This window comes from Erpetoichthys calabaricus, chromosome 2, assembly GCF_900747795.2.
Source record: "Erpetoichthys calabaricus chromosome 2, fErpCal1.3, whole genome shotgun sequence".
Taxonomy (NCBI): Eukaryota; Metazoa; Chordata; class Cladistia; order Polypteriformes; family Polypteridae; genus Erpetoichthys; species Erpetoichthys calabaricus.
In genome coordinates, this window is record NC_041395.2 from 243,331,606 (window position 1) to 243,619,963 (window position 288,358).

The following is a 288,358-nucleotide window of genomic DNA, read 5'->3' on the forward strand; positions in this document are numbered from 1 at the left end:
TGATATTAAATAGAGTTGGCTGGTTCCGAGCTTCAACTAGATGATAACATACATAAGACCGCAAGACAAACACATTAACGAGTCTTCATTGTTTGTTAATTTATTTTTATTTTTAAAGTTGTGTTTTTTTAATTATATTTTTCTCAAACAATTACAAAAAAAAAACAAACTTTATTTTCCTCCTGGGCAACCCTGGGTATTTCAGCTAGTAAACAAATACAAGTCAAAACCAGTTTTCAATGGATGTTGATATGCTTTGACACCAAGCATGTTGTACAAAGAGACAGATTTATTTCATGATTATTTCACATTACCTAATTAAGTACACTTTTTACAATATTGTGGTATGGGGGCGTTGCCCCAGCACCCTGCATTACAAATCACCACTGTCAGGCATCAATAATTGGCACAAACACAAGAAGAATGTGAAGACAGATGTGTGCACAATTTGTTGGTTCAATATTAAAGTGCAGTTTTGTTCATTAAAAAAAAATCACTTTTTAATTAAAAAGATGGATACAGTTGCACTGCACTATTGGCTAAGTGTTTGTTTTTCTTTATGTGTGTTTGTTTCTCTTTATGTGTTTCATGGTTTAGGAAGAACATTCTTCAAAAAATGTGACCTATGTACAGTTTTAACTAAAATTACAGCCAGAATTGTGCTTCCAGTTTCTGGACAGCATCTACTTTTTCACTTTTTTCTGTTAATTTAGAGCAGGTTTTTAATGCAATAATGTGTAGCATTGCTGCTGTAATGATGTTCCTTTTCCTATAAAGTTAACAACCCTCTATGTGAGTATGTTCCTCTATTTCTCATGCTTGAATTTTCTCTTTCTGAGGTTAACCCTTTTAGTTATGAAATTATTACTGAAGGAAATCTCTCACTCATAAGCAGCTAATCTTACACTTTTTAAGAATTTCAGTATCTGTAACAAGAAGTATTTGCTCACATTTATTTCTGGAATGTATCTTTTCCACGTCTATGACTTTTGTCATTAAGTCTGTTTAAATAAGTATGACTAAATGCACCTTGTCAAAATGTCAATACTTTTACAAAGCAAATAATATGTCTGAGTGTGACTCATGTAGATAAAAGCTTTCTCTGTTGTTTTAGTGCTTTTTGTTTTTAAATTGGTCAATTAAAGAAGAAAGAAACATTTAAATTTGTGGGTCATCCCCTATCATTAATACCAAACAAGTCTTTATCTGTCGTTAATCCACTGTTTGATTTTTACAAATAAATTCAACGCTATCCTTTAATTTGAAATTATAATAATCATAAATAAATAAACAATCCAGAAATCTAGGAATCAAAAAAATATGCAGCATAGGAATGCAAAACTGACACAAAATGACATAATATTATAACAATGAACAGTACTGTTTTTTTGCTATTATTTTTCACCTGCACCCTTACCTTCTTACGCGTCTGGAGTTGAAGGATGGGAATATTAAAAGGATAATTGGGATAATTAATCAGGTAAGAGACAGGTTTAACATGTATTAATTATTTTTTTCAAGGTTACTTAGTAAACCAGTGAACTGTGGCTCTTGCTGAACGTCAAAATATGCTTCATGCCCAATGAATTAAACTGTCAAAATGTGTTTTTAATATAAAATTCAAATAAATCACATTCAATTTGCAGAACAAGCTTTCTGAATCTGAAGGATATGCAGGTTAGTGTCAAATTAATGAAGGAATAATTTCCTTTTTATTTAAATGTTTGCATCTTAATTAGAAAACATGAGGTAAATGATCATTTTATTAAAGAAGATGGCTTGTAATTCAAATGCATTTTTTTTTCTTTTTCCAGACAGTACCAGATATACTATATTATCTATCTATCCATCCATACATCCATTCAAAGTTGTAGGGGCCAGTGCCTATCCCAGCAACAATGGCTCTAAAGAAGGAATGTGTGGACATGGCATGCCCTATATTGTAAAACCATGTTCATATTTGTGCTAATATTCTTTTTAAAAGAGGGAAATAATATGAAAGTTATATATACGTAAAAAAAATTTTCACATATTTCTATTAATATCGATAATTTGTTATGGTCCGAGTTTGTTTCTGTGTCCAACAGAATGTCTGTTGCAGCATCTGTCTTCTTCACTCACAGCAGTATTCAACCGCATTGCCAAATATTTCACGTTAAATTATTTGGTAAAGGCTACATGGACGCTACAAATGTGCACTAATCAATTGAGCTGTTTTCTCTTAATAATTGCAAATCAGAAAACATCTAAGGTTTCAGCACTTGTGGTTGCTTTCTAATCAGGTTGCTTATTAAAATATTCCAGTAAGCAATTTGAGGCTGATCTAACTTGAAGAGGCCAATAAAGAAATCACTGCACTGCCAAACAGAGGCATATTTAGTGCACTTCTTGCAAAAAGTAATGGATGTCATTTCTGTACTGTTCCCAGTGTAGAAGCTCCAAAATCAGTTAATGTATTCCAATGTTTGCAGAGCAGTACATGTATAGAGAGGCTAAGTTACAATGCAAGATCACCCATATTGACTTGCAGTAAAATAGTGTGATGGTGCAGGTTGACACTTCACTACCGGTTGCATCCCGGGAGCCTCTTGATCTTGCATCGCCTGTAACGTACGCAAGGATGAGCCTAGCAGATGAGGACACAACACACAAAGCAAAGGGTTAGTGCAAAAGTGTTCCGGTGCTTTTAATAAAAACAATCAAAAATCAAAACAGTGTTCAATAAGTGCAGTGCTCAAACAGTCAATAAATAAATAATTCCTAAAAATAAAGTGAAAGTGAATGTTAGTATCCTATAATTATCCATTAAAAACCAGAGACAGTCCCCAATTCCTTAAAACTCACATGTACTAATGCTGCCTTCTAAAAGCCAACGTCTCCTTAGCTTACCTCTGCACAAGATCTAGCAACTGAGGAGACGCCCAACCGACAGGTGCAGTCAACCATCATGTCTAAGCCCCATTCCCTGCCACCCTTCCATCTGCATGTACAGGGCAACCTGGTGAGCCACACACGCCTCTGCCGCCGCTCACACTCGCCCGATGCAGTAGACTCCGTCAATCAGGCTGCTCGTGCACCCTGGCATTCATTCCTTGAGCCTCTGGATCCTCAACCTGAGGCTCCGCTCGTGACCACCTGCCTGCATTCTATCCTGCATGACCTCTCTGTTTCTCTCTCTCTCTCTCTCTCTGTCTCTCCTGTCTCTCCACATTTTATCTTTCCATTTTTTTAACCTCTGTTCTTTTTTTTTTCACTCGCTTTATTGCTTGTTGTCCAGTCTATTTTCTTCCTTTTGTCCCTTTCTTATGTTTCACCCAAATTTGTTTTTTTTCCTCTCACGTTGGCACAGAGTACTGCAGGAAGCCAATCAAGCAACAGAGACAGACTGCACTCTCACGAGCAGGTGCACCTCACCCCAATTAAACTTTTACAATTACAGAAACAATTACTCCGCCAACCTCCTACAGCTGCGTGAGAATACACTTACACGAAGATCGAGCCACCCAATTAATTAATTATTTATTACAATGGGCTCCTGATTGTTAATCTGCAGACCTGCCATTCCACAAATAACTCTAAGGAGCTAAGGGTTTATGTTGAGAAAACATCACCCAAAAAATATGATAAGGGTTTTCATAATTTTGCATTTGCAGAAATATTTTCCAAAAACTATAGCATGGCACAAAACAGGAAATCCCCCTTTAAAATTCTAAAATGCAACATTTTCTTTCTCTTTCTGAAACAAACAACTACAACATTTCTTTCTATAGCAAACATTCATAAAAAATATAACTCAAAGTGCTTTACAAAAACAAATTAGAAATAAATAAGTATATGAAATATCAAAATAATAAATAAGAATAAATCACTATGCACATACATAATACAGATAAACAAATAACAGCTAAATGAGTCTCCTGATTTATGGATTTAATTGTTAAATTCATTTTGTAATTCTGTAATGATTATAACAATAAGTCTGGTGCTATAGTTAAATAGCCAGAAAGAACAGAAAATAAAAACTCCAGCTGGTGAGATGCTGAAGGAAATAAATCTGCCATGGTTCCAAAGCCAAAATACCTCCCTGCCCACAATGGATGTTCTGCCAAGCATCAGTGTGCTTAAGTAGTTCCTTGTTGTGTTTATGGTTGGTCCTAGAAGATTTGATGCAGTGTGTTTCATTGAAAGTTGGAGTATCCACATGATTTTCAACGTCACAGGAAACTTTAGTTTAATTTGATTAGATGGCTGTATTGCAAAATGGTAACACAGAAAACTGGAAAAGAAAACAGAGAATTGTACAGGTTAATAATCATTGCAAAACTATCAAATGTGTGATACTGCATAAAGTACAGTATGTAATCTATAAGAAGTGGTGCTAAAAAGCAGCTATGAAATAGTCAAATTGAGTGATTTTATTTCTTGTTTCTCCCAATTTTGTGGAAACAACATTAAACCCCTTTATATTGGTTTCTGGTCTTGTTATTAGCCTGGTAAATGCTTATTGGTAAGGCATTCCAGATTTTGGGTGCATAGCTGCAAAAAGCTGCCTCACCACTTATTTTATGCTTAGCACTTGGAATAATAAGCAAGCCAGTATTTTAGGATCTAAGATTATGACTGGGAATATAAGGGAACAGGCATTCCAAAATGTTAGAAGAAACAAGATTATTTAGAACTTTATATACAACTAGCTGTGCTACCCATCTAAGACAGGTTGAAATCTAAGTAATCAACATAGACCTCAATGTATTTAGTGTTTGCAGTGCACATTTTTTGGAATGTGGTTTGTAATGCATGTAGTAATAAAATGCATTACATTTGTAATTCCAATAGGTGGAGCATCACAAATATTTGTAGTAATAAAATGCATTAGTACAAATTTTTGTGATTTGCCATCAGTTGAAAGAACAAATGCAATGCATGTCTCTGCTTTATGCTATTTAATATGTGAGTTGTAAAAGCAGTGTTATTGTTTGTGATGCACCATCTGTTGGAATGAAAGAAACATAGCAAACAGTTGGACACACAGATATACTTACATTCAGACACTTGTCCTTTTATTAAGGTGGATTAAGAGTTTTTGAAATTGATTCTAAATTAATCAAGTTAACACTCCAGTTGAACAGAAAGTACTTTAATCCAGTGTCAATGTCATCAACATACATTCTGTTAACCTGTATTACATTTAAAGAAATATTTGCCAAACCAGCTGAATGCAAAAGCAAGACTTTCAGGAAAGGAGTATTTACTGCAAGCATACATATTCAGCAGGTTTGTAGAACATATTTTTTATGGTCAAATTATCTACTTATAGTTAAAATATATAATTATATGTTTGTCAGCATTCTCTAATCCTAAATTATAAAGTTCTTTTTTATTATTTTCATTAATTACTTGTTATTATCTATAAAAGCAGCATAATGTATGTGCTCATTTTGATTTTCTAAAATATTTCTGTTTACATTTGTCACATCCATGTGATCTTCAGCTATTTCTTCTATATCCGCTCTTCACATGTTTTGATGCCAAGGACTTCTTAAGGACTCAGAGGAATGAAGGGTGTAAGACAGACAGAAACAACAAACTACTAAATTTGGATGCCAAGGAATCTAGTGGTTGTGTTTATTTCTTGTTTCAAGTAGTTTTTAACAATGTTAAAAATTAAATGTGCTCTCCTGTGGTGCCATCTTGTTTTTTTCCCTTATGGGTGCCTTCTGGTTAAACAGTTGCTGTGCCATTGCTAGGCAAGGTAAACAGGAAACTGTGTGGGATGTGACATCACCAGGTCAAAGGTGTAAAGGTCAATGTTGTGCACTTCCTACTTCTCTAAGTTTGTAGATACAATTTAAAACCCTCCCTTGATTTTTTTTCTTTTGAGTTTTATTTTGATTTCTGGTTACAAACCTTTTCAATGTCGTGAATCTGGCCTTTTGGTTAATGTCATGTCTGTATTCTCAAAGTATTTAATTGGTTTTCAACTTATTTTATACAGTATGTTCCTGAAATACAGTTTTGTTTTTTTATTCAGAAATTGTTTCCTTGAGTCTTAGTCAACTATTTTGACCTTGGTTAGTTTGTATTATCAGCTCCTGTCTCCTGATTCCATTCTTGTTTCAGACATGCACCCATAAGCATCTCATTATATATACAGCATTTTAATACATTTTGTACTGTATGTATAATTTGCATGTGGCAATAAAATTCCATTTGATTTGATTTGAATTTCATTTAGTGTAGTCAGTACAGCACTATATGTTGTGTATTCTGCAATTAACATTCAAAGTCTTTATGCCCGCAAATGTCAGAATTTATATCATTTTGAAAGTGTTTTTGCATGGTAGGTGTATTCTGCCATATATTTTTCTTGTTTGTCACAATGATCTGTCTGCACATGCGAAGGTCTTTGATGCCATGGTAGACATTTTTGCTAAAAGGCAGTGTTTGAAGTGGGTGTGCATGGTCCTTCATTTCTCATCACTCATCTCTTTACCTCATAACCACTGAAGATATGTTGAATGCTGCAATTTTAAGATTAACATTTTTTTCTTGTGTGTCAAGTCATGGAGGCTATGTAAGAAGAAAATAATACTTTTAGTACCACATTCATTCAGAGACTGATAAATTTGGATACTGTGACAGCCCGAGGAACTCATATTGGTCCATTTGAAAATGACAGGGGTTAATTGTTTGCTGCATAGAACTGTTTCATATGCATGAATGTGGCTGGGTGCTGTGAGTTTCTACAGTATGTCAGAAACATGCTTACATGGTGGAAAAAATGAAAGAGAGTAGAAGAAGCATAGTCAAACTGAAATATAACCAAAAACCCCAGAGATCCCCATATATGAATGCAGAAAATTTTGAAAGCCACCATAAAGAAGACAAAGGAGGTATACATTCATAACAGTAGACTGGGATGTGTAAGTCACTGAATTTGCTTTGCCCATTTATAAGCCTGTAGCAGTGCAGATGGAGCTAGTCAGCAAACATCACTGAGAAATAAGATAAATATTTGATTATATGCTATATTTATTTTTGGGTGCGTTTGCGTATAATGCACAAAGCTCCTATTGCAAAAGCCCATGTCTGTCTACTAGTCAATTTACTACTCATGTAATTGCATTCCATTATCGCTATTTGTTACAAAACCATTCAATAAATAAAAATGTAATAACTGACTCTTGAATGAAGTAAATAAAAAATATGAAATGCTCCAACTTTGATATCAGAATGCACCTGGATGTTGCACCATGCATACATTATCTAACTTGTTTCATACTTGACCTACAGGACTGGTTCTCATTGTTTTTATTCCATTTTAGATAACCTGTTTTGGGTGTGTACATAAATTGAAGCGTCCTGTTACTTGTGTTTTTCCACTTGAAACACTGTAAAAAGGGACTGCATGGTCACATTAAGATCTGTATTTTTTGTGATGAAGGGAATCAGATGCAGTTAACCTGATGTTTCTGATATTTCACTATTAATAGAAGCAGTCTTCTTTTGGGTTTATTTCACACCAGTCGAAAGACTCTGTTTACTTGGAAATTAATGTTAAGCATTTATGAATTTAAATTTATACTTAAGGGTATGACTTCATATTTAAAACTATAAAAGGAATTGAAAATGTTTATAACATCATTTATAACATTTCCAAACCAAAAGTCATTCTTTCAAAACCTATTTTCTTCTATGTGAACACTGAAAGCATTTACAAAGGAATATACTAGTCAGTACATAAAAGGACGTCACACACATTTTATAGTATACATTTATAACATTAAAATTTTTAATATTTGATGTAATGAAAGACCCAATATGACTTAATACCATTCTTTTCTGACTGCTATATAAACTATATTGTTTCAAATGTTAGATACGTTGAAGAATTTATAAAATTTGAAAGTTTTGCTTCTGTAATGACACGTCCCCATTTTTCTTGTTCACAGTCCACTTCATTATACTTTAGTGGAATCTTGAGTCAAAATGTTTTCAGGAAGCCACCGTAGCAAGTAGTTTTTCTCCTGATTAAGTAGAGAAGAAGGTGTCATATTATTGTACATGTCAGCATAGTCTGTGAAACACAAACAAGTGTGGAAACGGGATGAATTGTGTAAGACACACTCTAGTCTTCATTTTGGTATTTGGTGGTCATTCATCGCTAGGTTTTCATAAACGCCAGCATTGCTCAAGGCTCTCCTGGACTTCTCCTTCCAGAGCATTCCTATATTACAGTATATTTACAGCCTAATTGAATGATGATAATAATAAAAATAATAAAGTAGTTACACTATAAGGTAGTGTATCTAAGAGAATGACAGTATGCCTAGAATCTATTGATATTATTATTAATGTTATTAGCCTACTGTTATTGTCCATTATGGCCTGTTCACTGAATGACACAAAATGGAAAACAGACTTTTAAAGGGTATCTGTGAAAAATATATTAATATATATTAGCACATATTAACTACCTACATATGGGTTATTAATGTGTTTTCTATGCCTGCAGTGCCATAGACTTTACATTTTTTTATTGTTTGACCTGGACTGATGGACAGACTGCTTAAAATGTATATGTATGGCCTGTTCTTTTTTAAACAGAATAATGTTTTTTTTTTCTCCTGTTAAAAGCAAAATTTTACAACTTGCTGGAAGTCTATACAAAATATTATTGAAAAGTTAACAAACCCAACGTCAGCAACTGGATTTTTAATAACTGCTGACTAGCATGCACAGCCACTCTCTTGGTCAGATATCATTTTAGAGGCTATGAACTTGGCTTTCAAGGCAATAATGAATTTCACAGCTGTCTTTTCAGGACACCATTATGTCACAGTGTCATCAGTTGTGGCAGAAAGTGAATGCACAACAGATGCTCAATTAACAAAGGACATTAAACATAGTATCCTTGGAGTCCTAGGCTGTAAGTATGACAAAGCGTCAAATCAGTTACTACAGACTGCTGGGTTGGATGATTCCTGAATTTGATGCAAACACAGCGGTGAATATAGAGCAGCCATCATGGGGGGGATTGTCAGGTATTGAGGTTGTAGGTTATTTATAATAAGTTTATTTTAAACAATATGTATGTAGCTAAGTTTAATATATATACATACTCCCAAGGTGGTATAACATAGATGGTATTGCTGAAAGGGACTTGCAGTTTAGTTAGAGGACCATACCTGCGTGTGAGGTTGGAAACACTGGAGCTCTATGGGTAAAATAAAATTGTTGACTAAAATCTGTTTTTTCAAATGTAGAAAAATAAAGCTAAAATGGTGAGATCATTCCAATTTCTCAGTCTGATCTCTGCAACTATGAATGTAATTAAACTTTGGGTTCAATAAAATACAAAGACCAGCTTTTGAATAAGACATAGGTTATAGTGGAAACCTGCCACACTGCAGCCCTACAAGGACTGTGCAGAGTAAGGAGTGTGTATTGTATTCTACAGATTCATCTCTATATATATATATATATATATATATGTAAAATCCAATGTTTATCTCTATGTCTGTCCGCTTTTCACAAGAGACCTATTTAATGGATTTAGATTGGGTTTTTATCTATAATTTGCTTGAACATTCCGGTTGATTTTTTCGTCTTCTCTCATTGTGCTAAGTATCCTAGTTCACTTTATTTGCTTTATATCACGCATCATAGATTGCTTGCAGGAGCGATACATTTGAGCTAATCCAAGACAGGGGCTGTGGGCCAAGAGAAGGGGGAACCATGACATCAGAAGTGGGGAGCCAGGCAGGACCCTTCTCACTCATGTGCCAGCCTCCGTTCGAGTTGGTGTACTTGTGCGTTTTAGAGTGTACCTTGCCTCCGCTTAGCTAGTGATACCTGTTTGTTTATTGATTTTAAAATTTGTACTGTTTCACTACTACGCGGGCGGAGCCGCGGGGGACAGCTAGTATTATTAATAAAACTCAATGTAGCTGCGTTTTCCCAAAGTTTTCAAAATTCAGCAGCTCCAACTTAAAAAAAATGGGATTCAACAAAAGCCTGACGCGCAGAAATGATTCCACAGAGAGAAAATCTTCGTTTTTAAAAGTTTAGTTAAGTTTGAAAGTAAAACAGTTCACACAAAAAAGAAATTAAAAATTATAATAAGAAAAAATTTAGTTAAGCTTAATCTTGTTACATCTTAAATCGTTACTAGTCACTTATAATTTCTGAACCATATCAAAACGGTCAGAAAACTGTATGCTTATCCCATTTCTAAACTTAAAATGGGTTTATCAAGTCCCTCTTTACTGGGACCTGTTCTAAACACAACTGAGTTTATTATCACACAGTTTCTCAGTTACAGCAAGAAGATTCTATCTCTTACTAACTTATAGGGGGAAAAAGACTATACCATTGTCTATGACTACAGAAGAAATTATGTTCTATTCAAATAAAGCAAACATTAATATGAGTTTAACTCAAAACTTTAACTTTCTAAAATTGGTTCTTACACTCAATATAAAGAAGTGTATTGCATCACTAGCACAAGTGTGTAAGTGGATAAAAATATGTGTTATTATATGTGTTTATATTTTTTTTTTAATTTATTGATTTTATTGAAATCACACAACATTCCATACAAATAAATCAATTTTTACAAACAATAAGATCGAAAACAAATCAACCCCCACCCCTGAGAAAGAGAGCTAAGCCAGCAGAGTAAAACTTAAAGCTAGTAAAAATAAGTAAGTAGATGAATTAATAAGTGAATAATGATAAATGGAGAAAAAAAAGGGGAGAGAATCTGCTTCCTCAGTGCTTTAAACGCTTATTTTAAAATGTTATTGGTCAGATCCTGCCAGGTTTTGAAAAAGTTCTGCACAGATCCTCTAAGGGAGACTTTGATTTCTTCCAGTTTCCAGCCTTATGAAAAATTAAGCATATTTCTTTCAGTTCTTTGGTTTTACATATTGGGACATAACTAACAATCATCTGCTCCTTACCAGGTCTTAGACTGGATAAATCTCACCACTGGTAACAAGCAATACATAATATGATTTATTTTGTCACTATTTATTTTACAGAAAACATGTGAAGTCATGTGTGAAAAAGAAAGTACACTGCGTGTGTATATAAAAATCACGTATGTGTGCCTGGGTAACACTCTATTACGAAGGGGGGTGTTCATGCTAATAGTTTCTCCTTTTCCACCTGCAACTCTGAGAACTTTTCAGTGAGGGCAACTTACCCTGGCCACGGCCCTTCCAGTTCGAGGCACTAGAATATCAGACAGTCCTGGAAAATGGCATCTCTTTCAAGACCCATAACCCAAATTGGCCAGAGCTCCTGAAAGCTTCCAGTTCCTCCCTGATTTGGAAAATGTTGCTTATTAATCTGTCTCAATATGTCTTTTTCAATGTGCCACCGTGCAGGGCTTTTGTTTATTAAGCGGGGTCATCTGGCTGGTGCCCCAGCAGTCAAAGTGAATCTCCTGTAATGTGAACCAGGAGATTTTATACAAACACACACATGGTGTATTTATATGTTCCTAAATAGAACATGGAACAGACAAATAATAAGGAAAAACCTTTATGTCTTAAGATTAAGACACTAAAAAACATTTTAACTTTTACAAATTCATACTTCCCAATTATTTTTATTCTCCCTAATGTTTTGGCTACATAAGCTTTCTTCCAAGGAATCCAAAAAAACTGGAAAAATCAAAAATGAAAACCAAAAAAGATAAACTACAACAAAAATAAACTTGACTAAAACAAAAGATTAGGTAGATGTCTTCCGATTCTGATTCTGGGTTTTGGTGCTATTGCAATAAAAAACAGTTAGATAAATATATTACCATAAATATTACCAAAGACTTAAAAGAATAGAATTTGATGATTGGAGAATATCACTGAAGCGCTGTGTAAATGTACAAGGGGATGTTTACAGCCAAGGCTCAGATTAGTGAGATGCAATACATTTATAAGGACCAACAATAAACAAAATAACAATAATCAAACATGAATAAAATATAACATGAAAATAAAAAACATGAAGGTAAAAAATAAATACACTAATTCTTAGATTTTTGGAATAAGCAAAAAAGAAAAAATGGAGAAAAAACTGCATACCTTATTGAAGAAAATTATATCAAACCATGCTTCTCATTAGACCCACTTATCGTTAATATGACATCATTAAGAAGATTCAAGTTTTAGAAAGACATATGAAATAAAATTATTTTTAAAAAACAAGTGTAAAGAGAGAGAGAAAAAAGATTTTCCTCTGATTCAAAGTCTGTGAACTATAAATATCTTAGCTAAGGTAGACTAGACAACACACATTGCTAAATTCAGACCCCTGGCAGGACGTAAAGCTTAACATTGGAACAATCAATATGATAAAAATGAAATTAAGGAAATTTCCTTACTGTGTCATGCTTAACATTTTCACTTTTTTTTTTCTTTTTTTTCATAAAAATGGTATTTGAACTCTAATGAAGCTACTTTATTAAAATGTGTTACTGTGGCAAAATGCATCTTAACTTCCCCCAAATCAGTTGTTTGTATACTGTATCTTTGTATATAATTAATTTACAATATATCTTTTGTTGTTTGGTGTTCATTAATGTTGCACCCCCAGGGTCACACACATTTGTTTTCTTCAGGAGTGCTGTTGACTGGAGTTTTTATTTTTCACTCCATTGTCAACTGGTGTGTGATGGCCTGATTACTTTCTTTCTTTTTTTTTTTTTTTTTTAAGGAATAAACTGACAAATCCAATGTGAATGCTGTTTGCCTTTTCATTTAACATCAAAACATAATGCGGAGGGCAAGCAGAATGCAAACAACATGCAACCAACTATATAACCATAATCTACCAGCAACAAGCTTAGTTTTCTAAATACCTGAGTCTCAGTGCGCTAGTAATATTGCTTACATACAGAAAAGACTAACCTCACTCTGCATAATAAAATTTTATCTCAGTTAATGAGAACCTCTGTGCACAATATGTGATCCTTCAAATGTTAATTTCTTAGGTATTAGACAGACACATGAATGGTAAAATTGCACATTGCGATCTAACGGGTGCATTCTGAACACAGAATAAAATCAAAATCTAGTTGTAAAACAAATTCAGTTGCAGATTAATAAATATGTATTTTGCAAAAGAGGTATGTGATATAAAATACACAATATATAATAAAATCTGTTTATTGTTATCTTAAAATACAATAAATGTTTAATTTACAAATGCAACATTAAACATATAGCAGAAGCAAAAAAATAAACTCAGAAGTAAGTAGTTTTATACTTTGTTTGCTTGTAACAGTATAGTGTACTGTAAAGTACATTATATGACAAAATGTGTTACAGCAGATAAGCCTTTCAAGCTGACTTCCTTCAGAGGCTCCCAGATTCATTTGCAAACCTTACCTAATTATGTATGACATTTTTCCAGACCAGTTAGATTACACCAATTATTCCTTTGCATGTAGGAATAAATGCACACCAATTTGGTGCCTCAGCAGTGAAACACCTCTCAAAGGAATGAGAATGGTAGTAGCTCTGAGTCTCCTAGATTCATTATATCCTGACAAAGATCACAGATGGATTGAGGCTATGAACAGGAGGAGGCTTTTACACTTCACTGAAAAAAGTGGTTTATTACTTTTAGGAAACACGGCAACAATACAAGTCAAACTCTTGGGGTAAGTAAGAATAGAATCATAGTGCATTTTAAAAGAACAATAAAATTGGCTGTTAACTGTGTAATTCAAACAGATGCCGAGCAGCTTTCTTATTTCTCATTTTCTCATGTCGGAGCTGCATCAGTGGATGTTAAAAGCTACATTGATAGCAATAATAAGATTTAATGAGTGATGCCAATGTAAAATGTCTAAAAATGATTGAAATCAAAGATCCAAAGTGATTTGCTTTTTATTCAATTTAATTATTTGCATACATTTGGCAAAAATAAAACAGCAATTTTAATGTCAGTTATTTTAACATAAATACAGTATCTGACAATAATAACGGGTGAATATTCTTACAAAGTATGTTGATAGAGAATAATGTACGCTTTTCACTCTAGTTTCCTTAACAAGCTTTTTTTCACCAAGCAAGATTACTAGTATGGTAAGAAACTGGTGTAGAGGGCTGTATGAGAAGTTGTCAAGCTGAAGAAAGATGCTTTCAATGCCTTGGTGGCAATAAGGTCTACAGATCTAACTAAGAGATACCAGTAGGCAAACAAAAAACACAACAAAAGCCTGTGTGTGGATACAGTTTGGTAAACCATAGGATTTTTTTTCACATGGCCCTGAAGAGGCTCTACCAAATCATTTGATGGGTATCTGGCCTATATTGTTATCCACAAAGGTGGGGAAACATTAAACTCAACTGATGAAATTGTGGAGAAATGAAGAGAGAAACTGAAGGAACTCCAAAACCTTATGGATAATCCACAAGTGTTTGTAAGGACTGGGTCTGTCTCAGTGGCTGAAGTATCCGCATTGATTAAAAAAGGATTTTGGTCCATTGTCAGGAAGGCTGAAGTAACCTCACCTTTGATGGTAGCTCCATAATTAGATTGTTTAACTCAGTTCCTACTCATATCCTACGCTTAATATTGTTGCTAAACCTCCTAAGTGCATTGTCACAGTTCCCTGTGGTCAGATATGTTTTTGCAGAAGATCTATTTACTGTAAATAGTACAAATTAATTTATGCTCAAAAGACAGTGAATTGCTGAAGTGTTTTACTCCAACTATATTAAGAAGACTTATGTCATGAATCCAGATAGTAATTAATTTTTTATGAGGAATATTAATTTTTCAAAGAGAAAAGTATCCTTCCAAATTTATTAGCTTAGACCAGAGGTCACCAACACGTCGCTCGCGAGCTACCAGTAGCTCGCAACCCCTTTTCAAGTAGCTCGCCAAAGGGTTAATGAATCCTACATAAATTTGAAAACCTGATTAATCAAATTAGGGGTGGGCGATCTTTCCAAAAAATCATATCACGATCCTTTTAACACAAAATCACGATCCACAATCTGAATTGCAATCTCTTTTCAGTGTGGCATACACTTAAGAGAATATACGGACTCAAACTCTTCAAGACCTAAGTGACACTTTATTTTAAATATCAAACAAAGTTGAATTCAATTGTTCTCTCGTTTGGTAGCTAAGCGGAGTTAAGGAACAAACCCCGAAGTTGGCAAGTGAGTGAGGAAGGCCCCTCCCCTCGGCTCGCTGCGTGTTTCTTGGATTCGCGCAAAGAAATCGGTACCACAAGTGAACTATGATACATAGCGAAATGAGAGAAGTCGCAAAATCAACTGGAATGGTCAAGCAAATTATAGAAAAAAACCCGATCTAAATCCGTTAATCAGTTCTCTTGTGAAAAGCGGACAGACAGACAGACATTGGATTTTATATATTATATATTAATAAACCTTCAAAATAATGTGCAGTTAAAGTCTCAATAGCATACTCAGCATTTCTGGAGCTTAGTAGAGCCAGATAACTATAAGAATCTTCACCAAGCAGCTCTAAAAACGTCTGTTTTGTTTGGGTCTACATACCTCAGTGAGTCTGTCTTTTCTGATATGAATGTCATGAAGTCAAAGTTCAGAACAAGATTGACAGATGAATGTTTAAATGACTTCATAAGAGTGAACCTAAGTGGCTACACTCCACCATACACCTCTCTTGTTGACTCCATGCAGTGCCAGTCATCTCACTAACTAAAAAACACATCACACATGCAACTGGACATGTGAATACTCTTGTGAAGCGATACAGTGACATGTAACAAAATGACAAATGAATACATAATATCTGTGTATTTGTAATTGCATTGTTTTGTTTTGACAGCATTCACGTTTTAATTCAATACTGTGAGATATACTAGAAAACGCATACAGACATGCAAAATGTACTTGCAGGTGAACTAAATATTTTTTGTGATGTTTTAATGCAACATGTGAGTTGTGGACACCAACATTTTGTAAATGTTCAGGCAAAACAAGCTTATTCAGTTTGTTTGGGTTTAAATAAGCATGAGAATAAACATAAGAAAACATGAGTAGCTCTCGGCCATTGTCATTTTGTAAAAATAGCTCTCAGAGGAAAAAATGTTGGAGACCCCTGGCTTAGACAATCTTTTGGTAGAGATTACTGCCTCCTAGGAGGCTGCATTAAAAAGTTTTGTATTGAAATGTAGTTATTTTTAAAACTGGGGGTACTGCATATACAACAGGACATGGTTCCTTACTATAATAGGGAAGAAACCAGAATTTAAAAAAGAAGATGTGATATGGCTCGAACCAAATGATCATTCAATAAAAAAGCAGATGTCCCCTGTAAGGAAGCAGTCAAACAGGGTGGGGACAAGATACCTGACATCAGGTTGGGAGTTGAACAGAAGAAAAGACAGCAGCAGTAGGAGAAAAAAACACACATAAGATCTACAACCTCCTAGAACTCTGACTGATTGGTCAAAAAAACTATTTAAGATATTTGCCCATAGATTTTAATTGTTAAACTGCACAAACAAGACAAAGAGGAAACCGCCAGTTCGCATTGTCCAACACACCAAACAGCAACCCTAACGGAAGTAAAAAAACAGTTTGAAGCCACTAAAAAGGCAGTTCAGTAGAACATGAAAGCAGTCAGACTAATAGACAGCATTAAAAAAAAGGAGCCAGAAAATATTTTTTAGCAGGTGTTTTAAATATCATTAAAGAAACGTTCCAAAAATTAAAATTTTTTTAAATTTTTAAACCCAAAAATAATAATAAACCACCAGTGAGAGTGGACACGCATATGTGGGACGGCAGTGAAACTGCAGCATCAAACTGTGTAACTGAAATACAACAAGACCCAAACCAAGCAAGGGGAAGAAGTCACTAAAGTTTAAACACTACAAAAAAAATGCCAAACTATATTAAAAAAATATCAAATTACTCTGATCCATGTAAATAAAGAAAATATGCATGATAACTGAGACCCTCTGATGCCAGCTTTGTAAGATTTGCAGTATATTGTGGTGCATTTTCTTAGCCAAATTAAAGTCCACATGAATTATTGCAGCACATATACAAACAATTAGTATAACATTTTCTGGTATACCGCTGCACAGCAAACACTTGCTAAATGTTAATTTCTTATAATGTTATAAAATATTATTCTAAAGGTATGTATGACCAAGTAAGATAAATTATTAGAGTCCTAGAACCTTCAAATTCACAACATTGAAGGTTTAGAATTGATTAAATCTTTATATCTTGTAAACTAAAGGAAGCAGCCACTGGAAGGAAAGATTGATTCTGCTTCATAAGCACTGTGGCAAACTAAGTTATTGAACAGTAAATTGAATCGTGGAAAACGGCATTAATAATACTAGGAAAGGATGGCTGTACACAATTCTAGCTTTGCCAGCTAACTACATCAGAGAAGTGACTGATGAGTTCATCTGTAGTAAGAGATATGGTAGCAAGCATAGGACCTGACATAGAATCATCTACAGGTAGTTCATTCTATAGCCCACCTAAACTGAAAAATGCAAGGTTTGCTGGACAAGTAGGTTAACTAATTTGGTGTTCTGTAATAGAATTGTACAAAAAACACTTCAGTTGTCTTCTGACGAATGTCATTTGAATCAACAATGCAGTTTTCAGCACTTCTTGCTCAGAACTAAAATGATGTAACAGACCCCAATCAAAAGGTCTTCTGTATCTGTTTTATAATCACTTTGGACAATTACAAAAAATGTGAATACATATGAATTAAAAATGCATGTTTTATACTTAACCTCTGTAAAATGAATAGACTCGACACACTTAAAAAGGTTTGGGGCAGCCACCCGTATATTATTCCTGGCTACAAAAGAGTCTTTTTAAATACAGAGATGTTCTCTACACCGAGTCCAAAACAGAACTGTCGATGGTTTGTCAAGATGGCGGTTTTAAGGGATAGGACAGGAAGTGATGTAAGGGAACCGGAAGTGATGTTCTTCATTAGTCAGAGTAGGTGCCAGAAGTGATCATCTTCTAGGCGCCGGAACCAGAAGTGATATTTTTCTGGGTGCCGGAACCGGACGTGATGTCTTCTGTTCTAAATCAGACAGGTTCAAATCAGGTTTTCCCACGGCTGGTCTGCAGAGATAACAGGAGAAGGTTTAGTGCACCCCGCCACCCCCTGGCCTGGCGTGGAATTACCTTTGCTTGGTCCATACAACGTCTTCCTAGTAGCACGTGTGTGATACCTCCTTAGTATTATGTTTACCCCCAGAAAAATAAGCAAAAAACTGAATTTTATTCAACAAGAAAAAAATATTATTATGTGTAACAGAAACATATATAGTACCAAAATGTTGGCATAAATACAGTAGGAAAGGTATGTCCAGTTTTCACAACTGATGAAGATTTAGTCGTGACTTATCTGTTTATCATGTGATATATTTTTAAACACATTGTAATCCGGATAGTAGAAGCATGTTTCTTTGCACACTATTTTTTTAAATATTTTTTTCTTTTGCTTACGCATGAGATGATACAATATCAGTCCTTATTCCACACAATTAACAAGCCCATTCGTTTATTTTAGGCTACCATTGCACAAGACTTTGTGGCTTCCACATTTCCCCTGACATGAACATTGACAATTGCTGCACTGTGAACAGTGCTTAGGGACTAACATCTTTCTTGTTTTTGCACTAGATTGTAATCATTTTGTGTTATTGCCTCGCAGCTACCGTCACACCAAGGTGAAGCTTATCATAACCAAATTCACCAAGCATACCATAGTAGTTTGTTCATACAGTGCTATACCATGCCTCAGTTTTATTATCTATGTTAACGTCTGATGGCCAATTCACATTGACATCACTATAGCTTGATTAGAGCAATGGTTCAGTTTCAGTTTGTTGACAATTTCTCACCACTCATCAGTATTGATGAGTTACTTTAGAGTTAGCATAAAGTGGTAGAATGAATTCGAGGAGTCTGGGTGCAGACACTGTAAGCTGTGGAGCTCCATGCTATGCAAGAAACGTGACCATCACGCAAGCTCGTTTTTGTTGCTTTGAGTCAGATAAGTCTTCCCCAACCCTAATGTTAATGGTAGATTACCCACATGTATTATTTGAGTCAGCCACCCCAATACACACCCAAATCTTTAATCTTAACCAACAGCCTAAGCAGGTGCATCGCGGAACATCACAATTTCAAGCATGGATGTCGCTTGTTTCCTGTTTATTTTTGAGCTCCATTACTTCCAGTAGCTGCAGCCAGATAATCTTTAAACGCAAAGAAATACTCATGATTCTTTGCAGCATGATATTATATTTATCCACTAGATGGCAGCAGAATACTGCCCCAAGAGTTAATCATGCTTAACATTGTAAAGTGGATCATTTACCGTCACCTTGAGTCTGACTTTACCTTAACCATAGTAACATAGAATTCCAAGCCTGAATCATGCTTGGAGTTAACACCAAGGAGGTTAAGTATTTTTTTATTATTAAGTGCACATATTTTCATGATGTATTATCTGAGACAGACTATCCCTTTCCCATGTTTTACTTTAGTTATTTATATATGGGTTTACTAATAGTTTCATTTTGTTATTCTGACCCTGTCAATTATCAATTCATAATCATACATAAATTTTGTTTGTATGATTGTAAATATTATTACATTAGCATGAGATGTTCCAATAATTTCATTTTACTTTATTTTTAGTTTTTATTAAAATATAATAGAAACCTTTGAAATGTTTCACATCTACAGTAAAGTATCTACAGCATCTGATTCATCTGGGCTTTTCAAGCCTATTCAAAAGATGAAAAACAGAAATATACTCCTTTAGGAAGTAAAACAGATTGTGATTGAAAAACAATTTTGAAAAATGTATACCCCAGTAGACTTCATTTATAGGTAAATTTAAAAGAATTAATAACATTTAGAGAAAAATAATGTATCATTTGCAAGCATTTTTATACGGGTCAGGATATGAATTAATTCAACCTCAAGTTCTGCACTGTGCAAATTAGTGAAAGAAATGTACATTTAATGAGTGCAGGTGTCAAATTGTCATCATTTTGATTTCAGAACAGATTTGCAAGTTTTTATTTTTGAACATCAGGTCATACTATTTTCTGCTGTGTACGTATTCATTTCTTTTTAGTGATTCTCACATGGCAGGAATAAAGCGTACACCTGGCACTGAGAGCTGATTGACATTCTTGGTTTGTGAGGTATAATCAGAACTACTGAAGTATACTGAAAAGCTCCACACTTTAAAAGTAAGTTATCACTGTTTCAGTAGAAAAGCAGTCAGTATAAAATCGGGCACATCTTTTATATTACTTACTAATGAACACACCAACAGTTTAAACGTTCATATTTGTTTACCTAATATGTCTGCTTTTTATTTCTCATTATGCACTATTACAAAATTAGGACACATGCAGAAGCAAATAATGTAAGTGGCTATAAATGTATATACAAGAATCTGTTATTTTCTGTGGAAAACCTTCCTTTTTGATTGTTATTTATATTTACTGTTTGTGGTTTTTCGTTTTCTGAAAATTAGAAAAGGAAAGACACATTTTTACAGAAAAAAAAGCAAAAAAAAATTGACCTGAAGGACATTTTGTTTTTTTAGCATAGGACTCTGTACTTATTAGAAATTCTAGAAGAAGGATCTAGGACTTTTCTTTTGTTATAGTTCCAGTCACCCAGTCAATGTTAATAGAATTTCTCTTACTGAGAAGTATCTGCAGTCTGTTCATATTGTTCCAAGAAACTTTCAGTTTCTTACAGAGCAGTTACTGTTCAGTCCCAATACACAAATCTGGCCAGGGAGCAGCTATGTTCTGCTTTATGTTGTTGTTGGATGTAGTCTGCATGTTACTGAGATGCCATCCATGTCACTGTGAATGGCAGATGCTTTTGGTCCAGTTGCTCCTCCAGTGAAAAAAAATTCTGTTCCTGTCTTCACAACAATAAAGGTGATTTTTTCGGAAACCTGGACTCACCTCCTTGTCTCTAGTGCAAGTCTGTGACCCACACACCACAAGTGGTACCAGGAGTGGGGTCTTGCACTGATGGATCCCCAAACAGCTTCAGTGCAAGGGGTCTGCAGGGGCTCCTTTTGATGAACCAGAGTCTTTCCTCTTTTGTTTTGAATGTACGGCCACATTGATGTGCTGGTACAGGCAAGACTTGGCTGCCATCCTGATCCCCTTTTTTGACCGGGGTTACTCTGCAAGTTGTGTGAAACCTCCCTCTTCAGAGACTTGACGATTATGATTTCCTGAAGCAGCAAGTTCGTCTTCGTAATGGTATGAGCTCCTTGGCTTGGGGGCACAAGTTCCAGTTGTGGCAAGTATATTCTGATCATGCTATCTGGGAACAGGTGCAGGACTTATTAGACCTTAAACAAACCTGGCACTGTGGAGACACCTTTGAGTGATTTGTAGAAAAGCTTGCCATCATGTTTCTGAGCCGGAAATTGCTTCTTAGGGAGCATCATTACTCGACTATCGAGAAGGAATGTCTAGTAATAAAGTGGGCAGTGGAGGCACTCTGCTAATACAAACTCACTGGACCTCACTAGGTGGTTCAGTAGCTTGCAGCAGTTTGATTTTGATGTCCACTATCATCCCAGATCTGCACACATCAATGCTGATGTCCTCTCATGGCTGGCCAAGACCATGCTTCACACTGGTGTGAATAAAGCTGAGGTGTAGTGTGAGACTCTGGCATCGCCCCAACTGTACTGTGTGCTATAAACTCTTAAAACAGGCAGGAGTTGGTTGTCCGCTCCTGGGTCAACTACAAGATCGTAGGCCCACTGCGTAATGTGTCTGTCGCCTGATGGTTGATGCGGGGAACATTTAAAAACGACACCTTACATGGTCTTGTGCTGACTTTCTGTCTTTTCTCCGAGGAAGGCTATCTGTTCTTTTAATCTAAAGAAGGGAGCTAAAGCAGAATAACGTCAACGTCACTGCTTGCTTGCTATGTGTGAGTGCTGAAATGACAGCTCCCATTTGAAAATGCTTACAATTGTTCTTGTCTTCACAACAATAAAGCTGATTTTTTCAGAAACCTGGACTTACTTCCTTCTCTTTTGTGCAAGTCTGTGACCCATATATAAATACAGTATATATTTATTTATATGTATATATATATGCATGCATATTTGTTTTAATAAAAACATCAAATGAATACAAAGTGAAGGAGCATTAAGGTACGTGGCATAAATTTAAACTACCTTAGTAACAACAGCGTGATGAACTTTAATGTGAGAAACCTACTTAAGAATCTGGAGTAGTACTTTGCTGATGAAAAACTACAAATAATATCACTGGTTGCTGAAAGCTACAGAGAATGTGTACTCTTTGTCCATATAAAAAAATAATGATACATGATAACTCTTTTGGCAATTCTGTATTCTTGGAAATTGCCTTAAGGCTTTCTTTTCTTTCAGACTTGGCATTTAGCAATTTACTTCCAAATTACATGATCATTTTCTTCCCCAGCATAAACCTGATTTCTAAAAATGTATATTTTTCATGATTACATTTATTACTCTCTTACCCAATGACATGTAATAGTCACATTTTCTCTTATTAAAATATCGTGTTATAGCCACAGCCTAAATATATTTAAGTAAAATATGAGAATGACTGCTCTCAGGTGAGAGACACCAAAATACCCCTTGTATGCTTGAAAGTGTCTGTCTGCTAAGTGCATTACAGTACTGCATATCAGAGATTGTGTATCCAACACATTACAAACTGTATTTTCATCTTTATGGAACCTCATGCTTCAATTGTGCCATTACACCATCTTTGCTAACACAAAAGTGCTTTGCATTTTTAAAAGCTGCTTGGCAAGGAATTCATCAAAATTTAAAGAGAAGTTAAAAAGAAATCTGTGCACAAAATAAAATTTAAAAAGTACGCAACGAAACAAAGAGCCACTTCAATAATCACAGTAAAATACTTTAGGCATGAGCTGTGCTGTAATGAGTTTGAATGATAACAAATTATGATTACTCACTGCAGGTCAGTGGTGGCTTAAAATGTTCAAAGCTTTGTAATATTTTAAGAAAATCAGATGTACACCATCATGTTATTCTAAAAAGCTATCACAGTCATTTAGCAAAGTGTTTTAATTGCTACATTGAAAATAAATATGGTATTTTGTTTATCAATGCAAGTATAAGAAAAATGTATAATACAATATTTGAATATATGCATCTTGTCTTTGATTCACAATGTAGAGCTTTGTAGAAATACAAATTGAATTGAACAAATTTTCACTTGTGAGGCCAGTATACTATACAACAACTATAAATATAGTATGGTGAAACATATAACATTAAACACACATATATAGAGGATGGCTTTGTGTCCAGTTTCCATCTGTGGCAGGTTAGCCACATTCTCTAAAGGATCATTAAAGAGGCAAACAGCAACAGGTTTGCTTAAACCGAAAATATATGAAAACATCTCCATCATTTATGAAAGGCAGAGCAGGTGCACCACTGACAACAAGAGGTGAAGGGATAATGGAAACAAAATAGTAATGATAAAATGAAAACAATAAGTTGTTAACCATAATACGTGTGAGTAGGGTTTAAAGAAAAAATACAGTGTGGCAAGCGGCTGGGGGTGGTACCCAGCCAGGATGCCCAGAAGGACCGGAAGAGGGATTACGCCTCCTCCAGACCACGATGGGGCGATTGCCCTGGTGGCTTTGGGGACCACGGGAACAGAGCTTAGAAGCGCAACCCTACAGTGGCCTGTGGTCACCGCCAGGGAGCGCTCAGATGCCTGAGGAGCCCTGGCCCTCAGCACTTCCGCCACACCTGGAAGTGCTGGGGGGAAGAAGACCAGGGACACCAGGAGTGCTTCTGGGTGCACAGCCGGCACTTCCACCACACCAGAGAGTGCCGGCAATCGCTCATTGGGAGGCACCTGGAGCACGTCCGGGTGGGTTTAAAAGGGGCCGCCACCATCCATTCGATGGCTGGAGTTGGGTGGAAGAGGACAGAACTCGAAGGAGAGGAGAGGAGTGGAGGCGGACCAGAAGAGAGAGAGAGGCATTGGAAAGGCCTGGACTAAAGGGTGATTGGTGCTGGGGCACTGGGTTGTGTGCTGTTTATTTGTGATAAAATGTATAATAAACGTGTGCTGGTTTTGGAACCATCAGTGTCCGCCTGTCTGTGTTCGGGCTGTACCCCACAACAGTAAAATACATGCTTCCTATAATAAAATAACTGTACTGCAAATTGAATTACATTTATTACATGGACAGACTACTGACCATTAACAAAAAAATTTGGAACCTAATATAAAAAGGTAAATATTTATAAAAAATAAATAAAAGTACACCTTAAGCACACAAATCATGTAAAGCAAAAGGTAGCATTAGTGTTATAAACCTTTGACTTTTCATTTTTAAGGATTTAAAATTTCTACATGGTATTATATAAAGCACCTTGGTGTTTCATAAATATTGTTCAGTTCATTAGTAATACTGTATATATGGAACCTCATTTTTGTTGAAGCTTGGTGATACATATACATATGATTATTCAAATCATATTATAATTTCTCTTTCAGATTCCATTACTTTACACTAAAATGTGTATACAGGTCAACAGCCCTCCAGAGATCCTATATGCGCAAACATCCACACTGATTTATACAGAGCCAATTCAGAGTCAACAGTCAGTATGACTTGTTTGTCATGAACATGTGGAGAAAAATGGGAGCACCAGAGAAAGCAAACATTAAAATCAGAGCGGGTCAAAATCTAAACTCAGAAATCTGTGAATATGATGTAGCAGGGTTATCCAACTTTCTACCTTCCACCCATTGTCACTTTTGTTTGTAGCAATATTATTATATAGCTTTCGAAGTTATACAAACTATGAATATATGTATATATATGTGTGTGTGTGTGTTTTATTTTAGCTTTTATATTTTATATATATTTTAGCTTTTTCAACTTTACTACATTTTGCTATAGTAATTCTTCCTACTTTAACCTAGTAAAGAGTCCACACTAAATAAAAACAACCATCCATCGAGATAAAGTCAAAACAATGTAATAAACCTTCTTATGTGCTTTAGCTAGAAAACCTAGCCATATATTATTTTGACTCATAAACATAGTATAAGAGATTGTACAATACTGGTCAAATTGCTATTTATGATTTCATCAGAAAAATCCATTTTAACCACAGCCACTATTATTTTCAGGTTTTCATTTTATGTCTTTAACTGTCAATAAAGTTAATTCTTAGCTGTGTATTTAAAAATTAAAAATGTAAAAAGCCTGTAGATGTGTAATTCAAACATTGGTAGCTGTCGAAAAAGGAAGCCATCAACACATCATCCATCCATCCTCTCAGACATCCATTTTCTAAACTTGCTTTAATCTTGAGCAGAGTTCAGTCCTAGCAAGCATTTTTCAAGGCATGAACAGGGCGTCTGGACAGGATGCCAGTCCATCACGTGGTGTACACACAGTCACACACACACTAGGGCCAATATGGCATTGCTAATCCACCTATGCTGCATGGCTTTGGAAACAGGAGCACATGCAAACTCTATGCAGGGAGCACCAGGTGCATCAACCCTGGTTTCCTTACTGTGAGGCTGCAGTGCTACAACTGTGCCACCAGTCTGCCCTCAAAACATACTTACCTATAAATATCTTATGCAAATGCCAAATATATTACTGAAGAATGTGCTGTCATTGCAAAAATTAGACAAGCTGAACCTAGATGGAAATGGCTGTTTTTTTCCATTTTTAGAGTCTTTTTTATTCAAATGTCATGTGTTTGATCAATGCTGTTGCTCAACAATACAGTGAAGTGTTGTAAGAAAACACATTTAGCTATATTGTCAGTCGATCATTTGTTAACCTGCTTTATCCTGAACAGGGTTGTGGGGATGCCGGAGCCTATGCCATATAGCAAAGGGCACAAGGCAGGAACCAGCCCTGGACAGGGTGGCCCCCTATGAAAAAGTACCACCCTGTTGGCTCTTCAACAACTTCATTGAACTATCCTGAGATTGAGATTATGTAAATAAGTTCTAAAACAAATAATTTAATGAAAAAAGTATCTGTAAGTACAAGAATTATATGAATAAAAAAATGAAAAGATATTTTAACAACACAGTGACTTCACATTTTTTGGCCCAGCATACTCATACTAAACGAAACACTTTTTTCACAGACCTTTAGTTGTAATCCATCCAAGCAGTAATTTATACAAAGTCACTCTAATATCAATGTATTTAATCTACCTTTTTTTTTAGACTTTATGATTTTTGTTAATTTGCATTAAAGTAAATCAGTGTCATTTTTTAACATCAGCATGTGCAGTACATACAAGTTAACTTCTTGTTGCTTGTAGATAACATTAATTTAAAAAGATACTGCTGAATTCCACAAAGGTTTCCTCCAGGTGCTCTGGTTCTTCACTAAAGAAACAACAAAACAATCAAAAGCACTTAAGCGATCATCTTTTGGTGCCTCAACAGGTTAATCTTTTAAAAGGTAGCTTAAGTTTAGAGCATGTCATGTTTGGAGCTCTGTCCTGCAGCAGGCTTGAGACCAAATGTGACTCCTCTCCCCTGAGACATTTGTTTTTATAAGGCTCTGACCGGAAGGGTTTTGCCATCTCTGGGCATGTCATATGCCCTCATTGGGCATCTTCTCAAAGCTGCAGAGGAAAGAGTTTAGATAGTTCATGACAGCACCCCCTCTTGTCGTGGAGTAGTATTGCATGCCTTGAATGAGCTATGAATGTGTCTTCATGCATGACAGTACTTTGAATAAGACAATTATTCAAAGGTAGTGTATGGTAATTTGTTTAAACAAATTACTATGTTTACTTTATAAATCATCAAATAGATTATTCTTCTTTGTAATTATTAAATCTTAAATTGAGCAAATTAGCCTTTGTTTTCAGAGGTCATCAGTGCTATAACTGATGGTTTGGACAAGAACTTTTTATAATCAGAGAAGTAGTAGCAACACCTAAATAAAAGAATCAGTGCATCCATGGTGATAGTTACTCTGTTTTATAACAAGTCATATTGAGTTTTATTGACAACTGTAATATTAAACCAATGTTAAGTTAACACAAATAATTTGTGGTACTGTAAATGGTAAAGTATGAAAAATAAAATAATAATATTTTTCAGATGTGAATTCATTTTTGTTTTTCCTTGGACTAATAATGTAGTAGTCATTCATTCATGACCACCATTGAAAACAAACACATAATTAGCTTGAAAGAATATGGGATTAATGAATGGGTGATTTAGATAATATACCCTGTATAATTTACAATTTTGTTTATAAATGTCACAGCAGGAATAGTGTGTATTTTAACATTAAAACACTATGCTCTTTGCCCCGTTTGCTTAATTGACAGGAATATAAATGATTTAGTGAAGAATAAGAAACTGAAACCAATGTAATTGTGCTTTTTATCTGTGCCTTTTATTCTAAATGCATCATTCTACATGCCCCATAAATTCATGCCTTCAAATGTCATTGTCCTTGTTCTACACCACATCAATCATGTCCTCATAAATACATGGCAAGATGGCATTTGTTTCAATGATGATGGTGATGATGAATCAAATCACTTTCCTCCATGTGATTTAGTTAATGGCACTTGTTTCAAACAAGAAAGGACTGTTTCATATACAGATTGTGAGTGCAGTGGATGCAAATAACGAATAAATTTCAACTGACTTTTCTTAGATGATTTATAAAATGAAAATATAAACATTTCCCTATGTAGCATTCACATAGTAATACACAGTATGTTTCACACTTCAAGCATGTTGTAGTATGGACGTTATACTCTACAAATGACTTATGGGTTAACGTACTGATGCGTTAAAATCCTTTCTGACAGTGCAAATTACATGAATTGGCGACAATTTATTACAAGTGCATAGAAAATGATGTTATTTCTGGCTATCGTTGCCATGTGTCATTTGTCTCTAGCAACTGGAATTATCTTGCAGTTACCTGAAACTACTTTGCAGTTTGTTTCTTTATTTAAACTGACTATTAACCTTCGCTATTTGCTTGCGTTCTCTATCCATTTACTGAATATCTTCTTGAGTGTTGCAAAAATGTGAATCTACCTGAAATACAACCAGGTCCTCCATGTTCATATATAGACCATAATAAATAAAAGTTAAACTATTCATGGCAAAGAGGAAGTGGATATTTTCGACTTGGCTGTAACTATGCTGGCAAAGTAGTTCTGTAAATTAAATACTGCTGTAAAATAACATGACATTCTAAAAATTTTTGAAAGACAATAAGTGTATTTTGACAAGAGTTTGTACATGTTGGATGGACAAGATAATGTTGATGTTAGCAATAAGATAATCCAATTATAAACATTTTGGGGAGTATGGAATACTAAGAACAAAGAAATTTGTTCACTATAAATTACATGATGGTAGTACAGTAGCAGAGTGGTAGTGTTGCTGCTGCTTTTCGGGTTTCACGTCTCGGGTGATCCCTGCATAAGGTCTGCATGATCATCCTGTGTCCACTTGGGTTTCCACCAGGTGCTCTGATTCCCTCCTACAGTCCAAAGACATTCAGGTTAGGTGGATTGATACTGCTAAAGTGGCCTTAATGTGTGTGTGTGTTCGCCCTATGATAAATTGTTGCCATGTTTATTTGTTGTTCCTGATTTGTTCCCAATGACTTCTGGGATAGGGCTACAGCTGCTGCACAACAATACCCTGGATAAATGAGTTAAGAAGGTGGATGGATATATGAGTAAATTACCCAAGAAAAGCTAGAAAGCTACTATTTGGGTATTCTTTGTCTAAACTACTCCTACTGAAAAAAATATCACAGCATAAACATTACATTGCTGTTGGGTTACATTCACAAAAACATAAGAGAAAATTACAAAGCCAAGGTGTTTTTAGACATTTGACTTTGTTCAGTTGAGTGCACCTTCCATGAGGACCGAAATGTAAAGACCATGGTCTTCCGACCAAATTGCCTACTCCTTCTGCTGGACAGACAGCTTAAATCAAAGTGGTATGAAACAGTCAAGCATCAATGTCTGAATTACACAGCCAACAGAGAGGGTTAAATACTAACTGTGGCAGAAAAACTACGCACAGGCAAACACAGACTTACTTACAACTTCACAAACTTCAGATGACTGCAATACCCTTTTCTAATGGTTAATTACTTCAAGCCTAGCCTCGTGGGGGATAGACGTGGTTCTCAGAATGAAACTACATGGATAGAGGTTAAATCTGCCAATGAAAGGGCTAAGAACACAGTTCTTTCTAAAAATCCGCTCACAATTTCCTCTGGTCTGTGCACAACCAAAACACAAGTGAAGCATCCTGTTGATAACTTGCAAAATTTATTGAAGTTGTTAAGGCAAAATTAACAATAATGTTTCACAATACATGTCTCAAGAATAATGCTCAATTAAGTATTGTGATCTATATACATTGTGGTATGGAATGTTAGCCATTTACAATTAGATTGCATTTTATGTTGCTTTAATTACATGTTTAATGTACAAACTTAGATACTATGCAGCCTCGTCCATGGTTTGTGCTTCTGCTGATATCAGAGTCAATAGCTCATTTATTATTTATGGTGTCTTGACTACAGAAACCTGCATCTCCTGTTGGTTTTATGTTAACAACAGCAAAAAACATCAATTAGAGGGATTTCTTTTCACTTCCTTAATACTGGGTGTGATGAAAACACTGTTCGGCTCAAATGTACAATTTGGGAGTCCATCGTTTTGTATACACAGCTGCCAGCTCTTTCAACCTCATATTTATTCCTACTGTATCTTTTATAACTGTGACAGAGACCACCTACAGTGGGCAGCAATGCACAGTTCATTTTTACCACTAGTCCAGAGTAATCTTTAAATTCCAAAGTATAATTTGGTTTTAGATGTTTTTAACCTTGCAACAGGTTATGTTTATTTTTAAGCAACGTAATATGTTTGTATGGAAGGAAAAATTTATATGTCATAGCATATTAGCATATATAACCATAATAGTAATTAAAAGCTTCTGAAGCATTAGATTAAGCATAAATTAGAATGTTAAGCAAATAAGATAGGTCAAGCAAATGGTTAACTAAAAAATCAGTCATATTGCATTATTTTTTAAGCTTGAAGCAGAATTGCTAGTGTGGGAAAGGAAGAACAGGATAGGAAGAGAATGACGCACAGAAACTATCGAGGACAGAAGAAGGGGGAGCATGTACACCTGTGTTCGAAAATCAGAAAGCTGAGAAACGATATCAGTAAAAAATAGGCCCTGGTAGGCACGCAAGAAGCCAGCTGGAATAGTGAATCAGCAGAGATGCCAAAAAGGCATTGCTGCCAAGGTCAGAGATGATGGAATGTATGGAAAATAAAATATATTCTAGCATAAATAAGTTTAGAAAATTATACTAGCATTTATTCTTAGTGCAGAAATTAAATGCAAATCAAGCATGCTAAGCAAATGATTAAATAAAGGCACATGCCATATTTCTTTTTAAATTGAAGCTTAGCTTTGACCACCAAATAGTTTGAAAAGCCTAGGAAAGGAAATGACACAAGAGTGCCCAAATATGGAAAAAGGAAAACATCTGCCCAGCCGAAGACCATTCAAAAATAAGCAAAACAGAAACTAGAAATGAACAATTGACAGTGAAAATACCGGGAGCCAGCTGCAGGGAAAGTCAGGAGATAATAACGGTTCCCATGGGAACTCAAGGTATCGGCCAGACAGGAGCAGAGGGGAGTCAGAGAAAAAGAGCAAATGAGCTAATATGAGCGAGGTCGGAATGATAAGAAATTACTATAAAAGTTTTGAGTCCGGAACTGTTCAGGGCTCAGCTCAATTTGGCCGTATTGGGTTGAGTCCGTGTTATTATTATGGTTATATTTATTGCAATAAAACTATAGACTCTGTTTGCCTATCCTGAATCCTAATAGCCTTCATTTCAGGTAAAAAGCCTTCTGGTGACAATTTTTCGCCACGACATTTGCCATACACACAAAACACATTTAGAAGTTGAATGGGTGTTTTTCAGAGACTTTTTAGCCATAGACAGTTTATCCATCGTAATCACAGACTTGGTATAAGTTGGATGACGTCGACAAGATTAACACTGCTCTGTGCTGTTTAAATCACCAGCCCGACTTTGTGTCCTAACTTCATGAGGCATTGGATTGGTTACGTCTAATTGTTCCCTCCAACATTTAAACCAAATTCATTTGTTATATCTGGCCCTACAAATCTTTCTAAAACTGAACCACATCTCTATAATAAATATCAATTTAGAATAACAGAAGATGTTGAGACCAGCTAAAGCAGCCCTGCTCTGAGTAAATGAGTTTAGAAGGTGGACAGATGGAAAACGTAACTCACAGTGAGTTTATTCAGTTCATTCATTATATTATTTCATAAACTGTTTGAATGCTGTTGCTGTTTGCACCCCTATTACATTATCTCCACTCAGGATAAGTCTTACTGAAAATGGGCAAGATGTATAAAAGCCTGTTTGCACTTCTGGTACTTTTGAATTTCATGTTAATCAACTAGAAGAACCAAAGAGGCAAATGGCATTTCATTCTGTGTTTGATCAGTTCAGATTTCCTGATAATGTAAATATATGTGTTAGCCCAAAAGAGGTGCACAACCCACATCAAAGTCACGTTAGGTAGTGCATCACTGTTAGCAAATAAGCTAAGGTTCTGCCAAGATTGTCTCTGCCCTAAGAGAAAAAAATTCTGAATTATTGTTAGAAATGATAAACTGCCACTGATCTCTCAGGAGTCATCTGCTGCAGCTACTAAAGAGCTCAGCTTTGTTCATATGAGATACCCTAAACAAGGCAGATGTCTCTTTTTTTCTAAAACTAAGGCTTGGAATATAGGTCACTGTTCTGCTCTCACTATTATGTGGTAATAGATATTCAGGCAGCTAAACTCCTCCCTTCATCAATATGACAACCCTTAGACTGACTTGACACAAGTTGTACAAATCTCCAGTTTATTAATAAAGAGCAGGTGTGAAACTACAAGTAAAGAAATTATAATATTTAGCAAACAAATAACAAACAGTTTGATAACAGATTTAAACTATAAGTAGCAGTACAGAACGGTAACATTTTACAAATATAAATTTACCGGCTATGCTACCATAGGATTAAACAGGCAGGATGAACTTCGCTGTAAGTGTTTGTGGCAGATACATTACCTACACCGGGAACGCCCCTCTCTAAGGCGGCTCAGGAAGGACAAACATTACAAAGCATGCATATCTGAACACAACAACAGCCCACAAATGGAAATGGTCAATAATTAAACACTTTACCCATTCCAACAAACATGACACTCCCTGCCTGATATCGAAGATATCATCTTTAACAACTATGATGAAATAAGAAGAACAAGTTCAGATATAGGCCTATTGTAAAGTCTGGTCTCATTATCTCTACAAACTTTAACCTCTACTTTACGAACTCTACCATACTCACTAGGAAACACTTTAGTCACCAGTTCAAGAGGCCAATCATTCCTTTTAGATTGACAATTCTGTACTAGAACCACATCTCCAGATTTTAGGTTTGACCTTCCAGATTGCCATTTACTGCGCGGCTGCAGAGTGGAGAGTGGGTACTGTTTCCTCCATTTGTCCCAAAAGACATTAGCCATACACTGCACTTGTCTCCAATGGCGCTTGTACAAGTGTTTCGTATTAAAGTCACCAGGAGGAGCCTTAATCAAGCCAATCTTTTGGGTGAGCAGTGTGGAAGGAGTTAGAGGCTGTGGATTCTCTGGGTCTTCAGTCATTAATGTCAAGGGTCTGGCATTCATAAAAGCCATTACTTCAGCCATGAAAGTTACAAGAGAATCATGAGTGAGTCTTGCCATCCTTGCTTGTAAAAATATGGAATTGAGTATTCTCCGGGCCATACCTATCATGTGCTCCCACACCCCTCCCATGTGTGAAGAATGTGGAGGGTTAAATGTCCGGGTACAACCTTGCTCAGACAAGTATCTCTCAGTGCAGTCAATGTCGAGGTTTGATGGAATTCTTAGCTCTTTACAAGCTCCAATAAAATTAGTCCCTCTATCAGAGCGGATTCTTTTAACTGGGCCCCTAACAGATATGAACCGTCGGAAAGCATTGATGAAGCTTGAGGTGTCCATGGATTCAACCACCTCTATGTGGACAGCCCTGATACTCATTCAAGTAAATATGACTGCCCAGCATTTATTGTTCACCGGACCTCCTCTAGTGTGACATGAGGCAACAATCTAAGGACCAAATACACCGGTTAGAAGGTAAGTCAGCCATCTTCTGAGTCTGGAAAACTCCTTGAAGTTTTTTGCAGATGACACATTTAAATATGATGCCACTTATAACTCTTTTTGCACCTATGATCCATATACCAGTAACACGTAGAGCTCCTTCTGTAAACAGACGCCCTTGATGTTTAGTCTGCTCATGGTAATGGTACACTAACAAAGGAGCAATGTGATGACTTCCAGGGATTAAAAGAGGGTTCTTTTCTTCAAGAGTAAACTTGGCTTCCTTAATACGACCTCCAACTCTGAGCATTTCTTTCTCATCTAGGAAAGGATCGAGTTTTCTTACAGCACTGAATTTGGAAATGGCTTCTCCGTTTCTGAGACACTGCAACTCTTTAGCATACATCTCTTGCTGCACAGTGTGGATGATAATATCCCTTGACTGTTTAAGCTCTTGTACTGTGTGTGCTGTCTTACAGTAATGCCATCCCTTACAGCTGCTCTTACGTGCAGCAGAAGCTTTGAAGAGCTGAACTATATGAAGAAGGCTGGCAACAGCATGGGCCAAGGATTTCCAAGTTGAGAATTTTTCAAAACAATGTGACCCGAGAGTCTGGGTTGAGGTGGTGGTATTGAATACTGATATCTCGGGGCAGATTTCTATATCAGAGCCCGGGTCGACTAGCTCAAATGTTTCATGTGTTGCAGTGTACTGCTCCACCTTTGCCAATGAAGCAGGTCCAGTAAGCCGAGTGGTATCTTTCAACTGACTAGCTAAGACTGTTTTTGTGGCATGGTCAGCTGGGTTTAAGTCAGTAGGTACATAATGCCACTGCTTTGGGTGTGTGGACTTCCAAATCCGTAAAACCCTATTATTAACATAAACATAGGCTACATTCACAATGAGACAAGGAGATTCTAACACTACCTTGCTGTCTGTGTAAAATTCAGTCTCTTCAAGTTCAACATCAATTTCTGATGAAATGAGCTCTGCCATTTCTACTGCTAACACTGCAGCACAGAGCTCTAGTCTTGGTACAGTGATTTCAGGACGTGGAGCTAACTTTGCTTTTCCCATAACAAACCCAATGTTACATTGTCCTTTAAGGTTTATGGTTTTAATGTAGGCTACAGCAGCTATTGAATTAATGGAAGCATCAGAGAAGACACAGAGTTTCCTAGTTTGTATTTCCTCTTGGGGAATAAAGGAATATGAACGCGAGACTTAGAGGTCTGACAGAGCTTTCAGAGAGTTTCTCCACACCTGCCACAAGCTTTGTTTGTCTGCAGAAAGTGGACAATCCCAATCACCTGGCTCTGTAGTCAGTTCCCGGAGTATTGCTTTGCCCCGAATAGTGACTGGAGCAGCAAAACCTAGGGGGTCGTATAAACTATTGCTGGTAGACAAAACACCTTGGCGAGTAAAGGGTTTCTCCTCATTATTGACTTTAAATTCAAAGGTGTCAGTTTTTAAATTCCAGATCAGACCAAGACTACAATGTATTGGCAATGTGTCTGCTCCTAGGTCTAAATCCTTCAGGTTGCTTGCATAGTCTCTGGATGGAAAGGCCTTAATAACCTCCAAACTGTTAGAAGCAATCTTGTGCAACCTAAGGTTTGAACAAGCAAACATGTCTTGTGTTCTTTTCAGCAAGCTGACAGCAGCTTCAACAGAAGGCAAACACTTCAGTCCATCATCCATATAAAAATCTCTCTCTACAAATTGCTTAACGTCCTTTCCATATTGTGTTCCAACCTTCTTGTGCACACTGATTGAGGCCATAAATTGCAATTGCAGGTGAAGGACTGTTTCCAAATATATGTACCATCATTCAATATTCGATTATCCTTAAACCAGAAGAACCTTAAGAAGTTCTTGTCTTCTTCTCTGACAAGGAAACAATGGAACATTTGCTGAATATCGGCTATAAAGGCGATAGAATCTTTGTGAAATCGTATAAGCACCCTGAGAAGTTTATTGTTCAAGTCTGGACCAGTAAGGAGGACATCATTTAAAAAAACCCCTGTGTATTTAGAGCTGGAGTCAAACACTACTCTAATCTTCCCTGGCTTCTTTTGGTGATACACCCCAAATATTGGAAGGTACCAACACTCTTCCTTTTCTTTAAGACTAGGTGCAATCTCTGCATGCTTATTTTCAAATATTTTCTCCATAAAGGAAAAGAAGTGCTCTTTCATCTCTGGTTTCTTTTGAAACGCACGTCTGAGTGAACAGAAACAATTTAAGGCTTCCTCCCTGTTGTTAGGGAGACATTGTCTCTGAGATTTAAAAGGGAGTGGAGCCACCCAGCTGTTTGAGGCATGCTTAAACAGTCCTGCTCTTCATGATTTTTAGGAAGGCTTTATCTTCAATAGAAAGGGCGATTTTGTTGTCTTCTTTTGTCCTCAGGAAAACTGTGCACCCTAAATGATTCTCATCCCCGTCACAGAGTGAGTAAACATTGTAAGGGCACTGGAGCTGACTGGATTGTTTGGTAGAGTTGTAAGTTTCTTTCACAGACAGACGATTAGAGCATGGCTGAAAAAGGGATGGACGACCATTTCCCAATTTACAGTATTTGTAAACAGAGTACTAACACTTGAAGGCTTGTGCACATCTCCCAAGCAAGCATCACCTACTATGACCCATCCTAGGTCCAATTTCTGGGCATAAGGAGAATTGTGTGAGCCATTTACTTGTTTTCTAATTTTATGAACCCTTATAATGTCTCTCCCAAGGAGCAATAGTATCTGAGCCTACGGATCAAGTTCAGGGATCTGGGAAGCTAGATGTTTTAAGTGTGCATGATGAAGGGCTACCTCTGGTGTGGGAATTTCTGATCTGTTATCAGGAATCTGATTGCATTCGATCAGTGTTGGCAGGGGCATGCAAAGCTGTCCATCAAGTGACTCAATCTGATAACCAGATGCCCTCCTTCCAGCTGTCTCCACTACTTCTGCACAGGTTTTATGAGTGTAAGGAGTACATGGGCCTTTTATTTTAAAAAGGCTGAAAAATGTTGGACTTGCTAGGGACTTATTACTTTGTTCATCGAGGATAGCATAAAGTCTTATCGTTTCACTTGGATGGCCTGCAGGGTATACTTTCACAAGGCATATCTTAGAACAAGATCTGCCTTTAGTACCCTCTCTACAAACGTCAGTACAGTGAGTATTTACCTCTTGTTGAGGTGCAGCATTTTGGTATCCCCGCCATGCTCTCTGACCTGGTTTCTATCTTGTGCAGTCCACAGTGCTGGGCCAGGGTGCAAAGCTGTATTATGACTGTCACTGTCGCACTCTGAGCATTTCACACTGGCATTACAGTTCTTTGCAAGATGGAATGTTGAAGAGCAACACTTAAGCATATATTCTTGATCTTGAGAAAGGTCTTACGGTCTTCCAATGACTTTTCCCTAAAGGCACGACATTTCTGAAGCAGATGAGGTTTCCTGTGTATAGGGCATTGTCTACTTGGGTCCTTTACTTTGGACCTTTAATCTTCATCTGCAGAACTGGACATAGAGACTTTGCATAGTGACTCCGAGGAGGCTATATTTGTTTTGTGGGCTGCTACAGCCGTGCTCCGGTAAGTGTGTGAGGTAGAAGACTTCTCAGATTTGGGGCAAGCAATATTAGATAACCCTAAAACAAAGCTAGGGTTGTTCTTAGCCTTTGCTTGCTCACAAATAAAGTCCACAAAAAAAGAAAATGGGGGGAAGGAGACTCTGTATTGCTGTTTATACTCGTTTTGAATGCTCAGCTGATTCATTTCCAAGCCACTTAACTAAAAGGTCTATCTCCTCATTGGCTGACAGGTCTAAGTCTCTGACTGCACTCCGAAATGACGATCGCCAGGTTCAAAAACTTTCAGGACGGTCATCAAATTTTGTGAGACCCTTATTGACAAGTTCACGCCGAGCAAAGAATTTAGCAAAGTCTGAAGGAGTCTGATTAACATTTAAACAAGTGTCAGGAGTGCTATTGTACCCTGGAGCATAGTTATATCTGTTGGTTGTCCCTTCCAAAGCACCACCTCCATCACACTTTTTACTTGTGAATGGAGTTTCTTCCATATTTCTGCCTGAAGGTCTTCGCATTTGCTGTATGAAGGGGTTGCTGTGGGAAATTCTGCCTTGAGAAGCATCTTCTTCTTTAAGATGTAAGACTAGGTCACCACCTTGAGGCTGTAGTTGGTTGTGTGTACAGATCAATCCAGTGGTTGGAATATGCTTTACGTTTTGAATCGGGTGAGGGTTGCAGTGTATGTCGCTGTGTTCAAGTACGTACAAAGAATTATTATTATTATTATTACTCTGATGTGCATTGGGCGGTGCTGTGGAGACCGAGCTCTGCATCAAGAGTTAAGTTCTGTTTTCCATTTTCATATTCTGCCTCCGTACGTTCTGCTTCCGCAATGGCCGCTGCTTCTAGCGCTTCAGCTTCGGCCACAGCCGCTTCTCTTTTTCTCGCTAGCTTTTCCAAAGTGGCCTCTTTACGCTCTTTCCCTATTTATATCTGCATTTCTTCGTCAGTAAACGCCGCCCATGCCTTTGCTGCTTCACTTTTGCGCGCGCCGCATCAGCCACTGCGCTGCTGGATGACTTCTTTGAGCATTTCGTGGAGCATGACACGCGGGACCTGGTCTCAAAGACAGACGACCATTTCTCCGACACTGTTTAGAGAGCTCGTCCGCGTAACCTCTGTATCACTCTATAGCGGCACAGATGCAGTATCCGGTCTGTTTAGTATGATCCGTAACCTGTTATAATGCCTGCCAGGAAGCAGCCGTTTCACTGTTCCGATCTCACTATTACGTGGTAATAGATATTCAGGCAGGTAAACTCCTCCCTTCATCAATATGACGACTCAGAGACTGACTTGACACGAGTAGTACAAATCTCCAGTTTATTAATAAAGAGCAGGTGTAAAATGGCTATGGTACCATAGGATTAAACAGGCAGGATGAACTTCGCTGTATGTGTTTGTGGCAGATACATTACATACATCGGGAATGCCCCTCTCTAAGGCGGCTCAGGAAGGACAAACATTACAAAGCATGCATATCTGAACACAACAACAGCCCACAAATGGAAATGGTCAATAATTAAACACTTTAACCATCCCAACAAACATGACAGTCACGTTATTTATTGCTTTCAAAAAGAACGTTGATCTTCTGAAAGAAATGCTTCAAATAACAATGTTTGGTTTTACTGAACATTTAAGTGTTACTTCGGGCAAGATCAATATAATGTTTTAGTCTTCAGCAGTTCAACACTCTGCTTAAATGCAGTCTCTTAATGGAGTGCTCCACTTTAAATAAGATTTCTACATTAAGCACTGCTTTAGAACTGAGTTTTACTTTCAAAATACTGGCTAATGCAACTTCACATTGTTTTCATTTCAGAAAGCACACTTTGCTTTTGGAGGCGATGTTTACTTTTAAATTAATGCTAGGGTCTGTCAGCTAGTGATGCTCATCAAACATTTTGTATGGTAGGCCTTGAGAGTGGGAGTCACTTCCTATGACCTTCTCAAGTTTTGTGATCTTGGCTCAACTGGGTGTAGAGAACTTGACTCAGGACACAAGAAGTTTTTTTCGTTTTTGTGAGCATATTTGTTATTCTAATGAACAATGAAGAATTGGGATGTCTGGATCCTGACAGGTGTGTGTGTATGTGTGCCCTGCGGTGGGTTGGTGCCCTGCCCAGGATTTGTTTCCTGTGTTAGCTGGGATTGGCTCCAGCAGACCCCCGTTACCCTGTAATTAGGATATAGCAGGTTGGATAATGGATGGATGGATTTTTAAAACTGTTTCTTAGCGAGCACCGAGAGGGCAAGGGTAACCTAGTCCCAAGTCCTCATGGTTCGGGAGATTTTGTGATGATTGAGTCAGTGGTATTTGGCTTTTATATATATATAGATTAGGAAAAAGGATAATTTTCTTTGCAATATAATGTAAGGCAATATACTGTATACATTGAGAAAAGTTTTTGTTCAACGATGTTGTTATAGCAAAAGATCATTTTCTTTCAATTCAGCTATCTATCTTAAATCTCCATTAAGCAATGTCATCAAATGTCACATAATATGGTGTCTTTTCTTTTGAAAGTAGATTAGATGTTTAACATTTATGATATTTATTTAGTCAACAAGCCATGGCATGTATCAACTCATTTACATCTGTAGAGAAAATAAAAAATAAAAAACACATAGAAATATTACGATAAATATTCAAAAGAAGTTTTGTATTATTTTAATGGCCGCATTTTAAAAGCAATTCTTTGATAAGTACTTTTACCAATTTCTTGACATATGCTTTGTCCTTATGAAACACTCTCTATACTGCACATTTTAATACTGATGTTATTTGTTAAAAAGTTTTATGGCTGAAAAGAATTCTGGAACAGTTTGTGTTGGCTTTTAGTGCAGCTGTCCTCACTGACCTACTGAATGTCAGTGCTGCATGTAACAATGACTTTGATCAGCTGAAATAATTGTCAGTTTCTTTGACATCACTGCTGACAAATGCTTTCCATGTTATCCAAAGCAGTTTGAATATTTTTCTCTTCCTATCTGGTAAAAGTTTTCAAAAAATAAAAAGTGAAAAGAAAAACATTCATACATACAATTTAGTTAATTGCAAAAATAACTCAGTCAAATTTTTATTTATTTAATTTAATAACACTGTAAATATGTGGTTTTAAGTTTTTGACATTTCAGCTACTTGTCCCAAGTGTGCTTGGTTGTGCACTTGATGATACACTGTGAAAGTCTAACTTCTGAGAGCAAATGTTCCTAAGGAGTTGGATGTGATTGGGCATGTAGTTCACTGACAGGCAATTATAATAATAATAATAATAATAATAATACACTCTAATTATATAGCACCTTTTTCATGATCTAAGTGCTTAGGAAATTGTGTCACAGCTGATGTGTATGTGACATGGTTAATTTGCCTATCTCACTACTACTCTCAGAAGAAATTCAGTTACTTTATGCATAAATTTAATTCAGTAAGGAAAATCACTCTATGTGTCTATTTAAACTCTCTAATCACATGTCTTCAGACACCGAAAGATAAAAAATGTCTCCAGTTCCATGCAAACTCAACATTAACACACTACTAATGTCCTGTTCTACTCAATTCTTTGGAGTTTTTAGTGGTCTTTTCCTATTTAATAATAATAATTCATTACATTTATATAGCACTTTTCTCAGTACTCAAAGCGCTATCCACACAGGGAGGAACCGAACCCACAATCTTCCAAAGTCTCCTTACTGCAAAGCAGCAGCACTACCACTGCGCCACCTGTGAGGATTTAGTCATTTCAGTTTGAATTGCTCTGTTTATTCATTTTTTAATCTGACATTTCAGGCATGTAACATTTCTTGTGGGTCTGACTCAACTTCCTAAGATGTTGGTTAGGACTGTGGAAGCATAGCACAGATGAACAGTTAATGTGCCTCCGCTGGAAGTGGGGATGCATGTGATGTGCTTCATGCACCATTCTCATTATTACTCTCAGGAGTTTAATAACTTTATTTAGAAACTGAATACAGTAAAACTAATACTGCTCGCAATGCAAATGAATATTCACTTTTTATGGCAGAAGGCGTGGTTTAATGGTTGGAGCACTGAACTACAAACTACAAGGTTGAGGGACAATCACTACCTCTGCCTCCCTGTGTGACTACAAGAAAGTCACCTAAGTTATCCTTGCTCCAGCTCTCAAAATTTAAAACATAAATGTTAATAATTGTAGAGCATACTAAGCTCTTGTACTAGTGAATAAAACATACAGGACTCTGAATGAGACTCCACGTTGCTCAAAAAGTTAAGACTCCTTGTTGCTGGTGCAAATTTTCATATTTAAAACCCTTTTAATAGATTCTTCTTCAATAACAAATTCCTTCTTCCTTGGTTTAAAAATGACATGAAGAATAATATTGAAGATGGAAGCAGTCAGACACATTCAACTTTGGGACGGACACCAGTGTGCACCTGGTGTCAAATTGGGGTGCATAGCAGCTCCATCAAAGGTATGTGAACAAGTTCCTCCAGTTTTCTATTGCTATACAAGTTACTGATCTCCAGTTTTTTGGCTTTTGTCAGAGGTTTTTGTCATGATGGTATGAAAAAACCAAACAATCTGAGAATCATGGTTATGATAACACTTTGTTCATCTTTTTGTGACAATGTATCTGGATCATTCTACAAAGAGCCATTTGGGTAAAGGAAACTAGTACAATTTCTAATATTAGATTTTGTTTTCTTTCCCACAAGTTTGCATTTTACTTGTCTTAGACAGTATATTTGTAAACCTTTCAAGTTTTAGTTGGATATGAGGCCCAGCAGGCCAATTTTATCAGTCTATCAGTGTTACCTGTTTTATCAGTCTATCCATTATCGAACATATTTCATGCTTTTCATGGTCATTTTGGATTATTTTAGAGTGTCACAATATATTTTTAAATGCAGTATTGTAAAATAGTTTCCTCAGAATTCACAGAAAGCAGATGCTTGTCTTATTGAACAGAATACCATTAGCTTTCTATGTAAGCAATGTTTAGTTCCACACTGAGAACAAAGAAATCAATATAAAAATGGGTTTGAAGTAATAAAAAAATCTAATACAAGGAATGTACTGGAAGTGACTTTCAAATGCAACTTGTGGAAAACCCCTAGCATACTCCATTTATTATTTGAAACATACAATAAATGGGTTTTCAAAATGCCTCTTTGGCTATTCAGTAGTGATGGCAGAAAAGGTTCCATGCATAATGACAACTGGGAAATGTTTCAATTTAATAATCATATTGATTACCTACACAGGTAATTTCTTTGTTATCTATTTAGTTTGGGAAATCCTAGCTGCTTTCATTTTAAATGTCAAATTGGAAATTACAAATTAAATATAAACTGAAATATTTTAATTTTGTTCATCCAATTTCTTAACCTACTTAATCTAGTTCAGGTTTATCATGGAAGCATGGCAGGAATCAGTCCTGGTTAGGACATCAGTCCATTTATAGTAGGACATACCCACAGTTACAACAGGCCAGTTTTGGCTTCCTTATCACCCTAACTACATGTCTTCCGTGGAAGCAAAATGGAGCCACCAGAGGAACCCCCTGCACACTCAGGGCTAACATGCTGGTTGCTACATTGTCCTGCCCAATTCTTTAATTTTTTATTTGTTTTTACATATTTTTTCCTATTTGGTTACTTTAGTTTTACTTATTATCTACATTAAAAACCATTTTAGTCTGAGTGTTCAGGTATATAGTGTATCTGAAGAAAAGTAAACACCTTACAGAGAAATCAAACCATTCTACAATGAAATGTCCTATCTAAAAACAGCAAATGACATTTTGGGTAAAGAATTTTAACAGAGCTTGACTTTAGAATTGTGCATATATAAAGATAGTGTCCTTTTCTGCTCTGCTGCCTTTTATAGCTTACTATTTCTGGTAGGTTAGTTTGCTATTTGATTCTGTGCCCAGCTTTTACTTAATAGGATTTGTCCTGACTCTCAGTTGGATGATAGAATTCCAATATATTTCACACTGAGTAGGAAGTGACATTGGGAAGGAAGCCACAAGGCTGTGTGTGTATGATTTTAAATGAGATGTTAAACTAAATGCCCATCTGTTTTGCGTGTTTTTTGAAAAACCATTGCAATTTTTGTGCTGAATAAAAAGCAATGTCTTCCCAATTATCAAACATCTGACTCTCCAGGATTAACAACTCCTTTAGTTCAGCATTCAGATCTTAAATGTAGCCATCTAGCACTTTCACATGCACTCTTCATTGCCACTATTGTAAATACACATATGCCAAGTCTAGATGAACTGAAGCCTATCACCAGCACAACTGGGAGAAAGGTCAGATCAGAAGTCTCTAACCTGTTCTAGTATGAAAGCCACAACTCAAATGTCATAAAGCAGAGGCTCTCCATTTTAAATACATTAAACATTGAACTAGGCATTTTAAATAACATTATATTCTATTTAATTGTTATTTCCTCTACTACGGAAATTATAATTTGGTGTTAATCCTGAAGGAGTCATCTAGCAGCCAGGGTTCGGAAGAGGTAGACTCAACAACAACAACAACAACATTTATTTATATAGCACATTTGCATACAAAAAGTAGCTCAAAGTGCTTTACATAATGAAGAAAAGAAAAATAAAAGACAAAATAAGAAATTAAAAAAAGGCAACATTAGTTAATATAGAAAAGGAGTAAGGTCCGATGGCCAGGGTGGACAGAAAAAACAAAATAAAAACTCCAGAAAGCTGGAGAAAAAAATAAAATCTGTAGGGGTTCCAGGCCACGAGACCGCCCAGTCCCCTCTGGGCATTCTAGCTAACATAAATGAAATAGTCCTCTTTGTAGTTAGGGTTCTCATGGAGTCACTTGATGCTGATTGTCATACAGACTTATGGCTTTTAATCCATCCATCATTTTTGGAACATCATGGTACTTAGAGTAGATGGTGGTGGCACAAGCCACCACCAAAAGGACACCGGAAAAGGAAACAGAAGAGAGAGTAGGGGTTAGTAAAGATTTTAGAGCCACCATGAATAGTTATTATAATGAATTGGATATACAGAGTATCAGGATTAAATTACAGTGAAGTTATGAAAAGGCCATGTTAAAGTAATGTGTTTTCAGCAGTTTTTTAAAGTGCTCCACTGTATTAGCCTGGCGAATTCCTACTGGCAGGCTATTCCAGATTTTAGGTGCATAACAGCAGAAGGCCGCCTCACCACTTCTTTTAAGTTTTGCTCTTGGAATTATAAGGAGACACTCAGTTGAGGATCTGAGGTTGCGATTTGGAATATAAGACGTCAGACATTCCGATATATAGGATGGGGCGAGATTATTTAAGGCTTTATAAACCATAAGCAAAATTTTAAAGTCAATCCTGAATGACACAGGTAACCAGTGTAGTGACATCAAAACTGGAGAGATGTGCTCGGATTTTCTTTTCATAGTTAGGATTCTAGCAGCTGCGTTCTGCACTAGTTGCAAACAATTTATGTCTTTTTTGGGTAGTCCTGAGAGGAGTGCGTTACAGTAATCTAGACGACTGAAAACAAAACGCATGAACTAATTTCTCAGCATCTTTCAATGATATAAGAGGTCTAACTTTTGCTATGTTTTTTAAGTGAAAAAATGCTGTCCTAGTGATCTGATTAATATGCGATTTAAAATTTAGATTACAGTCAACAGTTACCCCTAAGCCTTTTACCTCCGTTTTGACTTTTAATCCTAATGCTTCCAGTTTATTTCTAATAGCCTCATTGTATCCATTATTGCCAATCACTAAGATTTCAGTTTTCTCTTTATTTAACATGAGGAAGTTACTATTCATCCATTCTGAAATACAAGTCAGAAATTGTGTTAGTGAATCAAGAGATTTGGGGTCATCAGGTGCAATTGATAAATACAGTTGTGTGTCATCAGCATAGCTGTGGTAGCTCACGTTGTGCCCTGAGATAATCTGACCTAATGGAAGCATGTAGATTGAGAAGAGCAGCAGACCCAGGATAGAGCCTTGTGGAACACCATATAGGATATCATGTGTCTTTGAGTTGTAATTACCACAACTAACAAAGAATTTTCTCCGTGCCAGGTAGGATTCAAACCAATTTAAGACACTGTCAGAGAGGCCCACCCACTGACTAAGGTGATTTTTAAGAATATTATGATCAATGGTGTCAAATGCGGAACTCAGATCTAAGAGGATGAGAACAGTTAAATGGCCTCTGTCTGCATTTACCCGCAAGTCATTTACTACTTTAACAAGTGCAGTTTCTGTGCTGTGATTTGTTCTAAAACCTGACTGAAATTTATCAAGAATAGCATGTTTATTAAGGTGCTCACTTAACTGCATAATGACTGCCTTCTCTAGAATTTTACTTAAGAAAGGCAGGTTAGAGATGGGTCTAAAATTTTCAAGGGCAGAGGGGTCGAGATTATTTTTCTTAAGTAGGGGTTTAACTACAGCAGTCTTAAGACAGTCTGGGAAGACCCCTGTATCTAATGATGAATTTACTATGTCAAGAACATTATCAATTAGCACGCCCGATACTTCTTTGAAAGAATTTGTTGGTATTGGGTCAAGGATGCAGGTGGAGGGTTTCAGTTGAGAAATTATTTTATGTAAATCAGGTAAATCTATCCTAGTGAAAGAGGTTGGGGTTTAGGAGGATCCTTAGTGTTGGGGAGATATACTATTTCTAATATCATTAATTTTTTGATTGAAAAATACAGCGATAGCCTCACAGGTTTTACTTGAAGTACTTAGGATGCATTCCTTTGAGTTACTTGGGTTTAACAGACGATCAATCGTCAAGAATAAGACTCTGGGATTACTAGCATTGTTATTTATAATCTTAGAGAAATAGCAGCGCCTCTCAAGACGGACTGTGTTATTGTATTCTGTTATTTTAACCTTTACTATTTCATAGTAGATAGTTAGTTTAGTTTTCCACCATTTACGCTCAGCTCTACGGCATGCCCTCTTAAAATCAGACACTCTTTGGGTCTTCCATGGTATAACAATGCTAGAAGATTTTTTAACTGTCTTTTCAGGTGCAACTATGTCAACAGCAGCTCTCACCTTAGTATTAAATCTTTCCATCTTATTATTTACATTATCCTTGCTATTATAGTTGGCACTATAAACGGACTGATTGCTTAGAATGTTTGTAAGTTTTAAAGCTACTGATGAGTCAAAGAAACGTTTTTTAACAATATGCTTCTCATGAGTATTTTCTATCATTATTTCTATGTTAAAAAGTAGAAGAAAATGGTCTGATAGACCCGTATCAATGACCTGTTTTATATCAACTTTTAGTCCTTTAGTAATCACTAAGTCTAATGTATGACCTGCTTTATGTGTAGGCTGATTAACGAGCTGTCTCAAATCAAAAGAGTCCAGGAGGTTCATAAATTATTTTACTTTTTGGTCACACTGATTATCTATATGAAAATTAAAGTTGCCGACTATTAAGAGTGTGTCATAGTTCGTAATTAAAATTGACATTACGTCAGAGAATTCCTCAAAAAAAGACGTGTTGAATTTTGGAGGTCTATACATGGATAATACTAGCACGTGACAATCTCCATGGATAACAACGGCGAGATACTCAAAGGACTTGAATTTACCAAAACTGACATCTTTACATTTTAACCGGCTTGAGTAAATGTTTGCTAGTCCGCCGCCTCTCTTTCCTTGGCGATCTGCACGAGTAAAACTGTAATCCGGAGGCGCAGATTCGATTAAAACAGCTGCGCCATCTGAGCTAAGCCACGTTTCACAAGGTGCAATAAAATCTATTTTTTTATCACTAATAAGATCGTTGATAAAAAACGTCTTGTTAGTTAAAGCTCTAATATTTAATAGTGCCATATTTAATGTTTCGGAGGGGCAGAGATGAGTACTATGTGCGTTATTGATATTTGGAACAGGAACTAAGTTATTTTTATTAGCGCCGTTCTGTGTGTATTTTTTGTTTAATCTATAATCTGTTTTTATAGTTTTAATACATTGTTCATCAGCCATTGTCAGGGCTGTCTTAAGGTCACTGGATGCTCGTTCTGCTTCACTATCCCATACCACATATAAAGGAGCCCTTTTCTTTGTTAAATTAGTCAAGGGTGCTGCTCTCTCGAAGAAACGGGGCACAAACCAGTGGTAGTAACCCACTAACCCCAAGAAGGCTTGCACCTGTCTCTTGGTATTCGAACGGGGCCATTCCAGGATGTCTTTGATTTTAGAACATTGTGGCTTCACCAGTCCTCCCCACACCAGGTAGCCTAAATATTTGGCCTCCGTCAAGCCAAAAAAGCATTTGCGTGGATTGATACAGAGGCCGGCCTTCGCTTGCGTTAAGAGGACGGTGTAAACCTGCAAGATGTGTTCCTCCCAGGTGCTGGAATAGATGACTACGTCATCCAAGTAGGTGGCACAATAGGACTGGAGGGGCCGAAGCACTCTGTCTACTAAATGTTGGAAGGTCACTGGTGCCCTGTGCAGTCCGAATGGGAGAACCGTATATTGCCAATGTCCACTAGGGGTACTAAAGGCTGTTTTCTCTTTGGCGGATGCCGCTAAAGGAATTTGCCAGTATCCCTTTGTCATGTCAAGAGTAGTCAAGTACCGAGCCATACCCAGACACTCAATGAGATCATCCACCCGGGGCATAGGGTAGGCATCGAATTTGGAGACCTGGTTAAGACGTCTAAAGTTGTTGCAGAATCTCCAGGAGCCATCAGGTTTAGACACGAGGACGATAGGACTGCACCAAGGACTGTGGCTTTCCTCAATTATGTTCATGTCCAACATCCATTGGATCTCTAGTTCCACCTCCGCGTGTTTTGCCTCTGGGAGACGATAGGGGCGTTCCCTGACCACTACCCTAGGGACCGTTACTTTGTCGTGCTCAATCAGGGAGGTGCGGCCGGGTGTCTCGCTGACCACCTCTGGGACAGACAGGATCACTTGTTCTAGCTCCTGCCGTTGGTGGGACTTCAAATTGGGACCAAGGTTAAGGGTCGGTCTTTCTGAAAAAAGAGAGAGGGTTGTACCGGAGTCAGGGTGGACCTCCCGTTCTCTCCATGGCTTTAATAAGTTCATATGGTAAACCCTCTCGCTCGGGTGATGATTCAGTTGCTTCACCAAATAATCGACGAGCCCTTTTCTCTCCTTAACCTCATAAGGGCCCTGCCAATGGGCTAGTAATTTGGAATGGGAGGAGGGTACGAGCACCATTATTCGGTCCCCAAATTGTAATTCCCTGAGGACCGAGTTCAGGTTATAACACCGCGCCTGCGCTGCCTGAGCACGTGACATGTGATCTTTTAGGAGGGGTCAGATTCTATTTAATCTGTCTCACAGTTGCGTGATATATTCCAATATATTAATGGAGGGAAGAGCCTCCTCTTCCCAACCTTCTTGTAGAATGTCCAGAAGGTCCCGGGGTTGGCGACCATACAAAAGTTCAAATGGGGAAAATCCCATGGAGGCTTGTGGCACCTCCTGGTAAGCAAAATGCACGAGTGGTAAAAGTTGGTCCCAGTTCCTACTGTCAGCGCTGCCAACCTTGCGCAGCATCTGCTTAAGCGTCTCATTAAAATGCTCTACCAACCCGTCGGTCTGCGACTGGTAGACAGACGTCTTTAGATGCTTAACACTAGAATTACCAGAGTCTACGAAAAACCTCGTAGATCCGGCCCACCTTAAATCGCTTCTTAAATCCGTTCACACCTCTCCGCCAGCGTCTTTTGTCCTCTAAATGTGCTGATAAAAGATAAGCTGCCAGCAGCCGGCTATTCCATCCCCCCTCTGACTTAGAACGTGAACGCACTTTTCCCAGCTCATGCCTTGATTGATTGTCTGGGAGTGAACTGGAGTTTTAGAGTTGAAATAATAGATCGTTATTTGGAACACACGCATTCCATGTGTGTACCGTTTCTACAGTAATCTGTGTAAACACATTGTTAAAACAGAAACTTTTTCATATTTTAGTAATAAATGTTACAAAATGTAGGCATAAACTATAGAATGTGTAAAGCCTGAGTTCCAAAGATCAAATAAACACTTTCACAAAAGCTTCATAGATGAAACAACAGTTTCTGTGGCGTAGCACGTTAAGAGTTGCCTCTCAGAACGAGTAGCTTTTCTCTGCCTCAAAAACATGAGTTCAGTTCCACGCTGGGGATAAAGTGTTACTTCTTTTTTTCTTTTTAACCTCAAACGGACATAAAATTTGTAAATTGGTATGCACTGTCAGTTAATGCGATCGTTAGATTTTCCTTTGGGATGCACCTTTTAAAATATTTTTTTAACAATTGAGACTGCAATTAACATGAACAACTGTCCTTATAACTTATTTTTTTCAAGATCCATAACACACAGACAGACAGAGCACTGCATAATACAGAGACAGACAGGCAGAGATATACAAATAAACAGGGAAGGCACATGTACTGAAAGAAAAAAAAAATCAACATGTGCGTTGTTCCTGCAGCACTGAATAAGCTCACGCGCTCTAACATCACCCCTTCCCCGATCTGACTCTCTAAGTAACAGCGCAAGTACAGACACAAATCAAGTGCATGTGTGTACTGTATAATATTAACAAAAAGAGCAGCTTACTACTGAAAACGGCAAATATAGGAGTGAGTGGGGATCGAACCGGGACTCTTGATTACACTTGGTTTGCGTCTGTACTTGTGCTGTTACTTAGAGAGCCAGATCGGGGGGGAGGGGTGATGTTAGAGCGCGTGAGCTTATTCAGTGCTGCAGGAACAACGCACATGTTGATTTTTTTTTCTTTCAGTACATGTGCCTTCCCTGTTTATTTGTATATCTCTGCCTGTCTGTCTCTGTATTACGCAGTGCTCCTCTGTCTGTCTGTGTGTTATGGATCTTGAAATAAATAAGTTATAAGGACAATTGTTCATGTTAATTGCAGTCTCAATTGTTAAAAAAATATTTTAAAAGGAGCATCCCACATGAAAATATAACGATCTCATTAACTGACAGTGCATACCAATTTACAAATTTTATGTCCGTTTGAGGTTAAAAAGAAAAAAAAGAAGTAACATTTTATCCCCAGCGGGGAATTGAACTCATGTTTGTGAGGCAGAGAAAAGCTACGGTAAATCTTAGCATGCTACGCCACGGAAATTGTTCTATGGTATGGGAAGCTTTTGTGGAAGTGTTTATTTGATCATATGAACTCGGGCTTTACACATTCTATAGTTTATGCCTACATTTTGTAACATTTATTACTAAAATATGAAAAAGTTTCTGTTTTAACAATGTGTTTACACAGATTACTGTAGAAACGGTACACACATGGAATGCGTGTGTTCCAAATAACGATCTATTATTTCAACTCTAAAACTCCAGTTCACTCCCAGACAATCAATCAAGGCATGAGCTGGGAAAAGTGCGTTCACGTTCTAAGTCGGAGGGGGGATGGAATAGCCGGCTGCTGGCAGCTTGTCTTTTATCAGCACATTTAGAGGACAAAAGACGCTGGCGGAGAGGTGTGAACGGATTTAAGAAGCGATTTAAGGTGGGCCGGATCTACGAGTTTTTTCGTAGACTCTGGTAATTCTAGTGTTAATACGGAGTAACTTGGCAACCTCCCTGAACGTACCCGAAGTAAAAGGAGTACCTTGGTCCGTGAGGACTTCTTTAGGTATTCCTACTCTGGAAAAAAGGCTTACCAATTCCTTACCAATATACTTATGTCCACGGTTCGAAGGCTCTAAGGGTCCTACTAGATCGACTCCAATCCTTTCAAAGGGAATATCAACGAGGGGAATCGGAATGAGAGGAGCACAGACCCTCCTTGGTATCTGACGTAACTGACAATCCGGGCAGGACTGGCAGAAACGTTGGACCTCCTCGTTTATTCCGGGCCAATAAAAATGGAGTTTTATTCTCTCGAGAGTTTTCTCGGCCCCTAGGTGGGCGCCTAGGAGGTGGGCGTGAGCCAGTTCACAGACCTCCCGCCGGTAGGTCCATGGTACTAGCAACAACTTCTGTACCTCACCTTCATGACTCGCAACTCGATACAACAGATCATTCTCCAGTACAAAGTAGGGTTCCGGTGGCATGGTATTGTCTAGCAAACTGCCATCAACGGAAATGATAGCATTCCGAGCAAACTTTAGGGAATCATTGTTCCACTGTTCCCTTTTAAATGACGCTGGCGTGGACCTAAATTGGTAGTCCATGCTATCTAAGGGATCTAGCAGCGCCGGGGGGTTTTCGTCCACTTGGCTCGGGCCCTCATCTGGTGCTGCTTCTGGGTCAGAGTCTGTCGCCATAGAATCTTCCCCCCGCCTGCTTACGTCATCATTGTGTACTGAAATGCATGGCGTGGGAACCGCGGGGATGGCGCCCTGTCCACCCATAATAAGACCCAACTTGGCTATAGGAGTGGTTCCGGTTGTACCGCTTTTGGTTTTCGACCAGTCATGTCCCAAAATTACTGGAAAGGGGGGTTCAGGTAACACGGCCACAAGCAGTTGACTTACTTCCCCCTTCCAGGTAATATAACATTTCGCGGACCGATAAGACTTGGCCACTACATGCACACAAATAACCTTCATATGTTGGTTTGCCCACTGTCACATAAGAAGAACATAGAACATAACGGCGAGCCACAATGGTTGTGTTGCTCCCAGTATCACCGACTGTCCATTTACCAATACCACTCCCATGTTCGGGACTGCCAGGGGATTAGACAGAGCACTGTACCACGTTCTGTGGACAGGCTGGTAGGATGTGCCCAACCTCGCCGTACTTGAAACAGCGCGGCAGGGCTGGCAGCTTCTCTCTTGGCTTCATTGGTGCCTCCGTAGTACGACGGGTGGGCTCAGGGTTTGCGACATGTCCCTGTCGGGCTCCGCGAGCAGGCTTCTCTGACCCCCCGGTTCGGTGTACTGCAAGCTGACACTCCAAGACCTCGAGGAGACCCTTCATGTCTTTATAGGGGTGTCGCCGGACCTGCTGGGTGAGATAATCTGGCATGGCATTGACTAAGCCCTCACACGCCACCTGTTTGACTACCTGACGCACTTGTGTACCTTCTGGCCTTAACCAGTGGCCCATCTTGCCCCAGAATTCAAAAGCCTGGGCTCGGGCGGGGTGATCAGGATCGAACTGCCACTGCCTCCACTCACTCGCCTGCTGGCCCGACGTAATGCTGTAGCGACTTAATATCTCCACTTTCAGGAGGTCATAACTCGTGGCTTCCTCCTTCGGGGAGGTAATGATAGGCCCGCTGCACGATGCCTTTTGAATACGGTACCATTATGGACGCCCATTCCGTCCACGGCCATTGATTCCGAGAGGCAGTCCTCTCAAAAATTCCCAGATATGACTAAATATCGTCCGCCTCAGAGAGTGGGATGATCGGAAGGGAAGGAGGCCGTGCGGGCTCCGGTCTTACCGCTTTAGCTGCAGCCAGGCGAACTTTGGTTTCTTCGAGCTTGCGCTTCGTCGCGGCCTGCTCGAGCTGCAGGGTCTGGAGCTGAATCACCAGACTGGTCAACACGACGTTCAGGTCCTGTCCTTCAGTCATTTCAGACAATTAGTATCCTGCCGACTACACCACTGTAAAATAAATCAGAACACAGCATGAAGGTTTGGGGTTTGTCCAGCCCCGTATACTGCACAGTTTGCAAATAAACAGGTCAGAGATATTTTTTCCAAAATACATCAGACAGTCAAGATGGAGGAGTGGGGAACATTTATGGAGTGGGTCCGGAATTGACACAGAGGAATGCTGGGAAGGAACCGAAGTGGTGGTTGGGAGCCATGATGTCATCAGAGGTAGACAGAAGGAAGGGAATGAACACTGAAGTTGCAGTACGTGGTTAGGGAATCTGGGTATATTCATGGTGGTGTTGCTTCTTTCTTTCTGTAGGAAACAAAGAGAGAGAGGTTAGAACCCCGCTTTTCGGCTCCCTATGCGCGCATGCGTAACAATAGTCTATTTTTTGCTATGTGACAACTTTGAACTACTGCAGTTATTTTCAAATTCTGTTCTGTGTTTTGTCAATTCTGAGAGATCTTTCCTTGTTTATGTTAACATGAAAAACTCTTAACAACTTCAAGGAAGGAGTGATTATATTTTACTACGACATTATTGGGAAAGAATGGGTCTAAGTGAGAGTAAGTAGAATATCTGACATGTATGTATGTGCTCCAATAAAATATTTTCAAATTCCACTTCAATAAACTTCTAATAACTTGGTGCCCCTTAACTTTTTTGAAAAAAAAAGATCCCTTCAGCTGTTTCAGGGGTTTTCCCAAGGGCGTCTGTGTCCTCTGAGGGTGTGATCAGCGCTCCAGCTTACAATATATATATATTTACAATGCAACTGTTACATACTGTACATATCAATATGTTTATATACTGTATATATGCTTCAATGTTAAATAGAATGAATAAGAATTTAAAAGCACTTGCTGAAAATCGCCAATAAGAACAAATTCATCTTTAAAAGTACATACGATAGCACTATCATTCCAAATCCAAATTAGCCAGCTCCATTTTCCAGTTTATCTGTGGAGGGTAGCAAGAGTCTAAGTTATCTTAATGCACAACCTGGAACCAAAGATTGTCCAGAATCTTGACTCAAATATGGAACTCTCTTTGAAAGCCTATGTAGCTTAAATGCATACAAGACAAAAAAAATGTCTACTGGAGTCTTGGCAGATAAAACTGTGTTTAAAGAGAAAGTAATCAATTTGAATTATCCACCACCAAAAAAAACCATTTTGAAGTCCTAGAATGGTAGCAAATTTGTCATTAAGTCCATGAAAGAATGGTCCTATTATCGACTGGCACTAGCAAAGAGTAGGAAGTCCAATAGGGCAGCAGTGAACTACCATATTTTGATTAAAGGTCACACATGCCTTTTAATACAGTTGCATTGCCTAGTATGGACAAGGCTAATGAAACTTAGTGAAAAGGGAACAATCAGCAAAATTATACCTTTAAAAACATGCATGTTGCCTCTATACCCTTTATTTGCTGTTTGCTATGTCCACCCGAGTGAATGACTCTCTAGGTGTATTGCTTCTTGAAACCCTATCTAGACCTGCAATGTGAACTGAAACACTGTGAAACAGAGTTTACTACTCCAAGTGCAGCATAGAAGTGTCAAGAATTAAGTAACTGTGCTCCTTTAATTTGTTTTGTTTTTACCATTTTTAGGGATTCCCTCAGTGATGTCACCACTTGTGGCACTTTGTATATTTGTTGCTGCAAAGCCAACAGGTCTTAGAGTAGGTTGTGTATCCATACGTGTGATGTCACAGCAATCTTCTTAAAACTACGAACACATTCATTGTTCAGTGCCTGGATTTGATTAATGAAAGACAAGGCCTGTCAGTGCATGAAGACTGGCTTTGTGAACAGTTTCTTCTGCTTTCAGGTTTTCTTTGTTTTTTTTTTTTGGACTTGCTTCTAGTGTTTCTGATTTATGTTTACTTTTTTGGTTTTGGTTGTTGTTTTTTGTGTTTCCAGCTCTGCCTAAGTATTCTTTTGGATTGACCCTTGAAACCCTCCTGCCACTTAAAACCAAATAATTCTATGTTCCAATTATTTGCAAAGGTCATCGCACATCATATATCATATCATCACCACTGTGATCTCATCTATAATTGTCTGGTTTGTCACTGTCTCTGTTCAGGCTAAGGCCAATCTGCAACGCATCATCGGAACCTTTAAAAATATTGCAAGCTGTAACTTACCTCACATTCAAGTCCTATATGAGTCCAGGGAAAAGAAGAGGGCCACATTGACCATTGCTGACCTGACTCACCCAGGATGTCACCTGTTCCAAAAACCTCTCTCCGGCAAATGCCTTTGTGCAGTGAAAGCTAAAGCAATACGTCACCTAAACAGTTCTTTCCATATGCAGTAGTTATTCTGACTAATCAAGTCTGTCTTTTACTCCGTATCTATGTATACCTGCACACTAGACAGCCTGGACAGTTTAATCCTACTATCTAACTATCTTTTTTGTACTTTTCTTGTATGCTGCCTCATATTTTATCATTTTTATATTTAACTTTTGTACTCTGTGTTGTACTTTTATGTTGCACCTATACTATGAAGACAAATTCCTACTGCACATTAGTGTGCCTGCCCAATAAAGTTGAATTCTGATTCCGATTATATTAGCAGAGTGCCACAAAGTGAGTTACATTTTTCCTTATTTCTTCAGAATACAAGCAAACAGTCCACAAGCTAAAGCAAGCTGAAAAGGATAGACTGTAATGTACAATGGACCATAAGGCATAAAAAAATAAGTGCCCTACACTGCCATCAAGCTTTTTGTGAAGCCCAGATCAAAGCACAAAATCAGTCCACAGATTGTTAAACTCGATATTAAAGCTTTAGTCTCACTGAACTGCTTCATCTGTACAGAGATAAATCAGAACTTTAAATATCTAGTAAGCAGCCAGCCAAAATATTGCTTTTACATGTTTAACTGTTAGTAATATCTGCATGAAGTTAATTCTTATACTGCTCTCTCACTCAAGAAAGTGCATTTGAGCAAAACAGTCCTAGTGGCTTTTCATTTGAGACATCATTTGAAATATATCATAAAAAGAAAAAGTGTGTAAAATCTACAAACTGAAATATTGTTTTATAATAAAATTAGAATACCTCTAAAGAACAGAGATGAGCTGATTCTTTGTTACAGGTTTGCTTGACTCATCTGTCTTGATTCCCATCATGTCAGTGCATTAGCAATCATTGTATTTCTATAATTCCTACATTTATCAATAATTCATAGTTATGCTACCTAAAACAAGTGTGGATCAGATGACTTCAGAGCTGTAGGTTGTGCTTTTCTTGTAGTTTCAGCAGTTCTCACATGATAAGGGCAGATCACATTATAAAAAGTGAAATGTAGCTGCATGAATTTAAGACTAATACATAAAATATACATAAAGTAACAGAGTATATCATGAAAGTGTATATTTATCCAATGTTTACTCACTTTACACAAATCCTTGTATAAGTGCACATAATTGCTTTCCTTGTATATTGAGTTTCTGTCCTGATTAATAACGTACAAGATAAATTGAGCTTGAAGTGATTTTTAACCAATTTTGGGGAACACAGCATGTGTTGCTGAGCTATGAAACCATGTGAATCGAAATCACTTATTGTTAGGGAGGAAAACGTGTTTTCTGAAAAGCTTCAAATTTACTATATATTTGTTAGAACTGTTATAAAAATGGCTTTCAGGAAAATGTTTGATGTAATAATATATCTAATTAGAACTGAATCTGCAAATTTGACTGCAAAGTGATAACTCCAAAACTAAATTCTCTTGAGATTACTTTAGCAGAAGAGGACAGAAAACTTAACAAAAGGCAGAAAATCTCTAAGATCCTAACAGATTCTGAAAGTTTTACCTGCTTGAATGAACATTTTTAGTTGTGACTCTGACACATTTCTTGATTGCCATTCTCATTTCAATTTTTATTTAAATAAATCCTAAATGTTGATGTGAAGGTTTAGTCTTTCATAATCTGAATCCAAGAGGTGAATTGTTATATATTTTCTGTGCAATTAACTTTGTAAATGACTCTAATAACTACATAAAAAACTTACCACTGTGTGGCAAGATTGTCATGCCAAGGTGGAAAAACAGCAGAAAAAAAAGCCAGATCAGAATGCAAGCAGTTCAATTGGTATGCAGCACAGGCAAAGCCCACCTGATTTTTTAAAGCCAAACATAACTGCTACAAAAATAAACTGACAAAAAGAAATAAGGAGATTGAAAAAACTTTCAACATAACAAATCCAAAAGCAGAAGCTAAAGAAAAACAGATAGCAAAACCAAACCAAACTCATAATCAAAATCCTCACTATAATTCTTGACCAGAAATCATGAAAAAAGTCAAACACATTGAAAATTACACAACACCAATTACAGATGTCAGTGAACGTATGGTGTTGGCTTTTAAAGCTTTGTTTTGATGACGTTATATAAAATGACTTCTGAGGGCGTGACCTAGAAACCAGAGCCCATATCATAGTAACAGCAAATTAAAACAGTGGGGCCCATGCATAAGCAAAATTTTGTTGGAGTAAAACAAACATATCATATTATATTTATTAACATATTAGATATCTAGAGGCTATAATTATTAAAAATAACCATGCAGAAGGCTTCCCTGATGTCAAACATCTTCCAAAATGCCACAAGACCTTGTAACAAAATTTTAAACAGAGTAGGGAAAAAATGTACTTTTGTCTAATTCAACTATTAAGAGTTTTCTTCATTTACATTTTCCATGTCTTTTTTTGTGAGTTGGGAGTTTTTCCCCATCAAGGATACTGGTGGTGAATTTACTTTCTCACTGTGTGGTTTAGTCTTGTTTTTATTATATTATATTATATTATATTATATTATATTATATTATATTATATTATATTATATTATATTAGAAAAGCGCTATATAAATGCAAAGAATTATTATTATTATGTTATTTTGGCTGTTTTAGCTGCCATTTTGATTATTTACTGGTGGTGTCATTTTTAGCTTCCATTATCAGGGCAGCCCACATGACTCTGTAGTTAGGATATAGCGGGTTGGATAATGGATGGATGGATGTCAGGGCAGCACCTGTGTTGTTGGGCAAGAGCTGTGAAAATAGTTCTGAAGACCGTATCATTGAATTTTACTGAATGAGACAATACTTCAGGAGAGTCTCCTGGAATTTCAAACCTGTCTTTTACACTTTTATGTGGAGACTATGTAGTTCTTGTACTGAGTGTCAAATGTAGTGTGATCACCAAAGATCCCCGTTTTGGGGTTATCTGTGTAGCACAGAACTCCAAAACACAATAAGAAGTATGAGAATGCTCATAATTTTTTGCATCATTGAAGCAGGCACATTGTGTGTGTAGCATTGGAGAAATAAAGGTATTTTAGCTTCGAAACTAGAGATCTTAATGGAAATTATTATAATAAACTTTTACACAGCTATCCCTATTCTTCTTAAAATTTATTTACATGAAAAGTTTATTTACTTCATGACAGATTGTGACAATGTATTTAAAAATAAATAAATGAATTTGATAGTAGTGCCAGTTTGAGATATACTTAAATTATTTAGCATTAAATGCTTTTTAATCATATTTAAATAATATGGTTCCCTACTGAAATATTCCTTATGCATAAATTAGCATTGTATTTTTCTTTATTAGCACATATAAAAATAATATCTGCAAGTCAACAGGGAAACAATATAGCTATTTTTCTATGTACATATTAAAAAACACTATATTTTCAGATGTAGATTAACAATAGGTATATTAAATCAATGTCCTAAAAACTGAAAAAGCAAGCACTGCTGTGTTGAATTTCTCACTTTATTATTATTACATACTTATTTTAAAAAGTGTTTTCAATTAAATAATATTTCCATCAACAGCTGCTGCATTAAAATATGCAGACAAGCAAGTGCACATTTCTTTGAAGTTGACTTGTCACAGTCCCAAACTTGGGTGCCACCCAGCATCCTGCATAGTTTTGGTAGCACGCCAACAAAAGCACAAAATATGAGTTTTTTTACAAGTAAGTATGAAATAGCCTGAACATGGAGGGAAAGCTTACCAAATAATTCTTGTTAACAGGTTTTGTAGGTTGGCTTATCCTGCTTGGCCATTAAATCACTGTTGAGAAACAAGTATGAAAACAAATAAAGCCAAACTAAGAAAACAAAAAGTCCCAGCCAAAGACGTGTTAGCCATACCACCTCTCTTGAGCCCAGCTAAGGTTTTCCTCAAAAGTTTTTATTAAGCTGAGGCTCCTACTCAATCCAGAACTCTGAGTTCCCAAACAAAGAACAAAACGCAAATATTTCTTTGATTTATTATAAAAAAAATGACCTTTATTTTTGTTTTTAATTTTCTTTTTAAATTTGTTCTCAGATGAGCTTCATCCTTTTCAGTTTCCTGTATGCAAAGCAAATGCATCATGGAATGTTAAGCCTGAGATGAGTCTTTATACCAGTTGTGCTCAAGGCATTATGTGTTATTGTGCTGTATGGCAATACTTTATTCAGTTTGCCTGATGATGTCCTTAACACATGGGAATGTGGATTCCAAAATATTCCAACATTTTGACAAAAACAAAGAAAAAAAAGATGCAAAAAAGTTATAGGCATGAAAATACCAGAGAATGATCAAGATCCTTAAATATGCCATTTCTGACCTTCCTAAGTAATATATGACTAGTTACTTATGGGCAGGGAGCAGTATTCATTCAAGGGAGCAAGGTAGACTAAATGAGAAGAAGATTAAACATTAATACCTCGGATTAGTGCAGTTTATTAGTCATCATTTTTCTAAAAGCAGAAAGTATGTTATGAGTTAAATAATACAGTAGATTAGACTTGTTGGTGTTTTTAAAAGGGTGTGTTAATGTTAACTAAATTCAAAAGCTAATTCTGGCATTTTCAAAAGGTCAGGTTTGATATTTAATTGTGTTCTAAGCAAAAAAAAGCTGGTGCAGTTTGACTTGAGTTATGTTTACGAGAAACCTTTTATGATATTTTTAAAGGAAGAACATAGCATTCTTTATTCTACCCAATCTTGCTCTCACTTTGTGAATTCAGCAGACTCAGATTGTTTTTAAAGTATGGTACGTTGTATCACTTATCAACGGCAATGATTAAATGCATAATAATACATGTATTCATTCTTTATTTTACATTAGATTTAACACTCATACAGTGAGTTATAATTGTGTGGCCAATGTGGAATGTTCTAAAACTTGGGTTTGAGATTTGTAAGCTAGTAAACATATAAATACATAAAATTATTATATAGAAGTTTAGTGACTAGTTAGTCACTCAGTAAAAAGGAAGTATTTTAAGCTGTAAAGTCCATTTAAAATCAGCCACCTTTGATCTGTAACAGAACTTTGCCTTATAATATAGACTAGATTTTTATACCACCACTTATATTGAGCAGTTTTACAAAGCACATCTTTAAATATTAGATACTAACTGCATAATTTACCAGTATTCAGTATTCTTCCATAAGTACTTCAAACATTGCAGTGCTGATTACCATAATGCAAGGGAAGTTAATCAGCATATGAAACATCATTTTTAGCTGATTTAATTCTCTTCAAACAGTTATGTAGGTCAGTCTAGAGTTTACCTCCTACATGACAGGAAAGAACGATGATTCTCTTCTGTGATCAAGCCAAAAATAAACGTTCCTGTGTACACAGGGTGTGCATTAATTAGCTAAAGAGGAGCCTCAAGTATGAAAACATTTTAAAATATCTCTTAATCTACCACAAGTCTAACTACCGTTGTGATTTTGTCATTGTGTATGTGTGTTTGGATTTTCTTATTCTTGTAAACACCCTGTGTTATTTTGTATATAAATAATTAGTCTGTTTTTGTATTCATAACCTTGCTCGTTTAAAATAAAATTGCATTTTACCAATTTGTTCTGGCTTGTTTTATTTTGATTGAGCGAGTGTGGGTGTGTGTGGGAAAGATCTCCATGATGAACTGGTGCTCCATATTGCCTTGTGCCTAATGCTTTCAGAATAGCTCCCCCAAAGGATCACAATAATTGGTTTAAGCAGCTTTGAAGATGGATGGATAGATTATGATACATTTTATGTACTCCTTAAGGATGTATGTGAAATAAAAAACAAATGCAAGCTTTTCAATACCTTGAACTGCTTTAGAACAATTGTCAGTTGAACAAAAAAATACAAAGAAGTCAAAGAAATAAAAGATATTCAAAAAAAAAACAACTACAATCTGCTTCTGATACCTACAGTATATCCTATAGAAACAAAGAAATATGTGTTTTCTCCTTTCACTGTACCATTCTATTTGAAAAACATTTTAATCTGCAAAATTGTGCCAGTAGTGAATTATGTTTTAGCCAGTTAAATTTTTATGTATGCATACACTGGCATTTTATAGCATTATTATTATGAGGTCTAATTGGATAAGGTTTAATGTAATACAATTAAAACTGTAAATGACAGGTATAAAAATCTTTTAAAAAGGTGAATAAGCTGAATGAGTAATACAAAGACTGGTTATTTACACTGTTATCTTCTTATCAGAATTGGGCCCTGCTTTCAGAGATATTTATAGACTTAGGCCTTATGAGCAAAACCATGAGAAGTAAAACTCTCAAACACCTTATTTTAAATTATTTAATTTTTTGCTTTTATTTTTTCCTTTCATGATGTAAAATGTTAGACTAAAAGCAATGTATGGAACTGTTTCATTTGAATAAACAGTTGTTTTCTAAACCTTAGGTTATAATTAATGTGGCTTTTGAGGTGAAACAGCATACTTTTACCTTTTTTGTGCCATGCATTTGTAAATCTGAATTTTCTTTACTTCTTTTAAGAAATAATTGTATCTCTAAATCTTTTTTAACTGTATTATTAGAATGAAATTAGAATCACTAAATTACTAAGAACACCTCAGATTTCTCTTGAGTGTCTTTATTAATTCACAGTATGTTCCTGGTCTGAACAGTTTATCAGAAAATAGATTCACCTACTAATAAAAAAGTGAAGTTTATAGAGCAATACATGATCACCTATAAAAACAATCAGTACGGAATGGTCTATACAGTACTTCTGTTTAAATTTCACTTTAGTGATACCGAAGGAACTCATCCAACGGAAGATTATACAATTTAATAAAACTGATTGTACCGTACAATAAGTGCTAAAAAGTAAGCCGTCTAGGTGGGGGCCTGCATACCCAAAGGGCCCTCTTATCAGACCTCCACAAATCCATCCTCAAGAATATATATTTAATTTTCTAAAACAAAACAAATGTGCATTTTTAAGTTAAACAAAACAGTGAGAAGCTGCTATGTTGCATCACGTGATGTTACTGGCAACAAACAGGTTGACAGGTGGCCACGGTGATACTTGAAAAATCAGCAAAATTTAGCAAGTAGACATCAAAGAGTTGCATCCTCATAAGAAAAATAAAAAAAAACTAAGTACTGCTCAATGCAAGCAATTGACACGACAAGCCATTGTTGAACTGTGTCTAAGACAACATCTGTTTGTAAATCATCAGTGGAAGACAGAATTGGTGAAAATATGCCACCAAGTGTCATAACCAGAGATTAGTTTATGTCAGGTGAATCGAACATCAATGCGAGAATGACACAAGAGGCTTTTCATCCAGTCCTCCTTACCTAACTTTGCCCATTGTAGATGACCATGAGCCTATTAATAAAGACTTGCAGAGCAACCCAACATGTCCACACACAGGTAGAAATAGAAATATTCAGTATTTAAACAAAAATAAGTAAATATTAATATTGGGATCTCAAAATGTTTCATAAAAGATGAGCAGAGCAACCTGACAGCCTTGAACATTGTGCATTGAATCTCATTTTAACATTCCAGTTCTAATGCAGTACCGAATATATCCATCTGTAAGCTGAGAAATATTGAGTCTTTTCCATTAGTATGGAATAAACTTTTACATAGACCTGTCCATTTCAGTAGATTTTTTCAATGAAACTGTATTTCTTAAACAAACCGTTGTCACAAATGCTAGGGGTGTTACATCATGGCCATTTCTGACCTATTTGGTGCTCCAGGCAAGAAAATCAGTCTCTCCCCCTAAACACTCTCCCCCCAATCACACACATACAACATGCCACTAACACAGGTTAATCACGTATTTAATTAAAAATAAATGTATAGAACACTAAAAAATAATATAACAATAGAACTCTTTTGCATATAAACTATGTATGTACCAAAACATACAAAAGTTATACAGAACAATAAAATAACAAAATAGAACCACTCTGCATGTATATAATCTATTTAACAGACGCCTGAAATAGCGGCACCAGTGTAACACATAATGACAACTCAGCGGCTGGCTGCTGACGGTGACAACTGTACAAAGATAGCTCAGTAACTGGTCAGCTGCGCATTCCTGCTGGCCGCCGAGTTGGCCCCACACAATCACCACTGCTGCCGGAAATGGTGAAAAGCTGGCGACAGCTGCTACAGAATGCAGCAACAGACACTTGAAATAGTAGCACCAATGTAGTACATGCTGCAAGCAGTGTAATGTGGCAGTGCACACCACTGGCTGTTTGGAACGTTGAAATACCTTGCAGGACTATGCTATGTAATAGGTATGTGAATTCACATAGTGTACAAGCTCATGGAACATAAAACACAGTGACATTTGTCATTCATAAATATTTTATGTTAATTTATGTGTGAAACCATTCCTTCGTGTGCTTTTCAGAAAACTGAGTTTTTTGGAAAAAATATTCAGCCTTGAGCCAAAATGAAAAAAAAATAATTAGACCTCAAAATTTAAACAAGTTAAATACAGGGAACAGCATAAACCTACTGAATTAAAAAAAAGTGTTTCCTTGGACTGCACAAATATATGCACAAGTGCTCAATGGAGTCTGGACTGCAGCCGGGTTGGACGTCATTCACCTTGTAGCATCGTGCTTGAAGAGGAGGAGGAGGGACAGCGACCCAGCTGTGTGTCCGTTTGGCAGGCTGCCCATCACGTTGGAAGACCGGGGATTGAGTGCTGACTCCTGGTCCTGACAGCAGCCAACTGCCAAAGTTCAAGTGGCTCTGCCTCACAGTCACATGCATGGCACACATTTAGCAAGGAGGCTGGAGGTTGTTCGCAATTCCTGGCAGTCTACCTGCACTAGTGTATGCAACAACACACAGATTTTGCTGTGCATAGTGCAGCACTACATAAACATTTCTTTGTGCTCAGCTCTGCTGCGGGCAATTGTTTTCTAAACAAAATAAAGATATTCTCTATAGAGGGCAGCAGTAATGCACCTTGACACTCTTGCCTAGACAGTCTATGCCCAGAAACTGCCCAGATTATAGCCGTTTGTGATTGTTATTGTATGTATGATAGACAGTTTTGTTTGGGGGTAGGGATGGATTTTTAGTAGCATGCCCACTGTTGTTATTGTTTGTTGCTCTTTAACATACTGCAATCAGTAATCAAAAGTTCTACTTTTCAGAAACATTCCTTTTTCAGTTCAACTGGAAAATAGATAAATGACATGTAGGGTATATGTGATGAGTATATTTTTTTAATTAGTTAGATTTATGCTGTGTTCTTTAATTCAATTATGTGTAAATAAAAAAAAGTCTATGGAAATACTTTCCTTCTTATTGATCACTATTTCTCATATGTATTGGCACATGCTGAGCTGATTTGTTATGCTTATCCACAGGTGGAAGCCCTCATCACACTGGCTCATCTACTTCTGTCTATTATGTATAATAAACACACTGAGGTCTGTGTATCTCAATCAATTTGGTCAGTTTGACGCTAAGGTCTGTGATTGATCAGTTTGGATTGGCTGCTCAATGGTAAGGGTGAAAACAGGATAGTTTGATGGTGTAAATTTCAATTCCTCAATCCGACAATTTTATGAAGAATTTCAACAACAACAAATCAAATAACACACATGTTTTTGCATCTCTCAACTGAAGTCGTCTCAATGAAAAGTATGTGAAAATGCGCATATTGTTTTCACAGTGGGGCCTCGTCGACGTCCTGTAGTCAAAAACTGAACAGTAAGTGAGCAAGGCAATGCGAATTGCACGACAGGAATTTCACACAATCAAGATAAACAAAGGAAACGCTGGGCAAGACATGCTGAGACACTAAAGGATACAGAGGAGAGACACGGGTGTAAAGGTGCATGTACAAGGTTGACAAGGCAATCTGAGCATCAGCAATGTCCTACAAAGAAGGAATTTTCCACACAGGCTGGCAATTGCCATGACAATAAACAAGTCTCTGGGACAGATATTAGAAAATGTGGGTATATACTTTATCTCTCTCACATGACTATCTACATTCACCAGCCAATTTATTAGGTGACGGTGCAGGTCCTGCTTCATGTTCCCTCTACACTTGTGGGATCCTCCTGAAACCCGACAGTGTTGATAACATAACCGAATGAGCTGACAGGTTGGGACAAAAACACTCCAAGCAACGGGATGGTGCAAAGTGCAAAAGTGTTTTTATCAACCATAAAAATCAAAACAGTTTGTGTCCAAAAGTGCAGATCTCTAAGTTCCTTAATAATCCGTGAAAACAATGAAAAATCCAAATGTTTAAAATTAGGCTAAAAAACTAAACTAAAAACCACCAGACACTGGGTCATATGAGCTGAGCCCAACTCCTTCCAAGTCTTCCAGCTCACCCATTGCTCATACAGCTGGAGAGACTTCAGGGGCCGCGGTCCTCTCATTCCTGACCCCCGTATTGGCTGCCTGCATATTCGTCTGCCAGACTGCTTGAGGTTGGTTGTCTTCTCATCATCATTCACACCCATGCAGTCGTCCCTCGGATCCCTGGAGAGGACACCACCTCGATCGCACCCACTTTTTAGTACAATCAGTGGGTACGATCCGTTCCTAGAGCGCCGATCCCTACCTCCGTCTTGGGACCCCTGACTACACTGCTTTCTCTCTTTCTCTAGCTGGCTGGCACGTCCTCTTTCTCTGCCCCAATACCGCACTCTCATTCCACAAGCCTTTCTCTCACTTTCATTTTTTCCTCTTTCCTTCATTTTTTTCTCTTTTGCTTTCTTTCCATCTCCTGTGTTGGCCCGTACTTATACGTCTCCGTGGGCGCCATGTCTCAATCACACACCGCAGGAAGCCAATAAAACAATTGAGAAAGATCACACCTTCATGTGCAGGTGCGTCTTGCTCCAATTACCTCATCAACTCCCTGCGGTTGCACAGAGCGCCCACATAGACTGACATGGCCAAATGGATTATTTATAAAAAAACTGGCCATTCGTTTGGAGCCATGGACCCACTATATTACAGGTACACCTTGCTAGTACTGGGTTGGGACCCCTTTTGCCTTCAGAACTGCCATAATTCTTTGTGCTGGAAACATTCCTCAGGGATTTTAGTCAATTTTGTTACAATAGCGTCTATGATGCAGATCTCCCGTTCGACCACATCCCAAAGGTGCTCTATTGGATTGAGATCTGGGGACTGTGGAGGCCATTTGAGTATGGTGAACTCTTTCTCATGTTCAAGAAACCAGTTTGAGATGATTTGAGCTTTGTAACATGGTGCATTATCCTGCTGAAGTAGCTTGGTACATTGATGTCTTAAAGGGATGGACACGGTCAACAACAATACTGAAGTAGGATGTGGCATTTAAATGATGCTCAATTGGTACTAAGGGGTCCTATACCTTTACACCACCACCAGCAGCCTGAACCTTTGAATTAATGGATCCATGCTTTCATGATATTGAAGCCAAATTCTGACCCTACCACCTGAAAGTCACAGCAGAAAATGAGACTCATCAGACAAGGCAATGTTTTTTCCATTCTGCTGTTGTCCAGTTTTTTTTATTCAGCTTGCGTGAATTGTACTCTTAGTTGCCTGTTCTTACCTGACAGGAATGACACCCAGTGTGGTCTCCTGCTGTTGTGGACTGTTTGCTTTAAGGTTCGACTTGTTGTGCATTTAGAGATGATTCTGCATACTTTGGTTGTAACGAGTGGTTATTTGAGTTACTGTTGCCTTTCTATAAGCTCAAAACAGTCTAGCCATCAACAAGACATTTTGCCCAGAGAACTGCCTCTCACTGGATACTTTTGCTTTTTTGGACCATTCTCTGTAAGCCCAAGAGATGGGTGTGTGTGAAAATCCCAGTAGATCAGCAGTTTCTGAAATACTCAGACCAGCCCTTCTGGTACCAACAACCAAGGCACGTTCAAAGTCACTTAAATCACCTTTCTTCCCTATTCTGATGCTTGGGTTGAACTTCATCAGATTGTCTTGACAATGTCTACATACTTAAATGTATTGAGTTGCTGCCTTGAGATTGGCTGATTAGATATTTGCATTAACAAGCAGTTGAACAGGTGTACCTAATAAAGTGGCCAGTGAGCGTATATGTGGCTGTATCAAGGGTTAAGATAAGATTTTAAGATAATGGTAGCTGGTGAGAACTGTAATAGTCATACAAAAAACACTGCAGTACACAATACTACTGTTTGATAAAAACCACATTAATAAAAATAGAATTATTTACTTTTTTATTATTTACACTCAACATTTTTCATGTTATTCACTACAAGACATTTTTAATAACTATCCATGTCAATCATTTATATATATATATATTGTGAAGGATTGTCGGCTTTTTACTCCGGCCCTCACCCCCAGGCCGCCAGGAGGAGCTCTCCCAGCAGCGTGGACGTGCCCCGAGTTCCAGCAGGCCTCATGGACTATGTAGTTTTTATACACAGCCCTGCTGGATACCTTGGGGGCCACCGGGAGTCGCTGTAAGGGGGCTCGTGGACTCTTATGTGCCCTATAACCCGGGAGTACGTCACGTGACAGGAAGGAACGACGTGCTCCCGGGGTGAAGAAAAGGAGTGTTTACCCTGACCCGGAAGGGAAAAAGAACGGTGGACTGATTGGACAGAAACACTTCCGGGTCAGGGGATATAAAAGGACGATGGGAAATCCCAGACACTGAGCTGAGCTGGGTGGAAGGGTGGCAACGTGTCTGGGAGTGGAGGATTGGTTATTGTTTATTGAAAATATTATTATTTGAGTATTGCGGAGTGGAGGGTGCTTTGTGCACATTTATTATTATTATTAATAATAATAAATTATTTGGACTTTTATCTGGTGTCTGACGTCTAGTCTGAGGGTTCAAGGGGTCACGGAGACCTTAAATCTGTCACAATATATATATATATATATATATATATATATATATATATATATATATATATATATGTTAGTCATATCATGTCAAATAGTTTTGAAATTCATTCTATAACCTGTCTTAGGCTTCCTTTTCTAGTTCCTAATAAAGCATTTTCAGAGCCAGCGACATGCTGAGATCTCCTTTTTACTTATTCTTAATTTTCTATATATATAAATAGTTACTTCCGTTTTTAAGGCAACACAATTAACCTTATATGTATATTGTACACATTTTAGAAAGCATTTTGAAACTTCCAACTTATATCTTGGATTGTTGTATTAGTAATGTACAACATAAAAATGGATGTCTTGTGTTTCACATTTCACTCTAGTGTGAAACACATGAGATACCTGTGTAGTGTATGTTTGCTTGCTAGCTTTTCTTATGTTACTTACTGAATGTAGCTGTAACTGTTTAGGTTTTATTATCCTGTTTTAGTATCATTTGTCTTGAGGTAATGAAAATGAGATTGCTGTTAATGTAGTTGAATCTAGTTAATGTAACAGACGCTGGAAAACTTATTGCAGCCAGATGATGTAATAGCATACTGAAATTTGTCGAATTCATTGTTATTGAGTTTGTTGTAATTGTAAACGAGAAAATTAACATGTTAATTTGTTGAACTGAAATAATAGTATAGTTACTGTGTAACTATAAAAGAGACCACAATATTAATATTGATACATACTTTATACTGATATAATGTGAAATATATGTGCATATAAAATATAAATTTATTTTAATATTAAAGTAAAAAGAATTCACAATAGCATATGTATTGCATGTGGTATTGTATATGGTTATGTATACATATTCTATCTGATTGCTTGTAAAGCATCATCAAAACGATCTGAGTGTTGGGATTTCTGTATATTTATTCCTTGTTTTTCAGACAATGAAGGATGTAACGTACACAGAACAATTCTATATAGTTTAAATGTACAGCTTGTTTACATTGCCCTATAGTACAAACCCTGTCATTGTCTGCTGCAGTATCAACAGCACTGTAGTTAAAAGAACTGTATTAAAATGTTTCCAAAATAACCACTGGTAATCAATCTGAAGGATGAAATAATAACAAATTAAAACAATTAACCATGAGCTGTTTCATGCTAATCTTGCAAATCAGTTGAAACAAGGGCACTTACAGTAAAATAAAAAGATTATTTTTCCTTTATTTTCATTGTCAAACAATAATATCAGACTCTCTCTTATTTAATCTGATTGTTTTGCGGTTGCAGAGTTTATTTTAAATAAAAGGAAAAGAGTGTCTTTTTTAGTATCTTTTCAATTATCCACTCACTTACAGTATGTGCTTCCAGTCAGAGATTGCAATATCTGATTCACCATACGTACAATGTTTTCCAAGATAGCTAAGCAAAGCTTGTATGCCTTTGGACCCTTCACGTTTTCTGGATGTGGTCCACCCCCAGTCATTTTTTAAAGTCAAAAAATTACAAAACAGAAGTGAGGTGTAATGGCCCACTCCTGCTCTGTCTCTGCTGAAGCACTGCACATGTATTCTTGGGAGGACAGTGCAGACAACTCCAGTCAGTTCCTAGATGGTTTTGAGCAGAGAGCCTGGAAAGGGCTGACAGGAAACAATGTGCAAAGATGGCAAGTGCGTTCTGCTGGGGGTGAATGGCTGTGTAGAAATAATCATTTCAGCAGGTGCAAGCAAGCTGCTTTTCTTCTTAACTGTAAAATTCCCTATTAAGCATATTTATACATTCACAGTAGAGATTACATGGAGAAACTGATTATTTTAAGTAATTTCATTTACTAACTAAACAATTTTATCCTACACCATCTTGCACTGTGTGAAAAAGTAATTGCCCCTATTTAAATCAACCCAATTAAATACATCATTAAATTCATACAATTAAACATAGCCATCTTTGGCCTGCTTAATTTTAAACTCAGCTATTTACCATCAATTTTGCTAGGACTAAAATTCAACAACTACATAATTCCACAATCAAAAAAATTTTTGTAACTAAAATTTTTTTCAAGACTAAAAAAAGTTGTTGCTATCTATTAGACTGTCAAGAACTATAAAGTAATTTCTAAGGTAACGAACCACAATGAGAGCCATATTCCCTAAATGGAAAACACTTACCAGGAGTGACTAGTCTGTCAAAATGACTCCAATTCAGGAAGCCACAAAGTTTCCTAAAAACATCCAGAGAACTGCAGATTTTTTTTTTTCGCAGTAAAATTCAGCTTTCATAACACAACAATCAGAAGGGACACTGGGCAAAAATGGGCTTCATTTTAGAATAGCAAAGTCGAAACCACTGCTAATGAAGAAGAAAATAAACGTTTACCTCTTATTTGCCAGGAAGCACTTGGGCTAATTCCCAAGCCTTTTGGGACAGAACTAGTTCCCATTATGTTGAAAATGTTCAGAAGTATTTCACAGTGAAAATGTCTTACCAGCAGTCATACTGTATGATGTCTACTATGTATCAGAAATTCTTAAGGGGATTGGTTATCTGTCTGTGAGCTGAAGTGGAAATGTAGTTGCATCATACTATGGGACAATTGTCAAAAACAAAAACAAGTCCAGCTTGGCAAGATCGAGTGAACACTGTCTTCTACTTCAGTTAATACCATTGTGACGTTTTATCATGCAAATGTGACAAAAATACTGACAGAAAAAATGAAATTGTTACTGGTGTCTGCCTTGTCAAATTATATACCATTTTCGAAACTAGATGGCTTAGACAAAAAATGCATGTTTCTGCACCACCAGTAATATTCTAGTTGTTTGGTGACCTCTTATGGTTGTAACATAAAGAGTTTATTGCTGCTGCTTGATACAGAAAATTACTGTGACAGGAAGTAGGGGTAGTAGGACGTGAATGCAGCAGAAGAAGGCATTGTGTGTTTGCTCCCCCAAACAATCGTTCACCATCCTTCTTAGTTCGCCCTTATGAAGGTATTCCGTGTAAGTTATCACATATTTATAGTTATATATCTTTTATTTAACGTTAAAGCTAATGTTATATTTATAACATGTAAATTTACAGAGCTTGTGGTTGTTGAGCTCTTATTTATAGAAACAAAGTGTACTTAAAATACCACTTTGTACCTGATGTTTATACATATACTTATTAGTGTTTTGTATGTATTGTAGTGACCTCGTCATGACAGGTTCGAAAAGGAAAAAAAAACACAGCAGGACAAAGAAGGGACTGCAGAACAGTTTACTTGAACAGTCAGAAAAGAAAAATACACAAACATTAAAACAAAATGAAGCATGTGGTGGATTGCTACCTGAGCTCGGGTTTATTATCTACTGTGAGGTTGGCCCACCCATGCTGTATATTCAACACAGAAAGGCTTCTCACCTTTTCTTAAAAAACATTTGTAACAATAAAAGGCTTTTGGCTATATAGTTGACTTTCGAAATAGATTGGCTAAATTACTTTGGCATGATGAACATATTTCATTGCACATATTTAAAGCTGCTGTTTGCAATGTGTGTGTTACAAGGGCAGATTACAAGTTGTGTATGATCCTGACCAATTTTCTACTTGCGTATTATTGTAGCTGATTTGTGCTGAAAACAAAAATATGAAACACTTTGTACCATACACAGACATTATAAATCAAATTCAATGATTCCAATTACAAAAGTTACATAGTTTACCCTAAGTGGATTTAGGTCTTGGGCTGTCTGTGACGATGCGGGCTCAGCTCCATGCTCAGCTCCATGCTCCCATCCAGCTTCTGGGAGCTCTTGAACCCGACACCATCGGTAATGACACCGATAAGCTAGGCAGTGAAGACTTCAACAATGAAGCAAGGGATGGTGCAAAAAGTGCAGACTGCTTTTATTTAAAATCAGCAAACAAAAACAGTTATGTCCCAACAAAAAGTGCAGTGCTCCACAGTTTCAATAAATAATCCATAAAAACAGCGAAAAGTGGGGATAAAAAGCAATAAATAACTCAGTTAAAAATATGAAGTTACAATGCAGTCTCTCTCCTCACGATCTCAGCACACCTCCATCTCTTGTTCTCCCTGGCTCATCCATTGCTCGCGTAGCTGGCGGAGACCCAGCAGCTACAAGCTCCTTTCGGCCGACCTCTGTCTTGGCTGCTTCCAGGCATCGTGGCCAGACCGTCCGAGGTTGGCTGTCCTCCCTCCTTCCTTCGCATTCACGTGGTCGCACCTCGGAAGTCTAGGGAGTGCTCCTGCCTTGCTCGCCATACTCCACCTGATTGTTCAGTGGGGCAAGCTAGCCCCTAGCTCGTGCTGTCTCCTCCTTCCAGGTGGCCAGATCCACCTGCTAAGACTGTCTTTTACATCCTTTACCCTCTTTCAATCTTTTACTTTTCTTTCATTTCTTACATCTTTGATCTCTCTCTCTCTCTCTCTCTCTCTCTCTCTCCTGTCTTTGATCTCTCCTTTCCTTTCTTATTCCCCTTGTGCCGGCCCATATATATACAGTGATCCCTCGCTATATCGCGCTTCGCCTTTCGCGGCTTCACTCTATCGCGGATTTTATATGTAAGCATATTTAAATATATATCGCGGATTTTTTGCTGGTTTGCGGATTTCTGAGGACAATGGGTCTTTTAATTTCTGGTACATGCTTCCTCAGTTGGTTTGCCCAGTTGATTTCATACAAGGGACGCTATTGGCAGATGGATGAGAAGCTACCCAACTTACTTTTCTCTGTGTCTCTTGCGCTGACTTTCTCTGATCCTGACGTAGGGGGTATGAGCAGGGGGGCTGTTCGCACACCTAGACGATACGGACGCTCGTCTAAAAATGCTGAAAGATTATCTTCACGTTGCTACCTTCTGTGTGCAGCTGCTTAGTGAAGCGACATGCTGCACGGTGCTTCACATACTTAAAAACTCAAAGGGCACGTATTGATTTTTCACTCTTTGTTTTTATCTGTCTCTCTCTCTCTCCCTGCTCCTGACGGAGGGGGTGTGAGCTGCCGCCTTCAATAGCTTTGTGCCGTGGTGCTTCGCATACTTAAGCCAAACAGCCCTATTGATTTGTTTGCTTTGCTGTCTGTTTCTGACAGCCTGTGCTCCTGACACGCACGCCTTTGAAGAGGAAGATATGTTTGCATTCTTTTAATTGTGAGACAGAACTGTCATCTCTGTCTTGTCATGGAGCACAGTTTAAACTTTTGAAAAAGAGACAAATGTTTGTTTGCAGTGTTTGAATAACGTTCCTGTCTCTCTACAACCTCCTGTGTTTCTGCGCAAATCTGTGACCCAAGCATGACAATATAAAAATAACCATATAAACATATGGTTTCTACTTCGCGGATTTTCTTATTTCGCGGGTGGCTCTGGAACGCAACCCCTGCGATGGAGAAGGGATTACTGTATACACGTCTCCGTGGGCGCAGTGCCTTAATCACACGCTGCAGGAAGCCAATGAAGCAATTGAGAACAACCGCACCCACACATGCAGGTGCGACTCGCCCCAACTACCTCATTAACTCCCCGCGGTCGTGCAATCGCGCCCATGAAAACTGACACGGCTTTAAAAACCTGGCCATATTTTATGAAGCTGCGGACCCGCTATACCACACTGTCCAACTCTATATCTGAACCTAAAACTAATAGAATTGCATTAGAACATCAAACAAGCAGTTCATGCTCAAAAACTACTTAGTGTTTTTAAATTAAAACAGTTTTGCAAGGAAGAGTGGGCTAAAATCTGTCCACAGCAAAAGTCTGATATTGAATTATAGTAAGTGTTTGGCTGCAGTCTTTGCAGCTGAAAGTGGCACAGCCATTTATTAAGCGTAAGAGTGAAATTTCTTTAAATAGTGTTAGGTGATGATGGGTAACTTTGTTCATCTAATAAATTACATGAACAATAAAGTCTTGTTTGTTCACTCGGATATCTTTTATCTACTATTACATTTTGGATGAAGTCCTAAAAAGTGTCAAAAGTTTCTAAAAATAGAGAAAATCAGAGAAGGAGCAAATACATATTCATGGCATTGTTAAAAAAATAATTGTCAGCAGTGAAAAGAAATGATCAATATCCCATGTAAACTCTTATTAGAAAAATGAAGACACTATTAAAATATGCCTTATTTAAAGAAAGGCCCAGTAAATTACTGATGAAACTGGAAGCAATCCAGGGAACAAACCTAGGAAATATTAAAAAGGTTTTCATTCTGTTTGCTGTGGATTGAGCAAGGCCCTGTACAATGGCTACTCCTGTGCTCTGACCCCGAAAGGTCTTGCGAAAAAAACATTTTCCCAAAAAAGAAAAACTATCAAAGTCACCAGGTAGAGCTAGAGACTATTGCTTAGGCTTGGGGAGCCTGCTTGGAAGAACAGAAAAGGCTGTTACCACAATTAGCCTCATCAGAGTCAAAAAGTAAGATAAAAATCAGAGCAAATGTGAGATAAATTCTGATGATGTGTACTGAACTGAACGCTAGACAGGCTGAGGGAGGAACAGACTGATTTTGGCTGATATAATTTGTAATCTTATATTTAACTGGTGAAAATAATATTAAGTTAGTCAAAACCATTTGAATTTCAGGTTTTGAGGTGCTGCTGGATGTATTTGCTCCATTTCCACAGTTTTTATATTTGGTTCTGATTTTTGTTTTATTAATGTTTTGTAGTTTGTTGTTTTCATACACTAGTGGTGAAGATGATGATGATGTCATTGTATGATGTGGCTTTGCACTGGCATCCCATATGTATTGCTACCATCCACGTTCCCATTCTTCCTTCTTTGTGATACCACAAATGTGACAAAACCTTGGGAATTTTTTTTCTTTTCTCTTTTCAGTGGAACTGTTAACTCAATCTGCCAGCTGTTCCCTCATGCAAGTCTTATTCTTGTATATGTTTTGTTTTCCATTTTGTCCAGCTTGCCTTCGTTTTGCTCAACAGACACATACCAACAAAATACATGAATAAATAGTGTACCAAATACCAAAATAAAATAAATATATCAATAATAACTTCTTTTAAAATTAGTCTGCACAGATTCTGCACAATTCTACTGACAAGGAAACAAAACAGGATGTGGTGTTCAGAAACCTCTAGCAGACATTAAACACTAACCTGAGGAAAAAGCAGATGCCAATAAGTACCCTACTTTGAACATTCATGATCAGACCTGTTTCTGAGACCTGTAAAGACTCTATGTATGAAAACCGGCATACCGTATATACTTGCGGATAAGTTCGCCCGCAGATAAGTAGGGAGTTGATTTTACTGTATCGTTTCTGGTATTTTATAATGTTGGTTGTATAAGTCAAATGCAGAAAACTCACACTATTTGTCCAAGAAATTATGATATGCTAACGCCCACCTGAGAGTGTAACCACGGAGCACACTGCCTTTTTTTTCTATGTGGGTACAGCAATGTGCTGTGTCAGCGCATGCTCCTAACCTCTCTCTCTCTCCGTTGTGCTTACGTGAACTCATGGTAATACCCAAACTATTCCGAAGCAACGTTTGCACTGATTTGTGGTTTTTGTATCTCACACCTTCATAAGAGCACCCTTTGTCGTAAGAGCATCCCTTATCTACGATGGAATGTTCGATCAGAAGAAAATGAATGAAATTGGTAACTACGCTGCTGCAAGAAAATTCGATGTGTCTGAGAAACTGATGTGACATTGGAGGAGGCAAGAAGATGTAAAAGAAAAAAAAATTAAGTGCCACAATTTTGAACGGGCGTATAAGTCGGGGTCTGATTTTATGAACGATTTTTCTGGTTTTCAAGACCCGACTTAAACATAAGTATATATGGTACTTTAATTACTAATGGTGAACAGTGAACATATAACCATATCTACTTTACTACACAACCTTGTCTGGTTGCATGATGAGATGGTGGCCACCTTTATATAGAAAAAGGTACATAGCTTATGAATTCTGATCTATCAATTAAGTTAGTCAAAATAGATCAACTCTAACTAGCACATAGCCAGTTATTAAGTTTCTGGTATCTGACCATGATGATGGCATTGATTTGTTCGCAGCTAGGCTGCATTGGTTTATCCCCCAACTCCCTATAGCTCCTGTGTGTGTGTGTGTATGTCTGTCTGTGTGTGTGTGTAAAGTTGCTCTGAACTTTCCTATTGGATTTATTTGGAGAAACTTATAACAGCTACAAACTTATCCTTCACAAAGATTATTACTTTTCAGTTGCAGTAATACCAATGAACAGAGTACATTAGCTGGGATTATCCAAACTACTAGTTACAACCCATAGCCCTCAGAATTAAAGTAGGTGTACTTATGGTATGTTCCTGTTAACTCTGGGTGTTAACAATGGTTTGTTCCAATCCTTCTAGGTTGGCTTTCCAAAGAGGTTTGGACTCTTGGCCTCATCTTCCAACTCTGTTGCAGATGGTCTTCCATTCTTAAAGGTATTGCTCCAGGGTCCTACTATTTGGAGCAGAAGCTAAGGCCAGGCTGGAAGTAGGGAGAACATATAGACAGCTTAGGTCCAGTGAATGCAATGGGTTGCTAAGTAAGGGGTGGACATTTTGCCATTAGTTTCTTGGGTGCACATAAGCTCAACCTTATTTTTGACAATTGGTACAAAGTTTTGTCCATCAAGGTTGCCATATGTTGTGTTATGGCTCTTTGTTCACTGACCAGATGTTTAAATGGTAGATCATGGAGACATCTCTGGATGTCACTTTGTCTGTGATTAGTCAGTCTTTTCAGATGAGACCCAGATACTGTATTCCAAAGAGGCCCTGAGGGGAGAGAACTGACACTTGGTCTGAAGTTACAAGGGTCTGGCAGCTGTCTCTTAAGCAAAGGACTTGTGTACCAAACAAATCAAAATGGGTGATGCCAATCTGCCCTACAGAGGTTACATATGAAAAGGCAACTAACTGGCCATTATTGTATTGTTTTCTAGTACTCTGTAAGCTTAAGTACTGCAAACAATAGTATGTGAGGCTAACTGAAATATTGCAGTAACTTATTCCTATAATGACAAAATTAACCTTTTAGACTAAAAGCAATAATTTGGAGTTGTATTAAATGGTCATGGTCTTCTTTTGTTGATGGTTAAGAGGCACACAGCTGTAGTGAAATTTGTTGAGCTGAGAAACTTATCATATGTATAAAATCACAACTTGGTAAAGTACCTACACCTTTGGCTTTTATAATAACTCTGTATAGTACATATTGATTTTTTTTTTACTTTATAAAAACTATGTAAAATTCCAAATAAATAAATATGTCAATAAAATCTTCTTTAGATATAAATACATAAAAAGATAATTTCAATTATTAAAAAAAAACAAAAACTACAAATGCCTAATGTATACATTCAAAATATTTTCTGAATAACTGTAATTAATGTAAAAACTTTAAGAAAATACAGAATACCTTTTAAAATATTGTTGTCATTTAAATTTTGCAACTTGCTTATCATTCACAAGGGAGACATACCAATAAATGTAACAGTCTGAAAAAATAGAAAGGTAATCCCTTTATGTGTTTCATTCCTCTAGGATATCTTGTTTTGTTCTGCCTGTTTTAGAAAGAAACACAATTGTCAAAGGAGCATGTTTGAAGGCAGCTTAATATTTTTATAATACTTAAGGTATCGAGGGTGAGCTTTGTATAAATACTATATTTTGTAAATGAAACAGGCACAAAGGGTAGGCAAGGGAAATGAGTATAAATCTCCAAGAACAAAACAAAAACAACTCAAATGACCCTTGAATATGACTGCTTTATGTAAGTACCTGTAAAATACTACATTCTAAAAGCAAGATTGGTCAAAGTAATAAATAAAATTTTCTGTTGTTATAATAAAATTAAAAGAGTAGAAGAAGCATAGGAGTAGTGCTAACACTAATAATTGAGCACAGTGCAGGTTATTATGTTAGATGTGATAAAGTTCACTGAGATTAGAAATATAAGGCATTACTACTCTGACTTGGTCACTACACTATTAAAACTTTCAACCAAAAACTGTAGAATTCAGTGCTCTGTATAATAATAACATGGTATTGTGACAGATAAGGGGCGCTGTCGTCCCCTGGAACCCTCGGACCAGATGCCAGACACCAGATAAAAGTCCAAAATGAATTTATTATAATAATAAATGTGCACAAAGCACCCTCCACTTCCACTATACTTAATAAACAATCAATAATAACAACAATACACAATAATCCTCCACACCTCCCAGCAGCTCAGTCACCCTTCCTCCCAACTCGGCTCACTGCTGGGATCTCCCAGAGTCCCTTTATAGTCCCTGACCCGGAAATGCCTCGGTCCCTCAGTCCGCATGACTTCCTAGCACTTCCGGGTCAGATCAAAACTCTTCTTTTTCTTTATCCCGGAAGTACATCATTTCTTCCATTCCCATGACTGGGAAGTACTTCCGGGCTATACAGAAAGTACAGGTCGTTGAGCCTCCCTGCAGCATCCCCTGGCGGCCCCCACGGTATCCAGCAGGGCTGTGAAGAAGAACTCCAACGTCCATGATGCCCTGCTTAAATTCGGGGCCCCTTCATGTTGCAGGGAGAGCTCCATCTAGCGATGTGGGGGTATTGGCCAGGATAAACTGCCGGCCATATATCACACTGGTCAGCCAGCAGCTGTTATTGGAAATTGAGAATGTCACTGTTGACATTTAGCACAAAACTTTAGAAGAACTATTTTAAACTATGATATCAGTAAAAACAAAATTAATATTTTCCATTAAGGATTGCATTATTACTAGTATGTTTTAAAAGGAAGGTTAATTAGCCCATCCACTAAAGAAAACTTCATCAAAATACTAAATAAGCTCAAGTTAAAAAGCATAGGTTAAAATCCAAAATATTCTTTAAAGTAAGCTCCAAACTATTGTATTATAGTTGCAAATACAGTATGTGTAAGTACTCTGTGTCTGTACCCAGCCAAAAACAAAATAAAGTGAATTATGCAAAATGTTAAAGTGGTGAAGTAAGGGGTCTGTGGCAGTGCAGGCTTGTTTTAAGAATGAAAACAGTGCAGCAGCTCAGTCTTGGTGGGTGTCAGTGTGCATGACAGTGTGGCTTCAGGGTGTTGATGAGGTTCATTTCAGTTGAGCTGGTTTCCTCATCAGCGCTCTGTGGATCATCAGCAAGGCACCGTCATTCGCAATAATACAGCACAACCTGACTAGGTTAAAGGTGTGAAGAAATAAAAGAAAGAATATTTAGGAAGTGTGGTGAAAAGAACAGGATTAAGTTGGGGCTAGTGTAAAGAGAAGTCAGTGAAGTGGTCATGAGAAAATCCACGATGGAGCCACGTGAGCAGAAGCTGCATGGGTGGACTGGATTGCTTCTGCTGTGAAGTGGAGAACAGAAGTGATCGTGAGGCTCCTAGGGATCATGTGGATGCTGAGATGGCTGTAGGGAAGACGGTGAAGGTTCAGCATGTCCCATTGAATGCTGAGGGATGGAGAATGGGACAGAATCAAGGAGGGGCTCCTAGGGATATAGCAGACACTGAGGCATAGGAAAGATAGAGTCGGGCTCAGGTCCCAGTGGATGCCGGGTGATGGTAAATGGGACAGGAGTCAAGTAAGAGGACTGCTTTTGCCAGGGTTTCAGACTGGGTGACAGGGGCAAGACAAGAGAGAAAGAGACCACTGGACATAGAATTTTGAAGGTGATTCTGGTTATATTTTATCCTTGATTTATTTACTTTATTATTTGAATTTAAAATTCCTGACATTTTATTGTGGATTATTTATTTATTAATTTATTGAAGACAGCACTGTGCTTTAATTTAGACACTTTGTTCAAGAATAAAATGCACAATGCACTTTTGCACCATATCTTGTTGTTCACGTGTCCTCATCCACTCTAGCCCATCTTGACTATCAATGACCAGGTTCTAGAAGGTGATGCCAGCTGCAGGCAACCTGGGCATTACAGTCAATCAGTCCCCAAATGATGATGGACACACCCTTGTTCCCAAAACAGGATAAAAATTAAAAAGTATTACTTTCTAATTATGAGCTGTTTGAGCAAATAATATCTTTTTCTTTTATTCTTTTAGCTTAGATGTTTCTACTAAAAATGCATATCTTGAATTTTTAAGCCCTAGAAAAATTATTAGCCAAAGACAAATGGACATCTTTTCCAATCCTAAATAGCAAAATGCATGGAGATAGAAATTTTTAGTCAAGTATGTGCCAGAATGAGTCAGAAATGAATTTTTTAAACTAAATAGTAGGCTGCTTTGCAAAAAGGCAGATGGAATAGACTAGTCAGCTGCTGTCTCCTTCTGGGTGATTGATTAGAAATAAACTGCAGAAATAAGGCTGCTAATGCAGAGGGAATGGCTGGCTGGAGCCACAGTCACAGCCCCTCTGTGGTCATAACACAGCCAACAATACCAAAATGAACAAATATTTACATTTTTTAAAATAAAATAAGCGTGAATTTAGGTAAACACAAAGTACTGTATTAATAGAGTAATAAGATAAACCTACGGCCTCTTTAGGCCTGACAATACTGGTACTAAAACCTACCTACTTGCCTATCGGCTTAGGTGGCTCTCCCACTTGCCCAGCTGAAAATAGTCACTTCCAACAAAGCCCCAGAATCACTTTTGCGCTTGAGTGATCCTACTCCCAGAACAAATAGGAAGAACCTCCTCTAGTAGTCTTGGTACCCAGTCTCCTAATCATTTCCTCTCTTCATTTAGACATTTTTATGGTTAGTACACGGTCTAGAATTTGTGACTGAATAGAATTTTTAGGGATTTTCTATCATTTTTTGTTTCTGTGGTGTCCATGTCTCTGAACGGTTTTCATCCAGCAATATTTCCCAAATCAGTGGCTTTGCTCATGATTGTTTTTGTTTTGATTTCACATCTTTCTGAGTGGTTACTATCTGTTTTCGGAGAAGCAATCCATGTAACATTATTTTGGTTTTATTTTTGTTTTAGTGAGATAGGGCTCGATGTTTTTTTTCTTATCAGTCGATATCAATATATATCACAATATAAATTAAATCACTATTTCTGTCAAGCTTAAAGGTTCCTTTTCCTAAGTGAGATCTGAAGATATGTTTAATTTTGGTTTAAATATTACTTATTTTTTGTCAAAAGTTGAACATGACAAATGTACTATAGAACATTATACAACTGTATTTCAAATAAATAAAACAGGTATATATAATAAACTAAAATCTTAATTCTGACCAGTCAAAAGCTTCATGTGTTACAGGAGAACACACTAAATTTGTTGGTCAACTCCAAATAAATAAAATAAAATCTTAATTCTAAAGTTTTAAAATTTTAAATCTAAAACTAAAATCTTGCAGCTTTCAAGTTGTACAGGAGAACACAAAGAAAATTCTTTAGTCAGTTCCAAATAAATAAAGCAGGTATTATTACAAAATAAAAACTACCTCTATACTATATCTTTTCCTTTGTATAGATTCAAACTGTTTTAAATGGTTGGGAAACAAACCCATTAATAAATAGAAAATATTCTGTATATATCCTCAGTACAAATTCAAGCAGCTTTCAAATGTAAATGAAGGAGCACATAAACAAAATTGATATATTCATTAAGTTGTGGTCAGCTTGTGCTCCAAGGCAAAAACAAAGAAAGGCACAAGAAATCCCCATTTAGTGCAGCATGGGTCTGAGAATGTAAAGTCTTGCAGTGTGTGTGCTCTAAAGGATGGCACTGCTTCAGATGGTACAAAAGATTAGTGGTGTTATCTGTCTTTGCGGGAACATGCTTCCAGCACAATTTGCAGTGCACGCTACTCTGCTTCTTGTTGAACTTGAAATAGCCAAAGTATCTCCACTACCAAATTCCTCTGACTCTTCTTTTCAGCAGTGTCCTCATCTTTTGATGCCTGGGCTATATCCGTTGGGGTGTCTTCTTTCACAAATCAGTGGTAAAACTGATTTTTTTGGAATTTTCATTAACATTTTCTGTCATTTTCTCTTTTATCTCTCTCCCACTCCTGACGTAGTGGCACATGCGACTGCTGAAACTGAAACATTAGTTTGCTTGCTGCTACCAGCTCAGTGCTGTGTGCGTCAACCTAACCTGACATGGTTGTAACTCTGTTCCTGCCACATGATCAGTTTGGCGCAGTGATATTCTCATTATCATTGGCTTATGTGGTGTCTGTCAAAACATGGATGGAATGAGTTATATTGACTTTCTACCGACCATGTCTTATGTTTCTGTTGAGGAAGGGTCATTTCGCGATAATTATCTTTATCATTTTATCACTGTTGGCCTTACTGGCACTGTTGGATTATTTATTAGGTAAAGAGATAGCAAATTTGAGTTTTTAGCTCTGGCAGCCAGGCACAGTTTTTCTTCTGGTGGTCCATATAGTTGCCATGTGTTTACACAGACATCATTTTCCTAACTATCTTGCCTCTCTGTTGACCTCCCTTTTCCAAATGCCAAAAATGTCATTTGATTAAATGTGTTTTTCACAGGATTTTAACATTTTACTGCTTGTTTCGTTTTTAGGTGCATTCACATGTATAATGTTGAAACCACCCACTATGGTTGCCTTATCTATCTGTCTGTCCGTTTGAAACAATTTGGTTCCCAGTGGACCATTTTTTGTTGAGACACTTATCTTGAATAAAGCATGCTGTTCAGAGTTTTGAACTTTCAAAACCTCACATTATAAAGCACTAACGAATTTTCAGATTGATTCATCTTAAAACAGAAAAGGAAAACAGAAAATTCTGTGTGACTTCAATTAAGAATTATTTTACAATTTGAAGCTTACTTTAATAATTTTTGCTTCAGCTTGTATATTTTAGTTTTTTTCTTTAACCCATTTCACATTCATTCCTGATGTTATAAAAGTAAAATACCTGCGCAGTAGTGCAAAGCAGCATCTTGTGTTTGACAACGCTGTCTGTAAAAGGGGCTCCTTTTCCCACTCAGTGCCATGTGTGAACCTCAATGGTGGCAGCTCAAGATGATCCAAGTTGACTGTGACATTGTAATATCTTGGAGTGTACCAATGTAAGGTGGTTCCATTTCACTATTTCATATTAGCAACCCAGCAGGACATTTTGTGTGCCACAAAAATGTATTTTATTTTTTTAATTCTGTGAGATATGGATTATGACAAGAATCACTTTACCATTTATCTGTTAACACTAGAATCCCTGAAGCCTATGAAAAAAGTTGTAACCCGGGCCACCTTAACCCTTTAACCGCCAACTCCCTAAATATTCCCCAAGCCAGGCGAAATCTGAACAATTTTTGTTTTTTTACTTTTTTACATTTTTTTTACATTTTTTACATTTATTCAAGTAGTATTGACCACTAAATGTTGTGCAAGTTGCCAGTGTATACACGAAATCTATAAATGTAACCTGAATTCTCAGCTAAGCAAAACATCTTGATACCAACCCGTGCCCTTTTCAATGGTAGATACTGTCGAAACTGTAAGCGGCCCTTCCACGACAATAAACTTTCATCAACTGCAACTGACGGTCCTGGCATGTAGGGCAACTGAAATGCTTCAAATAAATGATCAATCAAAGGACGTAGCTTGAACAAGTGGTCGCGGTTTGGATCTTTCTTATCTGGCTCGTTTCTGTTGTCATTCAAATGAAAGAATTTCAGCAGCAAAGAGAATCGGTTACGTGCCATGACAGCTGCAAAAATAGGTGTTGCATACATAGGATCTGTAGACCAGTACATCTCAATATCTGGTTTTCTGATTATTCCCATCAACATCAAAATCCCAATGAATTTTTTCATTTCGTTTTCATCAGTGTCAAACCAAGCACGAACACGGGAATGTGGAGGTAAATTGGGATTTTTCTCAATAAACTGTGCTGCATACAGATTTGTCTGATGAACAAAATGTCTAATCAAATCAGGTGACACAAACAGCTCATAAAACTGCTCAGCAGTGTAATTGTTTACATCAACAATAAAGCCACACGTTCCCTCAAACGAATGCAGAAAAGGTAGTTCACCACGGGCAGCAGCCCAGCTGAGATGCTGGGGATACACCCACTCAGCGCCGTCATCCGATGCGTCTTCATTCACAATATCATGCAGCGCACGTTGCTGCTCATCACTGTCACTAAAATCTTCTTCAGAACTGCTACAATCATGATCAGAACTGTCCAAAATCGCCTGCAAAGCCTCACTTGAAGTCAGTTTACGTTTCGCCATATTCACAGCTGTTACATGCGAATCACGTCACATGACCGGCCAAAACAACCACAGACTTGTCGAAATACAACGTAGTAATAATACCCACGCCAAACCGTCAGTTATACTACTTGCCAGGCATTCATATAACCACAGGCAAATGTGCCGGATAATTCCGGCAGTATGGCGTTAGCATTAAAACAGCGGTGCTGGATATATCCGGCAGAGGGCGGTGAAGGGGTTAAAATCCTTTGCACCTCTCCATTAGCGACTTTTGTTTTGCAAATGTGTCTATATGTGCATCCGGCGCCGCCGTGAGTGGCAGCCTTTTCAGCAGCTCCGTGTATGACTGTATATGTATGTGTACTTTTCTACTTTTATTTTTCTATTTTTATTTATTGATCACTCCTACCACTTTATTTTATGTGGATTCCTTCCCTGGACACACTTACTTTTACAACGTGGGCATGGATTTTAACACGCCGAGACTCGCCTATTCAAGTACTCAACTTCGGGCGCTGAGAACAAATGCCAGTGCCGGTGTGGTTCCATATTTACCCGACGAGGTAAGAAGGCGATATCGTGGCAGCAGAGCCGGCACTAAGCCAAAAAAGAAGCGGCTTGCGAGAAAGTGGCGTTTCAAGCCTTCGGTGCCTTCTGTGATCCTGGGGAATGTAAACTCAATCTCAAATAAGATCGACGAACTGGCTGTGCTGGTGAAAAATGTAAGGACCTACAGAGAATGCAGTTTGTTGTGTTTTTGCGAAACCTGGCTAAATAACACCATCCCAGATGCCAACGTGGAGCTACCCGGGTTTAGCACAGTTAGAGCGGACAGAGATGCAAGTACCTGTGGTAAGCACAAAGGAGGAGGACTCGCTCTCTATGTTAATACACGGTGGTGTCACTCTGGACATGTTAACGTCAAAATCTCCACTTGCTGCAGGGATATCGAACTGTTGGCCGTAAGTTTACATCCCTACTATTTGCCCAGAGAGTTTGGACATGTCATTGTTGTTATTGTATACATTCCTCCTCGGGCAGACGTGGAGTCAGCGAGTGACATCATCCATTCCGCTGTTGCTAAGTTACAAACGCAGCACCCTGAGGTGCTTGTGCTAATCGCTGGAGACTTTAACCATGTGACGCTGGACAAAACATTACCTGCATTCTCCCAGTATGTGCACTGTAACACCCGGGGAAATAAGACTATTGATTTACTTTATGCAAACGTTAAAGATGCATACAGCGCCACCCCGATGCCTGCGCTTGGGAAAGCAGATCATAACCTGGTTCTGCTTCAGCCTCACTATAAACCAAAAGTTAGAGTCCTACCTGTAACCACACGATCATTCAGGAAGTGGACTCCGGAGGCTGAGAATACTCTGAGAGAATGTTTTGGAACTACAGACTGGGATATCCTGCAGGGATCTCATAGTGAGAACATTGAGGAAGTTGTTGACTGCACTACTGACTACATCAACTTCTGTATGGACATTGTAGTTCCAGTAAGAACAGTACGCTGCTATGCTAACAACAAGCCATGGATTACAAGTGACATCAAGGGCCTTTTGAATCAGAAGAAAAGGGCTTTTAAAGACGGTGATCAGCATGAGCTCAAGCGCGTGCAGAAGGAACTCCGAGTCCAACTCAGGGCGGCGAAGGAGCAGTACAGGAGAAAGCTGGAGCAGAAGTTGCAGAATAACAGCATGAAGGAAGTGTGGGATGGGATGAAGATCATCACTGGCTGCAGCTCGAAGCGGGGGTACCACCATTGAGAGAGACGTGAAGAGAGCAAACCAAATGAACAACTTTTTTTAACAGGTTTGACCACCCTAACCCACTCTCACTCTCACCTCGGAGTACTGCACCCTCCACACATCCTTCTGCTGATACCAGCATAGGAAAGACATCCCCACCCATAATTACAACAGCGCAAGTGAGCAGAGAGCTGAGGAGACTTCGTGCCAGCAAAGCAGCGGGTTCAGATGGAGTATCGCCACGACTGCTGAAGGTCTGTGCATCGGAGCTGGGGGGGTCCTCTACAGCGCATCTTCAACCTGAGCTTGGAACAGGGGAGAGTCCCGAGGCTTTGGAAAACATCTTGTATCACCCCAGTCCCAAAGGTATCACGTCCTAGTGAGCTGAATGACTTTCGGCCTGTTGCTCTGACATCACATGTGATGAAGACCATGGAGAGGCTGCTGCTTCACCACCTTAGGCCACAGGTTCAACACGCCCTTGACCCTCTGCAGTTTGCATATCAGGAGAAGGTGGGAGCGGAAGATGCCATCATCTATATGCTACACCGATCCCTCTCTCACTTGGACAGAGGCAGTGGTGCTGTAAGAATTATGTTTCTAGACTTCTCTAGCGCCTTCAACACAATCCAACCTCTGCTCCTTAGGGACAAGCTGACAGAGATGGGATTAGATTCATACCTAGTGGCATGGATCGTGGACTATCTTAAAGACAGACCTCAGTATGTGCGTCTTGGGAACTGCACGTCTGACATTGTGGTCAGCAACACAGGAGCGCCACAAGGGACTGTACTTTCTCCGGTCCTGTTCAGCCTATATACATCGGACTTCCAATACAACTCGGAGTCCTGCCATGTGCAAAAGTTCGCTGATGACACTGCTATCGTGGGCTGTATCAGGAATGGGCTGGAGGAGGAGTATAGGGACCTAATCAATGACTTTGTTAAATGGTCCGACTCAAACCACCTACACCTGAACACCAGCAAAACCAAGGAGCTGGTGGTGGATTTTAGGAGGCCCAGACCCCTCATAGACCCAGTGATCATCAAAGGTGACTGTGTGCAGATGGTGCAGACCTATAAATATCTGGGAGTGCAGCTGGATGATAAATTAGACTGGACTGCCAATACTGATGCGCTGTGCAAGAAAGGACAAAGCCGGTTATACTTCCTTAGAAGGCTGGCTTCCTTCAACATCTGCAATAAGATGCTGCAGATGTTCTATCAAACAGTTGTGGCGAGCGCCCTCTTCTACGCAGTGGTGTGCTGGGGAGAGGAAAGACGCCTCACGCCTGGACAAACTGGTGAGGAAGGCAGGCTCTATTGTTGGCATGGAGCTGGACAGTTTAACATCTGTGGCAGAGCGAAGGGCGCTCAGCAGGCTCCTATCAATTATGGAGAATCCACTGCATCCACTAAATAATGTCATCTCCAGACAGAAGAGCAGCTTCAGTGACAGACTGCTGTCACTGTCCTGCTCCACAGACAGATTGAGGAGATCGTTCCTCCCCCAAACTATGCAACTCTTTAATTCCACCAGGGGGGGTAAACGTTAATATTTAACATTATACATAGTTATTGTCTGTTTTTTTCACCTGTATTATTATCATTCTTTAATTTAATATTATTTATTGTATCAGTATGCTGCTGCTGAAGAATGTGAATTTCCCATTGGGATTAATAAAGTATCTATCTATCTATCTATCTATCTATCTATCTATCTATCTATCTATCTATCTATCTATCTATCTATCTATCTATCTATCTATCTATCTATCTATCTATCTATCTATCTATCTATCAGCACAAGCAGCAACCAGCCTGCTATCCCATCCCCCTAACCACCACAGCTCAAGTCCTACAAAAAGTTCTCCCAGCTCAAGTCTGTTTATCTGGGTGTGAGGTGCCAGGAGTTGCATAGGGTAAATAATATATTGTTATTTGAAACACATGCATTTCATTTGTGTTCTGTGTTTACAACGATCTCTATAAATGTAGGATGACAAGAAATATTGAACACATACCTAAAACAGAAACGTTTTCTATCTATGTGCCCAAAAATGAGGTCTGACTGCATTCTCATACCTTTGCTAGCGTACTGAATGTGCACTGAATGTGACACTTCAGTCAGTCAGATGTCTTTTTTTGGGCACATACACCGTCCAGATCTAAACACTAGTGTGGAGAGTCGCTTGTGTATTGAAGAGTCTATAGCTGCAGGTGGAAGCTGCTGTCGCACTTTTCCTGGTATTACACATGTACTTTGTCAGCATGCCCGTGTCAATCAAACACAGGAAGCTCTGCGGTCTACTTGTGACTTTACGCTGTAGGAAGATAAGCAAATGAATCAAGGTAAATAGGTAAATAACATTCAATCTGGCTTTTATACAAGTTTCATATAAATGTTTGTTTTTAATATTTTGCTTTTAGTCTTGCTTGTTTTAACTGTACAGCGCTTCGGTCAGTTGTAATGCTGTGTTTTTAAGCGCTTAACAAATAAAAATGGTATGGTATGGTATCACAAAACATAATCACAAACAGGACCTTGCACAATACCTTGGTGAGCTCTGTAAGCCCAAGAGTTTTTTTGAAGTACACGCGTGTGGCACATTGACTGGTAGGATGACGCCCGACCTGTTGCTGCATCCAAACGGTGCCATCTTTTCGCCTTTACACCTGGTAGAGCTGCATTGCGCTTATGTGTGAGTGGATGTTTCTTGCAGGTAGGGCTTCTGTTCTATTTCTCCAATGTAAAACTTCATCTTCATCTGAGTTCACCTGTTATAGCACATCTTTATTTGAAAACAGCAGTGTCAGATCGGGGGAGTGTGAATGTGACTGAGAGAATAAAACTGAATAAAAAAAAAAAAACGCTAACTTTTACAAGTACCATTAATTTACACCAGCCGTTACAGTCTCATATTAAATGTATGTTTTTATTCTATAACAGTAACAATAAGAGCAGCTCACTCCTTAAAACAGTCGTGCTCGGAATTGAACCGGCGAGTCAGCAGTTCTTACCACTGTACCACCAAACTATCGTGTCGTGTCAGTGTCGTACCCTAACCAGATTTCTTTTTCTATGGTTATATTCTTGAATAAAAACGTGCTTATTTGATACTTGGACTTCAGTCTTCACACATTATACACTTCATGTCTACCTTTTGTCAATTATTACTAAAATATGAAAAACATCTCTTTTTTAGTTATATGTTCAACAATTCCTGCCTCGCATTTCATCCTACATTTATACAGATCGCTGTAGACACGGAACACACATGAAATGTAAGTATTTCAAATGACGATATATTTTTTCCCTATTCAACACCAAGCACCTCACATGCAGATAAGGAGCCTTGGCTTGAGCTGAGAGAACTTTTTTCCCAATTTGAGCTCTGGATGGGATGGGATAGCAGGCTCCTTGCTGCTTGTGCTGATCGACACATTTACAAAACAAAAGACGCTCATGGAGGGGTGCGAAGGGATTTAAGATGAGCCTGGACTACGAGTTTTTTTGTAGTCTTCAGGGATTCTAGTGTTAATATGATTCAATCCATAAAAACACAAGGAGAAAATACAGACTCCATGTAGAATCTGATTAAACTTAAATGAATTGGCACTGCTAAAGTGGTCCAAGTGTACATGTGTGTGTTTGTCCTGTGATAGACTGGTACCCTATCAAGTTGTTGTTCCTGCCTTGCACCCTATGACTGCTGGGATAGGCTCCAGCTGCCCCGTGACCCTACCCTGTTAAGGTGGCTAAGAAGTTGCATGCATGGATGGATTATTATTATCATTATTATTCTGTCTATGGTGGAGAAAAAAATAAATAGGTTAATCTTTTTCCTAGCATTTGTCCCACATTAACGCAGGGTCTTCTTTTTGGCATGTCACTTTTCACTTGTTCCAATCTTCCAGTATCTTCAGGGGCAGTGTTGACTTTGTGTGTATCATCCCTCAACCAATCAAGACAGCATTTGTTACTATAGGCACCTGTGTGGCTGATTTCAATGTGGGCTGAGGTACAAGGCTGTCTTTGCCACCGACAGGTAATCACTGAAGAACACATTACCATACCATCAGAGGCGCACTATTCTATATGAATAGATTAATGGTTGGAAGATACTAAAGACAGCAATTAACAATGAAAATAATATTAATAATGATAATAATAACAATAATATTGGGGGGCTAGGTGGCACAGTGGAGGTGCTGCTGTCTTGCAGTGAAGGAGACTGGAGTTTACATCAGTGTCTGTTCTCCACTGGTGCTCTGGTTCCCTCTCATAGTTCAAAGAAATGCAGGGTAGGTAGTTTGGAAGTGGTGAAGTGGCCTATGTGTGTGTATTTTGGTGTTCACCCTTTGATGAACTTGTCTCTGTCCAGGGAATGTTCCTGCTTTGTGTTCATTGCTCATGGGATGTTACTGTCCCATTACCGTGCCCTTTATAAGCGGGTTAAGAAGATGAATGAATGCCCGTAACGCCTGTTTAGAGATTGTCATTTAATTGCATACTACGTGCAAGCTCAATATTCCCTCTCACTGAAGCACACAAATGCATTATCAATCTAGACTTTGCCACATACTTAAAAGAAATAATCTACTGTATAGTGAAAGATATAAATGATTATAAGTGTACTTTTACCTATAATTACTGTCTTGTTGTCTATAGAACAGAAATATCAATTCACATCATATTCAATAATCTTAATAATGGCACTTGACGATGACTTCCTGAGGTGAATCCATGTCAAGAAATATCACCCCCTATTCCGCAGGAGTGACTGGATGTACACAGGCAGTCTTCTTTTAGAATGGCTCAGCTTTATAATGGTGGTTTACTTTTTGCCTTTTTACCTTCTTTAAACAGCATGGATACAATATTTTGCAATATGCGTGTAATCTCAAGATATGGATCAATACTGAATAACATATTTGGAATAAAAAATGGACACGTGGCAAGTGTACAGATTTTCTTTATAAAGGGACTTCAGTATCCTTTACTTCCATTATAAAGCACAAGAGTGGGCCAGTTATTTAAAATTAAAAAAATATGTTTCACTTTAGAATGTAATTTTATGTTGCAAAGCAATATACACCATTATTGTGAAGAAATAACTTGTAAAAAAACTAACATCCTTTAATTAGGGCTTGTTTTAGGAATACTTAACTTCAAAGGGGTTAGATAGTGTATGTATGCCAAAATTATTTCTCCCACTGAAATCTGTTAAGAGAGTTTTGGTGTTATTTTTATCAGAGTAGTACATAGTAGTTTTTTTTTTAAGTGGCTTAAATCTGAACACAATGTACAGCATATGTTATAATGTGAAGTTAGAGTTGGGTTTTGGATGTGACTTTGTTTAAACAGACTTTACATACGTTACCTTGGACAAGGCGGTCAAAAAGAAGAGACTCAAACAAATTATATGTGATACTATCAGCATGTGCATTGTTGAAAAAAGTGCCATTTTGACTATATTCACACATTCACCACATAATACAACATGGTCAACAGATAATGAGGTGAATGAATATCAGAAAAAAATACATAAAGTACAAACAACTAGTAGCCAGGATATAACAGTTTGGCTATCTTGAAATAGAATGTGTTTTTTGGCCTTTGCGAATGTACACATTTTTATTTTTTATACCATGCACAATGCTCATAATAATGTTAGGTAAACTGTGCCCAGCTAATTGCATTTTATAACTTTGTAGTAGGAAATAGCCTTTCACATAATGTTATCATTACTCACATGGTGACAATGCTTGCTGCAAGGCTACAAAATGGCACTAAGCTTTTATTCTTGCATTTTCAAGGTCCTGCAGCACAGAGATAACTGGTTGTTTGCTTCAAGGATCATTTAGTGCAGACAAAATGAGACGGCTGGTTTGTATTAGTCACCCTTTAAACTGATTATTGTAGTAAATATAACTTATCTATATTGATTTAGATTGTTACTTTTACAGTTTAATTAAAAATGTCGTTTTCTTTTGCAATGTATACTTAATTCACAAAAGAACATACTAAAGTCACATCAATAAAAAAATAAAACTATTTTGGGATTTATGAATGCTGCTTTTATGGTTTATTATGCACATCTGCTGACTGAAATATTTGCAGGTTTTCTGTCTATTGTAGATGAAGCATTATCGTCAACTGTCAAAAAATGTAGAATTTTCTCAAAAAATATTCATTTAGCAGGCATTTACATCTCTATTTTGTTTGCCAAAAGAAGAGTAACATAGTTATTTAAAAAACTATATTTTTTAACTGTAAAAAGAAGCAAGCTGTTTTTCTGCATTTTGAACAGTGCCTAACTTTCTTGATTAACTTGCTTTTATACTGAAGCATGCACGAGGGCTAAGGGTGAGAGCTGCCTGTGAGTTGGAAGTACACTGAGTAATTTACAATATTCAGTAAGCTTACAATATATTTTATTCCAGATGCCAAGAATCTACTTAAAATGAAATAAAGAAAATGTCATTCTTTCACATAATGTTATCATTAGTCACTTGTTGTCAATGCTACAAGGAAGAGAGAAGCTGTTATTATAATTGCTTAAAAGTCTTGGTCCTGCAGCCCAGAGATAACTAACAGAGGGAAGAACTTTACTTCACGTGTATTTTTCCACCATGGCCTAAAACCACTGCAGGCCTACACGCGTGCCAAAAACACAATGTGTCTTATTTTATCATTGTGATGAAGTTTTAAGCTTTCACTGTTATTCTTACTAAAAAAAAGCTTCTGCTGTTGACAAACCTTTTTCTCCATTATTATTTTATTTCTCACCTAGAAAAGATACAGTCCTCTCACTTCTGAAACTAGAAAAATTAATTTCCACACTTCTACCATGCTAAGATGAACTGATGCCCTGTCCAGGGTTTGTTCCTACCTTGCACCCTACACTAGCTGGTGTAGGCTCCAGCAGACCCCCGCGACCCTGTTCAGGATTAAGCAGGTTTGAAAATGACTGACTGACTGACTGACTTTTACCTTGTCATTGTCATGTGCTTCTATATACTCCCCCTCCCGATCTCTACATTGCTCTATACGTATCTTCCATTGATTGAAACAGTGCTGGAAGTCTTCTTGCTTGAGGCTCTTCAACAGGTTTGCTGTTTTTGAAGAAAAATGTGTTCCCTTCAGGTCACTTTTGATTTTCGGGAACAAGTAAAAATCACAGGGAGCTAAATTGGCAACTCGTGTAGCGATTGTTATGCAAATACTGACTGGACTATTCACAGGATATACCTAGCTGGTCGATGGTTTGAGAGGGTGTGTAGGAGGGGATATACTTCTATGATTCATATTCGGCCGACCTCCAGATGGTTTTCCATTCAAGCTCCAAGCCCAGTCCGTCACCTCGTACTCTACACACTAAGCATTATACTCATAAAATATATATCGAATAATTTACAAAACATATTATGACAAAATGTAATATTTCATACTAAATTGTGTGTTTGTGAGAGCTTTTGTCTGGTATGCAAATCCACCCAGAGTTCTGCACATTTGTACAGGAAAAGGATTGTAGGCTATGTATTGTTCCAAACTTTACTTTGTGTCACCACCCCTAAAAAGCTGCTAGTACAAAATAAATGAAATGAAAAAGTGAAAATTAAACAGTAATTTAAAACAGAGAAATCAGATATGCACATTGAAATGTAATCTTGATCATATCAGATGGATGCTTTTTTTTTTTGCTTAAAAATAAATAAATATATAGGAGCAGTGGCTCAAAAAATCCAGCTGTATTCATGGTGGGGTTTATGGATCACCCTCCTACGATTCCTAGGACATACAAAGTAAAAATACACATTGGGTGGTCTGAAAATCGAGAATACACCTTATGAGAAAGATTTAGGAGTCATAGTGGACTCTAAGCTATTGACTTCCAGACAGTGTTCAGAAGCCATTAAGAAGGCTAACAGAATGTTAGGTTATATAGTAAGGTGTGTGGAGTACAAATCCAAGGAGGTTATGCTCAACCTTTATAACACACTGGTGAGGCCTCATCTGGAGTTCTGTGTGCAGTTTTGGTCTCCAGACTACAAAAAGGACATAGAAGTGCCAGAAATAGGTCCAGAGAAGAGTGACTAGGCTGATTCCAGGGCTACAGGGGTTGAATTATGAGGAAAGATTAAAAGACCTAAACCTTTTCAGTTTAAACAAAAGAAGATTTAAGAGGTGACATGATTGAAGTGTTTAAAATTATAAAGGGAATTAGTACAGTGGACAGAGACTTATTTTAAAATGAGTTCATCAAGAACATATGGACACATTTGGAAACCTGTTAAGAGAAAATTTCGCACAAACATTAGGAAGTTTTTCTTTACACAAAGAACGATAGACTCTTGGAATAAGCTACCAAGTAGTGTGGTAGACAGTAAGACTTTAGGAACTTTCAAAACTAGACTTGATGTTTTTTTGGAAGAAATAAGTGGATAGGACTGGCGAGCTTTGTTGGGCTGAATTTCCTGTCCTCATCTAGATTGTTCTAATGATTAATATGTGTAGCATTATAATATTGGGAGGTTGTGAGAGATGCTGGTATCGAGTACTGAAAAGAAAAGGTTACCATTCTCCTAAGAGTGAAAAAAAGAAGTCTTAGCACTGCATACTAGTGAATACTGACTGATCTCAAACACTACAGGAATGCAGAAAAATCTCCCAGTACTCCAAATAGCAAATCATAAAGTGCCGGTACTGAGTACGGGTAAGTACCAGCCCACATCAAGCACTGTATGAGGCAAAGAAATAAAGAAAAAATCAAATAAAGAGTTTGTCAAACCAAGTGGACAACAAAATAATCACGATAAACAGCTCTTTAAAAACTTGATATTATGTCACTATGTTGCTGTGCATGTTTATATGCAGCAGACTAAACAGTTTTATGGGAAGGTTAATGGGCCAATGAATTGTAGGTTATAACAAATACCTTATACATAAATGTCCTGTAACCTACTTAATTACTATATCTTTCAATACTAATAGATATTTTCATTGAGAAAACCTGTTAAGTGAGCATAGTAAGCTTCTTTCGGTACCTCAGACTATAACTGAAAAAAAAAATGCTTCATGCTGTTATAAAGGAAATAATTCTGGCTGCAGTATTAGACGTTGCTTGCCTGATAAATAAATATAGGTCAGCGGAAAAGAATATTCTGCCAAGTCATAAGACAATGTGTCATCATATGACTAAGACTTTAATTGAGAAATAAATGATTTTTTAATTTTGTTTAGGATTTTTGTGCTACTTGACTTTTCTAACAATCACAACAGGTGTCAAGATCTTTGAAGCATTAAATAACTACATGGTTGTAATTGGTGGAGTGGAATGAGATAATTGCAAAGTTGCATTTAGTTGCCAATGACTGACAATACTTGTCATTACTTTCCAGAGAACACGTTTGTCATTTTGAAAGACAGCAAGGAAAGTCATCAAAGACAGATAAACAAGAATCACAGGCTGGATTAAAAATAATTCTTAGTATAGATACATAGCTGCTGAAGCTGGCATGTCAGAACAATCTTAAAATGCATTACAGGTCTATGAAAACTTTCTTCATATTGAATTCCCATCTACTCCAAGTACTGTATATACAGTGGTGCTCACTAAAACATGTGCTGTATTGCTCAATCCCTTCTTAAAGGTCTACATGCATAAAATCTAAAAAGTGCTAAAAACAGAAGACTCTGTTACACTGGCACCTGATGTGTGCATGACACATACGCATCCAGATTTCAGATGGTCTTTGGAATTAACCCTGGATGAGACACCTGCGCATTAAAATGTATATGATATGCACATTCCCAAACTTACTAACATCCAATTAGCCTGTGGAAATGGAATGAACATTCCATCCACTGAAAACACTGATGCTGGTGAAAAAAAAACAAAAAACATAGTCCAAAACCAAGTCTTTAAACCGAGTCACTTTGAAAATACACATATATTTTTTTATATCACACAACACCCCACCCCTTTGGAAGTTTTCACATATTTTTGTTGTACAACATTAAATAACTGTGTTTTTTTATTTTTTAAATTTTATTGATTTTACTAAAATCTAATAACATTCCATACACATAACTCAAGTTTTTTAAAAAAAAGGTTTGAAAGAAATCAACAGTGTATTTAACTTGGCTTTTTTGCCATTAATCAGCAGGAAAGGACTCATTATTATCAAAGTGAAAACACTGCCTGTATTTACCAAGCTTTTGAGAGTAGGAAAACAGCCCTAACAGGCTCAAAAATCTGAGAGCGATAACAATTTGGTCTTACTCTTCGGAGTTGGAGTAAAAGTATTATAAATTTGGAAACTACTCCTGACACTTTACAAGTCTGGGAGGGTTAAAGAAGGCAGGGAAGACTTCCAGGGCACTGACAAAATAGACCCTAGAACAGGGGTGTCGAACTCCGGTCCTGGAGGGCCGCAGTGGGTACAGGTTTTCCTTCTAACCATCTCCTTAATTAGTGATCAGTTTTTGCTGCTAATTAACTTCTTATGCCTTTGTTTTAATTGATGTGACTCAGACCCCTTAGTTGTTTCTTTGTCCTTAATTAGCAGCCAAACAATAATGAGACACAAAACAAGCAGCCACATGACCAGCTCCCCTGTGCTCATCACACAACAGCTGAAAATAAAGAAGGGTGAAGGGCTCAGTAAAACAGACAATCAACAGTTTTGGAAATGTCTGCTGTGGCAGAACAAGAGCAGCAACAAGCCATGGAATTAAATGACGGGTTCAATTAACAACAAGAATCAGCATCTCATTAAGAAACTGGTTGGAGTGAAATTGGTTGGAGTTTGAATCCCCAGTTTAATTGATAATCTGTTGGCTCGTTTCACATCTAATTTCTGTTTGGCTGTCATTTAATGAAGAAAAGAATCAATTCAGGGGACTGAATCCTTGAAACAGGGCTAAAGAAAAGAAGTTAATTAGCACTGAAAAATGGTCACTTGTCATGAAAAAGGTTAGAATGAAAACTTGCAGCCACTGTGGCCCTCCAGGCCTGGAGTTTGACACCTGTGCCCTAGAAGATAAGCGGGAATCACGGGGAAGGACACAGTATGCGACTGTGGAAGATGACTGGAACACTGGAAAAGTAAACGCTACTTCAGAAACAGAGATGTGGCTACTTTCAGTATAAATGATAGTTTACGAGACATTTCCTGTGGCAGTATCAGTGGGGAGGTGATTCTTCTGTAAGTACAGCTGTGGATCATTCATTGTTAAATAAACATGACTGTTATTGGGCTTCACGGTATTATTCTGGATGTTGTTGAAAAGTGGCAACAATTATTTGCAGTTTAGCATAACACCCTACCTTATTATGGTTTCCTTGTTCTTAATCTTCTACTACTTTGACTATAATAATTATTACTATTAATATTATCTTTCTGTTAAAGCCTTAATGTTGCGTTCAAAAAACTACAAAGCATTTTAAAAATTTCCAAGAAAACTATAAAAGTGCAATTTTATGTAAAATTGTGATGTCATTTATTCTCAAACTACTTCTAATGTCCTACTTTAGTTAGATTTACAGTGCAATTCCTAGAAGTAATTCTGATATACCCAGCAAGTAAGTTAAAGCAAAGTGGTCTAAATAATTACAAATATAAAACACAAAATAATTGATCACACAAATATTCACCCCTTTAAATATGGCACACCTAGATCATCAATGGTGCATAATTAATTAGTGCAATGGACATCACTTGTCTGTAGATAATGGGTTTCAATTGATTGTAGTTTAAATGCACCTGATTCAGCTTATGGTGAGTCAGTTTTGTAGCCAACCCTAACCAATGAAGACAAAAGAGCACTCTTAGAATCTCTGTATAAAGGATATGAGAAAATACCCAAGTTACTAAATATCCTTTGAAGTCCAGTTAAGTCAACCATTAAGATATGGAAATTGTATGGAGCTGGCCATGTACAAAAACCCAAAGGATCATGCACGACAATGACTAATGAGGGAGACCACCAACATTTGAGAACTTACAAGCTGCAGTGGGTGAGACACTGAGCAGACAACAACTGTTGCCCAAGAATGAAAAAGCCACTGTTAATAAAATGCACATGGCATCTTGGCTAGAGTTTGCTATAAGGCACATGAGAGACTCTGAACTCAGGTGTTAGAAGGTTCTACTGTCTGATGAATATGAGAGCATAAGAAATGCAAAAAATGAAAGGAGACCATTCAGTCCATCAAGCCTATTTGTTTAGCTAATAGCTAAGCAGGCCCAGTATCTCATCCAGATTCTTCTTAAAGGTTGTCAAGGTTTCTGCTTCAGCTTCATGTCTTGGTAGTTTGTCACTGAGTCCCACAACTCTTTGTGTAAAGAAGTGCTTCCTGACTTCAGCCTTAACTTTCACTGATGCCCTTAAGCACGTGATTCACACTTAAGTCAAAGGAATGCTGCTGGATCTATTTTATCAATGCCTTTGAAGATTTTAAATACCTGGATTAGGTCCCTATGCAGTCTCCACTCCCCAAGACTAAACAGGTTTAATCATCTGAGTCTGTCAGAATAGGACTTGTCATTAAAGTGCTGGGATGCACTTGGTTGCTCTCCACTGCACAGCTATGTCATTCTTGAACCGTGGTGACCTGAACTGCATACAATACTCCAGATGCAGTCTTAAAAGTGCATTATATAGTTTGAGCATATCATCCCCTGATTTATGAGAATAAAATTGAGCTTTTTGTCTATGAGGCATAAGCCAAACAGTCATGTAATCAAAAATACAGCATCCCTCTGTCAAGTATGGTGGTGGGAACATCATAATGTGGGAATGCTTCTCTGCAGCAGGTCTTGTGAGGTTAAGAGGGTGAAATGAATGCAGCAAAATATAGGGAAATCGTAGAGGAAAACTTGATGCAGTCTGTAAGAAACCTGTGCTATGGAAGAAAATGTATTTTCCAGGAAGACAGTAACTCCAATTATAAAGCCAAAGCTACATAGGATTGGCTTAAAACAACAATGTTAATGTCCTGGAGTGGCCACGTCAGAATCCAGATTTCAGTCCAATCAAGAACTTGTGGACAGAGTTGAAAAAGGCCGTTCACTCACAATCACCATACAATCTGACAGAGCTTGAGTCGTTTAACAAGGAATAATGGAGGAAACGATGCAACTACCAGATGTGCAAAGCTGATAGAGACCTGTGCACACAAAATCAAGGCTGACATGGCTGCCAAAGGTACATCTACTAAATAATAACTTGAAAGGAAGGATCAATTATTTAGTGTTTTATATATGTAATTAATTTAGAACGCATTTTCTGTTGTTTAATGCCAAAAAAGCCACATTAAATCCAGTGATTTAATGCTGTATAACAAAAATATGTGGAAACTTCCAAGAGGGTAAATACTATTTACTGGAACTGTACAACTGTGAAAGCTAACATCCCAAAAGCATTATAAAGTCAAATCCCCACTCCAAATCTGCACATCTGAAATTAAATTTAGCTGTTTCAAAATATTACCAAATTAAATAATGCATGGATATTTACTGGTTTAAGCAGGTGTGCCCAATACTATTTTTGAATATGCTTACAGATTACCACTGCCAACAAAATGTTTAAAATGATTTTAATTATTTTCTGAAGATTTAACTGTTGTTTAATTCAGTTTATATTTTTTCCTTGTTTATCAATCCTATATATTTTAACAATATATATATTTTAACAATTAGCACAAATTTTGTTTAAAATTATGATTCAAAAAAGAACTACATACAACGTATTACTGTATATACTTAACAAAAAGATTTATTAATGTTCATTAATAAACATTTTTCAATCCATGTTAAAGGTGCTATATAAATAAAATATATTATTATTATTATTAAATCTCATAAGAGACTGTTCATGGAAGCACACTATGGAAGTTATTAAAATCTACTAGAAAGGGCTGTCTGTGTCTTTCATCGAGTATTATGAAAACTGAGTCAGGAGTCTGAATCTGAAAGAAAATACACAATTACATAAAATAATCAATAATGAGTGCCAATAAAGCTTTCACAATGCAATATTTTAATATTATTTTCATTATTAATGTATTAGATGATATGAAATGTAGCTCTCATCGAGCATACTTATAAAATAAGAGAAGCTCCTTGTCCACAAAAGGCTTGTCATATCTAATAATTTTAGGTGCCAATATGTAAACTGCATTCGATAAGGATTAATTAATAATTTAATTTCCTAATTTTCCTTTTCCTTAGTTGGCAAATGACTAGAGTAATTTGAATGCTTGCTTAAAAAATTAAGGCTCCTTGAAAAATGCCAAGTGGTACTAAACTTGACTTGCTGGATAAATTAAAGTGTTTTACGAGCTGTAGCTTGTGATATAGTTTATAGCAAGCTCTTACATTGAATTAAGGTGGTGGATCCACAAAAGAAATTATTTTAAAAAATGGAAATAGAAGAGACTTGTTTTTAATTGTATAACTGTGGTTGAAGCCTTAGAATAAGTTTACAAGAAGCATATCTTGGAAACATTTCCATTATATTTTAAATTAGCAGCAGTACCTGGGATTGCTGACTAAATTTTGGAATGAAATATGGCCTACAGTCTTCCACTGTACACGTGGAGAATCGGTGCAAAGTTTGGAGGACATAGATTGAAAAGTGTGGACTTGCATACTGGACAAACACACACAAACACACATTCAGCTTTAAATATTAGATTTTAAAAAATTGATAATTTCACATATATACTGTTGGTTGCTGCTTTATGACTAATGTTCCAGAATAAGCTCTGTCTGCCTATCATAAAGCAAGTTCAGGAATTAGGCAATGTCTTTTCAATCGTATTTTTCTATAAGAATACAATTATACATTTTGTACAAATTTAAGGTGAAGCCCTTATGTTTCATGTAATTTTACAACCAATTTAAAATGTATAAAAGAAATATACGGGAAAGGAAATATTTAACAAAAATTGTTTTGCGTAATAAAGCCAAAGCATTATAAAGTCTGACATACTTTTTTTACATACTCTTTGCTTGAGAGGTTCTTTTTTGCCTTTTACCTTGCATTGTAAATCCCATTTAAGAAAAGACAGAATAGAGTATAGATTAAATCAGCTCATGCTGGCTCCCTCTCATAAAAAATCTTCACTTTTACACAAAGGGCTTCTGAAGCACTTGCATTATAATAGAAACACCACCGTTCTAGTTCAATTTTATAATCAAGAATAATGATTTTTCCTTAGAAATTGTAGGTTCTCTAAATCACGCAGAGACATTTGTGAAACATGAACTTTTGACTTGTCCAGGGGCATAAATGCCACATACTGTTCAAACAATAACAGTTGTTAGCATGAGCATTGTGAAACAGGACTACGTTTAACAGAATGGTACAGGGACAATGCCAATATTAAACCATGTCATTGTATATCACTCTGCTTCCATTGTTTTTTCTTTTTACCTCAAGCAATACAATCTTCTCATAAAACATACATGCCACACAGAGCAACAGGAAAAAAAAACCTGAGGCATTCAATTAAAATACTGGACAGAAAAAAAAGAAAGAGGCAGACACATTTATTTCCTGCAGGCAGGGCACAGCCATTGCCTTTACATATAAGTTTAAACTTCAAAATCTACAAGAAGTGTTTAATGATGAAAATATAACATTTTAAGAGGTATACAGCTTGAACGTTTTATTACTGTTATTGCTTGTATTTGTAATAAACAAAAAATAAAAGTTATTTCTATTACTGGTAGCACATTCTTACAGGAAAATTGGAAGCATTAAGCTTTTATGGATTTAAAATATATATATAAATATCCAGTTTATATAACAATTTGGGTATTGTTCACACTGTTCACACTGAATTATGTCTTCAGCCAAATAAATTATAAACTAAGAGTATAATTAGGGAAACAAGAGGAGATATAAAATATAAATATAGGCTGACAAAAGAGAAAAAAAATAAATCAAATTAAATTGATGAACCAAAATACTCCTAATAAACAAAACATACTGTATAAATATTTAGACATTTGGTAATATAGAAAGAAATTTCTATATAATTAGGGAAACAAGAGGAGATATAAAATATAAATATAGGCTGACAAAAGAGAAAAAAAATAAATCAAATTAAATTGATGAACCAAAATACTCCTAATAAACAAAACATACTGTATAAATATTTAGACATTTGGTAATATAGAAAGAACTATAATAACTAAGTTGATTTACATAATCATAAGTATGTAATTTAGCATCAATGTTATAAAAAAAGAGAAATAAAAAATATCTGACACAAAGAAATCTATAACAGTAAAATTATAAAAAATCCATGGGAATTTTGAACAATACATGAGTGTTTATACAAAACCCAGTCAAAAAATCAAGAGAGTATGTATCATGACTTACAATTGAAAGTCATGTTATAATTTATATATCTTGGTGATTCCGGCCAACGGGTTTTGAGTAGAGGAACTCTTCTTCAGAGCCATTATTTAAATGTTTGAAAGAAACATACAGTTGTATATGAAAACATGAGAAAGAACTAGACTATGTAAACAGTAAAGATTAAACAAATAGTCCTACTTACACCAAATCCAAATAAAGTGTAAATAATGTATGTCAAAAGGAATTGATTACTGTTGTTGTAACATTATAATGGAAATTAAATTTTTTTTATGTACAAATATAAAAAAATGCAGAAAGTTTGAAGAAAACAAGGTAACAGTAACAACCCATAGTCACCAAAGAAGAAGGCTTACCTCACAATAATGAGCTAATGCATAATAAAAGGACTTCAAATAAGCTTTGACACTGAAATAACAACAAAGGAAATTTAAATATGAATGCAAGTGTAGAATATATGTCAAAAGATGAGAATAACACAATTAGCATGTTAAGTGTAGAGTATATACCTGTGCCTACTCGTCAACCAGATTCCTGTCTGGTACAGGACTTGACATAGTGGAAATAAGTAGAAAATGAGAACGCAACAGTGCTTTTATATGGTTAAGTCATAGGAAACACATTAAGTCAAACCTCAGTGAAGCAAAGCACAACTGAATAAAATTAAAATAAAGGTTGAATTCATCTTGTTTTGTTTTTAATATTGATTACTTAGATTCCCCTGTAGAGTCAGTTGAAAGAAGCCCATTGGAGAACCAAACAGATGTTTACATTAAAAGTTTTATTTCTTCAGTCAGTCAGTCATTTTCCAACCCTCAACCATATAAAAATGGAGTCTGTAAGGAGGCAGCAGGATTGAGATAAGCAAACCAATGTAAGACAATGTTCACACTGGAAAGTGGTGAAGTGGTTGTCTTCTTCAAGTCGGTAGGCTTCATCTTCATATGTTAGCAGTCATATAGATTTCTAAAGAATTCCACTATATTTCTTTACAATTTTTAAGTTCTAAATCTTAATCCCAGCCCAGGAATAGTATGTGCTGTTTTCTTTTTTGTTAACAGAATTTTTAGAGTTTTGCTTCTATTAATATTCTAGAATGTTTGGAGTGTATTTTATCCAACCATATTGGAATACCAATTGCTACAACAGTTCTACAAGTTGTTTTTATCCTATTAATAGATCTGACATTAATCTAGCATACAGTATGTATATTACTTACGTTCACATTCACAAACCATAGTGACATATCAAAACATTAACTACTGCAACCCTGATCATAGTAATAATGCATCAACTGCCATAAAGTATTATACCTCTGATCATAGCAACCAAACAATGCAACAACTGACACAAGTTAGCAATTTTTATCTCATTTTCTATATCTCTATTTCTAGGTAATAAAAAAAAATCAAACTAATCATGCTCAGTTATGGTAGCCAAGAATTGTCTCTAATGTGATTTTTGACAGTGTCTTCAATCATTGACTCAATAAAATATTATTAATATTAATATCAATTGGGCCACTCCTTGACCTTGTGATGGATGATGCCATGCCAATGGCTGATGCTTGCCTTGTGTCAGTGTTGTTGAGGTAATCACCAGGCTCCCATGACATGGGCAGGATTGAGTGAGTTTGAGATTGTTATGATATGCTATGCTCCACTTATACCTCTGATATTGGGTACAGATTTATCTATTTAGAACAATAAATAAACAGCCACAATGTTGCATTCATTTGCATGCTTTGGGTATTCTTATATGTAAAGCTCAATAGGGGTGTGAATTCTTGTTCTTTATACAATTTCTCACCCTTTATCCAACCTCAACAAAATTATGCACACAAAAATCGCATTTTGTAAGGAAGAGAAATTACTTTGGACTTTTGACTCTGGGGATTTCTTTAGGGGTGTTTTTTTTTCTTTTTACTACAGTATGTTTTAAGGACAGTGTCACCAGGTGACTCAACTGTGTCACTGAGGTCCACACCAAGTGAAACAGCAGAACAGACTGATGCCAAACTAGCAGACAAAACACCAGAGCTTAAAATGACTTAGCTTGGCAACACCACGTACTGCTGCTAGTATGTAACTAATTATTAACAATTCCCTGAACAGCACGCTTTGAGAGAAACATAAGATGTTCATGCATTTATGGTATATAATAAGCGTGATTAACAGGATTCCAACAGATATAGCTAGCTATAATTAATGTGTATACAGTGGGCAGAAAGGATACATTCTAATTCAGTCATTTAGACTGAAGGTAGTGTCTAGCATATTTTTGATTAAGATTACAAAATAATATTGTACATGCAATTTCTATTTAAAATGTCATAATTAGCAATCTAATGTTGATCATGCAATAGAAATGCCTACTACTAAAAAGAAGCCAACGCTAAATTTATAGAACTTACAAAAAAAGTCTTCAGACAACTTAATACACCGCATTTAAAATTGCCAACATGGAATGATATTTACATTTATCTCAAGATTTTCAGTCCTATGAAAAAAGCTGTTTCCTTTAATTTTTTCTTTAGCAGAGCCAATATACACAAGGCATTATCATCAAATTATGTCCTAAGAGTTGCTTTACTGTACCTTGTTTAAAAACTATTTAAAATCATTTTAGCTGATTAAGCTGCTGTATGCAAGAATTTCATTACTCTAAATTGTTAATCATACTTTTAAGTATGGGAAGTGATATGACTAATACACTGTTACAAAAAAAGTGTATTTCTTTCTTTATTATGTATTTATTCTGCGGTGGGTTGGCACCCTGCCCGGGATTGGTTCCTGCCTTGTGTTGGCTGGGATTGGCTCCAGCAGACCCCCGTGATCCTGTGTTCGGATTCAGCGGGTTGGAAAATGGATGGATGGATGGATGTATTTATTTTGAAGGATCTATTGTTATAAAAAAATGTATTTCCTTTCTTCAAGGCACTAGCAAAACTGCTGTGTTTACCACATGGATATACAATAATGATAGTCATGATGTCAACTTCTACAGTGTAGGAGGAACAATTTCAGATCTAGTCAGCTCATTATATGAGTACATGGCACACTTAAAATTGTACAACGCTGCAAGAGCCTAATCACAGAACATTTAAACAAACCCCATTTAAAATTTCACAAACATATAAAGCACATCCAAAATCCTGACATTCTAGTCTCCCTGGTAATACACAAAGTAAAGAGTTTCTCTCCAGATATTCCCAATGTAAAAGTGATAATTCATTGTGAATCACAGCGTGGACACTTATGCAAAGGTATCTACCAAATACATACATTGATACCTTGTGGACAGTCACCACCGTCTGTTGGTGTTTGGCAGACCACTGATCTTATAATCTAGATGGCTGCTAGATTCTTTACTTAGGTTGCATTAGCAAACTTTAAATAACCTACAGTATGCGTAGTTATAAGCACATCAAAACAGACAACAAAAAAGGTTTGGGGCAGCCTCCCGTATATTATTCTTGGCTACAAATGGATAATTAAGGTATTGATTTGTACAGATTGGAGTCCACAACTGAACTGATTTGCTGGCACAAAGGAGATTGGAGGTAGTGATGTCATCAATGGGGCTAGAACTGGAAGTGGTGTCATTGGGGTGGGGACCAGAAGTGATGTCATCAGTAGGGCCAGGACCGGAAGTGACATCATCAGTAGAGGCCAAAACTGGAAGTAGCATCATTGAGGCCGGAACCAGAAGTTCTGTCATTGGGGCCAGGCAGAATTTCCAGTAACTGTTCTGCAGAGGAGTGAAAGAGTTAGTGCACTCCACCACCCCTTGGTCTGGCATGGAATTACTCTCATTCAGGCTCTTTAGCTGCCTCCCATACACATGTGTGTGACAGTATGTAATAAGGAATTTTTACTGCAAAAGCAAAGTTAATAAACACTAAGAAGGAAACACCAGGCTGTCATTTATTGGTGGAAGAACCTAAGATCACAAAACTACTGAGTCAAAGCAAGTAAATCTTTTCAAAATCAATATGGAAACAGGTGAAGTACAAAGCCACAATTACAAATTCAAAGCCTTAGTAAATATTCAAACAAATGTCTTTTCACTATTCTTTTAAATCAGAAAATGTTCTCTAACTACCGTGGCGTTCTGGTGATTTTCACATCCATGCTCTATCATGGTTACTTTACCTAGCACTAGCATGACATTGTTGAAACTTCAGACTGAACAGTTAAAGGAAGCACATGTGACATTATTTTTAATTCCATATTTTACAAAAGTATATAATTATATATATTAAAGTATATAAACAGAATATAGCAAAGCAATACATATGGCAGGGTACTAATGTATGCAACATGAAGTGCAATTGGTTTTAATATATGAAAACACCATTGTTTAAAAAAGCAATCAATAAATCAGATTGCAGTCAGGGTGCACAAAGTATGTAAATGAAATGTGGATTAGTTGTAACAGCTGCTCTTTGTTTTTGCTCAAGTCGTATGGTTTTTTTATGCCCAGGTTCATTGTAATCCTTTGTTAAATCACAGATTTTATTTTGTGTTTGAAAACTCTCTTTTTTGTGTCATGTAACAGTCCTTGCTGTTTTCTGTGGTTGTATTAAAATATCAGATAGTGATGCCTCAAGCCTAGATACTTTATATATTGCAACAATTACTGTAGTTGTCAAAGATATTTAAAATGTTTGTTTATATGAAGTGCTGGTCCTGAAAGCTCCTTTTTAAATGTATTAATTTTAACTATTATTCATAACATAAAATTCTCAAAATGACGTAATCCAATTCAGCCTCATGTTTGGACAAAGCTAATCTTGGCAGCACTAAACAGCACTGGACAGGTTGCCAGTCTATCTCAGGGCTCAAGTACACACAGAACCACACTTACATTCACATGGAGATCATTTAGAAAAACCAAGTAGACTAACCAGTACGTCTTTGAGGGCATGAGAGGAAAGCAAACGTTCCCAGAGGAGAAACCACACAGACACAGGATGGCTATGCAAATTCTACATGGACACAAGTTGGAATACTCCCTACTGTGCCGCCCTCCCATTGCTTTTTGCACATAGTTCCTTGAATCTGTAAATGTAGTTTTGTTAAGAAAATAAAAATATAAAGGTAATAAATGTAAATACAGTAATCCCTCCTCCATCGCGGCGGTTGCGTTCCAGAGCCACCCGCGAAATAAGAAAATCCGTGAAGTAGAAACCATATGTTTATATGGTTATTTTTATATTGTCATGCTTGGGTCACAGATTTGCGCAGAAACACAGGAGGTTGTAGAGAGACAGGAACGTTATTCAAACACTGCAAACAAACATTTGTCTCTTTTTCAAAAGTTTAAACTGTGCTCCATGACAAGACAGAGATGACAGTTCTGTCTCACAATTAAAAGAATGCAAACATATCTTCCTCTTCAAAGGAGTGCGTATCAGGAGCACAGAATGTCACATAGATAGAGAAAACAATCTCTAGCAAACAAATCAATAGGGCTGTTTGGCTTTTAAGTATGCGAAGCACTGCGGCACAAAGCTGTTGAAGGCGGCAGCTCACACCCCCTCCGTCAGGAGCAGGGAGAGAGAGATAGAGAGAGACAGAGTTTGTTTTTCAGTCAAAAATCAATACGTGCCCTTCGAGCTTTTAAGTATGCGAAGCACCGTGCAGCATGTCGTTTCAGGATGCAGCTGCACAAAAGATAGCAACGTGAAGATAATCTTTCAGCATTTTTAGACGAGCGTCCGTATCGTCTAGGTGTGCAAACAGCCCCCCTGCTCAATCCCCATACGTCAGGATCAGAGAAAGTCAGCGCAAGAGATTGAGAAAAGTAAGCAATCTAGCTTCTCAGCCATCTGCCAATAGCGTCCCTTGTATGAAATCAACTGGGTAAACCAACTGAGGAAGCATGTACCAGAAATTAAAAGACCCATTGTCCGCAGAAATCCGCGAACCAGCAAAAAATCCGCGATATATATTTAAATATGCTTACATATAAAATCCGCGATGGAGTGAAGCTGCGAAAGGCGAAGCGCGATGTAGCGAGGGATCACTGTAATGCTTTATTAATTACTATAAAACATCCATACATCCATCCATTATCCAACCCGCTATATCCTAACTACAGGGTTACGCTGGAGTCAATCCCAGCCAACACAGGGTGCAAGGCAGGAAACAAACCCCGGGCAGGGCACCAGCCCACCGCAGTACTATGAAACATTTAAACAAATACAATATTAAGATGTAAAGATGTGATGCTCAGGAGACCCTTGGTAAAGGAAAGAATAAGTCTGTTAAAATGGCAGCTTGTCAACATGACTGCTCCTCATTGCTGTACTGTAATGATAATGTTCTCTGTATATCGTCATCTGCTGAAATATGGATGAAAAGCTGTCTCCTCACAAACTGATTACAGATCTTTACAAGTGATCTTACTGACAGAATGCTAATAACGCCAGGACATTACACAAATGGACATGATGCCAGGCAAGTGATGGAGACATGTCATATTTATTAGTCTTTCACTTCAGAAGGGTGGATCTCTTCAGACTTCATCATGGGCAAGAATTTTTGGTTGTAGGGAGATTTAACCCCATTTGGTGCTAAAAGAGATAATCCCTGGAAGTATTTTTAAACAGTAATTATGGAAAGTGAATAGGAGAACTTGGTTGCCCAGAGTGTATGGGTGGGCTAGTAAATTGCCAATCCTAGTTCCTATTCTTAAGTGTGAAACAATGTCTCTAAATTGTTTCTGCTAGCCTTAACTCTAAGCAGGCTAAGAAAGGAGTTTATGAAATCTGTACCTTTAGTTATAACAAATGTTTTTTGGGGTGTAGTCATGGACATGACCACAAAGGAAAAAAGGAATGGGAGTTCCAATTTAAATTGGGGTAAAGGCTAACTGTCCGAACTACTTAAACCAGTACCTTTGTGGGAGAGACAAGTTGAGAAAGGAACATTTGTGGGTGTTTTTAGGTCAGCCTGGGTATAAGCAACCTCATCCGCCCAAATAAAAGTGAAATCCTAAACCCTGTGGGTTAATGTTTCTCTACACCTACATTTATCTGCCCATATTAAATCAGAAAAGATAATTTTATAGATAGGCTTCATTACAAAAATCCCCACATCACAATAATAATTGTCAAAATATCAATGTAATTTGTCTAAAACATCATTCTTGTTTATATTGTACATTGTGTATAATGAAAAACACATCTTTTCTTTATCACAATTACATAGCACTTTGTTCTGGATAATTGTAAGTTGCACATAAGTTTTGCAATCACAATTTAAATAAAAAGAGAATATGTAAAAATACACTGAACAACAAGGAAAAAATTAAAACAATCAGAAGATCAACATAAATCATAAAATTATCAATTCAAATCATCTGTGTTATTATGGTATTCGTCTAGTACTAATACATTTTTACATAGAACTTTTAATATTTTTGATAAATAAGGATCTGTGGCCGAAGAGATCAACATGATTTGGGTTTAGTATAAAGTGTCTTTCTTCAAATTGGTCAATCTGCTGTTAAAAAGCAATCATCATTTGTAGTAGCCCACAAAGGCCCTCCAACTAATTATGTTTGGTTTAATCTGATTCTTGCAGATGCCTACCTAAATGAGCCAATATACATTAGCATTTAACTGAAGTGACTCAATTCAGATAATAACAACTGGATGTATCAGTAATATTCTCATATACTCCCACAACATCTGAGGTTATAGCTATGGCAAAAATATATAGCCAGTTTATACAGAATTAATATAGTATTTTTGTTTTTATTTACCACAGTTGTGCAATAATGTACCTATGAGTAACATTTTGGAAGGCTCTACAAAGATGAATAATCATTGTGCTTTTGGAAATGCATGCAACTGAGTTCCATCATAGCGGAGCATCTGTTTAATTCCATTTGTCTGTTTTTCCTTTCAGTAACAGTAATTAGGTAATCAACTATTGGGTTGTCTCCAGGACATTATCATCAAATATTACAGATATTAGTCAAAGCGTGTATTCATAATATTCCTAATCAGAGCTGTAATTAATTAAAAAAACTTCAAAGTTTAGTTCACTCAATGTGTAATAGTTACAGAAATTAGAAAACCTCTCTATTCATTTAGCAAAAAACGTAACCAGAGTAACTTATGAAATACACTATTGCAGAATTATGTAATATACATTTCCTTAAATGCAGATGTAATGTTAAATATCTTTTATGACAATTGACTGAATTCATTAGGGCATCCAAGCTCTTTCCTTCAAAGTAAATATTACATGTTCTCATTTTAGAAATAATTTATTTTTAAAATTGACTGTATAATTCACAGTATTCCAAATCTTATTAAAGTTTTAAAAAGGTATCAAGATAACTGACAATTTTTAAATTACATTTTTGTCTGTAAAGTTTTCAATAGGGACAATGGAGAAAATACAGGGATTGTTTTGATTATTTTTTCAACTCCATTTTAATGAAATATTAATAAAGTAGCCAATTCTTAATAGTCTGTATCACATGAGAAATACATTTTTGCTCTGCTCAGTAGCGTGGTGATGTTTATAATATTTTTATGGCCGCAGTATATTTTTTTCTTTCATTTTACTATAATAATTATATATGCATCTTCTTTTCAGCCGTGCCTGAGTAGCTGTATTATGGCCTTCAATAAGAAAGGCAGTTATGCACACAATGAATCACCAATGGTCTGTTTAAATATCTGCAGTTTAACTCAGGAGATGGCCTGCCAGGTACTGCCATAATAAATCAAACTTACTTTATGAAGTTTTTTGAAGGATGTATTGTAGCAGAATGCAAGGTCATAGGTCTGAGATGAGAGAGAAGTTGACGTACAACAGGCATAGCAAAAACGTGCTATGCACTACAAAATGAGGCAGGAAGAGTGTAAAAAAATATAAAGTTTTCCTAATTGAGGTGTATCTAAGCTATATCCCTGTTTAACTTTCCTTGACAGGGATAGTTAGTGCATGTTATAAATTTCAGACCAGTAAAAGGCAGGCATTGATTTAACCTGTTGATGTATGCATATACATTCATAACAGCAGTGAGGTAACACTTGCAAGTCTGAGAAATAAAAATATACAGTAAAGAAATTGCAAAAAAAATGCTGAGTTGCACTTTAGGAAAGGCACAATCGATTTAGTACTGAAGTCAAAGCTGATGGAATAAACTTTGGCTCCCATCCACCCAAAACTTTTATTAATATAGTTCAGAAAACAAACAAACGGATGGAACTTGGACCTTGACATGATTTAGCAAAACACAATAGAAAACAAGTTCTGTGGTTTCTAAATAATCAGTTATTCTAAGTGACAAAGGCTAACCTTTCTATACTCTAGACAACCCCAAAATCATTTTTTTTTCTTTTCAGGTCAAAGTTAATACATTTTTCAAGCTTTTCCTTTCACATTTCCATAAATTAAACAAACAGAGACACTGTCCCCTACTCTGGTAGTACTGACAACATGCTGAACATTGCTTTAGCTGAAATGGCCAACCGCACCAGTGAAATTAAGAAAATGTTGTTAAACAGATCAGCTGCTGTTGCTGCACAGACCAGCAGAAATAAGGACCCTGGTTGAGGTTCAGTCAAAACAGAAGCAAAACAGACAAGATCTTCTGGGGGCTTTGATAGGTTGATAGAACATAAGAGAATCCCCATATTGCTGGACAAATGACCAATCAAAACAACTACCAAGGAGGTAGCTTGACAAACAAACAGAAAGCATGAATAGTGAGATGAATGAAATTAGGATACAGCTGGCAGTTGACATGACACTGGTTTAACTGGTCCAGACAGCTGCTGCTGCTTACTATGACATTGCCAACTTCCGAAGAACTGTAGAGCTACCACTCAGCAAGGACTTAGATGTCTTCCAAGAGTAAAAAAAATCAAACAGCCAACACTAAGTGAGACGTCATCAGCTTTAAAGGAAGATGGCAAATGATCCTTGGTGAAAGACATCCAGCTAGACAGGAATAAAACCAAAGCGAAAGGAAAATTTCAGAACTACTTCTATGTTGGGACTTTTTTCAGATTTCCAACACAAAAGTAAACATATAAAAATATATCTTTTTTGTTTATTAAACAAAGCTCTAAATTAAAAGTTGTTTACTTCAGAACCACATTCTCATTCAGAAATTTACAGAGAAAAAATAAAACGGTATATCACTGCATAACCAACGAACCAACCATTAACCAACCCGCTATATCCTAACTACAGGGTCATGGGGGTCTGCAGGAGCCAAACCCAGCCAACATAGGGCACAAGGCAGGAAACAAACCCTGAGCAGGGCGCCAGCCCATCCCAGGGCACACACACACCAAGCACACACTAGAGACAATTTAGGACTGCCAATGCACCTAACCTGCATGTCTTTGGACTGTGGGAGGAAACCAGAACACCCGGAGGAAACCCACGCAGACACGGGGAGAACATGCAAACTCCATGCAGGGAGGACCCAGAAAGCGAACCCAGGACTCCTAACTGCGAGGCAGCAGCGCTACCACTGTTCCACTGTGCCGCCCCTATCATTGCATACCATCTCTAAAATGAATTATGTAATGGAGCTGAAGGAATGACGAACGTTTTGTTCCTGAAAGAATTTATATTTTCAGATCATCACGGTTAGACAACCGCCTTAAATTTTTTTAAACATTTCTATTCTATTGCTAATATGAAATAAAACCACATGGCTTGTTTTAATTGTTTTAGTCTTTTTTAAACAGAACAGACCTTTCAGGCATAGAAACAAAAGTGCAGCCATATTAACAGCAAACGGCAACCACAAACAATCTAAAAATATTCATTTACATTAAACTTGCCACTAAGTCACCAGTTCTTATATTAACCCAAGGGGGGGATCAAAGACTGGTTGGGCGAACTCCATGGCATGGGAGTTCGCCCAACCAGTCTACATGTGTTTTGTGGACTTGGAAAAGGCGTTCAACCGTGTCCCTCGGGGAATCCTGTGGGGGGTGCTCCGGGAGTAATCAGTACCGGACCTACTGATAAGTGCTGTTCGGTCCCTGTACAACCGGTGTCAGAGCTTGGTCCGCATTGCCGGCAGTAAGTCGAACCCGTTTCCAGTGAGAGTTGGACTCCGCCAGGGCTGCCCTTTGTCACCGATTCTGTTCATAACTTTTATGGCCAGGGGGTCCAGTTTGGTGGACTCAGGATTGGGTCACTGCTTTTTGCAGATGATGCTGTCCTGTTTGCTTCATCAGGCCATGATCTTCAGCTCTCTCGGGATCGGTTCGCAGCTGAGTGTGAAGCGGCTGGGATGGGAATCAGCACCTCCAAATCCGAGACCATGGTCCTCAGCCGGAAAAGGGTGGAGTGCCCTCTCAGGGTTGAGAGCGAGATCCTGCCTCAAGTGGAGGAGTTCAAGTATCTCGGGGTCTTGTTCACGAGTGAGGGAAGAATGGAGTGTGAGATCGACAGGCGGATCGGTGCGGCGTCCGCAGTGATGCGGGCTCTGCATTGGTCTGTCGTGGTGAAAAAGGAGCTGAGCCGTAAGGCAAAGCTCTCACTTTACCAGTCGATCTATGTTCCTACCCTCACCTATGGTCATGAGCTATGGGTAGTGACCGAAAGAACGAGATCGCAAATACAAGCGGCTGAAATGAGTTTCCTCCGCAGGGTGTCTGGGCTCTCCCTTAAAGACAGGGTGAGAAGCTCAGTCATCCGGGAGGGGCTCAGAGTAGAGCCGCTGCTCCTCCGCATCGAGAGGAATCAGATGAGGTGGCTCGGGCATCTGATCAGGATGCCTCCTGGACACCTCCCTGGTGAGGTGTTCCGGGCATGTCCAACCGGGAGGAGGCCCCGGGAAAGACCAAGGACACGCTGGAGGGACTATGTCTCCCGGCTGGCCTGGGAACGCCTCGGGATTCTCCCGGAAGAGCTAGAAAAAGTGGCCGGGGAGAGGGAAGTCTGGGTATCTCTGCTAAAGCTGCTGCCCCCGTGACCTGACCTCAGATAAGTGGAAGAGGATGGATGGGGATCAAAGAAAACACCATGTAGTTGAAAAAGCACTGGAAGTTAATTTGAAAAATGTAGGAAGTAAGAACAAAGACTTTATGGAAAAATCTGCCAGATTTTCCTTTGCCGACATGTTTCAACATGGAAAGAAATGAGCACTTGACTAGTTCCCTAAAAAGCAAACATAAACATCACAGAGCTGAAAAAATGGAAAAGACAAACAGACTTTAACAAGCAAAAAACAAAAAGACAATAAAAAAAATGATCAAAAATTCAAAGTGATGAACATGGAAAATGCACCACCATATATGGGACATGCACTTAAAAATACTGCAAATTTTATATCTATATCTAAAGATAAGAATCTGGCAATTTTTAAAAAAAACAAAACAATAAACTAAGAAGGTCTGATCTTCATGGCAGTGCTTTTATAGTCGGGCAAAATGGCTGCTGTGATGTCACATACCAATTTCTGAGGCTCATAGCAATTTGCCAAAAACAGTAACATTTGCATTTGGTTTCAGATAAAGGAGCAGACAGTCATGAATGACACTATGGTCACATGAGAAGGAAAAATAAACTTTAGTCATCACAATGTTCGGCTGTGTTGTCAATTTTGAAATAATGACCAGTAGATCAGTTCCTAATTGCTTGCTTCACTGTCTTCGGTCATTAACATTTTCTGGCCATTAGAAATAAGGCTTAATTAATAACATTTCAGAATAAGCATTTATATAAGGGGAAAATGACAACTTCCTTTCTTTTTCTGTTCTTTGTTTTTGTTTTTTCTAACAATATTTGTCGATGCTCTTGGCTCTGCTTTCTTTCTATCAGGTGGGGGTTCAATTCTCTTTTTGTTCATGGTTTCTTTTTTTAAATTTCTGATGTTTTTTTCTTTTCCTTTTTCTAGTTTGAATATGAAGTAATTCAAATAAAATAAATCCAAATAAAAAAGAAGAATTAGTACTTAAAATAAATGTGTTTATTTATTGTAATGTTTGTTTATTTTGTTGACAACTCTATGACACAATATTGTTTACTAATATTTTCATGATTGCCAATCTTATTGTAGTTGTAGTTCACAGCCATGCTACTTATGGTAACACCAGTTTTTGAGTAATGTTTTAATTTAGGGCGTTGGTTTATTTGGACTTTTTGACTCAGATTAATGCTTTGACAATTCTTCGGCCTAAATCCTTTGGATCATTGACTGTTAAATAAAGCAAACAAAGCCAAAAGTTATGCATAAAAGCACCAAACTACCATGCAAAAAACATATACAGTATATGCCAGTAAAAAAAATTAAACATTAACAAGACTGGCAGCTTGTTCCTCAAACACATTTTACTGCTGAGAAGGGACTTACACTGGTGAGTACTGTAAAGCATACAATAAAGACTTTCACTGGCTTTCTCTGAATTTTACAGAAAAACTGTTCATTTACATTCATTAATCCAGTCATTATACATTTGCAAGCTGAAAATTTGAATGTTCTTTCTGTGTTGAGGTCGCTGCAAGGTTTATATTAACAGTGGTGCTTTCTATATTGTGACAAGTTGTGTGAGGGATGCAAGAGAACAGAGGAGATAGAAAATGAAAAGAAGCATTTTTTGGGGGCTGTAAAGTGAATGTGCGGTTGTAATAAACTGCTAAAAGGACTTTCCACTTGCATCTGTTTTCTGTGCCTTTAACCAGTATCAAACAAATTCAGCTTTTCAGAGTACTATATAAAATGGCTCTCTGTCAAAGGTTTTTGTGCACAGTGAAATAGTGGTAAATAAACATTTAAAGCGTAACACTGCCAACTTTATTATGTGCAGTTTGTGGGTTTTCAGATACAGTATGATTATTCTGATTAATGACACACAAATTGGCATTACCCCTCACAGACTAACCTCTATTCAATGTTTTTAGAATTGGATTTCCTTCTCTGTAATGAAGGAAATTGTTCCCAATGTTCCTGAGAAAGGCATTGGCTTTCCCAATATCACAATCTGCTTAAGCAGGTTTAGAAAATGTAAGAATTGATTTCTTGTCCATTTCATGCGTACTTCAATTACAACAATTTCCTGAAATTTATATTTTGAATGCCCTTGTCATTTTATAATTTAATTTTCATTGTTTCTCGTCAGATCCCTGTTTTAAACTGCTGTTTTCACCAAAACTTTAGATGACTCCATCTTAAAGGGAAGTTTCTTTTTTGAGGCATGTTTTTATTTCACCGGTGAGAGATTCTTACTTCTCACCTATCTTTTACACACCTTTGAGAAACAGACAAAAGAGCTTGGTGGGAGACTAGTGAGAAGCGCACCAGTAAGATTCTGTTTGCTATTGAGAAGTCAACCCTGAGTCTGACTTATGCAAAAAGATCAGATGTACTGAAGGTGTGAAACATGTTGCTATGCCTCCTTTATAAGAGAAATTGAGTAATATCACATCATAATGTTATAATGGCCACACAAACTGAATTGCCTCGTCAAGCCAACCAAGTGACATCATAATGTTGGAAATATGTTGGATACCAAAAAAGGTAGCTAACCCAACAAAACAATATAAAAACAAACAAATAAAAATGCCACAAAACAGCTCAAAAGGGGTTCATCTTTAGATCCATGGCAAGTTTTCTCCTTGAGATTTCATAATCTAAAAAACACCATCAAAGAAACAACGACAGCCCGCAACCTGTAGGCAGCAAACTGTGACCCACCGACAGCGCAATCCAGTGGTTGAGAAACACTGCCTTACATGGACCTGGTGTAAACCATGGAACATGAAGATAGGTTTGTGGTGTACCGGCAGTTAAAGTATGCATACCGGTGACCCACACCAGACCCACATTTGCAACGTCCTGTACACTTTGTGGCTAGTATATGATTGATTTGACAAATGGCCAAATGAGCAGACCCAAAAGGAGCCATAAGTCAGCTCACAACTGTATATGGATTTAGTAACTGGCCTCTGCTACTTGAAAAATAACTTTCTGTCTGGCAAAGTGTAGCTTTTGCTCTTTTTCTTCATTCATCCAAGCTGATTGTGAAATGTGAATTGATACCATCCAAAGCACAAAATCAAAACAAAGAAAGGAGACCATACAAATGACCAAAGTAAACAATACAAGACAGCAAAATTTCATAAAGTTAATGGAAATGCCCAGAAGCACTAAAATGCCATAAATTGGTAATTTATTAACCTACATAATTTTGAATTGGTTTAATTTACTACGGAAACTCTGTATATAGTGCCTAACTTAAAGGCCATTATGTCTCATTAAAGGCTTATATATAAAATAAAGATGAACTAAATAACCAGACAGAATTGTGCACATTTTTTTGACTGAAAACATTTCTCAAGGTAAGAAAAATGTTTGAAATGATGTAAAATTCATACTTTGTGGGGAAAAAATTATGAAGTCCTTGACAATAGGTAATTGGAGGCCCTTTTATAAAGAGTTTTTTTCTGACTGCATTGGTTTGAGCATGATATCATGACTGCCAATTGACATGGACCAATGCTGGTATCTGTACTGTGCTGATGCCATTGATTCTTTCCTGCCCCTATTTCAAGTCTATCCATCTGCTGAAAGAAGAAGTTGCATCTTGTGAGGTTATAAAATCCAAAAGGTTATGTTACTCTCAATCCTTTGGATATTTTTTCATGATCTGAGAACATTTTCTTTCTTCTATGCATTACTTTAGTTCTAGATTTCATACTGTCCTGTATTATTTTAAATGAGGGATTCTTTTTTACGTCTTTGCCAGAACAGATTAACTTTCCTAGACTTTCCTGCTGCAAAAACCTCTCTAGATTAAACCATTGGTAAAGGTAAAACATTCCATTAGTTAATTCTTCAAAACATTCTTTCCAATTCTCAGAATGTGATAGATGTAGCATACTTCCTGGGATTCTATTGATCCAAATACTTGTCTAAACTAAATAATTTGATATAAATTAAATATTGGATCAAAAAAAAAAATTAAATACCCTTCTTGGATCGAGGCCTTGGAGCTATGTTGTCGGGAGCTACATGCTCCTGGTAGGGCTTCCCAAGGCAAACAAGTCTGAGGTGAAGATCCAGACTAACTCGATCCTGAGACCCCATATGGAGTTAAACCAGGGATCGGTGTTTCCCTTGCCCGGTAAAGGGTACCCGGGGCCCCACACTGGAGCCAGGCCTGGGGGAGGGGCTCGCTGGCAAGTGTCTGGTGGCTGGACCTTCGACCATGGGGCCCAACCGGGCTCCGCCCGAAGGAGCAACGTGGGCCCACCACCTGCAAGAGAGGCCATAGGGGTCGGGTGCAATGCGATATGGGTGGTGGCCAAAAGCGGGAACTCTGGCGTTCCGACCCTCGGTTGCCGAAACTGGCTCTTGGGACATGAAATGTTACCTCTATGGTGGGGAAGGAGCCTGAACTGGTGCGAGAGGTTGAGAGGTACCAGCTAGATATAGTCGGGCTAACCTCTATGCATGGTCTGGGCTCTGGAACCATTCCTTTTGTGAGAGGCTGGACTTTGTTCCACTCTGGAGTTGCTGTGGGTGAGAGGTGTCAGGCAAGGGTGGGCTTGCTTATGGTCCCCCCAGCTCGAGGCCTGTACGTTGGGCTGCTCCCCGTTGGACGAGAGGGTTGTTTCCCTACGCCTTTGAGTTGGGGGAAGGACTCTGACTGTTGTTTGTGCTTATGCGCCAAACAGCAGTTCAGAGTACCCAGCCTTCTTGGAGTCCCTGGAAGAGGCGTTGCAAGGCGTAGCTCCTGGGAACTCTATCGTCCTGATGGAAGACTTAAACGCTCACGTCGGCAACGACAGTGAAACCTGGAGAGGTGTGATCGGGAGGAACGGCCTCCTTGATCTAAACTCAAGAGGTGTTCAGTTGTTGGACTTCTGTGCTGGCCATTGATTGTCCGTAACGAACACCATGTTCCAGCATAAGGGTGTCCATAAGTGCGCTTGGCTACAGGATGCCCAAGGTCGCAGCTCGATGATCAACTTTGTAATCGTGTCATCAGATCTGCAACCTTATGTCTTGGACACTAAGGTGAAGAGAGGGGCTGAGTTGTCAACTGACCACCACCTGGTGGTAAGTTGGATCAGATGGCAGGAGAGGCTGCCGGACAGACCAGGCAGACCCAAATGAATAATGAGGGTCAGCTGAGAATGTCTGGTGGAGCAACTGGTCAGAAAGATCTTTAACTGCCACCTCCAGCAGAATTTCAACCTCATTCCGAGGGAAGCAAAGGACATTGAGTCTGAATGGGCCATGTTCCGAGCCTCCATTGTCGAAGCAGCAGAACGGAGCTGTGGCCGCAAGGTTGTTGGTGCCTCTTGTGGCGGCAATCCACGAACACGGAGGTGGACACCTAAGGTTTGAGAGGCCGTCAAGCTGAGGAAAGAGTCCTATCGAGTCTGGTTGACCAGTGGGACTCCAGAGGCAGCTGAGGGGTACCGGCGGGCCAAGTGTGTGGCGGCATTGGCTGTTGCTGAGGCAAAAAACTCGGGCATGGGAGGAGTTTGGGAAGCCATGGAAAACGACTTCCGGTCGGCACCAAGAAGGTTCTGGCAAACCGTCGGGCACCTCAGGAGGGGAAAACGGTGCTCCACCAACACTGTGTACAGTGGAGATGGGGCCCTGCTGACTTCAACTGCAGACGTTATTGACCGGTGGAAGGAATACTTTAAGGATCTTCTCAATCCCACCAGCATGTCATCCTTAGAGGAAGCAGAGCTGGAGGATTCCGGGGGCGGTTGGGGGGGGCCCATCTATAATGGGCCGAGGTCGCCGATGTAGTTAAAAAGCTCTGAGGTGGCAGGGCCCCTGGGGTGGATGAGGTTCACCCTGGGTTCCTCAAGGCTCTGGATGTTGTGGGGCTGTCCTGGTTGACACGTCTCTGCAACATTGCATGGACATCGGGGGCAGTACCTCTGGATTGGCAAACCAGGGTGGTGGTCCCCCTTTTTAAGAAGGGTGATCGGAGGATGTGCCCCAACTATAGGGGGATCACACTCCTCAGCCTCCCCAGTAAGGTCTATTCAGGGGTACTGGAGAAGAGAGTTCGGTTGATGGTCGAATCTCAGATTCAAGAGAAACAATGCGGATTCCGTGGAACACTGGACCAACTCTACACCCTGTCCAGGATCCTGGAAGGGGCATGGGAGTTTGCCCAACCAGTCCACATGTGTTTTGTGGATTTGGAGAAGGCATTCGACCGTGTCCCTCTAAGCATCCTGTGGGGTGTGCTCCAAGAGTACGGGGTACAAGGCTCGTTGTTATGAGCCATTCAGTCTCTGTACAGGAGGAGCAGGAGCTTGGTCTGCATTGCAGGTAATAAGTCAAACTCATTTCCTGTTGAGGTTGGACTCCGACAGGGCTGCCCTTTGTCACCGATTCTTCTAGTCATAAGTTATATGGACAGAATTTCTAGGCGCAGCCAAGGAGCAGAGGGGATCTTGTTCGGTGACCTCAGAATCTAGTCTCTGCTATTTGCGGATGATATAGTTCTGTTGGCTTCATCGGACAGTGACCTCCAGCTCTCACTGGAGCAGTTCGCAGCCGCAGTAGGGATGAGAGTCAGTACCTCCAAATCCGAGGCCATGGTTCTCAGCCGGAAAAGGGTGGAATGCTCTCTCTGGGTTGGGAACACATTACTTCCTCAAGTGGAGGAGTTCAAGTATCTCGGGGTCTTGTTCACGAGTTAGGGAAGAATGGAGCGGGAGGTTGAAAGACGGATCAGTGCGGCATTCGCAGTAATACGGGCTGTGCAACGGTCTGTCATGGTGAAGAGAGAGCTGAGCCAAAAGGCGAGGCTGTCGATTTACCAGTCGATCTACGTTCCTACCCTAACCTATGGTCATGAGCTTTGGGTAGTGACCAAAAGAGCAAGATCACGGATACACGCGGCCGAAATGAGTTTTCTCTGCAGGGTGGCTGGGTGAGGAGTTCAGTTATCCGGGAGAGACTCGGAGTAGAGTCACTGCTCCTCCACATTGAGAGGAGTCAGTTGAGGTGGTTCAGGCATCTGGTTAGGATGCCCCCTGGACGCCTCCCTGGGGGGGGGTGTTCCGGGCATGCGCCACTGGGAGAAGGCCACAGGGCAGACCCAGGACACACTGGAGGGATTATATCTCCCAGCTGGCCTTGGAATGCCTAGGGGTCCTCACAGAGGAGTTGGAGGAGGTGGCCGAGGAGAGGGAGGTCTGGGCTTCCCTGCTTAGGCTGCTGCCCCCGCGACCCAACCTCGGATAAGCGGTGGATAATTGATGGATGGATGGATGGATGGATGGAGGGATGGATGGATAAATTAAATATTCTAAACTTATTTTTTAATATCTATGATGTAATTAAAACAGTGGAAATAATAGAAGTACTCTTAATAATAAACTATCAACTCTGTAGCAAAAGAAATCATTAAAATATAAAACACAATATCTTGTTGACAGTTTTGTTCAAATTCGCATGCAACATGGCTTTAAACTTGTCAAAAATAATACATGTAAATGCATAAATGGTTATTATTCATCTTTTTTTGTTTACAAAGTGATCAGATCAGTAAATGGATTTTTAGAAATTATTTATTCCTAGGGTCAACATTGAACAGATTTGTTAAAATTGAAAATTCTGAATGCTAGTTATTTCATTATGGGGCCCTAAAGAAAGTAATGTGTTTAAAAATCAGCATTTATTTTAGTTTATCATAGCTCTTACATGACAAATTAACATAAACCACTGTAAAAGAATGAGTCTCAATACACTGGAAAGGTCTGGGGCAGCCACCCGTATATTGTCCCTGGCTGCAAAAAGGGTTTTTAAATAAGTGCTGATGTGCATGGATGGAGTTCTAGAATGAACTGATCAGGTTAAGCAAAGACGGCAGCTTTATAAGCGGAACAGCAGAAGTGATGTCAGTCTGGGCGTCGGAACTGGAAGTGACATCAGCTTAGGCACCCGAACCGGAAGTGACATCAGTTTTGTCCCCGGAAGTGATGTCAGTCTGGGTGCTGGAACTGGAAGTAACGTCAGTTTTGCCCCCGGAACCAGAAGTGACGTCAGTCTGGGTGCCAGAACCGGAAGTGATGTTGAATAAGGCAGGTTTTCCAATCTTTGGCCTGCCGAGATAACAGAGGTAGGTGTAGTGCACCCCGCCACCCCCTGGCCTGGCAGGTAATTTCCTCCACTTGGTCCATTCAGCTCCTTCCTAGTTGCACGTGTGTGACACCACTTAAAAGGAAATTAGCTGCAAGTGGTCCCAGTTCCAGCTCACCAAATACCATAATAAACAAAAGACATGATATTGGGGGTTGGATGTGGGATTTATGCCACCTAGAGTATATAATTTTTAATAGCATGTATTTCACAAAAAAAAAATAAGAAAGATAACCTAGTTATGTAAAAATGTCTGAATATGTTAAAATGGTCTTCATTGTACTCCACTACAGTGTCTATAAAAATATTCACTCTGATTGGAAGTTTTCACATTTTATTATTTCACCACATCCATCCACAGTGGATTTAATAAGACGTTTTAGACATTCATGAAAAACTATAAAAGATTCTTTAAAGTCAATGTGAAAACACATCTCTGTAATGTGATCTAAGTAAAATGCAAAAATAAAATCCAATATACTTGAATGGGGTGAATCTTATGTGTTTAAGTTATTATTTAGTAGAACCTTCTTTGTTAGCCATGGCAACCTTGAGTCTGGGTGGACAGGTCTCTCAGTATCAGCTGTGCACATCAGGACTCTGTCATTTTTCCCTTCTTTGTAAAAGTTCTTTCAGGTGGAATAGGGATTGTGAGTGAACAGCCTTTTTCAAGTGCAGACACACATGATCAATTTTATTGTGATTTGGACTTTTACTCAGCCACTTAACATTTTTTAATTGCTGTGTAACTTTGGCTTAATGCTTGGTTCATTGTCTTCCTGGAAAACATATCTTGTTCCAAGGTGCAGGTTTCTTGCAAACTACATCAGGTTTATCTCGAGGATTTCCCAGGATTTTGCTGCATTCACTTTACCTTCTACCCTCACAAGCCTACTAGGGCTTGCTGCAAAGAAGCACCCCCACAGCATCCCGATACACTTCATAGAGAGAATGGTTTGCTTTTAATAATGTGTAGTGTTTGGCTTATGCCAACCATGGTGTGTAGTCTCCAGTTTCCAAAAACTCAATATTGGTCCCATCAGCTATGTAACTTTCTTCCTGATGACTTTGGAGTCTCCTTTGTAACTTCTGGCAAATTCTAGCTCAGATGATGTGTAGTTTCTTAACAGTGGCTTGCTCTTTGCCACCCTCCATAAAGCTCTGACAGACAAAGCAGCCAATCTGCACACAATGGTTATGTGTCACAGTCTCTCCGATCTTGCTTTTAATCCTTCAGAGTTATCATAGATGTCTTGGTGGCCTTCCTCACTAGTCTTTTTGCGCAATCACTCAATTTTTGTGGACAGCCTGCTCATGTAGATTTAAATAGTCTTTTCATGTACTTTTTCCATTTCTTAATAATTGATTTAACTGGACTCCAAGTGATATTCAGTGAGTTGGAAATGTTCTTGTATTCATCCCCTGATGTGTGCTTTTCAATCACCTTTTCACTGAGTTCCTTGGAGTGTCCTTTTCTGTTCATTGTGTAGGTTACGCCATCATACTGACAAACCACAAGTTAGACCTTCCAGATTCAGGTGCCAATTAGATTAAAGTCATCTGAAACCCCGGACAGGTAAACTCTATTTAATTAATGATGTGACTTCTAAAACCAATTTGTTGCGCCAATGATAATTAAACAGGTTAAATACTTATTAGACCCATTATTTTGTGTTTATAGTTGAAATTAATTTAGACCACTTTGTAGAGATTTATTTTCATTTTTACATTAAAGAATCTTTTTTTCTGTTGATCAGTGCCAAAAAAAACAAATAAACTCCACTGTGATTCAATGTTGTATAACAATAAAATATGAAAACTTTCAAGGCACTGAATACTTTTTATAGGCACTGCAAATAGTCAGCAGAATACATGCATTTTTACAATATTAACTTTGTGTTTCATTTTCAAGAAAAATCCACTGACAAATTCATCCATACCTAGGACATGAATTTTCATGAGGTACAGTAACAAGATTCTTCTTTCTATTGTGAATCATAAATCATCAAAAGGGTGTCAGTACACTAGTGCTTTGGTTCCCAAATTCAGTATTTCGGAACCCCTGTGGATGCAGGTTTTATCCCCATCCATCTTCTGCTTTTAACTGAACTCCTATCTTAATTAAACAGACTGTTGTTTCCTAGTTTCTATGTTTTGGTGTCAATAGAATTTTTTTAGGTTTTTATTGAAGTATAGATATTATTGTATGTAATATGGATATAAGGTTTTTTGTCTTTATTTATAAAATGTTCATTATTACCATCATTTTCAGTCCACTTTTCCAAATGTTCCGAGTTATTTACTAATGAACATGTTAGGTCAGTCTGATATTGTGTGTTTCTGCTCTGTCAGCATTCAGTGTTATTTGCCCTTGTGTCTGCTCTGCTTGTCCTTAATTATCATTAATAAAATACAACTATGAGAGAAGAAAAGGTGAAGTGATAGGAAAATGACAAAAGGGAATTAAGCACTATAGCAAAAAATGCAAATATATAAATGTAAAGCTCATGCTGTTGTACGTTTCTGAATGCAGAATAAGAAAATAAAATAAAAAGATAAGCTAATTCAGCATTTCTCAACCTTTAAGTTTTTGCAACCTGAGTTTTCATAACAGTTTTAATTGCGCCCCCCTAACGTTTTTTTGAAAGGAGCCCATTAATACCAATTTGTTCTTTTTTAATGAATGATATATCATAGATTCAAGTTAATTTGTTTTGGTATTTTTTTTTTTTCATATTTTTGATTCTTGTTTTCTTTTTTTCACATCTTCGTGCCCCCCTTTTAGTTACTTCGCGCCCCCCTAGGGGGGCCTGCCCCACAGTTTGAGAACCACTGAGCTAATTAAACAATAGAATTAATTAGAGGTAAAAAGACTCACTTATAGTCAAATTGGTTGGAACAAAACCTTGCAGCAACAATGGGTACCCTAGGACTGAATGTGGGAACTCTGAAGCTGTATCGACAGTAATTGTTCTTTGCCACTTTGAAGAAGGCTCATTGTTTGATTTGTCACTATAGTAGTTCTGCTGTTCAGGATCGGCATCTCTTAAACTTTCAGTGCATCAACAAATGCTTGTACTGGACTGAATATATCATTTGCTAAATTCAAAATGCCAAGAAGATGGATCTAACATTACCTAACTTAAAAAAAATAGTTTGCTTTAACTGATAAGCAACCCCTAAAGCATCTTTTGCTGGATCAAATAAGGCATTGTTATCTCAGAAACCTTTGACTCGTGGTGACTTGTCAATCGAATTTCTAACAACGTCTTCAATTGGGGCAGTCATATTGCTGAAAGACATAATGATGCCAAATAAATGAGTACAGGAAAAAAAATAGTCAAAGTGTCAAAAGGATATTTTGCTGCACATTTCACTTTTAGAGAGAGAGAGAAGTTAGGAGCACACGCTGATACAGCGCATTGCTGCACCCAACTTTATCTTTATCTTTTTTTTTCAAATTTTGTGAATTTCCCCTTGGGATTAATAAAGTATCTATCTATCTATCTATCTATCTATCTATCTATCTATCTATCTATCTATCTATCTATCACATGACAAATGAACTCAGGATCCCCAGATTAGGACCCAAGTGCAGCCATGCGATGGGTGACACCTCAGCACCACACTAGTTCAGATGGAGTGGACCAGTGTGAGGTTTTTATGGTGCCAATTCCGCCACCAACTCCCAGGTTTTTCCCTGCAGGTTGTAGGGCCTACCTGCAGGGCTGGATGCAGATTAATGTCATACCCAGGACGAAGCAATTGCAGGTTAAGGGCCTTGCTCAGAGGCCCAACAGAGTAGTCACTTCAGGTGTTTACGGGATTTGAACCGGCAACCTTCCGATTACCAGTGCAAATCTCTACCTCAGAGCCACCACTCTGTCCCACTTTTAGAGATGTACATAATTTAGAGATGGATCTGGTGATTTAAAGATGTACCATACAAAAGTCAAAGTAAAACTAGGCTTGATAGCAACTTGGTTGCTGGAGGCTAGACCCTACCTTTACAAAAATTTTACTTAATGGAATTTTAAAATTTGTACAAAAATGTAGTAAACAGGATAGTTTGGGTAAACAGTCTATGGAATGTGGTTTGAATAGGGAGTTTGTTAGTTACTTGAATAGTCTATGGCAGTGCTTCTTAAACTTTTTTTCTCATAGCCCAATTTTGCTTATTTCGTTTCTTCATGACCCCTAATTGCCGTGGAGCAGTGGCTGAGCATTATGCTGTTCCCCAAGTATTAGCCAATTGTTGTCCGATAGGGGACGGGCTTGTCCAACTGCAAGAATTGCCAACAAAGCGTGTCCAGGGGGTTTGTTTCAGCAATGCCATCTCAAGGCTTTCAGCAAACAGTTCACATCCCTTTGTCATTCACTTCAGTTTTAATTAGACCCAATCAGAGATATCAAGTGACCTAAAATGAAGCATGACTCATAGTTTAAGAAACATTGGTCTATTAAATAGTTTGTCTTGATTTGGTGAATGTGTGTGTATGGGAACAATTGAATAGGTGGTTCTTAATTTATTTTAAAGAAAATAAGAATTATATTTTAGTACATTTTTTTTGCTCTTTTAAGAAAATCCCCACATGGATGATTAGAGTGGTCCTAAAACAAACAACAGATCAATTCTGTGATTCTTTCATAGACTTTGGGTAGCCCAAGTTTGCAATTAGGTTGGCCCAGCCTACCCTGATAACCCATTTAAAAGGACCCCACCCAGTGTAATGATGCCTGGAAGCAAGACACATCTCTTCATAGATGGGAAGGCCAATAAAATATCTCTATTTCATAAAACCTTGTAAACTTTAGATAGTTAAAGAGTCTGCCACTTTAAAGCACGTACCCTGGGGTTGCATTTTCTTACTTACACTAAACATTAATTGTTTTGACCCTATTACCGGTTAATTTAGTTCCCCTTGCGCTTCACATTAATAGCCACATTGATAAAGGGATAGTTTAGAATCTCAAATCAAAATAACCTGCTTTGGAAGTCTTTGGAAAGAAAGTCCATTGTGCATGGAGAGAACCAGAAAATTTCACAAGACAATGATAGGGATAAGGACTGGATCCCTAAACTGTAGCACCAGCCAGAGGGCACAACATCTGAAGCTTATAATTGGAAATACTATAAAGTCTTCTTTCTTTGTGCTTAGAAAAATTTGTTACTTATTATTTGGCTGACACCTTTTTTCAAGACAACTTACAACATTTGAGATACAATTGATTCCATTTCTAGTTGTTCTTTTATGATGCACCATGATCTTTTACCCAAAATATAAATCTTCTCTGTAAATCTGAATCTGAAATGTATGCATGTTACTGTAAAACACATGCTGAAACCTTTCTATTTCCACATTACCATAGGACAGAATTACACATGCAGAATATCACCAGAAAACATTAAAAGCATTTATCTATAGAATGGGGTCTAACGCCAGGCTCAAACCTGGAACATGCATCAATACATCCTTAGACAAAGTAATACGTTTGGGAAATAATGCAATTATCATTGTAAAATAAGGCAATTAAGAAAAAGAAAGATAAGTGGTGGAAATTAATTTGGGTATTGTCAAGAAAAAAGGAAACTCCTTAACGAGACCAAGAATAAGAGTCTTAACAATAAGCCTGGGCATTTATCATACCATTACAGGAAACAACTTGCCATCTGGCAGTTATTTTTGGAACTGCAAGAGTCATAAAGGAGAACACTAATAAAATAATAAGACTTGCAGGGATGTATTAGGAAAATGGTATTTGAAATGCTTCGTTTATTTTTCAGTACTAGTGGTAACCATTCGAAGAAAGGGTTGTTACTTGCTGTTAACAGCAGTGACAATCAATTTCTTAACACCCACACCATTTTATCTGAGTGGTTCATTAGCAACCCATATCTAAATTGGACTGAAATTACTGACCAAGTAAGCCAAAAGTTTACTCAAATATGTCAAAATACTACAAGTTGTAAATTTATTTCTTATGATTAGCTTTCACATGTAATTATACAAGCGTTTTTTGTTTTGACTATTAAGTACATATAAATATATTTAATTTTACTCATTCACTATTACAAGTAAAATAATTCACCTAGCATCTTCACATTCAAGGTTTGTTATCACATAAAATTATGCATTTGAAAGGCATAAGTAAGAGATGATCATTCTGCCAGTTACTCTCCTGTGTTGCAAATGCTATCAGCCTCTTTATTTTACTTAAAATATGACTTAGCCTTTCTTTCTTCCAACAACAAACCACAGTCCTCCCATTTTCAGAACCTTATTGCCACTGACAAAAAGCTTTTGTTACACCCCATTTCATTTCTACCGGATTCAAGGCTGGTGCACCAGCAGAGCACCTTATGGTAGCCCCAAAGCCATATCCCACAGAGAAAGTTTTAGAAGTTCCCTTTTAAATGGACAACACATGCTAGAGAAGTTGTTTCACTTTCTTCCCATTTGTGTAAGAAAATCGATTCCTGAGAACTCATTGCATTTATAGCATTTGCCACCACCCAGTAACTGCTGTTGCACATTTTGTTTACTAAGGTGCACTTACTGTAGATAGCCAGTGTGGGACTCTCTCTTTATCAGTAGTCCTAAGCAGGTCATTCCAATGTTCTTTGCCACCTCAGATGCTCTTTCTACACCTGACAGTGTCTTACCATCAACATATTACAGTAATAACATTTTAATTATTATTATTAGTATTAACAAGAATGTTTTCACAGTTCATTACTCTTATTACAGTATTAAATTAAATCTCTTCATAGAATCATTTTTACATTTTCAAGTTTTTTTTTTCCTCTTCAGGCTTTTCTGCTAATCCTTAGTTTCCATGCCAACATTTAATTTTCTAGCTATTAAAAAACATTGAATGGTTCTCATTAAGTGAAGCCATTATTTCCACTCAAACTCATTACAATACTGAAGATATGTTACAGTAGATTCTCTGGGAGTAATAATAACAATGAGAATATTTTGTTAAGCAAAACTTTTAATTACACACCTGCTTTATATTGAGTTAATATTAAAAGCGTAAACCTCACTTAATGTGTTTTACCTCAGAAATGTAGGTAATGTTTCCGATTTATTAAAACATACTGGCTCACTGTTTCATCATTCACATAATCAGCCAGTTTTCTCATTATAAAAATATTGTAACCAAATGTAGAGTATTCTTAGCCCCCCAACAGGTTGTCCCACACATGTCATCAAACCTCAGCTCCCATGCCTACAACCCCACTGTGAACCAAGGACAAGCAACACAGTCAAACTGTTCTGGGGAATGGCTTCTTTTGCATAGGCAAATAACATAATTTTTATATTTAAGGGCAGGGCCACCCTGCACCATAACAGGCGTACACATCAAACACTGCCCAGATATATAGACAACTGCATTTTTCACTGCTTAAGTTACTTTAATTAAATTCACTAAATAAATGCACATAAATTCTATGACCAAAAATACATAGTAAGCCACATTAGAATCAGCAGTGATAATGATGGCTAATTTGATTAGTAATGTTCCTTCATCTGATCCTGAAGGGTGGTATGTGATTGTCATGGGCAATTTATTTAACTGTAAAGTGATTTTGATAAATGTTTATGCACCCAATGTCGATGATAGGGAGTTCATGCAAAATGTATTTATATCCATTCCCAATGTGAACACTCATAAAATTATAATGGTTGGGGACTTTAATTATGTTTTAAATCCATTCTTAGATGGTCCTGCGGTGGGTTGGCACCCTGCCCAGGATTGGTTCCTGCCTTGTGCCCTGTGTTGGCTGGGATTGGCTCCAGCAGACCCCCATGATCCTGTGTTCGGATTCAGCAGGTTGGAAAATGGATGGATGGATGGATCCACTCTTAGATAGGTCTCCTGTCATAGGGGGGATGACATCTAACACTGCAAAGACAATTACACAGTTTGTAACTGACCGCAACTTATCAGACCCCTGGAGGTTTCTAAACACAAACTCAAGAACATATTCCTTCTACTCACCAGTACATCATTGCTACTCAAGAATAGATTATTTCTTTAATAGATAATAATTTCTTGCCTACTATTAAATCTTGCAAGTACGATGCTATTGTTATTTCTGACCATGCACCTCTGATTTTGGAGCTAAAATCATTATGCACCACATACTCATCTCACAGATGGTGTCTTAACCCACTTCTATTAGCAGACAAGAACTGCACAGAATTTATATCAAAACAAATCAGTTTCTTTCTAGAGACAAATACATCCTCAGAGGTCTCTGCAGGAATACTCTGGGAAACTCTAAAGGCCTTCTTAAGAGTACAGATTATTTCATATCTTTCTCACAGAAATAAATTAGAAACCAAGAAGGTATCAGAGCTAACCAGCGAAATTACTAGAATAGATCAAGAACATGCCAGGTGTCCAAGCGAGGCTCTTCATAGGAAAAGGCAGGCTCTGCATTCAGAGCTCAACCTCTTAACAACTAAAGAAACTGAACAACTCATTTTTAAATCAAGACATCATTACTATGAGGACGGAGAGAAAGCTAATAAGCTCTTAGCTCAACAAATCCACAAGCAAGAAGTTCGCAATGCAATCCCAGCAATCACCAACATGAACGGAGATAAAATCATTGACCATAAAAACATAATGCACACATTTAGAGACTACTATAAATACTTATATATTTCACTGAGTTTAAAGAAGACAACACACAATCTAATGCATTTCTGGATGCATTACAGATACCACAAATAGATACTCTTAGTGCAAGGGAATTGGATAAACCTCTGGCACTATCAGAATTACTAGATGTTATAAAGTCATCTCAGAGTGGGAAAGCAGCAGGCCCTGATGGATACCCTGTTGAATTTTATAAGAACTTCTCCACTCAGCTAGTTCCCCTCTTGTTAGCAACATTTACAGAAGCTAGAGACAATCAAATTCTACCTCAAACTTTTCGCCAAGCATTAATCACTGTCTTTCCTAAACAAAATAAGGACAGTACTTACAGAATTTCAAAAGATCTCTGGTCTCAGAATTAATTTGAATAAAAGTGTACTCTTTTCAATGAAATTCTCAAGCATATAATATTAGATTAGACACCCTACCTTTTATCATTGCAGATCAGTTCAAATACCTAGGGGTAAATATCACAAGTAAACACAAAGCTCTTTATCAACAAAATTTCGCTATCTGTATGGAAAAAATTAAGCAAGACTTGCATAGTTGGTCAACCCTTCATCTCACTCTAGCTGGCAGAATTAATGCTGTTAAGATGAATATCCTTCCTAAGCTTCTGTTTTTATTTCCATCCATCCATTTTCCAACCCGCTGAATCCGAACACAGGGTCACAGGGGTCTGCTGGAGCCAATTCCAGCCAACACAGGGCACAAGGCAGGAAACAATCCTGGGCAGGGTGCCAACCCAGCGCAGGACACACACAAACACACCCACACACCAAGCACACACTAAGGCCAATTTAGAATCACCAGTCCACCTAACCTGCATGTCTTTGGACTGTGGGAGGAAACCGGAGTGCCCGGAGGAAACCCACGCAGACACGGGGAGAACATGCAAACTCCACGCAGGGAGGACCCGGGAAGCGAACCCGGGTCCCCAGATCACCCAACTGCGAGGCAGCAGCGCTACCCACTGCGCCACATTCCAATATACATCAATAAATCATTTTTTAAGCAATTAGATTCAACCATAACCTCGTTTATTTGGAACTTAAAACATTCATGTATTCAAAGAGTGACCCTACAAAGACCAAAGGCAGAAGGTGGCATGGCTCTACCTAACTTTCAGTTTAATTACTGGGCAGCAAACATACAAGCTATAAAAACCTGGACACAAATAGATGAGCATATACAGGCTTGGTGCGCAATAGAAATAAAATCCTGCAGTACTTCTTTATATTCCCTGCTTTGTGCCCCTATTAATGCAAGTTTTTGCCGATATACTAATAATAGAATTGTGCTTCACTCACTCAGAATATGGAACCAATGTACAAAGCATTTTAAGATGGAGAATCTTTTATCTGTGGCCTTTTTCAACCCTCGCAAACATATGCAGTTTTTTAATATTTGGATAACATTTGGGACTAAACTGTGTCACAGACGCCCAGGGACGTTGCCCCCGCTGGGAAGCCGGAAGAAGCAGGGGACCAGAAATGGGACAATATTTTCCCTGGAGCGTAGGTGGGCAGCCTCCCTGGAATGCATGGTGGTCACGGAGCTGCAAAGCTCAACCATCTGCGAAAACAGAGTCACCGCCAGGGGGCGCCCGGACATGGTTGGAACCCTGGAATGCATAGGGGTCACGAAGCTGCAAAGCTCAACCCTCTGCGAAAACTGAGTCTCCGCCAGGGGGCGCCCGGCCATGGTTGGAACCCTGGATGGCAGCACTTCCGCCACACCAGGAAGTGCTGCCGGACAAAATTCCATGGACACCCGGAGTGCTTCCGAGTGCCCTCCTGACACTTCTGCCACACCAGGAAGTGACGTCAGAGGGAGCACCTTGCGCCCATCTGGGTTATTATAAAAGGGGCCGCCTCCCTCCAGAAGATGAGCCAGAGTTGGGAGGAAGGAGACGAAGCTTGCGAGCAGGGGAGTGGAGGTCATTGAGAAGGGAAAGAGACTCAGACTATTGACATTGTGGTGCTGTGACGTTAATAAACGTGTACATTTTGGACATTTTGGTGTCTGTCTGTCTGTGTCTGGGGGCATGCTTTTCACAATTGCTTAGAGATCTTTATATAGACAACATCTTTGCATCCTATGAACAATTACATTCCAAATTTAACTTTCCAGCAACACATTTCTTTCACTATCTTCAAATTAGAAATTTTGTTAAACAGAAATTGCCGATTTCCCCCACCTCACACCCTCCACAATGCTGGAAAAAATACTGCTCAATTTCGAGGAATTAAACACCATTTCCGCATTATATAAAATCTTATTAGAGTCCCTACCTTTCAAAGATCCAAGAGGACATTGGGAAGAAGATCTCTTAATCAATATATCAGAAAAGGAGTGGAAGGTAGCAAAGCAGAGAATTCACTCGAGCTCCATATGCGCAAAGCATAGAATTATTCAACTAAAAATTATATATCGAGCCCATCTGTCTTGCTTAAAACTGTCCAAAATGTTTCCAGGGCAAGATCCAACCTGCGAACGCTGCAACCAAGCTCCTGCCTCACTGGGTCACATGTTCTGGGCCTGCACCAAACTAACATCATTTTGGACCAAAATTTTTAAGTGCCTTTCAGACAGCCTTGGTATCACAATCCCTCCTAACCCATTAACAGCTGTGTTTGGTGATCTTCCAGATGGGCTTAACGTGGAGAAGGACAAACAAACTGGTTATTGCCTTTAGTACACTATTGGCACACAGACTTATTTTGCTAAACTGGAAGAATCCTAACTCTCCTCTTTGAAGTCACTGGGTAACTGATGTTTTATATTATTTAAAATTGGAAAAAATTAAATTCTCACTTAGAGGATCTGTGCAGAAATTTTTCAAAACCTGGCAGGATCTAATCAATAATATTTTAGAATAAGCTCTTAAAGCATTGAGGAAGCAGATTCTGTTCCCATTTCTTTTTCTTTTCCATTTATCTTAATCCGCCTATTAAACTTATCAATTTATTTATTTTTACTAGCTTTAAATTTTACTCCGTGGGCCATGCTCTTTTTCTCAGGGGTGGGGGTTGATTTGTTTTCAATCGTATTTTTTTGTAAAAATTGATCTATTTGTATGGAATGATTACAATAAAATCAATAAAATAAAAAAAAAAGTAACGTTCCTTTAATAGGACAGCATAAAATAATATAAGAAGGGACATAATTCTTGATAGAAGTCAAAATTTACAGTCATCTTAAATGTTGTTACACACGTGCACTTGGGAGACAACTTGAGGGCTTATCTACCTAACTCCACCTTGCGTCAAGAGTTGGCGCTGTTGCTTAATGTTTCTCCTCCCCTCCCCCTAGCACATCAAATGACCAGCATTAACAATGACATCACTTCCGGGGCATGGTTCTTTGGACCCTCCCCTTCCAGTGTGGTTTCCTCTTAAGGGTTTTTTTTTTTTGTGGTTTTTCAAAATATATGGGGTTCACCTTCAAGGTGCCCCAACTCTTTATCTTTCTCCTGTGTATTATTTTCCACTGCACATGATATACTGTGGGCGGCACGGTGGCGCAGTGGGTAGTGCTGCTGCCTCGCAGTTGGGATATCTGGGGACATGGGTTCGCTTCCCGGGTCCTCCCTGCGTGGAGTTTGCATGTTCTCCCCGTGTCTGCGTGGGTTTCCTCTGGGCGCTCCGGTTTCCTCCCACAGTCCAAAGACATGCAGGTTAGGTGGATTGGTGATTCTAAATTGGCCCTAGTGTGTGCTTGGTGTGTGGGTGTGTTTGTGTGTGTCCTCCGGTGGGTTGGCACCCTGCCCGGGATTGGTTCCTGCCTTGTGCCCTGTGTTGGCTGGGATTGGCTCCAGCAGACCCCCGTGACCCTGTGTTCGGATTCAGCGGGTTGGAAAATGGATGGATGGATGATATACTGTGAGTGTACAAAACTTGAAACATTTTGATTACTACAACACATGCTATAAAAATTACAGTTGAACATTTAATTGTATAAATGTTCACTTTAAAAGAAGCATGCCTAAGCTGAAGACGAAAGGTATAGCTTAAGTTGTTTGAGCTACAATGAGCAAAATCTCTTTGTGCAATTCTGAAGGTGGGTGCAGACAGCTTTCTGTAGCTGCTGCAGTAGAAAAATACTGATGTGTAAGAACAGGATATGTATTTTTACTAACCAAAGTGAGCAAGGACTGTAAGCATGCTTGGTTTGTTGCACCCAATTTACTTATTTTGTGACTTCCTGCTGTTAGAGCTGATGGAAAGACTGATTGAATGTATTGTAGTTGAACAAACTATGCATGGCAGCTGACCAGTACATGGCACTAAAAAAATGGCTATTCTTCTTTTCTGAGATTACTTGAGAAAAAGCTAATTAGCTGTTGTCAGTGCCAGTTGCAAATGTGTAAAAGAGGCTGTCATAATTACAATAGATTGTATTGAGCTTTTTATGGCAGGCTTCTAATAAGCATAAAGGGTTACATCTGATGGTGTTCTTTATTTCCATATAAATTGTAAACAAAGATGAACCAACAATCGCATTCTCCTTTGTCTTTAATACAAACTGGATTGGTGATTTAAAGTTCAAAACTGAAGTAAAGAACAACCAAGAAAAATGTGATGTTTGTCAAGTATTCTAAAGCCAAAACAAATCTATATATATAAAAGTCAATGTGTGTACGTATGTATATTCCAGCATCACTTCCGAATGGCTGGAGCAATTTTCATGAAACTTGGTACACATGTTTCTCATTGGTCGACTAAAAATACTGTAGGGTGAAATCAACCCTAACCCTCCCCTTTCTGGGCAGGGTGGGGGGTGATCTTATGGTCTTGTATGCATGTTATCATCCAGTTGACACTCAGAACAACCACCAGAGGGCGAACTGGAGGTGACTGCCAGCTTTCATTATGTTTGAGCACCACCGCGCCCCTGTTGCTTTTGAAATTAAATAGAGTTGGCCGGTTCCGAGCGTCAACTTCATTGTTTGTTAATTTATTTTTATTTTTAAAGTTGTGTTTTTTTAAATTATATTTTTCTCAAACAATTAAAAAAAACAAAAAAAAGCACTTTATTTTCTTCCCGGGCAACACCAGGTATTTCAGCTAGTTTTAATAATATGACTTCCAATTGGCTACTGCCTGCTTCCATATAGGCCCTCCACAAATCAGAGAAGAATAATAAATATTTGCCATATTACATTAATGTTATTTACTATGAAGTTGGACAAAATCTCAGTCTAATAATTCTTTGCATTTATATAGCGCTTTTTCTCACTACTCAAAACGCTCAGCAATTGCAGGTTAAGGGCCTTGCTCAAGGGCCCAACAGAGCAGAGTCCCTATTGGCATTTACGGGATTCAAACTGGCACCCTTCTGATTGCCAGTGCAGATCCCTAGCCTCAGAGCCACCACTCCGCCACCAGTCTATGGCAGGGTCCTCAACTACCCACTCAAAGCCACTCACACTTGGCCAATTTAGAGTTGTCAGTTGAGAAAGGAAGACCGAAAACTCAAAGAAAAATGCACTAGAAGAGCATTTGAACCCTTGACTATAACATTGCAAATAGCTGTGCTAACCACTGAAGGACTATGCTGCCATAACTAATTCAGAAATCGCCCAAACATTACTGTGTAGTTTGGAAAGTGTGATCTTAGCAACTGTGAATTATTATAGCAATAATGTACTGTAGATCATTCTAATATTGACTACTCAGCCATGTAACTAATAGTTGCTGTCAATCTAATACCAAAGTAGAATATTATTATTATTGAAAAGCATTAGTTGCACATTCTTACAATGTTTTTATGACCATCAGTTTTTTAGTCTTAGCTTTTCCATTACATGACCTTGTCATAGCAAGTTTGAGTACAAGGCCAGCACTCATGCACACATCCACACTCACTGACACAAGACCTGTTTAGAATTGTGTAGAATATATATCTTTTGGACATAAGAAAAAAAAAAATGAATTACCCCCAGAGAACACATAGACAGTGGATGGGAAGGGACTGAACCCAGCACCACTAAGCAGTGATGTGGCAGATTTAATTGTTTCCTTCAGCTTCAGCATGCACCACAGATTTCACAAAAAGGCAAAACAGAAACAGAGAAAAACAAAGACTGGCAGCAAAAAAGATTTACAGGTAATAATTTTGACACAATCGAGGATTTAATGTATTATTACTGTCTCTCTTGTTTTTTATCTTTCAGCTTTAGCTGCACAAAAGCAAGCTTCTTTTTATTTATATATTTTGCTGCTAATAACAGACAATGATTATTGTTACTGATAAAGACTCTCTCTCTCTCTCTCTCTCTCTCTCTGTCTCTGTCTTTCTATCTGGCCAGCTCCCAGAAAACAAGGAGAAGAACAAAATAATTTAAAAGGAAGAGGAACAAAATTCACACATTGGAAAACAAGTATGTGAACAAAGAGAAGTCAATTAATTGCAGAATTGGGTTAAAAGAATTAACACTTTGATTCCTACCCTTTGTTACAACTGTGCAGTTTTCTTTTTCCAAAAAAAAAAGGAAGGAGGGACAGGGTTGAACGCTAAAACACCAACATTTTGCTAACATCACTTATGGCTGCTAAATCCTTATTTAATTTACAACACCTAAAAAAGCCTTTGTGATTTTCCCAGAGCATAAAATGCATTAAATGTAGACAATTTGTGTAGCTGACTCCTAACTGATTGACAATAATCTGTACTGTAAATATACTGTACAAAATAATATACATAATTTTATTAGTGTTGTGAATGGATTACAGCTAACAACACTTCTTTTCTTCTTCCTCTGCTCTGGGAAATGGTACTGGCCTATTAGTACTCATACCATTAGGTACAGGCAGTTTTTAGCCGTGACTCATAAGGTTTCTAAATAATGCTGAAAACTTCATGTGCATACATGATGTATATTTTTCTTTTTCTTTGGCTTTAAGCCCCATCACTTTCTGCACATTTTATTGTGTTATAGATTTCATTTTAAATGAGTAACTTTGTGATTTTTGCACATCAATCTACACTCAATAACTCATATGGTAAAGGGAAAACATGTCTTCACAATTGTTTGCACATTTATTAAAAATCAAGAACGGAAATCTCTTATTCATATAAGTCTTCAGATCCTTAATTCAGTCCTTATTAGAAGCCCCTTTGACAGCAATTACAGCTTTGCATCTTTTTGGGTGAGACCCTTCAAGCTTTGCACACTTGTATTTGGACAGTTTATGCCATTCTTCCTGGCAGATTCTCTCAAGCTCTGGTAAATTAAGATGGAAAGCATCTGCATTGTCATCTTAATGTCTTTCCAAAAATTTTTTATGGGGTTTAAGGGTGGGCTTTGGCTGGGCCACTCAAAGACAGTCAGAGATTTATCTTGAGGCCACTCCAGCATTCTCTTTTCTGTATGCCTGAGGTCATTGTTGTGCTGAAAGGTGAACCAATGACCAGTATGAAGTTGTGTGAAATCTTGAACAGGTTTCCTTCAAGGACTTCCCTGTATTTGGCATAGTAGGAATGGTATTAGTTAGGTGATGAGTGGTGCCTGGTCTTTGACAGACATAGAGGTCTGCACTCACACGGGACTACTGTGAAAATTGCGAAACCCAATACAATTGCTTGTGACGCAGGACTGATTTTCAGTATTGCAGGCAAGTGTGAGCGGTCGACACTCATGTGCAGGGGGTCAACACCCGTGGGAAAGTGGGAGCTAGAATCTGAGAAATTAAAATTGACATACATTCATTCAATACATCAGCTATGGTACATGCTCATACTGTTTTGTGTGCAGCCTTCTCAAGATTGCAGGGCCTGGAGACAGCCTTACATCCACTGTGGTATAAACAGCATTAAAAAGGGAGAGTACGAGACTGCAAAACTAAAGGGAAGTCTGACATTTGGCAGTCATTTTCAATTATTATCGATGGCAATGGCAACCAAGTGCCGTTTGCTTCCTGCAGTAAATGTGCTAATATACAGTAGACACAAGTCAGGCACCTCAGGTTTAAAGCGTCATGTGTGTGCAGTAGTGAAGTGTCAGACTAAACTGACATTCTTGCCTGACCTGTCAAAAGTAACAATGCTAAAAGGTAAGCGCTGGATAAATGTGTAGATTTTGTTTCCAAGGATATTGGGCTTTACGACACAGTGTCTGTTGAGAGCTATATTCAACTTGAGCAGTACTTGGTTGACATGACAGCCAAAATTGGAAAGTCTGAAGTTTAAAGAGATAGTGCTCCATCCAAAGACTGCGTCGTGGCACGTGGTAGAAAAAGCACAAAAACTTAGAAGGGATTTTGCACTTGATATGCTAGAGACTGTCAGTAATTATTGGTGTGCTGTCACAACTGATATTTTGACTGAAAACTTTTCATATTTACTACCATCCACTATATTAATGAGAACTACAATCTTGTGTCAAGGGTGTTTTTTTTCTTGATCTTGTGTGAAGCAAGCACAATTAAGCTGGGCTAAAACTTCGGAATAGACTGTTACTGACCAAGCAGCAAACACGATCACTGCCTTGTGCAGCTACATCAGATTAAATATACAGTAATGCCCATTTTAACGCGATTCTCTCAAGTGCTTTTACACCAACAAGTGATGGGGAAAGCACCTGAAGTTGCACAGCTTCTGCCTAGTGTATAAAAGTTTGTCAGGTATTTTAAACATACTGGACAACAAGGCAAGCTTATCAGGTCACTTAAACAGTCTGTCGAGACAAGATGGAACTCTTAATTTCAATATGATGGATTCAGGGTTGCATCAATTTGACAATTGGCTGCATCAACAAAAAGATACAACCATAGTGTCCTTCTCAAACTATTCAAAGGTGTGACTACTAATTTAGAATCAGATATTATGACGTCTGAAAGAACTTGTCAACAAACTGTTCAGCACCAGTTCCTATCCACATGCTCTACAAAGTAGCAGCATTTCTCTGCCCAGGGCTTCTATTTCTGTATCGTTTATTTAAGAGGATTGCACAGGCACAGGAACAAGAAGAGATTTATAATCATTTTTAATAATCGCACTAAAGCAAAGAGTACAGTGAAGTTCACTGGACAGCCTCTTAGTAACGTCCTCTTTTCTCTCAGAGCCAGCGAGCAGATGAGGAGATGCCAGTATGTTCACAGGGCTTTGCTTGGTTACAGTGTATTGATAAGCAAAAAGTACTGTGAGCTGCAAAAGAAAAAAATACTCTTATTTTATAAATTTCCAATAGTTTTTGAAAGTGGGGAGTGTTTTTTAACAGTAATATTGTAACGGCCGACCCCTTTTCCCAGCCGGCAGCTACACCTCCAAGACCTGTGGCCTGGATAATTTACTGAGAAAGAATCTAACTATCAAGCCGTACTTCTAACCAATTAAACTTTTCCCCACAATCGACGGTATAAATATAAGTACACAAAAGCAGGATGTAAAATTAAACGGATTAAATGAAACAACAAGACAGGCAAAAAATAGAAAACATATAAATATAAATATCCCTCCACCCCAGCAACAACAAGACACCACCAAATATAAATACAACAAAAACCTTCCCTTGCCCCTGTAACATATAAACACACAACACGAATAACAAAAATTGAATGAGATACGGAAATGAATGTGAACTTGAGTCTGGTTATAAAAAACTGTCCTGAATGCGGTTGACTGAATTAGCGAAAAATGAGTCGTTTGATTTTCCCCGGACAAAATGGAGCAGCCTCACCGGGAATCCTCGGTGCGTGGTGGATGATTAATTCCGACCCCGGGGTCTCTCGTGATGAGGTTCTTGAAACAAATCCGGCGGATAGAAAAACAAACTGGATGGAAATGCGCGATGTGGAATATAACAGGTACAGCTGGCTCGTGGTCGTGAATGTGAAAAATCTCCTTCTCTCCTCTCCTTCCTTTTCCTCCTGCTGGCTTAAATAGTCCTGTGACGGCAGTAATTGATTAATCGTGAACAGGTGTTTTCCAGGTTTGCGGCTGTGGTCTCCTTCCATCGGCATTAACTGATACACATACAAACAGCAAATGGGACACTGAAACAAGACGCACTCAGAACTGACATTTACAACACTAACTATGTGGCCCCGCTACAATATGGCAACTAGAAAACTTATACAGTATGTGTGACTTATGCATAGACAGCACCTACTTTCTTTGTCCGTTCCACATGTTTGTGGATTATCAATTGTTAATATACAGTAGATTGAACTTTATATCAATATAGAAACGTAAGTTGTTGTCTTCTTTCAAAACTTTAACAAGACATGTTACTTACACCACTCTTTTTTGTTCCTTTCTGTGAAAAAGACGTGCAGACTCGTGCTCAGAAATTATTATGTAAGTCCCTTTTGAAGATCTGTATTAAATACTGATGAAGCAAAATTATTGCAAAAAAATGTGAAAAGAATTGGACCACAGAGGGGAAAGCTTCAGCCACCTCCTTGTACATGATCATGTTAAACAATCTTACCAATCTTATGCATGGCTTTCTTCCTTAATGGAAGCAGGGTGTTTCTGTGGGAAGGAGCAGGACAAATAAGGCCAAGTCTATGCGGGAGCGGGCGGGCACGGGATAGAGTACTGCGGGAGCGAGTGGGCATGGGTTTAAAAAATCGGTCCCATGCAGACCTATACCTAGACATACTGCTTGGAGTTTTGCCCAAAAAGTGTAACTTTTGTGTCATTAGACAAGAGAATATATTACCTCATGCTCTCAGAGTTCTTTAAAGGCTGTTTGAAAAAGTCCCAGCAGTCTGTCTTATACCTTTCAGTCAAGAATGTCTTCCATCTAGCCACTCAACCATAAATGCCTGAATGATGGTGTTACACATTTGTAAGTATTATCACTCATAACCTTTGTCTTCTTTATTCTCCTAAAATGGACTTGCATTACACTTTTTTGTCCCAAATTTGTTTAGCTTTAGACCTGTGTCACAGAATAAACATGAGAGGATCACACATGTAAAACACATGCAGGGAGCACCAAAAACCAAATGTGTAGGTGAAGCGTTCAACAACAGTAACAATAAATAGTGGCAAGGATGCAAGACTGTAATCATAAGAGGTCTGTTCTAGCCTTCAATACAAGTAAAAAAAAATGTCTTACCTGGTAATTTGTCTGGTAAACAAGTACAGACTGACCTTGGAATTGGTAAAAAACAGAAATTCTTCTGAAGTTTAAAAATGAAAACTATATCATAATACATCTCTTTCTTGACATAACTAATAGGCCTTTGTATTTCCAGTTACATGCAGCTACTTCTAAGTTAAAGTTATACTATATAACACATAAAATAATTCATTACTCCACACCTGTTACAGTTAAAAAACAAACCCAGTACTAGCAGTGACCCAGACATTTGCATGTTGGCAGCAGCATTGCTTGTAGTATACTGATGAGCTTATAAGTAGCTCAAGTTCATTGTGTGACATGTCAATATATGCCCACGTCAAACACCAACACTGCAGATGTTAGTTAAAAAAAAACCAAAACTTTAAGGTACCGAATTGATGATAATTTGTCAGCAGTTTAAGCATCACAACTTTGCAAGGAAACAATTTCATAATCTTAGCCATTATGTGAGTATTTAACCTACTTTCACAGTCATCAACATTTCATTATTTTGTTTTCTTTAGTTTTATCCAGTTACTCAAGATGAAATTAACTTTCTGTTCTTTTATGTGTGTAAGACCTTCTGACAGTAACATCTTTTTCTTTTTTTTAGGAAACTGACTTTCTATTTCTTCTTTATAAATTACATTCCCTTAGAGACACATTATGAAGAAGTCATAATTTGCTTTTACAATTCTGATGACAGATGGGTATTGGACATTATGCTCAAATGGCAAAATGAAGGTTGTAAACGTGATTCTAATGTGCACATGACATTTCACAGTGCTGTTTGATAGATGTAGATAATTTAGCTCCAGAGTAATGCTTTTTTATTTGAAATTAGTTTTCAATGTAAGGTGAAATTATCAAATTTTCATAGTGGTATTTTTCATGAATGAGCTGGAGTTACAACAGGCAGGGAACATTAGATGGCAGGTATCAGCAATACTTTTAAAAGTACTGAGAAGAAGAAAAGTCATATACCCATCACTCTATTTTTCATTTCATTATTCATTGAAAATGTGTGTGAAGCAGAAGTGTAGTCCCACGGCAAACCAATCTAGGTGTGAATGCCAAGGTGTGTAAAAAGTTGTTGGTACCCTTCCACGAGAAAAGAAAAACCCACAATTGTCTTTGAAATAACTTGAAACTGACAAAACTATTTGACACCCAGCATTGTTCATTCCATATTTAACAAAACTCTGACTTTGCTTTTGAGTTTTGATTCAACAGAATTTTTCAAATAATAACACAAATGAAAAATTGCATGGACAAAAATGATGGGACCTTTAACGTAATATTTTGTTACACAACCTTTAGAGGCATTCACTGCAAACAAGTGATTCCTGTATCTCTCATGAGAATTCTTCACCTGACAACAGGTAGTTTGGCCCACTCGTCCTGAACAAACTTCTCCAACTGTGTCAGGTTTGAAGGGTGCCTTATTCAGACTGCATGTTTCACTTTTTCCAAAGATGTTTGATAGGATTCAAAGCAGGGCTCATAGAAGGCCACTTCAGAATAGTCCAATGTTTTGTTCTTATCCATTCTTGGGTGCTTTTAGCTGTGTGCTGTGGGTCATCATCTTGTTGAAAGATCCATGACCTGCGACTGAGACAGGGATTTCTGACACTAGGAAGTACATTTTGTTCCAGAAAGTCTTGATAATCTTGAGATTTCATTGTTCCCTACACAGACTCAGAACACCCAGTGCCAGACACAGCAAAGCATTCCCAAAACATAACCTAACCTCCTCTATGTAGGTATAGTGTTCTTTTCTTTGAAAGCTTCTTTCTTGCCTCATCTGTTCAAAGGACATTCTCCCAGAACATTGTAGCTTATCAACATGCATTTTAGCAAATTCCAGTCTGGCTTTTTATATTTATCCTTTGTAAATGCCACAGGGGCCAAATGGGCATCCCAGCCAGAAGAGGGGATAGTTCCTTAGCTGGATGGGAGGCTCCTAACAGGCAAACCGGCATCCCGGCCAGGGAAGAGAAAGGGATCAGACCCAGAAGAGAGCTGCCAGATAGGATGGACGGACAGCCCACTGGAACTGGAAGATGTCACTGGGGAGTGTTTACTCCCCCAGCAGTGGCCCTGGATAGTGATGCCCAGTATAGAACCAGTAGGGCACGCTGGGAAGTGTAGTCTGGCAACACAGCCCTGCTGGAACTGCTTGGTGCCGCAAGGGGGCGCTGCAGGAAGATCTGTCACCTAAAATGGGACTTCCATGTGACCTGGAAGTACTTCCTTCGGGCAGTGGCCCTAGCACTGGAAGTACTCCCTGGTCCTTATTAAAAGGGACCGCACTCCCTTGTCCTGGTGAGTCGGAGCTGGGAGGAAGCAAGGCAACACTCAACTGGAGGAGGGCAGTGCAGTGGTAAGAGTTGGAAGGAGAGAGGTTATTGTGAATTTTGGAGAGAAAAACCTGTGCTTTGTGCTACTTTGTGCTACTGTAGAATTTGGGTTGAATAAATCATCCTTTATTTGCACCCGGGACTCTTGATGTGTTCGTGTTGGGGGTTTGGGTCATTGACACCCTGGTTTCCTTCACACCTTCAACAGTGTAGCCCTTTTGGGGCATCATCCACTGAGACCACTGTCACTCAAAAAGTAACAATCAGCCACTGATGGACCTTGGCCTTGGAGTTCAGCTTGTATCTTTTTGGAAGTTGTCCTTGGCTTTTTATCTACCATTCTCACTATAATTATGCCCATTCTGGGGTTGATTTTCCTCTTGCGGCCTGGTCCAAGGAGTTTAGCTACAGCCCCTTGGACCATAAACTTAATAACATTTGCAACTGTTGTCACAAGAACATTGCATTTCTTATAGATGGTCTTATAGCCTTTGCCTTTGACATGCTTGTCTATAATTTTCTTTCTGATTTCCTTATACAGCTCTCTCCTTTGCTTTCTCTGGTCCATGTTCAGTGTCGAACACTCAATGATACCAAACAGCAAAGTGAGTACTTTTCTCCATTTAAATAGGCTGAATGACTGATTGCACAATTGGAGATATGTGTGACACTAAATAAAGAAAACAGCTACTTTGAAAAATTACTCTAATCCAAATATTTATGATCTTTTCTAGGGGTACCATCAAATTTATCCTTTAGAATATCTTTGTAGAATATGCAATATTTTATCTCCTTTCACACTTGCTTTGCTTTACTCTATGACTTATCAAAGCATGCAGGTATACACGGGACAATTGCTTTTCATTTAATCACTTTTCAGGAGGCATGCAGCACTTTTTCATGAGCTGTAAGGGTACCAACAAATTTGTCCATGTCTGCACTTCCATTCTCACATCACTAAGTCTTAGAATTTTAAATTTGATTAAAATATTCATTTATTCAATTTTTTTTCTGTTGCTGTGAAGCTTGAAAAAATAGCATCAGGTTCACACCAGCAGTGTTTTGCTTAGCACACCCAGACATACTGTATGTCCACACTCACTCAATCTTTGCCAGTTTATTGTACTATGTATTTGAAAAGCTACTTTATAAATACTGCCATTTCAAAATATAGGCTTCCTATTTTACTAGACTTGTACAAAGTAGTACAGTTTGCACAGGTGGTGCAGTGGTAGTGCTGCTGCTTTGCAGTAAGGAGATTGTGGGTTAACTTCCCGGGTCCTCCCTATGTGGACAGCGCTTTGAGTAGTGAGAAAAGAGCTATATAAAAGTAAAGAATTATTATTAAGTTTTTACTTTCACTGGAGTAATGAGTATTTCAGTTAAAAAATACTTGAGTACAAGTAAAAAATACTTCTTTTTAAAAAGTACTCAAGTACAAAAAGTAAAAGTACATTTTATAATAATAACTATCCAAAGTTCCTGGCATTGTTTGGGAATATTTGGAGAATATTTAAGGAAAGAAAGCAGAGATTTATGTATTTTTTAAGTGGTGACCCTGTTGTTATTGCTGGTTGCCAAATCCATCATCCATTCCATCCATCCATTAGATCATGTGAAGGGCTGGGTGCATTAGCATTGTTCTACCTGGGGAAGGGATCACAGCAAGGTGTACTATGGGAAGAAAGCAAACCAGCAGAGGCAGCAAGATGCTCTGGGAAAGTGCTCTGCTGGGAAAACTTGGGTTGTGGTATTCAAGTGGATGTTACTTTGACACGTACCACTTAACTAAAAATTGCTGCAGACCACATATACCCGATCAAGGCAACATTATTCCCCGCAGGCAGTGGCTTCTTTCAACAAGATAATATGCCTTGCCACACTGAACAAAATGCTCAGGAATGGCTTGAGAGACATTAAAAAGAGACATTGACTTGGCCTCCAAATTCCCCAGAACTCAGTCTGATCGAGGATCTATGGGATGTGCTTGAAAAAGAAGTTTAATTCACGGAGGTCCCAACTCACAACTTACAGGACTTAGAAGACTGCTTCTAACATCTTGGAATCAGATACCTCAGGACACCTACAGAGGTCTTGTGGAGTCCATACCTCGATGGGTCAGAGCTGTTTTGATGGCATGAAGGGGACCTACACAATAGGTGGTTTAAATGTTAATGCTGATCAGTGTAAATAAATCAATAGGTTATGCACTTAGGACATCTTCTCTCAAATATCTCCAGCATTAAAAATGACATCAGGATATTGTTATACAAAGCAAAGCAAGGGTGGTGCAAGGAAACAAAAGTGAACAAATCCAAAATGAATAATGGAAGGTGAAGGAGCAGTGAAAAATACTTTTATTTATTAGGTAGGAATGAACTTTAAAGTTACAAAAGTCACATATTTCCCCTCATCATTTTTTCTTTGTTGTGTGAAATGCCATGCCTGTAGGCAAACTTTTCATAGCTGGGAAGAACCTTTCTGTAGTATAATCTGTTCACTATGAAAAATATTATATATGCTAAAAATAATTAATAGATTCAAAATATTTGAAAGATTTTGTTGCTACAAGATTATGCAGAACAAGCTCATTAATACATTCTCATATGCTACAATGTCAGGTCTCAGGAGGTTTATATCCTTTAAAATAATACCTTATAGTTATCTTCAGTGCAGTATGTTTGCATTGGGCTTGCATGTTTCAGGCAATTTTTGAATTTGAATTTCTTTCTGTTCAGACTGTGGATTCTTGACATGAAGATATAAATAGAATTATTTGAATTGCAATGAATGCATTATCATGATGGCACAGTGATGCAGCTCTGGGCGACAGTGTTGAATGTCCATTCTGGCCATTTTCTGAGCGGAGTTTGCATTTTTTTCATGGACAGTATTGATGTATTATTTTTTTATTGCTCTCCACTTTGTTCCCAAATTACAGTTAGGTTACTTTTTAGAACTAAATTATCATGAAATGAGTGAGCATACACCCAAATCGACTTGTACCACAGGGTTAGTTCATGCCTTGTTTCCAATGCTGTTTAAAAAGGCTTAGTTTTAGAAAGCCACCCTGACATTTATCAACCCTTAATGTTAAATTACCCTTTTTATCAAATAAAATATAATTCTTAGAACAAGTATGTTGCAATTTTTGTAACTTCATTTTTTCTGTTTTGACCTGTTTCACAGTTTATTGACATAATTAAGACGAGTCTTATCAAAGGCAGACGCCTCCAAGGTCAGGTCAGGTTGGGGAGCATGCACTGGTACAGCATGTTGCTGCACTCACCACACAATGAAACAGCTTGGAATCCTGGTTGGCAACCTCCCAGGCAGACACGTGGTCCAGTCTCACCCTCCAGAAATGACCCTCTATCTGCTGTAGCCACGTGTTACACGGGCGTCCCCTTGGCCTGGTCCAGCCCCTCGGGTCCTCAACAATGAGGATCCTGCGAGTTGGATCACCCTCTGGGAATCACGCCACATGGTCATAGTGCCGTAACTGACACTCCCTCACAATGCAGGAAATGTGCCTCATTCGGGAATCCATGAGCAACAGCTCATTCAACACAAAGTCAAACCAGCGGTACCCAAGGATTCTCCCGAAGAGACACAGCACCAAAGGAGTCCAGTCTTCGTCTCAGGTCACTGGATAGTGTCCATGTCTAGCAACCATAAAGCAAGACAGGAAGCACCAGGACTCTAAAGTACTTTTGCATAGATATTAGGAGCACCACACATTCCTTTTCACATGCTCTTAAAGAAAACGTGATTCATCAGACACCTTCTTCCATTTCCCCATAATGTAGTTCTAACATATGCCCATTGTAGGTGCTTTCGGCTGCAGTCAAGTGCCACCATAGGCACTCTGACCAGTCTGTGGCTATGCAGACCCATATGCAGCAAGCTGCAGTGAACTGTGTGTTATAACACTTTTCTCTAAAGACCACCATTAAGTTTTCGGCAATTTGTGCCACAGAAGCTCTTCTGTGTGGATCAGATCAGATGGATTAGGCTTCACTCCACACACACATTAATCTGCCTTGGGCACACATGACCCTATTCCTCGTTCACCGGTTGTCCTTCCTTGGACCACTTTTTATAGTTACTAATCACTGCATACCAGAAACATCTCACAAGACTTGCCATTTTGGATATGCTCTGACCTGGACTCCTAGCCATCACAATATGGCCCATGTCAAAGTTGTTCAGATCCTTATGCTTGTCCATCATGCTTCCATATCATCTTCAAGAACTGAATGTTCACTTCCTGCCTAATATATCCCCCCCTTGGTAATTACCACTCTAACAAGATATGCAATGTTATTCTCTTCACCTGTTCAGTGGCTTTAATGTTGTTGCTGATATGTGTAGTTTAAAATAATATATTTATAATAATAAGAAACAGAATGTTACTTTGTCTAGGACTGTTTACCCTACATTTTCTTTTTTTTTTATTTTTATTTATTAATTTTTATTGTAATCATTCCATACAAATAGATCAATTTATAACCAAACAAAATTGAAGACAAATCAAACCCCACCCCTGAGAAGGAGAGCTTAGCCAAAGGAGAATTGCTTAGGGCTTTTTAATGAGGCAACAATAAATAAAAGAAAGGGAGAAATAAATATATAGGTAAATAAGAGATGGAGAAGGGAATTAAATGTGGTAATAGTTATTTCTCTTATTCTAAAATAATATTGATTAGATCCTGCCAGGTTTTGAAAAAATTTTGTACAGATCCTCTAACTGAGAATTTGATTTTTTCCAATTTCAAGTAATATAAAACATCGGTTTCCCACTGACTTATCAGAGGAGAGTTAGGATTCTTCCAATTTAACAGAATAAGTCTGCGTGCCAAAAGTGTAGTGAATGCAATCACCGTTTGCTTGTCCTTCTCCACTTCAAGTTCGTCTGGAAGAACACCGAACACAACTGTTAATGGGTTAGGAGGAATTGTGACCCCAAGGCTGTCTGAAAGACACTTAAAAATTTTGGTCCAAAATGATGTTAATTTGGTGCAGGCCCAGAACATGTGACCCAGTGAGGCAGGAGCTTGGTTGCAGTGTTCGCAGGTTGGATCTTGCCCTGGAAACATTTTGGACAGTTTTAAGCGAGACAGATGGGCTCGATATATAATTTTTAGTTGAATAATTCTATGCTTTATGCATATGGAGCTCGAGTGAATTCTCTGCTTTGCTACGTTCCACTCCTTTTCTGATATATTGATTAAGAGATCTTCTTCCCAATGTTCTCTTGGATCTTTGAAAGGTAGGGACTTTAATAAGATTTTATATAATGCGGAAATGGTGTTAAATTCCTCGAAATTGAGCAGTATTTTTTCCAGCATTGTGGAAGGTGTGAGGTGGGGGAAATCGAGTAATTTCTGTTTAACAAAATTTCTAATTTGAAGATAGTGAAAGAAATGTGTAGCTGGGAGGTTGAATTTTGAATGTAATTGTTCAAAAGATGCAAATATGTTGTCTATATAAAGATCTCTGAGCATTTTAATCCCAAAACTTTTCCAGGTATTAAAAACTGGATATGTTTGCGAGGGTTGAAAGAGATGGTTCTCTTGCAGAGGTGCCACAGATAAAAGATTTTCCATCTTAAAATGCTTTCTAAGTTGGTTCCACATTCTGAGTGAGTAAAGCACAATTGGGTTATTAGTATATTTGCGATAACTTGCATTTATTGGAGAGCAGAGCAGGGAGTATAAAGAAGTACTACAGGATTTTACTTCTATTGCGGACCAAGTCTGAGTATGTTCATTTATTTGTGTCCAGGTTTTTATGGCTTGTATGTTTGCTGCCCAGTAATAAAACTGAAAATTAGGTAAAGCCATGCCACCTTCTGCCAGAGGTCTTTGTAGGATCGCTCTTCGGATACGTGGGTGTTTTGAGTTCCAAATGAATGAGGTTATTGTTGAATCTAACTGTTTAAAAACCGATTTATTGATATATATTGGAATGTTTTGAAATAAAAAAAGAAGTTTAGGAAGGATATTCATCTTAACAACGTTAATTGTTTACCCTACATTTTCATTCAAGGCCTCCCTCAACAATATACTGTAGTATTTAAGTCTTGGAAGATACTAGACAACTCATCTTTCAAAAATCTTTCTATTACAAAAAAAATCTTGGGATGGGACTTTTTTTCCTGCGACAAAACGTGATCTTTTGAAGAGAGACAGAGAGAGATACTTAACACGTCCTGCGAGACGGTCAAGTCACACCCTACTTACAACCATAGTTGACCACAGTCATCTAACCTTTCAGACGTTGGAATACTTTTGGCAGACACACTCCCTGTGCTCTGAGCTCTTTAAAATTGTATATGTTCTAGATCAGGGGTCCCCAACCACCGGTCCGCGACCCACTACCGGGCCGCAGCCATCTAACAGCCAGGCCGCGAGAGAACTGCTGGCGACGGAGACTCACTCAGACTTTTCAGAATGCTTGGCAGGCGGGGCTTTGCAGCGGCACAGAGAGAGGAGAGAGACCGAGGTGAGCGAGTATTACAACAAAGTATTTTTATGGTCCAGACAGTTTCCCCATATGACACGAGTCTATAGAAATCTCGTTACTACGAAGTACATTCAACAGATGCTTTCATTACAACGAAGTGACCTTGAAATGCTTGAATGAATCATCCACAGAGCAGTTAGATCTGTGGTCACAGCTCAGTCGTACACATTTACACAACGATCCCCAAACAGAAACATTGTAAAAAAAAAATCTTTCTTTGAACTTTCCTCGTACTGTTTTTTTTTTTTGCTGTTTTTGTTTTCTGTAGTTTTCAGTGATACCTTTTACTTATTGCTTGTCAACATTTGAAAACATCCATTGGAATTTAACTCACTGTCACTCTCCTATAGAAACGGCAGACACGAAAAAAACGATAACAGTGTTAATGTTTGTGATGTGCAGTCTGTTGGAATGACAAATGCAAAGCATATGTCTTTGTTATATGCAAAAAAAGAAGAAAAATCTCGGGTTGCAAACGTATGCGAACTGCTTAATAACTTAATATAAATGTTATGTAAATTGTGTATAAAACTGCCCCCAGCCCCCCCCAACCGGTACGTGGAAAAATTGCATCTAATAAAGTGGTCCTTGCTGTCAAAAAGGTTGGGGACCACTGTTCTAGATGACATGTCAACGACTAAGCAATGAAGTAAACAGCAGTGCGTCGAAAAGAGACCCCAAAGCGTTGGAGAGAAAAGAATTCTAAAAAGAGATCAAAAAAGAACAAAAATAATCTATGTGCAAATTCTGAGAGATTTAACCACGCCCGGGGCCAGAAAAAGACAAAGTAGAACGTCGTAAAGAATTCAAAAACGATGGCATGATACACGTGCAGAGCAGGTTAGAGATAATGAAAGTAGGAAAATTCGAAAGTCTCAAAAAAATGGCAGTAAAGATCACATTAGTGCAAACAAACGGAAAATATTACTCGGTGAAATAACAGAAAAGCGAAAAGAGATCAAATAGTGTTTGAGGATGTCTAGGAGAGAAGAGAGACAAGACAGTGAGACAAAAGGACAGCTGCTTTACAGGCTTTTAAATGTTTGAAGCACCGCATGAATTGCAGATCATGCGGCACGGTAGCAGCAGCAAGCCAGCAGCTGATAAAGCAAAGAGGAAGTAAAAAAAAACTGTATTTGTTTCCCATTGTATCACCGTTTAAAAGGGTTTTTTTTTTTGGCGAGTGAAGTGAGCAGGGGGCAAAGCCCCCTAGTTTTTATAATAATAATATGTTTGCACCTGAAAAGTTAGAATTAACTTACCACATTTATTTTTCTAGGTACAAGTTAGAAACTTCATAAAACCAAATTTGCTGAACTTCCTTAATTCACAGCCGATGCTAGTACTTGAAAATATTTTAACTAGTAAGGAGAAGAATATAAGCCACATTTTCACACTTTCTCACCACTAGGCAATGTTCAGCAATGCTGGGAAAGAGATCTCAAGCAAGGAGGGATGTCAATAATTCACAACATTCATTCTTCAAGTTGTGCAAAGCAGGCTGTAATTCAGCTGAAAGTAGTACACTGGTCACACCTCACCAAATTAAAAATATCTAAAATATATCAGAAATTGGACCCTAGGTTTGAATGACACCAGGTTGCTCACTTAGACATACTATTTGCTTTGGTACTGTCACTTTGGGGAAGAGATTTTTTTCTTATTTATCAGATGGTATAAGATGTGTGATTATTGTAAATTTTCTTCCAGCAGTTATTTCAGACAAAATCGAGTGATTTCCTACATTGCATTCTATTCATTTGGAAGAATCTGAATGGTCCATGTATAAGTCAATGGGAAAATGATATTTTTTATTGTTTGAAACTACAAAAATCAAATTTCCCTTGTGTAGAACTGTGCAGTGCTTCTTTGGAATCTGGAAAGATTTCAGTAATGTTATTCTAAAATAAGTTTGCTGAGCTCCTGCCTCTGTTTCTGCTAAGCTCCTGTGATTTTAATTAATAAGAGGTTATGTAACACAGTGGGACTCCTTTTAAAATTACTAATTACCTCTCTGTTGTAGTTGAAGGTGGGGATGGAGATTTTAGTGTGGTTCCTGTGATATATGGCATCAATTACATGTTTTCTTAAAATGTATGTTTAATTAACATATTGCAAAAGAAGAGAATAGGCATTTCCTTTTTTTCTCTTTTCTACACATTAATCTGTATGGGAGTTATTGACAGAGTTAAATGCTTTTTATATACTAAAACATGATGAAAATGCTTGCTCAATTATTGTTAGGCAAATTGGAGGACAAACATTAATGGAAACTGAAAGTCACACTGGCTTGTGCTGCTGCCTTGTGGATCCAAGTTGTAGCTTAATACAGTTTTTGCTCATTAATCTGTATGGGAGTTAATGACTGTGTTTAATACTTTACTGTTTACTAAAACATGACAAAAACTCTTGCTGTGTAATTGTTAGGTATTGTAAATTAGAGAGCAAACATTAGGGAAATTGAAAAGTACACTGGCTATCATTTCAGCCTCTTGGATCCAAAGTCAGGTTTTTTTTCTTTTTAGTTTTTCGTTCGTTAATCTCTAAGGGACTTAATGATGGAATTTATTGGATTTTATATGCTAAAACATGATAAAAAATGCTTGTTGAATTATAATTTGGCAAATTACTTAGAATGCCAACATTATGTGAACTTGGACTACTTTGTGAGTCCAAAATGGTGGCTTTGATTCCAAATACAGTTACTGTTTGTATGGAGTTTGTAGTTCTTCCATTGTCTCTGTAGGTTTTCCTATCATCTACAATATGTGTGGCTCCTGCATTCTCCACTCTTTTCTTATTATTTTTAGCTGCTGTGTATGCTGACATGGTGAACAGACACTTTTAGACATGCCCTCCATCCCACACAGAAGCATATGGGGCAAACAAGAGAGGGATGCAGCGCCAAATGGGGATTTTTGAATGTGTGAGTGTTTTTTGAATGTTGGTTATGGAGCACTCTCACACAGATGGAGAGCCTTTGTTAAAATTTATTTTAGTTTAACTTACTGTGCATTAGTAACAGCATGTTAGTTATTTTTGTGCAAGCCTTTGTTTCTTTTATGTTTGATAGAAGTTGATATTGCCTTCCTTTGTACCTGCTAATTATAACTGTTCATCTTAATACTGTAAATAATATATTGTATTTATATGACCATATGTTGCATATACTATATGAGGATACATTTCATACTTGTGCCAATTACTGTACTGTGAATGTCCTGAATATTCAGTACAGAGAAGTAGCAAACTTTGAAAAACATTGATTCAACATAACATGCAAATGTTTAGAAGGTAAGCCCACATTTGTTCTGAAAGAACATGGCAATTACTATAGCATCCCCAAGTAAAGGGCACTGCATCTGAAGCTTGTAATATTATGAAGGTGATTGAAAATCATCAAAAACATTTCAAAAGTGTTATTTTTCTAAAGCTGCTATTATACACAACACACACATCTGCTGTATAAGGCCATTTACACATTTGCTTTGGTTGTTTTAGGTGAGTACACAGTTTGGTTCTCTTGCAGTTTTGATTTTACCAATGTTTTGCCCATGGATTACATGCATCTTACTGTTAAACACATGCTGAAATCTTCCTCTGTACGTATTACCATAGGACAAAAATGAATATGCACATTGTCACTAACAAATATTAAGAGTATATATTTGCAGAATAAAGTCTATAGAGTAAGACTCAAACCTAGAAGACATGGCCAGATATTCACAGGCAAAGTAATTAATTCAGGAAATAATGCAATCATAATTGCAAAATAAGGCAATTGAATAAAAACTAGTGACGGGAATAAGCGCTTGTCCTGCTTTTTAAGATGAACGATGACAAAAGGCTTCACAATAAGCCCATGTATTTATCATACTAGGCTTTTACTGGAAGCAATTGGCCATCTTGTGGGGGAACATGTGGATATTAAAATGCTGCAGAAAAGCATGGCAAATTATTGAGCAACACAGTATTAACTAGTAGATTAGTTAAAAACTGCTTGAAAATTAGGGTGTTGAAAAAATCGGATTTCCCTTTACCTAAAGGCATGTTTATTTATGCTCCCAGTTCATTTAATTTGTCTACTGCATCTGTTAATAGTCTACTGCATCTGTTAATAGTTTAGAGAAACACGTGGATGTATTTTGTTTAATGTAATAAATACATTTGCCATTTACATTGTAATGCTACAACAAGGAGCTGTGGTGTCCTTTATAATCCCCAGGTAACTGAAATTCTAATAGCTGTAACCACTGAGGGTCATGAATGTTAACTAAGCCCAATTTATTTTTACTTCACTAAGGACTGAAAACAATTATCAAAGAAATGGATCAGGAAAAACATAAAACACCAAACCAAATGAACACAGGGGTGATTCAGTGATGCAGTCCGAACAATATTAAAGAAGCAAGGCTTCTCCTTCTTCTTCTGAAAGCAGAGTAGGAAGGTAGAACATTAGAACACTAGATGAGAACAGGCCATTCAGCCAACAAAGCTCGCCAGTCATATCCACTTATTTCTTCCAAAAAAACATCAAGTCGAGTTTTGAAAGTCCCCAATGTCTTACATTCTACCACACTACTTGGTAGCTTATTCCAAGTGTCTATTGTTCTTTGTGTAAAGAAAAACTTCCTAATGTTTGTGCGAAATTTACCCTTAGCAAGTTTCCAACTGTGTCCCCGTGTTCTTGATGAACTTATTTTAAAATAACAGCCTCAATCCACTGTACTAATTCCCTTCATAATTTTAAACACTTCAATTATGTCACCTCTTAATCTTCTTTTGCTTAAACTCTATAGGCTCTGCTCTTTCAATCATAATTCAACCCCTGTAGCCCTGAAATCAGCCTAGTCGCTCTTCTCTGGACCTTTTCTAGTGCTGCTATGTCCTTTTTGTAGCCTGGAGACCAAAACTGCACACATTACTCAAGATGAGGCCTCACCAGTGCATTATAAAGGTTGAGCAAAACCTTCTTGGACTTGTACTCCACACACCGTGCTATATAACCTAACATTCTGTTAGCCTTCTTAATGGCTTCTGAACACTGTCGGGAAGTCGATAGCTTAGAGTCCACTATGACTCCTAAATCCTTCTCATAAGGTGTACTCTCAATTTTACGACTGCCCATTGTGTATTCAAACCTAACATTTTTACTTCCTATGTGTAATACTTTACATTTACGGTCATTAAATTTCATCTGCCACAAATCTGCCCAAGCCTGTATGCTATTCAAGTCCTTCTGTAATGATATAACGGATTCCAAGTTATCTGCTAATCCACCTATCTTGGTATCATCTGCAAACTTAACCAGCTTGTTACTTATATTCCTATCTAAATCATTTATATATATTAAAAATACCAGCAGCCCTAGCACTGACCCCTGTGGAACACCACTCTTAACATCGGCCAGTTCTGATGAGGTTCCTCGCACCATCACCCTTTGCTTCCTGTGTCTGAGCCAATTCTGCACCCATCTAAAAACATCATCCTGAATTCCCACTTCTTTTAACTTGAAACCCAACCTCTCATGTGGCACCTTATCAAATGCTTTCTGAAAGTCCTGATACATAATATCATATGCTCCACTTTGATCGTATCCTTTTGTTGCCTCCTCATAGAATTCCAGCATGTTAGTAAAACACGACCTCCCTCTTCTGAACCCATGCTGACTGTTCAGAATGACTCCTGTCCTTGCCAGGTGTTGCTCAATCTTATCCTTAATAATTCCTTTCATTAATTTTCCTGTGATGCATGTTAAGCTTACTAGCCTATAGTTGCTTGGATCTGCCCTGTCACCCTTTTTATATAATGGGATGATATTTGCCATTTTCCAGTCCTTCGGAAACTCTCCAGTGCTCAGTGACTTCCTACAAATATGTGTCAAGGGTTTATATATGCACTCAATAGCCTCCTTAAGAACTTGAGGGTAAATATTATCTGGTCCAGGTGATTTGTTTGATTTCAGCTTATTTAATCTGAGCAGCACTTCTCCCTCTACAATTTCCAAATCTCTCAGTACCTCCTTAGTAGTCCCTGCTACCGCTGGGAGGTTATCCACTTGCTCACTTGTAAACACCTCAGCAAAATGTAAGTTTAGGGCATCCGCTATTTCACTGTCTGTATCTTTTAATTCCCCTTTACTATTTCTAATGCACTTGACCTCCTCCTTGACTGTTCTTTCACAACTAAAATACTGAAAGAATCTCTTAGGGTCGTCTTTTGCCTTATCTGCTATATTCCTCTCCAACTGTCTTTTAGCCTCCCTGATATCCTTCTTAATGGTTGCCCTCATGTTCTCATACGCTCTACGATTTGCTTTGCAGTCATTAGTCTTATATGCCTTATAAAGCAGTTATTTCCTTTGCAACTTCTTTTTTAAATCTTTATTAATCCACCGTGGAGTTTTTAATAGTTTCCTATTAATTCCAAATTTAGGTATGTATTTGTCCTGCATTACATATAAAACATTTTTAAACCTGTTCCACTGCTCCTCAACTGTCTCCACACTTAAAAGCTTATCCCAGTAAGTATCCCTACTTAGACACTGTCGCATCTGCTCAAAATTAGCCCTACCAAAGTTCAACTTAACAATTTTAGACTTTGCATCTGTACTCTTACAAAATACTGAGAATTGTATTACATTATGGTCACTTGACCCTAGTGGTTCAATCACCTCTACACCATCAATTCTATCCTGATTATTACAAAATACTAAATCCAGACAGGCCTCACCCCTTGTTAGTGCTTTAACATGCTGTGTTAGAAAACAGTCACTGATTACTTCTAAAAACTCCTGCTCTTGTGCTCCTCCATCTGCAAGGTTATCCCAGTTAATATTTGGATAATTAAAGTCCCCTATGACTATAATATCTCCCTGTAAACTTGCCTTTTTGATACTAATAAAAATATGTGTGTTGAAATTACTGTCTGAATTGGGTGGTCTATAACACACTCCTAAAATAAGACCCCTTTCCCTAATATTTTCCAGGCGAAGCCACATGTCCTCACTAAGATGGGCTCATCATCCAACTGAAGAGGACTTACATTTAAATCCTGTTTGACATAAACAGCAACCCCACCTCCTTTTCTGTTCTGTCTATCCTTCCTAAAAATGTGTATCCCTCTATGTTACACTCATCCCTATCTTTGTTATGTAGCCAGGTTTACGTTATTGCTATACAGTGATCCCTCGCTATATCGCGCTTCGCCTTTCACAGCTTCACTCTATCGCGGATTTTATATGTAAGCATATTTAAATATATATCGCGGATTTTTTGCTGGTTCGCGGATTTCTGAGGACAATGGGTCTTTTAATTTCTGGTACATGCTTCCTCAGTTGGTTTGCCCAGTTGATTTCATACAAGGGACGCTATTGGCAGATGGCTGAGAAGCTACCCAACTTACTTTTCTTTCTCTCTCTTGCGCTGACTATCTGTGATCCTGATGTAGGGAGTGTGAGCAGGGGGGCTGTTCGCACACCTAGACGATACGGACGCTCGTCTAAAAATGCTGAAAGATTATCTTCACGTTGCTACCTTCTGTGTGCAGCTTTTAAGTATGCTGCACGGTGCTTCGCATACTTAAAAGCTCAAAGGGCACGTATTGATTTTTGACTTTGTTTTTCTCTGTCTCTCTCTCTCTCTCTCCCAGCTCCTGACGGAGGGGGTGTGAGCTGCCGCCTTCAACAGCTTTGTACCGGCGGTGCTTCGCATACTTAAAAGCCAAACAGCCCTATTGATTTGTTTGCTTTCCTCTCTGTTTCTGACATGCTCTGCTCCTGACGCCCACTCCTTTGAAGAGGAAGATATGTTTGCATTCTTTTAATTGTGAGACAGAACTGTCATCTCTGTCTTGTCATGGAGCACAGTTTAAACTTTTGAAAAAGAGACAAATGTTTGTTTGCAGTGTTTGAATAATGTTCCTGTCTCTCTACAACCTCCTGTGTTTCTGCGCAAATCTGTGACCCAAGCATGACAATATAAAAATAACCATATAAACATATGGTTTCTACTTCGCGGATTTTCTTATTTCGCGGGTGGCTCTGGAACGCAACCCCCGCGATGGAGGAGGGATTACTGTAATATCATAATTATGCTCTGCTTCATACAACTCCAACTCACTTACCTTATTTTTGATACTTCTAGTTACTTTTTCTACATTTAAAAGTTTGCTTAGAATTTACATTACTATGCATTTTTATTTCTGCACCATTGTTTGTTCTTACATGTATAGATCTAAACCTGGCCTGTACTAAACTCCCTGCACCCTCATTCCCTAGTTTAAATAATCCTCGACTATCCTACACATATGCCTCCCCAATACATTGGTGCCCCTCCAGTTCAGATGTAACCCGTCATGGCGGAACAGGTTCCATCTGTTCCAAAAGGAGTCCCAATGCCCCATAAACCTATACCTTCTACCCTGCACTAAGATTTGAGACACACGTTAAGCCTTCTAATCTCCTCAATCTTACCTGGACTGGCGCATGGCACAGGCAGAACTTCGGAGAAGACTACCTTGTCAGTTCTGCTCCTCAGCTTGGCACCTAACTCCTTGAATTTGGATCGCAGAACTGACAGACTACCCTTATGTATGTCATTTGTTCCAACATGGACAATGACAACTGGTATCCACCCCCGCTCTGGCCAAGAGCCTATCCACTCCTCCAGGGAGGTCTCCCACCTGTGCTCCTGGAAGGCAACACATTGTGTAGAGAATTGTGGAATTAAGTACTAAATCAAGCATTATTTGAAAAATACAGTGCATGCCATAATCATTAGGGCATCCCTGGCATATACTGTATAATCCAAAAAGAAAATACAACTGCTAAATTAAGACAACTGATTTGTAGCTCTTTTATGTGTAGACAATCAATTAAATTAACTTAAGCTAATGTTGATTTTAAGGGTCTATAGAGTGGTAACCTTGTTCAAAAGATAACTTTAACTTCCCAAGCTGAAATTGATAAGTGCTTGATTTGAATTAAAGACATTTTTAAAGCATAAACATCCCCTTGCAGTTTAGTAGCTGTGTAAACAATATATTTGTATGGAGATATATATTGCAATCAATCACTAAAATATCTTTTTTTTTTATTGATGGTTTGGCTCTACAATTTCAAGAGGATTAGATATGTAGCAAGGTTATGAGGCGGTTACATAAGTGTGATAGCTTCTCATGCAAGATAACTACACTGCTGTGCACAGCAGTGATGGTGTTAGACCATGAAGAGCAAAGCTCAGAGTTCACACTCCATCTCAGCCTGTGTCAGTCTCCTTACAATGGAATTAAAGGCTTCAGTACCTGAGACAAAAAAAAGTAGCTGAATTTCAATGTTGAAATTTTTGTTTTTTATGGTTTGGGGAACTGTATAATGCTTTTAGAAAAAATATGAGAGATTAATATGATTTTAAATCATATTAAGAGTTATTAGAGTTGATCTTAGATTTCATTATTTTGCAGTATGAATTTAAATTATTAAGATTATATTGACTGACAGCATAATTTTAAGTAAAATTGAAAGACTTTTTTTACACTGTCATTTTCTTTATAAAGATGATAGATTCTAATAAAAATATATAAAACACTTTAATTTGTGTATCCCATTTATACCATAATGAACGGATTGCTTTCAGAAGCAAAAATGGAAAGGGAGTAGAAATGAATCTTTAAAATGCCAGACTGGTTAAGCATGTCAGAAGTAAGGCAGCTGCTTCACCCATCAGTTGCTCCTCTACTCAGTTAATGTTTTTGTGTTGCATAAGCAAGAAGCCTGTGAGAAAGCAGGAATTTAAAGTGCTTATCTCTTTTTTATGTTGTTGCTCTGTTTGAGATTTGATACTGTTAAAATGAGGCAGTAGGATTAGGAAGATAGCTGAGCCATGAAGATATTGCTGAATGGTTGCACCAGCATGGAAATGAAATCCTTGAGCCTGATTTATAGATTTTCACATCATGGAATAGTTAATGTTTTCTAATCTGTTCTGAACACAGCAGGGAAGTGCTAGAGTGCTCTTTCTTTACTTTAATTTTACTGTTAACTTTCATTTTTGTTTCCCGGAAAAATGTAACTTTAATTTTGTCAGTGACCTGATTTTTTATATAATATTCCAAAATAATATTTTCTGAGGTACTGTAAAAATTTCCTAATAGCTACACAATCTCGGCAAGTGTTAGTGTACATTCCAAGGCTCCATATATTGAACTAGTAGTGTAACTAATATGACTTGGTGTGTTATATATTGTAAGAGGCATCCTACAGTGCAAAAGGGAAATTGCTTTTTGTAAATAATGGTTAAGTTAATCTTACGATGTATACATACTGTACATATATAAAAAGACACCCACTTAACATACCTATAGGTTGTCCGCAGCTTATTATTTATTCAGAAATATTCTCTCTGAAGCTGGTATGTGTAGACACCCTTTGTTACTGTGCTTTCCTTTAATATCTCCTTTCTGTCTTACTTCCTCAGAACATCATGTCAGTTTTACAAACATAATGCAGTGCTTTTGTGTTCTCTTATTATAATAAATGTTAGAAGCATGTCATATTAAGCTTTATGTAGAAATAACATCTGAAAAAAAAACACCCAACACTGTTACTATAATCATGGTGTTCATTGTTTTTCTTACACAATTGTTAGTTGGCTGTCAGTCTTATGGATGAAAAAAAGGTATTGCATTGCCACATCAGCAAACTAAAGAGCTATTTAACAGTGAAGCAATGCAGTTTAATCTCCAATTTGTATCTCTTTTCTTCTACTACTTGAACAGTTTTTCTTTTGATCTATGCCTGGAATTTTTAACCTTATTGTTTTAATAATACTGTAAACATATTGTCATCATGATAACCGACTAGTCCAGTGGTGTGGTCTCTAAAGAAAAACTCAGTTTGGGAGAAACAATTGAGTAAAGAACAAGCAGTTTTATTTGTTTTTGAAAAAAAATCAGTAACTGTCCTTGATTTGATCTGACTTCATGAGTGCATTAAGTTGTTATATCACCTATTGTTACAAAGCTAAGATAAAAGTATACCAAGCAGCTATTAATACTTAAAATTTACAATTGTTACAGCATTACAAGCTTCTTAAAAAACTACATTTTTAAAATTAAATTATATTATGAATTAACCCATTTCATATTAGTAGAAAATATTCCAAAAACTTATACTCATCATTTTATAGCCCACCAATTTGCTATTAATTCTTCAATGTGTCTCCTTGTTAACCACCATAAAATATTTATCAAACCATGTATCAAAATATGTATTTATTTTTTATACCAAAATGTATCAGCCTTCTTTGAAAAGTGAAGAAACAGAATAGTGTAAAAAGAATTAGCAGCACCATACTGAGAGGTTGTGATTATTTTTGAATCATAAATTATACATAAAACATTGAAGCCCAATTGGTTTCAGAAGACTTCAAAAATAAAAACAAAAAAAAAATGTGTTTATCAATGACTAATGTGTTGCCTTGCCTTTGGTAGAGGCCATATTCTGTTTTAACGTTACTGAATAATGCTAGTCTAACAGTGTGTTCATTCCATTGAATTAAATTTTAAGAGAATCATTGAATATGTTATTCTTATGCATAAAACAAGAAGCACATACTTTAGAAGGAAAAGGCTACCTGGAAGCATGACAAACTCAGAAAACCTGCCACTCCACCCTCTTCATTGCTGACTTCTTTGGAAGAAAAATATTGAACAAGTGTAACAATAAGTAATACACTTGATTAATTTAAATACACATAATTATTTAGATAAGTATTGATTTTCACTAAAAAGAATGCTTCTAATGTAATATATTGATATGGAGGCAAATTGCATTCCCTATGTTCACATATGCATTATTTTTGGATGTTTTTTAAAGTACAGTATGTATATTATAAGCAAAGAAAGGATTTTCTTCTTGTTATAGGTTACTTTTAACTCCAAATGAACTGTCCACTCTAGTGTTAACTGATGAAATTTCCCAAAGCGTTCCCCACAGCAAATTTGCTGTATTCACTGAATATTTCCTGGGAAATTCACCATGCGGTTGGATTACACACTTTTTTTTTCCCAGCTCCCCATGATGCTTTGTGAGGCTAGTGTGACATTACAGAGCTGTAGTAGCCATTGTTGGATATAATGCTGATCTCATTCTTCTTCTTCTTCTTTCTGCTGCTCCCATTAGGGGTTGCCAAAGCGGATCATCTTCTTCCATATCATTCTGTCCTCTGCATCTTGTTCTGTTACACCCATCACCTGCATTTCCTCTCTCGCCACATCCATAAACCTTTGCTTAGGCTTTCCTCTTTTCCTCTTCCCTGACAGCTCTATCCTTAGCATTCTTCTCCCAGTATACCCAGCATCTCTCCTCTGCACATGTCTAAACCAACGCAATCTCGCCTCTCTGACTTTGTCTCCCAACTGTCCAACTTGAGCTGACCCTCTAATGTACTATCCCATTAGTGGGCTAAAAATTAGCAGAAAGCTTGCAAATACATTGAAACACAAAATGCTCATGCAGAAGGATACTAGAAATGTGTTAGTTTATTTGTATCTTACAGTTAACATCATTTATATGAACTTGTATGCGACTTTAACAGTGTTACCCAGACTGCCGTGTAGCTCAGGCAAGCAGGAAGGAGTAAAGAACCCACATGCTTTAGTATTTAGCAGCAGCAGTGAACTAGAGACAACATCAGAAAATAAAATCGTACTTTTCAGTTCGATAGAGTTGAGTATTTACTATGAATATGTCAGAGGAAAGCCTTAATGAAGTCATGCTTCCTCTCTGCCCTTGTCTGCAAGAAATTTTACTGTTCTGATATTTAATTCTATTAATTTTATCTCAAGGAAGAATGGTGGTGAAGTAATTAGCACTGCTGCCTTACAGCTGAGATTATATTTTTGGCCACAATAATCGGTCCAGCATAATAGGCAGATGCTTTCCTAGCCATCTAAGACACTAAAAAGACCATTGCACCATTATAATCCGCTCAAAAACTAGTTCAGTTTCTCCATGACTATTGCCTTCAATGCATTTTCATGTTTAGTGAAGTTCCAAAACATTTTTGCCATTTTGCTGAACTCAAGGCAAAGCAAATTTAGTGGATTTCACTAATCACTAATCCACAATAAGAGGAAAGGCTAGACTTTTACCCCTCAGAGCCTGATACAATGCATCATGTATGCATAATTTTTAAAATCTTTTTTAATCTTTTAAATGCATCAAATATTAACTAAGTACATTTTAAAACACAAAGAAATATGTTACATTCTGTTAACTACACTTATGCTGCATTCAAATAAAATGACTTTCAATAACCCCAAATCACTGAACTACTTCAGCCAGATGACATTCTTTCTTGGGATCAGTTGTCTTGTTGATGCAGTAGTGTGCACATTACACAGTTAAGTGAGGGAGAGTTTCACAAAGTAAAAGGACTTTCTCATGACAAAGAGCATCTAGTTCCACAAGTCTGTTGTGTCACAAAAACATGTGAGACATGACTGCTTCGTTTCGTACCATTTTGCCAACATGAAGCTGGTAGAGCTGTTTCCTTTTACATTATTAATGGCTATTGATCATTACTATTCTTTCACTGTGTCATAAGTTTGCTTACACTACAAAATTTTCTGCCGATATTTTTAAACATGGCAGAAACTGCGGTGCTATCCATGACAGCAGTAAGACAGGCTCAGACACGTTGCTGATAACTTCATATTTAAAAAGATTCAGTAACAGGCATACCTAACGATTTGGCTCCAAGCAGAGTGTTTATTCCCGATCTTAACAATTTGTCTGTGATTGGAAAACTGGGCAAAAATCATGTAGTGCTACTCTGGCATTAGAAATTCTGGGCATAGACAGTCCACCCCCTAACTGTCATGTTATTCCTTTCAATACTACACCAGTGATGTCACTACATCTCTCTTTTCTGTCGATTTATGTGAAAATGGATGCATTATTTCAAAGCACCTATGTGAAAGAGCACTTTTCTAAAGTAAAAGAAAAATCATGACAGAATGTTAAGTTATCAAGCACACTATGTAGAGTACAAGTCAAAGAAGTTATATAACTCACTAGTCTCACATAGTGTCTTGTGTACAGTTTTGGTTTTCATATTAGAAAATGACCTACCAGCACTCGAAAAAGCTGAGAGGGAGAGTAACTTGGATGACTCCATGACTGAAAGGTGGGAGCTATGAGGAAAGACTGAAGGATCTGAACCTTTTTAATGTAAGTAAATTAAGTGGAGACATTTTTGAAGTATTTAAAATTATGCAGAAAATTAGTGTAGTGAATACCAGCAGCTTCAATGGACACAGCAAGAGCATTTTATGAACTTTACAAGGTTTTCTTTTACTTAATGAACCTCATACACCTAGAATACACTACCAGGTAGTGTTGTAATGAGTAGGACTCTAACAGCCTTCCAAACTCATCTGTTTTATTTCTGAGAATCTTGGAAATTAGAATTGGCAAGGTTGTTGGGCTGAATGACTGTTTCTTGTCAAAATTGTTCTAATGCTCCAAAGAAGGAGTAAAAGACTCCTAAATCAATACAGGAATATTTTGTTGTTTAGTACATGGGAATTGGTTTTGTTTCCTTCTTCATCTATTCCTCTGGTAATTTGAGAGGAATAATTAATTAAGTTTAATAGATACTATTTTAACAAAAATACATCCAAATACAGTTTACTCTGTGAGAATCTTACTGAACCTTCAGAGAGCTTAACTTGATTTAAATATCTTCTCAAAAGCTGGTGTCGAGATATTTTTTGGCAATTACATGCTTTCTGGGTAAAACAACATCAATATATTTTCTTTGCCAAGAAAATGTTCCTGCCAACAACTTGCCCTTATGAAAATCTGCATAAAACATTTAACAAAAAGTGCAAAATATTCTCATGTAGATTAAATTGCCATATTGGTAAAAAGTATAAGCAGTGCCAGAAGTTGATTAATAGAAAGACATAACCTTTCACTCCTGCAGTGAGTCTGACAAATGTGATATGTGAGTTGTGAGAGATGCAATTATAAAAATTGAAGTTGGTTGTTTAAGTATAAACAGTCAGTTTTCCTTGACAATATCTATAAATGTAGGATACATGGGGATTGTTTTTTTCGACTGATTAAAAAATGCATAATTGCTTAAACTCTATTGTTTGCCATATATAGTTGTTTAAATTGTTAGAATTATTGACATCTGAATATCATCTAACTAATATTCTGTGAAAAAATAAACATTATAGTACCACACTAGACAACTGAGAAGCTTTCAAACTGTACATGAAAAAGTATAATTATTGTTGAAATTAAATGGATTGTGTAAACTGCTCAATCCAACTCACCTGGAAAGAATGATTGTTTAGAAATTATAAATCTTAGGCATTTTAACCTCAATTTATTACTTTTCTTGTACATCTAAAGCTAGAAATCATATCAAGCTTAAAATAAGCATACTCTCAGATGTGGGGAAGAGCTTTTTAAGAATGAATAGTATTTTATATAATTTATGTTTTATTGTTGTTTTTGTTATTATTTTTCATAGTTGTAGGTATTTTTGGGTGTGTTTGTAATTATTTCCTACTACTTTAAATGCTCCTCAATTCCATGCTGTTTGTTGGTGGAGCCCCAGGGGGTGGGGCCACCCTGATGTCCAACTCTCCTGAGCCCTCCCTCTAGCTATTTAGGTCAAAGCAGACAGAGTTCATATAAGGTGATCATTGTACAGATCATCACTGTATTTGATAGGGTTTTTTATAAGTATTTCTGTTTTTTTTAGGTTTTTCTGTTTCAGTTGAATCTTTCACTCTGTCTTAAGGATTCTGTTTTCTGAATTGTGATTTAGGAATTGTTAGCTTTAGGATTTCCTTTTTAAGCAACTTCTTCTTGCCTCATTTTGCTTTTTAAGGCATTCCCTTGTTTTATTTATTTATTTTTGTCTTGCTAAATAAATCCTTATTTTGCAAATATTCTTTGTTGTCCTATCTATAAGCCAGGAATGTGTGGTAAGCACTTCTCTTCATATTTCCTGACATTTCTTTATATTTTGAACTGTTAAGCAAATTTTCCCCACTTTAGGCCTAGCCAGCTTGAAGCCTGCAAGTATATTTCTAGAGTAGGCTGGTCTGGACTGGGTCTGTCCTGTGCCAACCAGTGAAGATTCTGGCCTGCTTAATGTTTATTTTTGGAGGCCTCACACACATTTTGCTTTGTGTGAGACTCCTTCTCACAACAACCACAAACGTTCAGCAAAGAGACAAAGAGACAGATGCTTTCGGTGTTCTTGGTCTGCTGACAGAAAATACATAGTATTGCTTTGGCCTTGCTGGGTAAGGTTAAAACAAACACTGTTCTGTTTGTGGATATTGTCTAAACTTAATACTTGAGCACTAACTACTAAGAAAATGTATCTAAATTATCTGATTTCTGATAGGAAAATATATACTGTATATATACCAAAAATACATATTCACCAATCAGCCACAGCATTAAAAACACCTGTCTATTACTGTGCCAGTAAAACAGCAATACCTGTTGAGGATTGGACTTCAAAAGACCTCTGAAGGTGCCCTGTGGCACCTGGCACTAAGACATTAAGCAGATTCTATATGTCCTGTAAGTTGTGAAGTGGGGCCTCCATTGATCAGACTTGTTTCAGCATACCTACAGATGCTGCTAGATCATCAAAGTCAGTCACTAACATCCTTATGCTTTCCCATTTTTCCTGCTTCCAACACATCACCTTCATGAATTGACTGTTTACTCGCTACCTAATATATTCCACCCCTTGACAGGTGCCATTGTAATGAAATAATTAATAGTATTCCTTTCACCTGTAAGTGGTTTTAATGTTGTGGCTTATCAGTGGAATATATATGTAAGCAAAGGTCTGTGATATGGTTTGCATATTTGTAGGTAGAGATCCATAAAGGGAATAAATGACAAAAAAACTATTTTAAGATATGTGACTCATTTTCTCCCTTTATGACCCTGTAGTTAGGATATAGCGGGTTGAATAATGGATGGATGGATGGATATATATTTTATATATATTTATATATGGAAGAGAAGGTCTGTGATACAGTTTGCATATTTGCAGCTGGAGATCCACAAAGGGAGAAAAAATTAATCACGTATCATAAAGTAGTTTTTATTCCTGAGCTTTCAGCCTCTACCAGGGGTCTTCATCAGAGGATAATGCTTAGACTTACAAGAATCAAAGGCAATATATAGCAACACATTAAGTGGGGGGGGTGGGGGGGTGGCGGAGTTGACTAAGTCAGTATGATCGGGGGGGGGGGGGGGGGTTTGTATAGTTTATTTATTATGTACATGTTCTTCTTAAGTTAGCATATGCTGGATTTATGTCCAAGTGTCTGTTGATGGCGTTTTCATTTGATAGCCAAGACTCGGCCAACTCTCTGGCACTTTTAGTACTGGCCTTAAATTTTCCTTTTACATTGTCCCAGTTGAATGTGTGTCCTGTTGAAAATGACCACTGAACCCCAAACCTCGGACACAATAGTACCCAACACAGTCCCGGGTTCAAATAAAGAATTTTATTACAAATAAATCACCAAATATGCAGAAACAACCAGCCATAATTACAATCAAAGCATCTCTGTCCTTCTGCTCTTCTTGTTGAGTGTCACCCTCTGACTCCTGACTCTGACTCCTTAAGGTGGAGGTGGCATGCACCCTTTAAACTGGACCCAGAAATGCTTTCAGTGCCACATTGTGTCCTCTTGGAAGAAGCACTTCTGAGTCATATAGAAACCAGGGAGGTCCTCTCCCGACAGCGCCCCCTAACAGCGCCCAGGGACCGCGACTGCCTTCTGTGATGTCTAAATCTAAGATAAATTGTAATACGTATACAGATGGCACATAGTTATAATGATATGTTGGGCCAGATGACCCCAAGACCCACAGTCTCTTGAATGAGCATCTTACTAGCATTACAGAATGGATGAGTAGTAATTTATTTAAATTTAATAAGAAAAGAACAAAAAAAACTACAGTAACAAAAGTGAGGATCTTAGGAGAAAAACTTGATCATTAAGATTTTCAAATTAAACCAGACCTAAAGAGTCTAGACATTATTATCAATTACAAGCTGTTTTAAATCACTTATTAACTACAGTATATTAAAATTACTGTTTTTCATTTTAGGAATATAGCATATACAAAGAATGATCTTTTATGTCATTGCACAATGTTCAAAAAGTAACACTTTTTTGCTTTTAGCCAACCAGACTACGTTAATGCACACCTATCAAGAATACCAACAAAAGAACAAAATGTTCAAGATGCAGCAGAAAAAATCCTAACTAAAAAGAAAAAAATATAAATAGATTTCACCTATATTATCATCATTACATTTGTCTGTCTGTTTTTGTAAAACTCTGTTAATTTGTATAAGGCTCTGAACAGTCTTACAGCTTTCTATATTTGACAATGTCTGCTGCCATTCTGTACATCTCTAATTTTAATATCACATTTTTGAACACTAGCCCTCTTATTGTTCTGTGAGTGACGAGAGAAAGAACTGGTGAAAGGAAAATATTTGCAGTTATGCACTGAAAATTTGGAATGTGCTACCGATATAAATATGTCTGGCTTATGGCAAGCCGAATTAACATTTATAGATATCTCAAAATGAATTTCAGATATCTGGAAATGCATTTTAAATATCTCAAATTGAATTACAGATATCTAGAAATGCATTAATTTTAAGATATATGTAAAGCATTTTATAATATCTCAAATAGATTTCAAGATATCTTGAAATGATATGCTGTACATTTTGAAATATCTGAAATGCATTTTAAGATATCTTAAATTCATTTTGAGATATCTCTAAATGTTAATTTGGCTTGCCATACGAAATAGATTCCTGTGCATTTTGAGATATCTCAAATACATTTTGAGATATCTTAAAATAACTTCCTGTGCATTTCAAGATATCTCAAATACATTTTGAGATATCTCAAAATAACTTCCTGTAAAATTTCCTGTTCTTTGAATGGGACTTCCTGTCTCAAAATGTATTTGAGATATCTTGAAATGCACAGGAAGTTATTTTAAGATATCTGAAAAAGTATTTGAGATATCTTAAAATGTGCAGGAAGTTATGTTGAGATATCTGAAAATGCATTTCAGATATCTCAAAATGAATTTGAGATATCTTAAAATGAGTGGTAAGTTATTTTAGGATATCTCGAAAAATAATTAAGATATCTCAAAAAGCATTTAAGATAACTTAAAATTTACTGTTGTTTGAGATATCTAAAATACATTTTTAGATATCTAAAATTAATTTCATGATATCTTAAAATGGGTCTCCATTTCAGATATCTAACAATGTATTTTAAGATATCTCAAATTGTATTTCAAGATATCTAAAATGCATTTTAAGATATCTTTAACAAGAAGTCCCATTGAAATAATAGGCAGTTTTACAGGAAATGATTTTGAGATATCTTGAAATGCATGAAAGATCAATTTAAGATATCTGAAAATTCATTTGAGATATCTTGAAATGCAGACACAATTATTTTGAGATATCTGAAAATGTATTTGAAATATCTTTAAATGCATTTGAGATATCTCAAAATGTACTGCAGATATCTTAAAATGTGAAGGAATTTATTTTAAGATATCTCAAAGCGAGTTTCAGATATCTTATAAAGTAAATTACATTTTAACTGCAGAGAACACACTTCTTAATTTGGCCTTTTAATAATGTATATCATATTGATTATTCTGTGGTGGGCTGGTGCCCTGCCCGGGGTTTGTTCCTGACTTGCTCTTTGTGTTGGCTGGGATTGGCTCCAGCAGACCCCCATGACCCTGTGTTAGGATTCAGCGGGTTGGAAAATGGATGGATGGATGAGACCTGTATCATCACTTATTTTAAGTTTTACATTGGCTGTAGACATGGCTGTTTTCAGTGAGTGTAACCATTAGACACTTCTGCTTATTCATATTTAATTTCTCCAGTTACTCATCACTACTTCTGTCTTTTTCTCTTTCTAATATCCTGTGGTTGCATGGTGCACCCCTGTCACCTGAATAAAACACTCTATAGTGAATCTTTACTGTTAAAAAATGAAGGATGCTACAGCTAAGATGATATCTACTGCATCAAATCTTCCAAGGATGTTGTACCATAATTAGATATTATTGAGTAACTTTAGAAGATTTAAATATTGCATTGAGTGATCATTTTCTTTCAAACTCATTTTTCCACTGCCCAAGTCGGCTCAAATATTTGTTTTCCTCTAACCCTGGCCATTTAAACACTGCTTATTGTGTTAGACCAGCAACCAGTTAGAAAGTTTCTCTTTTGTACTGTAATTTGTCTATTGTTATTTGTAAAGCACTATAAACTATAGTTCTGCATGAAAATGTACCTTTTGAATAAATACTGCTCTTGTTGATGGCTGACAAGACAGGAACAAAATGCCAGTTGCTTTGAATTATAGATGGAGCTACAGTGGTCAGAAGTTATGGCCTGTAGCACTTTCAACCAAAAATTCCTCAAAGGAGAAAATGTCTGTGAAGGGTGTGGAGTGGTGATTTAATTAAGGGAGAAAAGTGTTCTTACATAGGGATTCCTGGGAAATGAAAGCTCCATGTCATCTAGCATTGTCCATTTACAAAAGAAACATCAGGCAGGCCTGTCAAGGCATAGCACAGAATGAAGATCTCTGCAATATATTGTCAGGCAGTTAAACTGCAGTCAGTCTGTTTCTAACAAGAATCAGAAGTTACTGGCAGTATTAGATGATGCCACTCCACAGCTCAAGGTTTAAATATTGGTTTCCATGTCAAAGTATAAACTTTGTGAGGATGTTTGCTAAGATTTTGCTTGACTGCTTAAGTATGTGTCTGTTAAAAACAATAAAAAAAAGAGAATCACAAATATCAAGACTACTAGGAGCTGATATACAGTACCCTGCCTTCTATGGTGGTGTCTCAGTAGTGAGAGACTAGCAACATGGAAAGAAAGGAAAGTAAGACAGGAGAGTGTAGACCACACAGCTAGGGTAAATTGGCACTGATGCCCTAGTGGGATTGAAAATGAAGGGAAGACAGTCTAACAAAATATGAAAAGACTTCTGGACAGATAAGTGCTAGTGCCAAATCCCTAGCAAGAAAAGTGCAGATCATTTTTCCTGAGAACGAAATCAAGAAGGACCTGAGATACGTCAGTGTACATGGTCCCTGACTAGGTGTAGTGGAACTCATGAAGCAAATGGGCAATATTGAGGTCTAAATCTATAAGGACTACATAAAGCTCAGGGGAACTAAAATACCAGGGGCCAATAGCAGGTTGATTACTAATGTGGTGTTCTTGTGGTGAAAGTGGCCATGCCCCCAGAAGTTTTTTTGGGGTCTGGTGAGGAACATACCCAGGATGGGCTTTAATACCACCTCAAAACAAAAGCACAAAAAGTACACAGCATTGGGGAGGAGGTACACTGATGGGAGGGGGACAAGGATGACTAGGTTTAAAAAATAGATACAATTGAGAAGTGAGATTGTTTTTGTGTGGTAACTATAATATTGGTAATTGGGCAATACCATCAATAATGCTTTTTCTAGTCTGCCCCAGAGGATCAGCCATGTTTTCTTTTGGTTTTACTACATTTTTGTCATTTTGGGTTTCCCATTTGTATGTTGCTTCAATTATTTTTTTAACTTAGACCCATATTAAACATTCTGTGTTTTACCATTGTTCTTGGTGTAGAGAGACAATAGAAGGGTATTCATCTGATGTTAAACATTCCCAGCACTTTAAATGGATGGTCATATTTTCTATAAATTGTACCAGGTATTTATAAAATAAAATATTGATGTTTTATTCCAAAACATTTACTATAATTGTCATTTGAATTCATAGCCTGCCCCTGGCGTCTTAGTTGTGAATGTTGCTGAAGTCAGATTTTGTAAAAAAAAAAATGTCACTATGGAAACATTTTATCAGCTGGATTGCATTCAGAATATCCTGAAGCATCTTTTTTTTGGCAGCTTTTGTGTCTTAATTGCAGGCTGTCACTTTCTTGTTTTCACATTGTATATCAGGTAAAACATGCCATACCACTTTTAAAAGGATAAAGCAAAGTTGTTCATGAAGTTAAATCAGAGAGCAACATAGTATGAATACTTGTTTCTTAGTTCCCCAGGTTCTTTTGCTAGCTTAGATGCACACAGATTTTTCAGGGGATTTTTGAAATTCATTAGTGCAATCAAGTTGGATGGTGTTGCAAAGTTCTTCATTCAGTCTTTTATTTTGTATTTCTTCAGATAAGTATGACCACAATGCTTTTGAAGGTTTGTCCAAGTATGAAGGTCTTCACCCTGAACTTGGATAAGTAGAACATAGTATTTGGAAGTAAATCTAACCTGAACCAAACCAAAAAATGAATAAAAAAATGAAATGCAGTATCAGACCACAATATAATCCAAAGTGATTATACAGGGGGAGCTAAAATGAAGTAACACATTTCTCAAGGTCATTATGCGAGGTAGAGGCAGCCGAGTGGGTTGGGGTGGAGGTCCTTTGATAGGCGATCTCTAGTTTTTATTCGACAACATGCCTTGGTCCGGTGTGTACTGTGCTTTCGCTGTCGAAGTGATCTTCAAAAACAATGAATCTATCATCACTGCGCAATGCACCTTCAGAACACACTTCAGCATTCCTCCTAACAGTGACGTCCAAAATCGGAAAATAATTCTTATGTGGGTGGCTAAGTTTAGATAGACGGGTACAACATTGAACAGAAAATCTCCAGGCCGTCCTCGGACTGTACAAATGCCTGAAAACATCCAAGCTGTAAGGGCATCAATTTTGCAGTCTCCTAGACGTTCAGCGCGCAAACATGCTTCTGCCTTAGACATTTAAAACACGTCTTTGAGGAGGATTTTGCATAATAACCTTAATTTCCATCCATACAAAATGATGGTAGTGCAGGAACTCACTGAGAGAGACTGGGAGAGATGTAGAGAGTTGTGCACAAACATTCTGCAAACCGTTCATCGCGATGCCATCGCCATGTGCATTGACGAGGAATATTTCCATTTGAATAGTTGCATAAATAAGAAAAGCTTTCACTATTGGGCTGAAACAAACTCTTGTGAATTTCATCAGAGACCCCTGCACAGTGAGCGTGTTACAGTTTGGTGTGCCATTGCAGAATTTGGCATTGTAGGCATCGCTACTACAGTACACTACTACAATAATGCAACACTAAATTATGCTTCTGAGTTTAACAAAAAATAATATCATTCTACCAGATTAGAAAAAGGTGGTGCAGTGGCCAATGCTTTGGCTCACAGTTCCCAAGGGTTAGGCTAACTAGTAAATTCAAGCTGGTCCTGCAAATGTGAGTGCATGGGCCCTGCCATGTACTGTGTAAAAAAAACAAAGAACACAAATAAAGATTTGGGGCACCCACAGGCAAATCCTGTATATTGTGAGAGAAAAACAGTAGACACAAGTTAATGTGTGGAGAAAGTAACATTTTTACGTGTGTGAGTCTATCATTAGATTGGAAAAAGATGGAGGTGGTGTTGGTTATGAAATTGCTGAGGCTTGAGAAGTGATGTCAAGTGCCAGAGAGATGTTGGTTTCCAGATCTGCACAGGGAAGGACAGGAGAGATGTTACAAGACAGCGCTTAACCTTGGTTCTGGGTGCAATTATACATGCATATGTGACAACTGGCACACTGTCCAGTACTGGTTTCAACCTTGATTTCAGAGTTCCTGGGACAGTCTACATGACATGTGACCCTAAAATGGATTGCGCAGGTTCAGGTGCATAAGGTTCATTGCCTCCAGTGTAGAAAATCATTGAAAATAAACCACACAATTTAGATTTTTCTTCTCTTATCTAATGCAGCTTAATTTTTTTTATCTAAGTCTAGATGTAGAATATACAATTTTATACTTTTATCATTCAAATTTATGGACCCGATTTTGGGTCAAAGTCTGCTTCTGATTTCTGCACCACAGCATACAACTGCTACTAGAGTATTGCTCATGAACTGTTCAGGGGGCTTACCTAATATTGGCCATGTGCTGTAAAACTTTCATTATTCCTCACAGAGGAAAACGTAAGACTAAACCTAGTGCATTTAGCTCTAGTACTTTTTAACAAATGTATTAACAAATAATTTATAATTTGTGTGATGTTTTATACAATAATTTTTTAGAATATTAACCTATATATATTGTGAAATAATCAGCCTCAACACAGGAAAAAGGTTTGGGGCAGCCACCCATATATTGTCCCTGGCTGCAAATGAGTAGTTGAAAAAGAGCACTGGTCGAGTGCCAGACTGAACTGATTTAGTGTTCAAAACATGGCGACTTTAAAGGCCAGGACCACAAGTGACATGGCAGAACCTGAAGTGACATTCTTCTGGGTGCCGGAACCGGAGGTGATGTCTTCAAGGTTGAATCAGGCAGGTTTTCCTGTGTTTGGTCTGTAGAGACAACAGGAAAGGGTTTAGTGCACCCCACCACCCAATGGCCTGGCATGGAATTACCTTCACTTGGTCCATACAGCTTCCTCCTACTCGCACGTGTGTAACAATATACATATATATATATATATATATATATATATATATATACTGTATACATAAATATATATACAGGGTGAGTCAAAATAATGTTAACATTTGAATGATGGAAACAATTTATTCACAAAACATACTTCATATGTGCAAGATGATTTACAGGAATGTCTTAAACTGTTCGCCATCATGTTCAACACACAAAAACCAACGAGTAACAGTACCATTTAAAGCCACGACACATATTTTGCGGGGAGTAGATGATACCACAGTCTGTCCTTTTTCTGTCCTTCAGGTCATTGATATCATGAACTGTCATGCTATACACGCGCTCCTTCACCATACCCCATAACCAGAAATCACAGGGTGTCAAATCAGGGGAGTATGGAGGCCATGGCAATGGTCCACCATGACTTATTCATCAGCCTGGAAAGTTGTATTCAAGACAAAAATAATAATAATTAATGTTAACATAATTTTGACTCACCTTGTGTATATATAAATAGGTAGTGATAAGGTAAACAGCTAATTTTCCTTTTGAGTAAGTTATGTTTTGCTTGCGATTTTGTAATAGTAAAACTCACTGAAAACAGTTTTAGGGAATTTTTTAAGTTTTTTTTTTTTTTTTAGTAGAATGAAATGAATAGCGGGCGGCATGGTGGCGCAGTGGTAGCGCTGTTGCCTCGCAGTTAGGAGACCCGGGTTCGCTTCCCGGGTCATCCCTGTGTGGAGTTTGCATGTTCTCCCTGTGGGTTTCCTCCCACAGTCCAAAGACATGTGGGTTAGGTGCATTGGTGATTCTAAATTGTCCTCAGTGTGTGCTTGGTGTGTGTGTGTGCACCCTGCGGTGGGCTAGCTCCCTGCCCATGGTTTGTTTCCTGCCTTGCGCCCTGAGTTGGCTGGGATTGGCTCCAGCAGACCCCCGTGACCCTGTAGTTTGGATATAGCGGGTTGGATTATGGATGAATAGATGGAAATAAATAGCTCCGTAAAGATTTGGCCACGCTGACATAAGCCACTTTTGGAGCCACACATTTCTAGGAATATGGTCCGGATTAAAATAAATGGATAAAAAATGTCTTTCGTAAATAAAACATGGGTAAACCCAGTCCAAGATGAGGAAAAAATACACACTGGTGGATAAAAGCTGCAAGACAATTAAGTTGTTAATCAGGAGTGCTTGATGAAAAACACAAAAAGGCAGAAGCTGCTATTTTTGATTTCATCCTGCTTTGTGGTTGAGAATTGTAGTACCCATGTTGGCATTGCCACAAAGTTGCTGATGAGATGAATAATTGGGGAGCGGGGGTTACCGATTATGTATATTAAATACCTTTCTACCTGGATCAATTACGTGAATTTGAGTGTCCAAGAAACACCACAGTTTAGTGATTGTTTCTGCAAAGTGGAGTCAGTTTCACTTGAATTTTTGGCATATCACATTAGACTAAAAATAGCCCAGACCTGGGCTTGAGTGGTGCCCCTGGATCTATGGTCTATGCACATGAGGCATGAAGAGGATCTGCTGCTGTGTTACACAGGTTGTCATCAGCATGTGTCAGCATGTTGGAGCAGGTGGTACATGCACCTCTCATGAAACACAGCACTCTAGTTACTCCAACAATATGATTTGTAATGGTGTTTAGTTTTAGAAGTTGCTTTCTTAACTTGCTTCTTGTGGCAACAGTTGGCTTCACCTTTAATTCACCCCCCCTTGTCTGACATGAAGGTGACACATGTTTGGTGAGAGGAACTTGACATGTAAGCTATGTGGCACATTGTTGACAATCACATTTCCTGTCAGTGGTGCATGTAGCTGTGTTGTCAGGTATGTTCCACATCAGCATGTTGTCTGGCCATGCATTCTGCCACATCTATATCCCATGACGCAGGAGGAGGGTTAGAGTTGGCGGGCGGGGCTCTGTCTTGTGTGCGTGCGTATTCCATGGTCGGGCGACTTGGTGGATTATATATAGAAAAGCAGCAGGAACCGAAAAGAACAATGAAAAGTCAACGTGGCTCAGAGGTGCATGTGGACTGTAGCAGAGATGATTATAGCTCATGTGCTGAGTTGTTCCCGAGTGACAGTTGAGAAGTCGATGTCGCCATATAGTTGTTGACTAACTACAAAGAGGACTATTTCATTTATGTTAGGTAGAATGCCCAGAAGGGACTGGGCAGTCTCGTGGCCTGGAACCCCTACAGATTTTTATTTTTTTTCTCCACCTTTCTAGAGTTTTTTTTTTGTTTTTTCTGTCCACCCTGGCCATCGGACCTTACTCCTTTTCTGTGTTAACTAATGTTGTCTTTTATTTTTCTTTTCTTCATTATGTAAAGCACTTTGAGCTACTTTTTGTATGAAAATGTGCTATATAAATAAATATTGTTGTTGTTGTTGAACAGGATCAGAAATAAAAGGAAAACAATGTGAATGCAATGTCACAGGTGTTCCGTTTGTCCCGTCTCCAACATCGAGGAGCCATGTTGCGAAATGTTGTTCTTCAGGAAGAGCTCTCATATTTGTCGTCAGTGTAAGAACATGTATGTGACGCCACAAAGGTTGCTTGTTAATGCAACTGGCGACAGTAAGTGCTCGGGAGCCACGCATAATGACGGGGAGAATTTGTCGGAAATCTCCACCCAATAGTATTGTTTTGCCTCCAAATGGCTGCGTGTCACCCGTGAGGTGACGTAATAACCTGTTAACTGCCTGGAATGCGTATGCATGTGTCATTGGCGCCTCGTACCATATTATCAATTTGGATTGCAGAAGATGTTGAGTGTGTGGCGAGGTAGGTTTGATGTTGTATGCGGAAGTAGTATTCAGCCTCAACGGTATTTTAAACGGAATGTGCAGTAACAATGTTGCAGCTATTTCTGTAGATGGTACGGTTGTAGGAATGTCTCCCCTAGCTCTGATGGTATGAATCAGGGTTTTGTAGACAAAGGTTTTCCCTGGTCCTGCAGGACCATCTAAGAAGAAGCATGTTTGTCGGGGATGGGAATCACTGTATGCAGCGTATAAAACAGTGTCAACAGCGTGTTTCTGTTCTGTGTTGAGTTTGTCGTAGTGTTCCATGAGGAGGGTTAGAGTTGGTGGCCAGGGCTCTGTTGTGCGTATCCCATGATGCGGAAGGAGGGTTAGAGTTGGTTGGCGGGGATCTGTCTTGTGTGCGTGCGTATCCCATGGTCGGGCGACTTGGTGGATTATATATAGAAAAGCAGCCGGAACTGAAAAGAACAATGAAAAGTCAACGTGGCTCAGAGGTACATGTGGACTGTAGCAGAGACAAAAGCAACTGAGGCGGTGTTTGGTGAGGTGTTGCATGCTGGCACATGAGCAGGCAGTATGCATGCCTCGAGAGTGAGGGTGGACGCGGGAGGAGGGTTAGAGTTGCCGGGGGGGGGCTCTGTCGTGCGTATCCCATGACGCGGGAGGAGGGTTAGAGTTGGCGGGCGGGGCTCTGTCGTGTGTATCCCATGGTCTCTGTCTTGCGTGCCATGGTCGGCTGCTTAGTGAATTGTTGGTGGGCGGAGCTCTGTGAGTTGGCGGGCGTGGCTCTGTCTTTAGTCTTGCCTGCCATGGTCGGCTGCTTAGTGAATTATATATATAGATTTATAAATATAGAATTATTTAATAATCATTTACAAATAAATTATAGGTACATTTCGTCAGGCTTTCCATCCAGCCATTTTCTGAACCCACATACATCACTATGGAGTCAGGCCATATTCTGAGAATACAGTGGAAATGCATACCATTACCTTCTTGTTCACGATAACTGAAATAATGTTCTGCATCCTAATACTGTGAGAGGCTGCCATAGCATTATTTTTACGAGTAGTAAAAATATTTTAAAAGCAACAATCAGTCACACATGGTTTCATAATTACAAGTGTACATGGCTAATTAATCAAGTGTTTGCAAGCCATTGTTTGCTGGTAAATTATTTATTACATTCTCCCTACAGTTCTGAGTCCTCTCCTTTATGCCTGCATTGACAGACAGTCTTTACCACTTCAGTAAAAAGACACTTATCTTGTCTTTGTAAATGATGTCCACAGCATTCTTGCTCTTGATTTTATTTACAGACAAGACTTCCAAGTGTAAATGTAGCACAAAGTATGTGATTGAAAACATGACACAAATGTTTGCAACCACACAAATACTGCATCCAAATTGAGAACTGCTAGGAATCTCATGTACTGTAGATACAGGCACTTGTATTAAATAAAGTAAAACAAAAACACACCCAACTGAGACCCACTATCCCCTCAGCAGATTATTCATAGCATGCATTAGACGTGTGTCTGTTGTTACTCTTAAATACTACCATCTTTTTTCAGAGTTGAAATATAAGCTTACGGCAATCTGGTTCAAATTTTTTTTTCCTTCTCAGTCTTTGTGAATCATAATGCAACAGTGAAATTAAGATCTGCCTTAAAATGTAGTTCTGCTACATTTGGGTCAGTATTAAATTTCTGTATTTAACAGAAAAATATTGAATAAGACTGTAAACCAGATTTTAGCCTCTTTTGTAGAAAATCAAAAATACAAATTGGAATTGGCTAAAACAATCATGCTCACAAATGCCAAATCAAAGTTTATATTCAGTCTTCATTTGTAAATGTCACAAAAGCATCCTGAAAACAGACATTCCTCATTTGTAATCTTGTCAACTGTTTTCTCAAATAAAGTTCTGATTATTGGGACGGCTTAGTGTTTCAGTAGTTAGTGCTGCTGCCTCAAAGATGCAAAGCAATGGGGTCAGACATTTAAACCTTATGTACGCACAACAAGAGGCCTAAAGTATGCATGTGCAAATTTCTACGCAAAAGTGGGGATTTATTAAAGAAAACATGATGGGAAAACTTAAATACATTTACAACACCCATCCATATGAAACATTTCAGAGAAAATGAGTAATAATGACACCCTTGATCAAGTAGGGAAATACAGCAAAAACCAGCTAAATGATGACTTAAGCTCATAATAAGTCATATCACTAAGCAGTTATTAGAGTATGCATTGACCATACAAACCATATTAAAGCCCAAAAGCAGTGAATATGATATATATATATATATATATATATGATATGATACTATTTTAGTATTGTGTATCTAGACTGAGGACTTTTTGGGGTTTCCTCACTTTATATTGGCTACCTGTTGCCACTTCTCAGGATCAGAAGCCATTTCAATCACTCGTTGTCAGTAATTGCATTAAGTCAAAAAAGTGATTTCCTGAACACATAAAGCACCAAAAATCATTCCCTACAGCCTATTCATAGTCTAATAGTTTGCAAAACATGTCTTTTTTGGCGTTGTTTGACAACTCTGAGCTTTTAGGGACCAGCAGTATTTTTTTTTTTGCTCATGATGACGATTGCCTAATGGGAGAATGTACTGAAGTGCTCCTGGCATTAGAAGGACAGACTGCCTGAAATCATATTCTCGGTTGTGGGCTTCTCAAATGCCGTTGGCACTGCCTGGATGTGTCAGGAGGAAGGTTGTTCCGCCAGCCAATGAAGGTCTGCAGCATTGTAATTGCATGCACCGTTCTACATAACATGGCGCAGCATAATAAATTTCTACCCCCTGAACTCACTGATATGGAGCCAGATGTCCTGCTTCCTATCCACCTACTGACAGCTGTATGTATTGCACTAGCATGGGTACTATACTCTATGGCATCTGTTAACTGTTTTGCCTGATTCCTCTGCAGCTCTCCCATCTGCCTCCTCTGTATGCTTTGGGATAATACCACATAATAAGGCATCTAGATTAGAGATGCCATTTGCAGATCGAGATCAGAGAGTGTAGATGTGCTTTTTTCCCCACCAGTTGCACTCACAATCTGCCGATGATGAACAATCTGCTCCTTTTTCTTTTCCTTAAAGATGTTCCTTATTATTATTATTTTTATTATTTTTAGTTTCAGGCATAGTTTCTCCAGTAGAGCTACATTCAAGGCAGCAGGAATATGTTGCCATTCAACATATTTGTGCATGTGGGTGAAATCCATGCTTAGCCCACAGAATAAAAGTTCTTTATGCACCTCTACTTCAGAGACGAGAACTTCTAACTTTGCTTTTTATCTTTGTCTTTCCTTGCCACCATTGTCTCACCTTACAGGTAGACCTGTTTGGTACAGATGTGCGAGGTTGATTAGGATGCTCCATATATGGTTGTATATCCAATATATTGTTGTTTCAGAGCAGCAACTAAGCAAAGTTCGATGCACATTCATATGCACCCATTTACAAGATGACTTGGATTATAAAGGTAAATTACTTACAAATTTGCATATGCAAGATTTTATAAATCTGATTTTTTTTCCTATTTTTGGCATACACATATATTTACTCTCAAACCCACACAAAGTTTTTTAAATAAAACTCCTGGTCATGGATGTGTATGTGCAGTTTGAATTTCCGCCCACATCCTAAAGATGTGAGAATTTGGTTAACTGGCAGTTCTTAACTACAACCTTGTGAGAGTGGTTGACTGTGTGAGTGGGCCAGGCAGTGGACTGGCATTGCACATATTGGAAAAAAATTTAACTTAGTTGTTAGGTAAAACCAGCAAAACATTGCTGCTTAATATACAAAATGGTTGCACCTAACCCACTGTTTATGGAACCTGCTAAAAGCTTCATAACTTCATAATGCACACCCTAGTAATTTATAAATATTCAGAGTAATGATCAAACCAGCATTGTTCACAGTCATGATTTATTAAAATCTATTATCATATACCGTATATATAACACTATTGCCCTTTCAGATTGTTAAAGCAAATGAACGGTACAATTTGCATTTATAAGGAGGAAAGGAGGACTGCCCTTCGATGTCATAATAAGAAAGACAATGTGTGAACCTAAAATGTGTGGTTTAAAATCTTTAATCACAAAGGCAAAAAAGAGAACACATTGTTATTATTTTGATTGCATCCTCTAACATACCCATGCTGGCAGACATAAACAGCTTATGTATTCAGTTTCTTTTGTTCCTTTGAGAGTGGTAATAAATTTGTTTGCTTTTATCTGAGCAACATTTTATAGCATAAATAACTGCCCTAGTTTGAATGCTGTCAGGTAATGCAATTGAAAGACAGTTTTCCTTGCAGCCAGTTGCAGTGCTTTTCTGTTCAAGAATTACTGTCTATAATTAACCATGTTTTTTGTAGTTTAAATTTACTGTATTTGCAAACTAACATAACTTTTAAGAATGTCCATATGTAATTGGTAGCTGGGATGAGCATATTTGATTGCCCAACTGTTCTAGCTGAAATTTGCCTTTTACATTTGAAAACAACATTTTCAGTCAAAGCAGTGCCAGAAAGCTGTATAATATAAAATTTTTGGTGTAGGTGTTGGTGTTATCAGTTATAAGAAGATGTAGTAGTGAATGGTTAATCATGAATATGTTATTACTGTTTGACATATTTAAATATAAAGCATGTTCATATGTAGTTAAAGTTTTATATTTGTGATAAATATATAACAATTTTAGATAAACATCAACACATTGAAGGAATATGCAAAGGCTCATTTTGTTTGCTCCTTTTAGTGACAATTGGGAACCAGCTTAATTTTGAGAAAAAGATGTTATAATGGCGGCACGGTGGCGCAGTGGGTAGCGCTGCTGCCTCGCAGTTGGGAGACCTGGGACCTGGGTTCGATTCCCGGGTCCTCCCTGCGTGGAGTTTGCATGTTCTCCCCGTGTCTGCGTGGGTTTCCTCCGGGCGCTCCGGTTTCCTCCCACAATCCAAAGACATGCAGGTTAGGTGGATTGGCGATTCTAAATTAGCCCTAGTGTGTGCTTGGTGTGTGGGTGTGTGTGTGTGTGTCCTGCGGTGGGTTGGCACCCTGCCCGGGATTGGTTCCCTGCCTTGTGCCCTGTGTTGGCTGGGATTGGCTCCGGCAGACCCCCGTGACCCTGTTCGGATTCAGCGGGTTGGACAATGGATGGATGGATGGATGTTATAATGGCTGTCTCATTTGCAATCTGAGTTGTCTTCCAATGTTTGTACTCATTTGTTCTGATAAAAATGTATGCTGCAATATGTGTAAGACATGAACTGTGACATTTTAGACCACTGCTTTAATATACAATCTGTTTCAGCACACACTGGTCATGTTTATGGCAATTTTTTGGTCATGTACATGTATAGGAGTCAACAAAGTGAATTACCAGCAGCATTTATAGACCCATTTGAATGATGCCTGCAGGGATTTTTCATTCAGACCTTAATTAGCATTTCTCTAAGAGACCAGAAAAGCAGAAGCATCCTGAACAAGAGGATGTGTGACATTTCCAATAATCTTTAAAAACGTAAATAGATGTATTGTAGTTAAAAACCTGTATGCTGCTGTGATCTGTACACTTGTTGCTTATTTATTATTTATATAACAAACATACTTAGTTTGTTACAAAAATAAAGCATATCAATTATAAACCAAAAATATTGATAAAAATATGATAATAACTGAGACTTATGGAAAAACAACATTAATGTTTAACAGTTAAAATGAAGCTAAAGAATTTAACTTATGATTAATTGCTAAAGTGAGACTGTAGTGGGGCGTACCTGTTAAGTCACGGAGGGAAAAAAATCATTTAATTTTACCAGTAGAATGTCTCTATATCAATGAAGATTAATACTAAACTTTCTTAGCATATCTACTTACCCAGCTGCATAATTTATTTGAGACAAAACAATTTAATAGCTATAAAATATTGGGCATGCCCTAGAAAATGTTGTAATGATATCAATGGATGAAGAAATAAAGACATGGCTGAGGAGAAAAGTTCTGTTTCTCCAAGGGCTTCTTTCAGTTGCTGTTAATGAACAGTGTAAGTTGCACTCAGCACAGTGGTTAATTTTTCTGCCACATAAGTCCTTTTTAAAATGCCAGACCCAGGCACTGAATATGTTTGTGTTTCATTCAGGTGAGCAATGAACTCACAATAAATACTTCAAAGAACAGAGTGAATTTTTTTATATAAAAATTAGAATATTAAATAAAAAAAAGGACAGCCAAGGACAGAAACTAGAGATGAGTCGAATCTTGGATAATTTCTGTCAGCTGGATTACTTTGACAAAATACATTAAAACACAAGAGTATATAAATGTCTTTCAAAGAGCATCTCTTCCCTGGTTAGTTGTAGGTGCAAGTAAAAATGTTTAGTTCAAACAAATACACATGCTTTATATGAAAATTGTTTAGTGAGTTTAAAAACTTTTCTCTGACGTTATATACAAATAATAAATTAAAAATCTAGTCCAAAACTAGGAAAGGTTTCTATGTACGGTATTTACAATGACATTAGGTTAATTGATTATTGTTAGCAAGTAATGCTTACTGAGTGTTTACAGTTTTCTTGTAAGGCTAAATGAGGGAACAGAAATGATAAATGGTATTAATAAAGAGGCTTATTGATTTACATTTTTTTTATTTTGATAGCAGAGCTGAAATTAGAATCTCTGTGATAATGCAACTTTACTAGTCTATTTTTCCTTCTTTGTCAAGAAGGTACAGCAGCGACTCCACTACTTTCGTCAGCTGAAGAAGTCAAGCCTTATTCCCCTCATTCTCATTGCATTTTACAGGAATGTTCTGACCAACTACATCACTGACTGATTTGGGAAATACAGTGTCTCTGACCATAAGATCATACAATGGATAATGCACACAGCAGAAAAGATTTTGGGCCGTCTCTATAGTCCATTGAAGACATCATTGTAAAGCATAAGGTTACAGCACTACAGCACTCCCTCAGTGTCTTTGTCCCACTTATGTCTATCACAAGATACCGTGGCATCCAAACCACTTCTGCCAGTTACTACAACAGCTTCTATCCTTCAGCTATCCAGACTCTGAACTTTTTGCTGCCCGCCCCCCCCATCCCAGCCCTTGGATATGCAGTACATTTGTTACATACTATTGCTGTTTTTTATCATTAGTTTTACTGTTATTATGTACAGTATTACTTATTTATTTATTACCATCTATTTAAAATTATTACTCTCCATTTATGTACATATAATTTCATTTTTAATTATTTATTTACCTATTATTGTATAGCATAGCTCTTTTACTTGTCCTGTGTTTATGTATATTTTGCACCGTGGTCCTGAGGAATGTTATTTCATGCCACTGTGTATGGACGGTATGACAATAAAGCCACTTGACTGTACATATAATTAAGTGTGTAGTTTATGGCATACATTATTAGTTTGTAGATAGAAAATAATATAGCTTACTGTATTTTGTATATACTCATATAATGTTCTCATATTCTATTTTGTTGAGTAACTAAATAAATAAGAGAAATCTTTTACCTTTAGTCTGGCCTATATTCGAAATATTCCTGTTTTCTGTTTAATTGTGGTATTTCAACCTAGGACTTTCATTGGCAGGTAAGCAGGATTTAGGGAGAAGAATGTCAGTCTACAGGGGACTAAACAAATTAAGCCAAACCTGTTTAGCCCCATCAATAGGTACTAGGCTAAGAATCTTGCCATTTAGGAGATAAAAGCTGCTTATGTTACTTCAATCCCCAGTTTTCTCACCCCACACCAATGATAATAGATGAATGAATTACTCCAAGTTCTGGTTCAAGAAGATAACTGCGTATTGTGGTTTCATCATTCAGAGTTACTGTATAGTGTTTGCATGTACAAAAAAAATAAGGTAACTAGTGCTGAGTGCGATTTGTGCATCACTTTTCTTTCAATAAATTCTGAAAGTAGATTAATATTACCTTTGTGCACAGTTATTTTTTGTTCTTTCAGGGATTGCTTAAGTGCACAGACTCATTTGTTTTTGAAAGTGTTCAATAAAACTGAGATGATGAACTAGAAGTGTATTTAACTAATACAAAAATACTCAGTTTTCCACGTCCTTTTATAGCACCTAAAACATGCACAACTGGAATAGTAATATATAGAAAAAATGTAATTACAATAAATTAAACAAATTTGAATGGACAGTCAGAAAAAATATGCAAGAATGATGCAAGAGAGTTGTGTATTTGAAAATTCAATAATATAAGTAGGTCACAAAATTTACTAGTGATTCAGTCATCCTTTATTAAACTACATGATAATTGTTAAGGGGCGGCACAGTGGGTAGCGCTGCTTGCCTCGCAGTTAGGAGACCTGGGTTCACTTCTCGGGTCCTCCCTGCGTGGAGTTTGCATGTTCTCCCCCGTGTCTGCGTGGGTTTCCTTCCGGGCGCTCCGGTTTCCTCCCACAGTCCAAAGACATGCAGGTTAGGTGCATGGCGATTCTAAATTGGCCCTAGTGTGTGCTTTGTGTGTGTGGTGTGTTTGTGTGTGTCCTGCGGTGGGTTGGCACCCTGCCCGGGATTGGTTCCTGCCTTGTGCCCTGTGTTGGCTGGGATTGGCTCCAGCAGACCCCCGTGACCCTGTGTTCGGATTCAGCGGGTTGGAAAATGGATGGAAGGATGGAAACAGATTTGGTTCAAAAAAAATTGTTAAAACATGGATGTATTACTTAAATGATGCAAGTAGCAGTTGCCTTTTATCAGTGTGGTAGTTTACTGTCAAGTTGATTTTACTTTCTAAGACAGTCATCACTCTAATTAACACATCTTTATTGTCAATATAATCATCCATGGCTTGTTTTGGACTGAAAGACTCAACTTTGAAGGTGTTGTTTTGAGACTTTTGCACTCTGTTTACATTGTGTTACCCTGGGATATTTGAGTTCCATTGAAACAGGACTAGGAACTGGTAATGGCATATGGTTTAATGCAGCTGTAATAATCTACACTATATGCAGTGATTTGATTTCATAAACAGATATTTTTCAAACTAAAAATATAATTATGAAATTCTGAAAGTTGGATGAATGATTCACTTCAGCTGATTTACAATGTAGGAGAGGGACATAACATTGTTGTTTGTTTGAGAGTACTCTGTGATGGACCAAATTCATTTACATTTTGTACCACAATCTTGCAAGATGGGTTTTAAAAATATTAGGCTCAGAAAAACTTTACTACAAGAAGAACATTCATACTCCTTCTATCTTCCACTAAGTTAGTTTTGTCCCTGGTAATACTGGTTGCTTAAGTCCATAGTGATGTTGTTTGACAGACCACCCTGTTCTCTTTCTCTAAACACCTCTGATTGTGGCAGAGAGATGAAATGCAAAGATTGCATATTTCAAATTTAGTTCTCAATTCTGTGATAAAGTGGTGTATAGTTATACTTTTACCTTTTGTGGCAGTTTTCACAGAATTTTGTTTTATAACACTGTACCTTATGTTCTGTTCTTTGTGATTTTGAAGTAAACATATACTGTAAATCTCAAAAAAAATGTCCACATTTCATATAATATGTTATATGTACTAATTATTTATTGGTTAATTTTTATTGTTGCTATAGGTGATGTTGAAAATGCTCATTGGACCATAGCCAAACATTTCAATTTATGCAAGCTATTTAACAGTTCAGTGACAAGCACGAGGCTGTAAATACTTGGGGGCAATGCTCAACGGTTACGTTCTACTGAGTTTCTGCACCTACTGAAGCTGGATGCAATTCTAGCTATGAACAGGTTAATTACTCAATCAGACATGCAAAACAATATAGGCAGGAGATCACACACCAGATAATAAGATTTTAAAGATAATAAGTATTTTAAATGAAGCCTGAGGTATAGCAAATAAGACAGGTGAGCTAATTTCATCAACAGCTCATTTAAGATGGCCAATAATCTCAAACAGCTGGGTGCCTCAAAATAAACACAGGAGTTTAATTGAAGAAAAAAAGCTATTTAATAAAATTAGACTAAAAGTAGTTTTATGAGTATGAGCAAATGTTTTTATAAAACTACTGAAGAAAAGCCAACACAATTCATGCTACTGCATGCTGATTACTGTAGTGCACTCCTAACAGGACTACCTAAGAAAGACATTAATCAGTTGCAGTTGCTTCAGAATGCAGCAGCAAGAATCTTGACCAGAAAAAGAAAGTTTGATTACATGTAACCCATTTTGTCTTAATTACATTTCTTACCTGTGTCCTTTATAAATTCATTATAAAATATTATTAATGGTATATAAAGAATGTAAATAATCTTACTTCATCTTATATTTTAGTGTGCTTGTCCTCCTACGTTTCCAGTTATAACCTTAGATTTTCTAACAGTGATCTGCTTATTTATTTCAAGAACTAAGTATAAAAGAAGCGATGAGCTGGCCTTTTGCTGTAATGCACCAAAGATATGGAATACTTCACATATAGAAATATATTGGAAAATTTCTAAGGAAAACACAAAACAAAAAGACTTGGCTGTTTATTAGTTAAACTTAGAGGAGATAATCCTTAAGTCTAAGTGTTTAACTTTGTACATTATATGTAGTGTGGTCCTGATCCGCAGCTAGTATGGTAGTATCTCAGGTACACAACATCTGACCCCCCAAGTCTTTATCCTAAGTTTTAAGACATTCTAGTTCCGTAGCTGCTGAAATATAATAATTTTATTAATAAAAAATATATCCATTCATTATATCAGCCAGTTTTAATATGTATACCTTAGTTAAACATGTACACAGTTGTTTTAGATTATTTAGAGGGAAAAAATATGTAAGCTAATGCAACCAAGAATAATATTTTAAGTCCTTGTTTTAAAGCAGACAATAAATTAATCTTAGAAAAGCTCTGAAGAAGAGCATTAAAAAAATCAGAGCAGAAACTGAACACCAGAGAATTTTGTATATACTGTAAGTCAACTAAATCAAGCTAACTTTATTTATAAACCACCTTTATAAAAACACAAAAGTGCTTACCAAAGTGCTGCACAGTAAATAACATTAATGATAGAAAGACAATAAATAAATAAATGTGGTATAACAGAAAAACATTCCATAATTATAGTCAACATGTATAAAGTACAGTGGCTATACAATACCTAAAATACAAACCAACAACCCTTTCATTTGAATTAAAAGCCATGGAAAAAGATATGTTTTCAAACTGGATTTAAAAATGTTCAAATTGGAGCAGATCTAATATGCAGCAATAGTTGTTCCAGAGCCATGAAACAGTGACTGCAAACACACAATCAACCCTATGCTTCAACCTTGTCCAAGGTACCACCAGTAGCAACTGGTCAGATAATCTTAAAGAACGAGATGGGGCATATGGTTTAAGAAGATTGGTGAGATATAGCATCGCTAAACCATTTAAAGACTTAAAAACAAGCAATAAAAGCTTAAAATCAATTCTAAACCTAACAGGTAGCCATGAAGAGAGGCCAATATTGGCGTAATATTTGGCAGCCAGTTCAGGTTCATTACAACAGGTGTAATTTGTTCCCAAGACTTACTGTGATTTACATATCTATCAAGAGAAGCCTTAACTTGCTAACAGGGAATATTTAAGGTTGATTTTCCAAGCTTAAACAATAAGGCATTGCAATAGTCAAGCTAAGATGGAAAGAATTAATGCATGAATTAGACATTCTGTACTCATCATGATAATGAGCATCTAAGATGAACAATATTTTTCAAATGAAAAAATTACATTTTCAGCAGAATTAAAAAGTGGTTTGAATGACCAGGAGAAATCAAACATCACGCCCAGATTTCTAAATCCTGTAGGGGCCTGGATTGTAGAATCGCCAAATAGCAATGTGTTATTTAGTTGAGACTTACTAGTGATGAGCAATAGCTCGTTTCTTAGCTGTTTAATTCAAACACTGAGCTTGACCATATCTTGACATTATGCAAGCAGACAAGAAAGACTGGTAGTGAAAAAATGCAGTTTTGAATAGGTCTGAATATCACTTCTATAACAATGGTAGTGTACAGATAACACAGCATAAAGAAATTATATAAGTGTTGAAAAGTGAAGACTCAATGTCGGTGGTACTTCTTAGATAATTGGGGTTATAGGAATTCTGCCTTACAACAATTCACTGAAATACTATATACTGCTGTTTAGAACAACATCAACAATATTCAAAAGAGAGTGCATAATATGTGCGAGTAAAAGATTGTTGCTGCTACTTAAGCAGCTTTAGTTACAAAGTCTAATAATAGTTTTACTGTATGTACTCCTAAAAGATTCATAATCAAAGCCTGCTTTTATTCTTTCTAAATAAGTCTATTTTTAAATAGGATTTTTTTGCAGCGAATAAGCTGTGTCTGCTGGTGAATTTGTTGAATATTATGCTCGAAATTTACCATGTAGTCAGCTCAGACAAACTTTTTGTTCCTGTTACTGTATATTACTGCTGTTATTTCTTGGCAGACAAGCATTAGTATGGTGGATCTCCTGCCCACAGTCACATATGGGTCCCATAGTCCTCAATGACCCACGTGTGCCTTGGGCGTGCATATTAGTGGAGCTGCATCTTATAACACCCTTCCTTACTGCACCTCATATCTGCATGGTAAGTGCTCCATAATTATATAATAAAAGGAAACATATAAGTTGTAAATAGTTTTGTATCCTAAGCAAACAAATCCCATGATGTGGGATGTAACATGGAAGTAGACCTGGAGAGAGTTGCTGTAATATAGGACTGTCCCACGCCCACTTAATTGAAGAGGCTAACATCACTAGTCCTTTGAACCATCTAAACATGACAGATACACCGTGGCAATGGACAGCTGCTTATTTCTATCTATCCTGGCTCAAGCAGACCCGTCTGCTCACATACTAGGTCCAGACAGATGGAAGCAATGTGGGACACAGGGCTGTGCTTAATTAGAAGAGGAGAATAGAAAAGCCATGACAGCATATGATTGCCATTGCATGATACTAATGTTTATTACAACACTTTGCAAAAGAAGTATCTGGATGGGGTGTGGGTAATTTAGAAAGGGAACAAATTTTTACTGGAAAAGGTTTAATTCAAAAAATACACTGATCACAATGGGTGTACAATTACCTGAAGATATTTTCTTGGTTCTTGGTTGGCATTGTGCCTATCAGATTGTGGAAATGTCATTCCAGATACTTTGTCTCAGGTAACAGAACCATGTGCATAGCCACAGTCCATTGCCTAACTACTGACATGACTTGTCCTTAATCCTGAAGAATATACCTTGAGCTCAGCCCATCACTGTATGGTAGACATTCAGGAAGAAGATAGACAAAGCTTGCTCTGATTGGGTGCATTTTGTGTGTTATATCAGCCTTGAAGGATCAAAACAGTAGTTCATTGTCCTCCGTGAGTTCAACAAATAATATAATGACAGATTTTTCGGTGGTCACCTCCATAAAAGAAAGAAACTCTTGAGGACCATGGAGTTCACTTGGTGGCCCTCTCTGTGAAGTCACATAAAGACCTGTCAAACTTGTCAACAATCCAAGACCCTAACTTGATAAAACCACCAGAAAAGTGCAGTCTATGAACATTAATGGATCAGAGGAGATGTTCTCTATGAACACCTGGCTATCCCCTCAGACATTCCACCAATCAACCCCCCAGTACATCAATTTGAGATTGTCCCTCCAACATTGAAAGAGGTGCAGAAGAAAGTCCATTGGGCGAGAACAACATCAGCCCCTGGGCCAAATGGAGTCCCGTACAAAGTGTACAAGAATGCACCAGATGTTTGTAGGTTTCTTTGGAGGCTCATGAGAACAGTATGGCAGAAGAGAACGATACCCAAAGTGTGGCGTAGGGCAGGTGGAGTCTTGATCCCAAAGGAAAAGGACACAACGAACATCAGCCAGTTCCGTCCAATCTCCCTGCTTAATGTGGAGAGTAAAGTCTTCTTCAGTGTCATTGCATGGAGGACGGCCGAGTATCTGCACAGAAATGAATACATTGACACATCTGTACAGAAGGCGGGGATATCGGGCTTCTCTGGGTGTCTAGAACATGCTAGCATGATCTGGCACCAGATCCAAATGGCAAAGCTGGAGAAAAGGGACCTACATGTAATCTTTTTGGACCTCGCTAATGCCTTTGGCTCTGTGCCCCACGAGCTCCTTTGGTCTGTGTTCATCTTCTTCAACATCCCAGACACCATCACAACTTTGGTTAAAGCCTACTTTCAGGACTTGCAGTTCTGCTTTTCAACTCCAGAATTTACAGCTTCATGGCAGTGCTTGGAGGTAGGCATCATGGCTGGATGCACAGTCTCTCCGTTGGCGTTTACCATGGCAATGGAGATCATCATTCGAGCCTCAAAATGGGTCGTGGGGGGGGCAATGAGTTAGCTCTTGTCCGCGCCTTCCTCCCCTCAGAGCCTACGTGGATGACATTACCACCTTAACTACCACCGTCCCATGTGCCAGGAGATTGCTCAGAAAATTGGAGGAGAATATCAGTTGGGCCCAGAGGAAGGTAAAGCCATCTAAGTGATGAAGGGAGTGCTTGCTGACCAGAGGTTCTTCATCGGAAATGAGCCAATCCCCACAGTATCGGAACAGCCTGTAAAGAGCCTTGGAAGGTTCTACGATGCAAGCCTGAAAGACAGAGACAGGTGAAACAACTGTGCAAGGAAATTAATGCTGGCCTATGGTCCATCAACAACACCCAGCTACCTGGGAAATTAAAGACCTGGTGCTTCCAGTTTAGTCTCCTACCCTGGCATTGTGGCCCCTTTTAGTTTATGAGGTCCCCATCTCAATAGTAGAGAAGCTGGAAAGAGGAGTCACAGCCTACATTAAAAAGTAGCTCGCAGTTCCGCAGAGCCTCACCACCATAGGCCTCTACGGAGATGGTGTCCTCAAGCTGCCCCTCACCAGCCTCACAGAGGTGTACAAGTGCACGAAAACACGACTGCAGATGACAATGAATGATTCTCAGGACAAAGTGTTGAGGAGCAACACACCAACCTTGGCTACTGGGCGAAAATGGAGACCAGCAACAGTGGTGAAGGAGGCAATATCAGCTCTCAGATATGCTGACATCGTGGGGAATGTTCAGCATGGAAGAGGAGGCCTTGGCCTTACAACTAGCTCCCCAGCCTGGAATAAAGCCACTGCTCAAGCACGGAGGAGGATGGTGGTGGAGGAAGTACGTCGTCAGGAGGAGTATATGTTACACCCTGTGAGTATATCCCTCCGGCATATACTCACAGGGTGTAAGACCAGTCTCACCCAAGGGCGATACACTTGACGCCGCAACCAGGTCCTAAAGAGCCTTGCATCCACAATGGAGGAAAAAAGATCTCTCATTAATGCCCTTTATCTAATATCTAATCACCCATGGATGACTGCCTTTGTCCAAGAAGGTGCTACAGTTACCAGGAGCAACTCCACACCATCGGAGAGAGGCCAGCTGTGCTTAGCATGTGACTGGAAACTGCTGGTAGATATTGGCCAACAGTTGGTGTTTCCTCCGGAGATTGCCACTACTACCTTGAGACCTGACATGGTGCTCATCGAACTGACCATACCCTGGGAGGATTCCGTGGATGAGGCATACGAGCGGAAATATCTACGCTATGCTGAGTTAGCTGCTGAAGTGCAACATCGTGGCTGGACCATGGAAGTTCACCCAGTGGAAGTTGGATGCAGAGGGTTTGTGGCAACATCTACCATCAAACTGCTGAGAGACCTGGGAATTAGGGGCCAGAGCCAGTGCGCAGCCATCAAAGCTGCATCAGAGGCAGTGGCTTTGGATGAAGAGGAATGCCCCCTGCTGGGCTCGTAACTAACAAGCTTAGGCTGTCATACATAGGTTCATGAGATGTCAGTCATTTGACACCAAAGCGACTCTCATGACTAATTGGGCATGGGACGCAAGCTTAGGGCTGATCACCCTATAGCTGGCCGCCTCTGGTGAGGGTGTATAGTGTGAAAGGCCGAAACACCCCAGGCCAGTTCCTCCAAGAACTACCAGGAGCACCACTTTATTGGTAGTTAATGTTTTTTTTTTTTTTTTCAAAATGGGTAGAGCTATTCACATTGAATGATGCCAGAACATCTAACATATACTTTACCCACAAGAGTGAAATACTTCCCACTGGGAGTTCCAAAGCATATTATGTCAGGACTCACAGTTTACCAGAATAGTAATTACTGAGGTGCATGACATATGGGAAGTATAGAAGAAGTTCACCATTGCTTGTCATCCCCAAACAAATATAACAAAAAGTGAAAACGACTCTGATGAACATGATGCCCTCCTTTGAAGGTGATAAGTGGCTCCAAGGGCTCCAGTTTGCCTTGAACACCACAGTGCCTGAAGTAACTAGTGAGATTCCTGCATAACTTGTACTAAGTAGACAGCTCCAGGGCCCACATTCTTCTCCTCACCACATTATACTTCATGTGGTACAGCTAAAGCGGAGGGTCCAGAAGAAGTTAGTGCAGCTGACATCCATACAGGTTGGGTATTAAAATACCTATCGCTGTTCTGGTTTAGATCATCTGTCTGATGTTTCCACTGAATTCTCTGCCATTTAGACATAGCACAAACAATTAAGAAGCATGGAACTTTTAAATTTCCAAATACAAAGAGAATTAGAATAAAGGATTGATGTTATACATGTATTCAAAATCCAGACATACTGTATATCAGCCTTCCCTTTTCCACAAATGGGGGAGTGAAAGTGTTTAGTATGAAATTGTTTATTTATCTCTAGTGTATAAATGTTGTTTGTAGCTGCCCTTTTACATGTAAATAAATGTTTACACATGTGTAAAGGTTCTTCCATTATCAGAAAGTATCAGAAATTCCTTTCAAATCTGTTCAGTCATTAGGATTTGAAATATTTGCCCGGCAAAGCATTCATCTCATATTTCTTTTTATTTTTCAAATAGAATCAGTTTTTAATTTTTGAACCTTAGAGCAATCTGACAACAGCCTTCTGCGGCCCAGTAATCATCCATCGTTCATCTTTTCCATTTACTCCTGGATTAAACTTCTGAGTATAGTAAAATTACCACCTGAGAACATTATTCTATACAACGCTCCCATGGCTTTGTGCTTCATAAATGAAAATCATGGTATGATTATTTTGTTTTCTTTCTTGAGGATTGTAATGTCTGACAACAACTTTTTCCTTCCATTTACAACAGATTAAATTGCAGGTGGATTTTACACTAACATGGCAGCTAAATCAGAAACCACTACATTTATTATAGGATGTGTTTGGTGTTTTTCAAAGTTATTTCTTCAGTTGTACCATAGCATTTTCTAAGCCTGGTTAGTCCTGAGCAGGGTCACAGGGGCCTGGAGCCAGTCCCAGCAAACATAGGGCACAAGGCAGGAACATTCCCTGGATGGGAAGCCCATCACAGGGGAACACACGCGCACACACCACACACCCACTAATGTCAATTTAGCATCGCCAGCATGTCTTTGAACACATATATATTAATTTGCCACATAAAGTTGTGCTCTGAAGTGAAGCATTTGTTACCAATTTTAAAAATACCTTATCTGTTCACACAGTTTACAATGGGCTAATGAATGTAAAATCCTTAAAACTTACCAAAAACGTCCACTTTAAAGTAAATATGCCTTTCTATTTATGAGGCATTCTTGTGGTAACAGAAGGAAACTAGAAATAATTATTTTATCACAGATTCTTGGAACATTTTGCTTGTCTACTCACAGCCTATGTTGTGGGAGAAGTTATGGCAACCCGACAAACCCCCAGCACCAAGCTATTTTTTGTATAATCTCCTACTTTTGCCTCTTCAATTCTATTTTTTCAACATTTATGTTCAGCCATAGCTTGTAATAACAGACATGCTCACATCATATGATTATTCCTAAATATTACTTACTTTTCATCCTTTAGAACATTAAAGCAATCAAGGCGAGCACAGGCCATTCAGCCCAACAAAGCTCGCCAATCCTATCCACTTAATTCTTCTAATAAAACATGAAGTCTAATTTTAAAATTTCCTGAAGTTCCACTGTCTTAACAGACTACTTTACATTTTGTTTTGTTATTTTACATATCCTCCAGAGCAAGATTGACAATGAGTGGTAGTGTATTGAAAAATACACAAAAGTCTTATTGTGCAAATAATAATCAAACAATAAATACAAGGAAAGAATATGCAAAACCTAGGCAGACTTTGGCACCATAAGGGAGGAATGACAGCTCTGTGCTACTTGCAGAAGCCAGCAGAAAAGGAGCTCTGTGAGCAGTAGTGGCCGTGGTGAAGGCAGGGAGTGGGGGCTCAGACTACAGACACAGCATTTACTGAGCCTGTAAAGTATTACCTTGTTTGGAGGCTCTATTAACTGTACCTCTAATGATAGTTTACTAGTTTAGCTTGCAGGTTTGGTAGAGAAATGCCAACTGAGATTGTGCTCCAATGCGTAAGGTGCTGATGAGGAGCTGGGGGAATGAGTGGTGCATGGATTGCCATTGACCCTGGATGAGCAGAGTGAGGGTGAAGCATGTGTCATCGCATCAAGGAGATTGCCACTGAAATAATGATATAAGCGATCATATGTGTGCCTTTTTCAGTCACTATAGCCTCATTGTCTACAGACTGCAAACAATTCACATCTGGGTATCAACATTCATTGCATTCATTAGTGCAGTGCCTAATGATGACTTTTCCAGGTGAATCTATGCCCTGAAAGATGCCATGGAAAAAGATGGGCAGTGGAGCAAAGTTTCCTTTTAAAATGGATGAATGTCACAACAATGTTTTTACTTCGTAAAGCGACATGAATATGCTGTTTTGTAATATTGTCAAGATGCAAAGCGATATTCAATAATATTTTTGGCTTTGAAAAATGGACATAGTAGCTAACTTTTAAGGCTTTTTCATTCATCTGTATCCATTATCCCCATTGAAAGTTGCAAGAACAGATAAAGAATTTTAAAAATTTATAAGACACTAGTCTTATGTGGCAAATTAACATTTACCATGATTGTGAAGAAATAAACTATACTTGAAAAATACCAAACATTAAGAATTGTACTGATTTTTTTCTCATTGTTTGTGGAATTTGTCTTTATATTGTATTAGTTTTACTGTATTATATGTGTATGTTGTGGGGATCTAGTTGGGAATAAGTTTTGTTTTTTATACTGTGTTTACAGTCCATTATATATGGAGTTCTGAATATTTTTTATGTTTTTGTGTATGTATATGTGTATTTAGCAGAATTTTGTCAGTCAGTCATTGTCCAACCCATTATATCCTAACACAGGATCACAGGGGTCTGTCTGGAGCCAATCCCAGCCAGCACAGGGTGCAAGGCAGGAACAAACCCAGTACCTTGGCAGGGCGCCAGCCCACCACAGGCAGAATTTTTTATCTTCTCTGATTATTTGTTTAGTAGTTGTCTTTTTTATTGTTAGGGATTGTGGAGGTTGATATGCTTTAGTTTTGGCTAACTCCAAAGAAGCTCACTCAGACTACTTTTGGGAATGAGTGATGTGGCATCTTATGTAGGTTTTTGAGTGGGCAGTTACAGTCTTACAAAAACATTCTTACAAAAAAAAAACATGATCAGCAGGGCAATGTGGTTTCTTTTAAGGCATTTCCCAAGTGCCAATCATCCCAGCCATCTCATATGCGCCCTCAGTTTCAGTCTGAACATTTTAGGGCCAAAATGGTAAATTAAATCAAACTAGGCAGTGGATAAAGAAGACAGACAAATAAAATTAGTGTGAAAGACTGATCTGGTTATGAAACCTGACCTTTTTTATTATCATCACATCACTTTTAACTGTTATATGAAAGAGCAGTATATACTCTCAAAGCAAAGGCCACTTTCAGTTATTCTCTTCATGCCTATTTAGTAATGCTCAGCCTATACAGAAAAGAACTATGGTTTTAGCACTGATTGCTGAAGAGGACTCTGGTATTTTTTGGTCCTTCAAGCTACTGCAATGGCAAAATCTTACACACTAAATATAATTTCCTCAGTGGTAAAACAAAATTTCATAAGGTGCACTTTTCTTTCTCTGATATGTGAGCATTTAAAATAGAATTTTATCTGAAAATTGAACACACGGCAATGATGCCTGATGCCTCCCAGTATGAGGAGAGTGATATTGAACACTAGACTCAATCACTGTCTGTGTGGTATTTACATATTCTCTTTTTATCGCTGTGTCTTTTTATATGGCCATTCTGCACATACCTATTGGGTTATTTAGTGTATCTAAACTGGTCCTGTGTAACTGAGGACTGCTTTAGATCACTTATGTTAGGTAGAATGCCCAGTGGTTGCTGGTGGGGTCTCGTGGCCTTGGAACCCCTGCAGATTTTGTTTTTTTCTGCAGCCTTCTTGAGTTTTTGGTTTTATCTGTCCTCCCTGGCCATCAGACCTTACCTTATTCTTTGTTACTTAGCATTGCCTATTCTTATTTTTATATTTTTCTTTTTTCTTTCTTCATCATGTAAAGCACTTTGAGCCACATAATTTGTATGAAAACATGCTATACAAATAAATGTTGTTGTTGTTGCTAAGTGTGTATGTGTGTGAATGTGGACTGTGACAAATTATTGTTCCTGTTACTTTTCCAGACTGTCTCCAGATCATGGTCAGAATGACTCACAGCAGCTTCTTCTTCCATGTTTTCAGTCATACAATGCTGCCTGTTACCCTGGAGCAAAACCAGTATTTTGAATTCCCTTGTTCCCATCCAAAGCAAAGGAGCATCCAAAGCATAAAGCTGAAAATGCTCAAACATTGTTGCCTTTATGATAATAAAAACTCCTTCATAACTTATCAGTGAATGGTAATGCAGCAAACACAACGTGAGCATGGATCAACCAAAACCGACAAACTAATGGAGGTCTCATCCCATTCCAAAACACCATCCACATTCAGAATTATTAGGATAGTTTTCTAGGTCTTTACACTTTTATGCTCCCATTCTAACATCTGCCCCATTTAGAACTGGTTCCTGGCTTGTTCATGACGATGTTGGGATAGGCTCTGGCCCCCTCAGAGCCTGCATTAGATACAATGGATTTGAAAATAGACACAGAGATGTAAGGATTTTATCGGAACCGTTCCTAATGAATCATATAATGCAGACCAATTTTTTTCTTTACTAAGCTTGTGTTATGAAGGCAATAGAAACAAATCAGCAGACTGTAAACACTGCATCATGCTTACATAGTTCTACAAGTCAGCTATTCATGAATATTGACAGAGAACTACACTATTTCTGTAAAGCTTCAATAAAGGTTTTACTGTAGGGAATTTTAGTCAAATTCTAAATAGATAGTAATGACTTAAAAGCAATTTCTATCTAGCAGCACGCCTCTGATAGTAATGATAAACGCTGAAGCTAAGTGAGTTCACATAATGGGATTAGCACTCTTGGGTAGGATTTAAATTAGATAACATTAAAGATATGCAGAAGATCTCGGGATGTATTTTTAACCCAATCCAATCACAGCACCAGGAAAATAAAAAAGATTTTTTTTTTTGTTTCTGTCTCTCAATTTAAAAATTTAATTTTATATTCACGCATTATGGATTTGAAATAATGTGACCTTTAATCTTTTCCTCTAAGAAATTTTGCAGTGTGGCACTAAGATAAGAGGATGCTGCATTGTAAAAGATGAATGTTAAAAATGTTTAGAATGAGAAAGAATCAAGTCACCTTGAGTAAAAGAACTAATGACTTAGCACATTATTGACAGGTGCATTGTGCCAAAGGAGGGACTGCAATATTTAGTGAATGATTAGTTTTGTTACTAAAGTTTGAATTTACAGAGACAGATATTAATTTAATTATAATAATAAAAGAATCTAGAAGCATATGTACAATATTGGTTAAGTTGTAGTATTGCCTACAAAATTTAGGGGCTGGAGTGTTTTGTTATTGTTATACTTGGCTACTGCAGCTATTGAGAATGCAGGTCTTATTAAAAAGAAATCTGCCTCCATTTAGTCTCCTTGCTCACAAAGGGCATATTATCCACTTTAAGCAAAAATATCTGTTACATTTGCTGCTCTTGTTGAATGGTCAAGCTGAATTCCTTGTAGATTTTTATATCTAACATGACCACTACACCAATGATGACATTTTCTTATTATCTAGTAGCCAGGTAACATCAAGATAAACAACAAACTAGTCAGAAAAAGATCCAGTAAATGTCTAGTGGACATGTGGTGCACTGCCGAGAAAAAAAATAAAATAAAAAGACCTAATGTTTAGTGAAAAAGAGTAAGAAGGAACTGTGACCGTGCGGGTCCAGCTCCATGCTCCCTCTTCTCATTTGGGAGCCTCTTGAACTAGACACTGTTGATAGTCATGACCGAGATGAGCTGTACAAATGATGGCAACACATGAAGCAAGGAAAAGGTGCAAAAGTGTTCAGTACCTTTATTAAAACAAATCAAAATTGTTCAAAAAGAAAGTGCAGTGCTTCAAAATAAATAAATCCATTAAAAACGAGGTTAAAATACTTGCAAGAACAATCCTTTTTAAAAGCCCGTTGCCTTTCTCTTTATATGGCAGCTCCTCTTAGCTGGCGGCTCCCCTGATTATCCTAGATGGGTCTTGCAGCAGAGGAGTCGCTCTTTCAGCAGGTGTAGGTGACCTTCTAAAGGTCTGGTTTCCATCCATCCCAGGCTACGTACCGAGGCTCAGGTCCCTAACAGCCAGGGCGCTCACGCTGGTGCTCTCCCCACCAAGCCTCCTTGAACACAGCTGCCTTCCTGGCCTTATGGGTGAGCCATCCACACTCCCGGTCACCCCAGCTCCTCGAAACAGCTCAGCAGGATCAACCCAATCCATCTACCCCCAAGTGTCGGCCATACACTCTTTCCCAGCGGCTCTCCTCTCAGCTGCCTGCCTCCACTCCCTCGTGCCTGATCTCTCTCTCCCTCTCTCTATCACTCATTCACACCATTATCTTTCCTTTTTATTTTCCTTTTTGCACTCGCGCTTCCCTTTTTAAAATGGGGACGTGGCACAGCTGTGACAATCAGCAGCTCCTGGCACTAATTGGGGTCATAACACCTGAGCACTTAGTGTAGAACTGCCCGGTTCGACACCGCTCTCACCACGCTACCACACCACCTCCTACTAAGACGAAAGAGCGGCGATTATTTATTTCAAATGGCAAACAGCCATGGACCTCAATTTACTGCAGGAACATGCTTTATTTAAGCAAGTCATGACAGTGTGCAGTATACCAGGTCTCCAGTGGGTTGAGGGGACAAAGGAGAGAGGATTAGGAATCAGAGACATTGTGGGTCTTGGGCATGTACAACATGTTGATGTTAAGCAATAAAGTATCACTCATGGATTTGAACTTTGATCCCGTGTATGGGAAGACTACTAAGTAAGAATTTTTCATTAAGATTCTTTCCTCTCTGGCTTGTTTCCTTACCTATCTAACATTTAGAGTTTTGTGTTTCCTCTCACTTATAACAGGATTAAATGGCCTTTAATTATTTGATTTTGACCGCTGCTTGTTCCAGCTAATGTGCTTGATGACCTCTTTGAAAAGATTGCTTGTGACCTCACCATTTCTCTATTTATGAAGTTTGATTTTTTTTCTCAATGTACAGTTATGTTAAACTATTGAAATTACAGGCTGTGAACCTGGCTTTGGCTTCAAGGTTAAGAATGTGCATAATGTCTAGGTTATGTGAAATAATGCATTAGGTTATGCTTCCAATACATATATCTGCTAAAGTAACTTGAAGTCCTGACAGTAATGTCAAGAAAGAATTATTAGAAGCACTGCCTTATAGAATACTTTTAATTTTGGAAGTTCTTAATACTTTCTACTTTGTGTCTAACTGCAAGTCAGTTTATACTTATTTTCCACAATTGTTTATTAGATAAGACTGTTTTTTCACATGTACTGAAGGTTAGAATAGACATCTTATCATGTTAACATTCTTGCACCCTTGACTCTGACTTTTGCTACTATAAGTGAATTCTTTGTGAGAACTGGTTTCATTAGAGTACACGTTTTAACTTTTGGTACACTCCACATGTGTTTTACGTGTGTTTTGTTTTGCCTAACAAACAGTGTACAGTATCAGTCTGCTGATCCTCTGATGTTTATTCCACGGCAGTTTGTGCTGCGAGCAGGATATCACACAGGACCACTCCAGAGAATTCCAGAAGGAGATGTTCAACCAAGAGAAGTAAAACCAAAAGGTGAATTGAAATAACTCATTTTTACATTAATTTGAAAAATCTCCTTTACGAGTACTCATGACTGGCCTTTGTGGCATTCCTTAGAAAAACGAATGGAGGATTAGCTGTTTTTGTACATTGTTTATTATGAGATTGTGTCATAGCTACCTGCAACTGACTATGGACACATTACATGTATAGAAAGAACAAGGTGAATAAGTGTTATAAAATATAGCATTGTGGGGAACAGCCCGGACACAGACAGGTAGACATGATGGTTTCACCACACACACGTTTATTTAAGATATTTACAGTGCACATACCCAGTGCCGCAGTACCAATCACCCCTTAAGTCCTTGGCCACACAACACAATGCCTTCAGTCTCTGGTCTGCCTCCACTCCTCTCCTCTGAGCTCCGTCCTATTTCCACCCGAGTCTTGCCAATGACTGGAGGGAGGCGGCCCCCTTTATACACCCCGGATGGACTCCAGGTGCATCCTGAGGAGCTTCTGTAGCCACACCCCTGTATGGCGGAAGCTCTGGCGGTGTATCCGGAAGTCCTCCGGGTGTCCCCAATCCTCTTCCCCCAGCACTTCTGGGTGTGGCGGAAGTGCCGAGGTCCAGGGCTCCCAAGGCGACCATGGGCCCCTACAGGGTAGAGCTTCCAAGCTCTGTACCCGTGGCCCCCAAAGCAACCAGGGTGGACGCCCCCTCGTGTTCTGGAGGAGGCACAAGCCCTCCTCCAGTCCTCATGGGCATCCTGGCCGGGCATGAACCCCAGCCGGGTACCACAAGCATAAAATGAGAGAAAAAGAAAAAATGATAAAAAATGATTTAATGCTTTGTGAGACTGCTTTCATTGGAGTACATGTTTGGTTTTTGTTGCTTTCCACAAAGGTTTTACATGTGTTTTGTTTTACCTAATAAAAAATACATCAATTGGCTCATGCTCTTGTATTTGTTTGATGACAGTTACATAATGCCTTCCACTTAGAAATAAACTAAATGATCTAATGACCATCAAGGATTTTTTTTTTCTTTTTTCTATGTGTGACATGAAAAGCTACAGCATTTTGAACTTTAGCACATATTAAGACTGATAATGGTATCAATTAAAATAATTGAAAACAGTTTTTCAAAACAATATTTAGATAAAAGAAACCTGCACACATACTTTGACCGCTGATTATTTTATGTATAAAAAGTCTGAATTTGCATAAGCCATTTGTGGTGTTCATAAGACATGTAATGATTTACTTCATAAATTAGGCATTCATAAAAAACAAGTATAGCTCCATTAAGTATTTGAAATATTAAATGTTCATAGTGTAAATATTCTTGAATGTAATAGAAATTTATAATTTTCACCCTCTGATAGAGGTCCATAGAGGACTAGATCCCTAGTAAAATGGATCAAAAATAACTTTGAAACAGTCTAATGCAATGCCAGGAGTGGCACTTAGAGGACCACTGGCAAAGAATGACATATTAAAAATATTATCATATTCATGATCAGCAACCTTGAATAGCTGAAAACAACACTCCACATGGATATTTTACCAATCCCCATTTTTTCAAAGTTTTGTGAGCAATGTAGAGCCCTCTTGTCTCATTAGGGGGTGAACTCCTGTGGTCTGTTGATGTAGCAAGCACAATTTCAAGTCCTTCTGATAATTTTGCTGAAAACACCTATTTGCTTACTGTTTATCATAAGGGTGTAACTTCCTGCACAAAACATGGTCCAAAAGGGGCCTAAAAGAAGTATTTTTCAGATCTAGAGGGACAAATATGGTTGGGTGGGGGGGCATAAAAGTTCTATGTCTTGTATAATGATGATGGTTTAACAAAGGAAAAATGAAGAGAAATATAAAAATCATAGAAGCAAAGCTCTGGATACTTGGCCCTATATTATGAAAATTAAGATTGTACTTCATGGTATCTACAGGATCTTGCAGCCAAGTTTGTTAAAAGAAGCTTTTTAATTTTCAGCAGCTGTTTCAAAAATTACACATGAATCATGCTTAGGTGTCCAAAAGAAAGCTTCACAGAATACTGTCACAAGGAAAGGATACCACTGTAGTAACACTGTTAGAAAGTATAATAGCCTAAAAATACAAATGATACAAAAGGGTATATTTATTAAATTGCAAAACCTGAGAGAGAGTGACTAAAACAAGACATCAAAGTAATAAATAATCAGAGAAGACAAAGTCTACAGCCTCTCTCTACAGGTTGTTGGCACATGTCTATCAGCTGGAGTTGCCGTTCCACTTGCCGACCATAGCAGGAGAAAGCTCTCCTTTCTTTACCCTATGTGTCTCCTTCGCTCTGTATTCTGGCCCAGTTTAAACATTTGCCCTGACAAACTGTACCTTTCAACTCTAGATTTGTGTCCTAGCTGTGAAATAGATTTAACCCAAATTCTGGGTCACTTCTAACCAAGACTTGAGCCTCCAAGGACTCAAGGCTGAAACTTTGTCTAGCAGGTCCTGGTTATAGAAAGGTCCCCCATCTCTACTGGTCAAAGGGTGTCTGGAATTTTATCTGTCTCACTCTTTCTTCAGCAAGAAGTTAATATATTCTTGCAAACTGCTCGGTCTCCTGCCCTGATGCAACATTAACAATCACTGCATGCTTTTGTCCATCCTGAACCTCCTTGTCTTTCATTCTTGTGCCCCTGTCTCTACTCTTGTTTCCCCCCTGCATTTATGTCTTACATCACAGGCAAGCCTGCCAGTGGAAGTCAGTCATCAGCTGCAGAACAAAAAGCAGACAATCACACCCAATGGTGGCCAGTGTGCAGCTCTTCTTTTTCCACACCCTCTCCTACTCCTCCATCACCCAGATGGTGAAGTGTGAGAAGGCAAATACATCCAGTATTATAAAACAATTAGAACTTCCCTTTGCCCCAGGTTCTACTTGTATCAGTTGACAACTGAGAAATGAGAATGCTTGCAAACGTATTTTTTGTCAACATTTTGTAAATATATTCAGTGTCTAAAAAGTCCACATTTTACAAGCTAGTGATATTGATATGTTTATTTTTATTTCATTCACTAAAGGTATCTGAATTTGATAAGTGCCAGAGGATTGTGAAACCACTTAATGCAAGCACACTTAACTCTATCGTAATGGACAACGTGGACATGAAGTTGCTGGTGATATTTCAGAAATGTTAAATTAAATGCTAAAGCCGCTATCACATTATCGACTTCTAGTTGGATGGTAAGTCAGAATTGCTGACTACTGTTGCTAAACTTAAAATTGCTGAGCATATCAAATTTAGTGACTGTGTGATGACTTTTCAGCACAGTCTAACTCACCTCTGTTTCTGACAGCCAATAATGTGTTGCCTGATGGAGTCAATGCTGTACAAAGGATTAACGGATATGGTGGATTAACCTGTAATCTCATCTCCTTTTACTTTTTTCCATTCCATTGTGGTATATAAAACACAAAACATCAGGCAAAAGAGCCTCAGGTCTGTTCATAAAGTCCAAAACATCAACTTTCCTTACTCAGCATCGCTGCAATATATGCCTTGTAGATCCGGATGAGCATTCATTAGTAGTCAGCTCACAGAACTTAAAGACAAAATCAGACCAACACAACTCATGGACTAATTGGAGTGAGTAACTGGGAATGTCAAGCAATCTGTCAAGCAATCTGTCCTTCAGATCCAGACTGCCTGTGACTCACTAATATTATGTAACTGAAGGCTTCGACTGAAAATGGCTGAAAAGTTGTTAAATGAGACATGGCCTTAAGAAGTGTAAACAACTTTACTTTTGATTTTGGGGATCAACTCTTTGGGAGCTGATTGGAATTTATTTAACTGAGCCCTTTTGAATAAAATGTGGACAGCATCCAGTTTGTTTTGAGTGCAATAACCCATTTCTTAAAAGTGGATGATTTTGCTCTTAAAAAGAAATCTGCAGCTGAAGTGGAAATTTGTTCAGTACCATCTATTAACATGGCAGACCTCTGCAAAACTTATCTGATCAGGGAAAATTATTTGTAACTGAAGAAACTGTTATATTGTGTAAACTGGGGGCCTAAAGTTGGTTCAGAAACAGTATTTATGTTTGAAAGCCACAAAGTAGCTCAGCTTATATATTGTAGTTTACATACTATATATATGTTTAATGCCAGGATGTGGCTAAAGTCTGACAAGTGTTGCATTTTACATGAATAACTAGTTATATAATGAATCCTTGACATAATAGGCTCTCTGAGAATTATTACAACAATGAACATTTAATACCTTTTGTACTTACAAATACTGTCCATGCATCGTTTTAAAGGTAAACATCAATCTTAATGAAATGCTGGCCACAGAAAGTGACATGACTCCTGCCTATCATCCCCTAACAAATGGGCTTGATGAGAAATCAAATGACAACTTTAAAATTTAAATACATACTAAAATTTCATATATACAGTATAATATACACATGGAAAATTCTTTTGATGATGTCAGCAACATTAGACAACACACAGAGACAATATTTAAAAATAAAAACAAAACAATTTAAGTTTGATAAAACAAAATACAGTGTACTACCAGTACAGTAGATTGAAAACATACAGGGTGGTGTGACAACTACACTTACTTAAAATATTATCTGTAAATTAGCTAATAAAAATTTAAGGACCTTTTTAAATTTTACATTAAGTATATTATAATGTTATATGTCACAGGTTCTTATATTTACTTATATTGTAGTCTGTTAGGTTTTTTCCTTGATAAATATATTTAGTGTAGAAACAAAATAAATAAAAAGTCCTGTCCATGTAGATTACATTTTCCAAATTCTAGTGTGGTAATCCTTATAGAGCAGGGATGTGACCATGAACATATCAAATTGTCCAGCTCTCAAAGCATCAAATTCAATTACTTAGATCATAATGAAAACTCTATTGCGAAATATATGTAATTGGACTATTGACAATAATATATATCATAGGAAACATTTTCTAATAAAAATACATAAGTATCAGATTGTCCTACCTCTATTATTATTCAGTCCATTTCAATGATGTATTTCTTTAATGACTTAATATATGAAGACAAAGAGTTTCACTTAAGTGTGACACATTAAATGTATCAATATAGCACATTCTGGCAAAGTGCATTATGGGATGTGCAGATAACACATCCTAATAAAGTGCTTAATATTATCCAATATCTGCTTTTAAAATTTTTGTTTTTTACTTTCCATAGTGGGGCGGCACGGTGGCGCAGTGGTAGCGCTGCTGCCTCGCAGTAAGAAAACCTGGGTTCACTTCCCAGGTCATCCCTGCATGGAGTTTGCATGTTCGCCACATGTCTGTGTGGGTTTCCTCCGGGTGCTCCGGTTTCCTCTTACAGTCCAAAGACATGCAGGTTAGTTGCACTGGCGATCCTAAATTGTCCCTAATTTGTGTGTTTGGTGTGTGTGTGTGTGCCCTGTGGTGGGTTGGCACCCTGCCTAGGATTTGTTCTTGCCTTGCGCCCTGTGCTGGCTGGGATTGGCTCCAGCAGACCCCATGACCCTGTGTTAGGATATAGCGGGTTGGAAAATGACTAACTGATTGACTTTCCATAGTGATTTCTTTAATGACTAAATGTAATTTCTTTGATTCTTGACAATAAAATATGTCCAGGTAACATATTCTAATAAAGAATAAAATGCTTACAGATCATCCTACCTCTTATTATTTTCACTATAACACTGTCTCACAAGGTAGCATATATTTATTGTCACAACTACTTTATATATTTGTGCTACCAGTTTCTAACAGTAGGGTAATCTGATAAAATTGAATAAAATGTCAGAACACCAGCAAGATTGAATAATATACCCTAAACACCTGTTTTACTCTCCTATATTACAGCCAACATCTTCAGTTTCCAAGCCAATTTATGACATGGTCATGACCAGGGGCCTCATGTATAAACGGTGTGTGCGCACAAAAATGTTGCGTACGCCCATTTCCACACTCACATCGCAATGTATAAAAACTAAACTTGGCATAAAGCCACGCACATTTTCACGCCAGCTCAATCACTGCAGTACAGAAGTTCTCCACTTGACTTTGCAAACTGCCAGCACCCAGCGTCAAAGCAGTGCTGCTGTTCCTGTGTGGTTTCCCTTTATTTTTTAGATTCACATCCCTGACACGACTTTATCAAATGCACTGAAATTAAGCACACATCATTTATTAGTTTAAGGCATCTCATTGTCATCAACCCATAACCATATAATGGTGCACCAAATGGCCAAACTATTCCAAATGCTATCACTACTTTACTGTTGTTATTCCCAGTGCACCACTGAGTATTTAACCCACTGTATGTGAGTGTGGAATGACAGTTCTACAGCAGCTGATTGGATTACCAGGATACAGCATTTAGCAAATGCTGCCTCGGCCATGCTCACAGTCTTTTTGAACTTCTTCCATACAGTACGGCAAATGTTTCAGAGCCTTTCCTGTAGGGACCACACGGTTCAGAAACACTTTCATCCCAAGAGCTCTAAACACACTCAATTAGTCCATCAATTGTTCCTGTTAGAACTGTTTGTACTTATACGTACAATCACCTCACTGTAAACTTGCACTACAGTTATAATATTGCACAACCTGAGTCACTTTATAAAGCACATATTTACATATGAAGACAACTAGCTTCTAAGTTGATTTAGATTTCCAAGCACTATCTTCTTGGAGCTCTTGATATCATTTTTAAAATGAAATGCAGTAAAGCATGTTTACTACATTATATAGATAAGTTTTAAACTTCATTAAAATAATGTATATTGTTAATAATTAAACATGTGAAGAGATGGTGGACAGATGGATGGATGGAATAGTTAAACATGTATTACGAAGATATTTCAATGTTCCTTAAAAGCTTTGAAGAATCTGCGTTCTCAACTTACAGATGGCTTTACATCTATTACAGAGCTGATCGTGTGGCAATTGGTTGTGTGGAGAAAGAAAAGGAAGGACAGAAATTGGAGGTTAGTATGTTTGAGAGAGACAGTATTGCTGCAGTAAATTGTCTCATCGAGGGTCGTGCACGGCGCAGTAAGCATCTTGTGGGAGGCAGGAACAATCTCTGGATGGGGTGCCAGCTCATCGCTAATACTGTGCCACCATGTCCCCATGTTTAATACATGTTTAATTCCTATCATTATGAAAATGATATCAAGTATACATCTTAATATTTAAATTGTTCAGAGAGCTGTAATATCATGAATGTATTGTATCCTTTGTCCTGTCAGCTGCAGAGAAAACCCATTATAGAAGCACGTAGTGATTCACACGCGTAGAGCACATAGCAGAACACATAGAAAGAAGCATTTAACGTTCTATTTTAGTTATGATGGGATCTGAGAATCTAGTAAATTAAACAATTTTAAGATGAAGTTTATGACGTTCTACTTTGATGACAAAATAAAGTATGTGATTAAAGTGGAAATTTCGAGATTAAAGTTAACATTTGGACATTTTTTTCAACTGTGACCCTATTTAGTTTTTCTTTTCTCTGTACCCTAATACGCTTCCATATGACACTCAGACGGTTGGCTACGACTCGCCTTTTCACTTTGACTTTGATATCTGACCACTTCTTATTTATTTCAGGCACTTTGCGACTTTCTAAAGTTGAAATTTCGAGTTTCTCCGCCACTCTTTTACTCAGTCACCTTCCTTTTGTTGTTTATATCACTGCTTAAACCAACAAATAGTACATTTTCCTTGCCTCCACTTGGTATTCGCTGAAATTCTTCTTTTTCCCCCATGCTTTTCCCATTGTCTTTTCACAGAATGCAAAACATAATGGGCTATTTATATTAATTTGCATATTCAAAGAGGCGTAATTCTGGGAGGAGACAGGGCAGGACGGCAGGCACATGCACTAGCATTATATTTCACACAGACTGGGATTTATGGAGTGGAAGAACGTGGAAGTGGGTGTATGCACAAATTTATGCATCTGGATTTTTTTGTGCTTACACACATTTCCGCTTTTGTCCGTACACCATGTTTTAGTGTGACTTCTACGCACGGCGTTATGCATGAGGCCCCAGGTAACAGTCCAGCAGTAACCAGGGTGTATGATGTCAGATCATTTAACACATTTACTAAGGAAATCATGGACACAATTGAATTTGGTACTAAATACAATTATGAATAGCTTTGGACATGTCATTTAGATCAGGCAGGCCATTTGTTGTATTCATGTCTCTCCTTATCCATTTGAGTACTTTAGTCTTTTTATAGGACTACTGAATCTGTTGCATTCTTTCAAGCACTGGAAGTCTGATTCAGTATCACTTAACTAGGACCCAACCATTTAGTAAAACTGGTAAATGTAGAGACTTTCAAACTGGATTAATATTACAAAAATGATAAATACATTTATTTATATAGCACATTTTCATACAACAATGTAGCTCAAATTGCTTTACAAGAAGACCAAGAAAAAGTTACAAGAAAGGAAAGTCAATTCAGGAAAGGCAATTATATTAAAAAAATTACAAAAAAAGGAAAGGTAAGGTCAGATAGCAGAGAGGACAGAAAAAACAAATAAACGAGAACAACAAAAAAAAAACTCCAACAAAATCTGCAGGGATTCCAAGGCCAAAAGACAGCCTAATCCCCAATTGCAGTATATGTGAGACTTAGTATCATATTCTTCATAACCTTTTTTCATTATATATAATAAACAGAAAGAAATTAATTCTAATTTTTAAGAATAAACATTTCACTCACTTAAACACACTTCTTTCTCAGAGTTTAAAGATAATCATTTCTCGATTACCACCTATTTAATCTCATTGATGCAATTAAAAAAGTTTTAATAGTGTTATAAGTTAGAAATATAATTGCTAACGAAAGTAGGCCCATTTCTTTAGAATTTAGAGATATAATTTTTAAATGTAGTAGACTCATTTCATTTGAATTTAGAGATATAATTATTAAAATGTAGCCGACCCATTATTTTTCCTAAACTCTAAAATATTTTGGCAGGTGAGGAGATAATGTAATGTTCATGCAAGTGCCTTAATGCAATTAAGAGTCATAAAGACTTTAATTAAAAACATGAAATGCAAATACCTGGGTAGGCAGATTACAAAAATGTTTAAAGTCAAGAAAAAAAATGTTTCATTTCAAACCTTAGGTGGCAACAATATTGTCATGGATACAAAGTCATTATGATGTTTTAAGTTTCTCTTTTCTTTGTTTAACTCGGACTGAGTTTTTCTATTGGTATAGCAGAATTAAAAGACATTCATTTAACACTTGTAGTACCAATTGGACTTTAAGAAAAGTGCATAAAAATTACAAATCACAAGGAAAAGAACAGGAGATTTTAAGTTAACTATATGATATACGTTATTGTGTATGCTCCCAACCTTTCTCTCTCAAGACTTTGTTTTAAAGAGTATAACCACAGAATATGATTTATGAATCCAATCATCATCATCAAAGTTCAGTCCTAACTCTTTAGACTGGATGGTGACATACTTTGTTATTCTTTTAACATCTATCATTTGGACATTGTAAGCAGTGCTTCATTTGTATAAAACATGTTTCATACAAGAAAAGGATTTGGACCCTACAAGCTAAACCATTTAATGTTCATGAGAAAGCTTAGAGAAAATTGACACAACAGTGTCCTGTGCCGGTGCTGTTTTGTAAATGATGGAGGGGAGGGGCCAAGAAGCAGACTACATGGGAAGCTCCGCCTCCTCTAAAGTGTCAAATACAGTATCCATCCATCCATCCATTTTCCAACCTGCTGAATCCGAACACAGGGTCACGGGGGTCTGCTGGAGCCAATCCCAGCCAACACAGGGCACAAGGCAGGAACCAATCCCGGGCAGGGTGCCAACCCACCGCAGGACACACACACAAACACACCCACACACCAAGCACACACTAGGGCCAATTTAGAATCGCCAATCCACCTAACCTGCATGTCTTTGGACTGTGGGAGGAAACCGGAGCGCCCGGAGGAAACCCACGCAGACACGGGGAGAACATGCAAACTCCACGCAGGGAGGACCCGGGAAGCGAACCCAGGTCTCCTAACTGCGAGGCAGCAGCGCTACCACTGTGCCACCGTGCTGCCCCAAATACAGTATGTACTATTGTATTTACATTGCTATTACAAACAGCGTGCTAGAACGTGTTCAACTTTATTGCAAGTTCATTCAGAATCAGTAATAATTTCTTGCTGGTCTTCTAACATGATTTTTTTTTCTCATACATTCCCATGGCAGCACGATCTATTAAAACCCATTGAAGTGCAGCTTCACTGGACTTCAGTGGTGCTTCAGAATATGCTTTGTCTTCAGTGCAGCAAAGTTAGACATTTATTGGACAAGTGCTTAATTTTCTGGGAAGCTCATCATCTCTGGGAGTAAATGGGGCAATTGGCTGCTGCATGATGATTGCAGGAACTGTCAAAGTGGCTTTTTGATTGACATAGTTTTGGCATCAGAGCATTTCAAGTTCAGTCACATGTGGACTTTTGGCAAGTGAAGTCATGAAATAAGCTGCTACTCATACTCTGTTATTTGCTAGCAATATAGCCCACTATTTTCATTTGTACATATCAAATTGTAAATACAAAATATAAATATAGCATTATTGATATTGCTCCTTTTTTTAGTTTAGTAAAGTTTGTTTTTTATTTTAAACTAGGTCACGGGTGAAACTAGCCAGCCAGCTAGTTAGCTATGCATAATGGCAGACAGTGCTATTATTGTTGACCTGATTTTGTCAAAGCCATTTGATAGTTTTCCTTTTGAGGAGAGACTCAGAATTAAAAAGCAGGGCAGATAAATTCCCAAGATTGATTTTGTTCAAAAGTTAGGGATAAATAACTGACCGGTCTTTTCAACTCTCATTGCATGACAAGGTCAGCTGGCTGTGCTGTGACAAAGAGAATGTCTCTTAATGAAACCATCTTAGGTTGTTTGGTCAAAACTGGGTTTTGGGGATCTAGCTAACTTTGACAGGGCATGCAATAGACATGAGAAAAGCAATGGAAACATTAGTTAATGTGCATAGTTAAATTGTCTTGGCAGAGTAAAACATACGATTAATGATGGTGTTCACATTCAGGTGGCAAAACACAAGAAAACAATGAAAAAAGGGCGTTTCTTAACTGTCTAATGGGTGTGACTTCACACTTTGGCTGCCAAGAGCTGGCATTCAGAGGGCATGATGAGGGTAGTGAATCTGCTAACAAGGGGAATTACAGAGAATTCACTGAAACATTATCCAAATATGATTCTTTCTTGGCCACACGCTTCCAGTCATCTTCTGTGTTTTCTGGCATGTCCCATCCCATTCAAATTGATTTGATTTCTTCTATTGCAGCCACCGTTGTTGATGAAATCGATAGACAGAGATAGATAGATAGATACTTTATTAATCCCAAGGGGAAATTCACATACTCCAGCAGCAGCATACTGATAAAAAACAATATTAAATTAAAGAGTGATAAAAATGCAGGTATAACAGACAATAACTGGTCATATCTCCTCAGTCTGTCAGTGGAGCAGGAAAGTGACATCAGTCTGTTGCTGAAGCTGCTCCTCTGTCTGGAGATGATACTGTTTAGTGGATGCAGTGAATTCTCCATGATTGATAGGAGCCTGCTCAGCGCCCGTCGCTCTGCCACGGATGTCAAACTGTCCAGCTCCGTGCCTACAATAGAGCCTGCCTTCCTCACCAGTTTGTCCAGGCGTGAGACGTCCCTCTTCTTTATGCTGCCTCCCCAGCACACCACCACTTAGAAGAGGCCTTTCGCCGAAACCATCTGATAGAACATCTGCAGCATCTTATTGCAGATGTTGAAGGAGGCCAGCCTTCTACGGAAGTATAGTCGGCTCTGTCCTCTCTTGCAAAGAGCATCAGTATTGGCAGTCCAGTCCAATTTATCATCCAGCTGCACTCCCAGGTATTTTATAGGTCTGCACCCTCTGCACACAGTCACCTCTAATGATCACGGTGTCCATGAGGGGCCTAGTTCTCCTAAAATCCACCACCAGCTCCTTGGTTTTGCTGGTGTTCAGTTGTAAGTGGTTTGATTCACACCATTTAACAAAGTCCTTGATTAGATTCCTATACTCCTCCTCCTGCCCACTCCTGATGCAGCCCACGATAGCAGTGTTGTCAGCGAACATTTGCATGTGGCAGGACTCCAAGTTGTATTGGAAGTCCGATGTATATAGGCTGAACAGGGCCATAGAAAGTACAGTCCCCTGCGACGCTCCTGTGCTGCTGACCACATTGTCAGACCTGCAGTTCCCGAGACGCACATACTGAGGTCTGTCTGTAAGATAGTCCATGATCCATGCCACCAGGTATGAATCTACTCCCATCTCTGTCAGCTTGTCCCTAAGGAGCAGAGGTTGGATGGTGTTAAAGGCGCTAGAGAAGTCCAGAAACTTAATTCTTACTGCACCACTGCCTCTGTCCAAGTGGGAGAGGGATTGGTGTAGCATGTTGATGATGGCATCCTCCGCTCCCACCTTCTCCTGGTATGTGAACTACAGAGGGTCAAGGGCGTGGCGGACCTGTGGCCTCAGGTGGTGAAGCAGCAGCCGCTCCATGGTCTTCATCATATGTGACGTCAGGGCGACAGGCCTGAAGTCATTCAGCTCACTAGGACGTGATACCTTTGGGACTGGGGTGATGCAAGATGTTTTCCAAAGCCTCGGGACTCTCCCCTGTTCCAGGCTCTGGTTGAAGATACGCTGTACAGGACTCCCCAATTCCAACGCACAGGCTTTCAGCAGTCGTGGCGATACTCCATCTGGACTCACTGCTTTGCTGGCACAAAGTCTCCTCAGCTCTCTGCTTACCTGGGCTGCTGTAATTGTGGGTGGGGGGAATCTCTCTCCTATGCTGGTATCAGCAAAAGGATGGGTGGAGGGTGCAGTACTCTGAGGTGAGAGCGGGTTAGGGCGGTCAAACCTGTTAAAGAAGTTGTTCATCAGGTTTGCTCTCTCCACGTCTCTTTCGATGGTGGCACCCTACTTCGAGCTGCAGCCAGTGATGATCTTCATCCCATTCCACACTTCCTTCATTCTGTTATTCTGCAACTTCTGCTCCAGCTTTCTCCTGTACTGCTCCTTCACCGCCCTGAGCTGGACTCGGAGTTCCTTCTGCACACGCTTGAGCTCATGCTGATCACCGCATTTAAAAGCCTTTTTCTTCTAGTTCAAAAGGCCCTTGATATCACTTGTAATCCATGGCTTGTTGTTAGCATAGCAGCGTACTGTTCTTACTGGAACTACAATGTCCATACAGAAGTTGATGTAGTCAATAGTGCAGTCAGCAACCTCCTCAATGTTCTCACTATATGATCCCTGCAGGATATCCCAGTCCGTAGTTCCAAAGCAGTCTGTCAGAGCCTGCTCTGCCTCAGGGGACCACTTCCTGAATGAGCGTGTGGTTGTAGGTAGCTCCCTCACTCTTGGTTTGTAGTGAGGCTGAAGCAGAACCAGGTTATGATCTGCTTTCCCAAGCACAGGCAGCGGGGTGGTGCTGTATGTGTTTTTAACATTTGTATACAGTAGGTCAATAGTCCTATTTCCCTGGGTGTTACAATCTACATACTGGGAGAAGGCAGGTAATGTTTTGTCCAGTGTCACACGGTTAAAGTCTCCAGAGATTAGCACAAGCGCCTCGGGGTGCTTTGTTTGTAGTTTAGCAACAGCGGCGTGGATGATGACACCCTCTATCTCCACATCTGCCTGAGGAGGGATATAAACAATAACAACAATGACGTGTCCAAACTCTCTGGGCAAGTAAGGCCGGGGTTATACTTCACGTGACACAACACATGCTGCAGCGGATGCTCCTGCTACGTAAGCGTTGTACTGTTTATACTTGCGTACATACTTTACGTAAATCTGGAGGAATCCACCAGGTGGCAGTGCGAAATGTTATCAAGGTGAGAACAGGTTCGGCTTCGCTGTGTTGTGAATTGCCTGGAATATCCATTACATTCCGATGACACCTTAATATCTCTGAAAAGGATGTTTAATGATTAAATCCATCAGTCCATGGATTTGTCCATTTCAGCTAGCATTGGGCACGAGGCAGAAACAATCCCTGGACGAGGCATCAGCTCATCGCAAGGTGAATACAAGCACTCACATACATTAGCGTCATTTTAGTGTAACCAAATCTGCATATCTTTGGAAGGAAACCCAGCAGGAAAACATGTAAACTCCAGGCAGGGAATATCAGCGACGTGACTCCCTGCAAGACAGCAGTGCTAACGCTCCACCACCGTGCCACCCCCATGTGTGTAATTATTAACAGTATTCATTATTTAAACGAAATTACAGATTTATCTGTAAAATGTAACATACATATTTTAATGCATTTCATCATGAAAGTGATATCAAGTATAAATCTAAGGATTCTAAATGTGCAGAGAGTTGGAATATCATACATTTAATGTGTGCAGTGTGGCAATCTATTGCTGGCGATCCGCTGCTGTCAGGACCGGAGGAAGCCCTAGAAAAAAAGACGGCACAGAAGATGATAGGTGAGACTTTTAAAGTGTATTGTGTCATTACGATCGGGAATATGCGACGCTTGAATATAAAAGCACCACTAATGCATCTGTATGTCGGCATTTTGCTTCACCACATCAAACCATACATCAAACATTGAAGCGCACACACCAATCTCGTAGGATCCGCAAAGCGACTTTCTGTCACATGTAGATAGTAACCAGAGATTCTGATGTCACATTCCAACTTTTAGCACACTGCGCCCCCGACTTTTTACTGGTACTGCAACTCGCGCACGCGTCGCGTTAATTTCTGAGGACCTGCTCAGAAGATGCATCAAATGAACGCTGGGAACGCGTGGCAGTTATGATGCGGGCATGTACGCATTTTGAGCGTGAAGTATAAACAAGCTCTAATAGGGACGCAGACTTATGGCCAACAGTTCGATGTTCCTGCAGCAAGTGGAGATTTTGACGTTTACATGTCCAGAGTTGCACCACCTTGTATTCACATAGAGACCGAGTCATCCTCCTTTCCACTTCCCGCAGGTATTTGCGTCTCTGTCCACTCTAACTGTGCTAAACCCGGGTAGTTCCACGTTAACATCTGGGATGTTAGTTGTTAACCACGTTTCACAAAAACACAACAAACTGCATTCTCTGTAGGTTCTGACATTTTTCACCAGTGCAGCCAGTTCGTTGATCTTATTTGGTAGTGAGTTCACATTTCTCAGGATCACAGAAGGCAACGAAGGCTTGTATCTCCACTTCCTCGCTAGCTGCTTAGCCTTAGCTTAGCACCGGCTCTGCTGCCACGATATGACCTTCTGACCTCGTCGGGTAAATAGGGAACCACACCGACACAGGCCTTTATCCTCAGCGCTTGAAGTTGACTACCTGAATAGACAAGTCTCGGCGTGTAAAAATCCATGTCCAAGTAGTAAAAAGTGTTCAGGAAAGGAGTCCACATAAAAGAAAGTGGTAGGAGTGATCAGAGAAATAGAGAAAAAGGTAGAAATATAAAACCTGAGTCATACTAAATCTCGACTAAACCAAAGGTCAGCTTCAGATTGCTCCCTTTTTTGCATGGCAAGTAGATGAGACAACTGACATTTCATGCCATGCACATATGTCTGTCATACTGTAGTTCGATATGTTGATACTGCAGCTCAAACTCAGGAGCGATTTGTTGGATTTTTTAATATGTCAGTGGGGCGAGATGCCCAGTCTGTCTTTAATGATTTAAATGAAAACATGCAGGGCTACAAAAACAAAGAAAAACTTATGGCTCAAACCTATGAAGGGGCTGCTGTCATGGCTTCTTCTCTGAATGGACTTCAGGCTAAAATTAAAGCAATAGTCCCCCCATGCAATGTTTGTACCCTGCTATGCACAGACACTGAACTTGGTGTTGTCTCAGGAAGGAAAATGCTTGCCTGAATCCAGATTGTTTTATGTATCTCTCTCTGGGTTTGTCATACTATTTTTTGCTAAATGTACCAAGATGATGTCTTTTCTAAAGTCTGCAGGGTGTTCAAGGTTGTCCAGAAATGCTCCTCCTCAGTGGAAGTTTACATCATGAATAGTGAGCACTGTGCTGAACAACTATGATGGGATTGTGCAGACCTTTGAAAAGATTATCAAGGATGAGACAATAGTAGCTGAGGACACACTCAATGCTGCCAATGGCTTCTTAAGGACACTGGAGGGGTTTGAGTTTGTTTTTGGTTCTTCTCAGAAACTGATGCAGTCTTGACATTGTGCAGCAGTGGGCTATGGATGTTCTTTACTGCACATAAAGAACTAAGAGTCTCCTTGCCTTTGCAAAGTAGAAGAAGTCAGAGAAAGCTTTCAAAGCTGTTTGTGGAAAAGTGGCAAGTCTCACATCAGAGCCTCAAAATGAGCCTAGGCGAAAGAGTCAGTGTCTGTCACAATTGCAGGATCCCCAGAAGCGTTACAGAAATCTATACATGGTCATCCTAGACAATCTTATGGAGCCGATTTCTCAGCTTTTTTCAAATTTGGAAAGTATGCAATTCTTAGATGTAATCAATCCAGGGAAATTTGATAAAATTTTTCCTGAGGAGGCATTCCAAAGTGTCCTGAAACGTTATGGCCATTTTTTTGATCCTATATTCAAATCGTGACTTGCAGGGCAACAGAGGTAAGCTGTGTGATTTCTTGGTGTTTTTTAAAAACATGGAGTTGGATAGTGCAGTGCTTCAGCTATACAAGCTACTGTCTTTAGTGGCAACAATTTGGGCGACAGTACATCAGCAGGTATAGAGAGGAGCTTCTCTATGACTTAAAACAAGTCAAGTCATACAGCCACAACACAATGGGCCAAAACTGTTTAAGCAAACTTGCTTTGCTGGTCATTGAGAGGAAACTGGTCAATTCTCTGGAAAAGAGTCCCAGTTGGTATTACAGGGTAACAGACCATTTTCTACAAAAAAAAATGAAGGCAGAATTTACATATAAGTATAATGATGCAATAATTGACTAATTTTATGGTGTAGGCCTAAAATGTGCTTCACCTGTTTGAAAGACCACCAGCCACCACTGGTGAAGTGGAGAATATGCAGCAGGTGCTGATTCATTGTCCTCTCTGTAGGAAAGCTTCAAGGAGAAAGTGTACAGATCTGAAAAAAGGAGTGACTTACAACCATCTCTAGCTCTACTCTACTCTACTTTTACTTTCTGTCCTAATTTCACACACTTTAAAAAATACTGGTTCTTTAATGGCATTATAAGGTTCTTTACTGGGTTGTGTGGTTCCTTGTAGAACCATTGCTTGATCAAGCACCATTTAATTTTGGGAAGGGTTCTTTGCATATGAAGTTGCTTCTTTGTGCTTTGAAAAACCTCCTAATGCATAAAAAAGAAACCTTAAATGCATGGTAGACTACCTAGTAAGACACTAACAGATTAAGAAAACCTGGTCATTGTATCCAGCAAGAGCTCTTTTAAAATCAAGAACCTATTGGCATATCGAAATCTGTTACTATCTAGTCATGGCTATTTACTCTATGCAGCCTGTTACAGATCTAAATAAATCAAGGTTCTTTCTGGAACGTTCGTGTGGAATGGTTCTCCTATGGTATCGCTCTGAACAGCTACTTTGGCACCTTTATTTTTAAGACTGTACTGTAGCTGTGATTAATTTGTAAGCCTTACTTTGTTGTTTGCTATTGTTTTATTTATTACTTTAGCAGTGAACCTTGTTTTATTGTTTTATACTGTAGCTGTTACAGGTTTAAAGAGCTCCTTTTGACACTTGCTGTTTCAGTTCTGCCAGGTATATGTAAAAGTCCTTCTTGGTATCTGTTATCTGATTTGCATTTACTGTTTAATATTGTATTTTTCAATTTGTGTACTTCATGCCTCAAAAAGCATTATATAAAATAAAAACTGACTGGTTACGGTGGTAATGTCAGTTTGAATTGGAAACACGTACCAGTAACCCATTTATAAGTGCAATGTCAGTTATAAGAAGGCAAGTCTAGCATCTTTATTCACAGACTGATATGTGTCCAAACATTTATTTACTGAGAATGAATGAAAAGACATTATTACCATGTTTCTAAATAAAGAATATGATAGACATACTGGATATGAGATTTGGGAAAAATCAATTATTCTATTGAGTAAATGATAAATTACTGAAATATACAGTATATACATGCATATAAAAATAACAATTACTTTAATCACGTAATCTATAATTGTATTCAGTATGGATTATTTCAATATGTAAAATACAATGCATTACTTATTAAAAATGTCTTTATCAAGAAAGAGAGAAAGGGATTAGGGAGACATGGAGTTTCCATTATTCATTCTCTTAAAAGAAATGGAATAAAGTATAAAATGTCTACCTCTAGATGAATAATGAGGAACTATGATGGAAAACATTAAGCATTAAAATTTTATTAAGAAGCACAAAATGTTGTCTTCATTTAAACATTTCCTTTTGTTTTCATTGGGTGAATGAGTGCTGCTAGTTAAGTTCAGAATATGAAGATTTTCACTTCAAAAAATGTCAGTGTAGTTCTTGTTGCAGTCATGAGACTACAGCAGGCTGAATCTCATCCCAGTGCCTGCCACTGCCAGTTTTAGTATTTCTACTGATTGCTTGGAAGAGCTCCATAAATGCTTGTCGCTCGTCACATTCTATTTGCGTCTAGATAAGTAGTAATCGGGAAAAGGGTTGCTAATAGTTACATTATTCTTTTTCACAGGCTGTAAGTAACTATGGAGATGTAAGAGTCTGCTGTAAAAGAAACAAAAAATCTTCTTTGGAAGTCTTATTGAAAGTTTCCATAAACCGTAAATTCTGAAATCAAATGTTGCAATACATTTCTTCCTAACTTTTGTCAAAGGGTTTGAAATGACAAGTTTACATTATAAGGTATTTGGCAAAAGTGTTCAGATTCAGTTAAGCCATATTTACAGGAATTTGTTTCCAACAATGGCACATTGTGTTAGTTTCAATCAGGCAAATGCTCTTGTCAAATCTGAAGTGAATACTTTTGGAGTTTCCAGACAATTTCCATAAAATTTGTAATGCTGTTATGGATTTATATTTTTTCTAGTCATATTCTTAAAATAGTGGACCCCCCCCCTTTTTCAATGATCTTAAATATCAAAAATGCATAGTAAACAATATAACAATAATAACAGGTAAGAAGTTTTAAGAGCTACAGATAAAGAAGCATCTCTTATAAAGTTATCATTCTAGCCAATTGATTTCAAATGCTTTTAACAAGGTGACACACTTTCTGTAAATATCGACTGAACTACCTTCTGTATATTAATAGTATCACTAGTCATTCATTCATTTTATGTCATTTTGATTCCGAGATTGTGATAGACGCTAGTGCCTGCATCATCAGCACTGCCTACAAGGCAGTTACTAAAATGAAATGGGTTGCCATTCCATTTCAAGACACCATCACACATATATACAGAACCTGTACAAAACAAAGCAGCTTGGATTTTAGGAGGTTTAAAGGAGGTTGGATACCTATTGATATTAATGCAGTTGCTCACATCACTCAGTATTTCTTATAGTCCCTCAACAGCACCTATATTGTAAGTTTCAATTAATAAGAAAGTTAGTTTGACATTCCAGATCCTCACCTAATTCTAAAGAGGAGCTATGGTGAGCATACTGTACTGATTTGCCTCATCACAATCTGGCATAGCAACTGCACACAAAAAGGACCTAAAGAGGCTGACCAAAATGGCCCTGTTCTTCACCAGAAAATCTCCTATCTATACAAGCCATTTGTAATAAGAGATACCTAAAACACAGATATTCTGTTATGTAGGACTTACATATTCCATACAAACAAACTGTTTGTCTACTTGCCACTGTAATAGGAAATATTAAAACAGCCTTGAGTCTGTGTGGACAGGTCTCTACCATCTGAACACAGCAAATTTTCCCCATTCTTCTTTGCAGATTACTTTAGCATCGTGAGTGTACAGCCCTTTTTCAGGTCCAGGCACACATTCTCAATTCGAATGAGTTCTGGACTCTGACTTAGCCACTTCAGGACATTAACATTGTTATTTTAAATTTAACCTGTGTAGATTTGACTTTATGCTTAGAGTTGTTGTCTTGCTATAAAACAAACTTTCTCCCAGGGTGTTGGCTTCTTGCAGACTTTCCTTGAGGATTTCCCTGTATTTTGCTGCATTCATTGTATCCTCCACCCTCACAAACATCCACACAGCATGATGTTGCTCCCACCATGAATTACTGAGGGGATGCTGCTTTATTCATAATGCACAGTGTTTGGTTTACTCCAAGCATGTTGTATAGACTGATAGATAAAAAGCCCAATTTTAGTCTTATTAGACCATAGAACCTTCTCCCATTTCAGACTCTGCCATGCACCTTTTGGTAAACTTTAACTAGAACTGGTGAAGCTCCTGGGCATCTTTTGTTGTATGCACAGTCCGTCCAGTCTCAGGCAATATACCTTGTAACTCCTTCAAAGTTCTCACATTTCTTTCGGTGTCTTCCCTCATAGACTTCTTCTTGTATGATTGCTCAGTTTTTTTGTACAGACTGCAGTAGGCAGATTCACAGCTCTGTCACACTCCATTTCTTAATGATTGATTTAATGGGGCAACTGTGGAGGATATTCAATGATTTGCATATGTGCTTGTCTCCATTCCCCTTACTTGTCCTTTTCAGTCACCTTGTTCTTTATTGTGTAGATTAGACAAATATACTGACTCACCACAAGTTAGATCCACCCGATACATGAGCATTTATACTGCAATCAATTAAACTAAAAGTACAGATTGGTGATCTCCATTGAACTACAGTAATTATGTGACTTGTTCTAAAACCAAGTGGCTGGCTTTGTGATGATTTAGTGATTTAGACAGGTCATATTAAATGGGATGAATATTCAATGCAATCAGTTATTTTGTGTTTTATATTTGTAATTTGTGAATTTCCCCTTGGGATTAATAAAGTATCTATCTATCTATCTATCTATCTATCTATCTATCTATCTATCTATCTATCTATCTATCTATCTATCTATCTATCTATCTATCTATCTATCTATCTATCTATCTATCTATCTATCTATCTATCTATCTAATTCATTTAGACCACTTTGCAAAGGTCTGTTTTCCCACTTGTAAAGCCACTTTCAGTGAATGTTTGTGTAACGATAAAATGTGAAAGCGTCCAAGGGGTGAATACTTTTTATAGCTACTGTATTTTACCAACTATTGGGTACTTGAGTTGCTGCACACTGCGTGTATTTCTTTAATGACCAGTACTACAGAAAACATTCTTTCATAAAATCATATAATGTGGTGCTATAGTTTGCAGCTGTATCATGTTAGGCATTGTCTAAGTTCCTTCCTAGGTTATATAAAATACATTCAGACTTCTGAACAAAATTATCATTTCAAAGGCATTTTAGTTGCCTGCACCTTCAAGTTTCATCACATTCAGTATTGTAAATAATATGCTTGTAATGTCCTATGCATTAAAGGATTCCTGAAAATATCATGCGGATTGGTTCAAGGGCTACAGAGCTTTATCATATCCAGATGTACTTATTATTTCATTTTAACATTTATGGAAGAAAATTAGAATTCAGACGGTTTCCAGAAATCTGGATTTTTCTTTATTGTAAAGTTATTTTATTATACCTTGGCCAAATTTTGTAAGAAAAATAGTTCTTCCATTAGTAAATGTGTTGTGGGCTTTGGGTTTGTTCCTTCTAATTTATCTGGTTTGAGAGAAAGACGTTTTTTTTTTATGTTAAACTCAAGGGAAGAGCTGGGTGTGAAATGCACATTGCCTTGTCTTTACTTGAGGCAGTATGTTCTGTACTAAAGATCCCTTTAATTTTGCTCCCAGCCTGTTTTTTAAGGTATTTTTACTTTTCTTTATTAAGGAATGTAAGACTAAAATACAAAGAAAAAAGGCTATTGTTTTTCACAGGACAGTTTTCAAGATAAATTAATCTCTGCCCACAGTGGTATGGAAATATGGTTGTTTCACTAAATCATCTGATGCTCTTAATGCTTCTTTCTTGCTAAAATGACACATTTTTGCTTAGAGCAAAGGCTTTTGTATTATCATTCATATCGGTTTAATAAGAGGCCATACACAAAAATGTACATTTACATTTATATTTATTTGCTTAGTGCACACATATTTCCAAAGTGACTTACAAATGTATTTTCTAAGATTTTAATTTTCTCTCCATGTTTTCATTAACCTTGTCATAGTAGTGGAATGATCACCTTCAGATTCACTCACTGAGTAAAGACTTCATTATATTAAGAAATTATTAACAACCATTTTTTGTCTTACTGCACATGTAGGAGGTTTCAACTTCTTCCTTACTTACTTCTATAGGAAACAATTTTTTAATTTAATGGTGTACCAAGAAATGCTGTGAAATAGTGACTGAAAAGCTCACTTACATGGATGCAAGCCTGGAGAATAGAATTTCTAATGCATAGGTGGTTGAGCCGGGTAACATTAGCCAACATGTTATGTGTTTAATTAATTTATAAGTGCTGTTCACTGCTTTGCTTCCTAATGCTAAATCCCATTTTTCTATTAGATGTAATCTTACAATGCCATGTGTTTGGTTTAATACTTCATGACCTGCTGAGATCTGAGGAAAGGCTCTAAAGTTTCCTAAATCAGTTAAAGAGGTTCAACATTACAATATGCAAGTTGCACACTTGAGGAAGGCTATACAGTTGAAATTTTGTGTCTTTAACCTGCTTTCCTTTTCATCATGGAGATTCCCTTTAACCTTTTTCACATTTAAAATGCAACTATGCTACCAAAAGTTAATACATTATTTTTAAACAACCTGAACATTATGGTCCACTCTTCCCTTGTAAACCCAAAGCAGTTGATGTTGCAGTACTGCAGTATTCTTTGTGGTCATGTTACATGGAAACCTAATTTGTGTCATGGGATATTTGGTGTCTTATATAATCTGATCTTTGCATTAAGCAGATTATGAAAGTATGTGCTTGTCTTAACAGAATGATAAACTGTTACCATATTTTGCCCCCCTTTACTCAAACTTTGGAATCATGCTGTGAAAAGCACAATGCAAACTATTGGTCATGTGATGGTAAGAGTTACATAACAATATGAATAAAATATCATTACATCAATGTCCAAGTGGAAAAGGTTATATAACTGTAACAGAAAACAGTGTGCATCAACAAAAACAGCGTATGGTACAGTACAGAAAATTGGCTGGAGGTTTGGGAAACAGGCCTGTTGTTCTATCAAATCAAATCAAATCCCATTTTATTTGTCAGATATAAATGATACATTCAGTACAATAAAAAAAGCTTAGTTTCTCCACTCCTATGACTGTGACTTGAGATAAACATAAAGAAACAATAACAATACATAACTTTATAAATTCAAAAATCATGAATAGAATTATAATTATGTAATAAGTAATAATAATTGATAAATAATAATGATAACTAAACAGGTGAGTTAACTCAATGTGAGAGGGGTACCAATAGGCATCATGTAATTCTAGAATTTTTCCTTATTTAGTATGTGGGTGGACTTTGGGAAAAACCTCCTTCTCAAGCACTCTGGACTGGACTTTAGGCAGCAGTACCGTTTAACTGACTGCAGCACAGAAACAAGGCCATTGTTGGGATGACTGGTGTCATAGATAATGTTCCTTGCACTGGTTTTACATCACTTAGTTTAAATCTCCTGAAGGTTAGTGAGTGCACATCCACCCAGTGATGCAATCAGGTGTCCACACCACTCTCTGCAGAGCCTTATGGTCCTGCTGTATGCTCTTCCCAAACCGGACAGTGATACTTCTTGTCAGAATACTTTCAATGGCGGATGTATAGAAGTTCTTTAGTACCTGGGAGGGTTGCCTTGGGGCATCTGATGTGGCACAGACATTGTCGCATCTACTTCACCATGCTGTCGATTTGCCTGTACCAGTGTCAGATATTCCATGATGTGGTCACCAATGTATTTGAAACTGTCCACCTTCTTTACCTGAGTGCTGTTAATACTGTGGAGGTGGTAATGCCTCTGCTGTTTCCTCCCAAAGTCCACAATCATCTCCTTTGTCTTATCCATTTTATGAGTATTTTATAAAACACAAGGAATTCTTTTTTTTCTGTTTTATCATATCAATATTATATGTGAATAAACTAAGAAAAAATATGTATAAATATTTATAAATCCTGGACATTAAAGTGGAAAGAGAGGATTGTCATGATATAGTAGTTTCTCCATATGTTGCTTGGGTTTTTATGTTCTGTATTAAATATAATACTCTAGTGACAGTTAATCATTGTTATATTTTAACTTAGTCATTAAACTAAGAAGATTTACTTGAATAGTTGTTGAAATATGATAAATACAAATTCATGTTTTTTCCATACTGTAATAAATCTTAACCTATAAGGACACAGTAATGCTTGCTTGTGTGTTTCTTATTCTTGTTATTACATGTTTTGTTTACAATATAGTAGGTTCATTTATGTTGACTTAAAATATATAATACATTACCTGAATGCATAATTTTGCAATTAATAACTATAGAACACTAGCAAAATACCCGCGCTTCGCAGCGGAGAAGTAGTGTGTTAAAGAGGTTATGTAAATATATATATACATATACATATATACATATATATATATACATATCTACATATACACATATCTACATATATATATACATATACACATCCACATATATATACATATATATATACACATATCAACATATATATACACACATACATAAACACACACATATACATATACACATACATTAATACACACATACATACATCCATCCATCCATCCATTTTCCAACCCGCTGAATCCGAACACAGGGTCACGGGGGTCTGCTGGAGCCAATCCCAGCCAACACAGGGCACAAGGCAGGAAACAATCCCGGGCAGGGTGCCAACCCACTGCAGGACACACACAAACACACCCACACACCAAGCACACACTAGGGCCAATTTAGAATCGCCAATCCACCTAACCTGCATGTCTTTGGACTGTGGGAGGAAACCGGAGCGCCCGGAGGAAACCCACGCAGACACGGGGAGAACATGCAAACTCCATGCAGGGAGGACCCGGGAAGCAAACCCAGGTCCCCAGATCACCCAACTGCGAGGCAGCAGCGCTACCCACTGCGCCACCGTGCCGCCCTACATACATACATACACACACATATATATATATATACCGGTATATACACAGACACATATATATACATAAATATTTACATATCTACATATATACACATCTACATATATATACACATATATATACATATCTACATATATATATATATATATATATATATATATATATATATATATATATATCTAGACATACATAGATAGATTGACACATATATATATACATATCTACATATATATATATGTAATTGTGTTGTCATTGTTATGAGTGTTGCTGTCATATATATATATATATATATATATATATATAGCAAAATACCCGCGCTTCGCAGCGGCGAAGTAGTGTGTTAAACAGGTTATGTAAACATATATATATATACATATACATATATACATATATATACATATCTACATATACACATATCTACATATAGCAAAATACCCACGCTTCGCAGCGGAGAAGTAGTGTGTTAAAGAGGTTATGTAACCATATATATATACATAAACATATATACATATATATACATATCTACATATACACATATCTACATATACATATATATACATATACACATCCACATATACATATATATATACATAGACAAATTGACATATCTACATATATATATATATATATATATATATATATACTGTAGATATAAATATAGACATACATATATACATACATACATTGACATATATATATATATATATTTGCAGTTGGGGATCCACAAAGGGAGAAAAAACGAATCACGTATCATAAAATAGTTTTATTCCTGAGCTTTCAACCCCTATCAGGGGTCTTCATCAGAGGATAATGCTTAGACTTACAAGAATCAAAGGCAATATATAGCAACACATTCAGGGGGGTGGGTACCCCTGATAGGGGTTAAAAGCTCAGGAATAAAACTATTTTATGATACGTGATTCGTTTTTTCTCCCTTTGTGGATCCCCAACTGCAAATATGCAAACCGTATCACAGACCTTCTCTTCCATATATATATATATATATATATATATATATACATATTTATATATATATACTGTATATATACATATCTACTTATTGGCTCCTGTATTTAGGATATAGCGGGTTGGATAATGGATGGATGGACATCTGTATGCATAGCCCTATTTGCCCGTTTTCGTTTTTTTTTCTTTCTTCAGTAATATTTCAGTAAACCCGGAGCTTGTCAGTTCAAATCCTGGTACTGACACCACTGTGTGACCCTGAGGAAGTCACTTCACCTGCCTGTGCTGCAAAAAACAAAAGTAATGTAACAAATTGTACCTCAGATGTTGCAAGTTGCTGGAATAAAGGCATAAGTAAAATAGATAAATATGTATTATACACATAGGAACTATTAATTTATTTTCAGTTAAGTTATCTGCAGCAAACTTTTATAAATGAGGGTTTCTCATTTTTAGATAGTGCAAACTGTTTCTTCTTCATTGACGTTTTCTCTTGGAGAGGTTTTTTAATTTAATTGAAAATTAAAGCAGCAGCTGCTAAAATATGTAGCTTTCTTATTAATTTTTCAACATTGTGTAAAATAAATTTATAATGTAACATAAAAGGTTTAAATACTGGTTATCCTTTTACACTAAAATATTACTAAAGAGATACAAAAAAAGTAAAATGGATATGTTCTTTTTCTTTAAGGAGATTAAATATTACTGAAGAAAGAAAAAAAAAATAAAACAGCTTAATGGGGCTATGCATACGAACTTAAAAGGTTTAAATAAAACAGAAATATATATTTTATTTTTACTTGCTTAACTTGTGTAGGGTGTATCCTGTAGCAAAGCCCTAACTTTTTTCGTGAAAGCCCGTTTCAGTCAATAAGTCTTAAAAAACGTGTAAAGATATTGGCAATAAGCTAAGCAAACCCAGGAAGACATGGAATCGTTTAAATCAAGTATCATTACATCTTCCTTTCTTAAAGAGAAGTAAGGCAGTACTTATAAGCTTACATATTTATATATAGAAATACATATATATATATATATATATATCTATATCCGAAGCCGTGCAAGCACACTCTTGAGAATGCAACGTATAGTTGTACAGAAGAAAAGCAATCTTGCCTCAAATGAATGGCAACCTTTTGTAGGTCTATGAAATTAATTTAAACTTTAGGTTTACACGGTGCTTTCTTTCCGAAGTACCTGCACTCATGAATATGTCTGTATGTGTCAGTCGGTCAAATCCACGCGCTTCGCACCGCCGAAGTACCGCTTTTAATTTTTTATTAAGAAGAAAAGAAAACCTTTTTAAATTGAGGGAAAATATACTAATAACAGTTTGTTAAGGATCTGTTTTTTTGTGAAACTGCCTTCACTTCGACCTGACTTGCTGGCCAACTATAAGCGTTACCTGGTAGGTAACCACCCATACAATCAGATTGTGAATCAGACTACAAATGCCGTGAATGTAATTACCCCGATCTACATGTTGTCAAATAAACGAACCACACGCCATGGCGCGGAATGTAATTACCCCGATCTACATGTTGTCAAATAAACGAACCACACGCCGTGGCGCAATTTTAGGGGCTTTGCCTGTAGCGCTGACGTCCGAGGTTCAATTCCCGTAAGGGAGTGAAGTGAGTGGCTGGTTACCTACCAGGTAACGCTTATGGTTGGCCATCAAGTGAGGTTACATCAGCCACGGTGCCTTCAGTTGTGAGAAGCAGATCATAGAATGGTTGAAAATAGTTTACTGTCAAATAATGCAAAGAGTACGCGACACGTCTTTCCCCCTTATTCTTGGCTCATCAGGCGTACACACTCACTGCACTTGCTTATGGTAATCGAACCTCGGACGTCAGCGCTAGAGGGGCTTAGCAGCGGTGAAGTATTGCTTTTAAATTTTAATTAAGAAGAAAAGAAAACCTCAGAGGTTCGATTCCCGTAAGGGAGTGAAGTGAGTGGCTGGTTACCTACCAGGTAACGCTTATGGTTGGCCAGCAAGTGAGGTAACATCAGCCACGGTGCCTTCAGTTGTGAGAAGCAGATCATAGAATGATTGAAAATAGTTTACTGTCAAATAATGCAAAGAGTACGCGACACGTCTTTCCCCCTTATTCTTGGCTCATCAGGCGTACACACTCACTGAACTCGCTTACGGTAATCGAACCTCGGACGTCAACGCTAGAGGGGCTTCGCAGCGGTGAAGTATTGCTTTTAAATTTTAATTAAGAAGAAAAGAAAACCTTTTTAAATTAAGTCTTAAAAAGAGGTGTAAAGATATTGACAATAAGCTACGCAAACGCACCAAGAAATGCAATCGTTTAAATCAAGGCGCGAGTCGAAAAACACCATCCCATAATATTAGTTAACGATTAACACATTTCTATATGTATTGTAAGCATACAATACAACTGATAATATGTTGCGCTTATTTATCTGGTGTACCGACATTTTTGCGCGTTTAACGTCTGAAATCTAACGTGGTTTGTGCCCTTCAGAATGAAAACAGTTTCCATTTACCTTTTTAGTAAAAGGCGAGCTTTTAAACCTGAGAAATCACCCCGTAAATGCACACGTTTAATTGCACATGTGTTAATATGTATGCTTACACAGTATTAAAAGACACTCAAAAATTAACGTCATTTACCTTCGTTCCCGTGTTTGACTCCTGCTGTAAATCTCTTCCTTGTTTTTAGTTCACGTGATTACGTAGGAGGCGTGATGACGCGATACGTGACTCCGCCTCCTCCATTACAGTATATGGACAAAAAACAGGTTCCAGTTATGACCATTACGCGTAGAATTTCGAAATGAAACCTGCCTAACTTTTGTAAGTAAGCTGTAAGGAATGAGCCTGCCAAATTTCAGCCTTCCACCTACACGTGAAGTTCGAGAATTAGTGATGAGTCAGTCAGTCAGTCAGTCAGTCAGTCAGTGAGTCAGTGAGGGCTTTGCCTTTTATTAATATGTATAGATATGTGTTTGTAAAAAAAATAAAATCCCAAAAAATACAATTACCCTGCAATGGATTGGAACCTTATTGATTTCTGCCTTATGTCCAAGGTTCCAGCATATGCTCCAGCATTTATTTATCTGATTATTATTTTATTTTTGTGGTATAAATATATAAATTGGCTCCAGCAATTATAACCCAACATTGGACAGAGTTCTGATAATGCTTAATTGTATGGGACCATAACAGCTAGAACTGCACTGGGGACTCTGTTTAATTTAGCTAGTGAAACCAGAATGAAAAAAAGAGAAAGAAGAGAATAAGACAAGTGATACAGCAGAGGCGATAAAACTTTGAAATTCATTATTAAACATACATGATAGTTTACGTTTCTGCTTTTAGATATTACATTTTCAACCATCCTCATGAGCTAAAATGCAAGCAGCAAGCTTGTAAAAAGACAATGCAGGTGAAGTTTAAGCCTGTGAACATTTTAAACTTCCAGAGGTGAAAAAAGACAAGGTGTTTTTAAAGATAACAAAAAATGTCGCATTAGCAAAAGACTGGGAAGTTGTAATTGTTTGTTGGGTATATATGAATTGTGTTTTGTGTTGAATTATTGAAGTTTTTTTTGTGAAATCTAAACTAAATTTTTAACATTGCATATTTGTAAAAAAAAATATATATGTATTTATTTATTTCTATATATATAAAATCCAACGTCTGTCTGTCTGTATGTCTGTCTGCTTTTCACGAGAGAACTACTACTTTTTCTGTAATTTGCTTGAACATCCAGGTTGATTTTGCGACTTCTCCTTTTGCGCTAATTATCATAATTAGCTTGCAGCAGCGATTTATTCGTGTTAATCCAAGACAGAGGCTGTGGGCCGAGGGGAGGGGGAAGCATGACGTTTGGAGTAGAGAGCTGGGCGGGGCCCTCTTCACTCATGCGCCAGCCTCTGTTTTGGAGCGTACCTTGCCTCTACTTAACTAGTGATACCTGTTTGTTTATTGATTTTTAAAGTTTGTCCTGTTTCATTATTATGTGGGCAGAGCAGTGGGGGACAGCTAGTATATATATAGAGAAAGAGAGAGAGAGAGAGTGTCATGTGTGTGAACATGGGAAATAGCTTTGGTGATGGTAATTACCTGTTCTAATGCCATCTCTTCTCCTCCCTCTGCAGAATTGAAGATTGACACTCCATCACTGACTTCACTTCTGTTGTCTGTCCACCTGGACCCACACCTTCCTTCCATATGACAACTTAACATGGGAACCTGCTATCTTGTTTCCAGTTCCGTAATAAATTCAGATCTGTGAAGGCGTCTCCACATTTGTTGCATGTCTTTTGTTATTTCCATTCATCCAGTTGTATGGGGTCACCAAGGTGGTACCCCCCCCCCCCACATTTATCTTTGTCAGTATATACCGTAAAGAGGAGACAAGTCAACGTCAAAGAGTTGGGGGACCACCCTGGAGACCCCATAAAATTGAAACAGTTGAAAGCACAAAATACACGCAACAAGTTACAAACGCATCTATTCAGAAGAGAGCTGAAACCAAAACTGCTAGTCATATGCGTTTCAGGCAAGAAGAGGTGGGTCCTGGAGGGTGGACAATGGAACTGACATCAATAGTGGAATGGCCATCAGTTTTCCATTATGGAGAGGAAGGAAGAAAGAAGGCATTAGAACACTGTGCCAACCACTGGTTCAGCCATTATTATTAAGAGATTTTTGTGGTGTAGACATTTTACCCTGAGTCAATATTTAGTAGATATATATACAGTACATGTATGCACATTACTGTGTACTTAAAAACTTACATTAGACCCAAAGCAAATTCCTTTCACAATCACTTTTTTACAATTCAGTTTGGTTTCACAAAATAAAAGACAAATTTGTGAAAAAAGCTCCAAAAGTATACATTTACATATGGTTTGTTAATGCATAGGCGTAGTAAACACTCTGCTAATTGTAGGGAGTTTTTACAGAGGAAATGGTGTGCTGGTGATTTTCCAGTTTTTTGTGTCAAAAAGTTTTTTCCCACTCCCTTCTAATCTATACAATAGTAAAGTGTAAGCAAATAAAATAGAAGTGAATGTTTCTCTGTCTGAATTTTCCTGGAAGCCTCCAGTATCTTGTCACTTGTGCCGTCACAAGAGCTCGACTGCTGCTTGTGGTGACACATGTCTGCATTAAAAGCATTTTATTTAAGGTGTGTTAAAATCAGAGGACACACTGTTACACTGTTTCCTGCAGCACATTTAAACTAGTAAATGTGTTCAGGAAAATGGAAAATGCCTTTTTATAAAGTTTAATAATGCATACAATATAACTGTCAAAGGTAATGCTATTGCGATAAAGTACTAACAGATTTAAACAATGTGCTTTGCCCAGGCAGCCATTAATTTTAATTGTGGTTTCAAATTAGTGTCAAAAGAGTTAGAAAAGAAAGGGCTTGTGCTTCTCTGCTGGGTAGAGTTAACTCTTATCTTGCACAAAACTGAACTCTTCTGTTAGTCATTGCATAAAAATACAGACATACAATGTATTCATTTACTGTAAATAATCACATTAGTTATAGTTCATTTTTCATTGTTACAGTGTGCCTTTTCTGACCTAGAGAAAACATATAACAAGGTGCTTAGAGAGGAGCTGTGATATTGCATGAGGGAAGTGGGAGTGGTAGAGAAGTATAAAAGAGTGGTACAGAATATGTACAAGGGAAAGTGTGACAGTGGTGAGGTCTGCAGTAGGAGTGACAGATGTGTTTAAGGTTGAGGTGGGATTACATCAGGGATCACCTCTGAGCCCTTTCTTATTTACAATGGTGATGGACAGGTTCACAGAGGAGATTAGATAGGAGCATCTGTGGGCTATGATGTTTGCTGATGACATTGTGATCTGTAGCGATAGTAGAGAGCAGGTTAAGGAGACCCTGGAGAGGTGGAGATATGCTCTAGAGAGGAGAGAAATGAAGGTCAGTATGACCAAGACAGAATACTTATGCGTTAATGAGAGGGAGGTCAGAGGAATTTTGAGGATGCAGGGAGTAGAGTGGGTGAAGGTGGATGAGTTTAAATACTTGGGTTCAACAGTACAGAATAATGGAACGTGTGGAAGAGAGGTGAAGAACAGAGTGCACACAGGGTGAAGTGGGTAAAGAAGAGTGTCAAGAGTGACTTGTGACAGACAGGTACCAGCAAGAGTGAAAGGGAAGGTCTACAGGACAGTAGTGATACCAGCTATGTTATATTGGTTGGAGACGGTGGCACTGACCAAAAGACAGGAGACAAAGCTGAAGGTGGCAGAGTTAAATATGTTAAGATTTGCATTGGGTGTGACGAGAATGGACAGGATTAGAAACAAGTACATTAAAAGGTCAGATCAGGATTAACAGTTTTGAGACAAAGCCAGAGAGGTGAGATTGCGTTGGTTTGGACATGGGCAGAGAAGAGATGCTGGGTATATTGGGCGAAGGATGCTAAGGATAGAGCTGCCAGGAAAGAGGAAAAGAGGAAGGCCTAAGCAAATGTTTATGGATGTAGTGAGAGAAGACATACAGGTGATGGGTGTCACAGAGCAAGGTGCAGAGAACAGGAAAATATGGAAACTGATGATCCACTGTGAAGACCCCTAACAGAAGCAGCCAAAAGAAGAAGAATTTATATAATTCACTTTTCAACTGTTTACTGTTTATATTACACTTTATCCAAAGATAATTACAGGATCATTCAATTTCAATTTTGTTCTTGTGGAGGAATAATCGAAATGTTTTGAAGCTAAACCTGAAATTTGGCATTCTATAGTGCTAATTTTGTAAGCAGCGAAAGTACAGTTAATCAGGCTACGGTATAAAAATTTAAATGTATGGGCACTGCCCAAACTTTAAATAAACATGTATTTTTGTGGTTTTAAATAACATTAATACAGCCTTTGTTCTCCATCCATGTTCTGGAAAGTTTTGTCCTGCCTAGCGGTTTATGCTGCTATGACAGCTTTAGGCTATTTCACACCCTTTAACACTAGAATTACCAAAGCCTTCGAAAAAACTTGTAAATCCATCCCACCATAAATCCCTTCGCACCTCTCCGTCAGCATCTTTTGTCTTATAAATGTGTCGATAAGCATGTGTGTTCTGTGTCTACAATAATCTATGATGGAAGCGCACTTGTTCTGTTATATTTGTACCTTTTGTGAAAGTGTTTATTTGATATTTGGACTTCAGGCTTCACACATTATACACTTCATGTCTACATTTTGTCAATTATTACTAAAACATGAAAAATGTTTAATGATGTGTTTACATAGATTGTTGTAGACAAGGAACACACATGAAATGCATGTGTTCCAAATAACGATATATTATTTACTGTATAAAAGGTGTCATTTTGCTTGACTTCTCACTCTATACAACTCTAAGCAACTGACACTCAGGTAAACAGACTTCAGCTGAGAAAACTGTGCGGCGGTGGGGGGATGTGATAGCAGGCTGTTTATCGACACATTTACAAGACAAAAGACACTGACAGAGAGGTGCGAAGGGATTTAATGTGGGACGGATTTACGAGTTTTTTCATAGGCATTGGTAATTCTAGTGTTAATTTAAACAGTAACTATAAAATCCATCCATCCATTTTCCAACCCGCAGAATCCAAACACAGGGTCACAGGGGTCTGCTGGAGCCAATCCCAGCCAACACAGGGCACAAGGCAGGAACCAATCCCGGGCAGGGTCCAAACCCGCCGCAGGACACACACAAACACACCCACACACCAAGCACACACTAGGGTCAATTTAGAATCGCCAATCCACCTAACCTGCATGTCTTTGGGCTGTGGGAGGAAACCGGAGCGCCCGGAGGAAACCCACGCAGACACAGGGAGAACATGCAAACTCCATGCAGGGAGGACCAGGAAGCGAACCCAGGTCCCCAGGTCTCCCAACTGCGAGGCAGCAGCGCTATCCACTGCGCCACCGTAACTATAAAATGTAACTTTAAAATATAACTATGAAATGTTTTTTTCCCAAGAAAGTAGGAAATAGTTAAATCTAAATCTAAATTGGATCCATGTGTGCATGAATAGACTGTAATGGACTGCCACCACATCCAGAGCAGCTTCCTGCTTTATGCCAGATTCTACCATGGCAGCTCCCAGTTCTCATGCCCTTCAATTGGATTAAAGGGATTTGAGTATGTTGTGTTATGGGTTTGGCGATGTAGAGTGGAAGGCACAGGATGGATGAGTGAAAAGGTGCACCAAAGTAGAGGTGGAGGTAATGAGGCCCAGAGTAATGCTGAAGAATACAGTATATCATTGGAGGTGGTGCACAGTAACATGAAAAGAATGGGTCTCATCCCAAAGAATGCCCAGGACCTTGGAGAGAGGAGGAAAATTAATCGGGGAGCAACTAGCTAGCCTTAGTACAACACAAAAATGATGGAAACAATTTCTGTTTGTACTCTATAAAAACACTAATTTCAATTAATGCATATCTCCCTCCCATAGGTTACCTCATGCATAAGCTTTTACTAGATTGTCTCAATCCTCAACATAATGGACATCTAATACTTTTTATGTCTTTCACAAGATATATTTTTACCAATATTTGGATTTCCTAGGATCTCAGAGGTAACTGGTTATTTGTATTCAAGTTCATTTGCAACTCGCTACTCAGAAACATGAATAAGTCCATCCGTTTCCACTTGTTAAACATTACAAAGGAGATGTCTTCTAGAAAGGTACCTTATCTGACTCATCAAATCACTCTCAGCTGTCAGTTGGTGTGCTGACTTTACATAACTTTCTCTTTTTCGCCATTTTTCTGGAAATAGCCTCAATGATCATAAGTCTTCATGTTTGTTTTTTTCACTGTTCATCTGGGACTAGCCCCTAAGATCAGTCTAATTTGTTTGTATAGATAGATAGATCAACTCATAGAGCTGGAAAATACTGACAAAAATAACTAAAAGTTTTATGCCTTTTGATTACTAGTAAACTTGCCTATAAATGGTTCATCATCCATAGTATCAATCGGCGAAATTCGGCAAACTGATTTTCTCTGTGAATATGCTCTGTTCACCAGTGATCTTGTTCACTGAATATTTTCCAGGAAATTTGCTTTGCGACCAGTTATATGAACTTTTCTTTCCCAGCACTCCATGATGTTTTTGCAAGATCAGCCAATGCAACATCACAGAACTATAGCAGCCAATATTAGATGAAACAGCCCCCAGAGTATATACAATAATTCTGATCATAGTACTGGGCTAAAAATTAGCAGAAAACTTGTGAATACATTTAAACACAAAACATGCACACAGAAGGAAACTGTAAATCTTTTAGTGTATTCTTGTCTTAAAAGTAATATTGTTTTTTTATGGACTTGTTATGTGACCTGTGTGTAATATATGAGTCTACCCTTTGTCAAAGAGGAGACAAAGAGCAACAAAAAAATTTGGGCAGCCACCCGTATAATTATTCCTGGCTGCAAAATAGTTGAATTTTTGTGTACAGTTGTGTACAGGTTTGAGTCCAAAACAGAACTGTCTTGATGAAGCAAAAATGGCGTTTTTAAGGGAGAGTAGAGAAATCGATGTCAACAGGGCCAGAACTGGAGGTGGTGTCATCAGGGCCGGAACTGGAAGTGATGTCATTAGTCCCGGAAACAGAAGTAATGTCATTGGACACGAAAACAGAAGTGGCGTCATTGGGACCAGGCGGAATTCCCGTAATCGCTCTGCAGTGGAAAAAAAGAAAGGATCAGTACACTCTGCCACCCACTGGTCTGGCTTGGAATTGCCCTCATTCAGGCCATTTAGCTGCCTCCCATGCGCATGTGTGTGACACCCTTTAATTGTTTACCCAGAGTACTGTGTTCATGGAGGCCAGAGTAAGTATAGAACCCACATGGTTTAGAAGTGTGTGTGGTAGCAACAGCAGTGATCAAGCAAAAGCGTCAGGGAAAAAAAAAAAAAAAATAAACTGTTCTTTTTGGTTGGAGAAAGGTGAGTACCTGGTATCGAATTCGTCAAGGGGTAAGACTTAGTGAATTCATGATTCCTGTCTGGCACTGCCTGCAAAAAATGTTACTGTTCTGATATTTAGTTCTATTCATTTTATCTCAGGAAGGCATGGCGGCACAGTGAGTAGCTCTGCTCAGGTCACCATTTTCAGTCCAGTATAGTTGGCAGACACTCCCTAGCACTCTGGGACACTTTAAAGGCATTGCACTATTATAATCCTATGAAAACTACTTCAGTTTCAACTTCCCCATTCACTTCAATGTATCTCACTGAATTTGTTGTATTTCCAAAACATTTCCATGATTTTGCCAAACTCAAGGCGAAGTGAGCTCAGCAGGGTTTTCTCATTACTAAAGCTTCACTAATAATAATAGTCCACATACTACAGTTCTAACCTAATTTAAAAATTTCACAAAGATTTTGGGTAAGATATCTGATAAGATATCTGTACATTCAGTAGTCCTATCTAATTTCAGTCTGTTCCATCTCTGTTTGGATTATGTAGTATATGGCAAATTCATTTACATCTATAGGGGGAAACACAGTTCTGTTATATTGAAGTTTTAATTTTTATTTGAAAAAAAAAAAGTAAGAAACTGGAGCATAAATGCCTAAATACCCAAACATGTTACTCAGTTAAGAGCCTTCATTCCATTAAAGGAGCCGTACTTCACTAGGTGCTAAAATAAAAGTCAAAAGAATTTTTCTCAAATAAAGTGTGCTAAAATTACTTTGCAAAATGCAGATCTCAGTGTTATGAACATTTATAGAAAAATTATGAATACAAAATCATTGGCATTGTTTTTATTTACATGTTTAGTTTCTCTTTAGGTCTTGGTTTTGTCCAATTTTATTTAGCATGGTAGATGATATCTGGGTATTAAATATTATTTAAGAATTGTACTTAAATATTTTATTACCCAATACACCTGTCATCTATACACCTGGAGTTTGAAACTTAAACACCCTGTGTTCATGAATATCATAGGTGATGATTTTAAACATGTTAACTGTGTTTTTTTAAGGTTTTCAATGTTTTTTAAGCTTAGCAATTGAAGAAGACTTACACCAGACACACCAAGGTGATAATCATACCAATAAAATGGCCTTCCTTCCTTAACCTCAGCTACATAATAGCAGACAGGTACCACAATTGCATTCACAGTTAATGTTCAGCATCAGATTTCCTTCTGGAATGAACTTGGCACTGGTGGGACAACATCGATTTCATGGTAAAAACGGAAGATTTGTCCTTTACTAGAATGTCAGAAGATGGGCTGACATTTCTTAACTTTTTAAGATATAATTATCAAATGATGGGTGAATTTTTATCATTGCACATGAAATTTCCACAAGTAAAATACTTGTTTCTCAAAAAGATTTTATCAGAAGAGAATATAATTCCTGCTAGTTTAGATTGGAAATATTTATTGAATTGAATGAAACATTGTGAGAAAACTCAATACAAACAAACAAAAATGTGTTTTATACAAATTATACTTTGAATACTGGTTACAAAGAAACTTAATGAAGAACAAAAGGAAATTACAGCAAACCACTGTTTTATTCATAAAATGTAATTTTTAGAATAACATTTTCATGCAATTTTTTTTTTGAATAAGTGATAAATAAAGTCTTTTGCAGTATCCATCAGCCTAATTCAAATTCCCTTTAGTCATCCTTTGGTAAGCATTGGTAACAGAGGATCTCAGTAAAAAATAATAATAATAAACTATTAAAGGAGAAATATGGAAATCTATTAATGAATTTGACGGGAAGAGTGATAGACACTGAACTAGAAATAACCACAGGGGATTTAAACCATCATGATATAATGAACACAGTTTTAGCTAAGCTGGACATTACTAAGCATTTAGGCTATGCATTTTTGAAATTGGACCACCAATATGCATACCGGTGCGTAAAATCAATATAATGATTCCAGATGCCATATTGGCCGTCAAACTGCAAGATGCAATCGGTGTAAATGTTAGAGACTGGCAGTAACTGCTTATTCAATTCTTTCTTTTTGAATATGAAATTGGAGGTAAAAAGGATTTTTGGCAACAGAGTGCCACAAGGAGTGATAATGCTGTATACTACTGTATGACAAAATTCCAATGAGAGGGGACTTTATTCCCCTAAATTGTATTTATTTTCTGATTTATTAATTTTTGTTAAATTTAAATTATTATTTTTCATATTTTTATGTTGCTCCTCTTATGTTTGTTTATTATTTGATAATCATGTACTGACTCTGTAAAGTGGTGCCCATTCCATGTACTTTGTGGGTGGGACCCCAACATGCGGGACCTCCCTGATATCACTGGTGCTGGGTCCTGCTTCTAGCTATATATTTCAGTCAGAAAGTGAGACCCAGCAATGAATCATTGAGTTGTGTTGGTGTTTTCTGTAAAGTAATAATTTTTCTTTTGTTTTTACAGGTTACTGGATAATCTTGCTTGCCTCTTGGATTTGTCTTTGGATTTGTGTACAAATTTTGCAGTACTGGGATTAGTTTGTCTTCAGATTTTATTAATACATCTTCAAGTTATAAATTCCATTTTTAGCGCATCTTTGAACTTTCAAAGCCTTTTCCCATTTTGGGGCTTGTGTGGGCTGCAGCCTGCTAGTTACTGTTAGGGACAGGCTAAGTTGGTGTGAGTCTGGGGAGGCCCTGGCTTGCTTAATGGTCTTTTGAAGGTCTAACTCACCCCCTCTTGCCATGTTCCTGGTGTTCCAACAGAGAGAAAGCAAATCATATTATGAAAAACAATCAAAAATGTACTTACTAAGCACAAATCCTCCATTTTAGTAAATCAAAATGTGCCATCTGTCATATATATATCACTGGGCAAATGACTGTCCAAATAAAAATTAACATGCACTGTTTTCCAATGATTGACAGTGATGTGTTTGTGGTGAGATCACTGGAATTGAGAATCATCATCAAGAGTATGTGGAATGGAATGGCTTAATCATTATGTAGAAAAGGCAGAATTACAGAAAATGGTGAATGCAGAGAGTGGGAAATATTTCTGAATTGTTGATGGAAAAGTTGTGTACTGAACAAAGGTAGTCAAAGCCATTATATACCAAACAAAATATCATATAGAAACTGAGGTACTTCCTGCAGGCATTCAATTGTTTTTAAGCAAGACATTACTAACAAGAGTAGGTAGAGCTTTGGGTGTTAAGAATGATAAAGCTGTTATTTTAATGCAGCCAATTAAACTCAAACTTATCTCTTCAGGACATTATTTTGATAATGTAACAGATAAGATGTCCTCTTAATGTAAGACTCATATGTCTATACTCATCCTTCTGTAAAAGAAAACATAATGATAAAGAAAAAGCAGAAAGTCTTACTGAAGCAAATGAACAGTTTAGTCATCCCTCCATAGATAGAGTGAAACAACTGCTTGCCTGATAAGATAATAACTATAATGAGTACACTGCAATTCTTAAGGAAATAATAAATAATTGTTATTCTTACATTGCATACACCAAATCCACTCACAACCTGCTATGGGATACTTCAGTGGCAATTTGACTTGCATGAATTCGATTCAGCATTGCGGCATTTTCATGTTATTGACGACTTCTGTATTTTGACCAGAAAGAGAGCAAGTGAAACGCTTCACTTACTGCTCAGTAAGTGTTCAAGTTAAGACTGTTAACTGACAATGAGGTTGAGTTTAACACTGTAGAAATATGCGACATGGCAGAGAACTTCAATATTAAACTAAAGACTATGGCAGCTGTTAGCTCATAGAGCGATAGCCTTTTCGAAAGGCATAATCATATCCTCACAGAAATAATGATGAATGTGAAGGAATATGACAAATGTAATTGGAAAACAGTTGTAGAATGGGGTATGCAAAATGAACATGCTTACAGTCCCTATCATCTTATGTTTGGGCAAAACCCAAACCTGCCTTCAGTTCTCACTAATAAGCCAATCACTCAGGAGGATACCACAGCACTTTTCAGCACTGCATCATGCAAGGATATCCTTTGCAGAATGCGGATTCATGAACAATGTGAGAGCTGGAACAAAGTACCTTGCAAGAGTATTTGATTTTCATGAATGGATAATTTCTGAAATGGTCATAGGCCAGGATGCAGTGGTGATATTTGTACAGCTTGGGGACATCTACTATATATTCATGCATATTATTCCAGGCTTATGAAGGTAGATACTTCCCAGATGGTATGAGCAGTAATACATGCTCAGAAACAAATCACTGTGGATCACAGGTTTCCTAATGCTGTAACCACTAAAGGACCACAACGCTGAGTAAGAAACAACAACACAAATGAAGAATCCAGTTATGAAGAGGGTAACTATGAATGTCCTTGCATATCTGCACAACTAAATTTAATTCAAACTCACAGAGACTTTAGTCAGAGCGCATAACAAATGATTACTTAGGAAAATCAGTAGGTCACGCTCTGGCAGAAAAGCTAACTGGAAAATGTTCTTGGCATAACAGGATCAGATATTCTAGAGCAATCAAGCAGTCTTCAACTTGTTCTCCATGACACTGAAGACCAAAGCTCAGATTGTCATAAAAATGATTTATTTATTATCAAAGTTGAGTTATTTGAATTTGGTAAAAAACATTAGGCTCAGGATTTGGAAAAAAAGGTGTTTTTGAGAAAGTGAGACATGAAGACCTAAAGTGCTCTATTACAAGATGGGTGATTACACATCCGATGGTGGAGCACACAATGCTAGATGTATTGTAAGATGATTTGAAGAGATAGGCATTCAGGATCTTTGAAAAGATTCACCTTCATACGCCTTAGAATCACTAGGAATGGTCATGGCAGTAAAAAAGGTGACTCAATTCCATGGATATCAAAGCATCCTTTACACAAGGGAAAGAGTTAACTTGATAGTCTATACTCATCATCCTACTCTTGAGGTTTAGTGTAAAGGAACTCTGTGGAAATTGAAAAGTTTTATATGACATAGTAGATGCCTCTTTCTATTAGTACAATAGGGTTAAAAACACTGCAGTTAGGCAGTTATGTGTGACAGGTTGACCCTGGGAATCCCTGGAGCTACTGTAAGTGTCAGGAATCATTACTTCTCATGTGTATGATATCTTTGGAATGGTTCACAAACATTTTTCAAGGCATTTTTTTCTCGACTGTAAGCTGATTTTTCAGGTTAGTTGAGAAGAACACATCAATTTCAGGCATGCTGGGATGGATTTCACTCTGTGTATGTTGAGATGCTAGTGCAACATTGTACCTACTGTACATAACTCTTTATCAGAAACAGAAACTGATACAGTATGCTAGGTAGGGCAGACCCAATATAAAGTGTGAACCTTCCATTCTTGCATCTAACACAAAGCATACTACTATACAAACCCTGCAATGTACAAATAAATGAGACAGAAAACTGAAATCATGAAGAAGCAACTTAAAAATTCAGAGGCTGGGAAAATACAGATCAATGACACTGGTGATACTGAGTGATGCATGTATGGGTCATTTTTCAGATGGAGGATCTGAAAGTGGACATCTAATCTATCTGCTGGCTGCCAAAGTGAACTGGACGTGTTGTTTGTAGCATTCCACCTGGAGAAACTTTGGCACTTGCAGATGGTATTGATAATGAAATCGTATTGCCAACACTCTACATGACATGACTCACCTATTGTTTGTGTAATAGACAATGACTCTCTTCTTAATGCTGTCGACTACACTACTGTAGATTTACCACATTAAGAAGACTGCACCTGGAAGTCAGCATGATTAAGGAACTTGTTCACTCTGGAGTTATCCACTGATTTCTTAGGTTAGCTAGTGAAGAGCATATTCCTGACTGTCTCATGAAAAAGGCACCTGTCCTAGTCCTCCTACAGATACTTCACGAAGGTGTATGGGAACTGAAGATTGCTACCAAACAGATTTTAGAAGGAAAACTCCTAAACCTATGTACCCATATTTGTCTTTTGATTTCCTTGTAAACTGAAATAAATCGGTTTGTTTAAAGAAGAAGGTAGTTTGTTAAGCTATATCTTCTCTGCTGCCCATTCACTTGGCGTGGGGAGGATATGTGAACAGCTCAGTGTAAGGTGATGAGAGCGTATTCAATTTCAGCTTTCTTGTTTAACCCAATCTTCATTGTCATTTTTGAATTAACAAACCTGAAGACTTTCCAATACCAAAATTATTTCACAAATAGCAGGTGGACAGGAATGGACAAGCCAAGTTGTTGCAAAGAGTTTTTTCTTACAAAAACTTTTTCCTGTCTTCCTCTGTATAATAAAACATAAGGAAACTTAAAGCTGTTTTTTAATATTACATTATTACATACCAGGAAATATTAGATTGCATTTCTAGGAGAAGTTTATTTGTACAGATTTTGAACAATACATGCCACATATCGTGAAATATTATTGAGTTAAACATGTCATTAAACGTAAATAAAATTTTAGAACTGTTTTATGAAAAAACAATTTCTGGAAGAAATACAAATATAGTGGAAATAATGTCAGACTGTATAGTGTGGTGATAAAGATACTGTACCTCACTTTACATCATATAGGTGAAATGTGAGTTCCTACCACTGATCCCTCTTGTGACCCTGCATAAGTCTCTTAATCTTCCTGCCCTCCATTTGTGAAAAAATATTTATGTGAACAATTGCAAGTCACATTGCTTAATGGCATTAGCTACAATAAATATGCAATAAATAACTATAATAATATTACAAATGATGTTACATACAGTGAACTTCTGTGTCTTACAGTAGATTGTATATGTAATGATTTCTTTTACTAAGCTGCCCTTGGGTAAAGATTTACTAAACATAAACATAACAAAGTGAGCACACTTCTGTCAGTTAAAATGTTCAATGCTAAAAATGACATTACCTCATTTAAAACAATCTCTAAAGTTGTACTTTATTTGTTAGCAAACTTTTAACATGTCATTATTTTTTATGTGATCAGAACAATAGACAAAGGAATAAATTGTACTTTAATGAGCCTAAAAAGAGACAATAGCCTATGCTTTTGTGTTTATTTTCAGTGACTTACTTATGCTGCTGATTAAAATACCATTTTACCTCCGTTTCTAATGTACAAAAATATAATTTATACTTTTTGAAAACTGCTGACCAAAAACAAGAGCCAGAAATAATAAGGTTTTGAATGGAAGGACAGACTGTGAAGAACTGGGTCACCTAATCCAATCACTGAAATAATGACAAGACTTGTTTTTGTATTTCTTTCATTCAGAAGTATTCTCCTGTTTCATTTCTTGTTAAAAGGTGATTATTACTTGATTATTCAGAATGCTTTTGTGTTGAATAATTTCCATCTCTTTATTTCCCAGACCTGATACAATGTTTATTATCTTGTTAAGGACAAGAAGGGATTTTAGTATTCTAGGTGATGTGTTTTCCAGTTTTGTGCAAATTTAATAATATAGGCAGTAAAAATACATTTACGTGTGTATATTTATCTGTAATGTATTATTATTATCATTATAATTAAAAACTCCAAGATTCTCAGGCATCAGACGTTTCCTGAGAGCAAGGCATTATGGTAAATGCCAAAAGTGTCAAAATTCTTTCATTTTTCTACCAGGCAAAAAAAACCAGAAAAGCAAATATGAGAAACTGTGAGCTCTTTTTAGCTTTCTAAATTGAAATGTTTGTTAAAATGCATAGGTCTGGGATGATACAACTGAAATAAGGTGTAAGAAACCTTGGACTCTTAATAGATTTCCCAGATGTGGAGTTTTCATCAGACAGACTGAAAAAAGAGATTAAACACAGGAAATGACCCGAATAGCAACTATAGTGAAGCACATAATTTTGTACATTTAGATATTGTGAAATAGGTAAATCAGCAGAATCAGCCTATCATGCAACAAAAATCAAGAAAATTGAAGTAAAAAGACAAACCTATTCAAGGGACAAGTACAGCCACAACAACCATGCCGCTGCAGCAATGTGATCTGTATATCACCGAGACAAAAAAGTCTGTCAGTGTAGTAATCTTTGTCCCTGAGAAGTCAAACATGTAGTCTAATGGGCAAAAAATAAAATAAATATAATATTTTTGTGAATTATTCAGCCCTGTTGGAATTTAGCATTAATGAACAATACCCTTGGTAAGCAAACTATTGGCCGGAAAAAGTCAACTTTAGAAATAAGGAAAATATTTGACAGTTTGAGGTAAATGCATGCAGTTAAACAGCAAAACTGAGATTAGGTAATGTTTGTACAGTACATGGACTGTGTGATATTCTTATAAATCTTGAATTAAGAACTGCAGTACATAAGTGTGTGTATTGACAGGACTAAAGATTAGTAAAGATACCTCAATGTATTATACTAAAAGTAAACTTTGACAAGTGCCTTTGAAAATTTTCTATTTTTGATTTACATGCTTCCGTTAGGTCAGATTATCTCAAGGCATAATGTGAGCTACCACAGCTATGCTGATGACACACAGCTGTATTTAACAATAGCATCTGACAACCCAGACACTCTAGATTAACTGACACAATGTCTTACTTGTGTTTCTGAATGGATGACTAGTAATTTTCTCAAACAAAATAAGGAGAAAACAGAAATTTTAGTGATTGGCAAAAATGGATATAATGAGGTTATTAGAAATAAACTTGATGCATTAGGATTAAAAGTCAAAACGGAGGTAAAGAATTTAGGAGTAACGATTGACTCTGACCTGAATTTTAAATCACATATTAATCAGATTACTAGGACAGCATTTTTTCACTTAAGAAATATAGCAAAAGTTAAACCTCTTATAACATTACAAGATTCTGAGAAATTAGTTCACGCTTTTGTTTTCAGTCGGCTAGATTACTGTAACGCACTCCTCTCAGGCCTACCAAAAAAAGACATCGATTGCAACGAATGCAGACTGCAGCTGCTAGAATCTTAACTAGGAAAAGAAAATCCGAGCACATCACCCCAGTTTTGATGTCACAACACTGGTTACCTATGTCATTTAGAATTGACTTTAAAATACTGCTTATGGTTTACAAAGCCTTAAATAATCTCGCTTCATACTATATTTCAGAATGTCTTTCACCTTACACTCCAAATCGTAACCTTAGATCTTTAAATGAGTGTCTGCTTATTATTCCAAGAGCTAAACTTAAAACAAGCAGTGAGGCAGCCTTCTGCTATTATGCACCTAAAATCTGGAATAGCTTACAGATAGAAATTCACCAGGCTAATACAGTGGAGCACTTTAAAAAACTGCTAAAAATTGATTCATTTAAAATGGTTTTCTCATTGCTTCATTTTAGTTTAATCCTGATACTATGTATATGCATTTAATTATCAATATCATTCCTGGTGGCTCCGTATTCCATTCTAACCCCAAATTTCTCTTCTGATCTTTTTCCGGTTTTCTGTGGTGGCGATTTGCACCGTGATGTCCCTACATTGATGGATTAAAGGCCAGAAGTCCACATGACCGTCATCGTCAAGTTCTTCCATGTGAACCCTGAATACAATGAGGACTGATTGTGAGATCATTTATGTTAGGTAGAATGCCTAGAGGGGGCTGGGTGGTCTCGTGGCCTTGGAACCCCTGCAGATTTTATTTTTTTCTCCAGCCATTTGGAGTTTTTTTGTTTTTTCTGTCCTCCCTGGCCATCAGACCTCACTTTTATTCTATGTTAATTAGTGTTCCCTAATTCTATTTTCTTATTTATTTATTTATTTTTCTCTTTCTTCATTATTTAAAGCACTTTGAGCTACATCATTTGTATGAAAATGTGCTATATAAATAAATGTTGTTGTTGTTGTTGAAAAGAGAAAATGTTTGTTCTCCCCCTAAGTTCATTTTGAGTTTACAGGAGAGGAGACCCTGCAGTTGTGAAGCTCTTTGCCCTACACCATAAGTGGGCTTGAACTGCCTCAGCTGAGAAGCAAGTAAAAAAGAAGCACAGAGGAAGATGAAGGTGTTATTAATGTTTCTTGGTTATCTGTTAACTGTACTAACTTGCGCAGACAATGTATTTGTTTCATTCACTACTACCACTTGTGCTGTTTAAGGCCACTAATATAGCTGTTTAGAATGTCTCTTATGGATATTAGGCAACATATTTAAATTGATAGACATTGTAAAGTGAAGAACACTGAAGACTTTGGAAATCTTTGTGGTGCCAACCTGGCCACACCTGTTTAATAATAATAAAAAAAAATTAAAGTTCAAAACAGTGCCCCACAGCACATACCAAATTGTCCACAACAAAAAATGATATGTTCCTTGCACCACAAGTGCAAATGTTGAGCTCTTTATCTCAGTTTTCTTTAGTCAAAAGACAACCTCCAAGGTTCAATGCTCCATTTATATATTTCCAAATCCCAGAAGGGATTGTGACATCTGGGAGGGACGTTGCTAAGTGTCATCTACCAGTGACAATAGTGTGGTGGAAACCAGAGATACAGTTAGCAGCAATGCCAGCTCCTGCTTGGCAGTGGTATAATTTGGCTTACATGAGCTCTTTGAAAGGCCCCTAATTGTGCATGCGTGACAACATATAAAACAGAAATTGCATGTGAAGCCTGTGCACTAGAGTATTAGAACAAGTAGTAGAATTATCACATGTACAGAGTACAGTGAACGTTGTATTTGCATGTCAGATCATCATACAATGTGTCATCACTCACTGGCACCATGTCTAAAATCTTGATTTCACTTTCAGTTTTAGGCTATTTAGTGTTGTTTGATGCTGGAAAACTTTAATTTACTGATTATATAAAACTCTGTATTGCCTGATCTTGATTTTTGTGAAGTGATTACACTTTAGGTCTCTTCACTGCTCCATAAATTCCAATAAACAACATAGAATGTAAAGATAAAAAGATACTTAAAAAAAATTATCTTGGCAAAAAAGACTCAAGTACATTTAGCTGCTTAGTGTTTTTAATGCAGCCTCAAAAAAATAAAAAAATAAATAAATAGTGATAAATAGATATTTATTTTATTATTTATTTATATTTATTTTTATATTTATATTCAACATAAAATAGTGCAATACATAAGTGGGGAGTAATTATGGTTTATTTTTGCTGGATATCACTATCTCTTCCATTACAAATGTGCACTAGACCGGACTTTCATGTCATGATTTTGTCAAAACAAAAGTGTATACAATCCACTGCCTTTCTTTTGGCCTATGACCTTGCAACAATTGATGTCACAAGTATAAGAAGTAAATCCTTTGAACTAGTACTCTTTAAATAATTGAAAAGTAAAAACCCAAGGGGTGAAAGCTGAATCTAAGCCAGAGAACAAACCAAGAGTTCGAAACGACAAATCCAAAACCTGCCACAATGAAAATTTCTTCTAAATGAAAGAGCTACTCTTAGGTGAGAGGGGGGGGCCAGCAAGCAAAATGCCACAATGAGGAATTGTGGCCAAGGACTGCACTTAAATATTGAACGGGGTGCCACAATCCCTTATTAATTAATTTAAATGAGAAAACAAGACATATAGACATAATTAAATGTACAAGGACAAGGGCAAAAGCAAAAAAAAATCGACAAAAGGCAGGATTGGGAAAGAGATGGCACCAGACTATAGCCAGAAAACAAATAATATATTAGTTCAAGTGATCAAACACAGCAGTGCAAAACCATCTTATTTAAAATACCAGAACAGGTGAAGGTGGGATATAAAACTCAAAATTGCCTGACTGTGGTTATTTCAATTTCAATTGAAACAAATATCTAACAAAAATTTTTAATCTGAAAAAAATTCAGTGCCGTAGTGTATGATCAAACATTTATATGTTTTTAGCTAAGCATCCTTAAAAATATATCATTTTGTGTTTAATTCATTCATTATCTATACTTCATCCATAATATAATATAATATAATATAATATAATATAATATAATATAATATAATATAATATAATATAATATAATATAATATAATATAATATAATATAATATAATGTGGTAGCGCTGCTGCCTCGCAGTTAGGAGACCCGGGTTCACTTCCCGGGTCCTCCCTGCGTGGAGTTTGCATGTTCTCCCCGTGTCTGCGTGGGTTTCCTCTGGGCTCTCCTCCCACAGTCCAAAGACATGCAGGTTAGGTGGATTGGCGATTCTAAATTGGCCCTAGTGTGTACTTGGTGTGTGGGTGTGTTTGTGTGTGTCCTGCGGTGGGTTGGCACCCTGCCCGGGATTGGTTCCTGCCTTGTGCCCTGTGTTGGCTGGGATTGGCTCCAGCAGACCCCCGTGACCCTGTGTTCGGATTCACCGGGTTGGAAAATGGATGGATGGATGGATAATATAATCCACACATTGCTGCCAGCTTTGTTCAGGTGAGAATAAGCCCTGTGGAGCAGACAGATAATTGCATCCTCCACTCCACTGTTTCTCTGATAGGCAAACTGCAGTTGGTCCAGTTGGTTTACCCTATCAGGACTCACAGAGTCCAGGACCAGTCTCTCAAACTTCTTCATCATGTGAGACATGAGTGCCACTGGTCTGTACTCATTAGGTGAAGAGACAACTGCATTCTTTGGAACAGGAACAATGCAGAATGTTTTCCACAGCAGTGGCACTTTCTGAAGCCTTAGAAACAAACTGAACAGTTGACAGAGGACACCACAAAGTTGGTCAGCACAGGTCTTAAGAACTCGAGGGCTGAATCCATCTGGTCCCAGAGCTTTTCCTATATGTTGTATCTTCAGCTGTCTCCTTATTTGGCCTTCAGTTATGATACACACTGATGGTCAGAGATGGATTTGTAACTTGTAAGAGTTATTGATATAGTAGGGATGGTGTGGAGAAACTTGTCATTGGAAGAAGATGATAGTGAGAGGGGAAATCTATTAAAAAAATGGTTTAGATCATTAGCTTTGTTCACATCCTTTTCTAACACTTGAGCCCTGAATTGCTTGATTCCAGGAATTATAACCAGCCAATTACAGACATCCTTCATGTTATTCTGAGTGAGGTTGCTTCTATTTTAGCTTTGTAAGATTCCTTTCCTTTACTAAGCTTTTTCTTTAGCACATGCTGTACGTCCTTCCGAGCTTTTTTGTCACCGGATTTCAGTGCTGTCTTTTTCTCATTCAGGAGACTTTTTAGCTTCTTAGTAATCCAGAGCTTGATGTTTGGAAAACAGCACAGTATCTTTGTGGGTACCTCTGTGTCATCACAAAAGTTAATATAGACTGTGATTCAGTGACTAAGTTCCTCAGTGTTTTCCCCATGTGACTCACACATCATTTCCCAGTCTCTCATTTGGAAGTAATCATTCAGAGCCATTTCAGACTCCAGGCTGCACTTCCTCACTATTCTGGTGGTAACAGGTTCTTGTCTAATAACAGGCTTATAGTCAGGAATAAGATAAATCAGGTTGTTGTCAGATTTGCCTAAAGGAGCCAGTAGATTACACTTAACATTTGAAAACAGCAGGTCCAGCATTTTATTTTCTCAAGTTTCTTGCTATATGCAGACTACGAAGATGCATAGGGTCCCCAAAGCCACTAGGGCTCCCCAAACTGCACATTCAGCCTCAATATATTTGGGGAGTATTAAAACTAACTGTCTGTTTGTAGCCATTTAATGAAGCACTTATATGCTTAAAAATTAGATGTAGGATATTAACAAAACTATGTTGCAATGGTAAGAAAGTTTTGGCTTGTGTCTGAGGGTAATCAATCCAAAATCAATGATTATCACTAGGCTAGACACACAATGAGTGATTTCTATTGATATGATGGGATGACTCACTGAGAGCTGCACATCATGTGAGGAGGAAAATAGCAGTAGCCAAAGCCACATTGACACCTAAAATGGCATCAAAAAAGGCTTATACCTCTGATGCTGAAAAACATTAAAAGAAAAACTTGAGGAAGAAAAATGTACACAGAATAAAGATAAAGCATTTCTTAATTATATTGGAATGGATCAGAGGTGGGAAGTAACAAAGTAAAGTACCTTTGTTACTATTCTTAAGTAGAATTATCATGTATACTATCTTAATCTTTACTTGAATATTTTATTTGTTTGAGACTTTTTACTTTAACTCACTACATTACAAAAGGAAAAAAAAATCTGTACCCCCTACAATAAAAAAAATATCTGTTACTAGCTTGCCAAAAAATTTCTGCGTCCGCAGAGTACTGTGGGAAAAGTATCTCTCATTCAACAGAAAAGGAGTGCAAGGTAGCAATGCGCAGAATTCACTCAAAACATACACTTAAAATTATATATATCAAGCGCATCTGTCTCATTTAAAATTGCCCAAAATGTTTCCAGGGCAAGATCCAACCTGCAAACGTTGCAATCAAGCTCCAGCCTCACTAGGCCAAATGTTTTGGCGAAAAATCAACATAATTTTGGACCAAAATCTTTAGATGCCTTTCAGACAGCCTTGGTGTCACAATCTCTCTTAAACCATTAACAGCTGTGTTTGGTGTACTTCCTGATGGGCTTAAAGTGGAGAAGGACAAAAAAACTGTAATTGCCTTTACTTCACTATTGGCACGTAGACTTATCTTGCTCAATTGGAAGAATCCTAACTCACCTCTTTTAAGTCAGTGGGCAACTGATGTTATATCTATATACAGTATATAAAAGTCAATTTGTGTATGTATGTATGTATGTTCCAGCATTACTTCCGAACAACTGGAGCGATTTTCATGAAACTTGGTACACATGTTCCTCATTGGTCGACTAAAATTACTGTGGGGTGAAATCAGCCCTAACCCACCCCCTTCTGGGTAGGGTGTGGTTCTTGCGGTCATGTATGCATGTTATCATCCAGTTGACACTCGGGAATAACCACCAGAGGCTGAACTGGAGGTGACTGCAGGCATTCTTTATGTTTGAGCACCACCGCGCCCCTATTGCTTTTGAAATTAAATACAGTTGGCCGGGTCGGCATTCCAACTATTTTTGGGACGCATTCTGTCTTTGTGACTCGAACAGCCATATATATATCTTATATATAAATGTCTACGCATGGAAATGTGTGTCTCTGTCCAGCCCGGAAGTGAGAGTTAGAGTCGGGGTAAGGGTTCCAGCTCCGAGAATATGCAAGCGAGGCCAGCACACCAACAAAAGGAAACCTCTGAAGAAAGACAGTCGCTTATCTGCTAATGCACAAACGATGCAAGAACGTCGGCAACACAAATTCTCCTAGGAGAGAGATGCCCAGAGTACTTCTGACAATTTCAATACTTTCTAGGATCCCATGCTTTTAACAGCACAGGCTTCCACATTTAGTATATATATATATATATAAATCTATATATATAAAAGCCAAATACCACTGACTCACTCATCACGAAATCTCCCGAACCATGAAGACTTGGGACTTGAAATTTGGAATGTAGGTTACCCTTGGCCCATAGGTGCGCGCTAAGAAATGGTTTTAAAAATTTCGTGGTCCAAGTGAGTTCTGTCTGTATGTCTGTTCGCTTTATGTCTGTCCGGTTTACACGAGAGAATTACTTAACAGATTTAGATCTGGTTGTATTCTATAATTTGCTTGAACTTTCTGGTTGATTTTGTTATTTCTCTCATTGCGCTAAGTACCATAGTCCGTTTGTGGTACCGATGTATTTATGCAAATCCAACAGAGTGGCTGTGGGTCGAGAACGGGGGTGGGGGGGGGCTTCCTTATTCCTTCGCCAACCTCTGTTGGAGTTAGTCTGCATCTCAGCATGTGTTGCAGTGCACCTTGCCTCCGCTTAGCTAGCAATACCTGTTTGTTCAATAGACATTATCATCTTCAGATTGTTAAGAAGTTTGACGTTTTTGAGAGAGAGATCAGAGCTATGTGTGTTTTACAGGGTAGCTGCTGATTGCCAGAGATATCATGGGCATGTGCTTTTCTCCCCACGTGGGGAACGCTTTCCCGTCAGAGCTGAACACGAACGTCTATTGATTTTTAAAGTTTGTCCTGTTTCATTAAGTCAATGTATGTGTGTGTGTGTGTATGTATGTATGTCCCAGCATCACTTGGTACACATGTTTCTCATTTGTCGACTTAAAATATTGTAGGGTGAAATCAACCCTAACCCACCCCCTTCTGGGTACGGTGGGGTGTGATCTTGCGGTCATGTATGCATGTTATCATCCAGTTGACACGCGGAATGACCAACAGAGGGTGAACTGGAGGTGACTGCCAGCATTCTTTATGTTTGAGCATCACCACGCCCCTGTTGCTTTTGAAATTAAATAGAGTTAGCTGGTTCCGAGTGACAACTGGATGATAACATACATACAAGAACGTAAGACAAGCACATTAGCGAGTCTTCATTGTTTGTTAATTTATTTTTATTTTTAAAGTTGTGTTTTTTTTTAATTATATTTTTCTCAAACAATTAAAAAAAAACACTTTATTTTCACCACGGGCAATGCTGGGTATTTCAGCTAGTATTATCTAAAATTGGAAAAAATCGAATTCTCACTTAGAGGATCTGTATATAACTTTTTCAAAACTTGACAGGATCTAATCAATAACATTTTAGAATAAGCATTTAAATTGAGAAATCGGATTCTCTCCCCTCTTTTTTATTCTATTTATTTTGATTTATTTATTTATTTATATATTTTTACTATTATTAAAGTTTTACTCTGCTGGCCTACCTCCCTTTCTCATGGGTGGGGTTTATTTGTTTTGAACCTAGTTTTGTTAAACTTCACTTGCTTGTATGGAATGTTATTTGATTTTAATAAAATTAATAAAATGTTTAAAAAAAAAACACGTGAAACTAGGTCAGATATCCATCCATCCATTATCCAACCCGCTCAATGCTCAAAGCTGAAACTCACCAAGACTTACCTGAGGTCATCCATGGGACAGGACTGCCTCACTGGTCATCAGCATTAATCATGAGACTGGCAAGCAGCAGTCATTTGATGACATCATTAATGACTTTGCTTCTAAAAAAGCCATGCAGCAGAGGTTTTGAGGATGATAAAGACTGTGATCACAGTGATATGTGGTTCCTTTCAAACTTTTTGGTTGTTTATTATATTTTTATACTAGGCAATATGCTGTTTTGTTTTCTTCTCATCTTGTTGTTTACAGGATGCTAGTTACATTTTTATTCTAAGCAATTGTTTAATATATTTTATGTCCTTCTGGACAATGGCCTAGTTTATTTTTTATTGTTTTAGGTGGGAGGGGAGATAATTTTTATGTTATTGTGTGTTGTGTTGAAGATATTTGTTTCCTAAATTTAAGATAAACATTTTTTGAGGAAAATGCTGCATCTGTTGAATTTATAGATATAGAGAAGCCACATTGTTTACCTTTTATTGTCATTTTCTGTAGGTTTAAATTGCTTGGGTCAACTTGAGATCATTAATTTGAATTTTAGATTTTCAAATCAAGACTGTTTTCTTCTTAAAGTGTAACAGGTTGAGGCATCGCCACAGGGGCCCCCAAACAGAATCTTGCATAGGGCCCCCAAAATAGCCCTAAAAATTGCTAGAAATGGCCAAGAGTGGAACGGGACACAAACTGATAGAAATTTGTCATATGTCCAAAGTCACGTGGTTGAAGTCACCACATATTATAACTGCAGGGTAAAGTATTGGTGACAGAATGTGCGGGATAGCGAGTCCACAGCTACAACAAAATATGGCCAGGTTTTAAATCCATAAAGCCGTGTCTGTCTTCATGGGCGTGATTGCACAGTCGCAGGGAGTTAATGAGGTAATTGGGGTAAGTGGCACCTGCACGTAAGGGTGTGATCGTTTCTCAATTGCTTCATTGGCTTCCTGCGGCATGTGATTAAGGTGCTGCACCCAGGGACACGTGTGTACAGTATATACAGTATACAGGCCGGCACAAGGAGATATAAATGATGTAAAAGTGAGAGACAGGAAAGGAAAGAATAGAAGGAGGTTAAAGGATGGAAAAGGCAGTCATGGGAGATGATCCAGACACCAGGAAGAAGAAGGTAGCATGAGCTGGGGCTCCGGAAGGGAGCGCAGGTTGAGGCGCTCTAGGGGCTAGTTCGCCCCACTGACTAAGCGTGTATAGTGGGGCAAGCGAGATGTAAAACCTCCCAGTGGTTCTGAGCAGTGACTGTGTGAGCGCGAAGGAAGATGGGAGGAGTGCCGACCTCAGATGGTCTGGCTACGCAGGTGTTCGTGATGCAGAGGCTCCGCCGGCAATGCCTGTGATGGGTGAGCCGGGGAGACAGAAGGTGGTGGGCTGCGATCGGGTTGAAGAGAGACTGCATTTTAACCTATATTTTAATGGATTTATTTATTATGGACTTTATCTACACCTTTCAATGATTTTATGGATTTTTTAACACTGTACAATGGACACTTTTGGTTTTACTTTTGTTTTTCTTAATAAAAGTATTCTACACCATCCCCTGGCGTCAATGAGATTTGTCCTCATTTGGCAGCTCATCTCGGTCATAACTATTGACGGTGTTGGTTCAGCAGACTCCCATGTGGGAAGAGGGAGTCTGTAGGGGGCCGGCATCGTCACAGAATGAATTTTTGCTAAGTCCCCATTTGCAGAGAGGGGAATATAAACATTACTAAGGACGATATAAATTATCTCGCTGAGCAAATAACATGGATGAATTCAAACAGCCAGCTTTTCAATGTGTGAACTACAAACTGTAGTTTTAACTGTAATATGCTCTCTTTTACACAATTCCTCATTCACACAGAGGACCAGTCTTCCTCCTATCTTTTTTCCACAGCACACTGGGTCTCATTCTGCTTGTATAAGATGAAATCTGTCAGGCAGTAAAACAGTTTCAGGTACATCAAGTTTAAGCCAGCCTTCTGTAAAGTACTTGTATGCTCCATGGTCTGCTATAAGTGCAGACAGTTCATCCATCTTATTTAAGAGCGATCAAACATTGCCAGTTACAGTAGATGGCAGACCAGCTCTTAAACCTTTTTGCCTTGCTTTTACTCTCGTGCCGGCAAGTCACCCTCTCCGTCTGACAAATAGCTCCTGTGGTAAAGTGTAGCTGAACTTCTTTGGCTCTGACAATCACAGTGTAAGCAGCCGATGGTGAAAGTATCTAATACACCCCGCTTTCATTTGCTCAGTGTCTCTTACTGTTTCAGGTGTTGTAGACATAAGGCAGCCTTCAGGTCCTCTTCAAAACTCAATCCAGGGTCGTAGTCTGTTTGAAGCGCAGTCTAGACAAGCCAGCACTACCTGGGTTTGCGTGCATTGCCATTCATTGGTAAATTTAAAACCTATTTATCCAATTTCTAGTGGCTACAATCAATGACAAACCAAAGGCAAGATAAATCTTAATTTTAAATAAGTCTAGTAACTAGTAAATAAGTTAAAAAAAAGAAATACAGTGAGAAATACGAAGTTTCTTTAAAAAGGCTGCTGCTTGCACGGCAACCAGTGGCAGAAAAAACTACTAAAAAAACTTTAGCTAACTGGCAAACAGAATCTGACTTTTACATGGGATCAGCATTTCATTATTTTCTCCTCCTGTAGGCTGAGATGTGTCAGTGGCTATATAAGAAGATGTATTCTAAATGCATCTTACAACCTAGAGCTGTTGTATTAAGAAATGTCACTGTTCCATTGCTGCCAGTATTAATAAAGTACTTCAATGTATTAATTAACATTCTGGAATACATTTCTTCCCCACTATATTCTTAAGCATATTTTAGACATCATTTTATATATCTATTATACAGTATAACTGCTTGGAATGATACTGTACATTATCAGACAATAATTTCATCTCACAGAAAACATACATAAGAACAACTGAGTGTGCATCCTACAGTTTCTGTTATTCATTTGCTTTGGTTGCTGAGTAAGCTATTAATTTAATGCCTTAAAATTAATGAGTTGCACTGCTTTGCTTGCACTATTAAAAATAAATTTTTAAGTTTCTTGTGCATATTGATGTCCCTACAGCAACCAAACTAGCTTCATTAAATGACCAATATGCTGTCAGTAAGCATAATAATGTCTTTAGATAGCATAAAGCATCTTCATTTTAAGGAACATTAGGCTCAAAGTCACTTTCATTTATCTCTCAGAAAACTGAGTTTCGGTGCATTTTTTTTACTTGTTTGGAATATTACAGTCACAAAACTTAATTAAAATAAAAGAAAGTGCTGAAATAAAGTGCTTACTCAGTCTTGAAATCGAACAAAGTTAGTCCTTTACTAAATGCAACATTTTATCTCAAAAAGCGGTTGAATCTTTTAAGCTTATCTTATGTACATAGCCATTAGTTGCAATGGACATGAACATATTTTATTGCTGCTTTCCTATAAAAGTTTTGCACTGTAGCAACATACTGTACAGTGTACAATATTTTTAAATGTAGAAAAAAAGACATTTTTTAGCAAAATATTTTGACGTGGTGTATATTTATGCTAGTCAATAAATTAATTGAAAAATGAAATAATAAGCCGCTTTTTAGAAAATTTTAACTATAAAAATAGTTGTAGAGAGTTGTAACAATACCACATGCAAAGCCAGCTGGCTCGGGATGCAAAATGAAGTGTAGGAGAAACCATTTGCAGAATAGTGGGAGATCACACTGGATTGTGCACCTCATTGGCTTGTTCTTATAATGTTACCAGTTGACTGAAGCAGGGGAAGAATACAATTTCACTCCTAGTTGTTTTTACTTACATTTGATTTAATTCTTACAAAAGTTGCACTGGGGCTTTGCAGTGCTGCCCCACAATTCCATGGATTTACATGTAATTCCTTATTGTATTTTCATGTATCCCTGTTCGGTTAGGGAGAGCAGTTTTTCTTTTGCTAACACTTTGTTCATGTTCAGAATATGAACAGCTGGTTCTGTGTGTGTGTATTATGGCCTGAGCTTGTAAACAGCAAATTCAAAAGACTTCAGTCTGATTTTTAAGAGATCAAAAGACAGGAGTGTACTGACCCTTTTGTTTTTTTTTAACAAAGTCTTTTGTCAAGCAGAGATCCAAACACAAAAGTCCTGTAACACCAAACACAAAAGTTTTTAATTCACAAAAAGAATTCATAATAAAAAAATATAAATCTTAATAATTAAAAATAAAATTGACTTGAACACTTAAAGCCACAGAGTTGGTAAATGGTAAAAGTATTGCCAGTTTAGCGGCTTACTGATAAGAGTTTGTAGTTATTACCTGCAGTGTTTATTGTATAAAACAATCAATACAAATGTGAGTCTGTGCTTCATCCACCTTGATGTTCTTAGTTCTTAGTTCTTAGTTCACATGTGATGATCATAAAGAAAGTATTTACATTTTCTAATAAATTGACTTATACAGAGTATTAACAAACAGTTAAGGTAATGATTCAGTGACCTTACTTGTACACATTCTTCTCTATTTTTGCTGAAATATTAAAAGAGATTAGACAAATAAACTGAAATGCAGGTTGGGAAGGGCGCTACATTTTCTAACAGCATTTTCATTTCATTGAACATCAAAGACTTTTTGTGCCTGTGTTAATTAATGTACAGTAATTATTTATGAACTCTTTGATAAAGAGATTGTACATCACAAGGAATAAAATTATTCACGTGGCTATCATACATTTAATTATAAAGTTCCCAGATACACATAGTGGTTCTTTTCTCTTTATATTCCGTCATAGGTTCATAGGGTCAATTTTGTCACATGTAGAGAGTACATGGAAATTCTTATTTGCATATTGTCATGCAATCTTGACTGTGTTTGATTGATAGAAGGTTAGAATCAATCAAAGATATCAGGAACATCTTTATTAACCTTGTAGCAGTTGTGGCTGTTATCGTCCTCTTGCACCCTCAGGTGCCACGCCAGACACCAGGTAAAAGTCCAAGACTTCTTTATTTTATGATGATAATGTGCACTAAGCACCCTCCACTCCACACTGTACATACAATAATCAATAATCCAAATACTATAATCACTCCTCCTCTCCCAGACACTTCGCCACCCTACCTCCCAGCTCAGCTCAGTGTCTGGGCTTTCCCAGAGTCCTTTTATACCCCCTGACCCGGAGGTGTTCCTCTCCAACAATCCACAAGTCCTTATTACTTCCGGGTCAGAGTAAAAGTCCTTTTCTTCAACCTGGAAGCACGTCGTTTCTCCTGTTCATGTGACCAGGACGTACTTCCAGGTTATAGGGCACATAACAGTCTGTCAGCCTCCCTACAGCGACTCCCGGTGGCCCCTATGGTATCCAGCAGGGCTGTGCATACAAACTACAAGGTCCATGAGGCCCTGCTGGAATTTGGGGAACCTCCATGCTGTCGGGAGAGCTCCACCTGGCGGCCTGGGGGTGAGGGCCGGAATATTTAGCCGGCCATCCATCACAACCTGTAAAATCATTTTATGTGCTCCAGTGTTACTTCTTAACTGCCCTCTAACATTCAGTAACTCTTATAACAGTCCCAGAATTCCCTGTGTAACGCTCTATGGGAACTGTATATAGTGTTTATAGGCTAAATATATATTTACAAGACTCCGTTAATAACATCCCAAGTAATGTGTCGGAGCTTCCATAGAGATAGAATAAATGAAATCGAATAGCGCTGAAACCGTTGTAATGGTCAAATAACCGTATTAGTATTGCTACTAATGTATTATTATTACTGTATTTCTATAATTATCATTAATTTATGTGATGTATGTATTATTCTAATATTAGGTTTTGTTACTGGATGCTAGGTTAGCTTACAGCAGCTTTCGGAAGGTCAGGTATTTACTTGATACGATATTGCAGCGAAAAAGACAAAAAGGTTTTTGCTGTGCACTGCACACATAATACAGATGTGGCAACTTGTATCCAAAGTCAGCGCAGCTTAAATGACATCAGACACAGAGGAATGCCCCTGCCCCTTTAATACTGTATATGGCAACATGCTTAAAGAAGAAATCGACTAACAACACTATGTTCGGAATCATATGCCAAGTTAAGCAAGACACAACTGAATATCTACATCTATATATATCTATATATCTATATTACCACATCTCCCATTTTACCTAATGCCTGTGACTCTTGTGCCTGAGCAAACACACAGGGAGAGTCCAAAGAAATGTTGGGGCACCAGCTGGGTTGCCCCGTTTTATCTTTTGTCCAGACTGAACAAAATAAGCTCTTAAAACTATTTTGAACCTAAACAACACAGCCTTCTTGGTTTCAACAGATCAGAGGCTCAGCAGAGGAGCTCTTGGCTTTCGAGCTCCATTCTTGGGAAAGCTCGGGTCCAGATGAGACATCTCATTCCAAGAACGTCTCGTTGTTTTAGGGCTCTGACCAGAAGGGGCGAAGTCAGTTGTCATCACTGGTCGTTTTCTGATTAGAGAAGACATGATACCGTTAGCAACAGTGCCCCCTCTAGCCCTGGCAGTATATTACATACCTCTGATGAGCTTGGAAGGTTATCCTCTGATGCACACGCGTGATAATCAGTATACTTGAAGACAATTTCTAGAAAGTTTAGAACATAACAAAGTCTACTTTCTTTTGTGGAGTTATAAACATTTTGCACCAAACAACTATTCACAAATATCATGAAGGGTCTTTGATTACCCTGCCCTTGGATATGACTTTTAACCCTTGAGGAGCTTCCTGTAGACCAGGCATGCGCAACCTTTCCGCTATTGACGGCTGCACTACAGACTTTTTACTTTAATAACGGCCGCACTACAGACTTTTTACTTTAATAACGGCCGCCAGTAAGTCCAAGTAAACTTAATAATGTTTTATGATTTATGTAAAAATTTACAGATTACACATTAAAACAGAGTATGATATATCTGACAATATTCAATTTACTGGTCTACATATGTAAAAAAATGTCTACGAAACGTCATATAGGACAAAAAACCTTTACAGCAATTGTTTCAGGAAGTTTGGAAAACATCGCCATTAATGGCTTCCTTGCTCTTGCATGTTTGCAGACAGACTTGCAAAGTCAGGGGACTCGCTGGAGACCATTAGGAGATGGCAGTGCTACATCGAATGCTACTTCCATTTGTTTATCCACGCTGCACCATCTCACCCCATTTCTCCCAGGAAATGCGGAGTAAGCTCGAGAGTCCCTAGGCCTCGATGAATATATAAAGGGCAACATTTTGGTCAACATACCGACCCGGCTAAGGAAGGTTCTGCGGTGTTTGAGATTCTACACTTGCAGGAGTCTAGAGACCCCAGAGTCCAAATCGGCTTTCGGCGTCACCATACCGACCCGGCCGACAAAGATTCCGCGGCGTTGAGACCCCTTACTCGCTGGAGTCCAGAGACCCTACACCTGCACGGCCTCCATTACGTACACTTTAATATACACGTCCACGGCCGCCAAAGTCCTTGCCCACGGCCGCATGCGGCCGTACGGCCGCAGGTTGCGCACAGCTGCTGTAGACTAACCAAACGTTTTTTTGGCCATGATGATAATGATGTTGTTTTTGCAGGTGAGCCAAAATTCTTCTGTGGCTGAGGGAGACAATGTTTATTTTGTTTGCCATCTATTTCTGTCAGTGGTAACTGAAGGTGACTTTGTTTATGGTGTAGTACGAAACTATTTTCTGTCCATATCAAATACGAACGTGGCTCATCAGTTTGGCTTATGACAGATCCTGGTATTTGCCATTCCTTTACTCCCTCTAAATTAAAGAAGTACCTCCTGTCCTGGTTGAAATTTGGGAAATGTCTTTTGGTTTAGGCATATTTGTGATTGCTTTATTTTATCAGTATCATGCTTCACCCCATCTTTGTCAATAAAATGCCAAAAGAATCCCAGTTCACTGTTACTGAACTGGCATTCAACTTCAGCCCTGACTCCTGCATTATTTTCAAGACAGTCTCTAAATTTTTATCATGTTCTACTTGGTCTTTACCATACACTAAGATATCATCTATGACAACCTCTGTCCTCTTGTGATCTTGCAGCGATTTGCTCATTTCACATTGAAAAATCTCGAGTGCTGAGGAAATTCTGAACAGTAAAAGCCTGAAGCAAACTTGCCTTTGGGCATTACAAAGGTAGTCAATATTGTGTTCTTGAAATCAAGATGTGTGAAGAGTAGAAAAGACACTAGCTTCTTTAAATCTCAGTGCTATATCCCCTAGTGTTGGTTAGATGAACATTTACATGTTAACTGCTTTATTAAGGTGCTTGAGATCCACACAAATTCTAATCTTACTACAGTAATCCCTTGCTATATCACGCTTCGCCTTTCGCGGCTTCACTCCATCGCGGATTTTATATGTAAGCATATTTAAATATATATCGCAGATTTTTTGCTGGTTCGCGGATTTCTGTGGACAATGGGTCTTTTAATTTCTGGTACATGCTTCCTCAGTTGGTTTGCCCAGTTGATTTCATACAGGGGACGCTATTGGCAGATGGCTGAGAAGCTACCCAACTTACTTTTCTCTCTCTCTTGCGCTGACTTTCTCTGATCCTGACGTAGGGGGATTGAGCAGGGGGGCTGTTTGCACACCTAGATGATACGGACGCTTGTCTAAAAATGCTGACAGATTATCTTCACGTTGCTACCTTCTGTGCAGCTGCTTAGTGAAGCGACATGCTGCACGGTGCTTCGCATACTTAAAAGCTCGAAGGGCACGTATTGATTTTTGATTGAAAAACAAACTCTGTCTCTCTCTATCTCTCTCTCTCTCTCTTTCTCTGCTCCTGACGGAGGGGGTGTGAGCTGCCGCCTTCAACAGCTTTGTGCCGCGGTGCTTCGCATACTTAAAAGCCAAACAGCCCTATTGATTTGTTTGCTTTTCTCTATCTCTCTAACATGCTCTGCTCCTGATGCACACTCCTTTGAAGAGGAAGATATGTTTGCATTCTTTTAATTTTGAGACGGAACTGTCATCTCTGTCTTGTCATGGAGCACAGTTTAAACTTTTGAAAAAGAGACAAATGTTTGTTTGCAGTGTTTGAATAACGTTCCTGTCTCTCTACAACCTCCTGTGTTTCTGCGCAAATCTGTGACCCAAGCATGACAATATAAAAATAACCATATAAACATATGGTTTCTACTTCGCGGATTTTCTTATTTCGCGGGTGGCTCTGGAACGCAACCCCCGTGATGGAGGAGGGATTACTGTATTCCATTTTGCTATTGGGAATATGGGATCATTCGATGGGCTCAGTTATGTGATGTATTATGCCTATTGTATGAATATGTTTCAATTTTCATCATAGCGAACAGCACTCTGCATGGTGTAGCTAAGCTGTATGGTTGTGCATTGGACTTTAGTTCTGTCTTAACTAGTTTACAGCTTAGAGGACCTATTTCCCCAAAAACATAGGCACTGACATGGTCAGCTCTAATAACTAGCCCAGGGGTCTCCAACTCTGGCTGTGGAGTGCTACTATGGTTTTTATTCTAACCCTTTAATTAATTAGTGAGCAGTTTTTGCTGCTAATTATTTTTTTCACTTCATTTTAATTGACTTGTGTTTTAGGATTCAGTCCTTTGAATTGCTTCATTTTTTTCTTAAATGGCACCCAAACAGGAATGAGATGTGAATTAGGCCAACAGATGACCAGTTAAGTCAGGGTATTAAACTCCAAACAATTTCACTTTAATTAGTTTCTTAATTAGATGCTGATTCTTGTTGTTAATTAAACATGTTATTAATTCTGTGGCTTGTGGGTGCTCTCATTCTGACACAGCATGTGTTTCTAAAAGTGTTGATTTTCAAATGTCTAAGAACACTGTCAAAATGTATTGTGGATCTGAGAAGTTCAACACTGATGCGACCATCTCCTTTCTTCATTTGCAGATATTGTGTGATGGACACAGGTTAGCTGGTCATGTGTTGGCTCGTTTAATATCTCATTATTGTTTGCCTGCTAACTAAGGAAAAAAGAAATAAATAAAGGGGTCTGAGTCTTTAATAGTAAGTCACTTATTCAATTAAATTTAATTAATTAATGAGTCAGTTAGCAGCAAAAACTAGTCACTTATTAAAAAAACAGTTAAAATTAATGCCTGAAGCTACAGCAGCGTTACAGGACCCAAATTGGAGACACCTGAACTAGTCCTATACTAGATAAGGTCAGCATCAGAGCCCCCTCACGGGGTGGAAATACATTCCACAGAGGAGCCTGGAGAATGATTCACTGATGCACATGCGCTACATAATATTAAGGTTAAATGCTTAAGATCAGTCATTATTATATTTGCATATTACAGTGGTTTCCAAAATGTTTGAACAAAGTTGATTTTTACACATATTTTCTAAAAAAAATTTTAGTTTTAGAAATCTACTGTATATAATACTTCATAAAAATACTGTACTTTACTGTAAAGGTGTCTAATTTAGAACTGCTTTGTTTAATTAATTTATTCCAATTTATCTCTAATCAGGATGGTGGGAAGCAAAAACCAGATCCATCCTTCCATCAAGGCCAGCTGCCAACAATATATCATAAGCTGGGCATTTGGATTTCTGTTGGTGGGCACTAGTCAATATAAATTTAGAACATAAAATCAAACAACAACCCAATTTATAATACAATAACTATTTTAATAGGGATGAAGCCAAAATAATTTACATGAAATGAACAGCAGCAATGCAGACACACTACTCACTTGAAGAGATGGTAAATAACAATAGGGAAGTGCCTCTATCAAGAGACATCCTACACTTCAGAAGGGAATAGATCTTTTCCTTATAAGTTACACTAGAGTTAACCACAGACCAGCTTTAAAAGTTTTGAATATCATGGTGAATGCTGCAAGCACAATACAGTAATCCCTCCTCCATCGCGGGGGTTGCGTTCCAGAGCCACCCGCGAAAATAAGAAAATCCGCCAAGTAGAAACCATATGTTTATATGGTTATTTTTATATTGTCATGCTTGGGTCACAGATTTGCGCAGAAACACGGGAGGTTGTAGAGAGACAGGAACTTTATTCAAACACTGCAAAACAAACATTTGTCTCTTTTTCAAAAGTTTAAACTGTGCTCCATGACAAGACAGAGATGACAGTTCTGTCTCACAATTAAAAGAATGCAAACATATCTTCCTCTTCAAACGAGTGTGCGTCAGGAGCAGAGACTGTCATAAAGACAGAGAAAGCAAACAAATCAATAGGGCTGTTTGGCTTTTAAGTATGCGAAGCACCGCGCCACAAAGCTGTTGAAGGCGGCAGCTCACACCCCCTCCGTCAGGAGCAGGGAGAGAGAGAGAGAGAGAGATAGAGAGAGACAGAGAAAAACAAACATGCAAAAATCAATACGTACCCTTCGAGCTTTTAAGTATGCGAAGCACCGTGCAGCATGTCGCTTCACTAAGCAGCTGCACAGAAGGTAGCAACGTGAAGATAATCTTTCAGCATTTTTAGACAAGCGTCCGTATCGTCTAGGTGTGCGAACAGCCCCCCTGCTTACACCCCCTACGTCAGGATCAGAGAAAGCGCAAGAGAGAGAAAGAGAAAAGTAAGTTGGGTAGCTTCTCAGCCATCTGCCAATAGCGTCCCTTGTATGAAATCAACTGGGCAAACCAACTGAGGAAGCATGTACCAGAAATTACAAGACCCATTGTCCTCAGAAATCCGCGAACCAGCAAAAAATCCGCGATATATATTTAAATATGCTTACATATAAAATCCGCAATGGAGTGAAGCCGCGAAAGGCGAAGCGTGATATAGCGAGGGATCACTGTATAACCATCCATCCATCCATTTTCCAACCCGCTGAATCCGAACACAGGGTCACGGGGGTCTGCTGGAGCCAATCCCAGCCAACACAGGGCACAGGGCAGGGAACCAATCCTGGGCAGGGTGCCAACCCACCGCAGGACACACACAAACACACCCACACACCAAGCACACACTAGGGCCAATTTAGAATCGCCAATCCACCTAACCTGCATGTCTTTGGACCGTGGGAGGAAACCGGAGCGCCCGGAGGAAACCCACGCAGACACGGGGAGAACATGCAAACTCCACGCAGGGAGGACCCGGGAAGCGAACCCGGGTCCCCAGGTCTCCCAACTGCGAGGCCGCAGCGCTACCCACTGCGCCACCGTGCCGCCACTGTATAACCACTTTAGTTTAATTTAATGGTACATCCCATATTAATTTCACACTCAACACCAGAAGTCAAAATAAACAGCACACATACTGTTTGTACAGTATAAGCCTTATAAACAAAATGACTGGTGCAAGATATGTGCACACACACACACACACACACACACACACACACACACACACAGGCAGCAAAGAGTGAGACAAAAACAATAACTTGCCCTGTGTGAGGCTCCTTCAGTAAAACAAATAAAGTGCTGTTTTCGGGAGGCAATTCTTCTCATTATAACTTTCTTCCATAGCTTCATATTAACTGTTGGATATACTTTGCTGCCATCAATGTTTTTTTCCTTTTGCTTCAATATGACATTGAGACACAGAGTGCATTTCAGTCTTATCAGTAAGTAAAACAGCATAGTTAAATTTCAGCCATTTTGTAAAACTGATAACTGCAATTTTTTAAAATGATGATGTCTCATTTAAAATTATCAATGATCCACATTAGAGACTTTGAATGTATGCACAAGCTCCTGACTAAGTTATGAACCATATTAACACTTACATTTATTCACTTCTTGCTGTCAATCAAAAATCACTTATTTAGTTCTTCGTGAATTCTCAAGGACACATGTGACTTTTTAATGTAAAATAGTATTTATTTCTCATTACTAAATCATTAATAGATGGTCTCATCAACCTAACTGAGCAGGCCTAGCCACCCAACTAACAATGATAGGTCTGCTTCAATTGATTATCCCCATTGCAATTACTTTTATTATTACAGTGATCCCTCGCTATATCGCGCTTCGCCTTTCGCGGCTTCACTCCATCGCGGATTTTATATGTAAGCATATTTAAATATATATCGCGGATTTTTCGCTGCTTCGCGGGTTTCTGCGGACAATAGGTCTTTTAATTTCTGGTAAATGCTTCCTCAGTTGGTTTGGCCAGTTGATTTCATACAAACGACACTATTGGCAGATGGCTGAGAAGCTATCCAGCTTACTTTCTCTCTCTCCCTCTCTCTCTCTCTCTCTCTCTTGCGCTGACGTAGGGGGGTGTGAGCAGGGGGGCTGTGTGCAGCTGCTTCCTGAAGGACACGTATTGATTTTTTTTATCTGTCTCTCGCTATCTCTCTCTCTCTGTCTTCCTGCTCCTGACAGAGGGGGTGTGAGCTGCCGCCTTCAACAGCTTTGTACCGGCGGTGCTTCGCATACTTAAAAGCCAAAAAGCCGTATTGATTTTTTTTTTGACTGCTTGCTTTGCACTCCTTTGAAAAGGAAGATATGTTTGCATTCTTTTAATTGTGAGACAGAACTGTCATCTCTGTCTTGTCATGGAGCACAGTTTAAACTTTTGAAAAAGAGACAAATGTTTGTTTGCAGTGTTTGAATAACGTTCCTGTCTCTCTACAACCTCCTGTGTTTCTGCGCAAATCTGTGACCCAAGCATGACATTCTAAAAATAACCATATAAACATATGGTTTCTACTTCGCGGATTTTCCTATTTCGCGGGTGGCTCTGGAACGCAACCCCCGCGATGGAGGAGGGATTACTGTATTATTATTTTTTATTTACAAAAATAACATATTATTAAGATATTATGTGATATCATCTACTGCTGAATTTTGCTCTGTACTTGAAATATTGCTATTGTACTATTGTATTGTATAGAGGATTACTTTTGTTCCGTTCTGTGTATTGTATTGAACTTTTTTGAGACCCACTGCACACCCAACCTACCTGAATTGCCTTTCCCAAGGTTTCTTCCATTTTTCCCTACAAGGGTTTTTTTTTCCTGGGAGTTTTTTCTTATCTTTTTAGAGAGTCAGGGCTGGAGGGCTGTCAAAAGACAGAGCCTGAAAAAGCCCATTGCGGCACTCCTTGCGTATTTTTTTGCTTTTGCTAAATAAAAATAAATCGTATTGTATTGTATTGTAAGGTGCAGGAAATAGTTGCATGGTAGAGGATTGTTCCTGTTGAGCAAAATTAAGCAGCTGGCTATGAAAATCATGAAACTTAAACAGCCTATTCCTAATACTTGTGCAAAGAGAAGCCTGAAGCTCATACATGTCAATCAAAATAAAACTCTGGGTGCTTGTTTGCCATATAAAAAACTTGACTTTAATTAATTCTGTTACATAATAGAGCAGAATTTTCCATTTTACGAGAATATACAAAAGGAACACTGTAGTAATTATACTGTTTACTGATATTACACACTTTGAGAGCGATTGAGTGATTAATAGTAAACTGTATAATAAGCCACTACTAAAAACTTGGAACAATTCCTGTCAGTCAAAAGATAACAGACAATCTCAAAAATGGCCTACTTGTGCACAACAGATATATTGTTGGACAGATTCAATGCCTTCTTAAACAAAAATATTTCTGATAGAGACAGGAAGAAAATAACTTGAGATGTGCATAGTAGCTGTTGATTTTTCATTTAAGTATTATTTACAGTCACATTTTACTTTTATGAAATATTTATTATTTTTCATTTACATTCTAGTGCACCAAACTCACACACACAGTATGAGCTTCTAATACAAGGAAAACTGTAACAATGTTTCTCACAGAAATTTAATCTAGCAGCGGGGGCATTTCTGGGGTTGGTCCACCTTGGAAAATTGTAGTTGTTTTAATCACATGACCATTTTTGTTATATTTTCGTGTTTGTTTTTGTTTTTTTGGGTTAATTCATACATATATTTAAACAGATTGCTCATTGGTTATGATAATTATTACTATTTTACATAGTGCTAATCCGCACATGACAACTTTTTTCTTTTCATTCATTGACCACTGTTAGTCTCAGTTATTATACACCATCAGCCATTTTGTTGTACAAGGCGTGACAATTTAATTCCCAGAATGAACCTGTAAAAAAACAGTGTGCATATCTGTGCACTAGTGGCTACTGTCACCTTCAAAGTAATCTCCTTCCTCAGCTATCCATTTGGTTAGACGACATTGCCATTGCTGGAGGCTCTGGAGCTTTGTTTCTGGAATACACTTGAGTTCCTTTGTTACAGTACATTATAATGGATGTCAGAAGTGTCAAAACATCTTTGTCCTTTCATGGAAGTTTTTTATTTTTGGGAAAAGCCAGAAATCACAAGGGGCTAAGTCAGGTAAATAGGGTGGATGATCCAATTTGGTAATTGATTTCTTAGCTAGGAAGTTGTGAACACTGAGCGCATCTGGGCTTGGGGTACTGTCATGAAGAATGATCCACTTGACAGCCACAGTTCAGGTCTTTTCCTTCAAACAGAATCCTTTTCAGCACTTCAAAACACATTCTTGGTTAATAGTCCCTGTTTAAATGTCTGTTCTGGGAATGGAACAGTCACACCTTGTATATCACAGAACACTGTAACACTTTTCCTTTTATGGGAAATGTAAAATTGCAAATTATATTATCATTTAGAAAAAGTATTTTGCTGGTGATGATTGCACAGATTAGTAATCAGATCTGAAATCACTGAGATGTATTGCATGACAGACAGTCCTTCCTCTATAGACTCCCTCTCTCTTCTTTCCTCTTTCATCTTGACACAACTCCACACACCCCATCAATTCATAAAACAGTTTGGTTTATGAGTTTGAAGTTCCATGAGGGAACATGAACCAGAAGTTAACCAGTCTTTCCACTATATACAACCAACCACTTTTACATTTTATTCTCTCTTCTTCTTCCCTTTTTTCCTTTGCTATTCCTCCCATTGTTGGTTTCTGTTCCCTCTCTCCCAACCATTTCTCTTCCTTAGTCTCTTCTGCCCCCACTCCTAACCATTTGTCCTCTTTTGACACCATTGCTGCCACTGACACCCTGTGCTCAACTGTGTCCTCTTGCCTTGATGTGGTATGCCCTCTCTCCTCTAGGTCTGCATGTGAATGACCCACCTACTCGCAGGTTTTTTGAAGCTCTGTGCAATCTACAGACAGACCTTAGGCTGCAGATAGTCTACAGACAGGCTATCTCCTCCTCACTCATTTCTGTAATTACACGTCATCAACACCTCACACAGCACAGACACTTTTTCTACATTGTTCAAACAGGCCCTAGTAACTAACTCTTCTCTCAAGGAGCCTGCTCTCTACATATTTCAAGTAGGTAATTACAGACCAGTCTCCCTCCTCTCCTTTCTATCCAAAACACTAGAACGCACAGTCTCTAAACAAATCTTTTCCTTTCTTCCACTGCTTGATTTTAACAAGTCAAGCTTTAAGAAGGGCCATTCCACTAAGATGGCTATATTTACCACTGTGAACATGTTACGGCAGGCTTGCGATATCAACATATCATTTGCCCTCAACCTGCTAGATCGCTCCTCTGCCTTTGACATAGTCAATCACCAGATCCTCCTTGCCATCCTCTCTGACCTTGACATCACTAGGACTGCTCTCACTTCTTTAGAGTCCTATCTCTTGGGCAGATCCTACCATGTTTCCTGGCATGGATAGATATTAAGGGTGCAGTAGACAAGTGTCAGAGGGGGACACTGTTACATTTTTTTGTGCACTGGGTGGTTCCATTAGGCACCCACTGTTGGGACTGGGGGGTGAGAAGTTAAAAGGCTGTCTGTACTTATTAATGGTATTTGCTGTCTTGCAAGGGAGTCACTGCTTTGAAGTCTGGCCTTGGAGGATGCCTGTATTTACCTGGCTTGGAAATATTGGTTCCTAATCAGCATATCTGTACTTATTAATGTTTGGCAACCATACATTTTGTTAACTTGTGTTTTCATTAATTGTTAAACCCAGGCAATTTAGATGTGCCATTGATTAAACTGTTTGTCCAGGACTGACAACAGCAGGGACTGAAGTAAATATAAACTCCTGGCAGCAGAAGGCGGAGGGGGACAGTCCACAGGAAATGCTGCCAAGACACTCGGACAGGGCACAGGGGCTCGCAGGCAGACAAGGGTACCTGGCTGGCACAACGTGAGGCACAAGGATGGCAACACTTCCAGGGAGGAAGAGACAGCTCCACAAAGAGATGCCGGATGTGGGTTCAGCGAGAGAGGGAATCTGCACGAAAGGACCCAGCAAAGCTGACAGACGAGAAATGAGGCATGCCTAGGTCCCAGCAACACAAGGAGCCCAGAGTGGAAGAAAAAGGAACAATGAAGAGACGCTGACAGGGATTCAACAATTTGACACAACTTCTGTAGGGGAACGAGTGTCCAGTGAACAGAGTGCATCCGTAGACAGTTGAACAATTAAGTGTTGGGGTAACACAGTGAGCAACTTGGACTCTGCACCACTAAAGGTTGTATCCTCTGATTCTTTTCTTAACGGACTTTTAGAGGGTGGACTGTGTATTTTCCTTTTTAAAGAAAAGGGAAATTGATTCCTGATATGTTTAGTTTTTGTTATGTTCGTTTATTTTTTTAATGTACCTTATATTGTCTTGTGTAATAGAATTTACTGTTGTTTTTTTCTAAAATTACTGTTGTGTCTTTCATTGTGTGTTTACTCACCGCCCAATTTAAAGAAACCTGTGTGCTATTATTGGTAAATTTCAGGAGTTCCTAGTCTCTTAATAAAACTGGGTGGCGTACTCGGATATTTTAATGGTGTCTAAGTTAGATTACCTATAAGTGTGACCAGACACCTGTGACACAAGCACAGGGTTGAAACAAGGATTGGTCTTCGGCCCAATCCTTATCTCTCAATACAGCTCCTCCCTAGGCCCTATCATTGTGTTCCATGGTTTTTCTTATCAGTGCTATGCTGATGATACACAGCTGTACCTGTTGTTCAGTCCTAAGGACCACACAATATCTGCTAAAATCCCTACATGTCTCACTAATATTGCAACCTGTATGAAGGAATACCATCTCCAGTTCAAACAGATCTTCTTGTCATCCCAGTTTGTCCGTCTATTCAGCACCCCATCTCTGTCAGGCTTGGCTCATTATCACTAACACCCGCCAAGTTGTATGAAATCTTGGGGTGGGAATCGCTGACCAGCTGTCCTTCAGGGGCTATGTCTCTTGGTCTTGAAGATTCACTCTATACAATATCGGTAAGATCAGACTGTATCTGACCAAGTATTCAGCACAGCTCCTGGTCCATGCTTTGGTCTTATAATTTCTGAACTACTGCTACTCTCTGCTAGCAGGATCACTGGCATTTGTCTTCAAGCCGCTACAGATTTAAAATGCAGCAGCACATCTGGTCTCCAACAGGTCAAGATGGGCACATGTCACTCCCCTTTTCAGATCACTGCATTGGCTTCCTGGAATGGAACACATTAACTTCAAATCCTTGACACTTGGCTACAATGTAGCCAATGGGACACCACCTACATACTTGAGATGTCCTATATTCCTTCTCAACCACTTAAGCCTGCTAATAAATGGCATCTGGTGATGTTACCTGTGCGTGGCATCAAATCTCAGTCCAGATTCCTTTCATGTGTAGCTCCAACTGGTGCAGTGAGCTTCCCACCTCTATTTGAAATTCAGTCTGCCTCAGTGAGTTTTTAAGAAGTGTGTGAAGGCTCTGTTATTTAATGATTTTCTGTCCAACTGATAGGTGTAACTAGATCATTTTTGTTCTCAGCTTTCCACTTGTAATGATCAATGTTGTAACTTGTCCTGTAACACATTTTCCCAAACTGCCCCAGACTGGTGTTTATTTGATTATTTTTGGATAAAACCCTCTGCTAAGAAAATCAATGTAAATGTAATCTAAAAGCATAACTGTCTTATGTTTATCTAGCATGAAACACTTGAAAATTTTTGATATGCTGACAAAAAAAAACTGAGTAGCAGAGTTAAATGAAGCTGCATATTCAAAAGACATTCATTCCTTGCACGTTTGCAAACCAAAGTTTTACTTTATAAACTGTTATTTTAATGTAACCAATATTCAGCATACGTGTATAGTGTGGACACATTAAGCATGCCTATTGAAAGGCAAAGGGGAAGTCACAGTGTCTTTTTTTTTTTCTTTTTAAGAAACTTGTGTCATGTAAAATAAATACATGCCTGACAGTTCAATTGGTGTTGGAGCAATGTTAAGGTGAAACAATGAAATTAAGTTGCAGTGGGAGTCTATAAAAAACACACACATTGTGCTCTAAATCTAACATTATATGTAAAATATGCCACCAACAACTATATATTGTACAGTCATAGTTTCTGAACAGCCTGCTTGAAACAACATTCTATTTTGATTGTGTTGCTATGATTAAAATTCTTATTTGTACAGTGTATTGGGACCATGCTGCATGGTGATTCTGCACTTTAAATAAAGTTGATTGATTGATGGAATAATCTTTACTTTTCTCTGTTTTCTTTTCTGCTTCTTCTGTGGTAACACAGCCTGATCAAAGTCTTACGCAGCTGCATGTGATGCTTGAAAGATGCTTGAAAGAAAGTGGATATCCCAATTTGCCACTAGACCCACAGTGTCAAATCCTCTAAAATGAAGCCTAAAAAAAATAATAAAGAACTACTTAAGAACATTTATGTTAGATAGATTGCCCAGTTGGGACTAGGTTTTGGCCTGGTGCCACTACTTTTTTTTTTCTTCAGCTTAACTGGAGTTTTTTTTCTGTTCACCTGACCTTATCATCACATTTAAAGACTTAAAAAAGCAATTTCGTATTCAAGGACTTTACTTCTCTATACTTACCTGTGTTATGTAAGTGTGCACTATTCATTTGTCGTATGCAATTTATTCATGGATATTTTTATCTAAATATTAATTTGTTTTTTATGGGCTTGTAACCATTTCTTTGACTTCTTGTAAAGTATTTTGAATGTATTGTATGAAAATGTGCTATGAAAATGTTACTGTTTGTGTAATTTAAATGCCTGTAACAAGTCCATATAAACAAAAAAAATGTTGACAGCCTTACTGAAAGTTTATATTTAATTGGAAATCAATTTTTTGTTTTTGTGCTACCATATTATCGCTTGTGCAGCAATAATCCTATAATGAATGAGGCTGATTTGAAAGACACAACAAGATGATTTGGGTATGAAGGTTGTGTGTAGGGATTTTAGTGTCCAAAAGACATTCATGATATTTAGCTGAACAAATCACTCAGTCTGGGGATATGCAGAAGAATTAATACATAGCTTGACCTGTGCAGGAATATCATGAGGTGGTTACTGTATGTAACCATACAGCATTTTAGACAATATATCCATAATAGATATATGTAAATAATGTATGATTTTAAACTGATTTTATGCAGACTGTTAAACATCCAAAGTTGATAGTGAGTGTTACCTTTGAAAGCTTGAAACACCCCTTGCCTGGAGTAGTGACTGGAAATGCTGAGACACCTCCTCTGAAAATACTGGAATGCCTAATGATGGACTTCTGGGTTCTCTGGAGCACCCCAATGAAGCTTCTGTGAACCCTGGAACACTCCTAGTAGAAATCAGTGAGCACTGGAACAGCTCCACTAGGAGGCTCAGGAACTAAAATACCTGCTCTGAAAAGAATACACTTGACCACTGAAATGTACCCTTCTGAAGGCAGAGACATCCCAAGTGATATTTATTTCTGAAAGCAAATCCTGGGACTCGGGAATGATCCCATGTGGAGATGCAACAGAAGACCCTAGATTGACCAGTCCTGGACATGCAGCAAAATACTCTGGAATGTCCCCTCCTGGAGGGGAGGCTGGAATACAAAAGGCAGAAGCAGGCAAGACTGAAGTAGGAAAATATTCTGTAACAAAAACACAGAACATTAGAAAAGTTGTGATAATAACGACACATTCATCCATCCTATTCATCTAGACTATCCAAAATAACATCAAGTTGCAAGTCCTACTCTTGACTACAGTACTTTATAATTTATACCATGTCTCTATGGTTCTTTGTGTGAAGAAAAACTGTCTAATATTTATGTACAATCTGCCCTTAACAAGTTTTCAACTGTGTTCCCATTTTCTTGTTGTAAAATTTATTTTAAAGTAACAACTATACTGCAAAAAGTGCATATGCAAGAAATAGGCAAAAATAAAACTTCAAATGGAAGTTGTTTTGCTTTTATTTAGCAAACAAAATCTACTAACGGGGTAAGCAAAATTTACTTGACATGACTTATTAAAGTAAGCTAAAAATCATTTTGACAAGTCCTGCATAAAGAGCCCATCTGAACTTTTTTAAAGTAACATCTTCTGTGCTTTAAAAAAAAACTCTTCAAAGAATTCAGAGTTATTTTTTTACAATTATGGCATACATTCATCTACCACTTTAAACTATAAAGGTGAAGGTGTAATCGTAAAAGTAAAAATGTCAATAGATGTTAAATTATGATATTGCCAGCTCACAAAGGGGGTGTGATTGTGGTTATGGATACATCCCTCTATGTACAGGAGGGACTTAAACAATTAAGTGACACTTTGTGTTATGAGCTACTCAAGAGAGATCCTACCCCTCATATTGCTTCACTGATTAATTCTGTGATTAATCAAGCTATGATGTCTAATACCATTACAGAAAAAAATGCTAAATTTCTATTTAATTTACATCCTTGTATCCTTGTTTATTATCTGTTACTTAAAATACATAACAATTTGGAGAATCCACCAGGTCATCCTATAGTTTCTGCTGAGAATTCTATTTTACAACTGTTAACTCGATTAATTGATTTTTGTATTTCACAGTTTGTACCATTGTCATGCTCCTATATTAAAGATTCTGCACACTTTATATGGCAGCTACAGGATATTGTGTATGAGGATGGCCTTTTTTGGTCACCAGGGACATTACTTCACTTTATACTAATATCCATAAGGATGATGCTCTAAACATAATTCAAACTACTTTATTATAATTTTCAGCATATCAGTGCAGTCTGATTTATTTTATTATACAACTTTCATACAACAACCATATTGCTTTCGGTTGGAATTTTTTTGTACTTAATAATAATTTTTATCATCACCATAAAGGAGTTGCAATGGGAGCGGCCTTCAGCCCTAGTATAGCTAAATTATATGTGTCAGTCTTTTAAAAACAATTCATTTTTTCTATGCAGATATCTTTTTATTGATCATTTAATAATTTGGCTTCATTATATTGATAATAGTTTTCTGATTTGGAAGGGTACATCTGAAGAATTACAATGTTCCTTCAACTGTATTAACAATTGTAATCCTAATCTATCTTCTACAACACTTAATAACAACATCAGGACAAAATTTTTGAGGCATCCCGTACCATTACCACAAATCACAAACTCTCAGACCTTAAGTTTACCATTCTTGAAATAGTAAAAACACACCCCCATTGGGGTAATTTTGACAATCTGTTGCTACGCAGGGAAGCACACTGGATTTTTCAGTTAAAGACCTTACACCCCAATTGGTCTTAATGAGACATTTGACTGGGAGTATTTTCTGTAATATACATCTGAATGTCTACATCCTCTTCCTTTCATTTTCGATCAGACAGATGCAGATTTCTGTGTTTTTGTTTTTGTAATGTATGCTGTCTTTCTAGTTCTATTTTACTGATTTTGTATTCTTGTTGGTTGTTCTTCCAGCTAGATACAAGCCCCTTAGTTGATTTTCTTTTATATTTACTTATTGACAAACTGGTGAGGTGAGCTTCACCCTTTGCTAAGTAGTTTCTTTCTGAAGTGGTTATACATTTGTGTAAATTAATTTATGGTTATTTTTATCGTTCATACAGCTTTCATTTTTGGTCAATTGGTTGATGGATGATTAATGGAGAAGAGGTTCTTTCTAGAAAAGCATTGGCTAGATCTACACCTTGCATTACATCAATAGGTTCTGAATCCAGTGACACTTCTTATGTTATGCCTGTCTAGGCTTCATGGTATGTATTGTAGCTGCTGGTAGGTAAGGTAGGATCAAGCATGAGTCAAATGTGTACCAAAAGAAATTTCTCAGTCAAGAATAGAGAAAAGTTGTTAGACATGCAGAGTAAAAGGCAAAAAAGGACAACTGTTTCTTCTTTAAACGTAACTTTTTCTTGTCAAACTTCAGTTGTTTTCTATATTTAAAGAAGAGTTATTTTTCTATACTTTACTTCACCTTCAGTATGTTCTAAACGTACAGTGCTGCATGTTCAATAGAGCACATTGTGTTACATACAACTGGGCGTGTTAAGGGATGGTTTGAAACCTTGTGCCCTCCATGCTTTACTTACTGCAGGGCAGGTCACTAAATGAGACTAATCTGTAGAACAAACAGACAAGAAAAAGTTAGAATTCAATTCAGTTTGTGGGAGTTTTAATAGAACTGCCCATAGACTATGCACTAATACTGTATGTAGGCCAACATTCAACATAACTATGAGAATACTTCTGTCAACTTAACATAACCTAAATGGCTCTTACATAAATTTTTTGATAATTATTATAAATAACAAGGGCTGTTAGTTTTCAGTTGACTCACAATGTTTTTAATTTTTTTTCTGTTTCTATTACTTTCTGTTGATTACACCCTCTTTGTGTATATATCCATCCATCCATTTTCCAACCCGCTGAATCTGAACACAGGGTCACGGGGGTCTGCTGGAGCCAATCCCAGCCAACACAGGGCACAAGGCAGGAAACAATCCTGGGCAGGGTGCCAACCCACCGCAGGACTCTTTGTGTATATATTTTTATGATAATTTTTTTGTTTGCTTTTGTACAGTAATTACAATATTTTCTTGTATATTCCATTGGCATATGAACAGTGTATGTTTTGTTGTGTTTGCAAATTTTGTTGTATTAGATGTGGGATATTAAATTTGGGTTTATAACTAGTTTGTGGGAACAACCCAGCCACAGGTGATGCACAAACCAAAATGTTTCTTCTTGCCGGTCCCAAGCCCATATAAATGGGGAGGGTTACATCAGGAAGGGCATCCAGTGTAAAATTTTGCCAAATCAATATACGGACAACAATACAAATTTCCATACCAGATCGGTCGAGCCCCAGGTTAACAACAATCGCCACCAGTACTGTTAGTCAACCGGATGCTGGTGGAAATTGGGCTACTGTTGGCCGAAGAAGAAGAAGAAGGAGAAGAAGAGGGGAGAGACATGTCCCGAGGCAGGAGGAGAGGAGGAAGGTAAACAGAGTGGAACTGAGGGTAGGAACTTTGAATGTTGGCAGTATGACTGGGAAGGGAACAGAGTTAGCCGATATGATGGAGAGAAGGAAGGTTGATATATTGTGCGTGCAAGAGACTAAATGGAAGGAAAGTAAGGCCAGGTGGATCGGAGGTGGATTCAAATTGTTCTATCATGGTGTGGATAGGAGGAGAAATGGAGTAGGGGTTATTCTGAAGGAACAGTATGTCAAGAGTGTTCTGGAGGTGAAAAGAGTGTCAGACAGAGTAATGATTATGAAGCTGGAAATTGGAGGTGTGATGATGAATGTTGTTAGTGCATATGCCCCGCAAGCTGGTGTGAGATGGATAAGAAAGAAGATTTTTGGAGTGAGTTGGATGAAGTGATGAACAGTGTACCCAAGGGACAGAAAGTGGTGATTGGAGTGGATTTCAATGGGCATGTTGGTGAAGGGAACAGAGGAGACGAGGAGGTGATGGGTAGGTATGGTGTCAAGGAGAGGAATGAAGAAGGTCAGATGATAATGGATTTTACCAAAAGGATGGGCATGGCTGTGGTGAACATGTATTTTAAGAAGAGGGAGGAACATAGGGTTACGTACAAGAATGGAGGAAGATGCACACAGGTAGATTACATCCTATGCAGAAGAGTTGATCTGAAGGAGATTGAAGACTGCAAAGTGGTGGCAGGGGAAAGTGTAGTTAAGCAGCATAGGATGGTGGTCTGTAGGATGATGGAGATCAAGAAGAGGAAGAAAGTGAGGGCAGAGCCAAGGATCAAATGGTAGAAGTTGAAAAAGGAAGACTGCAAGGTTGAGTTTAGGGAGAAGGTGAGACAGGCACTGGGTGGTACTGAAGAATTACCAGACAGTTGGGAAACTACAGCAGATGTAGTAAGGGTGACAGCAAGAAGGGTGCTTGGTGTGACATCTGGACAGAGGAAGGAGGAAAAGGAAACCTGTTGGTGGAATGGGGAAGTACAGGAGAGTATACAGAAGAAGAGGATGGCAAAGAAGAAGTGGGATAGTCAGAGAGATGCAGAAAGGAGACAAGAGTACAAGGAGATAAGGCGCAAGATGAAGAGAGAGGTGGCGAAGGCTAAAGAAAAAGCGTATGATGAGTTGTATGAGAGGCTGGACACTAAGGAGGGAGAAAAGGACCTGTACCGATTGGCTAGACAGAGGGACCGAGCTGGGAAAGATGTACAGCAGGTTAGGGTAATAAAGGATAAAGATGGAAACGTACTCACAAGCAAGGAGAGTGTGTTGAGCAGATGGAAAGAGTACTTTGAGAGGCTTATGAATGAAGAGAATGAGAGAGAGAAGAGGTTGAATGATGTGGAGATAGTGAATCAGGAAGTGCAACGGATTAGCAAAGAGGAAGTAAGGACAGCTATGAAGAGGATGAAGAATGCAAAAGCCATTGGTCCAGATGACATACCTGTGGAAGCATGGAGTTGTTTAGGAGAGATGGCAGTGGAGTTTTTAACCAGATTGTTTAATGGAATATTGGAAAGTGAGAGGATGCCTGAGGAGTGAAGAAGAAGTGTACTGGTGCCGATATTTAAGAATAAGGGGGATGTGCAGGACTGTAGTAACTACAGGGGGATAAAATTGATGAGCCACAGCATGACGTTATGGGAGAGAGTAGTAGAAGCTAGGTTAAGAAGTGAAGTGATGGTTAGTGAGCAGCCGTATGGTTTCATGCCAAGAAAGAGCACCACAGATGCGATGTTTGCTCTGAGGGTGTTGATGGAGAAGTTTAGAGAAGGCCAGAAGGAGTTGTATTGCGTCTTTGTGGACCTGGAGAAAGTATATGACAGGGTGCCTCAAGAGCAGTTGTGGTATTGTATGAGGAAGTCGGAAGTGGCACAGAAGTATGTACAGGATATGTACGAGGGAGTGTGACTGTGGTGAGGTCTGCAGTAGGAGTGACAGATGCATTCAAGGTGGAGGTGGGATTACAAGGTGGAGGGATCAGCTCTGAGCCCTTTCTTATTTACAATGGTGATGGACTGGTTGACAGACGAGATTAGACAGGAGTCCCCGTGGACTATGATGTTTGCTGATGACACTGTGATCTGTAGCAATAGTAGGGAGCAGGTTGAGGAGACCCTGGAGAGGTGGAGATATCCTCTAGAGTGAAGAGGAATGAAGGTCAGTAGGAACAAGACAGAATACATGTGTGTAAATGAGAGGGAGGTCAGTGGAATGGTGAGGAGTAGAGTTGGCGAAGGTGAATGAGTTTAAATCAACAGTACAGAGTAATGGGGATTGTGGAAGAGAGGTAAAAAAGAGAGTGCAGGCAGGGTGGAATGGGTGGAGAAGAGTGTCAGGAGTAATTTGTGACAGACGGGTATCAGCAAGAGTGAAAGAGAAGGTCTACAGGACGGTAGTGAGACCAGCTATGTTATATGGGTTGAAGATGGTGGCACTGACCAGAAAGCAGGAGACAGAGCTGGAGGTGGCAGAGTTAAAGATGCTAAGATTTGCGGTGGGTGTGTCGAGGATGGATAGGATTAGAAATGAGTGCACTAGAGGGTCAGCTCAGGTTGGACAGTTGGGAGACAAAGTCAGAAAGGCGAGATTGCGTTGGTTTGGACATGTGCTAGGAGAGATGCTAGGTATACTGGGAGAAGGATGCTAAGGATAGAGCTGCCAGGCAAGAGAAAAAGAGGAAGGCATAAGAGAAGGTTTATGGATGTGGTGAGAGAGGATATGCAGGTGATGGGTGTAACAGAACAAGATGCAGAGGACAGAAAGATATGGAAGAAGATGATCTGCTGTGGCAACCCCTAACAGGAGGAGCCGAAACAAGAAGAAGATGAAGAACTAGTTTGTGGTAACATTCTATTTTTCTATTCATTGATTGCATTGTGCTGTGGTGGGCTGGCACCCTGCCCGGAGTTTGTTTCCTGCCTTGCGCCCTGTGTTGGCTGGGATTGGCTCCAGCAGACCCCCGTGACCCTGTGTTAGGATATAGCGGGTTGGATAATGGATGGATGGATGATTGCATTGTGTTTTACTTTTCATAACAAGTTTTTGTTTTATGCACTATATTTTATTCTATAGTAACTGCCTTTACTTATTTAAAATTTAGTGTGAGTGTAATTATATACTTTGACACTTTTTTCCTTTTTCCTTTATATGCATTTAAAATACATAGAAACTTATTTTGGGTTCTGCTTACTTTATCTCTTGGTTTATATTTGAAAGTCCATCATTCATATCAATTTATAATATAAAGTATTATTATCTTAGAAATCTTGGTTGCTTACAGTACCCATTATATAAAACATTGACATCCTTACTTTTTGATAAAATAATTTGTTTTTGTTTCATATTTACCATTCTCTGCAAAATAACAGTGTACAGACAGTACAGGCTCTTTATTTTGAAGTTATTATGTAAAAAATAATTACTTTATATTAATGAATGCTATTTTGGATAGTACAGAAGAATGCTATATATTGTTTTGTAAAATAAAAAAATCATTTTCTATTTTTTAACATGTAATACACAATATCAGTTTTGCTATTCAGAGAGAGCACGACAACATAAAGCTGAGAATTAAAGGAAGCAAGACTGTCAATTTCTACCTCACTATTTGGCAGTTTCAACAAAGCATTAATAATTCTTAAGGAAAAAACATTTTTAAAGCTTTGTGCAAAATTGATCTCTAGGTTCATTTATCTATGAAAGCTTTTTGGCTTGGATAACTTCTATCACAAGTGTCAAGAAATTCTTAATGTATATACTGTATATATATGTATTGATTATTAAGTAAAAAAAAATCCCACTATATTCATGCACAGAGACAGCTGCCATCACAGAAAGCTTAGCAGGTAACTAGACGTCTCTATTCCATCGCTACAAACCTCTGTAAATATCCAGCCAACCATCCTTAGTGCTATAGGAAGCTGAAGAATATCCCAATAATAAAAGGAAAAAGGTAGAAGCCAAGTTTGAGCAGGTCAGTAGCTCATCACAGAGCACACCTATCTTCCAGTCTCAGTCTGATAAACCATTAAGTTTAAAAAAAATAAAATCCATTAAGTAACATGCACAAAAGGTAAGTTTCCACCAATTTCAACATCAGAATGTAAAGTTAAGTGTGACTCCTCACTCAATAGGAACTTAATATGTATGAAATTTTAAACTCATGTATAAAATATAAAACTAAACCATAAATAGTAAGATAAATATAGGCAGCAAATACTTTTACTTGGCTCCCCTTGATCCCTTACGTAATAAAATGGGAGAAGAAAATACGCAAATAAGCATTTATATCCTTCACTATTTTTGCCATAATATTCCTATAAGCAGCATTTTGTGACTCACAAAAATTCTCCCTGATCTCCCAGTACCTAAAGACTTTTAAATAGCATATAGTAGATATAAAGTATTCAGAGCAAGTTAAACAAAAGCACATATTGTACATTTGTTTCTGTATTAGAGCAGCATAGTTAATTTCTCTATGAAATACATTTTCACATGTTATTATTTTTTGATACTCCTGCACCATTGTTATATGTTGTTTTTATTAAGAGTCGTTTCATTATACCAGTATAGACCAGTGATCTTCTCACAGTTCTTTTGGAAGCTGGTTAAAGAACTTAGTGAGAAACTAATTAGAAGAACTTGCATGTCTCTGTCACCATACATTTATTTAAAAAGCAACCAAAACATATGAATACTAGTTTCCTGATGGATATTAGCTGTTCTGATCCATACTTATTTTTGTGTTATGACTGGCTCTGGCCGTACATGATCCTGTAGTGAAGTTAGAGGGTCTGAAAAATAATGCAACTGATGAGTGAACATAATAGTTTTTGTTTTGTTTTTTTTCAGGCTCATGCTTCAGTAAATATGTTATGTCTTAATCACGTAATGATGTGGTAATGCAATAATTCCCACATTAACTCTAATCTATTTAAATGAAGCCCGTATGATGTCTTTTTAGCTGCGGTGGGTTGGCACCCTGCCCGGGATTGGTTCCTGCCTTGTGCCCTGTGTTGGCTGGGATTGGCTCCAGCAGACCCCCATGACCCTGTGTTCGTATTTAGCGGGTTGGAAAATGGATGGATGGATGTCTTTTTAGTACATGAAAGAATATTTAGTACAGTGGCATTCAAACTTAAATAGTCATAACAGCACCCAAGAACCAAGGCTGGTAAACTCACTTTAAATCTTGTTCTTTTGGTTTTGCAAATTTAAGTAGAAGTTAATGAGTGGTGAAGTTATTACAAGGAAAATGTACTATATTTAACCAAACTATTTAACACCAGGGAATAATAAATAATGCAATATTCTTTAAAGGAAATTAGATGATTTTGAAAAAATGTAATTACAGTATTTACAAATTGTATGTATTTATAGAATGAAGTAATATATGACAAGTTAAAAAAAAATACCCAAAGGCAATCTTTGTAGCTGATGAGTGAACCTTCTCTATATCCGTATATAATATTTTCTATAAAACTGATTGAAAATATATTTATATTTCTAACACAAACGTTTTGAACTTGATTAATCCAGTTTTGGGGTTGCATTAAACAACAACACAGGTGTGGAATTCAAACTCAGGGCATTACATCCATGAGTCAGAGCATTATTGAGATATTTATCTTTGATGTGGTTTGAAAAATGAATGAAACCATCTTGCCTCAGATTTGCCCACTTATGAGTAAATGTGTCTCCTGTTCAACACTCTGCTAAACTGTTATCTTTCTGCATGATATCTCTTAATATGAGAGAAATAGTAACACAGTTGTTAGCACTACTGTTTCATAGTCCAAGAATTCCATTCTCAATTGTTTGCACTGTCTGTTCGGAGTTTGCACATTCACAGTCTATGCAGTGTGTGTGTGTGTGTGTATCAGTTTCCTCTCATATCAAAAAATGTATGTGATGCATTAGTTGATAATGCTAAAGTACGTGCCCCATGATGGACTGATGTAACCTCCTGTGGCTCCATATTCCCATTACCTGAGCAAGTTTGGATATGAAAATGGTGAAAGTGTACAAATAAGAAATGGTCAACAGGCATAAGTTAGAATTCTGTTATATTCTTTCGTAAAACAAAATTTTGTAATGGTTTTCTTTAGTGCTATTGTCAATTTTATATAAGATGCAGGAAAACATTTAGCAGATTTTTAAATTCAATAAGCAATCAAACCTGCTTTAAATAAACTTGCAAACAAATCTTTCTGTTATAACATTATTATGCTATACAAACAATATTGCATGGCATACATGTTCAGAGTATAATATCCAACCTTATACTGTCTAGAAAGAGGTAAAACTAATATAGACAGGAATTTCACAACATTTTTCTATATGTTTATTTGAAATAAGACAATGTTTTTTACATTATGACTAATGTACAAAAGGTTATGTATTGTCAATAGTCATTAAGAAAAAGAAAAATTTCAAACCAACATAATATATACAACAAATCACAATCCATAACCAAAGCAAAATGCCCACAGTGTTCATTTTTCTCATCTCTACTGCCACTGAGACTCTGTAATAAAACAATCAATCACTGTTCCTTTCTTAGCAGCTTGACAAAAAATAAACCTTGGGGGCTATAAGTATAATAAAACCTGTAGTCTTCAACCGCAGGTGCACGTGGACACACACACACATACACACATACTCTATGTACTTTGTGCAAATAAGATGGTGAAAATGAAGAAATCACAAACTCATTTTTTTAAATGTCTTGATAATATGAATGTGAGCTATTTAAGGGAAACATGTCAGAAACTAGGCAAGGTACCGAGCATGTTAAATTATGTCATTGTTTTTAAAAAATGAACTTTGTTTCATTTAGTTTTCCAAAATTGTTCATATTGAGCAGCAATTACATACAGTACTGCATACTGATATTTTATATTTGAAAAACAAATATCATTTTAAAATTAAGTGTTTTCAGCATGACAAATGTGTTATATAAAAATGTATTATTATTGTTATTATTATTATTGAGTGTTTATAAGTGCAATACCTGTATAAAGGATGGTCAATAAAAAATTAAGCTGCAACCTTTCTTCTTCTACTATCATGCAAATCTACATGTTGTCACAATTTCATAAAAATAAACACTGCAGTTTTTATTCATCTTTGAACCAATAATAAGGCTAAGCCAGCAGAGTGGAGGATGACACACCCAAAAACACTTATTGTCTTGGCTGGACCAATGACAAACGTTGAAATTCTATTGGATCTTCTATTTTTAACAGGCACAAGACCAAACCTGGAAACTGGGAGCATGCTAAGATAGATACCACAATGTCAAAAACATAAGTACTACCATAAATACTAAATGAGACTTTTAAAGCTTGCGAAGAAAAGGTTTTAAAACAAATAGAAAAAGTTTTTAATGCTTTTTGTTATTTAGGCCCTAATTATTTTGGCTGGATCCTCAAACTTAGAAAAGAAGCAAAAACAAATCGGAGGATTTGCATTTTTGCTTTTGATGTCTTATTTATGTTGGAAAACAAATCTACAGGTCCAAGTTCTGATTTGAAATGATTGAACTGTTTATTTTTATGTATAATTTTGCTTATGATGTCTGTGACACCTCATGTCACAGGTTATTTAATAATGGAGGCAACTGAAGTTTGTTTGATGGAGCTGATTAATACGTAACAATGTGCACTGACGGAAATAATGACAGGGCAAGTGCTGATCGGCTCATGGATTTAAAAAGCAGCTGAGGCACTTAAGATGGGGGCAGTGAGTGGCAGGAGAATGCATTGAGGATGGAAGCTTGAGTGCAATTTGAGTATCAAGGGACTAGTGAGGAGTAGTGATGCTGGGGAAAGCCCAATGTCCAGATCTGTTGATCTGTTTTTATGTAGCAGAGAAGGCGGAATGGTTTTCCTGAAGGGATGGCCTTGGTGAAAAGATGGAAGAGACAGAGCTGTCTTCTTGTCAGAGGAGCTTTGTGGTGTGCAGGCTTAGGGCGACGATTGCAGTAAAGCAAGTTGGCAGAGTCTTTTCCTGATAAAGGATGATAATGCCAGGGGTGAGGTGAATGTTACTGTGTGCACAGAATTGCCAATGCATGTGCCTAGCGAGACCTGGAATTGCACTGCACTTTAATTGAGATCTTCTGTGTTGTGTCTGTCTTTTTTTTAATCTACAAAATCAATATTTATGATTTTATCCAGAACTATTTATTTACTGACTTTTTGCACCTTGCACTTGGGTCTTTAATAAAAATTTACTGGGTTTTTTTTTCAACACTAATAATATTTTAATAATACTTTTTTGCATTTATATAGCACTTTTCTCACTACTCAAAGCACTTAGCAATTGCATGTTAAGGGCCTTGTTCAAGGGCTAAACAAAGCAGAGTCCCTATTGGCATTTTATGGGATTCGAACCGGCAACCTTCCGATTGCCAGTGCAGATCCCTAGCCTCAGAGCCACCACTCCGCCTCACTAAGAAAGTGCCAAGATCTCTTCACTTACTAGTATTCCTTCAGCAGTAGCGTGTTATACCGTGTTAGCCATAGATTGATACAGGAGAAAATAGGGTGAAATGACACCTTTTATTGGCTAACTAAATAGATTACAAATGCAAGCTTTCGAGGCAGCTAGGCCCCTTCATCAGGCAAGGTGTAACAAAGAAACTGAAAAATACTCTAGCTTATATTGGGACAGCAAAGTGATTTTTTTCTTT